The sequence below is a fragment of the Dryobates pubescens genome, chromosome 20 (assembly GCF_014839835.1).
Source record: "Dryobates pubescens isolate bDryPub1 chromosome 20, bDryPub1.pri, whole genome shotgun sequence".
Lineage (NCBI taxonomy): Eukaryota > Metazoa > Chordata > Aves > Piciformes > Picidae > Dryobates > Dryobates pubescens.
In genome coordinates this window covers 16,953,002-17,225,088 of record NC_071631.1, presented here as the reverse complement: position 1 = coordinate 17,225,088, position 272,087 = coordinate 16,953,002, and the positions used below count along the sequence as shown (strand labels likewise).

The 272,087-nt window shown below is 52.6% G+C and overlaps 15 protein-coding genes across 34 annotated transcripts in view; 4 read left to right on the top strand and 11 right to left on the bottom strand.

Annotated features, from left to right (window-relative positions):
• The window catches only part of LOC104297918 (histone H3.3A), a 1,808-nt gene extending 225 nt beyond the window's left edge, over nt 1-1,583 (bottom strand). Inside the window, exons 1-4 of the mRNA XM_054170613.1 lie at nt 1,454-1,583; nt 827-968; nt 591-744; nt 1-492 (exon numbers count right to left, since the gene is read on the bottom strand). The exon at nt 1-492 is cut by the window's left edge and continues 225 nt beyond it. Of these exons, the coding sequence (XP_054026588.1) occupies nt 364-492; nt 591-744; nt 827-954 (411 nt within the window). The 5' untranslated portion in view covers nt 955-968; nt 1,454-1,583 and the 3' untranslated portion in view covers nt 1-363. The remainder of the gene's footprint in view (nt 493-590; nt 745-826; nt 969-1,453) is intronic.
• A 3,606-nt stretch (nt 1,584-5,189) lies between these two features.
• Nucleotides 5,190-50,860, top strand: UNK (unk zinc finger). 6 transcript variants are annotated; one of them, XM_054170435.1, is made up of 17 exons: nt 5,191-5,415; nt 27,651-27,860; nt 30,073-30,249; nt 30,646-30,776; nt 30,882-31,017; nt 32,582-32,699; nt 33,687-33,771; nt 35,597-35,739; nt 37,046-37,093; nt 37,991-38,191; nt 42,428-42,496; nt 43,185-43,359; nt 44,525-44,626; nt 46,154-46,342; nt 49,216-49,313; nt 49,871-50,128; nt 50,530-50,860. In XM_054170435.1, exons 1-17 carry the CDS (start codon nt 5,318-5,320, stop codon nt 50,686-50,688), a joined length of 2,397 nt encoding a protein of 798 aa, XP_054026410.1. In that variant the 5' UTR covers nt 5,191-5,317; the 3' UTR covers nt 50,689-50,860. The 6 variants fall into 6 exon arrangements, with proteins under 6 accessions (XP_054026412.1, XP_054026410.1, XP_054026411.1 ...); XM_054170433.1 differs by having other exon boundaries at nt 5,192-5,415; nt 49,132-49,313; XM_054170437.1 differs by lacking the exon at nt 46,154-46,342 and having other exon boundaries at nt 5,190-5,415; nt 49,132-49,313.
• An 8,478-nt stretch (nt 50,861-59,338) lies between these two features.
• Nucleotides 59,339-79,922, bottom strand: UNC13D (unc-13 homolog D). The gene is made up of 32 exons (XM_009897938.2): nt 79,895-79,922; nt 71,973-72,005; nt 71,603-71,710; nt 71,162-71,221; nt 70,849-70,915; nt 70,599-70,767; nt 70,206-70,250; nt 69,719-69,787; nt 69,482-69,551; nt 69,085-69,189; nt 68,657-68,749; nt 68,305-68,408; nt 67,921-68,038; nt 66,580-66,704; nt 66,235-66,325; nt 65,898-65,954; nt 65,385-65,482; nt 65,110-65,161; nt 64,652-64,782; nt 64,225-64,345; nt 63,566-63,709; nt 63,289-63,387; nt 62,678-62,884; nt 62,411-62,479; nt 62,035-62,114; nt 61,697-61,802; nt 61,552-61,623; nt 61,338-61,421; nt 60,939-61,059; nt 60,208-60,331; nt 59,657-59,862; nt 59,339-59,547 (listed from the first exon to the last, which is right to left on the bottom strand). Exons 2-32 carry the CDS (start codon nt 72,003-72,005, stop codon nt 59,444-59,446), a joined length of 3,132 nt encoding a protein of 1,043 aa, XP_009896240.2. The 5' UTR covers nt 79,895-79,922; the 3' UTR covers nt 59,339-59,443.
• A 6,134-nt stretch (nt 79,923-86,056) lies between these two features.
• WBP2 (WW domain binding protein 2) lies at nt 86,057-94,904 on the bottom strand. Its single transcript, XM_009897937.2, has 8 exons — nt 94,800-94,904; nt 92,520-92,628; nt 91,850-91,985; nt 90,228-90,320; nt 89,917-90,033; nt 88,482-88,598; nt 86,844-86,920; nt 86,057-86,659 (listed from the first exon to the last, which is right to left on the bottom strand). Exons 1-8 carry the CDS (start codon nt 94,856-94,858, stop codon nt 86,606-86,608), a joined length of 762 nt encoding a protein of 253 aa, XP_009896239.2. The 5' UTR covers nt 94,859-94,904; the 3' UTR covers nt 86,057-86,605.
• A 4,241-nt stretch (nt 94,905-99,145) lies between these two features.
• On the bottom strand, nt 99,146-107,333 carry TRIM47 (tripartite motif containing 47). Of its 3 annotated transcripts, none has more exons than XM_054170872.1 (7): nt 106,489-107,333; nt 104,527-104,622; nt 103,743-103,973; nt 102,995-103,190; nt 102,240-102,314; nt 100,284-100,905; nt 99,146-99,578 (listed from the first exon to the last, which is right to left on the bottom strand). In XM_054170872.1, exons 1-7 carry the CDS (start codon nt 107,296-107,298, stop codon nt 99,548-99,550), a joined length of 2,061 nt encoding a protein of 686 aa, XP_054026847.1. In that variant the 5' UTR covers nt 107,299-107,333; the 3' UTR covers nt 99,146-99,547. The 3 variants fall into 3 exon arrangements, with proteins under 3 accessions (XP_054026847.1, XP_054026848.1, XP_009896348.2); XM_054170873.1 differs by having other exon boundaries at nt 100,288-100,905; XM_009898046.2 differs by lacking the exon at nt 99,146-99,578 and having other exon boundaries at nt 99,784-100,905.
• Nucleotides 107,334-109,621: 2,288 nt separating this feature from the next.
• Nucleotides 109,622-114,097, bottom strand: TRIM65 (tripartite motif containing 65). Its single transcript, XM_054170622.1, has 6 exons — nt 113,581-114,097; nt 113,054-113,149; nt 112,750-112,983; nt 112,125-112,296; nt 111,715-111,795; nt 109,622-110,433 (listed from the first exon to the last, which is right to left on the bottom strand). Exons 1-6 carry the CDS (start codon nt 114,025-114,027, stop codon nt 109,901-109,903), a joined length of 1,563 nt encoding a protein of 520 aa, XP_054026597.1. The 5' UTR covers nt 114,028-114,097; the 3' UTR covers nt 109,622-109,900.
• A 1,835-nt stretch (nt 114,098-115,932) lies between these two features.
• MRPL38 (mitochondrial ribosomal protein L38) lies at nt 115,933-121,924 on the bottom strand. The gene is made up of 9 exons (XM_054171052.1): nt 121,834-121,924; nt 121,458-121,637; nt 120,394-120,522; nt 119,286-119,494; nt 118,853-118,925; nt 118,266-118,311; nt 117,171-117,329; nt 116,654-116,790; nt 115,933-116,569 (listed from the first exon to the last, which is right to left on the bottom strand). The coding sequence occupies exons 1-9, from the start codon at nt 121,898-121,900 to the stop codon at nt 116,433-116,435; spliced, it is 1,137 nt and encodes a 378-aa protein (XP_054027027.1). The 5' UTR covers nt 121,901-121,924; the 3' UTR covers nt 115,933-116,432.
• Nucleotides 121,925-122,212: 288 nt separating this feature from the next.
• On the bottom strand, nt 122,213-138,732 carry FBF1 (Fas binding factor 1). The gene is made up of 31 exons (XM_054170724.1): nt 138,700-138,732; nt 137,915-138,033; nt 137,570-137,597; nt 136,895-136,936; nt 136,480-136,570; nt 136,029-136,086; nt 135,454-135,504; nt 135,172-135,316; nt 134,599-134,679; nt 133,708-133,827; nt 132,481-132,625; nt 132,139-132,275; nt 131,682-131,781; nt 131,201-131,590; nt 130,480-130,560; nt 130,095-130,189; nt 129,424-129,482; nt 128,695-128,739; nt 128,471-128,605; nt 128,182-128,282; nt 127,583-127,789; nt 126,997-127,104; nt 126,599-126,738; nt 126,027-126,145; nt 125,563-125,685; nt 124,791-124,976; nt 123,871-124,047; nt 123,590-123,727; nt 123,382-123,496; nt 122,894-123,051; nt 122,213-122,377 (listed from the first exon to the last, which is right to left on the bottom strand). Exons 2-31 carry the CDS (start codon nt 137,915-137,917, stop codon nt 122,294-122,296), a joined length of 3,462 nt encoding a protein of 1,153 aa, XP_054026699.1. The 5' UTR covers nt 137,918-138,033; nt 138,700-138,732; the 3' UTR covers nt 122,213-122,293.
• A 2,671-nt stretch (nt 138,733-141,403) lies between these two features.
• On the bottom strand, nt 141,404-162,440 carry ACOX1 (acyl-CoA oxidase 1). Of its 2 annotated transcripts, none has more exons than XM_054170714.1 (14): nt 162,311-162,440; nt 161,000-161,159; nt 156,432-156,592; nt 151,524-151,631; nt 150,930-151,049; nt 150,112-150,227; nt 149,475-149,644; nt 148,694-148,856; nt 147,379-147,569; nt 146,423-146,602; nt 145,690-145,795; nt 145,458-145,601; nt 144,419-144,625; nt 141,404-142,539 (listed from the first exon to the last, which is right to left on the bottom strand). In XM_054170714.1, the coding sequence occupies exons 1-14, from the start codon at nt 162,417-162,419 to the stop codon at nt 142,489-142,491; spliced, it is 1,986 nt and encodes a 661-aa protein (XP_054026689.1). In that variant the 5' UTR covers nt 162,420-162,440; the 3' UTR covers nt 141,404-142,488. The 2 variants fall into 2 exon arrangements, with proteins under 2 accessions (XP_054026689.1, XP_054026688.1); XM_054170713.1 differs by lacking the exon at nt 156,432-156,592 and adding an exon at nt 153,399-153,559.
• An 84-nt stretch (nt 162,441-162,524) lies between these two features.
• Nucleotides 162,525-166,680, top strand: TEN1 (TEN1 subunit of CST complex). 2 transcript variants are annotated; one of them, XM_054170723.1, is made up of 4 exons: nt 162,525-162,589; nt 163,929-164,035; nt 164,152-164,309; nt 165,534-166,680. In XM_054170723.1, the coding sequence occupies exons 2-4, from the start codon at nt 163,950-163,952 to the stop codon at nt 165,668-165,670; spliced, it is 381 nt and encodes a 126-aa protein (XP_054026698.1). In that variant the 5' UTR covers nt 162,525-162,589; nt 163,929-163,949; the 3' UTR covers nt 165,671-166,680. The 2 variants fall into 2 exon arrangements, with proteins under 2 accessions (XP_054026698.1, XP_054026697.1); XM_054170722.1 differs by lacking the exon at nt 162,525-162,589 and adding an exon at nt 162,791-162,921.
• A 1,839-nt stretch (nt 166,681-168,519) lies between these two features.
• Nucleotides 168,520-173,494, top strand: CDK3 (cyclin dependent kinase 3). The gene is made up of 7 exons (XM_009897935.2): nt 168,520-168,782; nt 169,718-169,795; nt 170,172-170,292; nt 170,766-170,936; nt 171,359-171,460; nt 172,280-172,483; nt 172,883-173,494. Exons 1-7 carry the CDS (start codon nt 168,655-168,657, stop codon nt 173,006-173,008), a joined length of 930 nt encoding a protein of 309 aa, XP_009896237.1. The 5' UTR covers nt 168,520-168,654; the 3' UTR covers nt 173,009-173,494.
• A 3,517-nt stretch (nt 173,495-177,011) lies between these two features.
• On the bottom strand, nt 177,012-204,873 carry EVPL (envoplakin). Its single transcript, XM_009897934.2, has 22 exons — nt 204,660-204,873; nt 197,482-197,581; nt 196,843-196,997; nt 195,702-195,825; nt 194,951-195,076; nt 194,638-194,676; nt 193,768-193,929; nt 193,028-193,135; nt 192,267-192,362; nt 191,785-191,910; nt 190,796-190,942; nt 190,497-190,651; nt 188,567-188,664; nt 187,344-187,525; nt 186,430-186,608; nt 185,183-185,321; nt 184,455-184,648; nt 183,827-183,977; nt 182,689-182,772; nt 182,493-182,603; nt 181,597-181,689; nt 177,012-180,815 (listed from the first exon to the last, which is right to left on the bottom strand). The coding sequence occupies exons 1-22, from the start codon at nt 204,731-204,733 to the stop codon at nt 177,366-177,368; spliced, it is 6,093 nt and encodes a 2,030-aa protein (XP_009896236.2). The 5' UTR covers nt 204,734-204,873; the 3' UTR covers nt 177,012-177,365.
• Nucleotides 204,874-216,381: 11,508 nt separating this feature from the next.
• Nucleotides 216,382-235,699, bottom strand: SRP68 (signal recognition particle 68). Of its 3 annotated transcripts, none has more exons than XM_054170715.1 (16): nt 235,531-235,699; nt 233,441-233,507; nt 232,322-232,435; nt 230,756-230,951; nt 229,337-229,419; nt 228,994-229,103; nt 228,517-228,599; nt 227,747-227,887; nt 223,834-223,932; nt 223,458-223,522; nt 222,998-223,157; nt 220,870-220,964; nt 220,511-220,640; nt 220,029-220,104; nt 219,132-219,184; nt 216,382-217,900 (listed from the first exon to the last, which is right to left on the bottom strand). In XM_054170715.1, the coding sequence occupies exons 1-16, from the start codon at nt 235,682-235,684 to the stop codon at nt 217,673-217,675; spliced, it is 1,854 nt and encodes a 617-aa protein (XP_054026690.1). In that variant the 5' UTR covers nt 235,685-235,699; the 3' UTR covers nt 216,382-217,672. The 3 variants fall into 3 exon arrangements, with proteins under 3 accessions (XP_054026690.1, XP_054026692.1, XP_054026691.1); XM_054170717.1 differs by lacking the exon at nt 235,531-235,699 and adding an exon at nt 234,196-234,302 and having other exon boundaries at nt 216,384-217,900; XM_054170716.1 differs by lacking the exon at nt 235,531-235,699 and adding an exon at nt 234,196-234,301 and having other exon boundaries at nt 216,384-217,900; nt 233,441-233,611.
• Nucleotides 235,700-239,601: 3,902 nt separating this feature from the next.
• Nucleotides 239,602-241,559, top strand: GALR2 (galanin receptor 2). The gene is made up of 2 exons (XM_009897931.2): nt 239,602-239,951; nt 240,640-241,559. Exons 1-2 carry the CDS (start codon nt 239,611-239,613, stop codon nt 241,418-241,420), a joined length of 1,122 nt encoding a protein of 373 aa, XP_009896233.2. The 5' UTR covers nt 239,602-239,610; the 3' UTR covers nt 241,421-241,559.
• A 6,761-nt stretch (nt 241,560-248,320) lies between these two features.
• EXOC7 (exocyst complex component 7) lies at nt 248,321-271,086 on the bottom strand. Of its 9 annotated transcripts, XM_054170704.1 has the most exons (22): nt 270,949-271,086; nt 270,138-270,203; nt 268,885-269,069; nt 268,085-268,190; nt 266,783-267,005; nt 264,839-265,006; nt 263,846-263,857; nt 258,888-258,980; nt 257,787-257,855; nt 256,236-256,381; nt 255,805-255,957; nt 255,057-255,155; nt 254,409-254,471; nt 254,049-254,115; nt 252,761-252,799; nt 251,635-251,700; nt 250,836-250,956; nt 250,327-250,422; nt 249,841-249,904; nt 249,259-249,300; nt 249,005-249,138; nt 248,321-248,621 (listed from the first exon to the last, which is right to left on the bottom strand). In XM_054170704.1, the coding sequence occupies exons 1-22, from the start codon at nt 271,006-271,008 to the stop codon at nt 248,519-248,521; spliced, it is 2,175 nt and encodes a 724-aa protein (XP_054026679.1). In that variant the 5' UTR covers nt 271,009-271,086; the 3' UTR covers nt 248,321-248,518. The 9 variants fall into 9 exon arrangements, with proteins under 9 accessions (XP_054026679.1, XP_054026681.1, XP_054026685.1 ...); XM_054170706.1 differs by lacking the exon at nt 252,761-252,799 and having other exon boundaries at nt 248,322-248,621; XM_054170710.1 differs by lacking the exon at nt 258,888-258,980 and having other exon boundaries at nt 248,322-248,621.
• Nucleotides 271,087-272,087: the final 1,001 nt, after the last annotated feature.

Here is a 272,087-nt window from a genome sequence, read left to right as displayed (position 1 = left end):
AACACTTGGATCAAGTCATAACCAGTTTTATTGCAAAAGGACCCTGTACACATTTATATCGATTCTAGTACCTTACAAGTTTAGCTACCCAACAAGTCATTAACATACAGAAACATGCATGAGAAGCAAGAAAGATCACCCATCCCTTCTGCATATTAGCAACTTGTCACTCCTGAGCACCGAGGCTCAACATCACTGAGGTTTATGTGAACAGTCACTTTTAGCATTCATCCTGAGTGAAAGATGGAATGACTTAAGTACAAATGCAACATATTATAAACAATTTCTTACAAAAAAAGTCACAAATTAAAACCAAAGTATTTTACAGAATTTACTACAAAACACCATAAAAACAGCCTTCACTTAAGCCCTCTCTCCCCGTATCCTGCGAGCCAACTGGATATCTTTGGGCATGATGGTGACTCTCTTGGCATGGATGGCGCACAGGTTTGTATCTTCAAACAGACCCACCAGATATGCTTCGCTGGCCTCCTGTTTCAAGAGCACAAGAAGAAATGTCGTTAGAAACCCTCAGCGAAGCAGGCTCGGCGCCGCGAGTGCCGAGGCCCAGGCAGGCCGCTAGCCAATACCTGCAGCGCACCGATGGCTGCACTCTGGAACCTCAAGTCTGTTTTGAAATCCTGGGCGATTTCCCTGACCAGCCGCTGGAAGGGCAGCTTGCGGATCAGCAGCTCAGTGGATTTCTGGTAGCGACGAATCTCACGGAGGGCGACAGTGCCTGGCCTGGGTGGAGGAGGAAGGAGGGAGCGGGTGAGCCGGCGCCGGAGCTGCGGCGGGCAGGGCCGTGCCGTGCCGGAGGCCTTACCTGTAGCGGTGAGGCTTCTTGACGCCACCAGTAGAGGGAGCGCTTTTCCGAGCCGCCTTAGTAGCCAGCTGCTTACGGGGAGCCTTCCCCCCAGTGGACTTGCGGGCGGTCTGCTTTGTACGGGCCATTTTTCTTCACTTACCTACGGAAACAGCCACGCGTCAACACGGGGCCCAGGCTCGCCCCATCCACGCAGCAGCACGACCCGGTGTGCCCCATCACCCCCCCTCACCCCCCGCCAAGCCCGTCCAAACCCCTGAACTCCGAGAAGCGGCAGATGTCGGCGAGCTTGTCCCCCTCCCCCGCCGCTGAGGCGGGCAGGCGGCCAGCGGCTTCCCCCGGGAGGGGGAGGAGGAGTCACGGTTCCCCCCTCCGCCCCCGCTTCACGGCCCAACCGATCCCCACCCTTCCCGGGGGAAGCGGACTGAGTCACGCCGCCTCCTGCTTCCTCCAGGGCCGCCCGAGGAATGGGGGAGGGAAGGAAAGAGGGGGATGGGAACGTGCCGTGACTCGGGGCACGTAGGCAAGGCCCGGCCTGTCCGCCAGGCTTCAAGAGACAACAAGGCCATCAACGACTGCCCGGCACCCCCACCCAGCCACGGAACGCGCCCGCCGCCCGCCACTTACCGCTCAGAGAAGAAGAAAGCACCGGTGCCGGTAGCGCTGCGCACCCAAGCCTGCGCTGCTGCCGCTCCCACGACGAGTCCCGCAACCACTCACCCCCTCACTGCGCCCTCCCCGCCGCGGGGACACACATTTTATACCGGGGGCGGCACACGGCGCGGTGACCTCACAATGCCTAGAAGCAGCGCGCCGCAGCATTGGCCGGAACCTCCGCCGGCGCCTTGGCGTCACGACACACAAAGGCCGTGCTTCGGTTCCTCTGCGCTGATTGGGCTCAAGCCTAGCTTTTGATTGGTTCTTAAAGTAAGCGCTTGATTGGGTATTTCCAGGCGAGAAGGGGCCAATCAACGGCGGGCGGGCATTCTGAGCGCTGATTGGACGAAACGGGGCACAGTTTGGATCCTACCCTTTGTTGCAAAGCTCCACAATGGGAAGTCAATAGGAGAGGGGCGAGCTGTGGCGGGGCGCGACGGGTTTCCCCGGGCACCCCCCAGGACAGGCCCCGGTGATCTCCGCCGCCTCCCGGCTCGGCCTCCCACCCGCCACTGAAGCGTCTCTCCTGCTGCCGAGGCGCCTGGTGGGGGATTCTGCGAGCGGTGAGGGCCGGGCTAGGATGCGGGGCCGCTCGGGGGAGCGGTGGGTCCCGTCCCCGTCCGTCTCCTCCTCCCCCCCCCCCCCCTCCCCCCGCTCGCCTTTCCCGAGCGGCGGCTCTCGGGCAAGGTCGCGAACACGGCGGAAGGTGGGGGTGGGTGACGCGGGCCCCATCCCGGTGTGCTCAGGGCCCGCGTCACTCCCCTTACCCTCGCCGCCTTCGCAAGTGTTGGTGGGGGCGAGTGAAGCCCCCCGCAGAGCAGCGCCGCTGATACTTCGTGCCTTGGCAGTGGACTGGGATTTAGACTTCACGAACCTACTGGTCTGTGACTAGTCCCCCTCCAGAAGTCTGACCTTTGGTCCCGGAAAGGCCCGCATGGGCTCTGTGCCTGCCCTGGGAGCAGGGAGGGGTTGAGTGTGAGTCCCTCTGTGCCTGTCATCCCCAAATTCCACCGATTTTGTGTGTTGCCGTCGATGCTAAAGCAAATTTCAAAGTTTCATTGGAAGTGGAAAGCAGAATCCGTGTTCCTTGTTGGTAGCGTCTAGAAAGATAAATAACAATGAAATAAAAAGGACTGGGTTTTGAGGGAAGTTTCTGCCTTAAAAGTTGTACCTTGCTATTTATTTATTACTTCATCGTATTTGCAGCAATTGCTGGAAGCAGAGGCAGGTCCCTGCCCCCATGGGAAGGGGGAATCGGGTACTATGATCAGGAAGAACAGGTCCCAAATGCCCTGCAGTTGTAGCACAATATACAGCAGACGCCTTCGTAACAACCGCTCCTGAAGGTATCCCTCAGCTCCCCAAACTGGAGCACAGCTGTAATCGTGCAGACTTTGCATGAGGTTTTGCATCCTCCCCAGAAGGTGAAATTCACTTGGGGCCAACACCCAGCACGGTGGGAGCGTTGCTTCTGCTCCGATAAAGTCAAGCAAACGTGTGCCAACATGGTGCGACAGGACTGTCACGTGTGCCCAGGCCGGGGCTGCCAGAGGGACCTCATCTCCTGCACCTCTCCTCTGCCTCTGGTCCACATCTTCAGGTTATTTTTTGCTCTCTCATAAAGGAAAATGTTAATTACTTATTGGAGACTAGCTGTGTATCAGTGGAATGACTTGGGAGGTGTTGGTAAACAATCATTTGCATTGTGCGTGCTTTGGAAATCAGGTAGAGAGGTTCCCTTTCATCTGAGTTATCCATGCTCAGGAAGAAGGAATCTGATGGCAAAAGTGTATGCTTGAAATTTGTCCTTTTTAAAGAGTGTGCTTCACTGTCACTGATGCTGGCAGAGCAGGGCCTAACCTTTGTTGACAGGAGCCGAGAGGCTCCCTGGTCATTTCCTTTCCCGTGTTCTCTAGTGTCAAGGGTCAGGGCTGGGCCAGTCACTAAACAAGTGACAGAAGCTCTATTAACCCTTCTCCTCCTAACTCAAGCCAGGAGACAGAGCACTGTCAGCTTACACTTCTCATTTCAGTCATACTTCTATTTCTACCTCTCTTTGAGGGAGAGATGTGTATCCTGTTGGATGAAACAGGCTGAGGTTAAAAAAAAACCACCACAAAGCTGAAGAGGGCAAACGAGCTCACCTTAAGGAGAGGGTAGTAAATGCACCCCAGGCACAAGCACCTGGCATGTCCTAAGCATTCTCCTGTCACTTGTCAGGGCGTGCATGGAGTTGTCATGGCTGTGAAACTAATGAGAATTGGGAAGAGGAAATGGTGTCGGCACTGGATTGTAATGTAAACATCAGTGTACGAGGATCTGAGCCTGTGGTTTCCAAATCCCTGAGCACACGCTGATGGTGTTTCCAGTGTGTGAATTTGGTTTTCCCCTGCAGGCTCATTGCTGGCAGTGAATTTGGGGGGTGGGGGTGGGGAAGGTGGGGATCCAGGTGTAGGTATTAACCAAAACACCTCCACAGGTATTGACTTATGAAAAGTTGTCCTACCTGACCAAGGCTGCAATTACAGTACTCCAGCCTCCCTTGGAGGGTTTGTAGATGATTAAGAAGGTATCAGTATCCTGTGACGTATTCCTGCAAGGGCAGGGGAATAAGCTATTACATCACCCCAGTGAAAGCCTGCCTGCAGTAGCTGCTGAATCAGTGTAAATGAGACTTGGAAAAGTTATTTCCCTCCCCAAAACAGCTGCATGGGCAGCAGGCAGACCCAGCCTGGAAGTTTATTATTAACGTCGTTGGCAGAGTTAAAAGAAGGTGTTTGCCTTATAAATCCTCACTGCCCTCTACCACAGCTGGAGGATCCCAGCAAGGGAAGAGGTCCTGTGTGGAGCCCAAGAGATCAAAGTCCTATTAAAAGAAACTCGTATCATTTCCTCCCCTGGGAGAGAAGTTAATTTATGGAGGAAGCTCTTCACATGGGAATTCAGCTGCTTCCTTGGACACGGTTCCTTCAGGGGGGTATTGTCCCCCCCCGAGGGAGGACAGGGAGCCCCCTGTGATCATCTGACGACCCAGCAGCCAGGGGGTCTTTGGTGTCACCTATTCAGAGGTAGGTTCTTGCGGCTTGCTGAGCCTTTGTCCTCCTCCTCCTTGGGACTGCAGTGCTATTCCCAGACACTTCCTGCACGGCGTTGTCCTGTGGGGGGGGAAGGCCGTGGAGCAGTGAGGGATGCCAACACAAAAATAACCCTCTGGCTGGGACGCCATGCTCCCGCTCCCAGGTTCCGTCCCTGCGGTGGAGGGAAGCAGAGGGAGGAAGGAAGTGAGGCTGCCTGCCACAAATAACTCCCCATCCTCTCACAGACATCCCGGCCTGGCCTCCCCCACGTCCTTTCCTGCCTGCCAGGAGGGGCTGGGATGAACAGCCGGGGATGTCCGCAGGGCTCGGTGCCATCCCCGGGGCTCGGTGCCGTCAGTCCGCTCCTCAGGGCCGTCCCCGCCGATGAGTTCTCTCAGAGGGAGCGATCCCGCCCCCGCCGCTGGGGGGCGCCCTGGCGTGCCGCCTACTCCCCCCCTCCCGCGCCCTCGCACTACAAATGCCGTCGCCCCCCGCGCAGCCGGAAGTACGGCTCGCGCCGCCGCGGGGCGCTTCTGGGAGCTGTAGTCCCGCCGGCCGGAAGCCGCCGCCCGCCGCGTCCCGGGTTGGCGGAGGGCGCGCGCTCGGCGGGACTACAAGTCCCACCCCGCCCCGCGCACCGGGGCGGCAATGGCGGCGGCGGCGCCTGCGCGCGGCGCCCTCCGTGCGGACCGCGCAGAGTGAATAATAAAGGTCTCCTCGGCGGTAGCGGCGGCGGCGGGAGCGGAAGGGAAGAGGCATGTCCAAGGGCCCGGTGGCGAGCGGCCCCGCCGCGGCCGGGCCGGCGAGCGCCGCCAGCGCGCTGCAGGCGCAGCCCGAGAAGCCGCAGCACTACACGTACGTAGCGAGAGCTCACCGCCGCCGCCCGCCCGCGCGCCAACACGCGCCTGACGTCAGCGGGCAGCGTGCGGCACGCGCGCACGGAGACCCGCCGCCCAGCCCCGCTCGGCACCGGCTGGAACCGGCCCCAGCCGGAGCGGGCCGGCGGGTCCCGCCTGCGGGGGGGCAGGGGGGGGATGGGGGGAGATGAGAAGGGGGGCGGGGGATGAGCGACTCTTCCCCCCCCAGCCCCCCTCCCGACATCGCGGGTCGCGCCGACCGTGATGCACCGGGGCGGCGGAGCACCGGCGCCCTCCGGCCTGCGCGGGCCGGGTCTGTGTGTGTGCGAGGCGGGGGCCTGGCCCTTGCGGCGGGGCGGCCGCCATCGCAGTCCCGGCCCCTGCGAAGTGACTGCGGGGTGGCTGTCATCCATCTGCCCCGGCCCTTTGCGTGCCGTCAGGCCGGGGTGCTGGCCCCGTCCCTCTGTCCCGCCCGTGTGTCACCTCGGGGGTGGAAGCGGCTGCTTTGTGGTGTTGGGCTTCTCGTGGCATCCTGCCCCGGGCTGCCACCCTGCTCCTGCATCCCCTGAGGAGCTCGGGGGCGCAGCTTGGGCACCTGTGGAAGGAGGTGTCGGGAGGCGGCAGGTGCTGCGCCGTGTGACAGTCCCCTAGGACTGGAACCTGCTGGCGTCTGCCTTGCGCTGGTGGCATGGGAGTGGGTGTCAGGAGAAGCAACTTGGAGAAGTTGCCCCCAGGGGAGCTACAGGAGTGTTTAACACCTGTGTGGGAGAAATGTGCCCCCAAGGAAATGCTACATGGGAAGTGCTTGTCCCGTTCCCGCCTGTGCTTCCCCCGCTGAGTGCAGTTCCCCTGCGAAGGAAACGCAGCTGGTGTGTTTCACCTCTTGGTTTGTGTCATCTGTGTCCCCGGTGATGGTGCCTCAGTCAAGGCTTATTGCTAGAATTGATCATTGCTAAGCAAAATCCCGTTTCACAGTGACCTCCTGGTCGTGTTGTCCCTGTGAGCTTGAGCTTGTGCTCTGTGAGCTTGACCTGTGATCAGTTGGTTGTGTTGGATGCTCTGGTGGTGGTACCCAATTCTCCTTGTGCGGCTCAGATGGACGGCGAGCAAGCCTTGGCTTTGTGGGGATGGGCTGGAGATGGGCATGTCACGGATGGAAATAGGTCACACATGCCCTGTCTGCCTTAAAAAAGTTTGGGGCTGCTCTTGTGAATAAAATATGTGTGCTGAACTGCCTGCTCTTATCGTTTTAGGGTGTTGTCTGCATACAGAAAAAAACATGGTACAAATTGCCCCTATCTCTGGCTTGTGTTGATGCCCCCACCCACAGTGAGCAGGGCAGGTTCAGAGTGTGGTCTGCATTCTTTAGCTCCTGTTTTTGTAAAGTTGCTGGTGGACTTCACCCCCTGCCTTCAGGCTGCGATACACAATAAAAAGAGCTGCAGGAATTCCAGGAATGGATCCATACAACCTATGTACCTGCTGCAGGGACCTCAGGCTGTTTGACACCCTTCAGGTTCAGAATGCCAGCTCTATGAGCAGAATGAGGGCTTCTAGGATGTGTGTCCATTGGGAAGGTCCTGTTGTGATTTCTAGGGAGCTGGCAAGCTGCAGCTCTAGACATGACATTACTGTTTCTGGTGGTGTCTGCAGTTAGAAGTTTGACAGCTTTATAGGAGAAGCTGTTGTGAAGGTGTCTGCTAGGACTGATGCTAAAAGAGGGTACAGGTGGATTTACAGAGGGAAGCGTGGTGACACCAGCCACCGGGAGGCAACTGGTCAAGTGTGAGAGAGGGAAAAGCCCAAGTGGCAAGGAGGTGAGGTGGAAAGAGTGTAAGCACGTTAGGTAGAGCAAGATGAAGGTGGTAAAGTGGCTAAGCATGGCCAAGGAAACAAGGGAGGAAAGAGTGGAAGAGAGAGTTTGAGAAATGGGAGGAGGGGAAGGAATATCAGGATGCGGTAGCTGAAAAGAACAGAGGAGGAAAATGGGACAGTGTGGAACAAAGGTGATGGTGCAATTAGCTTCTTTCCAGAGGGCAAAACATGTCTTTTCAGATGGGTGCTAAAAATACTGCAGTGAAAACAGTCGCAGGGAGAAGCTGAATAACTGTAAGCAAAGGGTGGGTTTGGGGGGGCTGGCAAGTGCTGACAGCGGGATGTGAGCCATCCTTTGGGAGTCTTTGGATTGGTACAGCAGGTCACATCACGCTGCAAAGCTCCTCCTGATAACATATGGGAACTTATTTGGTGGCCCTTCATGTGAACAAGTTGTACGTTGTCAAAATGTAAATATTTTCTGCCTCCCCTTTTTTTTTCTTTCCCCCCTTTTCCCCCTCCCTTAAATATAGTTTGTTTCCATAAAATGACATGAAGGTTACGAGTTGTAAACTCGAGGAAGCTTAATTATCTGCATACTTTGCCGTTCCCTGGGGACAAACAATCTGGTGCTGGGGATCTGTGCCTCAGAAAGTTTCGGCTGTGTTTGTTGGGAAGTGTTCCAGTTTGTGTATTAGTGTTGATTTCTAAACTCTTGCAGTTATTTGCCTGGGCTTTTTTAGGTGCTTTGAACTGCTGTTCGGGCTCCTGTTAGGAAGCCTTTTTTGTTGGGTCTAGTTGGTACAGCACAAAGAAAATGTGAGAGCAAATAGAATCAGTGATGCTACCTCACACCTTCGCTAGCGGCAGAAGAGCCTGAAAACCCACTTGGTGTCCTTGATGGAACAGAATAGAATTAACCAGGTTGGAAGAGACCTCTGAGATCATCGAGTCCAACCCATCATCCAACACCATCTAATCAACTAAACCATGGCACCAAGCCCCCCATCAAGTCTCTTCCTAAACACCTCCAGTGATGGTGACTCCACCACCTCCCTGAGCAGCCCATTCCGATGCCCAATGTCTCTTTCTATGAAGAACTTCCTAATATCCAGCCTAAACCTCCCCTGGCACAGCTTGAGACTGTGTCTTCTTGTTCTGGTGCTGGTTGCCTGGGAGAAGAGACCAACCCCCACCTGGCTAGAACCTCCCTACAGGTAATTGCAGAGAGCAAGAAGGTCTCCTCTGAACCTCCTCTTCTGCAGGCTAAGCAACCCCAGCTCCCTCAGCCTCTCCTCATAGGGCTTGTGCTCCAAACCCCTCCCCAGCTTTGCTGCCCTTCTGTGGATACGTTCAAGCATCTCAACATCTTTCCTAAACTGAGGGGCCCAGAACTGGACACAGGACTCAAGGTGTGGTCTAACCAGTGCTGAGTACAGGAGCAGAATGACCTCCCTGCTCCTGCTGGCCACACTGTTCCTGATACAGGCCAGGATGCAGTTGTAGCATGCAGCTAGATACTCCTGGGACCCAAACAATTCAGGTATGCACCAGATTTTGCTGTCTAATTGTAAATTGTGTGTTCTCATCTGGGGATGTGGCATTCTGTGTGTGGAATTCACGTGAGGTATGAAACACTCCGCGGCTGCTGTTGCGTTCTCTCTGGGTCGCTGGATGAGAGATGTCTGTGGGTGGCTGTTCCTGGTGGTCCCACAGCAGGATGAGGTCAGAGTATTCCTTACAACAGAGGGGTGAGATGGGCTTGTGCTTGGGCTGCCTGCAGGCTGGTGTGGCTTTGATCTGCTCTGGGTGATGTGCCGTGCAGGGGTTAGCCGATTGCACGTAGTGGGAAGTGGATTTGGTGTGGGTATGCTCTGTCAAACCTCATATTGACTTTGCACCGTTTCTCAGCTCTAGCTGGCACAGTTATTTCTGTGTCTGTCTGTCTTTAATGTGTTCTCTACTACTGTGGGTAGAGGCTGACCTCAAAGAAACTGAAAGCAGTCGCTTGGAGTTGTAGGTACTGAGCACTAAGGTGTACTTTAGTGTTGGTACAATCTGTCAGTCATTCTGTCCATTCAGTTCTTGCAGCCTTCTTTGGTTTCCAGTCAGGCTGGAGTCTTCAGCTGTGAGTTGTAGAGGTTGTGTCTGCTGCCTGGGTGTTTACTAATCTGGCACTTAGGTAAGTGGAAGTGGAGCAGTTCTTTGTTTGCTGTGCAGTCACCTGGAAGCCAGACAGTTTACTAACACTGCAGGAAAGCAGAAAACATTTGGGTGAAGATTAATTAACCTATTTAATAAAACAAACAAACAAAGAGTATCTTCATCCTAGCCTGTTCAAACTACACGCAGTCAAAAGCAATCCTGAAAATCCTCTGATTTAGGTGGTCAGCTCTTTGGGACACAGGTACATTGGGCACAACCCAACTCATCACTACTCAAGATCATTCTCTCGAGTGTTACCATCTTAAATACCAGCAGCCATGGTGTAAATTAACACCAGGGTTTTGTGTCCCCAGAGGCTCTGCCCTCACTTGAGTTTTGGGGCAAGGTGCCTGTGAGCACCTCCTGTCCTCCTTTGTACCACAACAAGATAAGCTTTGCCATTACAGGTTTACAGTGTGAAAGTCAACCCCCCCCCCTTGTCTTTCCTTTTGCATGAGGGGAGGAATTGTGGGAAGTTCCTGAAGGATTAGTACCCCTGTAAGCAATGTTAGAACTGCATCCACAGGGTTGGTTGTGCTGTCATGTTAGTGACTGCTGGCTTACACTCACTCAAGCTTTACCTTGCACCCATTTTGATGCCAGCCATTTAGAAGTGCACTTGAGTGAAGGACATTTTAAGTAGGGATGCAAATCAGATTGGTGCAAGGCTGTGCTCAAATCAAAGATGTCTTTGTATCTGCGTGGGTTTGAGTAGAGCCTTCTCTGGTGCTTGCTCAGCCCTAAATGGGAGCTGTGACTAGGGCAGCAATGGAAGTATGGGTGAAGAAGAAATAAAACCAAGCAAGATCACAGGTGGGCTTGGGTTTCAGTGAAAAGTTTACATGCACTGCCTTATTTATCTCAATCTTAGGTTGCTCCAAACCATTACAGTATCACAGTATCACTAAGGTTGGAAGAGACCTCAAAGATAAGAGTCCAACCTGTCACCACAGACCTCATGGCTAGACCATGGCTCCAAGTGCCCCATCCAATCCCCTCTTGAACACCTCCAGGGATGGTGACTCTACCACCTCCCTGGGCAGCCCATTCCAATGGCAAATGACTCTCTCTGTGAAGAACTTTCTCCTCACCTCGAGCCTAAACTTCCCCTGGTGCAGCTTAAGACTGTGTCTTCTTGTTCTGGTTGCTAGAGAGAAGAGACCAACCCTTTCCTGACTACAACCACCTTTCAGGTAGTTGTAGAGAGCAATGAGGACACCCCTGAGCCTCCTCTTCTCCAGGCTAAACAATCCCAGCTCCCTCAGCCTCTCCTCATAGGGCTTGTGCTCAAGGCCTCTCACCAGCCTTTGGCACACACAAACACACCTCCCAGTATTTGCAGTGGCAGAGAGTAATTCTTACCAGTGGACAGTGTCTTACCAGGGGCAGCACGAGCACAGCACACCTGATCTCCAGTGTGCAGACTGACTGGGGAGAGAAAACCAAACCCCAGAGGTGTGTAGCTGACACATTGTCAGAGCTGGTTTGTTTTTCTTCTGGTAGGTGGATTGCTCTTCTAGGACCCTTAGCATTTAGCTCTTACTTCTGATGTGCTTAAATTGGGTGGTCTTCACTACCTAGCAAATACATGCAGGCTTCTGAAATAGTTTTTTAGAAACCTCTTGTGTTCTTTTTAAACCATCACAGCTCTTGAAACCCCAAACTGTTGCCCTGATTTTTAGTTTGGTTTTACCATCACAACCATCACAACTCTTGAAACCCCAAACTGTTGCCCTGATTTTTTTGGTTTGGTTTTACTGGTGGCAGCCCTGATATGGCCTTGGCAAAACCCAGAAACTTAGTGCTGTTGCTGAAACAGAAGAACACCCAAACAACCCCCCCCCCAAACAAACAGAAAACCCCACCACTACCAACGATTAAAAAACCCCCCAAACAAACCACCAAACCCATGCATTTTTGGTTTCAGGTTTAGTAACAGCCTTTGGGAGATGGTGAGGAAAGCACAGAACAAGTCAGTGCTTCTAAACCAGGGCCTTAACCAGTGGGCTGCTGCATCATTACCTGTAAATACCAGCTTTTCAGGGCAGCAGCAGCTGGTTGTTATTGCTGGGGTTTTCTTTCTTAAGCCTGTGAGCTGCACTGAATGCAAGCCCACCACAAACTGTTATTAGGAAGTGTGAATGGTTACAGGAAGTTGGAAATAAAAAGTGCTGGAGTGTGAACAGGAAGAGCTGCCTGCACAGCGTGTGCTTGCCACCAAATACATGCACTGCAAAATAACTGGATTTTGTGGTGTTTTGTTTCAGAGGATGAGCATTGAAAGCCTGGTGGGGGTGAGGGGGGGTCGTTTGGGCCTGATCCTTGCTGGTTCTCTGCACTGTCCTGATGATGAATGCACAAGTTGAGGCAGTAAGGGATTTCTGCCTTGTGTGGAAGTGGGGCTGGAGCTGTGGTTTGCTGGCTGATTTCATGTGCTTTTGGATATCAAAAGTGACGGGGAATTCACACGCAGGTAACCGCTCTGCAGGTGGCACAGAAACATTCAGCAGAGCAAAAAGCTTCATGTGCAGCTTCAGTACTTTTTCAGGAGTTTGAAAAAAAAAACAAACCCCAAAACTTTGTGAGAAGGGATTCAGTCATGCAGAGTTGTTCCAGCTTGGCAAATGGTTCTTCCAATTTTTTGATTTAAAAAAAGAGAGAAGTACAGTGTTAGTGTTCTGTGTGGCTTCTGTTAGCATAAAGGATAAGTGTCTTGTGGCATGGGAGACAAAATGAAGAATCATAGAATTATTAGGGTTGGAAGGGACCTCAAGGATCAGCCAGTTCCATCCCCCCTGCCATGGCCAGGCACACCTCACTCAGCAGCAGGTTGCTCACAGCCACATCCAGCCTGGCCTTCAAAACCTCCAGGCATGAGGCTTCTACCGTCTCCCTGGGCAACTTGTGCCAGTGTCTCGCCACCCTCATGGTGAAAATCTTCCTAACATCCAATCTGAATCTGCCCATTTCTATTTTTTTTTTCCATTCCCCCCAGTCCTATCACTCCCTGACACCCTCAAAACTCCCTCCCCAGCTTTCTTGTAGCCCCCTTCAGATACTGGAAGGCCACAAGAAGGCCTCCTCAGAGCCTTCTCTTCTCCAGACTGAATAGCCCCAACTCCCTCAGTCTGTCCTCTTAGGATAGGTGACCTCACAGCTCAGACTTTCCCATCATATCACTTTCTTACATTTTATAGGTTTATGTGATGTCTAATATTGTTGCTATTGTGTGGCTTTATTTTGAGGAAAATTCTTTTGGAGTTCAGTGTTTTATTTTCTTCAGATCTGCTATTTCCACCAGGATAAGGTTTTCCTGACTTCTGTGAGCAGCTGAACAACCTTCTTGCTCCAAAGGGTTTGCCCAGTGTCCTCTGAAAGCTTACAACCTCTCTGGCTGTTTGATGGACCTTTCTCCCCTCCATGACAGTGTGGCAGGAGGGAATGTGTCAGTGCATCAGTTAATCACACTTATTGTGTGCCACGTTAGCATGAACTAACTGTCACTGGTACACTGTATTAATACACCAGGCTGTGAACTGGGGCAGCTGGAGAGCAGGCATACACACATTCCCTTTGTTCACCCTCTTGCAAGGAGCTGTAATTTCTGAGAGAGGAGCAAAATGAAGAGCTGGAGAAATAATGTCTTAAATTGCTGTGTCGAGGTTCGTGACACACTGCTTGTCAGGACCCTGAGAGTTTCTTTCCAGAGGATGCTGAGGTGATGCTTTGTTCCTTCTGCTAACCTTTTTGCTTTTAAAAAAGTGCATGCATCCCTTTGAAAGCACAAGGGATGGTGCTGGAGAAGTTACCTAGTCCATCCCTTTGCCACCACAGAATCATTTACACCTAAAATGTCTCTTGAAGAAGTATTTTTGTGTCTAACTCTTACTGCTTTTTGGTGAAATCATGGACTGTAATTGAGAGGCATCCCTGCCTGTGGTGGGGAAGTTGGAGCAGATGATCTCTAAGGTCCCTTACCCTCTTATCATAGAATGGCTTAGGTTGTAACAGTCACAGAGGCTTCTATCTTACAAATACTTAGAATCAGAGTCATAGAATCAGCAAGGTTGGAACAGACCTCAAAGATCATCAAGTCCAGCCTGTCACCCCAAACCTCATGACTACTAAATCATGGCACCAAATGCCACATGCAATCCCCTCTTGAACACCTCCAGGGATGGTGACTCCACCACCTCCCTGGGCAGCACATTCCAACAGCTAACAACTCTCTCTCTGAAGAATTTTCTCCTCACTTCAAGTCTAAACTTCCCCTGGTGCATCTTGAGACTGTGTCCTCTTGTTCTGGTGCCTGGTTGCCAACCCCCTCCTGGCTACAACCTCCCTTCAGGTAGTTGTAGACAGCAGTAAGATCTCCCCTGAGCCTCCTCTTCTCCAGGCTAAACAACCCCAGCTCCCTCAGCCTCTCCTCACAGGGCTGTGCTCAGGGCCTCTCCCCAGCCTCGTTGCCCTTCTCTGGACACATTCAAGTGTCTCAATGCCCTTCTTAAACTGAGGGGCCCAGAACTGGACACAGGACTCAAGGTGTGGCCTAACCAGTGCAGAGTACAGGGGCACAATGACTTCCCTGCTCCTGCTGGCCACACCATTCTTGATGCAGGCCAGGATGCCATTGGCCTTCTTGGCCCCCTGGGCACACTGCTGGCTCATGTTCAGCCAGCTGTCAATCAGTACCCCCAGGTCCCTTTCTGTCTGTCTGGTCTGCAGCCACTCCAACCCCTTTAAAAAGCTTAAGCCACTTTACAAAGTGACATTCAGCACATCACTTGCTAAATCAGGTACAGAGTTGTTACTGAAAAGCCCTGCCCAATGCATGCCCAGAGCCACCACCAATTCCCCCAGTGCCCTAAACTAATGAACAGTGACATGCCAGCAGGCTGCAGAGCCAATGCCATTTCTTAGCTGCCTTTTTTTTCCCCCCCTCTTCTTTATTGAGAAATAGTTTGTCTTTTGTATCAGGGCAATCAAAAATACAAAGCCCCACCAGAAGGGTACCCAGGGAAATGCTGAAGGCTTATACTTTCTCAGGCTCCACCTATTGATGACAACCAATTTAGATGCTCATGATAATTTTCTCAGAAGTCTCTTGTCTTGGGTATTTTGATCAGGGCTTGATGCAGTTCATACCAGTTTGAATTTTGAAGTAACAGTTGGAATGAATGTGCCCTTAAAATAAATACCAACAATTTCTTCTCTCCTTAGCTTTGTTGCAGGCTGTCTTCTGACTCATGCACTGCAGTGTTCATTCAGGTTTGGGAGGTTATTGGTACAACAGTAACAAGTTCTGGGTTTTCTTTGAAAGAAACACTTAAGTGCTGAAGTGCAGTGATGGCAATCAAAGTGCTAGCCCACAAAGATGCTTGGCCTGACTCTTAGAGAGGTTTAATTGAGTAGAGTTGGCAGAATAGGAGTTTGTACTGGGCTGGTGAGACAATCAGGCAAGAAAATGATCAGAAAAGAAAATTCTTAAGCCATCCCTAGCTATCTGATTGTCAGGAACTGCAAATCTATTGTAGCAGAGCACATTAAGAAGGATGGCAGTATTAATTACAGCCAAGAAATTAAGGTCAGGATGCTTTCTGTCGTTGTATGCTCAGAATACCTTTAGCTCAATAAGCAGTCATGCACATATGGAAAGGGAAATAGCCTTTTGAAACTAGACCTGATGGATATCTTTAAGACAAACCCCCTGAAATAATTAATGTCAATACTGTTGTACCTTGTAGCCTTCATCTTCAGCACATCACCACAGTTCAAAAAGAAGCTGTCCTCACCCAATGCTCTGAGGTGATTTTTCTCCTCTAATTTTCAACAGGCTGCGAGCTTTCATTAATAGCACTTGAATGTTGCCATCACAGCAGAAAGGAACCCAGCAGATGCCTCAGGGCAGTTGTGCAGCTTTACAGCAACATTAGATGAAGAAATAAAAATATTGTTTGCACATTTAAAATATCTCCAGAGTGCCACCAGATTAATTCCTGTATCGATTAGTCAAAGCGGAAAAGAGGAAGCCGTGCTACAGCCTGAGCTTTTGCCTGCTTTGCCCTTGCTGGAGAGCTGTTCTGCATCCCCCTGGCAGCCTTCCTGTTTGAAGCCCAGTCTGGCATGGGGCTGTGTAATGGTGCTTGTGTGTGTAGGCCTTTTATTCCAAGGTGTGCCTGTCTTACGGAGTGTCAGAAGGGTCCACTGGGCTGTAGCAGACAGAGCTGCAGTCTGATCCCAGCGCTGAATGGAAAAGAAAATGGATTGAATGGCTAACATTGATTGTTCCAAATCAACCAGTAAGAGTTGGCTTTTATCTTTGTGCTGGCACATGTGTTATGGGATGCAGGTTCATGCTTGTTAGATAATCACCGTGTTTTGTTTCAAACTCACAGCAGAAAATGTCTGCTCACAAATGTGAGCCTTTTCCAAAGAGCCTGCTGCAAATCTGGTTGGCATTTACCCTGAGAAGAAGCAGATGCCATTTCATTTTCAAATGTAGATTGGTCTGGATGACAGCACCATGGAGCCATCCTTTTCTTGGGGAGTTTTGGTTTTCTGGGTTTGATCCAGTGTAAGTACAGACCTTCAGACAGCTCGGGTACTGTTGCGGGGAGGGGGCTGCAATTGATCTGCAAGAGGTTTGTTAATCATGAGGGGGTCTTGCTGTTGTCAGGAGGAGGAAGGCTACCATGCTCTCCATCTAAAGCACCTTTTGGGAGGCAAGATGTCGAAGGGTGACTGCCTAAAAGCTCTCACAGAAACCTCGAACTGAAACTGCAATGATTTGTATGGAAATAATAATTTCTGAATTAGCCTTTCTGGATTCTTGCATGTGGGATGTTTTGTTTTAGGGAACTAGCAGAGTGAGTAACACCAGTTTTACAACAGCCCAGCCCTGTTCCCAGCCTTCCTTAGTATTTCTACAGTTGCTGGCTCTGGGTAGTCTTTGTTAGTGCTTGAATGCGTGGTGAGAGGAGTAGAGCGTGGAAAAGCTTTACTGGAAGCAGGAACTTTAAATTTTACAAGACATCAGTGTATTATTCAGATCCCAGTTCATTGTAGTCTGAAGCAGCAAACACAATGCCTGTTAATTCCATTTCAACTCCACCTTTCTGCATCTTCCATGTCTCTGAGGCCACAACCACTCACAAAGATGAAGAAACATCGTCTGTCCCTTCTAGGTTACATGAGATCAAAAGTGTGTATCTGGTTGTGAGCTGAGGAAAGGACTGTAACAGACAAGTCTGGGATGGATGTTCATGTGAAGTAATTAATAGTAAGTTATTTAACCGCTCGTATGTAAGTACCTGTTGATGTATTGTGCTGACAATGAAACCAGGTGTGAACCTTCCACAACTACAGCTGTCTGGATGCTGTAAGCTCCAGTATTTTCACTGCAACCATTTGCCTCAGCCCCCAAGTTACTGAAAAATAATGATCCCACCAGGATCCTGCTTTCACAGGCTCCACACTTGCAGAGGTGCCGTAGGGAAGCAGTAATGGCAGCTAAGCAGTTTAAACCTGCGGAGTGATGGAGGTTGTCCGGGTTGAGGGTGATCTGTGTTTGAAAGCAGGGAGGTGTTTTTGAGGCATAGTTGTGGTGTCTGCATGAAGCAGCAGTGTCAAATTGAAAATGTGTCATTTAAACTTGGAAAAAAATTGGTGTGAGCTGTCTGAATGCTGAGCTAATTTTGAGGCTGTGTCAGACAATATAAATTCATGGCCAACTAGTTCGAGGGGGGGAAAAAAGAGCTCAAACTCAAGGAAATGTAAATGTCAACTCCAGGCTTTGTGTAGGGTTTTGGAACTCGTTGAGTGGCTTTTAAGGAAACATCTCAAAACGTTGTGCAGTTAAATGTTTGTCCCTGTCCATACTTGGATTGTTTTCATTAAAGAGGTGAAAGCTCTGTGTAAACAAACACTTGTGTTTAAAATGGGCTTTGTTGGTATGGTTGGTCATATGCATTTCATGGTCCACTGGCACAACAAGTTTATGCTTTTTAAGGAGAGCACAGTGCCAGAAGAACGACTCACATGGGTTTAGTTCTTGGGTCGGAGGAACACAGCTTGCCGTGTGCGGAGCCCGAGGGATGCGTGGCTGGAGGGAGGTCCAAACGAGCACCTCTGTCCCCTGACACTTCGCAGGCTGTAACACAATTGGAACTAGGTGGTGGTAAAACTTCTGCCTTGGCCACACTCAGAATTGTGAGAAATGTTCCTCTTGTTAACTCCCAAGCTGAAAGCCTCATTTTTCTTTCCTCATCCAGACAGAGCGTTGGTGAGCTACTTTATCTGCATCGTGGTATTTCTCTCAAAACAAAGACATTTTTGCTCTAGCTGTGGAAACCAAGCAATGTTTTGCCTGAAACTGCTGCAAGGCTGTCTTCTCATGATGAGCTGGCACCGTGCTGGAGTGCCTCTCTTTTATTTTTCCTTAGTTTCTCAGTGTAGACAAGACACAACTGTTTGTGTCTGACATTTTGCTTTTAACTGAAAAATGTCCCAATCGTTTCTGATAGTTGTTATTTTTAGCATGAGTATTTGCAGCCACTCAGTTAAAGTTCTTATCTGTAAAGTGTTGGTAGGAGAGAGTTGTTTCCTCGTGGCTGATTGAATTAGTTGCTTTGTTGTCCACCCCATGATCTCCTTTGCAATCCAGAAACAGAGTTCCAGTAGCCATCAGGTTACTGTTGAATATGGCTGTGGTACTTGGTGTGTTCTCCTTGCCTTTCTGTGATCTAGCAGACTGTATTTTGGCCTCTGCAGTACACACTCTCCTTTAGTATATGAGCTCCACAAGTCAAGAAGGACAGGGAACCGCTGGAGAGAGTGGAGGCTCTGAAGGTTTTGAGGGGCCTGGAACAGCTCTGGGAGGAGAAAAGGCTGAGAGACCTGGGGCTGTTTAGCCTGGAGAACAGCCTGAGAGGGGATCTGATCAGTGTGGAGCAAGAGGCTGGGGCCAGAATTTTTCAGTGGATCCCAGCAACAGAACAAGGGGCAATGGGCACAACTGGATCCCAGGAGGTTCCATATGAACATGAGGAACAACAACTTTGCTGTGAGGGTCCTGGAACAACCTCCCCAGAGAGGCTGTGGAACCTCCTCTCAAGGGATTCCAAAGCCACCTGGACATTATCCTTGGCAACCTGCTCTAGGTGACCCTGCTTCAGCAGAGAAGGTGGACAAGATGATTCCCAGAGGTTCTTCCCAAACCCCACAAGTCTCTGATTCTGTAATTGATCTGGAAGCATCCAGCTCAACTTCACCTGCTAAATCGATCAGATTCCTAGAAAAACAAAACCTGTGAGTGCTGCCTGTTTAATTCTGTGGTGGAAAGTGAAGGAGCCATGGGCTATGGATGTGAGCATGTGTTTGGGGTTTTTTGTTTGTTTGTTTGTTGGGTTTTTTCCTTTGATCTCTGAGGTAGGCCATGAGTTATATGAACTCTTAAAACAAAACGCCTCCACAACCAAACAAGCCCAACTCCATGCATTTGTAATAAGTCTCTCCAACTCTCACTTTCTTTGTTTGCCCTTAGACTGACATTATTGTCAAGCTCTAATGGAGAAGGGGAAATCTAACAGCTTTAAAGTCATACAGTGCTGTCTGCTGTGTGACCTTTTTCCAGTTGATGGTTCAATTTATTTAGGTGATAAAGAAAACACTGAGGCATGCGAAGTCTATCTTCTTGACAGATGTGAGCTTACTGAAACTTTTTCCTCCTCCTTTTCTCCTTTCCCCACATTCACCATCAGCCTTTTGTTTTATACAAAAAGCTCCATATATAGATATATATATAATTTTTTTCCCCTCCCTCTGAGATTTAAATGCTTTCTAATCTTCTCAAGGTTTACAAAACAGCACCTGGCTGTTAAGGGCGTGGGAAGGCAGACAGACCCATAGCTGTGGAGCTGCGGTGACTGGGGATGTTTGCATTTTGTGTCAAGTGATGCATGGCATATGCAAAAGCCTCGGTGTGGAGTGTGAGGGTTTGCTGTGGTCTGTGAGGGTGCTTAGAAAAAAAACCAACATCGTTAAAACCAGGAGGAAGGGAAATCTCCAGCAGTGATGAGCCACGGTAACTGATGAGGATTACTGGTAAAACCTGGTCAAAACTTTTCCTGAAATCATGATGAAAACCTTCAGGACTGCTACTAGAAGTGTGTGTTGTTGTTTGATACTCAACAGTGATTCATGTGAGGCTCTGTTTCGGTATTAGAGTACATCTGCCAGTAAGTAAAGAGAGAGAAAAAAAAAAAGCTGTTATTGAAAGGGACTTGTCTTAACTGCTGCTTTTGTTAGAAGGATGCTAAACATTTCCGTGCAGAGGTCTAGGCAGACTGGAAACCAGGCTGCTGGGAGTCTGCAGCTGTTGGCTGAGGGATTTGGTTGCCTTGTGCCCGCCACAGGCAACAAAGAACTCCTAGGAAATCAAATTTTTTTACTTTTTATGTTGGTTTGGTTTTTTTCTCCTCCCCCTTTTCCCAAATCCCAAGAAATCTTCAGAGTCAAGTGCAGTGTTCCCTGTCAGGAAGCTTGCTTTGCATCGAAATGCCAGCACTTTATCAGGATATCGTGGGAACGCTGGCACCAAATCCATTCTCCAGATTGTTTGGAATTGATACTACTCTTTAAATCCTCCTGTCCCCCACCCTCCCCCCTTACTCTGGAATATCTTTTGTTTGTTTGTTTTTGTCCTTAAAGCAGAAACTCCTGAGCTGCCAGTCATGGGGTTTCTGTATCACTAACGATATGTTAAAGGTGCATTAGGAGGCTTTTTATTGAGTATCTCGTTGGAATGAGTAGATTGTGTCATGCTCCACTGACTCATTTCAATTGGAATACCACACTTCAGTAAAAGAAAATAATTGAGTCATGGCTTTCTTACTTAAAGCGGGTCTGATATCATCTTCTGCAATAAAACTTTATGAGGGGGAAATGAATTTAGAGAGCTGATTAAATACGGACAGCTCTTTGCCTCTGGTGTTGGGGGGGGGGGTGCTGAAGAAGAAAATCTTTTGCAGTGGATTAGTGCTGTTGTGTGAGACATCTTCACTTAGGTATTTTCTCCTTGGTTTTTGCAGTGCAGGCAGCAGTTGCTTGGGTTTGGTTCAGATAAATTTGTCTTGTATTAGTTCAAACCACTAATTGAAACTTTCAAGCTAAGATGGTGGTTTGGGCTTTTTTTTTGGTTTGGTGGTTGGTTGTTATGTTTTGGTTTTGGTTGGGTTTTTTCCTAAACTGAATTAGGCAAACTTTCTTGGAGGGCACAGTCTCAAGCTGCACCAGGGGAAGTTTAGGCTGGAGGTGAGGAGAAAGTACTTCCCCAAAAGAGTAATTGGCCACAGGAATGTGCTGCCCAGGGAGACAGTGGAGTCACCGTCCCTGGAGGTGTTAGGCAATAGGTTGGACTTGATGATCTCTGCGGTCTTTTCCAACCTGGTTGATTCTATGTTTCTCCATCTTGCTGTCTGTAAAGGAAAGATGTTGAGCAGCTAAAAGCAGTGATCCCTGCCATGCAGTCTGCATTTTTCAGGAAGGATATTTGTCTGCAAAAGTGAGGCGAACTGGGACCACCTGAAACTTGACAAAGAGGTCTATGGCCTCATGTAGTCCTGTCTGAAACAGCAGGACATGACTGATGTCAAAGTGCCAGCAAAAGTCCCCAGTGTTCCCATGTGCTTTTGTGCCGATGAGTTATGTCTTTGCCAGCGTGATGCTCTGCTGAGAGAAGGCAGACAGGACAAAAATAAATGGTAATGGCAGAAGAGCATTTTCTTCCTGATACCTGAAGTCTTACCAGGAACTTAACACTTAGCTTAGGAAAAAACCCCACACAACCAAACACTTCTATTTGTAGATTTCTTGGTTGGATTTACCTCTGTGGGCTCTTGTGGGCAGTGGCTAGTACCAAAAATCTGAACTACTAATTCCTAATCTTAGTGCTAATAATAAAGTGAATTGTTTCTGCAAAGTCCAGCCTGGTGTGGACAATCAGAGCATTGCCTGAACATGCCTTGGGCTACCTTCTGTGGTTAGTTTCTTGTGACAGCAGCCAGTGCCTTGGACATGGAGCTGCCTGCTGGTGTAAAAGGTGTCTGTACTTTATACTGGTCTAACTCAGACAAGCAGCACTGGTACCAGTCACTTAATGTGAGCCTTTACCAGGGGTGCTGTAGCAGAGTTTCATGGGTGTAAACACACACCCGTGTGCGTGTGAAATCTAGATGGCACTGGTGTTAGATCTCCCTGTCGGCCTACATTCACAGCCAGTGGCCTAGTCTGGATTAGCCAAACAATTATCTAATGGTTTTCTCTCTGTCACCCTGCTGCAGAAGATCCAGACCCTGTTTATAAGCTTCCCTGCTCTCTTTAGGCCCAGGAGGAATTTTGGCAGAAAGGGAATCGATTGGGAGGAGCAAGGAGGGCTGCAAAGGAGAGGAGCTTGCCTTGGCACCTATGTGAAGATTTCCAATAGTGCAGGGGGTGTTGAAGCAAAAGAGGCTCTGGCTCTGTGTGCTGGGAGTGACAAGGGTATGGAAGAGTTAGTTTTAATTCTTTTGCTTCCATACTCCTCAGTATTGTTTTGAGTCTTCCTGCCCCTTCTGTAGGAAGCAGAAACTTATCTCTTGGCATCAGTGTGCATCTTCCAGTGATTTGTAAGGCTTTTAAATGAGGAATTTAGAGCTCAGCTGTCTTTGTGCATTACCAGCACATTCTCCTGAATTAAGCTCACATGTGTGATTTATGTCAAGTTTGGCAGGAAGTTTGCAGCCCTGGAATGTGGGATGGATGCAGGTATCCTCTCTGGGCACACTGGGAGTGAGCAGAGCCAGACCAGTGAAGCTGCAGCAAAGCAAGAGATGTCTGCAGCCGCTGTAATGAGTGTGACCAGGACATGGTTGCAATTGTTAAGTTGAAAAATGAAGCTTCTAGGTTAGAGTTTCTTCTTGATTTCTCCTTGTTTGTTTGTTTGTTTTCCCCTCCATCTTTCTAGGTTTGATGTTTTTGATGGTAGTGTTTGGAACTATGATTTTTTGGTGTTCTTTTTCTCCCCCCTTTTCCTCCATCTTGCTCACCGTTTTCTCCTGCAGCTCCCAGAGCAGGTTGCTGCACAATTCCTCCGGGGCAGGGGAGAACTAGCTGCAATTACTGGCTGCAGATGTAAACACTTGCTGCCCTGCCCTGGAGAGTCGGGCTGCTGCTGGTGATTAATGACAGTTAACTTCCCTCACTACTGTAAATTCTTAGAGAGACCAATTACTGCCCCTTCCCACATCCCGCCCCGAGGAAGTGGAATTTCAGCAAAGTAGTGGTTGGGGTTTTTTGTAATACTTTGCTGCTCCTGTCAGTCTCTGGGAGTTCCCAAAGCTACTCTTAAGAACCCCTCTTCTTGTCTTCCTGCTGAAAGAAGCTTTCATATCCAGTAGCGTCCATCCTGTTCAGTTCAGCAAGGAGAACTTTGATCTGCGTTGTTCCGGCCGGTCTTGTCCTAATTGTTTAGAACTGCATTTCTCTTTGTTTGGCAGAGCTCATAAATGATAACATTTCCTTCAGGAATTGGGGTGTTGATGTTAATGCTGTGATGCAGAAGATGCCTGTGCAGCAAGCTTTGTGCTTTAAAAAAACTGCTGTGGGCTTGGAGACGATTTACACACGTGTACAGGAGAGTGCACATGGAGGTGATTTGTTTCTCCATTGGTTGTTCATTTTTTTAAATAAATAAGAGTGTCCACAGAAGGGCTACGAGGATGAGCAGAGGGCTGGAGCACCTCTCCTATGAGGACAGACTGAAAGAATTGGGGCTGTTCAGTCTGGAGAAAAGAAGGCTCCGAGGTGACCTAATTGTGGCCTTCCAGGATCTGAAGGGGGCTACAAGAAGGCTGGGGAGGGACTTCTCAGGATGTCAGGTAGAGATAGGAATAGGGGGAATGGAATTAAGCTGGAGGTGAGGAGGAAGTTCTTTACCATGAGAGTGGTGAAGCCCTGGAATGGGTTGTCCAGGGAGGTGGTTGAAGCCCCATCCCTGGAGGTGTTTAAGCCCAGGCTGGATGAGGCTCTGGCCAGCCTGATCTAGTGTGGGGTGTCCCTGCCCATGGCAGGGGGGTTGGAACTAGATGATCCTTGTGGTCCCTTCCAACCCTGACTGATACTATGACACAAAATAGGGATAATAATTCTCCTGCCCCTCATGGAGAGTTTCCTGAGGCCTTTAAGAGAGGAGTTGAGAAATGCAAGTTATCATTGCTGGATTTCCTCTTCCTGTGCAGGCGCAGCGTTTGGCTGACACGCTGTGAAATGTCTACCGGTTTATCAACATGTTTACGGTTTCAAGGGTCGTTCAGAAATTCCTTCTCTCGGCTGCTCTGGGCAAAAAAATTCCTAGGGACCATTGACAGCCAGAAGGATCAGTCATGACAGTGTTTGCTGTGTTTTTGTTTAGAGCCTGTGCAAAGAGGCTACTGAAATATTAATCAGCTTTCTGCTCGGAGAGACATCACGTTGCGGGAGCAGGGTCTGCCTATCCTTTCTGTGTGCTCCCAAAACACATGTGGTGGTTTAGATGCCTTTCATGTATTTTAATACAAAGCGGCTGCTTGAGTGGTCCGTGTTCTCCCAGAGGAGCCAAAGCTCACTTCATGGGTCGAGAAAATACAAGGCTTGTAAGGCCATTTACCGTTGTGGAGGAGGGTGATTTAAAACGTTGCAGTGGCTTGGGGGGGGGGGGGGGGGGGGGGGGGGGGGGGGGAAGAAAACCCCAAAGCAGTGATTGAAGGGCTTGAAATGACTGAGTTAATGTGATAACTCTCCTTTTCCTCCGATGGGCCTGTTGCAGAGGTGATCGTGCACAGTTAATGTGTCTGAGGAGCTCAGTGCTACCTGTTTGCTGGACTTGCTTTGAGATTAAGAGCCAGGGATCGTTTATTTAATAGATGGCATTAAACAACGAGTTTCTGATGAAGCAAGTTAGGTGTTAAACACTTTTCAGGTGAACCATTTACTTAGGTAATTATCTCTCATTTACATTATAATAAATGTTTCTCCAGGGAGTTTAGCCAATCATGACATGCAATTAATTTTCAAATGCTCTTCAGCAACTATTGAGACTCTGGAGACCAAAATCCCTAGTCGGTGTGTAGGCTTTTAAACTCTCCTGCTAAAGGGAAGCTGTTTCAGCTGGGTTGATGAGGAGTTGTTGAATTTTAGGGGTTTGAACAGCGTTTCATACATGCCTGTTGCAGCGAATCTGGGGTGCTGGGCTTGATACCCGGCTTGCCTGGTATCTCCCTTAATTTCCAGAGCACTGAAGAGGTTCAGGATGCTGCTCTTCAAATGAAGCCCCCTGAAGATGAAGGCGTTTAAATGCTTTTGGTTTCTGTCACTCTGATTGCTGGACGATACTGGCCGGGGCACGCAGCCAGCTGTTCTGCAGTTTGTCCATATGTAACATTGAATTAACATAAACCTCTTGTCTCTAAGGTGGACAGGGAGGTGCATGGGTGGAAGGGGCTGGTTGGTGACTGTGTAGTATCTATGAACAGGAATTTTAAGTATCATGCTGCTCAAGTTTACTTAATTCACTTTCTAACCTTAATGTTGCTGCAGTCACTTTTGTTCTAATCCTTATTAGTGCACTGATAAGATAAAATAATCTGTGGAATTCTGCCTTTTACAACTGTGCTTGGTCCAACAGCTTAGAAAACTTTTCAAGAGTGGATTAATGTTATTGCAGCTTTCAGTTTTCAGATTAATTGCTGCTGCAGTTGGAGCAGGGATCTCCACTTGACTGGAGCCGGCATTTTAAAAGCAAGAAGGAACAAAGTGATGTTGTTAGCCCTCACCTACTCCACAAACAGACCTGTTTCTGCACACTGGCTCCAGCTTTTTTGATGTTAAGCCTTAGGCCCTGGTGCAGATGCTGTTCAGCCACGCTGGGTTGCAGGGAACAGATGGGCTTGGGTTGAGAAGGGCTCACAGCCGGTGCAGAGGCTCTCTAGCCCTGAGCACTTGCAGATCCGAAGCAGTGGAACCTGCAAGTCTCGTGTATTTGGAAGCTGAAGAGAAGGTGGAGCTTTTATCCTTTCATGCCTGTAAAATCCAGTGTAGGGAACACTGCCAGTGATAACTCTCTCTTCATTGCAAACAAAACTGCTTTGAATTGGTGCATTTTCCCCAGGCTTTCTCTTCAGCCAGGGGTAAAAAGGCTTTATCTCAGATGTTGTTTTCAGAATGAATCTAGCATGATGATATTATCTGTAAAGACATCTTTGGGCATCAGACATCTTTCCATTTATTTAGAAACAGATCATCTGATATGGGAATGGATACTTAACAAACTCCTGATCGTGGTTTTGCTGTCTCCAGAGTACGCCCACAGTTTAAAATGATTCCGTATCTTGCTGCAGCATCAACCTTTTGCTCCCAGCAGAATACCAGCACTTTTATTTTGCCCAACAAATTTTGTAGCTGTTTAAACTCCAAGCATGAGACCAGAATGCTCTGGGCCTTCAGGGTTGTTCTTGGAGGTGTCTGAACAGCAGAACCTGGTGGGATTCAGGCCTGAGCTACTTGGCCTGTTTTCATGTCCCCTGTAAAATACAGGGCAGCCAGTGGGTTCCAGGCAGCGTGGATTTTGTAAGCACCTACACACAGATCACAGTCAGATCATTATGTTGATCTAAACCATTTTGTAATCCTCTACAATCTGGGTTTAGAGACTGTTATTAGTGTCACAAATAAAAGCTTGTGACTTCTTTAGGTCCTGGGATGAAAGGAGACACGTACTTTCAGAGAGTTGCATATGAAAATTAAAGCAGCACAGCCTTGTGGGAGTTTGGGGGATGTCAGAGTTCTGAATTCCCAAGATGGTAAGAAGGGGGTTGGTTAATTTTAATTTCATATTTGACCATGTAGTGAAGAAGTTCAGTTAAGCCAGAAGGACAAGGCATGAAAGAAGCTTTTAATCATAGAATCATAGGATGCCAGGTTGGAAGGGACCCCAAGGATCATCTGGTCCAACCTTTCCGGGTGATAGCATGGTTTAAATGAGATGACACAGCATCCTGTTGAGTTGAGTCTCTTGAAAATCTTTCTCTGTTACTTGAAGTTTTAAACAGGGCTATAAGAAAATTTGTTTTATTTGTTGTTTTTTTTTTTAAACAACTTATAGGAAGGAAAGCCCTTTGTGCCTAGTTAAGCCTCAGATACAGAGATAGAAGTGAATAGAAAGATACTGAAGAGTTCTATTTTTCTCACAAAGTGGTTTCTAAGCTCATGAAAAGTCTCTCTCTTGCAGTGTGCCCAGGCAGCCAAGAAGGCCAATGGCATCCTGGCCTGCATCAGGAGCAGTGTGGCCAGCAGGAGCAGGGAGGTTATTCTGCCCCTGTACACTGCACTGGTTAGGCTGCACCTCAAGTCCTGTGTCCAGTTCTGGGCCACTCAGTTTAGGAAGGATGTTGCCCTTCTCTGGACACGTTCCAGCAAGTCAACAAAGTTGGTGAGGGGTTTGGAACACAGGCCCTATGAGGAGAGGCTGAGGGAGCTGGGGTTGCTTAGCTGGAGAAGAGGAGACTCAGGGGTGACCTTATTGCTCTCTCCAACTACCCGAAGGGAGGTTGTAGACAGGCGGATGTTGGTCTCTTCTCCCAGGCAGCCAGCACCAGAACAGGAGGACATAGTCTCAGGCTGCACCAGGGGAAGTTTAGGCTGGATGTTAGGAAGGAGTTCTATACAGAGAGAGTGATTGCCCATTGGAATGGGGCTGCCTGGGGAGGTGGTGGAGTCACCATCATTGGAGGTGTTCAGGAGGAGACTTGATGGGGTGCTTGGTGCCATGGTTTCGTTGCTTAGGTGGGTTGGATTGGTTGATGGGTTGGACGCGATGATCTTGAAGGTCTCTTTCAGCCTGATCTGGTCTATTCTATTCTATTCTCTTTCAGAGTGGTAGGGAAGGCACAGTAGAAAGTGATTTCAACTCTTGTCAGTGTTCCTGTTTGTGCTATCTGGCCTGGTAACTGATATCTTCCCACTGCAGACAGCCAGCGGCTGCCAGCCTCCATGGCAGGGCGCAGGGGTGGGTGCGGGAAGGAGGACAGCAGGCACCTTGTGATGGATGCGGCTGGGTTTGGCCGGGGCTCAGCAGGGCGATTGGCTCTTGCCTCTGACCAGCGTCCTGGTGCTGATTGTGCTCTGTGGGGTTTCTGCCCGCAGTTACCTGAAGGAGTTCCGCACGGAGCAGTGCCCTCTGTTCGTGCAGCACAAGTGCACCCAGCACCGGCCCTACACCTGCTTCCACTGGCACTTTGTCAACCAGCGCCGGCGCAGATCCATCCGCCGCCGGGATGGGACCTTTAACTACAGCCCCGACATCTACTGTACCAAGTATGACGAGACCACAGGAATCTGCCCAGAAGGAGATGAGTAAGTAAAAGGCTTCACCCTTGCTTTTCAGGCATTAGGCTCTTGGGATCAGTCCAGGTGATGATTCCAGCCAGCTCTTGTAGAGAGATGAGGCAAGGCAGCAGTAAAGCAGCTTTGTAATGTACGTAACGTGAGAACAGAGGTAGAAACTGTAACAGCAACCCCTGTGCTCCAGACCTGCTGCAGAGACGTGGCTTAGATGGGAATTCGGCTCTTGCATCATTCACTGTCCTCATGAGCCTTGGCTGGGAAAACAGCTTGCTGATGAATGGGCTTGGAAGGACTCTGTTCCCATAAGTCCCTGACTGTCAGCTAACAGCTCTTGCTCACTAGCAGGGTAGCTTAGTTGTTCACAGACAGAAGAAACAGGAGGAGCTTTGTACTCTAATCTGCCCCCTGAATTACCTATCCCCACCTCTTTTAATTGTTACTTGCCAGTTTATTTCATCTTTCTGAACTTCTAAGGAGCCAGTAGGAAAATGACAGGTACTCAGAATGAGGCACCACAAGGAGGAGTTTGCTTTACTTTTCTCACTGTGACTGCAGGAAGCTTAACTGGAGCAGAGATGCAAACGTTTCTGCTGTGCATGTGACAGGCTCCAGCAACTACAGGGTTAACCCAGTAATAAAACTCGAGGCACATGACAGATATGTAAGAATAATTAGTGTAGCCAAACTGTGGTCAAATGCAGGGAGTGTTTCATACAGAGATGCTGTAGAAAGATGGAATTTCAATTCCCTTTCATGGTGCCAGTGTAAACACACAGAAAAATGCTGTTTATTGGGAAGAAAAAAAATATATTTTAAGCCAAATTAAGTTATAATCTTGTGACCACAGCAGAATGGAATAATCCCCCAAGGCTCAGGTTCAATACCTTCCTGCTTGTGAGAAGAGAACTCGAAGGGGCTGGAAAAGAGGATATTTGGGGACTTTAGTTTCTAGATGACTGATTTGTATCTGGCTCAAACTCAGTATATGCAAACTGTTGCCATCTCAGAACTCTGCTGGTTTGTATTTTTTTTTAGCTTGATGCTGCAATATCTAAACTTAACCTATTCCATTCTGCTCTTTTAGGTATTTATTTATTTACAGTGTAGATATTTTTTTTTCCTGCTTAAGCTGGGAAATAAAACATAAGTGAAAATGGTGGTGTAATTCTTTCTTGTCCCATGCTCTGCAGAAAGATCACACCTAGCTGTAGATAGCGTTGTGCCCCTGTAGGAGTACATCAGCAGGAAACAGCAACAGCACAAAGTCTAGATGGGCTGCTGAGGAAAGGCTGTGAGCCAGGTGATGTCCCTTCAGTCATGGCTAGCACAGCAGAACACCTTGACAATGTCCTTGCTAGTTTCCAGATCCCTGCAGGTCGTGAGACTAGACTAATGTGCTGCTGCTGGCTTAATAGAATCATAGAATTGCTTTGGTTGGAAAAGACCTCTAAGGTCATTGAGGCCAACCATCAACCTCACACCACCATGGCCATTAAACCATGCCTTCATAGCCTTGTCTACACATCTCTTGAACACCTCCAGGGATGGTAACCACCTTCCTGGGCAGCCTGTTCCAGTGCCTGACCACTTTTTAGTAATTTTCCCTAATATCCAACCTAAATCTCCCCTGGCACGATTTCAGGCCATTTCTTCTTGTCATATCACCTTATATGAGTGAGAACAGACTGATTAGAAGTAACCAGGTTGGAAAGGACCTTCCAGATAATCAAGTCCAACCTATCATCCAACACCATCTAATCAACTAAACCATGGCACCAAGTGCCTCATTCACCCTCTTCCTAAACACCTCCAGTGATGGTGACTCCACTACCTCCCTGGGCAGCCCATTCCAATGTCCAATCACTCTTTCTATGAAGAACTTCTTCCTAACATCCAGCCTAAACCTCCCCTGGTACAGCTTGAGACTGTGTCCTCTTGTTCTGGGTGCCTGGGAGAAGAGACCAACCCCCACCTGGCTACAACCTCCCTTCAGGTAGTTGTAGAGAGCAACTCAGCTGTCTTTTTGGGAAGGAAACTATTCTAGTGACAGGTTTAGGGGTTATCTGTAGTGTTGGAAGGCACAGCCTAAGAGAAAGGGGCAGAGCTAGCAAAGGAGTTCTCAGATGTGGCATCCCTGCATCAGCAGTATGTCTTCTATGTGTGGAGTCCATCACCTCTGTGACTAAACTTGGCCTGTTCTTCCCCTCCTTGTGTACCTCAGGTGTCCCTTCTTGCACAGAACTACTGGAGACACAGAGAGGAGGTATCACTTGCGCTACTACAAAACTGGAATCTGCATTCATGAGACAGACTCCAAGGGGAACTGCACGAAGAACGGAGTCCACTGCGCGTTTGCTCATGGGCCCCACGACCTACGCTCCCCGGTGTATGACATCAGGTTAGTGGAGCTTGGGGCTCTGTAGGAAACAGGGAATTTCTGTACCCAAATGAAGAGTCAGGTGACTGTAGGACAATGCTACTTCAGCATGGAATGCTTAGTGTTGGAGTGATGGTGATATATCCCTTCCTAATAAGGCAGATCTATGCATTCTGCAGGGAAGAGAGCACTCTGCGGTTGTGCTGTGGTTTGGATTCTGATGGGGGGAGTCAAAACAATGCATCTGGGACATGCATTGAAGCTACTGTTTGACTAAAGATGCCCTGACAAAAAGTAAATGAATAAGATAAACCCTCTTAGGTGTTGTTACCACTCTCCAATATATCAGGTTCTATGTATGTTTATCTGTCTTTTCATCTGCTCAGTCTGTGTGTTGATTTAACTCTGTCCACAAAGGGAGCTTCAGGCAATGGAAGCTTTGCAGAATGGTCAGCCTACATCAGAAGGTGGCATAGAAGGTCAGTCTGCAGTTGCTGCCAGCCATGCTATGATAGAGAAAATACTCAGTGAGGAGCCAAGGTGGCAAGGTGAGCGTCACTTTGGGTCTGTGGGTCACTTTGGGTCTCCTGTCCAAAACTTGTGTGTAATCTAAATCCAGGACCTCTCCCACTGATTGGCTGCTTCTTTGACAGACACCACGTACGTGCTGGGAAATTACAAGACGGAGCAGTGTAAGAAACCCCCCCGGCTCTGTCGCCAGGGTTATGCCTGTCCCTACTACCACAATAGCAAAGACCGAAGAAGAAGCCCAAGGAAACACAAATACAGGTACTGTGGTCCTGGATATTCTATTTCCCAGCTGAGAGTAGAAGTCTGTAATGAAGGATGTAGGATTTGGCCCACTAGACTGTCCCAGATGTGATGGAGTGTTATTTCTGCCCAGGAGACAGCATAATAAACTACATGAGGAGCTTTGCTGTGTGTAGGAGCCAGTACCTGTAACAAATGACTGTTGCTAAATCATGCTACAGCTCTGCTTTTATAGCAAATAAAAAAACCTGTGCCTGGCTTCTCCTCACCATATAAACTCCACTTCAGAAAGCCATGCAGGAAAAAAAGCAAACAAAAGGAGGTTTTAATCCCCATCTAGAAGCAAACTCTCACAGCAGTGCTTTCAAGGTGAAGGATTCAGAACCATCAAGCTGCTTGTTGTATGTGCCTGGTGATGGAGATCATGAGGCACAGGCTGGACAGTGCTCTTGCTGGACATGCATTCCTAACCAGCTGCTGAAGGCTCTGCTTCTGAGGCACCGGGGGTGTTCTCCTCGCTCAGCTGTCGCTGGATTTTTCAGCGTGCTGTGTCTCCCTGCACGTGTTTCATCCCAGTGATAGGCCCTCATTTCCTCCAGCACAACAGAGCTTTTGTTGTGGGCTCAGTGGGGCTTTTCCTTAGTTCTTTTTTGAAAAGCATAAGAGCAGACCCGAAAGGCAGGAGGGAGAATGCATACTGTGGAGGTTACCACTTCCCTTCCCTACCCCCAAATACATTTTTTAATCAGCACAGAAATACTCTTTTACAAAAACCAAACCAAATCCCCGACAAAACAGGTAAATAAAACTCAGAGTAGTGTTCATCCCAGCACTTTTGAGGAGAAACAGAAATGCTTAACCCGTCTTCAGGCAGCAGCTGTGTGCTTTCTGCCCCTGCCTGGGCCCTTCGGGAAGGGAAGAGGTGAAAGCTCCTCTCCCCTGCTCTCCACTGGCTTTGCTTTCCCCACCCCCAGCTGATGTGGCTGCCTCTCACGCAGGCATCTGCCGCTGCTATCTGCTTCCCTCTGCTGTTGTTCGAGGGAATGGTTAAGAGCATAAAGAGCCAGGGGAAGTAGGTCACGGCAAAAATTCAGATCTGGGAAAAGGAGCTGTTCCTGGCAAGGAGGAGGAAAGGGGACTTGCCTTTTCCCCAGTGACCTGACTCGGCCTTTTTTCCACATGGCCATACTCTAACCCTGGAAACACACTACAGTAAGGGTATTACGTGTTTGAGGATTAGCCAATTAACTTATTAGCTTTCTATGAAAGTATAGTTCCAAAACAGAAACCAGACCCAGCATCTCTGACACTAATCACATCAGCTGCTAATATTGTTAAGTTATGTTGGTTCAGCTTGTGTTGGGTTTTGGGTGGAGAGCTAAGCCAGGCTTCTTGGCTTTGGGCAACTGGAAGAGGGAGGAGAAGATGCAATAGCAGCTGGGTGGGGGCTGGGGAAGCAGCAGCCAGCCAAACAGATTGTACAGCTGAGGGTGGGCAGGCAAACCTGCTTCCCAGCTGTGGAAGCTGAGCTCAAAGCACATTGGTTAGTCTGATGCATACTCCTGCTGCCTTGTGTACACAGATCTTCGCCATGTCCCAGTGTGAAACACGGAGACGAGTGGGGAGATCCCAGTAAGTGTGAAAATGGAGACTCATGCCAATACTGCCACACTCGCACAGAGCAGCAGTTCCATCCAGAGGTACAGTAGCCTGCTCACTCTGTTTGGTAGCTGACTAGAAGAGCAAAAGCATTCCAGTGCTGTGAAGAAAATGAGTGTGCCAACTGGGAGAGTGTGTGGGCTGCTGGCAGTGCGGTCCTGGGATATGGAGAAACTGCATGTCGGAAGTAAGCTGAAATTCAGCTGCCTTTGTTAGGTGGGCCATGTGGGAGGAGGGAAGAAAAGTAGGGGAAAACTCAAGAGTAAGATGAGTTTCATGTGTGGGAATCATTTTGAAAGCCTGGTGTGGGTTTGGAGGTGAGCAAACAGCATCTGTGTCCCTGAGGAACAAATTTGGGTTGATGATCACTGGAAACCGTAGATACTCTGGAACTGGTGCTGAAAACCACCAAGCTCTTAGTTGTGGGCATGCCTAGAGCATGTCAGTATCCTCACAGAAAGTGTAATTAAGACTTTTTCCTAGTCTGCTTCATGTTACAGTGTTGAAAAGCTTTGTTGGGCCTGTATCTGCAAAGTAACCATTGTCACCGCCTGTCAAACTGGGGGGAAGGGGAATAGTCCATTTCCTACAGTCATTGTCAACGGTTTGTTATTGTCCTTGCCAACGTGGCTGTAGCTTTCTGTGCTGTCATCTGTCAACTGTGTTCCTACCTTTTTACCATTTGTAATATCCATGGAGCTTCCAGTGAGACTGAGGGACTTCATGGCAAATGGTGACCTCTGGGTGAGCGGAGGTGTGATGGGTTGATCCTTGGGTGAGCTCTAGCTGTGATGGGCATGCTTTGGTGTTTCCAGAGCTACAGTGGGTTTTCTTTTCTGTGAAGCAAAGTGCTGAAATGGTCACCCTAAACTCTGCTGGCCTCTGTGCCTTTTATCTGTGTTCCTATCTTGCTGTCGAGTCTCTTTGTGGTACTTTTGTACCTGGGCTGCTGGTCATTGGTTTTTTTCCTGTTCATGTCTGGTTTTTTTTTTTTGTTTGTTTGTTTTTTATTTATTTTTCATCTTTAGATCTACAAATCCACCAAATGCAATGATATGCAGCAGTCTGGCAGCTGTCCCAGAGGACCCTTCTGTGCCTTTGCACATGTAGAACGTACGTGGGCTGCTTCTCTTGTCTTTCATGGATATTTGACCTGTGGAGACCTTCTGGCCAAAATAGCTTAAAATATGGGGCTGCTAAACTAGAGCTTCTGTGAAGGATTTCTGAAGCCAAAGTATTAACTTTGATAATTCCTATAAAGCCATGCTAGTGTGGGAGATGTTGGCTGAGCTGAAGGCAGTAGGTAGTCTCTAGAGCTCAGCTCTCACTGGCTCTTGAAGTATCTCCCTCTGTTCCTTCTAACGTGCTTAGTTCTCTCTGTGTCAGTTTAGGAGGATGGACACAGACAAAGCTGCTGCTTTTCTGTACGTGGGTGAACTGTACCTGGCTAAGTTGCAAAGTGTTGCATTTTGAACAGCTGAGGATAAAATTGCTAATTACAGATAATGTATTGCTCCATTTAAAAATTCAATACTATTTATGAAGCTGTGCTTCAAGTTTAAACCTTTCTGTCTGGTTGGAGAAGTAAAAATATGCAGCTTTTTTGTCTGCTTTTCCTGAAATCCTCTTTTCTCAATAGCTTCCTGATTTATAGGGCATTAGTTCAGTCCTTAGCTTCAGCATCTGTAAACTAGTGCTGCTGTTTCAGTTGGAGCTCCACATTCAGGTTAGTTCCCACTCAGCTCCTACACTCCAGCCTGACTGTTTAATTTGCAGTGATTAGAGCAGGTTACTCAGAAGTCAATAGATTGTCTCTGATCCCTACTCACTACACAGCCTCGAGCAAATCTCCTTGTTACTTGATTACCCTTTGTAAATGGTGGAATTAGTAATTGCTGCCTTTGTCATGGAATGGTGAGAGTAAATTCCCTGCAGGTTATGCAGTTCCTTTCCTAGAAGCCCTGTCACAAGCAGTAATTATAGCTAAAGCTGTGGGCTATGACGGCCCAAAACACAGTAGTGCAGCTACACAGGATGATCCAGCAAGCTTAGGAGAGAATGAAATCTTGATAAAGCAGCAGTGTTTAACAATCTCCCCTGTGTCTAACACAGTGGTTTTGTTTCGGAGATGCCTCACTCCTAACAAGATTACTGCACTTGATACTGTACTGCTTCAAAGCCAGAGTAACATTCAGTGGCATTAGGTCATTCCAACCTGGGTATTTCTTGTGCTGTCTTATGGAATTGTGTCTTTAGCCTTGTTCTAGCAAGGTGAACAGTGAGGGCCTAATTCAATTCAAATAACAGGAGCCTGTCCAGTATATTTGCTCTTGGCATGACTTTTGCTGATTGGTAGCAAGAAACATGTTGAAACCAGGGTGTTAAAGATACTGTCATACCAGAATAGTGTCAGTTAGATAGGTTTTGTGAAGATGCTGAGTTGTATGTAAATGCTACAAGGCTACAGCATCTCTGCTTTACCTTCCAAGCCAATGACACTTCTTTTTTTGGTGTATGCCATTTCAGGTCCTTTTGGGTTTTTTGGTTATGGCTTGTAATGAGCACAGATGGAAACTTGCCTCCCTTGGCTAATTATAATGCACCCACCAACTTTCTGCCTATCAATGAAGGAAGCTCTGCTTAGTTCAAGACAGCTGAATGAGTAACACACTATTCATGCAGGGAGGATAATTTTGGAGCAGCGTTAATGGGCTTAAAAGAGCAGCACAGTGTACAAGTGATGACAGGAATAATGTAAGGAGTATTAGAGAAGTAGTAGCCATTTGCCAGATGAGGTTTCTCCTTGCTTCTATGCTTTTAAGGAGGTGGAATGTTTCTTCTCTCAAGAATGTCAAAGTGTTCTTGTTCCTAACTGTCTTGTGCTCCACTGCAGTTGTGCAGCTTTGAGTAACGTTCCCTGTGCTTTGATTTCTTGCAGAGCCTGCACTCAGTGAAGACTTGCAGCAATCCTCGGCTGTGTCTAGCCCCACACAGACAGGCCCTGTGATGTACATGCCGTCAGCAGCTGGTGATTCTGTTCCAGTCAGCCCCTCCAGTCCACATGCCCCAGACCTTAGCAATGTATGTAGCACTCTGGGGGAGCATTGTCCATACCTTAGCAATCTGAGTTTCTCCGAGTCACTTCCTTCTCCCAGGAAGAGAAGTCCCAAGTAGCCACAAGCCCAAAGGAGATGCCGTTTTCCTTTTGGATCTCAGCTCCACACTTTTTAGAGGGGTCTGTTTGCTTGGAACATACAATTTGGTAGCTTTAGTATTGTCCTCTCACCTATAAAAACTATGAAGCCTTCCTTTCTGTGCAGCAGTTGTTGAGGTCCCTTCAGGAAAGTGGAATACATCCGCACATGAATTCCAACTCCTTCCTGTCTGGAGGTACATATTGGGCTTAGTTTCCAAGTACTCTAATTAAAGGCTGTGAGCCAGTCACATCTAAAGTACATAACTACAATGGAGTTTGTTTACATATGTAATCTCAGAGGCTTAGCCTGTGCATATTGTGTGTTGCCTTATAGGATATCCTTGATTCCCTCCCTCTCCTACTTGTGGAGACAGCTAAACTCTGGAATGTATTTAAGTAATGCCTCAGATTGTTGGTAGTAGTTGAGTGGAGTTGTACATGCAGGAAGGGAGATCTTTCAATGCTGAGCAGATACAGATGGGTAAGAAGCCTGTGGAATGCAAGACCACTTCATTTTTGCTGAGATCTTTGGGTTTTTTTGTTCCTTAAGTCTTTCCTGTTTGCACTGCTGTTGATAAGGTGTGTAACCTTTTCAGATGGTTGGTCAAGGTAAAATGACATTAGTTTGACTCCTTTGAAACTGATCAGAATGAGGTGAACTCATCCAGGACCTCTGTTCTCTCTTTTCCCCCTCTCTTTGAAAAGAGAAGCTGCTAGTTTGATTTTTATTAGTGCCACAAGCCGAGCTAAGAGTTCATAGTTCTCCTGAATTTGGTCGCAGCTAGAATTCCAAACAGGTCTTGAAAAGTCTGGACACAATATTTTTCTCTCACTAAATAAGACTCTGGAAAGCAGTAAAAAAACCAAACCCCTTTCATCTTGTCAATGTGTCATCTAAATTCTCTGAAAACTGCAGTGAAATTGAAGATAACCTTCCACTTAACAGACCATTTAGGTCTGTTCCATATCAAGCTCTCAGTCTTTTAAACAATCTTCCCTAATCCTTGGACATACGCCAAACGGCAACACATGTCTCTCCGTGACTTCATCACTCCACAGGGCATCTGCATGTAGCTTGCAAACAAATATGGCTTTGCTGGTGATCATTTTACATCATGAATTAATCAGAGGAAGAGGTCCCTCTAGCAGCCAGCCTCACGTGGCCTGTTCTGTTTTGTATTTGTACTGTAGGTGTGGAATAAATCAGGAACTCTGCCAACTAGCCCCACCTCCACCACAGTGAGTAGTATCTTTGCAACTGTAGGGAAGCGTGGACAGCAGAATGCCTGTATAAAAATAAAACCAAAACACTGTAGGATGCTGCTTCTTTCTAATGCCAGCCCAGATTGTGCCACATTTGAATCTGTGGTGGCAGCAGGCTGTCTAAACGATGTCTGAAGCACAGTCGTGCTTGCCAGTGCAGGCAGATCATTTCTTGTCCCAGGGAAGTGGGATATCTGCATTGATCCAGGTCAGCCCTTCTTCTAAAACTCATCATAATCTCCTTTGCTGCTGTCTGTGGCTTCATCTACAGTGCAAAACTAGCCTTGTTGCATGTGATTGTGATCCCTGGTATTAGTCCAAAGAATGGAACTGTTGGAAATCCTTGGGGTTTTTAATGTAACTGTTGATACTTGGCTTGTGCCTGCATTAAAACTTTCAGATTTCCAACAGGAAACAGACAGGAGTGCACATAGCTCAGATATGCTTGGTTGTTCTGCCTGCCAGAGCACCTTCCCAGGTTTCACAGTACTGCTCAGAGTGCAGACAGGATCCCCTGTAGCCTAAGGAAAGCAAAGAGAGCTTTGGTCAGGTTTGGGAGCTTGATCAGTCACATCTAACGCCTCAAGAAGAATAAATGTCACTAGATCTGTAGGCTGTGTTTTATAAGACTACCTTGCAGTACAGAGTGAGGACAATAAAACCATCATGGTGGGACTGTATAAATCCAGTATCTAGTGGAGCGTTTTCCTGGTTCCTGATGACTGTTTCCTGGAAGTTTGTGTGCTTGTGTTGACTCTCAGTATTACTGATGCACAAACAGTGAAGTGAATGAGCTCTTCCCTGGGATGCCTCTCCTCTTGAGTCATTGCTACTGGCCAGCTGTACTCTCCTGACACTTCTTCCTTCTATTAGATTCTTTGTAGGAACAGCAGTCTCGGAAGCCCATCTAATATATGTGGGTCTCCTCCTGGTGCCATTGGAAAGCCACACAGCTTGGAGACCATTGGTTTTCCTCCAGACTCAGTAACAGCAGCCGGCACCTACAAGAAAGCGCCGGGGTTTGAGCGAGAAGATCAGGTGGGGGCCGAGTATTTGAAGAGTTTCAAATGCCAGGTTAGTAGGGAATACTGGCTGGAAGAGCTGGGGGGAGGGATGAGGAGGAATGAGAAATTGCCCAGTGTAGCCTGAATGTATTTCTAATTTTCAAGGCTCCAAACTGACAAAGCATGATTCTCAGCAGGAGTTCTCAATCTCTGCTGTTGGTTTCAGCCTCTCTTCCAGTCTCTTCCACCTTACATCTGTTCTTGTCTGCCTGGCTGTCATCACACTCAGTTTGTGGAAGTTGAGCTGCTGCTTGTTTACCTAATCCCTCACAACTTCTGTCCTGTGTTGACTCCCCAGGTAGCTTCCCACATATCACTTCTTGCTCTTTCTTTTTCCTTGTTTAGGTCCTTGCCAAGAGTTGCTGTTTCTTCTGCTGTGTTGTCTCACGGAACCTCATCCCTCCTTCTCTGTTCTCACTCTGAACTCTTACCTTGATCTCCATGACTTGGTTTGTCTTCTGTTTTCACCTTTCATTTCTGCAGCGTATTAAAAATGTCCTGTTAGTTGTCTCTTGCTTCTCTGGCTGCATCATTCTGATCCTTGACTCTCTCCTGTGGCTTCTGTATTAGATTTGAATTCCTCATTCTCATTTGAAGAACCTTTGGCAATCTTACCCAACCTGTGTCTTCAATGACATTCCCTCTTGTCCCTTTTTGGATATCCTAGTCTTGTCTTGCTGCTTCCTCAGTCTTCTCCTTCTTGGTGTCATGCCTTATTCAGACTCCCTAAGCCTTGAACAGTCTCTTCCATCTCCTCTGCCACACATAAGCTTTTCCACAGTCAGCTTCTTGCTGTGCATTTCCTTTCTTGATGTTACAATTAATAGTTTCTCTGCCATCCCTTCCAAGTCAGCTGAACCCAAACCCAGTTTTTGTTCCTCACTGGGTTTGTAAATGCAGTGGAAAGGGAAGAAAGAGTTACTTTTATGAAGAGGTGTCTGCAAAAGCATTTCCTGTAAATTCTCTCTTCTTTTTTTTTAACATAAAAAGCAATAAAAATACCTGATCTCTGTTGCCTGAAAACAGTGATGACAGGAAGTGCTGCTTTCAACCTGGCTACACTTAACTCTTCTCTGTAATTTTAAAGAAGGTAGACTTAATGAGCTTGTACTGCTGTGTTAGCATTGCACTGCTGTGAAAAAAGCAGGGGAAATAGCCTGTCCAGACAAGATCTTGCCTAAAGCAGTTGGATTTAGAAGCAGACTCTGTGGGTTTTGTTTTATGTATTTTTCCAGCTTGAGGAAAATGTGACCAAGCCTTGCAGTAGGACCAGTCTTGAACTGTTTAGTCTCATTAAAGTGATGTAGTTACAAATAGAGATTAAGCTGCATGCATGCACGCTTCCTTATAAATGCTCCCATTGTCTTGCCTAACGTGGATGTGGCTTAGGAAACTGCAAATTGATGCAACACATCTTTAGGGGTAAAGAGCAGACCATGCTGTGATCCTGGCACTTCTTGTGGGCACAGCAGCTTGTAGCAGTTGTTTAGAAACAAAAGCAGAAACATGTGCCCCTTCCCTATTGCCTCTGCTGCAAAGGAGGAGTGAACCCAAAGGCAAAGGACTGAGAGAACCCCTGTTTCCTGCCAGCAGAGGCAGAGTGCCAGGGAGGCCCTGCTTTGGAGAGAATGGCAGCAAGCCTAAGCCAAGGAGAAAGGGGATGGAGCATGAATAGGACTTTGAAAAGGAGGGCCAGATGATGAGCATTTATGTCTGACGTCCAGGTTGTGCTACAAAGATACTGTATTCAGGTAGCTGCTTACTTATGTGGCTTTAATGTGACTGGAATAAGCAGCTATTAAGATATAGACAGAAGTAATCACAGTTGCCTTATGCTAGGCTTCTACAGACAAAATTAGGTGTCTCATAACTGTCCTGATTTAATTTTCTTTTAATCTGTAATTACTCTTAAAGGTTTTCTGTAATTCCCTTTGACTGCAGTGGGCACCAGAGAGTCTCATATACCCTGTAAATTAGACCAATAATTAGGCAAGTAACTATGTTCACTTCTATTTGAAAACTTAAGAGACACTCTGGCTCAGCTCTGCACTGGGCTTCTCATTTTCCCTCTGAAGGTTCAGTACAAATAGTTTCTATCTTACTAGAATGAAAAATGCACCTTCTGTGTTAATAGATTCCACAGAGTTTGTGGTAAGGCTGAGCCAGCAGTTAAAGCTAAAAATACTTTTCCTGAGTCCCAAAAGACTTAGCAGGCTGGAAAAATGCTGGCTGCACTGGAAAGGCTTGAATGCCATGACCTGGAGGTGTTCCTAAGTCCTGACATACAGCACAGTAGGTTTGTTCCATACTGGTCAGAAAACATTCGGCTTCACTCCTAATTTATGTCTCTTGTTTTATGCCCTGACTGCAACAGGGCAAGCTGGAGGTTTGCAGGCTGCCCTTTCATTTTTCTGTCTAGATGTTTGCCCTTTTTCATGGTGTTCAGAGCAAAAGGAGGCTGGCCTAGTGGTGACAGGCAGTGTGCTCCATTTTTTTTTTTCCCCTGGTGTTGCATGAACTCCAGGCAGTGAGAATGGAGATTGGTTTAGAAATGCATTCACTTTTTCTCCTCCTTAAAGGGGAAAAAAAACAAACCTCAAAACACAACAAAAAAACCAAAACCAAACCACACCAACCCTTTCCAGTAAGACTTAACTGCTGCAGAGCCTGTGAGCTCCACTGGCAGGAAGCCTCTCTGCAGGCGGGGCCAGGGCCGGGTCTGTGCCTCCTCTTTAGCTGCTGACGTCTGTCGATAGCACATCTTGGTGCTCAGCTGAGTGTCAGGCAGGGCAGGGATGTGTGGGGAGGGCAGCAGTGTGTTATCAGACACACACAGATGCAGCTGCCTAACGTGGCTGTTGCACACAAAGGAAGACAAGCCCCTTCAGTTGAGTGGTGGCTTTGCTGTGTGTAAACACGCTTGTGTGCTGTTCAGGGAAGCGTGAGGCAATGATACCCATCACAGAAGGATCTTTGCATCCATATCCAGGCTTTGACCTCCTCCCCATCTGCCCATAGGCATACAGCTGAGCAGAGAAAATGATTTAATTAATTAAGGAAAGCCAAAGGATGAATTCTTCTTCTGCTCTTTCGCCTGTCTGGTTATGTCATCCCTGCCCAGCAATCATTTAACTTTCTCATAAGATTCTTTAAGCCAACAAGTCAAGACCTATCACTTCAGGCCAGCTTGGTGTCTCCTGTGCTGCTGTTGGACATCATGCCTGGATCTCTCCTGTGGAGGTGGGGACTGCCTCTGTGTGTGCCATAAGCACCTCTGAGCTGACTTTGTCTGGAATATGTCTCTGCTTCAGGCTGGAGGTTGGAGAGTGAGTAAACAAGCAGCCTTGACTCTCAGCACTTTTTTGCTCCCTGTCTGTGCCCAGAGGATCTGATTGATCTCTCTGTGCCTTAACCATGTAGCAGCATGGGAAGAGCAGAGCAGGGCTTGCAGAACAGACCGTTACACACTGACAAGCTGATGAGGCCACTTCCTTCCCAGCTCTGGTTATTGTAGCTCAGAATGGACATGTTGTGAGGCAAGAGGCTTGATATCCCCTAAGGTTATACAGCTTGGAAGGCCCTCCAGCTGAATTTTTTGGCTGGAGAGTGGAATTTCAAATGTATGTTGTCATTCATGCAGTTTTGCAATTCCAGACAGCCTTGAGCTCACTTCTGTTTCATAGCTGTGAGCTCTGTGTTAAGGGATGGGGGGGGGGAAAGATTGTTTTCATAATCAGTTTTGATGATGTGGCTTTTAAAATGGAAGTTATCACTGGACTTGACTTTGCAAATGCTAGCTGGGAGCTGGCAAAGTTTGAGGGCAAACATAATCTACATACTTGGTTCTCCCAAAGCTGAAAAATGTTTACATCATAAAGAAATACGCCTCTCACCATTTCTGGCCTTTTTTAGATAGTGGCAGGCCTGGTGAGTTATTTATAGCAAGGCAAAATCAGTCATGTTTGGTCTTGGTTCTTAAGAAGTCCTTTGTGCTAGCAGAGAACTTAGAGCAGCATTGAAAGCACATGCAATTGTCACAAGGCTTTGCATAACTCCAGAGGTGATGTCTTGGAAAGCAAATTACTTGGAGTGTTTTCAGTTTACTTTGCTTTCCCATTCTATGTATTCTTCTTTGCCCAGAGCAGGTTGTAAGAGAGGAGGGGACTGTGTTTCCCATGGCCTCTGCAAAGCCATTTTTAATTCTGCTGCTAACTCCTCTGCTTAATCTTTTGTTTCTTTGCTGCAGCAAGCAAAAATGAAGTCCCACTCGCTGGAACACAGGAGCCAGGAGCAACCTTTGTTACAGCCCAAACAGGTACGGTACTGCTGGCAGGGCTCTGAACCTAGCTTGGTGCTTGCAGCGCTGCAGACAAGGACACAAGAAATCTGTGTGGATCCAGACAGCTCTGCAGGGAGTAAATGACAGTCCAGACACCATTAGGGATGCTCAGCTTGAGGGATTACTTTATGAAGACGGGATGATTTGCTGGAGCTGTTATTTGTGAGTGGCTAGACGGGTGTGAATTGAGGATAGATTCAGAGGCCTGGGCCATGCTGCAGATTGTCTCCAAATGACAGAAAATTGAGCTGGAATGGATCTCTGGAGTCATCCAAGTTCAAGGATTCAGCAAAGAGAATTTAATATCAGGTTCTAAGTCATGTGCTGAACTAAGTCCGAGTGAGTGATTGGTTGACCCCTCCCTATGATTGCATGCAACCTGTGGGTCGCAGGAGTTCATTCTGGGGCAGCCTGAAGGATGTCTGTAATGCTGGGGGGGACAGGGGGACATGGAGCAGAGAGCAGCGGGCAGAAATGAAAGGAAAGCTGTTAATCTCTCCCCCACCCCCCAGCCCAGTCGTAGCACCAGCCATCTGTCAGGTTGGAAGCAGGCAGGAACAGGTTTGCTGCTGATCTTTGGCTTCTTCCTGCATGTTTCTGAAGGGATTCTCCTATGAAGGTGTTTTATTTCCTCCCTCTTTCCCTTTTAAAACTCTTGTTTCAGGACATACTGGGTATTCTCCCAGTGGGGAGCCCACTGACATCCAGCATCTCCTCTAGTATCACCTCCAGTCTGGCTGCAACGCCACCAAGCCCTGCCGGCACCAGCAGCATACCAGGCATGAATGCCAATGCCCTTCCTTTCTACCCAACCAGTGACACCGTTGAGTCTGTCATAGGTAACTTTGCCTTTTTTCACTCATGCTAATAGGGCTTCCTCAGACATGGATCACCAGGTATGAGAGTTGGAGTAGCGTGGGGGGTTCCAGTGAACTCCAGTTTTTCGTCTCTGTCAGTGCTGGCAGATTCCTGAGGCTGTCAGCTTCCCCCCACCCTGTGACTGTGACACATCTGATGTTTTCTGCAGGTCATTACGGATGAAACTCACCCACGGGACCAACAGAAGGCCTCTGAGCCACTTGTTCAAAATGTCAGATGGTGTAAAGGGCCTTAGGTTTAGGTTTGTCAAAGTGACAAAGAGCTCTTGGAGTAGGCAGGAAATCACAGGAGCGTTTTCCACAGCCACAACCCCTTCCATCCTAAATGACAGGTTTACAGCGAGGGCCACCATCAGGTGGATGGTAAGGACTTGCCCTTTGTAGAATGTAGGACAGAGGCTGTAAGGAGGAGGAGAACAGGAGAGTCCAAAGAATGGAATCACTCCTTAGAGAGGTGCAGGATTTTTTTTGGTCACCTGTGCTTCCTTTTTTGGATTAGGTGGTTTTTTTAAATCAAATGTTTCTGAGGTGATCTCACTAATTGGCTACAAATAATTATAGAAGTGAGTGGGCAGGTGTGGGATGGAATGATATTGATCATGATTAGTGATGAGGCATATTCAAATAGGTGTAACATTTTCAGGCATTCATGAGCTTGCTTTATTTTGCCCAATCTTTGAACCTCAGAGATGGTTTTGGTGTTTTTTTCAAGTGTTCCCCTCTAATGGTATTTCTGAGTGGCTCTTCAGCAGAGCAGGGACAAAGCACAACCCAGACATGTCACAAGCCAGTGTTAAGGCATATTATGGATAAGCTTGAAAGAGCAGTTTGGGGAGGAATTATGGGAATTGCTGTTATTTAATCGAATTTGTCTTTTCCTCTAACATTTGGAAGTACTTTGAGACAAAAAGAAATCAGATCAGGCTAAAAAGAACCCCAATGGAAAAGCTGCCCATGGCACTTCTGCCAAACTGCTAAAGGAGAGCATTGCATAGGGCAGAGAGTAGGGCTGTGCAGACTGACAAATAGAGAGCAAAGGCTCCTCTGCATGTAGGCTCTTTGGGCCATCCTATCTCTTGAAGTTGTTGGTCCTTTATAACATAATTGGTACCTCTGTGTCTGGCAGAGTCTGCCTTGGATGACCTGGACCTGAATGAATTCGGAGTGGCTGCCCTGGAGAAGACATTTGACAGCAGCACAGTGCCCCACACGAGTGGCATCATGATAGGTACATGAAAGCAACAGAGCTTTCTTTATCTTCTGCCAAGCAGTGTTGCCCAGTCACCTCAGTGGAGCCAGCCCAACAAAGCTCTAAAACCAGCCCCAAAGTAGCACTGGTTGCAAAAGCAATGATAACAAACTCTGGCAAGTGCTGAGCATCTTTGAAGCGAGAGCTTGCCCTTGTTGATCAGCAGAGCTGAGTTCTTACCATTGGGCCCTGGTGTCTTGGGGATGTTTCTTGAGACTGAATGAGACTTGCTTGATGATTATTTTTTTTTTAAAAAATTAATTTTTGGTTTTTTAACTGTGCAAGTAGATCCTAGAAGGCATCTGATACCTTTTAAAAACAGGCCAAAGCACAATGATTTGCATCTTAAGCAGAATAAACTCTCCCTAGCAGTAACAGGAAACTCACTGACCTGGTAATGCTATCCATCTGTCACAGAGTGTCGTCATGGTCTGCTGACTTGATTCCTGTAATGTCTGTCTCATTTTAATATGTGGAGGTAGGCTAAGGCCTCTTCTACCTGTCTCTAATGAGTGTCCAGGGAAACAGGAAATGTCTCAGAGCTGTCGGGATGTGGTTGTAGTTTCTGGCTGCCCTTGCTGTGTAAGACAGGTTTTGAATGAAAGGTGACTTTAGTGAGCAGAAGGTTTCCAAGGGAACTACACTGCCTGGAGCTGTGTTGAGGTAGAAAGGGACCTGTGGAAGGAACCCTAAAGAATATCACTTCCACTTCTCTGCCACAAATCAGAGCTTGGTGGGAGAGTTTACTGTATATGTCTGCTGCTAGCCCTGCTTCCGCTGCTGCCCATCTGCAGTGCCTTAGAGATCTTCCATGCTCCTTTTCTCTCTGTTCACATCAGGTCTGGGTGTTACCTGGTGATCTAAAAAGGGAGATCAAGAGAGTGTGGGGAATGCCCTGTTCCCTCAATCTGTGAGTGGCAGACAGAAGCCTTTTGGTTGGAAGAGACTTAAAGAAAGAGACCAAAAAAGGAAATTTGGTTGGAATGAGCTTGTGTGTGAGGGGATTGTGATGTCTCTGCAGGATGGGCTGTTGTTCATTGGGGGATTTTTATTACTGGTAAATTCAGGTGCTCAAGTACATCTAAAACTAGTTACTGATTTTTGTTGGTTAAGATCATGACATGACCTAGCATGTTAGTCTTCTTCCTACAGGTTGTTTGGAAGTGTTAAAGGCAGAGGCCTTACAAAATATTTCACCGGGTACCAAATCCATCTTCTCTAGGCTGATAGGGCTTGAACTCTGCTCAGAGAATCTGTTGTTGCTTGGGCTGATGAAAGACTAGTCCATGGCACTCTGGAGGGTCTTAACCTATGTGGTTTCTGCAGCTTCAGTGCTCCTCTTAGAAGCTGAGAGGGGAATGAAGCCTGATGAGAAGCAGAGGGAGTCCCAAGGGGCTTAGGAAGGAGAGAGGGAAGCTAACACCTTCTGCTCTGACCTCCTGCGCTGTGCTCTGGCCCATACTCATGGTCACACATAGCCATCCTCTCTGTGTGTTCTTTGTCCAGGTGGGAGTTTGCTGCAAAGTTCTGCTCCTGTAAATATCCCCGGCTCCCTTGGAAGCTCTGCCTCCTTTCACTCTGCCTCTCCTTCTCCACCGGTCAGCCTCTCATCGCATTTCCTCCATCAGCCCCAGGGACCCTTAAGCCAATCAGAAAACACATTCCTGGGGACATCAGCTTCTCATGGATCATTAGGTAAATGCACAGTGTGTGTGTCCCATGTACATGCCTGTCTGTGCCATGTAAGTATTTTCTTTTTAAGCTGGCTTTAATGTGTTCTTTTCACTGCTGCCATTTGTACCTCTTCTTCCCCCACGAGAACAGTAACAGCCAAAAACCAGATGGACAAGGGGGTCCTGACTTTTTAGGCTGAGAAAAAGGGACAGATAGGTTAAGTGATTTGCTCTGATGATGCCTTTCTGGGAGAAAGAGGCCTGCCTTTTTCTGCCAGTAGTGCTGTGCTGAGGCTTCACATAAAGTTCAGAGCAGAGTGTCTCAGCTTTGCTCTCTAAAGGTGGGAACTGCAGCTTGCCCTTGGGACTGCTTGCAGGTCATCGTGGTGCCTGGCAGCTCTAGAGCAGGCTTGGGTCATTGTACTTTTTCCCCCTATTTGGCAAGCTGCAGTTGACTTTGCAAAAGGTTGTCCCCTTTGCTCCTATTTTTTTTTAATTCTGGGTTTATTTTTTCTTTTTCCTTGATTTTTTTTTTTTTTTTCCCTCCCTCTTGAGGATCTGTTTCCTGTATGTGGGCCGGAAAGGAGGAGAAATTGCTTTGGAGCTTCAGCTGGGAACTGAGGGGCCAAATCTACTTTATTATCAAACCTCAGGATTACCTTGAGAAGTAAAACAGCTCAAGGCTACACTGGCTCTGCTCACTTCTGCTAGTCAATATTTGTTCTCTGGGTTGATACTGGACATAAATGCTGCTTCCAACTTGAGACAGACTTTAATCATTGCTGTTCAGCTTAACCTAATAAAATGATTACACGCTCTCGTAATCTATTTCTGCACGCACTTATCTGGGTAACTGCATCCCTTGTTTGCACAGGCCAAAAACCATGCTTCCCTGCCTTGCCTTTGCTCTTTTGTTTGGCTTGAGCAGCTTTTACACTTACCCTAATAAGAACACAGACAAAAAAAAAGAGACATCAGAGGGTTTCTGCTGTTAATTAGTGGGGAGGCTGTCTGTTCATCCCAGATTCAGTGAGAAAAGGAGAACTTGCTGATAAAGGCCTGCTTTTAATGGCAGAAGAAATAAGCAAAGCAGTTTTGTGTCTTAGCTCTACAGTTACACAAATGAAAACCCAAAGAACTGCAGGGAATGCAGAAATATATTTAGATGCTCCCATTTTTAAGGAAATAAATACAAATAATACAACCAAACCATTTTTTTTTTTGCTGAGGTTTTGAATGAGATCTTTAAACAGTAACCTAGCAGTTGGGAGTCTGGAATGTATTCCCTTGCTGAATGCACATAAGGTAGTGTGTAGTGTCTGTATTACTGCTTATTTGTCTTGCAGTTGAGTTACAAATACCTAGTCCTGGGCTGGTTCCCACTGTGCTAGATGTGAAACGTGCAGAGAAGGCAATCCTGGCCAGAGGGCCTTGCTGCTTCCAACATGAAATGAGAACAGCAGGTGGAAAGAAGCAGTAAAAAAAAGAAATGATGAGATGAGCTTGGTCAGCATCATGGCAGGATTTGTGGCTTGCCAGCATGCTTTAAAAGCAAAATGTGAGTTGAGGTTGCATGAAAACTTCTTGCTCTCAACCGAGCGTGCTTCAGAGCAGATCCACGGTAAGTGGCCTGAGCCAATGAGGAGCTCTCCTTGCTCCGCTGAATGACTTCTTGGTGCACCTTAGCCCTTAATGAAGACAAGCTACTATTTTTCAGCTGTTTTCTTACAACTGTTCGTGTCTTGGCTGGCACCAAATGGCAAGTAAGTGGTGTTGGGTTAGCCCTCACTGGGAGGCCCTTGGCCCCAGGGCTTGCTTGCAGACGCGGTTCAAGCTGCTGTAAGGTCAGAATTAGCAAATGCAACTAGATTTAGGAGTGTCCACACCCAGTGGTGAACACCACTAAATGAGAATGGCTGCTGCATCAAACAGGTGTGTGTTGGTGTGCAGAGGAGTCCACATCACTCAGCAGACTGGGCTCAATATGAGCTTTTTCCTCCCAGGTGCGAAGTGTGGATGCTTCCTCTCGAGTAAAAACATTTTTGTCCTTAAAGCAGTGCAAGTGAAAAAGAGCCAGTTTTGTTTGCAGCTAGTTTCCTACTGCTTTGTTTCCTAAGCCTTCCTGAAAAGAGAAATTATTAGAACAAGCTGAAGTAGGGAAGTGGTTAATTAGTCTAATTCCTCTAGCTTCATGCTAGAGCTCTGCAGGGTTTGAAGCTGATGTGTGTACCACTGCCTCCGTTGGTTTTCCAGTTAGTGCTGTTTGCTGCATATGCAAACAGTAATGATGTTGGTGTGTTCCAGTCTCACTCTTTGGGATGTGAGGCTGCTTTCTGAGCACCAAGCTGAGTCAAAAGCAGACGTTTTCTTCAGGTATAGCGTGAAAGGAAGCACCACCTGGGTTGGCTGCGTGAACCAGTCCTGTTCCCCGGTGCTGATGGCTGTGCTGCGCAGGAAAGTGGGAAGGCAGTAAGCACTTCAGAGACTCTCGATGAAATCCAAGCTGGCAGTCAGCTCTGCTCTAAAATAATCAATGCTTCTAAAAACAGCCTGCTTCAAAAGTAGCTTCCACTCAGTTTCTTGGGTCCTCCTTGTATCATTAAAGATGAGGCCTCACGGTGTGAATCTTCCCTCGTAAAGCCTTTCTGTGATGGACTCTCCTGGGACCTGGGGCTGAAGGGAATTCTTAAGATGATCTGTTTTCTATGCACACATATCTTTGTTTAAATCCTGGATTTCACAGGGGTAGGGAGGAAATGGGGAAATTGCCAACACCTGTGACATAACCCTCTCTATTTCCCTGCGAAACAGGTTTAAATGGGATGAACAGCAGCATATGGGAGCACTTTGCTTCGGGGAGTTTTTCGCCCAGTACCTCACCTGCGTTTCTGTCAGGTCCAGGTGCTGCGGAGCTGGCACGGCTACGACAAGAGCTGGATGAGGCCAACAGCACAATAAAGCAGTGGGAAGAGTCTTGGAAGCAAGCCAAACAGGTACTTGTGCAGCTCCTGGGCTGAGGGATTGGGGAGTGTAAGGGAGGTAGGAGGGTGTCGGCCTTTAACAAGAAGCTTCCTGGATGTGGAGGTGATGGGAAGAGCCACACAGACAGATTCTCTGAGCATTTGTACTGCTATTCTGTTGTATTCTTTCTTGTGCCTTGGGGAGAGGCATTGAATCTCTGTGCCTGATGCCTTCAGATGCTGGAAGTGCAAGGCCAAGTGTCGTAACAGGTGCGCTGAGGTGCTTGACAGCCTCTTAGACCTGCCAGTTGACTTAGATCCCTGACAGTTTGCAAAGTTCATCCCACTTAGAGGTGGGAGCCAAACATGTAGAACCACAGCTCAGCCAGGCAGGGTGTCTGCACTGAGCAGCACTTTGAAGCAGCGCCCCAAGGATGGTTTAGAAGTGGGGAGCAGGGCAGATTGGACAGAGCACGCTCCTCCTGGGGAGGAGTGTATGGAAATGGATTTATTTTTTTTTTGCCAGGGATTCTTTTTTGGAGGCTGAGTTTTCAGGCTGCTTCTTTTATTCTCTTGGTTGGAACTTGCAGGCTTGTGATGCTTGGAAAAAGGAGGCAGAGGAAGCAAATGATCGCGCCAACACAGCTAACATGGAATGTGAACTGGCCCGGGAGCAGAGGGAAGCCTTGGAGCTGCAAGTGAAAAAACTGCAGGAGGAGCTGGAGAGAATCCACACAGGCCAGGACCCTCAGTTTCTGCGCTCCTACTCTGAGCTGGAAACGCTCTCACTCTCTTCACTTTACACCCTCCAGAAGCAGCTGCGGGCAAACCTGGAGAAAGTCGATAAGGTGAGTGCCGGGGCTGCGCAGGGCAGGGCTGTGCGCTCTCTGCCCCTACAGCTTTCTCCCCCTTCCTTCAATACAGCCAGAAAGCAGAGGGCTATCAAAGCAATTCCACGTGGATGTTGCCAAAGTGAATTTTACCCCTCTTACAGGAGACTGCCAAATGCTCTTTGTGCCTAAAGCACAGAGTTTAAGTCAGTCCAAGCTGCTCCGTTGTTCCTAGAGGTCCTACAAGCCATCAGTGCTTTGCTGCCTTGCTTTTGCTTCAGGAGATGACCAGAAGGACAGCTGCAAGTCCTCCCTCTGCTGCCTCCTTGCTGTTCCCCAAGCCACGTAGCACAGGGCAGCCTCCCCTTTGCTCCTGTGACTGCGATGCTGACGTTGTGCCCTGTCCCCCTCTCTTGCAGGCAGTATTTCAGATGCAGTCAGTGAAATGCCTTAAGTGTCAGGAGGAGAACCGGGTGGTGTTACCGTGCCAACACGCAGTGCTGTGTGAAACCTGCGCCGAGGAGGGCGAGTGCCCCATCTGCCATCCCAACAGGCCCCCCCACTCTCTCCAGTCGTGACCTTCCAAGGACACTTCTTCTAATCATATCCTATAGAACTTTTTAACTTTATACAGACCTACATCTATATGTATCTGTACATACATATATGTATGTGTCTCTAGAGATGTATATGCGTGTGTGTGTGTGTGTGTAGGTGCGTGGCTGTCCTGGCTCTGTGTGCACACACACACACACACACAAAAGACAAAAAATTAGTTGCAGAGCACTTTTTAATTTTTTACATCCCCCTCCCCCCCCCCCCCCCCCCCCAAACCCTGTATCTAAACTGCCCCTCACCCCTGCCCCACTAATTCTTAACTCTTGAGGAACTTTGAGAGCTGTTTTTAATACAGATCAAAGGGCCATTTGCAAAGAGTGTTGTGTTTCTCCTCTTTTTCTATTTAGGTGATAACAAATTTTTGAACTATTTTCCAGGAGGATTTAGAGTGGGCAAGAGGGGCTTCCATGTGCTTTCCAGAGGAAGAGTTGAGATCACAGGGAGGATCGAGGTGGATTTGAAATGACTTGGTCATGAACTCAGTCTCCCTGCTCTTTGACTGACCCAGCTTGGTTAAAGCTGTCCTCCCTGATGGAAGCTCTGCTGGGTGCCTGCCTGGTGGGCCTCTTGTTGCCCAGCTCTGAATGTGCAGGAACTTTGTCTGCCATTTCAGCAGCAAAGTTCACTTTTTAAATTGCTTTTCTTTTTTTCTACACTCTTTGTATATTTGTACAAAAAGAAGAAAAGAGGGAAAAAAAATATAATTATTGGACCTAGAGCAAGCCAAGCCCCAAAATTCAGTGACTGGTGGTTGTTGCTGACACAGCTGACACACATGCCAGGTCTGAGCAGCCTTAGAAGTATCACCCTTGTGTCAGCTAAAGCCCTTTAGGAAAGAAATATGGATGCAGAGGTTGGTTCTCTCCAGGCACCCCTTTGTCTGGTGGCTGCCTAGAGGCCTTTTGCTGTTTCAGACCAGATTGGTTTTGATTTAGCCACAGGGAGCTGATTCACAGTCACTGCTGCAATGCCTGAAAACAATTCCAGGTTATCTGAGGACACTCGAATGGAGTCACTGTTGCCTGTGTCAGCACCTCAAGGGTGGTTGTTTGGACTTCTGGGTCCAGAAGGCTTCATGCTAGAGATCTTGTAGGCCTATGGCGACAGAGAAAGCCCAGCATGACGAATGCCACCACCTCAGACCTGACCAGTGGCTGAGCTTTCCTCTGGCCTGCTCCACCGTGCGTGTCCATTGGATCTGTACATCAGGTAGACTGCAGTAACCTGCTGGGATCTCAACCAAAAGGGCCACTCAGTTGCCTAACCCGTTTTCATTTAGCACAGGGACGCTGCCTGTGCTCCCCCACTCCCTGACCTTGGCAAAGCACTGGAACCTCCAGCAGCCCACTGGTGTTAGGAGCACAGGATTTATACTGGAGCCTCTCAGAAAGCTTCATGTTTAATGCAAGGACAGAATTAGGTTTGCTTCCATAATTCCACCTTTCCTTTCCATGGAAGGGGTTTAATATGCATTCCCAGATGATCTCTTTAAGTGCAGCTCTGTGTAGTTCTTTTGGGTTCTTTTTTTTGTTTCCCAATAACTTTTTTTTTTTTATGCTATTTTTGGTTTGATTTTGATTTATTTTCCCCCCCCCCCCATGTGTATTTTATTGTAACTAGCATCAGGTTTTTTAATTATTATTATTATTGGGTTTTTTTTTAATGGAGAGACACTGTTGAGTGACTTATTTGTGGCTATGTTGCTTGGTTATAGCCTTTGAATGTCTGTGCCATGGGGCAGCTCACCTGCCTCGGTCTGATCTTAAGGAAAGACCTTTTAATAAAATACAGAAACATTTCATTATTATTATTTTTTTTTTTAAAGGAAAAAAAAATATTGAAAAGGGACAACAACAAAATATAAAACCCCAACAGAAAAAAAAAACCAACCACAAAGTGGGGGTGGGGGAGGAGGCAAAAAGCCCAATTGAGATAGAAAAGTTTATTAAGAAGGTTTTTGGTTTGGTTTTTTTTTCCTTTGTAACTAACTTAAATCATAGGAAATCAACTCTTGAGTCAGGTCTTTAATGTTTATGAGAAGCAGAGCTGATCAGCCTGGTTTGGCTCTTGGTTTTGTAACACTTTTGGTTAGCGTGGTGGTTTTAGCTGCTCTCCTGCCTCCCTGGGGGACTGCTCGGGGGAGGCTACCTTTGGCCCAGCCCTCTGTTACCAGAGCTGCCCAGCTCCTGACTGCATCCCATTCCCACAGGGGCTCTTCACTTTGGCCCTCCTCTCCAGGTGGAGCTTCTCCACCCGTGGCAGCTCAGTGGCACTTCCAGTGGCAGGGTGATGCAGGGCTAGTGGTCTCAGGGAAGGAGATGTTGGCCCCCAGTTTCTGTGGAGCCACATGGCTTAGGCAGAGGCGAGGGTGGGGGGTGGGTGTGTGGGGTGTGTACAAGGAAAATTCCAGACCACAGTAAACACCTTTTTGTTTTTCCCTTTTCAGTCAAACAATTTCTCTCTTTTTTTTTGTATAACTTATACTGAAGGACCAAAGAATTCAGAGCAACTTCACCTTTTTGTGGCCCTTTAACTTTGAACTTTGCATTGCCACACCGCACTCATGGCAGAAGAGCCTGAAGGAATTAGCACTAGCCCCTTCTCTTGCCCCCACCCCAAGGTGTCTGAGCACTCTCTTTGCACAAGCACATAGACTGCTTCTTGCTTTCCTCTGGTTCTCTAAGGAACACTTCCTAAATTTAGGTTTTTATCAATTTACTTGCTGCTTTAAAAGACACACACACAAAAAAAAGGAGAATTATCTGAAATGTGAATTGCTTTCTTAAGCATCAGATGGAAAAGAGAAGTTCATGGATTTTGTGAATTATTTTTTGAGGGGCCTCTTGTAGGACCATGTCAGAGCCATGTGAGGTGAGAGCAGGGGCCCAGGGCAGCGTTTCTGACCTGCCTCCAGCACTTGTTACAGAGGAGCTGTAACCGCAGCACTGCATGTGAGGCTGAAGTGTCTTGGTCAGCTTCTGTGTGGTGTGAAAAAGAGTCTTGGTGAGGTGAACCTGGTGCTAATAAGTCCAGCCCCTGTAATCAGCTGTCCTTCTGAAGCAGGAACTCCCTCTTACAGGCCAGCAGAACCCAGGGGGCTTTTGGTTTTTTTCCGGCTGAGTCGTGCTTCACAATTAAGTTTTGGTCCACAAGGCTCCTCAGTGAGCAGCCCAGCTGGCTCTAGCTGAGCAGCCATGAGCAAGTCTGGGTCCTGCCTCCTCATGCAGACTCCTTATTGGATGATGACATCTCCCTCCCCAGATACTTTTTTTGGGAGCTTTGGAAGCATCAACCTCAGTGACTAACTGTGCAGGTTGGACACTTCTGAGCTAAGAGCTGGGGGAAGGGAGTCACCATTGAGTTGTGAAACCACAGTATCTTAAAGGTCAATAAACTCTTACATTATTATGGATAAGCAATATAGAAGCAGATGGCTTAAGACAACGCTATCCTGGGTAGATAAGACACCAAAAAAGCAAAGCTAGAGCTGTAGAAGGTAGCCAGGAGCTGAAGAACTTTGCCATTGCTTTGGGCTAACAGGACCGCTTTTAGACCATCTCTGGCCTTAGATGATGTAGCTGCATGCCAGCTGTGGCAGAGACTTGGTGGCACAGGAGGGACCAGGGGAAAGTCTCAGAGTTGGAGCACAACATTTTCTTTAAGCAGATTCCCCCCCCTGCTCCAGCTCCAGGGGGAGGAGGTCACTGCAGCTCATCCCCTTCTGAAGGGTTTTATACTTTCTGTGCATCTCCGAAGCTGAACCTGAGCCGCTTGCAAGGCTTGTGCAGCTGAGCCAACGAGGAGGAGTCCTTACCCTGTGAGGAAGCCCCTAACACTGACTGGACTCAGTAATTCATTGCTGTTCCACCAAGCCTCTGACCCTCCTCTTCCTTCTGTCGCCCCTTTAGCTCAGAATGAAGACTCTTACCAGTATTTTCCTCCAGAACTTCACCACAATCCTTGGGAGGCACTGCCAAGAGCAAACCAGCTGCTCCTGGCTGTAAAAAAAACACCTTAGTTATCTGTAAAGGTGAAGTATTCCTGCAAACTCAGTGACTGCAGTGGAGAGATTTCTTTGTGGGGGGGGGCAGGGGGGAAGGCCTTCCCCCCCACTCCCCAAGCTTCCATTGTTTGAAAATAAATACCAGTATACAGCTTAAAAAAAAAAAAACAATAAAAAGGAGAAAAAAGAGCAAAAAAGGAAAAAAAAAAGAGAAAAAATATATATAAAATAATAATAATAATAATACTACACACTGCAGTATTTTTATTTGGTGGCATATTCTGGCCCCAAGGCTCTTCCTTCCCCCCCTCCCCCCACCCTCCAGGCTGAGGGGAGGGGGGTGGGGGGGGGTGGGGGCAGAAGCAGCCCCCTTCAGTGTCGAAGTTGGCAGAGTGGTGGTGGTCGGTGGTGGTGTGTAACACGTGTTGTTGATTTCCCTGTGTTAGAACTGTGATTGCAGCTGTCCTTCTCTCGTGCTCTGTAAATATGTGTTTTGGCTGTCAGAAAAAAAAACAAACCCTGGTTTTTAGACTCTTTTTCTTGGCAGAGTGAATTTGCATGTGGGGGCTGGAAAGAACTCAAATCTGTGTCACAGTTTCCAAGGGCAGGAGGAATTTGTCTTCTTCTTTTTTTGTTTGTTTGGGGTTTGTTTTCCCCCCCTTGTTTTGGTTTGGTTTTTTTTTCCCTTTCCTTTTTTTTTTTTTTTTTTTTTAGAGGACAATAAATTTTTATTTTTTTGCTAAGAAAAAAAAAACCAACCTGAAAAAAAAAAACAACCAACCTCTGCTAAAGATGTGTGTGTGTATGTGTGTGTGGGGGTGGGTGGGTGGGAGGGGGATGTGTGCCCTGTGCTGGGGCTGGGGGGAGGTGCAGAGGGCTGGGTGGGGGTGGAGCTCTTCAAATAACAAATTGAGTTCTTCTTCTGTCCCCCCCCCCCACAGCAGACTCCTGGCCAAGCTGTCAGCCCCTGGCTTGGACAGCAGCACTCTGAGCTAGGTTAAGAACTGGCTGGAGGGCCGAGCCCAGAGAGTGGTGGTGAATGGTGCCACAGCCAGCTGGTGGCCAGTCACTAGTGGTGTGCCCCAGGGATCAGTGCTGGGCCCCATGCTCTTTAACATCTTTATTGATGATGGACTCGATGCCCTCATCCAGATCATCAGTAAATCTGCAGATGACACCAAGCTGGGGGCAGGAGTTGATCTGCTGGAGAGTAGAGAGGCTCTACAGAGGGACCTCGACAGGCTGGGCAGATGGGCAGAGGCCAAGGGCAGAGGCCAAGGGCAGGAGATTGAACACATCCAAGTGCCGGGTTCTGCACATTGGCCACAGCAACCCCATGCAGAGCTACAGGCTGGGGTCAGAGTGGCTGGAGAGCAGCCAGGCAGAGAGGGACCTGGGGGTACTGGTTGATGGTAGGCTGAACATGAGCCTGCAGTGTGCACAGGCACCCAAGAGGGCCAATGGCATCCTGGCCTGTATCTGGTGCTGGTTTCCTGGGAGAAGAGACCAACCCCCACCTGGTTACAACCTCCTTTCAGGTAGTAGTAGAAGGCTCTGGGGCAACCTGAGAGCAGCCTTCCAGTGCCTCAAGGGGGCTCCAGGAAAGCTGGAGGAGGGCTGCTTAGAAGGGCCTGTGGTGGCAGGGCAAGGGCCAATGGTTTGAAACTAGAGCAGGGTGGATGCAGATTGGACATTAGGAAGAAGCTCTTTACTGTGGGGGGGGGTAAGACACTAGAAGGGAAGTTGTGAATGCCTCATCCCTGGAAGTGCTTAAGATCAGGCTGGATGAGCCTTTGAGCAACCTGCTCTCGTGGGAGGTGTCCCTGCCCATAGTGGGGGGATTGGAAGTAGATGCTCTTTAAGGTCCCTTCCAACTCAAGCTCTTCTGTGATCTGATTCTAAAATTTTATCACCCAGATTCTTGGTGTGGACAAGAATTTATCTCCCCCAGGTGCCATGCTGGGGGGAGGTGAGCTCTGCCTGCTGCTGGTGGGGGATCTGGACATTTAAATCCTTGCAGACAGAGTTTCACGTGTTGGCACCCAAATGGGCATGCCTTGCATATGGATCCAAGAATTACCTTCTGTTCTGATGCTTTAGAGGTGCATCAGCCACTTGCCCTGGGTCCAGTCACAATGAGACTCCAAATCACCCAATTTAGAGTATTAGTGGTGCAATAAAATCGACAGAAGTGCCTGCCCCCTCCCCTCTTGTATGTGGTGCATTGATCTGCCTGGGCTTCCTCCTCAGGCTTGCCTTTGCTGGCAGCTGGTTTTGTATGCTCCAAGCCATATGATTTAATCCTTAGGCATTTCTCCTTCTGCTCCATGGGGTTAGGCTCTGATTGTTTACTAGCATCATAGAATCACAGAATGCTTTAGCTTGGAAGGGACCTTTAAAGGTCATCAGTCCAACCCCCCCTGCAGCCAGCAGGGACATCTGCAGCTACAGTAGATTGCTCACAGCCACAACCAACCTGACCTGCAATGGTTACAGGGATGGGGCATCTCTTCCTCCTTACCAGTCTGAATCTCCCTCTTCTAGTTCCAAACCATCACCCCTTGTCCTGTCCCAACAGGCCCTGCTCAAAAGCCTGTTGTCATCTTTCTGATCAGTCCCTTTAAGCACTGAAAGGCCAGCAGAAGGTCTTCTTGCAGCCTTCTCTTCTCCAGGCTGAACCTCAACTCTCTCAGCCTGAGGGCCTTACAGCAGAGAGCTTTTAGCCTTCCCATCATTGTGGCCTCCTCTGGCCCTGCTCCAGCAGGTTCATGTCTCTCCTGTGCTGAGGACTCCAGGGCTGGCCCCAGCACTGCAGGTGAGGTCTCAGCAGTGAAGAGCAGAGGGGCAGAATCCCTCCACCTGCTGCCCATGCTGCTGGATATCAGCCCAGGACATGGCTGGCTCTGAGCTGGCAGCACAGGGTGCAGGCTCTTGTCCAGCACCCCCAAGTCCTTTTCCACAGGACTGCTCTCCCTCCACTCATCCCTCAGCCTGTGTTGCTACCAAAGACTGTCCCAGACCCTGTGTCAGGCCTTGCACTTGGCTGTGTTAAACCTCCTGAGGCTCCCACAGGCTACTTTTCCCTTCTCTGCAAGGGGTATGATTTCTTCTGCAGTAGGAGAAGACCAAACTGCCCCAGGCTGAGCAAAAAGGAACTAAATAAACCAAAACCACTTTGGATAATAAAGTGCAAACTACTTCAGAGCAGAGGCTAAGCCCATGCCAGCTGCTCACCAAGACACACTGGCTGTGGCAGGGAGGACAGGGGGTGATGGGCAGCCCAGAGCAAGGCAGAGCACAACAGTTTTTAAACAAACAGCTAAAAATCAGCTAAAGCCAAAGCTGCAGCCTCCCCCCCACCCCCTAGCACATGAGGCTGGGTGCTGCTGGATGCCAACTGCAGGAAGAGGGTTTCCTCTCTCCAGAAGCAGCTGCAGTGCCCTGGCTGGAGTGATGCCCTGGGGCAGTGTCACCTCTGCACCACACAGGGACCCTTCTCCAGAGGCTTATTTCTCTGCAGAGCTACGAGGGGTGGGGGTGGGCTGAAAGGAGTGATTTAAGCCAGCAAATGGCTTCCTTGTGTGCCAGCAGTGCCTTAATCCCTCCTGCCGCGGCTTCGATTGAGCCTAGCCCTGTCACACAGATACCAAAGGAGCTTTTTATTCCTTCCCCCACCCCCACATCGAGGGCTTGACCTGAACTGACCCAGCGGCTGCTCTGCCCACCGGGGAAGCAGCTGGTGCTCAGGCACCCGGGAGTGGGGGATGCTTTTAATTCCCCAGGGCATGGCAGCTCCCAGGGACCTGCTGCAGCTCCAACACAGCCCCCTCCTGGCGGGCTGGGGGCAGAGGGAGCTCCAGAGTCGTCATTAGCAATAATTGCAGCGAAAACAAGCACCCAAACCCCCAGTAAATAGCAACCACCTGCCCTGCTGGGCATTGTGCTGTGCCATCTGCCTCACCCTGCGTGCCATGCACCCCGAGGAGCTGCCCACTGCTTTGTGTTGTAGCCAGAGGAACCCAGGCCCCTGGCACAGGCTGGGGGCAATGCTGGGGACCTGGCTGCTGTGACCAGGCTCTCAGCAGCCTGAAGCTCTGTGTGGTTTGGCTGCTGGAGCTGCATTGCTCTTAGTTTGCTGCCCAGGCTCCAGCAGGCACTGCAAGGTTGTTTTGAATGGTGATTAAAAAACCAAACCCCAGAGCACCACACAGCAGCTTTGGTGCTTTTAATTTAAAATGAGAGGCTTAGCCAGGAGGAGGAAAAAAAGATAAATGGGGGGGAAAAAACACACCAAAAAGTAACAAAAAAAGGCAGGTTTGGCCAGGGCCTGTTCTCACCCCAAAGAAGTGGTGATGCATTTGCATTGCCCTGGCACAGTGGTGCAGACAGGAGGGTCGGGGACATGGCCAGGAGATGGAGCACTGGCAGTGAGAAGGTAATGGGGGACAGGCAGGGACAGGCACACGCTTTCACATCCCCCCCATCGTTAGTGTTGGTAGTCCAGAGAGGCAAAGAAATCCCCCAAAATCCCAGGAGCCCCTTCCCCAGCTTCACAGGAGCTTTGCTGCCCACAGGCAGGGGGTGGGTGGGTGCTGGGAGGTGGTGAGGGGCACAGGGACCCCTGCGGACGTCTCCGGGTCCAGACCTGGCAAAAGTCCTGTGGTCCCACTGGCTGGGCTCCTTCATTTCAGGACCCTCTGCCTCTGCCTCCCTCACTGGGTCTCCTTGGACTGCTTGGCTCGTTGCTTGCGGAGCTTAACGAAGGCCTGAGCCTCTTTGTCCCCCTTCCTGGACTCCAGCAGCCGCAGGATCTCATCTGCTGGACGGGAGGGGAGTGATGGGGGAGGCGCTCACCGCAGCCCCCCGCCCATGCCGCGGGGCCAGCAGGGGCTCAGCAGGGTTCAGCCCAGCTTGGCACCACATACCGGTGGGTTTGGGGTGGGTGAGAGGGAGGCGGGTCTGGGGCACCCGTGCTGTGGCAGCTTGGTCCTCCTTGGCATCGAGGCCAGGCAGGTGGCAGAGGGGGAAGAAAGCTTCACCCTCCAGGTCGTTGGCCCCCAGCGTGTCGTAGTCAAACACGGTCAGCAGTAGGCAGGCCCCCTCCTGCCGGCACTTCTCGGGGGGGATCAAGCTGCAGGGGGTGGGATGTGGGGGACCATCACATGTCATGTCCTCCACCCCAAAGTTCAACCTTCCCTCCAGGCTGCCCCAGGCTGCCGTTCCTCACCGTGCTGACCCCAGCTGCTTCACAGCACAGAGCTCCAGCACAGCCTGAACCCAGCCTGTGAGCTCCAGGGGTTTGGGGTAGCCCTACCCCAGCTCCCACCCCGGGACCCCACGGCTGAGCCTCCAGTGGAGTGCAAGGACGAAATCCCAGTTCCTGGAGCAACGGCCCCATAGTGGGGGCTTGGCTGAAGCATGGAGGGTCTGGGGGCACCGGAGGGGAGTGGGGAGGCGGTAGTCAGTCCCTACATACAAGTCGAAGGCTTCGTCAAAGAGGGGGTGTAGCTCGTTCCTCTTGCACTGGGTGGTCCTGGCCACCACCTCGGGGAACTCGTGCCGAGGCTCCAGGGTGAGCTGGACGAAAGGGTCACTCGAGCCTGGTGGGGGGGACAGACATCAGTGCCCTGCTGCCCTTACACAGTGGGGGTGGTGGTGTCAGGGCACGCTCGTTGCCACCCCCTAACCCAGCCCAGCTCCTGGGCGCAGGAGCATCCCCAAGCCAGCCCCCATAGCGATCTGCCGCGAGTGGCTGCAAGAGGAGCGACCTCTGCTGGCAACATCCCCAAATGACAGCCAGCCCTCCACACCGTCCCTTGCCCTCTGGGCTTCGCGGCTTCCTGGTGATTTCCCCATTCCTGCTTTCCTGCTTATTTCCCTGAGACGTGGCTGGACAAACAGCCGCCTGCACTGGCTGCCGTCTAGTGCTCAAAATGAAGGCAGCGGGAGGTGGGCACAGAGTCCTGTCTGCTGCATCCCATAGGATCACCTCCAACCAGTGCAACATTCCCCACTGCTTCTCCAGATCCACCTCCCTGGATGCAAAAGCAAGTCAGGACAGCGTCCCCTCACTGCAGGCACCGCCAGCATCTCTCCTATTAAGGACCAAGGACAGGGCGTCCCGGGGTGGTGGAGCTCCCCGGCCCACCCATGGGGGGCGGGGCGCTGAGGGGTGTTGCTGGGGCTCCCCAGCCCACCCACACTCACCGTTGGAGTCCAGGGGGATGAGGTTGGCAGCGTTGAGCACTTCCACGCGGAGCTTCTGCTCCGAGGGGCGGTACAGGGCTTTGATGGTCACCGCTCCGTACTTCTCCAAGCTGGTGTCCCGCTGAGCAGAGGGAACAAGAATGAGGGTGCTGCCGGCTCATGGAGGGGATGCCTAGCGTCTGGTGGAGGCTGAGTGGGCATCTTTGGGGAGTAGAGGGACGATGGGCACCCTCTGGTATGTAGTTGAACCCTCTCCTGCTCACCAGGAGCAAAACCAGCCCCAGGACTGGGAGGGTGGTGGGCAAATCCCGAGTTTCCACAGGCAGGCTGTGCCAAGCAGCCTCACGTTGGCAAGGGAGGGATGTGGGAAGGGGCTGAGGGCACCACCCCGACTCCTACCTGCTGCTGGATCCTGTTGCTGAAGTATTTCTGGATGAGTTGGCGGCTGGTGGAGGAGCAGAGGGCCAGGTGAGTCTCCAGTGACTGTGGGGAGGTTAGGAGGTGATGGTTAAGCCCAAGCCCACAGATGAGTCCACAGCCCAGGGATGCCCACCCTGGATAGCACCCAAATGAAACCCTTGGGGACCCTCCCTGATTTCCAGCACCCTTGTACCAGGAAGGTTGAGGTGTGGAGGGTCTCCAGTGGCAGTCCACAGCCCTCAGCATAGAAGCACAGCTCCAGACTCTGGGGAGAAGGTGGTTGTTAGCTGGCAACCAAACACCCATCCCTTCTGGGGACCTCTTGTCCTCTCCAGTACCTTCAGGGCACAGTGCAGCTTCTTGGAGTGCTGGACCGAGGGGAGCTGCTGCTCTGTGGCTGCCGACAGCACGGCCAAGGTGTGATGCCAGAGGAGAGCGAGGAGGCTGCAGGTGCAAGGGAGGAAGGCTGTGAGTAGGGGTCCAGGGGAGTGGGCTGAGGGGAGGGGTGGTCTTTGGCTGAGGAGCTTTGTAAAGCCCCAGAGGGAACCAGCAGGTCCCAGTGGGCCGAATGGCCAGCCCCAAAGTGGGATGTCCACAAGCCTCATGGGGCTCTGGGGGGGGACAATCCTGCTGGGGGATGCTGCTGCTGCCCTCCACTGTGCATCTGTGAGGTCACCTTTTGAAGTTCTCCTGGACCAGATGCTCATTGAGATACTGCAGCTCTGACTCCAGGAACTTCATGAGTGGGCTGATGGACTGCAAGAAGAGCACAGGGGGTTGGGGAGCACGGGGTGAGGTGTATCCAGCAGGACACGGCACAGGGAGAGGTGGAGTGCTGCCAGCCAGAGGTGGGCACTGGGTCTGGTGTGGTCCTGCTGCCAACATGGGCATCCAGTGAAGCAGCTGGGCTCATCACTGGTGTGTCCCATGCCCCAGGCACTGGGAATACAGAGGTGGGGAAGGGTGATGGGAGCCTTCACTAAGCAGACAGCCAGGTTGATTCACAACTGCCCAAAACAGAAGGCCCAAGAGGATCTAGGCCAGGTACTTACATCCTCGGGTTCCTGGGTGTCATTGGAAGAGGAGAGCTCCTGGATGTGCCTGGCAATGCCCTTTTCCAGCTGTGGGAGAGAAATGCACAAAGGCACTTGGGCTTTGCTCTCTGCATGAGCCTCCCCATGCCTGGGCTCACTTCGTCTCCATCCCAGGAGCACTGTGGGCTCCAGGTCCCTTCGGGGGTCCCTTTGGGGTCCCTTTGAGTGACAGCTTTCCACTTTAGGCCAGGCAAGGGCCAAGAAGGGTCAGTAGCAGGTGGTCACCTTGGTGGCCAGGGCTTGCACCACATCCTGGATCTCGTGGTCCAGGCAGGAGACAGTGCTGTCGAGCTGGCAGTGCAGAGTGTGCTGGAACTGCTGCTGGGCAATGACATCCCCTGTGCGCTGCTCCAGCTGGGCCCAGTCCAGCTGTGATGGCAGCTTCAGGATCAGCAGCCGCAGCTGCTTGATGTTGTTCACCACGATGCAGAGCTGGGGGAGATTGGTTTGCTTCAGGGTGTCCCACACCCCCTGGTGCAGCCCCTGCCAGCTCCAGCTTCATCTTTATCCTCACTCCTACCCCCATCTCTGTCTTCATGCCCATCATTGTCCTTGTCCCCATCCTCATTCTTATCCTCATCCCTATCTCCATCCTCCTCCACATCCCCATCTCCATCTCCTCATCCCCATCCCATCCCCATCCCCATCCTGCTCCCCCTGCTTACACCATTTTCCTCCTTTTCCAGGATTACAGCTACCACAGACCAAGTGATCTGCATGCAGCCCAAACTTGGGGTGTCACCTGGGTGCTCAGCAGCTCATCTCCCACTCTGCCCCAAACCCATGGCCAAACCCTGCCCCCTGCCCCAAGCTCTGGACCCTGCCCTGACACCAACCCTGTTGGCTGCTTCAGCCTCCTTCTCCTCACTCAGTGACAGAGCCTCAGCCCTCTCCTTGATGAGCCTGCAGTACATCAGGGCAATCTTGCACATGTCCTGCAGGATAGAGAAGAAGCCAACCAGACTAAGATAGGCAATATGGGGGCCACTGTGGGACCAGGGGGCTCTGCTCCATCAGTGTGGGACATTAGCCCCACTCTATTGGGACCTATCTCCAAGAGCAGGAGAGGAAACTCGTGGGCTGCATCTGCCAGCAAGGGCCCAGGGCACAAACCTCCACCAGCTTCACCATGATCATGAAGGCTTCCTCGGGGTCTGGCCAGTTGAGTTGCTGCCAGGTCTTGACAATCTGGGCATAGCAGGTGGAGAGGTCAACAGTGGATGTGCTGTGCTTGTTGTGCTCCCCAAAAGGTGTCAGCTGAGGGCAAAGGAAATGCAGCTCAGCGTGTGCAGGAAGAAGCCACCCCAGACAGGACAGCTGCTGCTTTGCCTCAGGGCTTTCTGGGCCATCATCAGCTCCACACACACCAGTGTCACCACCCAGTCACTGTGGAGAGTGGAGGAGATGAAGATGGATGGAGCAGCCTGAGGTCCCTGCATCAGGCTGTGCTCCATCACACTCCAGCCCAGCGTTGCTGGACCACACTGAAGCAAAGGAGATGCCCACAGCATGGCCCAGGTGCAGGCTGATCAGCTTGCTTGGGCTGCCAGAGAAGGCTGAGGGAAGGGGCATGGGGATGCAGCATGGGGCCAAAGTGGGATCAACTGGTCCCAGAGACCACATCCTTTGCAATGCACTTGGGAGTGGAACCAGCTTGCTTCTGGGCTGCAAGACACAGCCACATGGTGGTCTCAACGCTGTGAGTGAGGCACAGTGGCAAGGAGTGGAGGAAGCTGGAGTGTCCCCAAGGGAGGGATGTTCTCCTGAGTTACCTGGTCCATCTGGACAGCTCTCTGTGCCCTCTCCAGTGCAATGGTGTAGGCCTTCTGCAGCCACTGGGGCACAGCTTCCTTGAACCACTGGTGGAAATTACTCAGAGCCAGAGGCTTATCCCTGGGGATGAAGGCACCAGCTTATCCAACTGCACAGCAATGGCATGGAGCCAGCACCAGAAACTGCAGCAAGGCAGAGGGATGTAGCACCATGCTAAGGAGAAACCCTTCCCTGGCCTGGAAGTTGAGGTTTCCACCAGCCTTGCTCAGGAACAAGCCCGAAACCCTTCTGGTGATGCTCACATTGACAGCAGGCACCAACAGCCTCCTCTGCCTTGTGTGTCATTAGTGATGAGGGTGAATGGGAAGGCTTTGGAGCTCCTCTCAGTGAAGTGCTCAGCATCTGCCCTCTCTCTGGGCTGGGTACCTGTTTGGGAGGAAGTTCTTCATCCGATAGAGCTCCTGCAGGTTCATGTAGAGCTGGAACAGGCTCTCGGCTGTGGGCTTGGACATGCTGCTGTCCACCTCGCGCAGCTGCTCCTGGACGTGCTCTGCCACCTGGCAGTGAGCAAGGGAAGAGTGGACAGCCCTTGGTCAGGGTCTGGGTGGGAAGGCTTGGTTTGCTAGGGGCTTTCTGGAGCCATGGGGTGAGGGTTGGCTCAGGGGACTCCTCTGCCTTTTGGGTGGCATTTCAGGAGGTCTGTTAGGTCGGGTGAGCAGGTGATGGGCACTCGATGGGCACTCAAGGAAAGATGAGGGAAATCTCCCTGGCTTGCTCCCTTTCCAGGCTTGCAACAACCAGTTGCCACCTGAAGGGTGGCCAAAAACCTCAGCCTGACTTTTGGCCATAGTTCCATGACTGCAAAGTAGCCCAGGCTTGCTCACCAGGCTCTCCAGCTCCAAGTAGGCAATGAAGAAGACATTCAGCTTCAAGGTGCTGTAAGAGAGAAATGAGGAATCAGGAGCCTGCCAGCCCCAGCAAACCCTGCAAGGTCATGCTCTTGCCACAGGGGCAAGGACAGTACAGCTCTAAGAAGCAGAGGTAGGACCACAGATGCTTCTCTGTAGAGCCTGAGAGCCAAGGGATGAGGCATCAAAGGGCCCTCTTGCTCTCGATCCTAAGGAAAGTGGATGGGGGAGGATCAAGCTCTGAAACCTACTTGATGAAGAATTTATTCCAGATTTTCTGGCACTGCTGGAGATCTCCTATCACCTCCAGCAGGAGTCTGGACAAGGCTTTGCCATTCTCCTCCATGCTCTGCGAAAGAAGGAGCAGCTTCTTTTGGGTGCTCAGTGATTGTGAGGCGCTCTGGGCTCTGTACTGATCCAGGTTATTGCTATGATTTGTTCTTGTGGAGCAGCACTGTAGCATTAGATGCACATTAGGTGCACCAAGAAGTCACCACTAACATCCACTGTCACCCTGTGCCCGGGTGGCTGGGCTGGGGACCACCTCCTGTTGGCACCAAGGCCATAAACGTCAATGCAGCCTCAGCAGCTGCAGGTACCATGGCTCGTGGTATTTGTTAGTGGGAAACATAAATGTCTTGACTGTATCAGAAAACTGAAGCAGCTCTGTCCCTCAGTCTTGTCTTTCCACCCCCTTGTGCCTCCCACCTTAAGCCCAGCAAGTTGCTTCTCGTCATATCAGAGAGACAGAGATGGGAACTGACCTTCACCATGGGCTTGAGGTGCTGCTGCTTCATGTGAAACCACTCTGTCGTGCCTGACTGCAAGAGAGGAGTCCTGTGATGGTAAGGAAGCAGGAAGGGCAAAGCCATCTCTCTCACCCCTTCACTCTCCCTGTACCCTCAGCTGTGACCCAGCTCCCTGTGGTGGGAACCATAAGCTGGGGACACTGGGTTGAAGAGGGGCAGACATTTTCACCTCTTGAGGTGACCTGTGTGGCTTTGCTGAGGTGTGGGCACTGGGCAGGAGATGGATGGCAAGGGAGAGCTACAGCTTCCCACCTCCCTGGGGCTGAGAAGGGGAAGCCTATGGTCCTGCTACCTTCAGTGCTGTGGAGACCATCTGGGTGAGGTCAGGGCTGGGTGTGCACAGCTCATGGAAAGCTTTCATTTTGCACATCTGGACCAGGACCCTGCAAAGCAAGAACCTCAAGTGAAACCAGACACTGACTCCTCAGAAACAATCACCTCTGCCTCCGGAGATCCTACCCAAACAAACCTTCCCCTCCCAGCCACAACCCCCATGGGGAGCCCAGAATGAGCAACAGGGCAGGACAAGTGTCACAGCTGCCTAGGAGGGGGAAGAAAGGGCTCCTGTGGGGTTGTGCTCAAGTCCATCGTGGTGGCCAAGCACCCCAGGTGCAGCTGGCACCGGTGATGCACTCACCGGAGCAGGGACTGGAGCCGCTCCAAGGACCTCGGGACAGAGAGGGGGAAAATGATCCTGTACCTCCGGATGAGGGAGACCCCATAGGTCAGCAAGGACTGGAAGGACTCTGCCAGCTCTGCTTTCTGGGGAGAAGGAAGGAAAGACACACTGTCCTCAGAGATGTCCAACAGAGATGGCAGCAGGACCATGGCATGGTGGCGGTGGCAGCTGGGGGCTCCTGCTCCAGGGATGGAAAAAAAGCTCTGACAGCCTGGAGATGTTTTAGTCTAGAGGGAGACCTCACTGCTCTCTACAACTCCCTGACAGGAGGTTGTAGGGAGGTGGGGGTTGGTCTCTTCTCCCTAGTATCAGGTGATAGAAGGAGAGGAAATGGCCTGAAACTGTGCCAGGGGAGGGTCAGGCTGGAGATGAGGAAAAATCTCTTCTCTGCAAGAGTGGTCAGGAACTGGAACAGACTGCCCAGGGAGGTGGTGGAGTCACCATCCCTGGAGGTGATCAAGAAATGTATAGCCATGGCACCTGGGGACATGGCTTAGTGGCCATGGTGGCGTTGGGCTGATGGACTCTATGATCTTAGAGGGCTTTTCCAACCCAAACACTTCTGTGGTCCTGATGCCTCTGGTAACTTCTTTCTGGAGGGGCTGAACTGAGCTTTGTGCCTAAACCTTGTTGCTGGGCATGAAAACCTCCAAGTGTCAGGAGGGTGCTGGGGTGTCTCAGGAAAATGGACAGGGAAAAGCAGGAATTGGTTCAGTCACATCTTGCAGGGGGGTTGATTGACTTGATGGCAGCAATGGAGGAGGAGGATATTGGTGCAAAGGGTAAGGGCTTCTTCATGGGGAATGGGAACAAATCCCCAGGGCAAAGGGGCTCCCTGACCCATGGGTTGTCCAGGTCCCTGTGGCTGGTTCTCCCCAGAAATGCCTTCCAGCTGCTGCAGCAGCCCTGGATCACACCAGCTCCTGCCCTTCCTGGAAGTCATGGAGGGAAACAGCTCTGGGAGCTGGGAGGAGAGGCTTGGGGTGGGGTGCTTGGGACACATTTCCCTGATGATAAGGGGTAAAGGATTCAAACTGGAAGAAGCTGGATTTAGATTAGACAGCAGAAGGAAATTCTTCCCCACGAAGGTGCTGAGGCACTGGAACAGGCTGCCCAGAGAAGCTGTGGAGGCTCCAGCCTTGGAAGCGCTCAAAGATAGGCTGGAAGGGTCTTGAGCAACCTGGTCTAGTAGGACCCATGGCAGGGGGGTTTGGAGCTAGATGATCTTCAAGGTCCCTTCCAACCCAAACCATTCTAGAGTGCTATGACACTTGCTCCCCACGGTGCTGCAGCCCTCACCTGCTCCGGCCTCAGGCGCTCCTGTGCCCACTGGTACTCGATGCTGGTGATCTGGTGCAGCAGGCAGTTGCTGTTGAACTCGAGGCTCTGGTAGAGTTTGCTGTATGCCAGCCACTGCCTGGGGAGGATGGGAGGCTGGGCTGAACCCTGGGGGCTGGGGCCACCCGGGGTTCAGCCTGGAGCTCCCCATCTGTGGCTCTATCTGGCACAGCAAGGGCAGGACCCAGGCCTCCTGGTGCTGTTTGGGGCATGGGGGCAATTCCATCCATGCTGAGCTCATGGGAGAGACTGGGTGCAGGCAAATGGCTCCAAGGAAGGTGCTGGGCCTCATGATCCCCAAAACTATGATCTGCATTATGGTTCCCTGGGCATGGGGGTACTCACGCCATGACCTGGTGGAAGTCAGAGAGGTCCTTCTGCGTGGCATGGAGGTACAGCACAGTGCTGGCATGTCTGCTCAGCTCCCCATCCCAGGAGATGCTGCCAGCCTGGGAGAGTGCAAAAGGAGGGTGATGTGTCCTGGAGCAAGCTGGGCTGAGCCAGGAGAGGGACAGACACCTGGACAGAGCGTTTGCAGGACCACAAGAGGGGGGGATGCTTCATAAGGATGCCAGGCGTGGGCAGGCATCATCGTGGCCCTCCTCCTCATCACACTGCAGTGTGTCAGGTGTGATGGGCTCCAAAGGAAGCCCCCAGCCAGCCCAGCTGCTGGAGAGTTGGTTCTGCCCCTCGGTACCTGGTGCTGAAGGATCTCATAGGACACCAGCTGCTGCAGGAGGTGGCGATGGACAGTGTAGCTTGGCTGTGTCCGGCTGCTGGCGGTGGCCCTCTGAAGGGACAAGGCAGAGAAGCTGTACCCATAACTGCCTGACCCTGCAGGGGTGCAGCCAGAGAGCGAGGGGACAGGAACCCAAAACACATGGGGCCAGAGAGTCCTGTCTGAAGCTGAGCCAAGGGGTGCAGGTGCACCAGTAGCAAGACTTGCATGCTGTCATGGGCATCAGGGGAGGGTTGAGCCGGTTTCCAGCACACTCAAAACCTGGTGCTGGCATCTCTGGTCCTGGGACAGGGACCTGTGATGCCAAGATGGGCCCCCAGGGACAGGCAACTGCCCCATCCTGACAAGGCTATGGCAAAGGACCTCCTCAGCTCATCTCCTCTCACCTTCTTGTGGGTCATCAGGAACTGCAGGTGGCACTGTCCTCGGTTGGGGTAGGTCTCTGTCCGTGGCTCCAGCGGGTACCAGCGGTCATCCCAGCAGTGCAGGTCCTGCATGCACACAGACAAGGGTGAAGCCCTGGGCAGCCTTCCCGGGGGAAGGATCCTGCTCAGGTCCCAGGGCATCAACGGGGCAGGAAGATGCTGTGCTGGGGAGCTCTGGCATTGGATTGGAAGAATTATTTCTCATCCCTGAGTGGGTTGTTGGAGCTGCTGGGGCATCTGCCGCCCAACTGAGGGACTGAGCTGGGACCCTGGGGGAGCTCGTGTTGCTGTGGGGCTGGGATCTTGGCCAGACCCTGAGGGGAGCTGCTCAGAGAAGAGGAGGCACCGTGGAGCTCACCTTCAGGCGCAGGACCACGTTGCCCAGGAAATCGTCCTGCCCTTTGTCTTTGCGAGCGTCTTTAAAGATCCTGAAAGACACCGGGGAAGGAGGGGGAGGGAAGGTTTCCCCCAGCCCCCAGCTGTGGCTGGAACGGACCTGCCACCCTCGCCCCTTCCAAAGGCAATCTTTAAACCCCAGCAGGCAGCCCAGCATTTCCCAAGCCCTCTTTTCCTCAGCAGCCACAGCAGCACCAACCGTTTGAGGCCGTGGAGATCGGTCAGCTCCCCCAGCTTGTGCCGCACCGACTCCACCACGTCCGAGTCCCTGTGAGGGTGGGCAGAGAAACCCACCAGGGGGGAAAAGGACCACACTGAGGTGACTGCAGAACTGCTCATGGACTTGCAGGGACAGTGGAGAGAAGGGGAGGTGCTGGTGGGAGGGAGTGTGTTGGGTCTGGGGCCACCCCAAAAGCCGCTGTCCAGCCGTGAGCTGCAGGATGCAGGCGTGTGGCTTCTGAACAAAATGAGGGCTCAGGATCAGCCCTGCCTGAGCTCTCTCTGCTCACACTGGGTGCATCCTGCTCTGCTCCAGCAGAAAGTGGCGGGGAAAGGGGTCCCCAGCTGCTTCCTGGGGCTTTTTAACAGGTGCAGGTTGAAGAACTACCCCAGGGAGCCTCCCAGGACGCAGGAGCCTGCGCAGGGCTGTGGGCTGGGGTCGCTGGCTGGGGGATGCTGCTGCTCACCACATGTCCAGGTGGAAGCTGGCTGTCTCCATGTCTTCAAACTCCCTGTAAGGCACCAGTGGGATGCTGTTACTGGAGCAGCATCCTGAGGGATGGGCAGCAAGCAGGCAGGACAGCTGGGAATCACAGTCAGCCAGCTCCTCCTTTGGGGAGACCCCAAACCAACCCACACAGCCTGGGGAAGTGGTGGGAGAGCCCCGAGGGAAGGATTTTTGCCACACTTCTGTTTTGCAACCCCCTGGACCTGCTGCATGGATCAGACCAGAAGCCTGGCAAGCCCCAGGGGGCATCACCTGGTCAGGGCGAGTGGTAGACCTCCCCATCCATCCCTGAGAGCCCTGGGCACCCCCTCCAGCCCCCTGCAAAGAGCAGTTCCAAGGGGTGACAGATTACAGGATAAAGGTCTCGTCCCACACGGGGCTGAGGGTCTGGCTTATGACTTGTGTGCGATGGATCTGGTCTTCAGGGATGAGATCTTTGACCACAGCCTTCATCCTCTTCTTGTGGGCTGGTCCCTGGCTCTTGGTGTCGATGCCCAGCAGGCAGTAAGGGTCGCTGAACCCTGTGAGGAGGAGGGCTGCAAGTCCCTGCCGGCAGCAGCAGCTGTCCCTTCCCCCATGGCCGCCCTCCTGTCCCCACTTACCACTGACATCTTTACCCAAAATCCCTTTGGCTTCCTTCACCGTGGCTTTCAGGCAGAAAATTGGGCTCTGGAAGAGTGATTAATGTGTTGGGAGGGAAGGGGGAGGGGGGTTCAGCAATCCTCTGAGGAAGGATGGGGGCTCAAGCAGGTTCACACCACCAGCTGCTGCTCAGGCCAGCAAACGCCTCACAGCCTGGGGCACCCCGAAGTGTAACCAGGGGGGCTGGGAGATACCAGAGCCCCCCAGCACCACCCCAATGTGGGCACGCCACTGGGCTGCAGCATACTGGGGAGACACCATCCCCCTGCATACCTCCAGTTCCTTGACCTGTTGCATGATGACTCTGTGCTCCTCTGCATCCATGCCAAAAGCCTGTGTAGACACCAGAGCAAATAAATGCTGCTGCCCCATGAACATGGCTGGAGAGCAGCCAGGGGCTTCCCTCTGCTCCCTGGGAGCCAGCTGCATCTCAAGAGGAGAGGAGAGGAAGAAAGAGGCCAGCACAAGGGCTGGAGACCAGCTGAAAGCTCTCCAGGGAGAGCCTCCTTCCCACCATCCCAAGCCTAAGGGAAACAGTTCTCCCTAAGGCTGATACTTCCCAGCCAGCAGCTGTCCCCTTGCCCTGCTGCTTCATCTTTTGAGATGCTCATTCAGCACCTCCCTCTGAGTGCCCCACACCAGCCCCTTTGGCTGGGAGGATGCACATGTCAGGGATTAGGTTTTGGGGACCCCATCAGTGAGGTGGGGACCCACCTTTTGCACGTAGGCATAGAGCTCCTGGGAGTCAGCGACATGGTGGTGCTCAGGCTTGCCCAGGCGGTGCAGGATGGTGTAGAGGACCTCCTCATAGAGCAGGGTCAGCTGCAGGGGGAGCATGGACACCCCATGTGGGGTCAGGCCAGCAGTCAATTGCTCCATGCATCCCCCAGGGTCAACAGGTTGTTCCCTCCCCCAGCTTCCCAAGCTCCTCTCTAGTCTCTGTCACATCCCTCCCAGCATCCAGCCCTGCTTGCCCACCACTGCCTGTCCCCTGGGGAGCATCTACAGGAGCTGAGCTGTGTCCCCAAGGCTTCTGCCACCCTCCAGTGCCACCAAGGGAGGCTGTGGTGGGGCTTGTTCATACCTCTGTCTTGGTGAACCGGTGGGACAGATCCATCTAGAGAAAGGAGAGAAGCAGAGAGGTTTCCCATCAGGCCTCATGGTAGAAGGTGGCTTTAGGAGGCAACCACAGCTGGGCAGGCAGCATGGGGTGGCACCACCAGCAACCCCTCAGGGTGGGGTGTCCCAAAGGATCCTGTAACACTCCACAAATGCCCTGTGGCTGAGGGACCACTTCTTCCATCACTGACCAGCAGGACAGCACAAGAGCATTGCCTCTAAGCCCCATTAATTGAGGAGGGAGCAGAGAAGATGCCAACAGCAATTTAGGGGCTTTAAAAATCAGCTGCCCACCAACAAAGCTGCTTGCTGGCCTGGGCAGGCCCAGCAGGAGCAGCCAGGAGAGCAAACCAGCCCAGGGAGAGGGCAGGTGGCCAAAGTGCATCAAGGAGCTGCAGGTGTGGCAAGGCAGCTATGGGCAAGGAGACAGCACAAAGCCATTGGGACTGGTGACGAGGCCCCCTGCCAGAAAGCAAGACAAGCACTGCTGCAGCACTGCACTGCTCATTGCTGAGCTGAAGCTCCACTCCCCACTTGAAGGCTAACCAGCAACAGCCTTTACTTCCCAAAAGGCAATGAAATGGAAACGAGGCACAGCAGGGCTCTGGTGGTGCTCAGGCTGGTGCTGGCTGGGGTGTGCCCTGCTGCCTACACCACCCCTGTCATCCCCTGCCTCAGATGTCACCTCCCACTCATCTCAGCTCCATAGGGGTCTAGCTTACATCAAATCATCTCTGGCAAAAAGAAATACCCTTTGCCCTGGCAGATGCCAGCTCTCAGCCTGTCCTCACCCTGATGCTAAGGCTGAGCCTATCCTGCATCTACTTCTCTAACCAGGGGCTGGATTTGGCCACCACCACAGCTGGGCAGCTCACTCCTGCTGTGGAGTGTGGCTGGGTGATGAGTTTGCCACTACCATGAGCCAGGTGATACAGCTGGAAGAAGGGGAGCCAAAGCCCCTGTGCCTTCCACCACAGCTCCCAGTGCTGGAGCCTCTGGAATTGCGAGGGGGACAGCATCAAAAACCAGAATGGAAAAGTCTGAGATTAATGTGGCCCTGTCTGTGCCAGGGGGTCTACACAGGTCACCCCTCCCAAGCAGGGCTGGCAGGGCTGGACAGACAGACAAGCCCCACCTTTGGGTCAGCCCAGGCTATGAAATGACCTCAGGAGCCCCCTGACAGAGAGAAAAACCCAAACACCCCCGAGCTGGAACGTGAACATTTGCTTGTGGCAAATCTGAGGCTGGCATAATCCCCTGGCCATCTGGACTGAATTCAACTCTTCCACCCTCCTGCTCTCCCATCTGTGCACGGGACTGGCTAAGCTAAAGCTGGGCTGAGCCACCAGGATGTGTTTACTGCTGCTAATCCCCACGCCAAGAGCCCAGCCCAAATCCACGGGCGGTGCTTAAAGCCAGCTGCGGATACGACCACCAGCACCCCCCCTCCAGCACCCTGGCGTCATTGCAGGAAGCCAGGCTGGCTGTGGAGGTGGTGGCAGAAGGGAGGACAAATCCCTGGATGAGAGGACACCACCAGGACAGATCATCCCTGGAGTGCAGCACAGGGGATCCTGCCCACAGGCTCCCAGCCTGCAGAGCTGCAGGTTCCATCTCCATGGGGGGCAGACACAGTGGCACCGTCTGTCCAGCCTCGGCAGAGGAAGTCAGACGGGTTGGGCCGGCCAAGAGCAGGGTTTGGGGGGGGAACTGCTGGCAGAGCAGATCCCAGAGGTGCTGGGAGGCACTGGGCAGCTGTAGCCAAGCTAAAAGGGGACCCTTAGTGCCAGCACAGAGCTGCAGCTGAGCCCATACTCAGCCCTTGCTGCACATTCGGATGGATATGGTACCCCCACATCCCCACCCCCACTCTTTGCTCACCCTTGGAAACTATCCCAGCTGGGACAAGGGCTTGGTCCCTTTCCTCTCATTCCCCTTCACAACCTCAGCACTAGCTCTGCGCCCTGGCTGCCGTGGGCACAGCTGCCCAACCCCATTTCTGGGGCTGCTGCCCCCCAAACACGTTCCCCAGCCCCAGACAGGTTCCCCAGCCCCACAGGGTCAAGGCCACCTACCTCGGGGCTCTCGTCCCCAGGGAGGGTCCCCGGGGGGGTCTCCTGAGCAGCATCCATGGCGGGGGGTGGCTGGCCCGGGGCAGGGCAGAGGCTGCCGCTCCCTGTGCCGCTGCCGCTCTGCCCCTGGCTCGCATGCTCAGAGGAAACCGCAGCCCTTATCTGCCCCTGGCCGCTTCAGGGAGCGGAAGCACACACAGGGCCTCCTTCCAGAGCAGCATGGGGACACAGGCACCCTGCTTCTGCTGCCCACAGCCCCTCCTGCACGGGCAGCCCCGTGGAGAAGGGCGTCCGTGGCACAGGTAGGGTGAGGGCGAGAGAAGGGCATCACACCCGGCCCCTGCTGGCATGTGTGGGCAAGGGACTGGGAGCAAAGGGACAGAAACGGTCTTGAGAGCCACAGAATGGCTGAGGTTGGAAGGCACCTTGCAGATCATCCACTGCAAGCTCCCTGCCATGGGCAGGGGTGCCTCTCAACTAGACTTGGTTGCTCAAGGCTTTGTCCAACCTGGCCTCAAATAGCTCCAGGAAGGAAGCATCCACAACCTCCCTGGGCAGCCTGGTCCAGGGTCTCACCACCCTCACGCTGAAGAACTTCTACCAAAGCTCCAGTCTAGCCCTACTCTCCCTCAGCTTCAAACCATTCCCCCTTGTCCTGTCTCTAGACACCCTGAGGAGAAAGTCCCTCTGCAGCCTTCCTGTAGGAACCCTTCAGGTACTGGAAAGCAGATCTAAGGTCCCCCCAGAGTCTTCTCCGGGCTAAATACCCCCAGCTCCCTCAGCCTATCCTCACAACAGAGGTGCTTCAGCCCTTGGATCATCTTTGTGACCTCCTCTGGACTCACTCCAACAGTTCTATGTCCTTATGAAAGCAAAACCCAGCAGGGAAAGGGAGTGATGGGGAGGATGGGGGGGGGACCATGGAGGATGTGAGCTCTGTGAGTGCATACAGGGACCCTGCAGAAAGCCAAAGTTCTCTTCATGGGGGATGGAGGGATTTGAAATGCAGTGCAAAGGCTGCAGGGTGAGAAATCCTGGGTGTGCTGGACCAGGCTGGGCTGAGAGCTGCTGCAGTCAGTGCAGGGGCTGGGGACAGCACTGGGAAAGGGCCTGTGGCACTCTTCCTCAACAAGCTGTCCAGGCACAGCTGGGTACTGAGTTAAAGAGGAGCAGGAAATGGAGTTTCAAAGTTGTGCTTTAGTGCCAGTGCTCATTCTTGCAAACACCTTATCTGATGGCAGCTCACAGGGCTGTCCCTGTCCCAGGCCAGCAGCACCCTCCCCTTGGAGATCCCTATCTCAATGCATGTGCTGGTGGTAAACTTGTGGGGGAAAGGCGAGGATGGGCAACAGGAAGAACCACAGGAGATGGAGTGCTCCTGGGTGTCTAACTGGAGCAGCTAAGAGCAGCCTGGGACTTGTAGGGGCTGTCGAGCTGCTCAAGCATTTGCTGCTCAGCCATTTGCTGCTCAGCCATTTGCTGCTCAGCAGCTGGACCCACAGCCCAGAGAAGGATGTCAGCCTGTGCTCAGGACTTGCAGGTCACTGCTGGGGCTGCTGAGGAGCTGCAGGCATTGGGAAGCAGGGCCCATGGTGCACTCTCTCCGTTGAGGGGCATTTTTGTCCCCCCAGCCTCCCTGTTTCTGGCAGCCAGGCACTCCTGGGAGCTATAAACAGGACGCTGCAGTGCTGGGGCAGAGGGGCTCCACCTCAGGCTGAAGGGTGCTCTGCAGCCTTGCCGGGGATTCCCACTTCATCCAAACAGGAAACGACAACCATGGAAAGGGCACTGGAAAGCCTTAACGACCCCTTAACTGCACTGGAACAGGCTGCTCAGGGTGGAGTCACCATCCCTGGAGGGGTTCAAAAGACCTGGGGACATGGCACCTGGGGACATGGCACAGCCAGCACCGTGCTGTTGGGGTGATGATTGGACTTGATGATCTTAGAGATCTTTTTCCAACCTTAATGATTCCATGAAAAGAGTGCTTTGGAGGTACCCTGCAGCACCTCGGCTCGAGTCAGGGTTGGCAAGAGCTGCAGGAGGATGCTAACAGCAGTGTCCCTGTGAGAAGAGAGGGAGGAGGCCCCTTTCACCCCTGCAATCACCTCCTCCTTTAATTAAGGCAGGCTGCAATGGCTTAGCTGCTTTAGCAGAGACACAACCTGTCTTTGCCCTGAAAGCCTGCTAGAGCAGGGACTCCCTGAAGCTGAGGGACCAGGAGATGGGAAAAGGGTTGTTGGTGTTGGCAGCACATCAGTGTAGGGGGAAGGTCTGCCTTGTTCAGTTCAGCCAGCAGGGGACTGGAGCCATGAGGGGCTGCACAGTGCACACACAGCGAGCTGCCAGAGGCAGGGGGTGCCTGTAGCCAGACCCCTGTACCCAGAGAAACAGTGAGACACCAAAAAGCTGAAGCCCATCCCTCCTAACACGGTGATCACAGAATTGTTTAGGTTGGGAAGGACCTTTAAGGTCACCAAATGCAACTGTTAACCCAGCACTGCCGGGTCACCACTAATCCATGTCCCTCAGCATCATATCTCCATGGCTTTGAAACCCCTTCAGGGATGGGGACTCCACCACTGCCCTGGGCAGCCTGTTCCAGGGCTTGACAACCCTTCTGGGGAAGAAATTGCTCCTCATGTCCAACCTAAACCTCCCCTGGCACAATTTGAGGTCAGCATTACGTGTCATCCCCTGATGTCTGAAAAAAGCTTCTGCTTACACTTCTGCTCTCTCCCAGATCAGGAGGGGCTCTTTTGTAACTGTCCCCAGACACCACGGGGAACTGGGCTTCAGCATCACTTCCTCTGCTCTCCCCAGTTTGGAAGTGGAGCCACCTCATCACCTCGTGCCCAGGGAAGGTGCCCATCCCCTTTGCTGGCAGAGATGCTCAGAGGCATCTCATATAGCCCAGCCCCAGCCTTGGCTACAACCAGCTGAGCATTTGCTCCACCTTGGGCAGAGAGTTTAAAAGCATCTCCTTCCTTGCTGATGGAGGGGACCACGGTGGAGGGGCCGATTTCTGTCCTGCCTCCCTCTCCCCTGACACACACAAATGCTGCTTATTGATCTGGGACATCAGTGCTGTGCTCCCCTGCCAAATGCCATCAGTGGGAGCTGGGGATGCAAAGTGCTCAATGGCATTTGAAAAATGATTGCTGTTGGCTTTGCTTTCAGCTCTGACTGCAAAAGCAAAGCCTGGCCTGGCACAGTGCAACCACAGGCAGGACACAGACACAGCATCCCCGAGCTCCTCACATCTTCTGCTGCTTCTTGCCAACAGAAAACTAGCAGGTGTCACAGAAATGTCTCTAGCCTCAACCAGCACAGAGAGAACAACTGGTAAGAGATCCACCTCCCCTCCCCTGAAGAAATAAAACCCCCTGCAAGCAGAAATCTTGCTGAGCACCAGGCAGTCACTGCCCAGGCAGGAGCTGGTGGCTGGGCTTTTGAGGATTCTGGAGAGGAAAAGTTCAGCTTCAGTGTGGAGCTTCAGTGTCCCTGCTAAACATTGTCCCTGAAGGGTCCCCAGCTGGGCACTGCATTGCTTGGGGCTGGTTTGTAATAGTCCAGCTGGACACCCACAGACACAGCCCAGCAGGGTGGGCAGCACCCATCCATCCCCCATCAGAGACCAGCATGGTCCCAATGGAAGGTCTCTGCAGGAATCATAGGGGTTTGAGCCTCTGTGGGTGCCAAGAGAACACCACTGAGTGACTCTGTTGTGGTAACAGCAAGCTGCCTTTTTCCCCCCTGGGTTTTACCAGCAGCCATCTACTCCACAAAATGCCAGCGACAAAAATCCCTGAGCTGACACCTCTCATGGCATCTAAACCTCAGATTGGTCCCCATTTAGTAACAAAGCCTTGAAAGCAGCTCCAGGGTCAGCACTCCCCTAAAACTCCACACCCCAAATCTGCAAAGAACCAGCCAGGACCTCCCAGACATCCCCAGCCAGGACCCTGCAAAAACAGCTCAGGCATCCCCAGCCAGGACCCCGAAAAACAGCTCAGGCATCCCCAGCCAGGACCCTGCAAAAACAGCTCAGGCATCCCCAGCCAGGACCCCAAAAACCAGCTCAGGCATCCCCAGCCAGGACCCTGCAAAAACAGCTCAGGCATCCCCAGCCAGGACCCCGAAAAACAGCTCAGGCATCCCCAGCCAGGACCCCGCAAAACAGCTCAGGCATCCCCAGCCAGGACCCTGCAAAAACAGCTCAGGCATCCCCAGCCAGGACCCTGCAAAAACAGCTCAGGCATCCCCAGCCAGGACCCTGCAAAAACAGCTCAGGCATCCCCAGCCAGGACCCTGCAAAAACAGCTCAGGCATCCCCAGCCAGGACCCTGCAAAAACAGCTCAGGCATCCCCAGCCAGGACCCTGCAAAAACAGCTCAGGCATCCCCAGCCAGGACCCTGCAAAAACAGCTCAGGCATCCCCAGCCAGGACCCTGCAAAAACAGCTCAGGCATCCCCAGCCAGGACCCTGCAAAAACAGCTCAGGCATCCCCAGCCAGGACCCTGCAAAAACAGCTCAGGCATCCCCAGCCAGGACCCTGCAAAAACAGCTCAGGCATCCCCAGCCAGGACCCTGCAAAAACAGCTCAGGCATCCCCGGCCAGGACCCTGCAAAAACAGCTCAGGCATCCCCGGCCAGGACCCTGCAAAAACAGCTCAGACATCCCCAGCCAGGACCCTGCAAAAACAGCTCAGGCATCCCCGGCCAGGACCCTGCAAAAACAGCTCAGACATCCCCAGCCAGGACCCTGCAAAAACAGCTCAGGCATCCCCAGCCAGGACCCTGCAAAAACAGCTCAGGCATCCCCAGCCAGGACCCCAAAAAACAGCTCAGGCATCCCCAGCCAGGACCCCAAAAAACAGCTCAGGCATCCCCAGCCAGGACCCCAAAAAACAGCTCAGGCATCCCCAGCCAGGACCCCAAAAAACAGCTCAGACATCCCCAGCCAGGACCCCAAAAAACAGCTCAGGCATCCCCAGCCAGGACCCTGCAAAAACAGCTCAGGCATCCCCAGCCAGGACCCTGCAAAAACAGCTCAGGCATCCCCAGCCAGGACCCTGCAAAAACAGCTCAGGCATCCCCAGCCAGGACCCTGCAAAAACAGCTCAGACATCCCCAGCCAGGACCCTGCAAAAACAGCTCAGACATCCCCAGCCAGGACCCTGCAAAACAGCTCAGACATCCCCAGCCAGGACCCCAAAAAACAGCTCAGGCATCCCCAGCCAGGACCCTGCAAAAACAGCTCAGGCATCCCCAGCCAGGACCCTGCAAAACAGCTCAGACATCCCCAGCCAGGACCCTGCAAAAACAGCTCAGGCATCCCCAGCCAGGACCCTGCAAAAACAGCTCAGGCATCCCCGGCCAGGACCCTGCAAAAACAGCTCAGGCATCCCCAGCCAGGAGCAGTAAAAGGCCTTTGTTTTCCAAAGGGAGTGGGTCAGCATTCCCCCAACCAGCCCCCCACTCCCACAATATCTCTCTGCCCCCCCTGGAGTAGTCAGGGGCTCACACCATGTGTAAGTACAACCATGGGGTGAACCCTTCCATTGCTTTTAAGCACAACTCATCCAGAAAGAAACCTTTAGTCCTATAGGGCTCCACTCCTGGAGGGGGGCGGTTACAGTCTGCCCCCAGTATAAGTCAAGTGCACAGCTCCTGGGGTCTGGACACTGCTGAGAGAAGAGGTCTGCAAAGAAGGAGCATTATCACCCTCTTTAAAGGGTGTCAGCTTCCCTCTGAAGAAAGCCTCTGGCGGGAGGACCCTCCACAAGCATTAAGAGCAGCTGCTCTCCTTACCTCCCGCTGATGATCCCGGAGCTGCAGCCTGCCCTCACCCTTGGCTCAATCTCTTGGCTGGAAATGGGCAAATAGTCAAAAAATTGATTTCAACATGTCCCTCCCTCACTTCTCCTTTCAACCAGGGCGGCCAATGACTCTGCAGAAGCCGGCTGTGCCTGCTGGCGTTTGGCAAGGCCACCGCAGAGGCAGCGCAGAGGGGAGGAAGGTGGTTTCAAAATGAGAATGGGGACATGCCCAGCAGGGGCACCCCCGCAGGCACCTCCGGCTGCTGTGTGCTCTGGGACCACTGGTTTCACGCTCTGGAGGGCTGTCAGTCAGCCCCCTCCTTCTCTAGCCTGGGGCCTTCTAGTTATTCCTGTCCTGACCCTCACATCTTCCCTCCCCCAGGCTCTCCTGGGGGCTTTGGGGGCACCTCATGAAAAAAATGAAGGTGCCTGGGAAGGAAGGGGTGGGGGGACACACACAGAGCACACACACCCCCCCACACCTCAGCAGGGCAGGGTGATTGTGCAAGATGGTTTCCCCCAGGAGCACGAGGTTGGACCTGCAGGCACCATGGAGGGGACACGTGAGGATGACTCTGGCATGAGGAGTCAGCACCCTGCTCACCCAGGAGGGCTTCACCAGCCAGCCCCAGCCCCTCCAGAGGAAACACTGCTGAGGTGCCCAGCTCTGCTTGGAGCTGCTCCAACTCCCCAGGGAGATGGTTGGGTTCCCAAAGGGAAAGCACAGCTTGTCCTGCCCACCCTGACCCCACTTCCCTCCCATGCCCCCCAGAGCTCAGGGCTGACCTCCCTGGGCACCATCCTGGCTGAAACACTACATCTGGCTTCCTGCACAGCAACACAGGGCTGGGGGGAGCACAACCCCCCCAGGAGCAGCCCTCCTTGTCCTTTTGGAGGTCACAGACTTCCCCTATTGACCTGGATGCCATTTGTTTGGCTTGGGGCACCCTGTGACAGCTTTAAACCATTTAAAACACCACTGTCAAGTGCCAGGTGTGGGCAGAAAACATTTCACCTCCTCCCTCCCTCTCCCAGTGAGATGAATGGGGTGTTGGCCACTGGAGTTATTGTCCTCTCACTGTGGGGCCAGGGCAGTGGCTGCTGCTCTCACTGCAGGGACAGGGAAGGGGGGACACCAAAGGCAAGATCGTTCCATCTGCTGCTTTGGGGCACTGAGTTCAAAGCAGCAAGATCTGCAGCACCTGCCTGAGCAGAGGAGATGCTTGTGAAGGGGGCAGAACCTGGTGCTGCCCCCCAGGTACCAGGCACACCCCATGGCACATATTAAGCATTTTTGTGCCTAGCCTGGAGTGAACACGCCAAATTATCGACCAATTTCAGCGTCAAAATGGTCCCTCCCAGGCTTTTCCACCGCCACTTCTCCCCACGTGTGCTTCAGAGCCCCCTGAGGAGCCCAGCAAGCCCCACGGGGCTGCACATTTGGATGTCAGGAGGAGGCTGCAGGGCTGAAGCACCCAAATAAAGCTGCCATGACAGGGAGCAGTCCTGCAGCTGAGCCCTGCCGTGGGGAGAATGACTCTGCCCCAGCTAGAGCCCAGCCCTTGCCGAGCAAAGTACGCGGGGGAGGAGGAGGAGGGACGGAACTTGAGCAAGAGGAAGGAAAGGTTTAGAAAGAGATGGGATTTGCTGAGCCGAGCCTGCACACGGAATCCAAGCTGGTACCTTTTGCTCCAGTAGCCAGAGACCTTAGGAAATGTGTAGGCAATGTCAGGCAGGCGGCTGGGAGGACACCGCAGAGACGGATCCTGGTCGGTTTGCGCTCTGAGGCCGGAGAGCCGGCAGCTGCTGCCGGCAGGTACAAGTCCCTGCTCGCCGCTACGTGAGGCTCTTCTGTTGCTGTGGTGGCTTCCCTCGCAGCACAGTGACGGCCTTTGAGCCAGGAGGGGGCTGAAATACAGGTTTGCAGTCCAGTCCCATGGTGGCAGCTCTCCCGGGGTGACTCACGCAGGAGAGCAGAGCATGGCTGCAAAGCAAACCCCTGCCTGAGACAAAGCTCTGCCCCCTGCACGTCCCAGCATCTCACACCAACCCACAACCCCCAGCACACACACACACACCTGACACTTGGCTTTGCGTGTGCAGCTTTCAACCTGAAACCACCTCTTGATCACAGCTGTGTCCAAACCTCACCCTGTGCCCTCCGACACTTGCAGCAGTGCTTACTGAAGGGAGCTGGCACTGCAGGACGCAGCTCATGCAGGACACAGCTCACACGTCTCGGTGGCAGCGATGCAATTGGACCATCTCCTGCCTGGAGAGCGATGGGAAGTCCTGGTGGTCTCCCAAAGGAGGCACACACATGGTGCAGGGAGGCTCTGGCTAGGGTAGTTTAACCATCCCTGTGATCACAGTCCCTGTGAGCAATCACTGCATCCCCTCCAGCTGTAAACTAAGGCAGGTTAAATAATGGTTTGTTGATGATTTAGGTTGGGATTATTTTTTGGCAATGAAGCAGGAGTGCTCAAGGTAAACTCTTGGTAAAGGTTTAAAAAGAAAAGGCAGAACAGTGTGGATGAGGAGGAGAGCTTCATCTCCTCCCTTGGATGGAGGCAATCCCAAGCAGGGACACACATGCCCCATCCTCCAAGGGTAGAGACCTTCCCCAGCCACCCCCCCAGGCTAGAAGCAAGATTTCAGGGCTGAGTAGGAAACCTGTGAGCAGTACCTGCAGGTCCTGCAGGAGCAGGTTTTTGCACAAGACCTCAAAGCCCTTCAGAAAGCTCTGGTTACAGCACACTCCTTGTGAGGGAGGGGAACAGCCGTGTACTCCACAAGCAGGGAAGCGGGCACAAGGTGCAGTGATGGCTTCTCAGCTCAGAGCCTGCCTCACATCAGGGACACTGAACTGTACCTGGTGGGAGAAAACCTGTCTGTGCCAGAAGACTGACTGGATCCAGCACTAGCTGCTCCCCATGCCCCACTCTCTGTCTTCAATAATACACCACCCAAATATTGGAGCTTAATGGCTCCACTTTAGCTTTCACATGACAGCCTCTCTGCTGCATAGCTGGTTAATCATTCCAGCAGGGACCAGCTCTGGAGATGTATTAATGCTCCACATTGCCTCCTGCCCTGCTCCCACCCCACTCTCAGAGCAGAAGCAGACTTTCAATTGCACTTTCCTGCTTTTAAGATCTCCTACCTGGGCAGCAGGACCAGCTGACCCTCCCACCCTTGCTGAACCCACTCCAAAGCAGAGCACAGCTCCCAGTTCCCATCAGGGAGATGGCAATGAGGGCTGCTGAAGCCAAATCTGGGTTTCCAGCTTCTAAAGAGTGGGTCAGGGATTCTCACAAGCATCTCTCTGGTCCAAACCTGCACCCTCCTGAGCCATGGTGCTCCACCCAGCAGCCTTGCTGCGTGACTTGCCCTGCCTGGTGGCCCCACAGCTTCAGCATTCCCAAAACGTGCTTCACCTCTCCCTGGAGTGCTCCAAAGATAAATGAAACCTTTGTCTTACAGCCACATCAAAGAATGCTCTTTATTTTGCCTTGCCTCTTCTGACCACCCAACAGATCATGGCCAAGGTCTAGCCTGGAGGAATGGAGACGTTCACCAACAGACCACTGTCAAAAGCTCACAGCTCCAAAGCTGCTGATTTAGCTCACTCATTCTGGGGAAAGGACTAGATCATTTATTCCATCCTGACTCATCCTCTCTGGGGAAAGGACTAGATGATTTATTCCATCCTGACTCATCCTCTCACCATATTTTCCTTCTTCCAGGCAGCAGACCTCATGGCTTCACTGCCGATCTTGTCGCTCGCCCACCAGGGGACGAGGCTCTTGGCTTGAGCCCCGGAGCCAAGTCCTCAGCAGAGCAGATCTCTTCCCTCAAGCAGATTTAACTGAGGGAAGAATTCAAAGAAGCCTCCCATTTGTCCTGGTTGTTGGCATGACAGCTGCAGTGCCTGGTGCTGGGCATGAGACCTGGAAACTCTGTGTTTTCTAGGAGCAGAAGGTAACTGGGAGGGAAGCATTTGAAACCAGATCAGAACACAGAGAGGCTTCTGCAGCACCTCACAGTTGGGCTGATGTGGTCCAGGAAACCTCAGTCTGAAGTAATTTGATTCACAAAGCAGGATTTATTGGACTCCTACTGGGCTGTAAAATTCTATCCCCTAATGCTTTCCTTCTCCACCCTCCTCCTTCTACAGAAAACAATCCCTAGTGACTTCAAGTGAAGCAAAGCAGCCAAGTGGGAGGACATGAGAGGAGAGTGGAATCTGGAAGATGTCCACAGCTGATCAGAGAGTTCAAGAGAATTAAGGCAGCTGGTGGCATTTGGTGGCAGCTAGGAAGAAGAATGAGGCAAAGCAAGGTTTGGATGTTACCTGCAGAGCAGCTTCTGAGTAACTTGTTTGAAATGTGGCAGTGCAGAGGAGGGACTCACAGAATTACACAGAGCGGCAGGAAAGGACCTCTAGAGATCAACCACACCTCATCCAACCCCAGCAACCCCAGGACCAGATCCCATGTGGAACACCTCCTCTCCTTTCCTGCCACAGCACACTGACAGGCCTGCCTCTGCTCACCTGTGAGGAGTGACAGCTCTGTGCAGCTGCTGGAGCACACCCAGGAGCAGTGCTTGATGCTGCCGGAGCAACAGCTCCACACCTTGCCAGGGGGAAGAGCTACCAGCTGGGGCTCTTCAGTCTGGAGAAGGCTCTGAGACCTTATTGTGGCCTTCCAGGATCTGAAGGGGGCTCCAAGAAAGCTGGGGAGGGACTTTTGAGGGTGTCAGGGAGTGACAGGACTGGGGCGAGTGGAGCAAAACTAGAAATGGGTAGACTCAGATTAGATGTTAGGACGAAGCTTTTCACCATGAGGGAGGTGAGAGCCTGGCACAGGTTGCCCAGGGAGGTGGTGGAAGCCTCATCCCTGGAGTTTTTTGCAGCCAGGCTGGCTGTGGCTGTGAGCAACCTGCTGCAGTGTGAGGTGTCCCTGCCCATGGCAGGGGGGTTGGAACTGGCTGAGCCTTGAGGTCCCTTCCAACCCTAACAATTCCATGATTCTAAGTCACCACCCACTTAGCCTCCAGCCCCCAGCCCCAACTGCACACACACCACTACTTTTTCAAGCTGATTTCTCTTTACTTCACAGTCTTGGCAAAACAAATCTGCATTCCAGAGGTCATCTGACAGGAATATATTAATCCAACAGTCTCAAAATAAATATCTCTTCTTAAAATAACCATTTCTTTACATCACTGCAGGAGCAACTCTAGAAAAAGTCAGTGCACAGACAGTAGCAATTTGATTAACCAGCTGGACTGGAAACACAAAGGAAAGAGGAGGTGGAATTTTGTTGGTGGTGTTTTCCTCTCCAAGCAGGCTGCATGCAGCAAGTCTCAGCAGTTCCCTAGCACACAATCTCTCTCCCCTCACACTTGCTGGGAAGGATTTTGGACCTCAGAGCCGTCAGCAAAGTCGCCTTTTGTGGTGCAAAGCCTTGGACAACACCCAGGTTTCACAGCCTGGGCTGTGCTCAGCCCTGCAGAGCTTCTGGAGTCGCTGCTAAGGAGCTCAGTGAATAGGTGCAGGCAGGGAAACCTCCTGCAGGTTACTGGGAAGTAAATCCACAGCCGATCCAGGAACACCAACAGCACTCAGCAACGTTCACAGGAGCAGCCCAGTCGTACCAGCAGCTTGTTCCAACCTTCTGCAAGTTCTCTCAAGTGCTTTCAGGGCAGGAGGACAGCAGCTATGTTTGCTCCCCACGGACTATTAGCCCCCTGGTTACATCACAGCATTAAGATGCTTCACTGGCCAAAAAGTGTAACTTGTGTTACAGCAGAGGAAAGGAAAGGAAAGTGCTTTATAGAAAGGGACCAGGCAGGACTTGGGTGACCTCAAGCCCACATCTCTAACTGAAAAAGAGAGACAACAGAGAATTAGTGCTCCCTGTAACTAATGAGATGCTATTATTAGCATCTGTAACTAATGGGATGCTACTATTAGCATCTGTAACTGATGAGCTGCTGCACACCCCATCAAGAGAGGTGTGTGTCTGTAAGGGGAGCTGCTCAGCAGGAAAATTTGGAGGGCCATCAGGTTCTTCACTAAGAATGACAGGAAAGATGTAGCTAAAAAAAAAACCCAACAAAAAGAAAGCTTAATAGAGGTGGGAAAAGAGATACTCATGGCCTTTGAGATCCCAAAGGTTCCCTTTGAAGCCCTTTCTCAGTAGCAGAGGGAAAAGATGGATGTGCAGCTCTGGGTTGAGAGGAATACCCAGAGACATTCCTGTGCCCAGAGATGCTCTTGGCTGCACACTAATTTAAATCCAAGACACTCCCCACCCCCCTCCAAGAGCCTTGTTTCCAGGTGATGAGCATGTTAATTGTCAGTTTGGAGCAGTTGCTTACTCTGAAGAGGTCAAATTTAAGTATCCACAGAAAGAGATGTAAGGGAAGCAATTAGAGATGAAGAGAACCTCCAGTTCTAGCAGTGCTGTGCAGAGGGAGAGGGGGAGACCCTGGCAGCACAGCAAAGCCTCAGAGCTCCGTGAGGCGACCCAGGCTGCTGAGATCTCTCCCCTTGCTCTGCACAGATCTACCACTAGAGTCCCTGAAAGCTACATGCCTCGGGGGAAGGCTCTACTCAGTGCTATGGACCATGCCCCAGGATTCTGCCAAAATGGGAAGGAAGCAATGAGTTGTGGAGAAGGAGCTCTGTGCTTGTTTATTGGTTTTTCTTGTCCTCTGGTGGGAAATATGGAGGAGGGGGTGGCTGGTCCTGAAACAGACGACAAAAGAGCTTCAGTTCATGGTTAAGAGGAAAGACAAACCAAAACCCAACCAACCAAGAACTGCCCAAAACAGCAAAAGGAACTCAGACAAACTTTGCTGTGTCACTGAGAAGAACTGCTGAAACACACAGCTGGGCTCACACTGCAAGCCTAGAAAGGGGCAGGACTCACCGTGGGCATGTAGACATTGTGTGGGTTGACAGGGCTGTAGTAAGCACTGGCAGCAGCTTCAGCAGCCTTCGCCTCAGCTGTCACAGGAAGAGAAGTTACAGGTTTGGGGAGACACAGAGAACTTCTACAACCAAACAAGAGCTCTACATATTCCTGGCCATCAAGTGTTACTAACCCAGCACCACTGGAGCTGCAAAAATGGCTACAAACCCCCAGGGCACTGAGCCTTGTCTGTTCCGGCTGCCACAGGCTTGGTACATGCAGCACCACACAGACCAAGATTTGGGTTTGGAAACATCACCTGGGACTTGCCTGTTTGCAAACTAATAAACACTGACAGCTGCTCTGCCTGAACACAGACAGTACCCCGTAAAAAGGCAGGCAAATGATTCTTCCTGGGAGTGCAAACACAAGACACACACACACACGCAAGCCCAGGACAAGTTTATAGCAGCTCAGGGGTTTCATGCCTCAAAAATGGTAATTCATGAAGAGAATCCAGATCCTCTGCTTCTGCAGAACACAGAAGTCTTGCAGAGCCATCTGGATCAGTGCCACTTTCCAGGTAATTCAAACCAAAGAGAGAAGTTAAATCCTTACCCTGGGAAACATCCTTTACCTGTGAGAAACCTATGGTGGGGTCCAACCATAAAAGCTCCTTTCCTTTCACCTCCCTCCCCCACCTCAACCTCTTAAGACCATGTACAAAATCACTTCAACAGATCCCAAGTGGGTGAAAACAAGACCAGGATTTCCCCAGCTCCTTCCCATCATCTATCCCTCTGTTCCAGTGGAATGGAATGGAATGGAATGGAATGGAATGGAATGGAATGGAATGGAATGGACCAGGTCCAACCCCTCACCCAACACCATCCAATCAACTAAACCATGGCACCAAGCACCCCATCCAGTCTCTTCCTAAACACCTCCAGGGATGGTGACTCCACCACCTCCCTGGGCACCCCATTCCATGGGCAATCACTCCCTCTATGAAGAACTTCTTCCTAACATCCAGCCTAAACCTCCCCTGGTGCAGCTTGAGACTGTGTCCTCTTGTTCTGCTGCTGGGTGCCTGGGAGAAGAGACCAACCCCCACCTGGCTACAACCTCCCTTCAGGGAGTTGTAGAGAGCAATAAGGTGTGCCCTGAGCCTCCTCTTCTCCAGGCTGCACAATCCCAGCTCCCTCAGCCTCTCCTCACAGGGCTGTGCTCCAGACCCCTCCCCATTATGTGTAGGCAAAAGCAGTGTGGCTGAAGAGGGGAAGGGGGAGCCACATTTGCTAACTGAAATGCACTCAGGGGCACCTTTCTCCATCAGTCTCTCTGCAGTCACCTATCAGAGCAAGAGGAGCCCAACAGGAGAATCACACACTGGATTTTTTTCTGACACAAGAAGAATAAATCCAGCTGCAAAAAATAATGGCATCAACCCTGGAGAGAGCCACACTGGCCTCCCAAGACTCAGCTGGATGCACACAGGGATGGAGATTAGGGGAGCTCCCCAATTCCTCTACTAAATGATTTTACCTTCTAATTGGAGCTCCTAAATTGGCTCTGAGCTCCCCCAAAGAGGTAACAGTGTCTGCTTCATGGGTAACAAACCCCTTGGGAGCTAATTCACCTGAGGCTTCTCCTTACCTGCAGGAGTGGAGGGCAGGTCTGGACCACTGACAGGAGGTTCCATGGGCCCTGGGTAGGGTGGGGGTGGAAGCTGCATGTAACCCATGTCCCCAGGTGGAGGGCCAGGATAAAACTCTGTCAGAAAGGGAAAAACCAAGAAAAGATTGAACACCTCTGGCTGGGTCACAGCACACAGCCAAACCCAAGCTGAGGGCAAACAGAGTTAGGGTCAGAAAGTGAAGTTTCCCAAGGCCATAAGATACAAGCTAAAAGACTTGGTAAAATCTGTGTTTCTTCCTCTTTTTACCCATCTTAGAATCCAATCATTTCAGTTGGCAAAGGCCTGCAAGATCATCAAGGCCAAGCATTAACTACCAAGTGTGGTGCTAAACCATGTCCCTCAGCACCATATCCCCATGGCTTTTCATCACCTCAAGGGATGGGGATTCAACCACCTCACTGGGCAGCCTACCCCAGTCTTTCAGAACCCTTTCAGGGAAGTTTCTTCTCATGTCCAACCTAAACCCCCACTGGTGCAAGCTGGGACCATTTCCTCTTGTTCCATCACTTGTTACTTGGGAGAAGAGACTGACCCTCACTTGGCTCCAGCCTCCTTTCAGGGAGATGCAGAGAACCAGGTGGTCTCCCCTGAGCCTCCTTTTCTCCAGTCTAAACAATCCCAGTTCCCTCAGCTGCTCCTCACCAGCCCTGTTCTCCAGACTCTTCACCAGCTTTGTTGCCCTTCTCTGGACACATGCCAGCACCTCAATGTCCTACTTGGGAGTGAGAGGCTCAAAACTGAACCCAGTACTCAAGGTGTTGCCTCACCTGTGGCCAGTACAGAGGAACAACCACTTGCCTACTGCTGCTGGCTACACTACTGCTGGCACAAGCCAGGATGCTGTTGATCTCCTTGGCCACCTGGGCACATTGCTGGCTCACCTTCAGCTGCTATCAACCAACACACCCAGGTGGCAGTTTCCAGCCACTCAATACAGAATTAACCCAGTTGGAAAAGACCTTTGAGATCATCAGGTCCAACCTATCACCCAACACCATCTAATCAACTAAACCATGGCACTAAGTGCCTCATCCAGTCTTATTTTAAGCACTTCCAGTGATGGTAACTCCACCACCTCCCTGGGCAGCACATTCCAAAGGCTAATCTCTCTTTCTGGGAAGAACATCTTCCTAACATCCAGCCTGAACCTCCTCTGGTGCAGCTTGAGACTGTGTCCTCTTGTTCTGCCCCAAGCCTGGAGTGTTCATGGGGTTGTTGTGACCCAAGGGCAGGACCCAGCACTCCCTAGCTCCCCATCCTTCACCCAGCACTCCCTAGCTCCCCATCCTTCACCCAGCACTCCCTAGCTCCCCATCCTTCACCCAGCACTCCCTGGCTCCCCATCCTTCACCCAGCACTCCCTGGCTCCCCATCCCCAAGTGCCAGCCTTACCAGGAGGAGGTGGTGGGTAGGCATAGCTTGCATTGGCTGCAGGTGGGGCAAAAGCATAGGATCCATTTGGCATATAGGAGTAGCCATAAGCTCCGTTGGGGATTTCACCTCTGGAGACTGGAAAAGCAAAGGCATCTCATCAAACCATCCAGCCTGCCTCAAACCCAGGCCAACAGCTCCAGTGAGCACAGCATCTCTAAAGCAAGCCAAGTCCCAGGTGCAGCCTGAAACCTGCTGCAACCTGAAACTGGCCCTTGCTGGGAGGGGGGAGGTGAGGCCTCCTGCCAGCAGCCCTGGGCTGGGTGCCCTACCTTGTGATGCCACCTGCAGCATGCGCTGCCCGAACTCGATTGCACCCCCGGCTGAAAAGGTCAGCTTGAACGTGGCAGAGCCTTCCCAGCCACCTGCAGGGAGGAAAGACAGAATGCAGAAGCAAGGAGAAGCCATTTCAGTGCTGCTCAGCTTCCTTGCTTCATCTACAGATGCCCCTGTATGTAATTCTTTAAAGAGCTTATCCCAAACTGCCAAGGTGGGGGGGGGGGGTGTTGGAAAAAAAATGCAGATGAAGAGGCATAATTAGCCTAGCATCAGAACCATTCCCACTGGGGTGTTTTTAGGTCAGCAGCCACCTGAAGAAGAAATATCAACAGGGAGACCTTCACAAGCTGCCTAAAGTTGTGGCTGTTATCACATCAGCTGGTGACAGAGCGAGCTCAGGCGGCCTGGATTTGCTCTAGCTGTGTGTAAGATTAGGGCAGAAGACAGGGATTTGGTTAATCCTGTTGGCTAAAAAGCCTCTGCAGCTACACCTAACTGGCAGCTAGAAATTAGGCTGGGAGCCTGAGCGCCCCACGAAGCAAAGAGCTTAATGAAAAGCATGGTCTGCATAAAGCCATTGGAGTCCAGGGGAGAGATTTCAAGTCAGGATAATAACAAATAAATGAGTGACACCTCATTCCAGACTGAAAAACAGGCACAGCCCAGAGTCCCAACAATGCATCAAAGCAGACACTGTGCCAGTGCTCAAACAGGGCCATGCAGATTAAAGAGCCCTTTGAGCTGAACCAGACTCTCATGGCTGTTAAAGCAACATCCTCATCAAAAGAGATGGCCTCTGGGGAAGCCAAGCTTCAGCTAAAGCCATTTGCCTTTCACACAGTTTCCAGGTTGCCATTACTGCTGGATGGTCCCCACTTGGCTCCCACACAGAAGCCACAAGGCTGGTTTCAGGGCTTACAGACTGAAGTCTCCTCAGCACTGTGCTGTGACTGCAATGCCACAACCTCATTTGGGCTGGAGGTGAAAGGGTTTACTGAGCTACATGCCTTTGGTAAGAAGGGGAAGCACAGAACAGTGATTAAAAACACTATTCCTGGAAACATCTACCACAGCCTTCTCACTAGACCTAATATGAGACCACCTCCTGAAGATAACCCAGTTTCAAGACAGGCTGTCTCTTCCCAAGTGCCACTGCCAGGGCTAAGATGCACCACAGCGACAGCCTGCGTGAGAGACTCGTGGCGGGGAGCAGGGCTCTGGGGACCTGCACCTGAAACCCCAGACAGATCCAGAAAGGATTGTCAGGCCTTATGGTACAGGAGGACATGGATGGTGAATTCACAGGTGACCCAAACCAACCAAAGCAGAAAGACATCCTTGCTCCTGCTGGCTCTGGTGTTTGCTCTGTGAGATCACTCGGCTGGCTGAACTCCGTACTCAGCACAGAGGGCAGGCAGGAGAGCAGGTGCAGAACAGGATCTGCTCAGTGCAGCTGGACAGGCAGCAGATGAAGGAGGTAGTTTTAGCTGCTGGCTTCTAAGAAACACACCCCAGCAGCACTGTGAAAACCCATCTGGACAGCACCCAGTCTGGATGCTTACTTTGCAATGCATTGTGTAGCTGAACTAAGAGGGAAAGCATCCACTATACATACCTCCTGCCTCTGCTTTCACTGTGCCCTTGATATAGTTTGCTCCAAAGACAGGCTGCTTAATCTCACAATCTTTCAACAGATAAAAGGGCATCATGAAAGACTGCAGAGCATCCTTCCCCTTCGACACAAAGATAACCTGGAAAGACAACAGCGTTGCAAAGGGTGTCTGTTACCACAAGCAGGAAACACAGCCCTGCTTCACTCTCTCTGGAGGCTTCTGATGGACCAAAACACCCTCCCACACCAAAAGCCACACAGAGCAGCCACACAGGTAATCTGAAGCCTTCAGGCAGTAAAGCCCTCCAGGCACAGGCTACCCTTGCTCAGATAATACCCCTGGGCCAGCCTCCAGAGAACTCACTGCAGCACACAGCTGTGATTTAGAAGCTGTGCTGCTAACATTCAGCATTTCCAGGCCATTGCTAATTCCCAGGCTTGGAAGATGCTTGATGGACTAAACATCTGCCTGTAGAAGAACTAATCAGATTTATTATCTTCTGACAAACAGATAGGCTATGCAATGAATTCATAATGCTCCCCAGAGGGAGAGGATGAGCCATACTTCAAGGGGTGGCAGATTACCCTGACTTGCATGCATCAAGGCCGTTTAAACACAGAATGACAAGGAGCCCGCATCTCCTTGCACAGGATAAGGCTTTTCACCACTTACTCGGTAGGGAGTCAAGAAAACACTGCCCTTCTTGGACCCTTTGAAGGCATCTGGCATGGGCTCAATATCACTGAAGGTAAGCTCAACATGATCATAGGTCATCAAAACACTGCAAGCAAGATGAGAGAAGAGATGAACTGTGATAAGGTCAAAGCTCAAGGCCAGTGGGGTACAAGCACCAAGGCCAGGCTGGATGGGGCTCTGAGCAACCTGATCCAGTGGGAGGTGCCCCTGCCCAGGGCAGAGGGGGTGGTTCTGGATGGTCTTTGAGGTCCCTTCCAACCCTGAGCAATGCTGTGGTTCTCTATTTCACTTCACTGGCTACCAAAACTGCCTTTACCCTCAGGCCCAGTGCTCAGCAGACAAAATCAGCCTGGCTTTGCCTGCTTGTGTTTTGTTGGCAGCACAGCACCTTAAGTAGAATTAGCTGCTTGTTCCCAGCCTTGTGCTCCCTCCTCGATGTGCTGGCACAGCTACTGCTGCTGGTGCAGCCAGGCAGTGAATTCAAGTCACTTGAACTGACCAAGACCTCAAGACACATAAATATTTAATTTTTCACTTTAACTTTGTGTTGCTTTTCTGCTGCATCAGTTCCCTAATGGGGCTCAGCACAGGCAACACGACAGAGGAAGGGCTGCTGAAGCAGGAGCTGCTCAGGCTGGCTTATGCAACACGGCTCTCAAAGGCCTAACCACGGCTTAAGCATCTGTGTCACCAAAAGGTGGTCAAGAGGAACTTGCCTCTCTTGCCACCAGACTCCCTTAACCCGTGGTGTCTTCATTCTCAATTAGAAACTGACCTGATTACCAGCCATGCAATCCCCTTGCATGGATACAGCAGGTAACCTGTATTAACAGAACAGCATCCACATTAGGGACTCTAATCCCTAAAGCTGGAGAAACTTCCTCCACTGTTATCTTTGGCAGCTTAAATTACCATTCTCAGCCACTCACCTTTCCCTTCTGCCAGCAGCTACCTGCCATAGAATCACAGAATTGTCAGGGTTGGAAGGGACCTCAAGGCTCAGCCAGTTCCAACCCCCCTGCCACGGGCAGGGACACCTCACACTAGATCAGGTTGCTCAGAGCCACATCCAGCCTGGCCTTAAAAGCCTCCAGGGCTGAGGCTTCTCCCACCTCCCTGGGCAACCTGTTCCAGTGTCTCACCACCCTCATGGGGAAGAACTTCTTCCTGACATCCAGTCTGAATCTACCCATTTCTAGGTTTCTTTCCATTCCCCCCAGCCCTATCATTACCTGGCTGTCCCTCCAGCCAACCCTCCTGAAGAGCACTGGGACCAGCAACACCATCCAGGCTGCAGCCCATCAGCTCAACCAACCACCACCACCAGCCTGGGCTGCTCCTGAGAGGTTAAGTCCTGATCCAAGGCAGGCTGACAACTGGGAACAGCTAACTGCCAGTTGTTTGTTTCAGTGAACACAAATTCAAGCCCCACAAAGTTGATCTTATTAAATTCTTCCAAGAAAGGTCACATCCCAGAGGGAAGCCAGGCACAGAATTCCTACAGCAATGACTGACTGGCCTCATGGAAAGAAGCCCTGAAGAAAGAACTACCCCTTTGTGTCAGAAGCAGGTGACTACCACGTCAGACCTGAAGAGTGCTGGCAGACACAGAGGGTGAGGACGGCCCCTTGCCATGCAGACAGAGGCAGCTCTGTGGAGGCTTTCCGTTGCCATGGTTATATCCCAGCACCTTTCCCCAACACTGTTGCTCCTTCCCGAACGCACGGAGGGGGGTGTGTGGGCAAAGAACCCAGCAAACCAAACCGGGCAGGCACTGGGCGAGCCGGCAGCTCTCGCACAGAGGCAGACTGCAGGTGCAGCAGCGGGGCGGTGACACAGGGCGAAGATTCGGGCCCCGGCCGGAGTCACCTGGCTGGAGGCTGAGCTCTGCCAAGCCTCGCTGAGCACCCGGGGGAGGCTGGAGGCAGCAGCAACGGCCAGCAGTGGCGATGGAGGGGGCAGGCAGGGTGCACGGTCTGGGGTGCGGGGAACGCCGAAGGCTAAGGCCCAGCAGAGACCCAGAAGCAGGGGGACACGTACAGCCCCAAGAGAGGTATGAGGGGAGGCCAGGCCCAGTGACGGGAGGGTTAAACCACCTCCTATCACCCCCTCCCAGGCCTCTCGGCACCCCAGAGCCCTCCCCACACAACGTCTCCCCCTGCGTGGGAAGCGCTGGGGTGAGGCGGGGAAAGGCAGCTCCCCGCTACCCCTCGGCGCCTGCTGCTGCATGGAGGGGTGAAGAGGATGACAACTCACTTCTCGCTGTTGTTAACGATGACGCCGCCACCCTCGGAGTGATTCCTGTTCAGCGCCATGGCCGCCGCCGCCGCCTCCTCCTCACAGCGAGGAGCTGCATCTGCGCCTGCGCAAGAAGCAGGCCCCTGCCGTCAGAGCGGAACGGGGCGCGCGAGGCGTGCTGGGAGGTGTAGTCTTTGTGTAGGCCACCGCCCGCCAAGACACCCCTGGGACGCGCGGTGCACGCTGGGAGTTGTAGTCCCTGGACCGGCCGCCATGACACCCTCTGCCCCCTCCCCCGCCCCCCGCCAGCAGCCTCGGTCCCTCATCCGCTTTTCACAGGACTTGCTCTCCAGACCCTTCACCGGCTTCATTCTTCCCTGCACACACTTCAGCACCTCGAAGTCCTGCTTGTAGCGAGGGGTCCAAAGCTGAACACAGCACTCCAGCTGCAGCCTCACCAGCGCGGAGTACAGGGGGCAAGCACTGCCCTGACCCTGCTGGCCACGCTATTTCTGAACCAAGCCAATACGCTGTTGGCTGCTTTGGCCACCTGGGCACACTGCTGGCTCGTGTTCAGCCAGTTGTCAGCTACCACCCCCAGCTCCTTTTCTGCCAGGCAAGTTCCAGTCACTGCCCCAAGCCCGGGGTGTTGCATGGGATTGCTGTGACCCAAGTGCAGCAACCTGGCACCTGGTTAAACCACATACAACTGATCTTGGACCATTGATCCAGCCTGGCCAGATCCCTTTGCAGAGCTTTTCTACCTTTGAGCAGATCAACATTCTCACCCCCTTTCATGCCATCTACAAACTAACTGAGGGAGAACTCAATCCCCTCATCCAGATGGGTCTGAGGAGGTTCAGGGGAGACCTTATTGCTCTCTACAACTACTTAAAGGGAGGTTGTAGCCAGGTGGGGGTTGGTCTCTTCTCCCAGGCACCCAGCACCAGAACAAGAGGACACAGTCTCCAGCTGTGCCAGGGGAGGTTTAGGCTGGATGTTAGGAAGAAATTCTTCATAGAGGGAGTGATTGTCCATTGGAATGTGCTGCCCAGGGAGGTGGTGGAGTCACCATCACTGGAGGTGTTTAGGAAGAGACTGGATGGGGTGCTTGGTGCCATGGTTTAGTTGATTGGATGGTGTTGGTTAATAGGTTGGACTTGATGATCTTGAAGGTCTCTTCCAACCTGGTTCATCCTATTCTATTCTACTCTAGTCTAGTCTAGTCTAGTCCAGTCTAGTCTAGTCTAGTCTACTTTACTCTACTCTACTCTAGTCTACTCTAGTCTAGTCCAGGCTAGTCTAAATCATCTATTTATATATATATATATATAAAAAGATGCATTTGAGCTTTTCCCCAGCGGATTTGCAGCCCAGCCCTGTCTGAGTCCCTGAGAACCAGATGGGGTGCAGGGGGTGGGGGGTGAATAGAAAGCAAACTACATAATGGAAAGCAGATAGAAATAAATGCAGTGACATAATCTGTACAGCTCTTGGCAAGAGCAGAGCAAGTCTGTGCTGTTCATATCCGCTTTTTCAGTAAGTTTCCCTTTTAAGAAATGGTTCTGACAAACAGTTCTGATTCCTCTCCTATTTAAGTCAGTAGCAGACAGCTACCCAGCTTCCACGGAAGGGTCCAGCTGAAGCGCTTCCACCCTGCCTGAGCTGAGGCTCACCACCTAGATCCAAACATTTGGTGCCGAGAAATTCAGCCTTCATTTGAAAAGAGAATGTGCTGGGGTGAGTGGGAAGCCCCTGACTTCCTCACCATGTCGAAACTTCCAGTCTGACAGCTGAAAGCACCAAGGATAAGTGTGCCTAATCTCTTAATCTTTGCCGTTGCCAAGCTGAGGACAGCAGCAGAAGAGGGGAGCCGAGACAATTCATTGTTTTGACTCGCCCAAGGACCGACAATATTCTTATTGGAATTTAGGACTCTTCCGTTCCTTTTTTTTGCAGTAAACCCACCCCCCCCCCTGCATTTGGCACAATTCTCTTAGACAGGCTTGGAAAAATAAATAATCTGTGTTGGGTTTATGCCAGATGGTACAGAAAAATAACCACCGGAGAATGGGACAAGGGTAACCGCTCGGTATTCAAAGGCAAGACAACCCACGGCGAGGTCTGTGTAGCATTTAATGGCAAATCAGAGTCTCTAAACACCATTATATTATTCTGTTGCAGGGTTTCTTTTTCACACATTGTAAAATCATCTACAGCAACTGTATTTTTAAAACCCCAGCTGAAGAGAGGAACGCTCTGTGACAGCAGAAATCGCTCAAGAGAACACGGAAAGGCTGTTTGAAATGCCAGGCGCTGTCTAGCCATTCTAAACTCCTCACACCCCACATTTAGCCCTTCCTTTGCAGCAATCCAGAGCTGGTGTAGTGCACATTGCCCAGTCGTTCCAGTTCACACCCCAAACGATTGGCAACACACAGCAAACTCCGGGCCAACGCCCTGAGGGGGTATTGCAGCCAGTCAGAGTTTGCTTGATGCCCTAAACGAGGAGGATTTGTAAGCGCTTCCAACCAGGAGCAAGCAGCAGGAAGGCGAGGGATGGATAGCAATTCCCAGCTGCATTGCACCTACAGGAGCCCTCTAATCCCATCGTAAAGCTGTGTGCCAGCATCCCAGCTCCTGGGGCAGAGGTGGATTAAGCAAAAGCAGAGGCGCAAGCAGAAGCGAAGCTCTCCGATGTGTCCTGAGCTGCAGGATGGAAAAGGAAAGACGTGGGATCCCTCTGACCCATCCCAAACCCTGAGGGAGCTCAGAGACTTCTGTCTGTGCATTAGGCAACATGGAGAAGGGAGGGATGGGGCAATCAATCCGCCTACAGTGGAATGAAATGGGGCAGAGGCCCAGAGCTGCTGTATTTACTCTGGCAGAGCTCCTGGCTGTGAGCGGCAGGAGTTCTGCCTGGATAAATGAGATTCAGTGCCGAGATGGCAGCCTGCATGTGAGATCTCTTCCTGCTGACATACAGCAGACATCAAGATGACCCTTCCTCATCCTCTCGGGACGTGACCGTGCGGGGGCCGTTGTACAGCTCTGCTTTTCTGATCTGGTCAGGCCTTTCTGCTAGCAGCATCAGCAAGACAGCAGCGCCGCCTGCACCCCGTCCCTGCTGACACCGCCCGCAAGCGCCGAGCGCTGCAGGAGAGCGACCGGCGAGAGCCAAGCGAAGCGGTTTTGAGGTAGGAGCTGAGGACACAGCGAGCGAATTCCCATCTGGACAGAAGTCCGGGCAGCATTCCCGCTAGCTGGGAAAGGCCAAGATTTCATCTCAAGATTTCAAGCCCTACCTCTCCTTTTCCCATTGCCGGCAGTATTTTAGGAGTTGCTGCATGCGGAGGAGGAGGAGGAGTGATTTGCAGACACATGCCAGCGGTCCCCCTCCCAGACCGACTCATCGGCCCCACCCCGGGTAGGGGGCGGCTGCATTTGGACCCTTCACAACCTCTCCAACAGGAGTCCACAGCCGTGGCTGATGCTGAGAACCTGCACCTCTTGGCAGCACTGACAGAGGAGTTACAGTAAAGGAGCTCTGCGAGCCTCAGTGTTCATGTAAACGTGGCTTTAAGTTCGAACCTCTCAGCTTTGTGACTGCCTTTTCGATTCACTTTTTCCCTTGGCTTCCCTTGAATATACCACTCTGATTTCCAGCTTATCCTTTAGGGAATATATATATATATATATAATATTTAGCTAAACAGACCATTTTCCATCCCTGTTTAACGGTCGATACGTCATCACTGACTCAGTCACACCAGGAAAGAATCCAACCCAATCTATTTTCTCTCTAGGTATATATTATACAGCATTGTGATTCTGTGAAGCAAGCTGGGGGTGGGGGTGGGGGTTAGGTAGCAAACTAATCCCAGCAAAAATAAACTTGTGGAAAGGCACACTGTGCTGAGACAGGGGCTGCTCTGTGCATCCTCCCAGGCACAGGGGCTGCTCTGTGCGTCCTCCCAGGCACAGGGGCTGCTCTATGCGTCCTCCCAGGCACAGGGGCTGTGTTTTGCTTCTGGAAAAGCTCCCCTAGGACACATGAGCTGTGCATTTTTGGCTCTCAGCCTCAAGTTTCCACTTTCCTGGGAGGGGACACTTGTTTGAGAGTACTTTTTCAAATCTCAGAATCTAGCATTTTGGTTGAAAGAGACCTTTAAGACCATCCAGTCCAACTGTTTTAAGCCAGCACTGCCAGGTCACCACTAGACCATGCCACTCAGCACCACACCTATTTACTGTCAGTCTAAAGGGTCATTGAACACCTGGCTGATGCTGCACATTTTGTTGACATGCTCCTAACTGCCCCTCAAACAGACCACTTGCCCCTGGGACATACTCACAGAACCTTTATGTCACTTAAAAAAACCCTCTGTAAGCTAAGGGGTACATTTGCAGCTCAAGTGTGCCCAGGGTACTTCAAGAGTAGGGATTTCAACAGTACTAAAATACCCCTAAAACCAAGCAGAGTCATCAAAACACAGCAGGGGAAATTTGGCTGCAAAGCTTTAGTAAAGCAGTTCCCCAGGAATGTGTTTGCTGAAGGCACATCCCCCAAAGTGTTCTGTGCTGCTCTCTTTGCCGTCTCAGGGCAGGAATGGTGCAGCTGCTCCTTGGCAGGAGGTTTCTCCCCTTTCCCAGCTGTGATGGAGAGCAATCCCATGGCCACGGTGCTCCAACACAGACTCTTCCCAAAGATCCTTGGCCGTAAATACCCACCGGCAGCAGTGCGAGGGAGGGCAAAGGTCCTTGTTTCATGTTTGCTGCGCTAATGCGTGGTCAGCCCTGCAAGGAGAGGTACTGTGTCACTGCAGCACCACCCCTGCACCCAGCAGGGCTCCTCTGCACCCCACCCACCCCTATCACCCACACACAGCAAAGGCACAACCAGGTAAAGTGATCGCACGTGCTTTGGGGGTTTGCCCAGTCAGGGCTGGGCTTGCTGCTTCAAAGGCACTTGGTGAGGATGTGTGTGGAAGGTGTCGATAAGGCAGCACTTAAAGAAGCAGCAGAGACACAGAGACTGAGATAAGGCACAAAGCAGAGGTTCTGTGCAAGTCACCAGGGCAGTGTGAGCAGATATTAAGGCAAGGGACCGGGTAGCCCGGCAGCTGGCCAAGACCCAGCTTCAGATGTGCAGGGCACTTCTCCTGAGCGATGCACTTTACCAAGAAAGGCTGCAGCACAGTCCCTGATGTCCAGAAAGGGAAACTGAGGGGCAGGCAGCAGCACAGAGACTCGCCCAAGCTCTCTCAGCAGCCCAGCAGCAGAGCTGGCATTTGGATCCATCTCCCTCCTGGCTCCCAGCCCACGGCTCTGCCCGCCAGGCAGCTTCATCCACCCTTGGGTCACCAACAGCGCAGAGCGAGGAGGGAGGGGTGCCACAGAGGACTGCAAAGCTACCAAAGAGAAGCTGGGATGGCGACAGCAGATTGCAGGAGAGAGTCTTCTGAGTGCCCCCCGCCGTGCTCCCGCTCTCAGGGTGGTTACCTACGCTTTAGCACCGAGACACAATCTTTCTTCAGCGGCCCGATCTGCAGGTGGGCATCGACGCTCTCCAGGAAGAAGGCTGGTTTCAGCTTGCACAGGAAAAGAGAGGCAAACTGCTGGTTGATCTTGTTCTGGAAAGGGTCAAACTGGCCCTTGGCAAAAGGGGAGACCTTGAGCTGCTGCAGGCAGGTCATCTTGGAGTCCTTGACTCCGTAGAAGGTCAGGGCCTTCTCAGAGTACTCCAGGAAGACCCCGATGGTGTGGAAAAAGGGCTGCTGGATGACAGACTCGAAGCCACCAAACCAGGCCACGTAGTTCTGGCCGTTCCACTGCAGGCAGCAGGACTTCTCGTTGCGCCCCAGCCGCCCCCGGTTGTAGGGCTCCAAGGGGTCAAAGTCCTCGGTGATGACACCTATGCTGACCCAGCCATCAATGAGCTCCACCTCCCAGTAGTAGTTGCCTCGGTTCATGAGGTTCATCCCCAGCACCTGCTCGCAGTTGACGAAGCGGGTCGGGCTCTTCGGGTAGGGGATGGGGCACAGCACCCGCTTGGCCCCTTTGGTGCCAAACAGCTGGATGAACTTGTCAGCCGTGTCACTGTCCAGGTCAATGATGAAGGCAACTGTGTGGGGCAAGAAGGAGACGTGAGGAGGAGGAGGGAAACAGGCGGAGATCATAGAATAGAATCATTCAGGTCGGGAAAGGGCTTTAAGATCATCAGCCCGGCACTGACAAGTCCACCGCTAAGCCATGTCTCTCAGCACCACAGCTACACAGCTTTTCAGTCCCACCAGGGATGGTGACTCCACCACTGCTCTGGGCAGCCTGTTCCAGGGCTTGACAACACTTTTGGGGAAGATATTTTTCCTAATATCCAACCCAAACCTCCCATGGTGCAACTTGAGGCCGTTTTCTCTTGCCCTATTGCTTGTTAACTGGGAGATGAGATGCCAGCCCTCCCCACTCTTATCTTCTGCTCCAGCTTTCTGTCTGTTCTCTTGGTGATCCCACAGCCAGTTTCATCTGATGAGCTGTGGGGCTGGAAGAGTTGATACTCCCAAAAGCAGGATGAATACAAGCAACCAGGCAGAGGAGAGGGAGCAGAGGGGCTACTCAATAAGCTTAATCATGATACCAGACATCAGAGAATCCACCTGCAGAGTGGCACTGGAAATGTTCAGTATAAAAGTGGGTTTCGGGCAACCACAGGCAAAAACAGCAGGGAAGGAGCCCAAGAAGACAGGACAACAGCCAGGCCCATCACCTGCTCCTGTGGTCAGCTCTTGTTGCCCTGCAGCTCCCACTGAAGCAGAGGCACACAGGGCCATGTGAGAACCACCGATGGACAGATCAGATGCCCAGCAGGAGCAGCCCTGGAGATGTGCCGCTGCTGATTGTGTTGTAGCTCTGGCTCCCATGGCAGATCTTGTCCCCTGTGGACATCTCAGTGGGTGACCTCACATCCCCTGTAAGGCTGTGGGGGGATGTGTGGGGTGTTGGAGCCCAAACCCAGCCCTGCACCCTCAAGCCTCGGCCCTTTCTGCCCCACTGTGTCTGGTCAGCCATGGAATTATCCCCCTGCTTGCTGCTGCTGCCCCTCACCAGGTCACTGCTCGGCAGCAAACAAGGCAGATGCACAAACTGGGAATCTGATTGCATGGGGGATCCAAGTCATCAAGGGCTGGAAGGCAGCAGGAGCTACACAGCACGCCTGCAGCCCTGCTGGCAGCTGGTCTGGCAGGACCAAGAGAAGGGAAAAAACTATCACCTAAACAGCCTGTGACCATTGTCAGGAAAGCAAGGAGGCTTCCTCACTAGCTGAGCAATATTTCCTCTGGTGGCAGCAGTGCTTCTGCCAGCCATGGGCTGGTGGGCTTGGGACCAGCGCCAGCCAGCCGGGAAAGAGGGAGAAACTGACCTTAGCAACATCTGCCAAAGCAGGAGCCCCGGACTTACATTTCAGGAAGTAATCACGGCTCTCCAGGCAGGCAGGGTTGTTTGACTTGTCTGGAGATGGGGACTTGGACAGCCCTGCAGAGACAGGGGCAGAAGGGGTCGGCATCAGCAAAGAAACCACACACGTGGGTGTTACCGGAGCATCATCACCCACTGCCCGGCTCCCCCATGGTACCCTGCAGCCCCTGAGCCCCAGCCAGCATCCCCCTGCACAGCCCTGCCAGCTCAGACACGGGGAAGGACAGATGCCACTTTTGCCACCCCATGAAGATGAGCAGGACGGGGGGGGGGACAAGGAACTGACTACAATTCACACACACATCCAAAAAAATGGAAGAGAGGAGAGGAGAGGCAAAATGAGAGTGTGGGAGGAAGCTGCCACGGTGGCTTCCTAACCCTGGCAGGTTTGAGACAGCACAGCCTGCCCTATGAAGAGGATCATCTGTCCTCGGAAGAAAGAGTCCTCTTTCATGGGAGGCCACACTGGCCACTTTGCTCCCTCCCACAGGGCCCTGCCTAACTCCCAGGCTGTTTGTTGCCTCTCCAGGCTCTGGTCTCCGTGGAAAAATGCATAAAACCTCAAGGCCAAGGCGTCAGCTCCGGCAGGGATTGTGCAACGTGCAGCACAACTGCGCCGGGGCAGCGGCGAGCGGGGCCAGCTCTCACGGGAGCCACCCAGCCTGGAGGCATCTCCCCAGCCATGCGGGGAGGACGGAGGACAACCTCCAGGCAGAGGGGCTGGGTGACACACAAACCTTTCTCTGTCTCTGGGAAACTCAGCCCATCCACTCCTTTCCCCTGCAAGAGGTCCCACTGGGTTTTGCAGGCAGCAGCCAGCACGTCCTTCACTGTGCCCACGGCTTTGGTGCATTTGGTGAAGTTCAGCTCGCTCTGGAAGCTCAGGGCCGGGCAGAGGTTTTCTTCCATGGCTACTTTTAAGGCCTGAAATTCCTGAGCCAAAAAGACAAAGTTTCAGGAGGCTTCAAACAAGCCAAAGTTGTCTCTTGTTCCGCAGCCCCACCCTGCCCCGGAGGATTGGGAGCTGGCAGCTCGCAGGGCTTGGCCCAAGGACAGACAGAAGGGAGGAGAACACTTTCCCGGCCACGCGTTCCTGGCACCTTCTCTTCACTCCCTTTCAAACCTGGCCCCAGACCATGCCCACCTCCCATGCAGCACCTCCTCACAAAAAGATCTCGTCTTGCTAGGCATTCAGGGGGAAGGGGATGCCAGGCAGGGGCAGTGAGGCACCTCAGCCACTTGCTCTCTGCCCCTTTCACATCAGTTCCCAGCTTGGGCAGCACATCAGCTTCTCCTGAGTCACAGCCAGGAAGGAGGTGGAGGAGAAACTTGGCTGCATGGTCTCCACAGGAGTGGGGAGTAGAGGGGACTGTGCCAGCAGGAGTGAGATTCTGCATCCCAGGGCTCCTGGCACCCTGCTCCACATAAGCCAGGACAAAACTGCAACAGGCAATACTGTCAGCTCCTTCTCCTCCCCTGACCCACCTGGAGGAAGTAGATGGTGTCAGTGCTGGGGACGTTCTCCAGGTTTTGCTTGCACTGGGCCAGCTTGGTTTGTCTCTCCTCCTTCCAGTGGAGGTTTGCCTCAGCCTCCCCCAGCATGGAGCGCTCCCCATCCTCGATGAAACCAGCCACCTCCTTCTGGAAAGTCGCCAGGGCCTCATAGGCTTCTGCAAACAGCTTCTCAACCTTTTCTTTCTCCTTTGTGGCAGCACTCTAAGTGCAGGGAGACAGGGGTCAGGGTCACTTCTGCAGGTGAGGGTGTTGGAGAGCACCCTTGTTCCCTGCCCAGCACCCAGCCCTCAGCTCTGTGGGGGCCCCCTGACCCCCTGTAACCCCTTTCCCCCAAGAGCTCAGAGCACTTTACAACCCAAGTGTAAAGGCACCTGGCTGAACATGGCCACTTACTGCTCCCCCACACCTTGCACCCTCAAGCAGTGAGGTGACATGATTGCACAAGGGCCAAAGGGGACCAAACCCCCTTGAAACCAGGGGGAGAAGGTGCAAGGGCCAGCAGATGACTTGGCATAGACCTTTCCTCCTCTCAGGTTGCAAACAAAAGCAACCTGAGATGCCATGAGGAATAGCAGGGATGAGAAACAAGAATCCTCAGGGATCTTTGCCAGGGTCACCAGTGTTGTACGCTAAGCTTGCTCCCCTGTGAGCACCACCTCTGCACCCCATGAACCCCAAAAGCTCACAGCCCCTTCTCCTCTGCTCCCCAGCCCAGAAGAGCCACACTAATGGAGTAAAGCCATCAGAGAGTCACCTTAATGAGCTCCACCATCTTCTTGGCCTGGGCAATGGTGACTGCCAGCTCCCCCAGCTCGTTGTCCACATCACTGATGAATTTGGCTTGTTGGGCCTGCAGACACCAGAGACAAACACTGAGCTCTGCTCACACCCTGATCCCAGTGGCAGGGAGGTGTGGTGGGGACCTTGTTTCTCCCTAAGTTCAACCCACAGCCCCTTCTCTGACCGTGACCTTGCTATCAGGCTTTGGGTGAAGAGTGCAAGGGGAAGTATGAGATTTCCTGTGCTCCTCCTCTGCAACATCCAACCTGGAAAACTAAAGGAGCAGCCAGGCTGCAAAGGGTCATGCTCAGCTCCATGTTCTCCACCCTAATCCCAGTGGAAGCCAAACAAAACAGGATTCTGAAAGCAAAACCATTGTGTAGGGACCGCAGCAAGCACAGTCGTCTGCTCCTAGTGGGGATCCCAAAGCTGGGGAAAAGCTGCCTGGGACTGGTGCAGGAGCTGAAAGGCAGACCCAGAGCACTCAGAAACACAGCACCAAGTTCTCTGCAGGTTTCTGGTCGGGAGCAAAGCAAAGCAGCTGGGGAGCACAGGGTGCTGCTGCCTGGCTGCAGAGGAAGCACCGTCCCAAGGCGGCGCTTCCTGAGGGGCTATTGTTAGCACCAGCCATTGCCCATCACCAGCATGGGGCCCTGGGGAGCCAGGAGGGCTTTGCTCTTCCCAGCTGGGGCAGCTTCTGTCCCCCACCGATGCTCAGACCCCAGCCCCTTGTGGCACTTGTGCCTATTTAAGGGGGGGACAGGCCTTTTCCTCACCTACCCTTCCCACCCCTCTGTGTGAGGGTGGTGGCGGAGAGTGGCTGCAGAGGCCCTGCAGGTGATGTTAAGCAGAGCCTGTCGAGGCCTGACAGCTCCTCGGGGCTGGGCTCACAGGCTGGGATCACGGGCTGCTGGGATCACTCTGCTATTTTAAGGCACCTGATGACTAACAACGGCAGCAAAAGGGTTTTCCTGCAGCCCTGAGAGCCTTTGAGGGAGTGGGAGCTGGCTCGGGGCTGCCACTGTGCTCCCTGCCAGGATGTCTGCAGCCACCAGGCTCTCCCCTGGAAAAAGCCTCTCTGTCAAGGTCTCCAGATGCCTCATGCTAAGCTGGGGGGGCTGCCACCATGCCACGATCCCATCCCTGCAGAGGCCCCATGGACTCGAGGCAGCAATGCCCAGGAAGGCAGCCCCATGCCAGGCTCAGACCCCCAGCTCCCCAGGAGGCTGGTGGGTGAGGATGTGGGAGGTGACTCAGCCACAAATGGGGATGGGATGACGGAAAAGTGCCCGGTGCCAAAAGCCTGGGACACAAAGGGCTGCTGGAGAGGGAGCACTGCCTGGGCAGGCTGCCAGGGCGCGGAGCGAAACCGCCGTGGAGAGGCTGTGGGAACCAGATGGAGCAGACCGGTGCCCAGTGACTGCCTGGGCAGCCACTGAGGGTGCCCCAAGCACCCTCCTGCCCAGCCCCACACCCACACAGACTGCCAGTTTGGCCCCACCATGGAACCAAACCCCACAGGCTGAATGGCAGCAGGTCTGCCCCTAATGCCTGCCCCTGGCTGACCCAACCCTAGGGTGCCCAGATCGCTCAGCACTCTGTCCTTCTATGCCAGGGTGGGGTCCCCTGCAGGGACAGGGCTGCGGCACCCACCCCACACAGGGCATCCTCCCACGTGGGGATTAGATCCCCTGTGGGGATGTGGGTGCAGCATGGACCCCTCCCTGGGTGCTGCATCTCGCCCTGCCCGAGATGCCCCGCTGGCACCGCACTCCATAGGGACACCCCCATGCCCACATGAGGTCCCGCATGGGGAACAGGAGTGCAGCACCCTCCCCATCCAGACTGTCCCATCCCTCCTCACCCAGCACAGCCCCTGCCGGGTCCATGCCCGCGTGAGGACCCCCACAACCCCCCGACACCCCTCCCCACGCACCTCCTTGTGCTCCCGCTCCTTCTCGAGGGGCACCACGTCGTGGGCGCTATGCTCGTGGGCGCGGCAGCGGGCACAGACGCAGGTCTGCTCGGTGCGGCAGAAAGCGTCGAGGGGCTGGAGGTGGCGGGGGCACAGCCCCTCCTCCAGCCGCCGCAGAGGGGCTACCAGGCGGTGGGTGCGGAAGGCTGGGGCCCGGCGGTGGGGCTCCAGATGGGCACCGCAGAAAGAGGCCAAACAGACCAGGCACGATCGCACCGCGGCCACCCGCGACCCCGCCGGGCACACGTCGCACAGCACCGCCGCTCCTTCCTCCCCTGCCGCTCCTTCCTCCCCCGCCGCATCCTCCTCCTCGGCTCCCGGTGCCATGGGGAACCCTACGGCTGGGGATGGGGGAGATGAGGGCGGAGGTGGGGGAGCCGTAGGGGATGCGGGGGATGCAGGGGCTGCCCCGGCGGCGGCGGCAGCGGCCGCCAGCAGCGGCAGCACCTCGCAGAGGGCGCGGTTCTTGCGGAGCCTCAAGGCTGCGGGGACGGGCTCCTGGCACAGCGGGCAACGGGCGGCCCCGCCCGCTCCGCCGCTGCCGTCGGGGGGGCCCGTCCGCTGGCGGAGCGCCCCCAGGCACCCCTGGCAGAAGTTGTGTCCGCACGGTACCGTCACCGGGTCCTTCAGAAGATCGAGACAGATGGGACAGCCGAAGGGACCGTCGGGCAGCCCCGGAGCCGCCAGCGCCAGCCGCAACGCTGCTGCCGCGGCGGCGGCGGAGGAGGAGGAGGAGGAGGAGAACGGGGCGCTCCCGGGCGCGGTCTCCATCCCTGAGCGCCCCGACCAGCCGGCCCCGCTGCCCGCTCCCGTCCCAGCCCCGGAAAGAGGCGGGCGGCTACCGCGCCCCGCCTGCCCGCCCCGCCCCGCCGAGCCCGGGGCGCCGCTCTCCGCAGCTGCCTCCCGTGGCGGGGGAGTCTTGAAATTCCTACCTCTGCCACCCCAGGGACCTGGTCCCCAATCATCCACCACCTTGAAGGGGAATCTCAGCAGAGCCCTGGTCCCTCTCCTCGGTATCTGCTGCCCCCCGGGGGGGTGCCGCCCTGCTGTGGATGTTCTACCTCCCACCCAGCGCCTCCTGCCTCCCGAAGTATCGGCCTCACTGACATTTGGACCCTCCCTGACACCAGTTACCTGTTGAACCCCCCCACTACCACCAATTTCCTGCCCAGAGAAGCTGTTGCCAGCCCTTTTCAATTTCCCTCCCGGGAGTCTGATGCCCCTGACGAGCAGCCCCTGCCCGCAGAAATCTGCTGCCTCACAACCTGTTACTACCCCACTGCTCTCCCAGGAACTGCTCCCCACCCTGGGGCAACACGGAGGGACCCGAACCAAAGTACAGAGGTGTAGATGCTTTCCTGCCAGCTCTCAGCCCCATGGACCTGTGCCAGCTGTTCCCATGGCCCAGAAGGGCTGCAGTGCCCAGGTCCTGGCTCAGTCCCTACCCCCTCCTCTTCTGGAGCCCAACAGGAGCCAACAGGCTTCTGCATGGGGTTGTGAAGACACCGAAGTGCTCTCAGTATGAGGAGCTGCCTGGTAAACATAGAATCTCCTGTGCAGGGTACACAGACCATTTTTGGCTTGGATAAGTTCCCAGGTCCATGCTGGCCCAAGGTCCCACCCAAGGACAGGGCTGGGAGGTGCAGAGTGAAGGAGGAAGCATGGCAAGGCAGATCTCATTTGTCCTTGAGGACTGGGATTGATCCTTCCAAGCCTTTTTTTCCCCAAAGGACACAAGCTGACATGATTCATCCCCCACGCATTTGCCTGCACCTTTGAACACGGTGCCCAGGTTTGCCCCATTAATCCTCACCAGCATCCCCCCAGGGCAGGGGGCAGATGCCTGCAGCCTCACCCTTGGAAAAGCTTCAGTCAAAGCTTTGGATTTTCTCAGCCTCGGGGCAGAGCTGTAGGAAACCAGATTTCCTTATCACCACTGTAAATCAGGCACCTCCTAGCTCTGCTGCCAAGTGGTCACTGCGTGGGGCTGGTCCCCACGAGGGCACAGAAGGGCAAGGTGAGGCCTTGGAGGGATGGGTGCTTGAGCAGGGGCACCCAGCTCACCCCCTCCCCCCAAACCTCCAGTGCTGCATGGTCCAACAGCTGTCAGCACTGCACTAACCAGTAGGACAATCAAAGCTTTATTAGTCCAGGCAGCTTCATACAAAGAGTGACTGCAGCAGCACCCAAAAAATTGCTCTGCTACATCCAGGAGAGGCAGAAGGGATTGGGGGAGCAGGACCTGCCTGCATGTGGGGCTGGGGGCACACAGAGCTGTACCTCATGGCTTGTGCCTTTCTCCAGGGTCCTCCTCACCCCAAATCTTCTCTGGGTTTGGGAGGTTTGGCCAGGATGGGATAAAAGAAAAACCCAATTCAGAGAATCAGAGTCACCAAGGTTGGAAGAGACCTCAAAGATCATTAAGTCCAACCTGTCACTACAGCCCTCATGATTAAACCATGGCACCAAGTGCCACATCCAATCCCCTCTTGAACACCTCCACCACCTCCCTGGGCAGCCCACGCCAATGCTTCTTCCCTTGCCCAGTCTGCAGGGTCAGGAACCCACGAATGCACAGTGACCAGGGGCTTCATCCCCACGTGGAGGGCACAGCCCTCCCCCACCAGCCTTCCCCTGTGTGCTGGGTTGAAGTTCCCCCCTCCCCAGCATGAACTTTGCCAGACCAACTCAGAAGCAAATGAAAGCTGTATTTACAAGCAAAATCTACACTCTGCACTGGAATGCAATGAGTGTGTACAAAATACACTGGATTTACAACATTATACAGGTATTTACAATTAGCAAACAACACAATCCCCACCCTGGTCAAAAGACCAGAGAAGCCTGCTCCACTGCCTCCCCCCCCAACCTCCCTGTCCCAAGAGAGAGAGAAGCAAAGAGAGAAGCAGTGGGTTAGATTTACCAGCTCAGCCAAGGCCAGCTGACAAGCAGGTTAATCTCTCCCAAGCAAAGCAAAACCAGCAGAGATCAGAAGAGGAGAGAATTCTTATGGCACAGCTCACCTGAGGTATTTATCCAATGAATTTGCTTGGAATGATCTTTTCTTCTCCTTTTTTACCCCCAAGAGTGATTTCTTTATATTTTTCTACCTTTCTGCTCAAGATCTGTAACTAAATTTTAAAGGCATAGCCTAAAACCACCACACCCTGCCTGAACTTGTGCCACCAGCAGGGTGTCTGCTTGTGCAAACCAGAGGGGGTTAATCTGCATGCCTGTCCTCAGGCCTTGGTGAAATACTTCACCCCACACCTGCCTGGGCATCGGGGTCCCACTCCCACCAAGACAGCCCCTGGCTGCAGCGTGGCTACAGCACCAGCCTGGGGCTCAGCAGCCCAGCTAAGAGAGCTCCAGCTCAGTCCCTGCAGCACAGCGTCACCTTTCGCCCCTCACACAGCCAAAAGACAGGATAAAGGGGCTTGGTGAAGATGCTGTGGAAGGAGTAGATGAGCTGCATCCTCTCCCCAAGGCCATAGAAGGAGAGAAGCCCTTTGGTGTAATCTAGCCTGACCCCCAGGTTCTTATACAGCCGCTCCTGGATCTTCTCTTCCTGGCCCTTGTGCCAGGCCAGGTAACAATCCTCCCGCACCTGCAGCCCCCACGAGCTCCCATCCAGCCCAATGTTGAACTTGTGGCCCCGCTGCCGCCGCCAGGGGAGACCGGGGTAGGTCACCCCCAGGACAACAGAGTGGCTGGAGAGCTCCACCTCCCAGTAGTGGTGGCCATGGTCATAGGCCTGCGTGCACAGCACCTGCCAGGGCTCGAAGCGGGGTCCCTGCTCCTGGCGCCGGCAGACAGCACCGGGGCTGTGCCTGGCTGTCCGGTGGCCCTTCGACAGCTCCAGGTACTTGTTGGCTGTCTCTGGATCGAAGGTCAGGTTGCGATGGTCTGGGAAGAGGAACAGCAGAGGTGAGGCTCAAACGCCTCATGGGAACTTGGCAGCCCTGGTGGGAGCCCCCCGCAGCGGTGAGGAGGCTCAGGCGCACAGGGCTGGCTCCCAGAACGGAAGGCAATGAGCTGCAGCAAGCCTGGCGGGGAAGGGGAGCCGGGTGGGATGTGACACCTGCCCAGCTGCCTGCTAGAAGGGGCAGAAACAGCCCGGAAATAGCTGGTGAGGCACCAAGATGTGGACCCTTCACACCATCTTTGCACAACCCAGCTCGAAGGGGTGGCTCTGGGGGCATTTGGGAAGAGGTGTGCTTGCTTCAGGAGCAAAAAATAGGAGGGTGGGCGTGGGGAGGGGGAGACAAACAAGCACCAGTGTGGCACTGCAGGGAAGCACTCTCCCCTCCACAGGCTGTGGCTATTCACCCTGTTATGGGCACTCACTGAGCACCAGTATCTCACCTTCCTCCCACAACCACCTGGCCAGGCCAGCTATGCTGGGCTCATGCCTGCTACCCATAAGGAACTGGGTTTTGTCTCCTGTTGATAACCCTGAGAATGGTTTTTGGGGTCTGCTGGAAGGAATCCTCACAGGTCCCATAGGCATTGATTGTCTCCCCGGCAAGAGTGATGTGATCAGCATGCCCTACATGTTATTCAAACCTCTTCCCAGATAGGAAAAGGAGCATTGAGGAGATCCCTGAGGAACTAGAGTAGAATGGGCCCAGGGAGGGAAAGGACTGTGGCTGGGAGTGCTGGGGATGGAGATCCTTAGACAAAGAGCAACGACCACAAGCAGGGCTCTACGGATGGGGCTTGGCTCTGGACTGGTTCTGTGCTGTGTGGGGTGGCTGGGGCACCCACAACATGCCCATAGGTGCTCACTTGCCAGCTGCTGAGGTTGCCTGCCTGCAGGAAAAGGCTGTGCCTAAACATGGGATGTTTGGAACAGGCACAGCACTCCTGCCCGGGTGAGATGCCCAAAGTGGGTGAAAAGGAGAGGAGGGAGATGGGGAAAGAGCTGGAGCAGTGACTGACCCAGTTTCCACAAGAAAACATTCCTTGGTGCTGCTAATCACCCTGAGTGTCCCCCAGCCCATCCATCCGAGCCTTACACCACCCCACTCCAAATTCAAGGAGTGGGATTGGGAAAGCCAGGGAAGAAGCCCCTGTCCCCACAGCCAGGACCACCCTTCTCCCAGGGCAGAGCCCAGCTTGGTGATATCTCTGCTTCTGGGCATCTCAGAGGGGTGCTGTCCCTCCAGACCCCCATGTGCTCCTCACCCTTCAGGAGCTCAGCTCGGAGCTGGCACTTGGGGAGAGAGGCCTCCACCTTCATTGCTGTCCTGGGGAGATGCACCGGGCCTGTGGAGCATGGGGACAGACATTTTGAGTGATGTCACCCAAAACTTGGGTCCTTCCTGGCTTCAGTGGGAGGAGGAATTCCATCATATCCAAGCCTGGGAGCAGGCATGTGCCACTGTGGCTCAGCTTTGCCAGCCAGGAGGGGCCACAGGGAAGCCACCCAGCTCATCCCACCCCAATAATACCCAAATGCTGACCAGCAGATGTGTGTCACCATCCCAGTCCCCTGTGCCTGGCACCCATGTCCCCAGCACAGTGACATGGGACAGGCTGTGGTTCAGGATGACTTGGAGCATTTTGGAGTGGCCCTGTGTGGGCAGAAGGGATACCTTGGCCAGCAGGGTCAGGGGCTCTGGGGGCCACGGAGCCAGGAAGGTCCACCAGCAGTAGCCTGGAGATGTTGGTAAGGATCTCATTGATGGGCTTCACAATGCTGTCCAGATCACACTCCACAGGGAGCAGTGCCTCTGGGCTCTCCAGGGCTGGGAGCTGGTGGAACTCCTGTGGACAGACACACAGACACCCATGGGCAGGATGGGCAGCTCCAGATCCCATCCACTCACACTGTGTCTCCCCAGGGGATGACAGGACCACCCCCAAATGTCTACTGCAGCTGGTGTACAGGGTCAGGGGACAGACCAAAGGGGAGCAGGAGGCTGCAGGGAGCCGAGGGGCTGTGGCACAGGACTTTGTGTTTTGCTGGTGGTGGAAGTGCTTTTCTGAGTGGTTTGGGATGGAAGATGCTGCCCCATGGCCCTGCAGGCAACACAGCTGCTCCGATCCAGCAGCTGCCTCCCCAGCTGAAAGCAGCTCTTCCCTGCAGTCTCACCACATCCCTGAGCCACGCTGAGGACATACTCCCCCTGGGAGAGGAGTCAACCACACAGCTGCCCTCACCAAAAGGGTGTGAGGCAGTGCCCAGGCATGGAGAGAGACATGGCACTGGGATGGTACCTGGAGGAAGGTCCTGTGGTCAGCACAGGCCAGCAGATGCTGAGCCCTCTCCTTGTGCTGGCCCAGCACATCGGAGCAGTCCTTCAGGACATTCCAGTTCTCCTCTATGCGTCCCAGTGCTGCTAACTCCTCTTGCTCGATCCTGGCAGTTGTCTGCCACTGGAAATCCTCCAGAGCTTTCCTCAGGACAGTGAATTTGTCCACAATCACTGATCTGAGTCTCTCAGAGGCATCCTGGATGAGAAAGAGCCATGAGAGCCAGCGTGCTGCCATCCCTGTGCCCAGCACATGGTCACAAGGTTACCTTGATGCTGTGCGTTCGCTCCTCCAGCTCCCGCATCTCCTGCTCGATCCTCTGCGATTCCTCCTGGGCTTTTTGCAGGATCCCTTTCAACTGATTCTGCAAAGGGAGGCACCAAGATCCTGTGGTGCAGCCTGCTGCTGCCTGCCCTGCCCCCAGGAGCCCTCCCAGGGCTGCAGGGCAAGGCTTGCAGGGAAGGAGGCTTGGGAAGAGTCTGTGCCCAGGTCACCGGGCAGTGAAGCCCTGTGCTGCTTTCGGCCATGAAGGCACAGACACAACGGCACCGTTCATCCGGCGCTGCTGGGTTTGCTCTCTGCTGCTTCTGCCAGTGCCTGGCTCCTCAAGAAGCAGGCAAGTGATGGTGGCATCTCCCTGGCCACAGCCCACGCCAGCTTAGCACACAGAGGCACAGCACGTCCCCCTGGCAGGGCGCAGGACAGCGGAAGGGATATATCACTCTGTGCCCAAGCTGCCACGACTCCGCCTGCTCACTCCCTCCTTGCCCCAGCCCTGCCACCCATCGCCCCCACCTGCTTTTCGGAGTGCTCCTCCTCGCAGAGCACCCTGCGGTGCCGCTGGCACTGCTGCAGGGTGCAGGCGCAGCAGATGCAGCGCTGCTCGTCCCGGCAGTAGAGCTCCAGCGGGCGGCCGTGCTGCGGGCACAGCTCCCCGTGGGCCCCCTCGCACCTCTCCGGGCCCAGCACTCGTGCCTCGCCAGCCCGTTCCAGCTCCACCACGGTGCACAGAGTGATGTTCTTCTCCAGCTCCGGGCGCTGCTCGAAGTCCCTGCGGCACTCGGGGCACTTGTAGCCCTTCTTGGCCCCGCCGGGCACCTGCTCTTGCTTGTGCCAGTGGTCGCTGATGCAGCACTTGCAGAAGTTGTGCCCACACGGCAAGGTCACGGGCACTCTGAACAGCTCCAGGCAGATAGAGCACTGCAGTTTGTCCTCCAGCTTCCCCGAGGCAGACCGTGCCATCCTGCCTGAGCCGCTGATCGGGATGAGGGCAAGGACCCGGCGGAAGACGCCAGGGCAACAGGAACTCAACAGAAACTCAGCCGTGCAGAGGAGGAAGAGCCCAGAGGTGACGCCGAGCCCAGAGGCGACGCCGAGCCCAGAGGCGGACCAGGGCTGGGAGCCAGGCGTGCTCTTAAAGGGGCACCCAGTAAGCCCCACCTTGGTCGCACTGGCAGTGCCAGGTGCTGGCTGTGGCAAGAACAGGGAGGGTTGGAACTGCTCCCTGAGGCACAGCAGAGGCAGCACGGGCAGGCAGATGCCAGAAGCTGCTGAGGTTCCTGAGGGAATTTCCTGCCATCCTCACCTCTGCCAGGGCTGGGTTCACAAGCAGAGCATGGCAGTCCTCTCTGGCAGCATCTGCCAGCCTGGGAAGCAGCACTGAGCACCCACCACTGCTGCAGCCAGTGACAAGGGCTGTGATGTGGCAGCAGCCAGCACCACCTCCCAGCCTTGCACTTTCCCACGCCAAGCTCCAGCTCCTGCTGTTTGTGCATGCCCCTGTGCACACCCACCACTCCTTTTCCTGCTAAGTGTCTTGCAACACCCATGCACAGCAGCTCTCCAGAACTTAACAGATGGGCAGCCAGTCCTTGTGCAGGTGGCAGGTTGGAGTCTGCTGCCTGGAGGCAACTGTGGTGCCCATGCACCATGTACCTTCACCTTGTCTTCATACAGGTTAGCTTCAGGAGAAAAAGCTCCCAACCTTCCAGCCCAAGCTTATCTGCTTACCCTCACACACTATCACTTCAGCACACAGTCCCAGACAGCTGAACCCTGGCCAAAGGGCCTCAGTTTATGATGGTTGTTCAAGGTCCCCACACACATGGCTTTGCTTTCACCCCTGCAGGTGACGGTGGGAGGTCAGTGCAGCAGCAGGGGCACTCACCACTGAGTTGCTGGAGGAGTCAGAGCAGTTTCTGCATCACAGGCTGGCTCAGAGCCCACTCTCAGCCCATCCCTATACTCAGGAGCTGACTTGAGATCTGCCACAACTCCCAGCACAGCTTTAACCCTCAGAACATTTATTTGGGCTGAATCTGCAAATCCCGACCATCTGGGTGAGGCCTCAGCTGGAGTAGTGTGTCCAGCTCTGGGGCCCTTAACACAAGAAGGACATGGATCTGATGGAGCAGGTCCAGAGGAGTGACACAAAAATGATCTGAAGGCTGGAACCCAGCTGCTGAGAGGACAGGCTGAGAGAGTTAGGGTTGTTCAGCAAGAAGGTTCCAGGCAGACCTTATAGCAGCAGTCCAGTACCTGAAGGGGTCCCACAAGAAAGCTGGGGAGGGGCTGGTTCCAAGGGCATGCAGCACTAGGCCAAGGGGCAGTGGTTTGAAACTAGAGCAGGGTAGATTTAGATTGGACAGTAGGCAAAATTTCTTTACTGTGAGTGTAGTGAACTCTGGAACAGATTGCCCAGGGAGGTGATGGAGGCCCCATCCCTGGAGACAGGGCTGGGAGCAGGCAGCTGCACCAGCAAGAGCATGTTGGTGTTGGGGGGATGCACAAAGAGCCCTGCAGAGCACAGCAGAGAGCAGAGCCTGCCACAGCTGGAGTACAGAAGTGGGAGCAGCAGTGCCAGGCCACCACTGCCCCTCTGGCCCTATCCATACCAGGCACATGCAGTCTGGGGAGCAAATGGACAGAGACTGAGGTCCACTTGCTTGGACAGCTGTTGGGAGAAGCCAGCTCCACACACTGACCACATGCAGGTTTGCCACCCTCATGGCCACACTCTTCCCACCCAACAACATCCAGGAGTGGAAAATGACCACGGCCAGGTGGGCTCCTTCCCTGCATCTTGCTGAGCTCCCCAGCTCTGCTCCAACTGGTCTGATACCAAGATCTTCCCAATAAAGACAGCTCTTGCCAGTGCTGCTCAGAGTGTTTAATCAGAGGCCTCTGTTCAAGAGGCCTGCACAAACCAAAGCAAATACAGTCCTGAACCACAGCACTGGGAGGGGGAAACCCAGGCTGGCCTGGCTCTGTTTGTTCCAGAAACAGGCAAAAGGAGAACTGAGATCCTTGCAGAGAAGCAAGGCATGGCAGCTCTGGGGGAACTCTACCCTGCCACCCCTACTGATCAGCTCTGCAAGTTTTCAGCCTGGCCATGGATTTATTGCCATTTGTGAATGTCCTCTTAAGCAGCCTTCTGACCACCCAGCTGCCAGCACTGCAAACTGTTGCCCTCAGCTGCACAACTTCCCAGCATGGGCAGCTGGGAGCCGAAGGGCTGAGACTTTGTTTCTCTCCAGAGGCACAGGCAGCTTCCAGCTGCAGAGTGTGAAGGCAAGGAAGCCAGCAGCTCAGTTTGCCAGGCCAGCACCCCAGTGCACTGCAGAGCAGCTCGAGAGGAGGCCAGGTCCTTAGTAAATGCCATAGGTGGGCTCCTGGGTGTCTCGGTATCTGTCCAGGTACCTCAGGGGCTGCTGGCGTGGGAACTTCACCTGCGGAGGGTGGTAGACAGGCGGCCGCACGAACTCGAACACAGGCTCCCTCATGTCTGCAAGGGGATGGTGCAGAGTGTCAGCCACATCCCAGCCCACACACAGGCCCCTCCAGCATCCCCATTCCCTGCATTTCTTACTGAGAAGCTGATGGAAGACCCAAGTGACGGAGCTGTCCCACTGACACTGGAAGAAGGCCAGCCCTGCCGGGGTCATCGCATCCTCGTGCTTCCTGTAGAACTCAAACGTGCTAAAGGTTCTCATCTTGAGGCTGTGGCTGGAAACAAGACACAAGCACAAGAGCTGAGGTGAGCCTCTTCTCCTGCAGCACTCTGGTAGGCAACTACTTCCCCATGTCACTCCAGAGTCTATGAAACACAGGTGGAAATGGAGGTCATGAGAAGAACACCTCCCAGCTTCTCCCGCTCTGCACAGCTCTGCCCCAGGCAGAGCAAAGCACTTTCTTACCAGCCTGTTGGAAAACAACAGGACTTTGCAGGGCTGGGATTGTGGCTTCAGTGGAGACACAAACTCAGAGCAGCCCCAAACGACCCTGCAGATTAGAAGGCCCTCTCTCCTGCTGCAGTAACAAGCATGTGATCACAACAAGCAGCAAGAGCCAAGCCCAGTGGCCATGCAACAGAAAGCCTGAATTACCAGGGTGTGGGCCGGACGTCCTCACTGAAATCTATGGGGTGGTCTTGCTTGAAGAGGAGGAAGATGAAGCGGTGGTAGCCAGTTCCCATGGCAGGGAAGGGGGGGAAGTAATGGCAGATCTCCTTACCCAGCTTGATGTTGTTGCCTGGGATGTTTGTTCTGAACACAGAATCACAGAAACATTCAGGTTGGACAAGACCCTCAGGATCACCAAGTCCAACCCAGAGCCCTACTCCGCAAGGTTCACCCCTAAACCACTGCCCCAAGCACCACATCCAAACCACCTTTAAACACATCCAGGCTTGGGGACTCAACCACCTCCCTGGGCAGCACATTCCAATCCCTGACCACTCTTGCTGGGAATTTTTTTTCCTAATGTCCAGTCTAAATCTACTCAGTTGCAGCTTGAGGCTGTTCCCTCTTGTTCTATCATCAATTACCTGTGAGAAGAGACCAGCAGCAGCCTCTCTACAATGTCCTTTCAGGTAGTTGTAGACAGCAATGAGGTCTCCCCTCAGCCTCCTCTTTTCCAAACTAACCATCCCCAGCTCCCTCAGTCACTCCCCACAAGATTTATTCTCCAGGCCCTTCCCCAGCTTCCTTGCCCTCCTCTGCCCTGGCTCTGGCACCTCCACATCTCTCTGGTATTGAGGTGCCCACAACTGAACACAATGCTCGAGGTGTGGCCTCACCAGAGCTGAGTACAAGGGGACAATCACCTCCCTACTCCTGCTGAACACAGCATTAGAAGTTAAGCTCACTACAAATCCATGAACTTCCCAGCAGACCCACCCAGGACTGCAAATCACTCTGTGCTATGTTTTGACAGAATTTATGCCCAGTTTGAAAGTGAACAGAAGGTAGAGGCTGCTTTCACTGGAGGAAAGATCACACCCAGTGATGTGAATGCCAAACAGCTGCAACACCTGGAGCTACTGCCTCTTTAGCAGGACCCAGGAGTAATGGCAGCAGCACCACAGAAAGCCACCAAACAGCTTTAGCAAACACTTAGTCCTGAGCTCTGCTGGAGCAGTTTCTGCCTGTTTCACCTGGGCTTTCCCTGAGCTAAGCAGCATGGAGCTCTGAAGTACTCACACCAGCCAGTGGAGGTACTCTGAGTCTGTCTCTCTTAAATGTCCATCTGCAAAGACACACAACAAAAAAGGTGACTTAGGGACAGCCTGGTCTCTGCATCAACCCCAAAGCGAGAGTGCACAGACCTGCTTTGAATGGAGGAGGCAGCTCAACACCTCCCAGCACAACCCTTCTTAGAAGCAAAGTAATTCATTCTTACAGGAGTGAGCTTAAAATGAGGAACAAAGAGCTCTAGAGGTGTAATACCAAGATTAAAAGAACTTCTTGTTCAACTGCTTCACTTCACTGTGCCTTGGTTTCTCAGAGTGAAGAGAATCAGCTAATCTTGCTCCCAGACAGACTACCAAAGGAGAGCTGTTTGGGGGTAAACCAAAGGTGGCAGTCAGGGCATTGTGACACAGGTCCTGTTGTGCCACTGGCCCATATCCCAATTGCTAGATAGCTGAGGAGGCTCCAATCTTTCCTGCATAGGTAATATGTCCCTCTGTAACAGATGCCACATCACTGCTGGCTGTGCATCTAAAAGAAACAGCAGAGTAGAACAACTCAGTTTAAACGTGTTTACTCAAAAAGAATTTGTTACTCACCTGGATTTGTGAGCAACAAAGTCCAGAGAGAGCCTTTATCTGCCTCATATGACACTGCAGGGGGACTGGAAGCCTAAAAGAGCAACATAAAGATATATACATCACTCAAACACCAGGTTCCAGCAAGGCCAGATCATGACTTCCAAGGCAAGAAGCTTTTGTGGGCACAGCCAGCATGCAACAGAGACCAGGCACAGCTATGTCACCAAGTAACCCAGCTCCACCCTAAGGTGTTCTTAAACATCAGCCTGGCAATAAACAAAGATCCTGCTGCTCAGCTCTGCCCCTGTCATGCCCAAGAAACATTTCTTTCATCACAAGCCCCCTTGTGAAGCACCCCCCCCCAGAACCAACAATGCCGATTAGAAGCATCTGGCCACAAACACAGAGGCTTCCCGTGGGGTCAAGGCTGTCCCCAGCTCCCCTCACACACCTCTGATGGAGTCACTATGTTCCCATAGTAGACTGGCACGATGTCCTCTTCCTCTTGGCTGTACTCCACCCTCAAGGCAACCCTGGGGGTGAAGGTGGCCCCCTTGAACAAGTCACGGAATATCCCGGAGCGCTCGGCCAGGCGCTGCTTGTGGAAGGGGCCACTGGTGCGCTCCCACTCGGCTCGCACCTCCGCCAGCGGAATCAGCGCTGCAAGGGGAGACAAACACTGCGGCGGGCAGCCGTGTGCCAGGCTGAGCAGAACGACCCTGCATCCGTGTGGCCAGCAGGAGCAGGGAAGGCATTGTGCCCCTGTACTCAGCACTGCTCAGGCCACACCGGACACAGGGCTCCTCAGTTTAAGGACATTGAGAATGTGTCCAGAGAAGGGCAGCGAGGCTGGGGAGAGGCCTTGAGCACAGACCTGTGAGGAGAGGCTGAGGGAGCTGGGGTTGTTTAGCCTGGAGAACAGGAGGCTCAGGGGAAACCTTATTGCTCTCTACAACTACCTGAAGGGAGGTTGTAGCCAGGTGGGAGTTGGTCTCTCCTCCAAGGCAACCAGCACCAGAACAAGAGGACACAGTCTCAAGCTGTGCCAGGGGAGGTTTAGGCTCGAGGTGAGGAGAAAGTTCTTCTCAGAGAGAGTTGTTGGCCATTGGAATAGGCTGCCCAGGGAGGTGGTGGAGTAACTGTCCCTGGAGGTGTTCAAGAGGGGATTGGACGTGGCCCTTGAAGCCATGGTTTAGTAGTCATGAGGTGTTGGGTGGCAGGTCAGACTTGATGATCTTTGAGGTCTTTTCCAACCTTATTGATTCTATGACTTGGGGCTATGCTGAGGTTCACCACAGCTCACAGGCAACTCCATCTTTTCATTTTGGAGCTTTTTTTCCTTTTCCTGAAGAAACCTGGCTGTTGAGCTGGGCTTTACCTCCCCCCTCCCTGCTGCCCTGGGACACAGCAGGGTCACTGCGGTCCCTTTGGCACGGTCTGCGACAGAGGAGCAAAGGTGGGGATGGCAAGGGAAGAGCCTGGCATGCTGGGGATGTGGGGATGTTTCTAGTCAGGGCCTGTGGTGGGCAGGCCAGGCAGGGAGGTGGTGGTGCACACACCCGTCCGGTGCCGTGCTGCTCTCTCCATCTCAGTGCTCTGGTGGTTCTCCTTCAGGACCTTCTTCCTTTCCTCGACTTCCTCTGCCCGCGACTGCCTTATGCGTGGCAGGCTGATGTTGATCTTGGGCTCTTCACAGAGGGGCGAAAAAAAGTCATGGACATGAGAAATGGCAACACCCAGAATGCCCAAACACAACCCCCCTGCATAGTGTTAGTGTGTGAAAGAGATGCAAACTTCAAGGCAGCAGAGACTCAGTTCCGCCACCTCTGCCATCCTTCTGCATCTCCACACTTCTCTCTCCTCCCTCCCCAACTCTTCACACTCCCAAGCCCACAGTTTTGCCACCTGGTGAGCAGCAGATTGGTCTCTGTAGCTGCTCAGCAGAGTGACCAAACTGTATTATTTGCTGTAGGTCTAAAGATCTGGGTCCTGGTCTGCTTTCTCTAACACTACTGGTGTTCCAAGGAATAACTTATTTACTTCATTTTATGTCTTCTGGCAGGTCCTGGCCAGCTTGCTTGCTTGCTAGCTAGCTTGCTTGCTTGCTAGCTAGCTTGCTTGCTAGCTAGCTTGCTTCCTTCCTGCCTGCCTTCTTTCCTCCCTCCCTCCCTCCCTTCCTCCCTTCCAGAAAACAGCCACCTACTTCCTTTAGAGACATTTCATAGAATCACAGACTGGTTTTAGTTGGAAGGGACCTTTAAAACCCATCTAGTCCAATTCTGCAGTGAGCAGGGTCATCTTCAACTAGAGCAGGTTGCTCAGAGCCCCAAACAACCTGACCTGGAATGGTTGCAGGGATGGGGTACCTCCCACATCTCTCAGTGTCCCACCACCCTCAGTGTAAAAAAAACCCAAACATGTACCTTCTACTTCTCACCTAAATGCCCTTTTATCTCAAAATCCGTTCTTTGCAAGCTCATACACCACAAAAAGGCCAACCTCGTGCCAAAGCACCTCACCAGTTCTTTACAGGGCAGGTATGGGGGCACACCCCTGACTCCAAAAGGTTTCCCTGACCACCATCAGTAAAAACCCTGTATGACACTGCTCCTCCCAGGAGTACCTGGTTGGGGGCTGGTGTACTGCCGGTACGACTTCCACCAGTGTGGCTTCTTGCTCTCCTTTTCTGCCAGCTTGAAATAGCGAGCAAAAGAGCGGTATTTCTCCAGCGTTTCCAACTTGCTGACATCGATATCCTCGTTGGGCATCGGCCCCAGCGGGGCTGCCCGCTTGCAGAGCGCAGCTGGAAGCGGAGAGAGTTTACGTTTAAACAGACAGGAAGAAACGAGGCGGAGAGAAACGAGCCCCGGGGCGGGCTGAGAGGGGGAACGCGGTCCGGCACCGCCGCCTCCCCGAGCCAGCCCCGCCAGCTACGCCCAGGGGAACACCCTCCCACTGCTCACTCGCAGGGAACGGGGGCTCCCCGGTCGGTGTCTCACCGGCTGTGCCGAAGGCCCGCCCGCCCCGCAGGCCGCAGAGCGCCGCGCTCAGCAAGGGCGCCGCCATGGCGCGCGCCGCCCTCCTGGAAGGGCTCCGTTACCATGGCGACAGGGGCTGCGCCGCGCGGCGCGGAAGGCCCCCGCGCCGGGGCTGACTAACGCAGAGCCTGTCCATAAACCGCTCCCGCCCCAGCACCGGGGCTGCCCAGCACGGGGCCTGACTAGAAACATCCCCATATCCCCACTCCCACCAAAGCCTAATGGCACTTGCCCTGAGGAATGGAGGCCAGACAAACTGTGCCTACACAGCCCATGGAGATGGATTTCACACTCTGAGACTGTTTTTAGAGAGAAGGACAGTGCCTCATGTCACAGCTGGGATTATTTATTGTTTGTGTCCCTCTCCCAAGTGGAGGCCACAGCAGCTGTCCCTTGGGTAGGGCATGGGAATGCCATCTCCTCAGCCTGACAGAGATGAAGTGTTATAGGATGCTTCCTTCAGGGTCTCCAGGAAGAACTGCTCATCCTCTAAGAAAGCACGGTCCTGAAAAAAGAAGGATGGATGGGATGGATATCAGAGAGTGCCACAGAAACAGGGTCACAGTCCAGGGTGTCATTCATGAGCGAGGAAATGATCCCAAACCACCCTTCATGCAGTAGGCAGGTACCCATCCATGGTGTAGGGGCTCCCCTCCAGAGCCTATAGCCTCACACTGAGTGAGAGGTACAGAGGAATCCCCAGAGGGCATCCTCTGGGGAAGAACCCAGCAGGAAAGCAGGTGGCTAATGGGAAAGGATAGGGACATCATGAAGTAGGATTGCAGCAGAGCTGGCTTCTCCCAGCCAGGGATGGGGTGAGGAGAGGGACAACCCCAACAAGCTAAGGACATTATCTATGAACCTGAGACAAGCTGCTGGTGGCCAAGGATCCTGCAAGCCCACCCAGCCAAGTGGAAACATCCCACCCTGTGGCTATCAACCTCAAATTAGGCTTCACCCAGCTCTGCTCCCACCCAGCTGGTTCAAAGCCCCTTCCAGCCCCAGTCTCCCACCACCTTACCTGCTGGGCCCTGTGCTTCAGCAACAGCAGTTTGACGTGGAGCTCATCAGGGCTGGCTGTGGCCAGGGTTTCCCTACTATGCTCTGGGCTGTGCCTGCTGGCAGGTGGAAACTCTGGAACAAAAGCTTGACTGCGTGGTGCTGCTGCATTTAGAGGAACTACAGAAGAAGGCAACAGAACATCTGTTGTTCTGCTGTCTGCATGTCCCTGCAGCAGGGTCCTCCTGCTGTGCACTCCCACTGCAAATGGGCTTTAACCCACTTGCTTCTCCCTTTCTGCCCCCTCTGCCATCTCCCCCTGGCACTGCCCTGCCTCAGAGAGCTCAGCTGAGCTCCTTCAGAGGCTGAGGAGGCCAACTCCCATCTGAGGTTTATAGACAAGCGAATCAAAACAGTCCCCAGAACTATCCCAAGCCTCAAGAAGTGGAATACAAGTGCAGCTGCTCCCCAGCATGCCCCTTCCCATCAGCAGCATTCAGGATGCCTTACACAGTGTGCTGTTGAGGCCTTTCACAGAGGCACTGAGGTCCTGGTTTGTGGTCAGTGAGAGCTCCTCACGTAGCTGTTCCAGCTGCCTCCTCTGGTCAGCCAGGCTCAGCCGCTCCTGCCCCGGCACAAAGGCAAAGACAGATGCTGCTGGCAAAGGTTCAGGCCCTCGGCACAGCAGGCTGAGAAGGGAAGCTGAGGGGGTATTTGCCTGCTGCAGCTGCTGTTCCTGCTGCTTCAGCTGCTCCCACTGCTGCTGCACAGCCTGCAGCCTGCTCTGGTCCTTGGACTCTATCCTGCGTGCCTCCCGCAGGGCTCGCTCCCCTTCCTCGTACTTCTGGGACGAGAGCTGCAAGGCAGAGTGGCTGGGGGCAGGGATCTGAGCAGCCCTGGGGCAGGGCTCCTTCTTCAGTGGCCCAGGATTAGGATTGCACAGCTTGGGGAAGGGAGTGAAACCCCAGCTCTGCTGCAGGCCACAGATGCTCTGCTTACCTTGGTCATGCTTTTGATCTCCTCCTCCTGCTGCCGGATGCGCAGCGCAGCCGCATTTGCCTTTTCCTTCTCCAGCCTCAGCTCCTGCCAGGCCTTGTCCAGCAGCTCCCTGTCCTTTGCCAGCTGCTCCTCCTTGGCTCTCAGCTCGTGGTCTCGGATCTTCAGCATTGCCTGCTCCTAGGATGGGCATGGAGGAAACAGTTGTGTTCCCTGCCCTGTCCCGGACGCTCTCTCACGTCTTCCCAAGCAGTGGAAGAGATCTGCCTCTGCTTAGCTCCCTGTGTGCCAGTTTGGGGGGGCAGAGCAACACACCGAGTACTCAAGCAGTGTCCTCATACACCTGCTCCTGGCAACCAGGGCTGGCAGAGCTGGGATTGTACTGACACACACATGCACACATCCTCCTTCCCCAGGAAGCACAGAGCCCCTCACTCTTGCACATCCTAAAACATGCTCAAGGCACAGCAGCTCATTGGCAGTGCAAACACCCAGCCTCAACAGTTGTTTTTCACCCTGGCAGCCCTAAAAAATGCAGATCTGCTGCACTGTCTGCCACATATCACCTCTGGACAGGTCCAGATGGGAGCAGAACCAGCTCTGGACACATCACCATGGCACAAGGAGGTCTTGCTCAACCCACCGTGGAGGTTTCCTTTCACCAGACTGAAAACAGAGGCAGCTGCACCTGGTCTGGCTACCCAAAGTCCTCAAAAGCAGAGAGACAGAGGTGACTGATGCCTCAGTCATCTAAGACAGGCTGGTGGGGGCTGCTCCTAGAACAGCCTGCTTCTCACCATCCTGAGTGACCTCTCCATCTTAACACCTGAAGGCAGCGCTGAACGTCTGCCCTGAGGGCAGGACCCATGCGTGAGCCCGGCAGGCAGTGCTGCAGGCCACGGGAAGGGGCTCTGCTGTGGTACCTTGGCCAGGCTTATGAGGGTGCCCTCTCTGTGGGAGTCCATCTGCAGGGCCCGGTCCATGTCCCGCTCCAGGCGCTCCTTGCTCAGCTGCTGCTGGCTGTGAAATTCTGCCCACTCCGCCGCCAGCCTCCGTCGCTCCTCTGAGCACTGCTGCATCACCGACTTCTGCTCCTCCAGCAGAGAGCTCTGCAAAGCATCCCCAAAGAGACAGCACTGAGTCCCATTCACTGCAGGACCTTTCTGCTTGAACCCATCACAGGATGTTAGGGTTGATCATTGAGTCCAACCCCCCTGCCAGAGCAGGACCATAGAATCCAGCACAGGTCACACAGGAACACATCCAGATGGGTCTGGAAAGTCTCCAGAGAAGGAGACTCCACAACCTCTCTGGGCAGCCTGTTCCAGTACTTTGTGACCCTCACAGTGAAGAATTTCCTCCTCATGTTGCCACCAAACCCCACACAACACTTAGAGGCTGGCTCAAGCTCATGGTGCCTGGTGTGAACCCTGCATGGAGAGGTCTGGTCCCATGAAACTACCACTCTCCTCAAGACTCATGTGCATCATGCACACACACCCCAGCCTCTTGCATCTCTGAGCCAGTGGCTTGGTCTGATGGCAACTCACTGTGCCACCAGGTGTGGGATGGAGGAGGCAGAGGAAGGATGCTGCAGGCCAGCACCCAGCTCTTTCCTCCACTATGCCACAGTGCAGCCCCAGTTAGACTCGTGGAACATGTGAAAAGCACCTGGAGGTGTCCACCCCACCTCACCTTCGCCCTCTCCAGCTCTGCTCTCTCCATGGAGAGCTGGTGGGTCATGACTCGCCGCTGCTCCTCCAGCGAGCGCTGCAGCGACTCCACCTTGGACTGCTCTGCTGCTGCCTTCCATCGCTCCTGGGGTCAGACACGGAGGAGACACAGATGCCATTCACAGGCTCCAGGCCAGGGACCTCTAGTGGGCATCTCACAGGCTCACAGGACGTTAGGGGTTGGAAGGGACCTCAGGAGATCGAGTCCAACCCCTCTGCCAGAGTAGGACCACAGAATCCAGCACAGGTTGCACAGGAACACATCCAGATGGGGCTTGAAAGTCTCCAGAGGAGACTCCACAACCTCTCTGGGGGAGCCTGTTCCAGTGACCCTCACAGTGAAGAAGTTCAGTCTTCTCTTCTCTAACCATGCCCCATACCCAGCCAGGAGGGCTAACCTGGGCAGAGGAACCAGCGTGGGCTAACCTGCTCCAGCAGCCGAGTCTGCTCGCTCAGCCTGGCCTCCATTTTCGCGATCACCTCCTGGAGTCGGCTCCGCTCCTCCTCCATGTCCCTCTGCTGCTGCAGCAGCCTGTCCTGGAGCACTGGGGAGAGGCAGCAGCAGGACCACGATCAGCAGGAGGAGGTGGGAAGCCCTGCCCTGTCTGCACTATATTTACAGAAAATCTGAGTTTGTGCTCATCACCTTCTGCACACCCCCAGGACACTGCTTTGTGAAGGGGAGACCCCAGCGTTGGAACAGGTTGCACAGGGAGGTGGTAGAAGCCTCATCCCTGGAAGGTCAGGCTGGATGGGGCTCTGAGCAACCTGATCTAGTGTGAGGTGTCCCTGCCCATGGCAGGGGGCTTGGAACTAGATGATCCTTAGGTCCCTTCCAACCCTGACAATTCTATGTTTCTATGCTGTGCAGTGGCCAAGGCAGGCAAGCCTTTGACAGCCTCCAGCTGACTCAGAGGAACTTCTCTCTGTTTTCTGGGTGCCCCCAGCCCTGGTGGGGACTCCACAGCCATTCTGGCACAAAGGAATGGCAGCCATACCCTTGAGCTGCTTGTCCCGCTGCCGTGCCTCCAGGGCCAGCTCCTGGGAGGTGCTGTGGTGTGTGGCCTCCATCTTGTGTGAGAGGTCATGCAGGTCACTGGAGACCTTCTCAATCTGCTCAATGACACCATTCAGGGACCTGCAGCAAGAAGCAAGGGCAGAGTCACCTCTGTGTGACACACTGCACCTTACCACGACGGAGGAGGGCACGTGTGGTGGGCCCAAGTCCAGGGAGCCCTGCCCTGAACCTCCTCTGTGTTGCAGCAGCAAGGTGGGAAGATGCAGCAGGTAGGAGACAGGATGGGCCCTGGTGCCATGGGCTGAGGCTGGTCCCCTGTAGGAGAGGGAACACCACTGCCAGGGACCAAGGTGGGAAGATGATGCTGGGCCCTGGTACCTGGTGTGTGACGTGGCACTGGTCACGGCACTGATCTCCTGCTCCTTCAGCCGCTTCAGCCGCTGGAGCTGCTCCTCGTGGTCTCTGCGCAGCTCCTCGACAGACACCCTGCAGGGCATGGGCAAGGAGCCTGCTGTGGGCTGCTACAGAACACTGCTCCCATGATGGGCACCATGGAAGTGGCTTGGGACTGAGAACCGAGTCCCAGGAGCTGAGCCTGCACTATGCTGATCCCACTGACAGGCATCCCTACATGGGCTGGACCACAGCTGGGGGCTTCTCTGCTGAAAACTTCTCACTGGCCCAGACTGTGTGGACAGCAGTGATTAACTGCTCAGAACAACAGGGATTAGGGGGGGATCAAACCCTGGCTTCAGCATCTTTCAAAACACAAAGCATTAATTCTGAGTGAGTGTCTCCAGCCAGACCTCCCTGTGGCCACCTGCCCAGCAAACCCCCGTTCCCACACCCCCCGGGCTGCCAATGACCCAGAGCCTGGTTTCTCCTTTGGCCAGGTTCCCCAGCTGCTTCCCGCCTCCTCTTGCCAAGCCCAGGGGAGGCAGCCCCAGGCAGGTGCCCCTCTCACCTCTGCAGCTCTCGCACCCTCTCCAGCTCCAGCGTGCTCTGCTGCTGCAGTGCCGCCAGGCGCTGCTGGTGCTGTGCCAGCAGCTCTGCCCGCGCCCGCTCCGCCGCCTGGCTCTGCGCCAGCAGCTGCGCCGCCAGCTGCTCCTTCTCCCGCCTCAGCCTCTCCTCCCGCTGCCCATAGGTGTCCTCCAGCACCTTCACTTGGCTCCTGCCCAGACAGGTCACAGCAAGCAGAGGAGTTGCTTCCGTGGCAAGGCCAAAGCGTGCTCGGGGGTTTCAGGGATCGGTGCCGCTGCGTGCAGACTCCCTCCAGCCTGAGCCCTCCGCACTCCTGCTGCTGCCCAGGGCAGGGTGCCCTCGTTGGGGTCACCTTGGCAATGGGACTCGACCCTTTTCATCACCCAAGGGATAGTGGATCCCCCACCCTGACTCACCCCTGGGCTGCTCTGTCCCCACCAGGTGCACGTTGACACGGCTCTGTGCCTGCTCACCCCAGGGATGGATTTGGGAAGGACCCCAGCACTCCCGCCCCATGGGAGACAGACAGGGTTGTAGGCAAGGATCTGACAGAGCTGGAGAGCACAGGTGAGAGCCTGATACCTGTGGGCACTCTCAAGGAGCTCCAGGTCCTCCTGATGCCGCTTCTGGAGACTCTCCAGCAACAGTTTGTGCTGCGTCCGCTCCAGTTCCAGCATCTGGACCTGCCGGGCACAGAGGTCCTTGTGCCACCCCTGCCACCCACAACAGCACTTGGTGGCTATAGGCATCTCCAGACAGGGAGGCTTCTCCTCTCCCCACTGTCACCCTGATGCTGTTTGGAGCAGACAAGACCCCTTCTCCTCCCCCTGGGTCACCTGTGGTCCCCAGTCCAGTAGATGATGGGGCTCACCTGGCTCTCCAGCTCTGCCACACGGGCCTGGGAGCTGAGCAGTGCTGCCTGATAGCCTGATGCATCCTGGGAGCCTTGGGCTGCAGGAGTCCCCAGCCTCCTCTCATGCAGCAAGCCCAGGGCTGGGGACTCTACCTGTGGGCACAGAGAGAAGATCGAGGCCCTTCAGGATCAGTGGCTTCGTGGTGTGGCCACCAGCCCCCAGTGGAAGGCAGATGCCTCACCTGCAGCTGTGGGGTGGCCTGGAGATGTGCCCTGGGTGTGGTAACCTGCAGAGAGACAGGGATGCTCTCAGGGTGGTAAAACCCCAGGGGGAACATCTCCTCTTAGCCTGGGAATGGCAATCTATGCCCAGCCCACTGCAGTCCCTTCTCTACCCTTCTCAGCCCAACCCCATTGCTGACCTGGGTCCTTTCTCCCCATGTGACACTCAGCAGCCTCCACCCCAGACACAAGCAGGCTGAGCTCTTTCTCTGAGGACAGACTCAAGGGTAAGATCAGGAGTCCCCTGGGAGACAACATGTGTCCTGCCAGGAGGTCAGGACGTGGAGGCCCAGCTAGATGAGAAGTGGAGGCAGCAAAAGCTACCCTCTCTGCCAGAAGCTCTGATTCCCCTCCAGCTGTCTAGAAACAATCTCAGAGCATCTTCACCACCACACTGGGGAAAACCAGCTGAAGAAGCAGCCCTTTATCAAGTGGAGCCTCTCATTAACACAGGGTATCTGTGCCTAGGGAACCATGGAAACCCTGCTCAGGCAATGCAGGATCTGCGCACATGCTCTGGACTCAAATACTGAGCTCTCCAGAGGTGGGCTCCCAGGGATGCAAAGCAGGGCACAGCCTTCCTCCTGCTGAAGGAGCACAGAGAGAGTTGGCTGCCAGCAAAGTCATCAGGACAAGGGCTTGTGACGACCACATGCCATCTCTTGGGGACATGGGACCAACAGACATACCTGAGTGACTGGGGCAGGGCCCTGTGTCTCCTGCTGTCCTGGGAACAAGGCTGTGGGGACTGCAAATTGAACAAGTTTGTGATTCACACATGGCAATGGGAACCACCCACTCCTAAAAGGATGAGGGCCTTGGTTTCCTGGGCAGTGGTCATGGGGATGGGGTCAGACAGGCTTGTCCATAGCCACAGCTCTGTCCCACCCCATGCACAATGCTGAGACTACTCTGCAGGGTAGGCCTGGGGCAAAGCACAGCTCCTCCTCCATCTCCATCACATAGGCAAGAGCCTGGCACTCCTAAGCCACTTTCAGTGGCCTCTGAACTGGTGCACAGCCTCAGCCCAGGGCAGGAGGGGCTCTTCTAGCACACACAGCAGGGAAAGGGGAGAGAGAAGGGCCAACATGAACTTACACCCAACCCTTGCTCAGAGAAGGCAAGTGCTGTGCAGCCCTCTGAAACCCTGAAGGCAACACTGGGGAGCTCAGTGTGCCTCACCATGATGTCCCCACCACAGAATGGGCAGGGTGGGATCCTGCAGCTTGACAGCCTGCTCCAGGCTGGTCAAAGCCTGGGCAACATCCACAGGGCCAAGGACATGCCCGGGGCTGGGGTGGGTTGTTCAGGACCCTCTCTGCATACTGCTGCCCAAACTGTACAGCCACACAAAACACACCTGAGGTGCTGGTGTCTCTGGAAGGTTCAGCTTTCTCTGCCTTCAGTGGGTGAGCTGGGGCTTGTTTCGTGGTGCTGAGCCAGGGGACGAGCTGCCTGCAAGGGCACAGAGAGAGGAGTGATGCACAGCAGTGTCACAGCTCAGAAGGGGCACAGGGATGTTATCCTGCTTGGCATTTCTTTAAGTTTAAAGCCTCCTGTCCCCCAGTGATCAAACAGCCTGACAATCCTTCAGAGCTGCCTTCCCTCCCAGTAAGAGAGGTCTCAGACTAAAGTGATCACTTGCTGGCTGCCAGCTGTCCCCATCCCCCAGTCTCACTCCTGGAGCTGCTCTCTGCAGGAAATGTCACCCAAGGAAGGTGACTGCCACAAGAGGGAGGCCTTACCCAGAGCCATCTGTGGTTGCTGTCTTGTCCTGCTGCTGGGCAGCTGCCTGCTGTGGTGCTGCTGTGGAGATGGCTGGCTGGCTGGAAGCAAAAAGCATCTCATGTGGGAGAGATGAGGAGGTGAAGAAAGACAAGATCCTTTCCCTCCACACCAGCTCCTGCCTTGCAGCTGGAAGCCTTTGCCCTGCTCAGCTGTGGCAGGATTCAGCCTTTTGGCTGCAGAGGAAGCAAAGACACCTCAAACACCTCCATTGCTGGTGTTCCTCCTTCCCCTGGGCACAGCATCCCCAGCTAACACAGCCCTGCCCAGGGCTTACAAGGCTGTTTGTCTGCACTTCACTTCTGACTGCCATTCAAACAGCACAAGTCTGAACCTGTGTCTGTGCAAAGTCAGCTGGAAGAGGTTTTCCTGGAACCAGGAGGACTGAAGGGGGATGAAGGCAGCAACAAGGAGCACAGGGACAGCTCGGGGGGTGGGGGTGCTGATCCAGGACAGCTCTATGGGACCTGAGGCAGTGTGTGCCATCTTGGCCACAACTGGAAGGACAGCCCAGAGACGTGATGGGACCCCAGTAGGGGAAAATCCTATGTTAATATCCCAACCTGAGACAAGACAGTGCCTAAAATTCAGTTCTTAAGACTGAGCTGAGAGTTTCTGGGAGGCCCCTCTGGAGCAGCTACATGTGGAGAAGATGGGAGCACTGCAGCCATCAACCTTTACCTGACAGGAGAGAGGGGATCCAGCCCTCCACCTGGGGCCTCCACAGGCCTGGCATTTCTCTCCTGGGCCTTGGCCTGCACTTGGGCTTTCTTGCGAGCCAAGGCAGCAGCCAGCCAGTTCTCCTCCTCTGCTGGCTCAGGTTTAGCTGCTGCCTCCTCTGCAGCCTGGAGCTGGCTGGCAGAGCTGGGCTGCCCAGCTGCAGCAGGGCTGGGGTGGCACACCACAGGACTGGCCTTCACTGGAGATGGTGGCTCTGAGTCCAGGAAGTCCTCATCTGTCAAGCCCAGCCAGTCAGCTCCAGACCTCCTGCTCCGTGCAGGGCTCTGGCTGGCTGGAGGAGGTTTGGAGTGGGGCTCTGGTTTTGGCTCACTGCTGTTCTCCTCTGAAAACCTAGGGCAAGGAGAAGCAGTCACATCCCTGCCTGTGAGGGGCCCGAGGTCCCCATGCAGGAGCAGCATGGCTGACACGCAGAGCACAGTACCTCACAGACTGCCTCCTCGCCGTGCCCCTGGGCACGGAGGCCACCGTGGGCTGGTATGCTCCAAAGACAAAATCCTCCTTGTCCAAATCCTCCTCCTTCTCTGTTCAGACAAGCAGCCCTGAGTCAGCATCCAGAGGAGTAGACATCTGCAAAGACACCAACCCCCTTCCTCCTCCTCCCCTGCAATTCCCACTGGGCTTGCTGCCTCTGGGAAAACACAGCTGGAAACATCTGCCACAAAACCGTGTAAGCCATCTGCAACTTCTACAGCTACTGTGCAAATGCTGCCTCCAGGGCAGAGCACAACACTTCTGCATTAGCCACCTCTGCCACCCCTACACCCCGTGCCACTGCAGGCAGGGTACTTCACCTGCTAGGGCATTAGAAATCAACCTTGCTCTCCCAAGCCAGTGCTGCTAGCTCTGCAGACCTTCCCAGCACCCCTGGCTGTGCTCACCTGGCTGCTTTTGGTACTTCTTATCCAGTTTGAACTCCCTGTGCTCTCCCATGCCTGGCTGTTCCAGGACTCTGGACACAGAGCCGCGTCCCAGCAGCTCATCCAGCTTGGAGCGGGCTGGCCGGAGCTCCTCTCTGCTGGGGACAGAGTACAGGTGGGTTTCTCCAGGAGGCAGGGCTGTCTCACAGCCTTGCCAGGGTGCTCTGGCTCCTCTCTGCACAGCAAGGCTGCTCTTGCCCCTTTGTGAGACCCACAGGTCCAGCAGCCCCCACCCAGCATGGTAGGGCCACCTCAACACACAAGCCATCCCCTCCTCTACTGCTGCCTCTTCGTTGGCCTTACTCTTCTGCCTTCTTCCCCTGCTTCTCATCTTTGGGGCCACTGCCAAATCCCAGTGCATCCATCAGGTCATCACCATCATCTTCAAAGGTGAGCTCAGCCCTCCTCCGGGCTGGGGCCGTGGCGTGCTGGGGTGTCGGGGGTGGCTCTGCGGAGGGGATCACACATGGCAGGAGGTTTTCAGTTGTTTAAACAAGAGCTCAAAGCAGCTCTGCCTGCTCTCATATCTCAGGACAAAGTCATTTTTAAAGAACTCTTTTCAGTGACCAAATCTCCCAGCGAGGGACAAAGTGGCAGCATGCTCCTGCCTGGTCTGTGGCTATGCATCTGCTGATGGGACACTGCTGGGGGTCGCCGACACTGGGGGTTTCTAGCTCTGGCTAACACCAGGAGCTTTTTCAGCTGTGCACGTTTCCAGACAGTAATTCCCTTCCCACTTTGCCAGAAGTCCCTGCTCCACAATGCACCTTAGTTTTCATCCTAACCCAGCAGCTGCTGCTCATGTCCCGAGTGGATTTATCAGGGTGAGAGGAGGTTTTAGGGCACTACCAGACCCTTCAGCATCCCTGCTGCAGGAACAAAATGGGATGAGTGCCTGTGAGACAGCCACAGTGCAGCTGGATCCCACCCAGAGGTGCCCCAGCTGTGGTCTGCTGTGGAACAGTGATGCTCTAAGCCACCCAAATCCTGACCCTGAACACTTGCTCTGATTTGGCAACATGTGAAACAGGCTGGATGAATGAGATCAAAGCTACACTACAGGAAGCTCCACTTCAACATGAGGAAGAACTTCTTCACTGTAAGGGTCACAGAGAACTGGAACAGGCTCCCCAGAGAGGTTATGGAGTCTCCTTCTCTGGACACTTTCCAGCCCTGTCTGGATGTGTTCCTTTGCATCCTGCGCTGGATTCTATGGTCCTGCTCTGGCAGGGGGGTTGGACTTGAAGATCTCCAGAGATGCCTTCCAACCACTAACATCCTGTGATCCTGTGATCTGAGCCTTCCTTCCCAGAAGGGAAAGGTCAGTTCTGTAACCTGTGGCACACTGGAACCATTAAGCCCTGGGTGAGCTCTGTCACAATGAACCCCCTCAGCGAGTTGCCCCATAAAGGACCACACTGGTTTATAGCAGGTGGGACCAGGTAGCTTTCAACTTAAATGTCTGGACACAACATAAACCAATGAAGGCTGCTGATGCATTCCATACAAAGAGGAGCCCTACTTGCTTACCTTTCCCTTTGCTCTGCTCTGCTTTTTTGTCAGAGCTGCTTTTAGTGCCAGTTGGAGCCAGCTTCTTGGCAGCATCCTGCTCCTCGTTAGATGAGAGCCCTAGCAAAGCATCATCTAGATCTGGGAATTACCCCAGAGGGGCAGGAAAGGAGAGTGGGAAGAAAAACAAATGAAACAACAAACCCAACACTGCTGAGGAAGAACAGTTCTGTGCTAAGCCAAACACTCCTCCCACCACGGGGACAGGAGGTCCTGTCTGCCCAAAGTCATTCTGCAAGGACCTGGGAGACCCTTGAGCCTCCCTGAACTTCAAACACTCAACAGCTGCACTTGTGTTTCTTTTATGTTGGCTTTCTCCTAGAAGAAAACAACTGGAAATGTGGGTGTTTGAACACTTGGACACAGGCCATGAGAAAAGGGAGAAGAAAACTCACCTGTGTCACCCACAGCCCTCCTAAATCACCCATGACCAATCAGTGATCTTAACAGATGCTGATCTTGGTTAAAGCACAGCCTTTGAGAACCAGATCTCAGCTGCAGCAGGAAAGCAGCCTCCCACTTTGGAAGGTGGGCAGAATCCCTCCTCCCCAGTGTAAGGGTTTCTAAGACAAGCCATTAAAATCCAAAGCAGAGGTGAGAAAAAAGAAGCAAATGTCCTCAGGCATCATCTCCCAGTCCTGTGTGGTGAAGGTCTCAAACACTGAGCAGTCCAGTTTTTGGGTCACCTCTAAAGGATTAGATTTGCACCAGCATCATAGGGGTGAAGGCCTCTGTGCCTCATTACTGAGCCAAGCCTTTGGTTTAGACAAGGGGCAAGCTCCAGGCAAAGAGCAAGGACAGAGCCCTCAGCTGCTCTCACTATCTATGTGCTGAAGTGCAGCCAGACCTTACCTTCAAAGTTTGATTTCTTGTACTGTTGGGAAGTGGAGGGGGGTGAGAGTGGCTTCTTCTCCATCAAAGGCACAGGCTGTCCTGGAAAGAGAGAACACAGCTCTCAGAGAAAAAGTACTGCAGAGAAATCCCTGTCCCACCCTGGCTAAAAGTCACTTTCTGTAGGCAGCCTCCTAAAAGGACATATTGCAACACAGTCCCCTCACAGCCTTACCCAGAGGGAATCTCTCTGGCATCTCCTTGGAAGGATAAAAGGGAAGAGCAGGACAGTTTGGGGACTGGTGTGGCTTAAATCCAGCTCTCCTTCCATGCACACCAGGCAGATCCCATCAGAAACACTTTGCCCTACACCAGGCAACAGCCAGGTGGTACTTGGAGGGAGGAAGCAGCACAGCTGTTGTTGCTGCTGCCGTTAGTGATGTCTTCACAGCATGACAAGAGACAGGGTCAGGATAATACTCCCCCAAAAGGGACCAGGGAAGAGATTTAGGGGAGGAAAAAAGCACTCTTTGTTCCCTATTCCAGATGAAAATACCCCCAGGCTGTGGAAAGGAGAGCAGAATCTCAATTTACCCTTCTCAGGAGTTGGTGGCTTCCCTGTGGTTTTCACTCCTCCTCCCAAGGAGTCACATTTCCCAGGCCCTTTCACTGTTGCCTTCCCTGCCCCAGAACTGGGTTTTGACAATCCCAGGAGATCAGCATCCATGTCATCCATATCCTGGAAAACAAGGGGATGAGGAAGGGTGCAGGGTGAGTGCTGCCAACATCCCAGTGCCGCTTCTCTTTGGAGGCTGGTGCTGGAGGCCATGGCTGCAGCACCTGTGGGGCTGAGGTGGAAGGTACCAAGGTACCTACCTTCAGGGTCTGCAGGAGAGCTTCTGAGTCCATGTTGGAGGCACTGGATGCCTGCATGCCAGGGAGGGAAGAGGTCAGGTTGAGAGGGGAACTTTGGAAACTCCTCACCCCTTGCTCCACCCCCTGGTTTTCCTCATTTTATGGGATGGAAAACAGAAGCCAAACTCCTCCTGCTGTCCCCCTCCCCAGACACATCCTGTACCTTGATTCCTTTGCTGAGACCCTACTGCCTCTGGAAGAAGCATTGAGAACACCCAAAGCCACTGCCTGGGGAGGGGGCACACATTTGATCTGAAGTGCACCCAGGAAGGCTGGGCTGCAGCAGCACATTCCCCTTGGCTTTGCTCCCTCTCATCCAGGCTACCTGGAAGCTCTTCTCCCATCATCCACCTACTCCCCTGTCCTGTCTTCCCCATCCTCCAGCAATGCCAGAGAGGGATTGCCTCTTAATCCAAACATGGCTCATCCCTGATGTCACCTCCTCCAAGTCAGCAGTGGGTTATCAGGGGCAAGCCTGGCTCCCCTCAGCCCTAGCCCTCAGGACCCCCACACTTTCTCCCCAGATTTGGGCTCACCTCTTCATCCATGTCCTTTGCAGGCAGTTTGCTGAGGAAATCATCCTCCAGAAAGGACCTGTGCCACAAACCCAGGGGTTAGCAGCACCACACATGAGCTCACCAAAGCTGCCCTGAGGACAGCCAGGCCAGGTGGAGGGGCACACTGCAGCAGCCACACCATGCAACAGAAAGTGAGGGTACAATTGCACTGGGATGAGAGATGGCAGTGCTGGGACTGCTTGGTTAAGTAAGCAGCTCTAAAAAGGGAGATTTGCAGATGTACAGGGCTGGGCACACCAAACTCTTCCTGGAAAGCCTCAGGCTCTGAGCTTCCAGTTCCAAAGTCACCAGGCAATTGCTAGCAGGACAGGGAGCAAGGGGGAGAAGCTAAGGATGAGGCAGGTCAGAAGGACTTGGAGTGCACAGAAAGATCTCCAAGTGGGAGAGGCTGTGTCTAAAAGGCACTCACTTCTTGCTGGCTGGCAGGCTGGTGCCCCAGGCTCTCCCACCATTGATCCCAGCTGGCTGGGAAGCTCTGGCAGACTTAAGAGGAGTTTCATCTAGAAACAAGACAGGGAGAGATTAGAATAGACACAAGCATACTCCCAGCCTAGGCACTCCAAAGAGGCAACTGCTGTCTCCCCAAGGGCCAGAGAAGCTTTTAATCAGACATGAACTTTGCTTATCCTCTCCAGGCTGATGTTCAGCCTATTCAGTGGCCTCTGCCTCTGGGAAATCCTACCCTCTGTTCTATTCCCTGCTTCACCCCACATCTGGAGACCCTGGGAGATCAAGGGCTGTTGCACCTGCACCTCCCTGCTCCCAAGAGGGGAGTAGGAGAACAAGGCTGCTACCCTTTCAGCTGCAAAGATGGTCCATTTTACCATCATATCCCAGGAGCTCTTCAAGGATGTCATCAGTAGAGCCTGAAATGAGACAAATTGAAGGTGCTGAGGCAGGTGGGCTCACCAAGCTCGTGTAGAGTTCTCAATTTCAACATGGCTTCTTCTTGCCTTCCTTGCCTGTCTAGAGACAACTACCAGGACCTGATCCAGTACTTTGTGGACAAAAGCTTTAGCTTCGTGCAGCCAGAACTGGGGTCTCTTTATCAAGTGAGCCAGCTGCTTTCTTGTCACTTGGTCACAGGCTGCACTTGATCTGTGAGCTCTCACCCCACAGCATCTCAGAGCCCCTGGGCAGCCCTACAAGCTCTGCTTCAGCGTCAGGTGCTGCAAGAGGCCTCCAAACAAGCAGGTTGGGATTAGGTGAGGGGGAGAACTGAAACAAGTGAGTCCATTCTCCCCTGGCTTTGGGAAGGCCCACAAGAAAGGAACATAAGACCTCAGTAAGCAAATCCATTTGATGTGAGAGGCATGAGAATATTCCTGGTTCAGGAATGACACAATGTCCTCAGCTGCAGCTTTCAGACAAGGATGAGGAAACATCTCAGTAGCCAGGGCTCCCGCCTGATCCCAGTGTCCCCCCTCCTCTACCCTCTGCATTCCCAGCAGACCAAGGCACCCACTGACAGTGGAGGGAAAGCAAATAGCTGTACATACCTCTTGTTTTTTTACTGGGTTTCATAGCCTGTGGAGAAAAGCAAATTCCCACATCAGAAAACAAACCAGAGCTGACCTAGACTTTCTCAAAACACACTAAAGCCAGAGGCAGGTTTGTCCAGAACACCCCACAAGCCACACAGAAGACCTCCTCCTCCTCCCATGCTGTTTGGGAAACAGCATGTGGAATATCAGTGAACCAGAGAGATATCTGCAACTTTAGAGACACCAGCAAGCACAGTCCCTCAGGACCACCAGCAGGGCAGATGCCTTTGGAAGTACTTTTGCCTCCAGAGGATCACATTTGGATTTCCCAGGCCCAGCTTCATACTGTATCACACTCACCATCACAGTGTCACAGCCTTCCCTTGCTCCAGCAAGTCCTTTTACAGATTCTTCCAATCTCCACCTCCAGGTTGCAGGGAGGATCCAACACCCTTATCACATCCACACCATCCTCCTACCTGCAGAAAGAGGAGGAGTATCTCAATTTGCTGTTAAACAAATCTTACTCTCCCATTCAGGGCTCCTCTGCAGCCTGCCAGGCTGGCTCCATGCTGCTTGGATCTCTCCAAGCCTCTCTAAACAAGGCTCAAACCCAACAACCCCTCCATTCCCCAAACAACCTTGTGCTCCTGCGTGGGGACCCTCACCCTGACAACACAGAACCACTTCAGGTAGAAAAGAACTTAAGATCAAGTCCAACTGTTGCCCTAACACCACCATGGCCATTAAACCACGGTCTAACGTGCCAAGTCTGCAGAGTTTTCGAACCCCTTCAGGGATGGAGACTCCACTACCTCCCTGGGCAGCCTCTTCCAATGCCTGGCCAAGAAGTCTGCAAAACAACCTGAGAAGGAGCAAGGTGTTCAAGAGACGTGTAGAGGTGGCACTTCAGGACGCGTTTTAACGGCCGCGGTGGTCTTAGGTTGAGGGTTGGACTCGGAGGATCTTAAGGATCTCTTCCAAACAAAAGAGTTCTGTGATTCTGTTCTACGATTTTAAGCACTCCTGGCCCTGCCCCAGTCGTGGTGACCCAAGGAGAGCCCAAGGGGTTGGCTCGCCCTCAGCCCAAAGCCTGCTGAGCATCCCTGCGAGCCCGGGCTGGGGGGAAGAAGGGAAGACCTCACCTCTTCGTGTCCGGAGCGCTCGGGGGAATCTACTGCTGCTGCTGCAGGACCCACGGAGGAAACTTAGAGGTGCTAGAGGCGAGGGCTGCAGCCACCTGTCGGGCTGCGGGCAGGGCGTAGGCAGCCCCCAGCCCTCCCACGCTCCTCGTCCGTGTCCCGTTGCCCTGGCACCAGCTGCCCCTCTTACCCCAGGCCGGTGCGAGCGGTGTCCCCGCAGCCCCTGCCCGCAGCCCCTGCCCGCGGCCCCCGCTGCCCGCGGCCGGTACCTCCAGCCCCGCGGCCCGCCCCGGCCAGGCCCTGCCGCCGCCGCCACCGGCCCCGGGAAGCCTCCGCCGCCGCTCGCCGGCCCGGCCCTTCCTCTCACGGGCCGATGGGAAATGTAGTCCCCGCCGGGCGCGGAAACCACCGCCCCGGGCAGCCGCCTGCGGCACGCCCCGGGACCCCGGCAGGGCTGGGAGCAGCGCCACGATTGTCCTCTTTGCCTCGGGAGCCTGCGGGTGCCCAAGGAGACCCCGGCGCGGAGATTACCTTCAGAGGCAGTAGGGTGGCTTCAGCACAAAGAATCAGCCCCCTCGGGGCTATGAAGCAAAGTTTTGGCCTTTAATTGATTAAGAATAACCACAGTCTTCCTTTTGAGACCACCCAGAGAGCATGCCAAGCAGAAAGTGCCAGCCAGAAGCCAAGTGCCGGGGGATGACAGCCCTAAACAGGCCAGTCCCGGTCTCTGCTGGCAAGCCCCCCTCCCAGCTCAGGAGTCAGCTCACCCTCGCCAAAGGTGGGCACAGCACAAAGCCAGCCCTGGCCCTGAACCTTTGCTTGTACTTCAGTTATTACTTCCGAAAACCCCTGGGGCAGTGTCTGTGTTTTAACCTGTAGGCTGCTCCACCAGTGGCTTTCAGGAGGCTGCTGCCAGCTCATCCCTGAACATGGGCTCCTCCTGAAGCCCTCAGCAAAAGCTGGCATTTTTAAGAGCCCAGCACTTAGATCAGACTAGAAATTCCAGCACTGTCCAAGGAGAATGCCTGGCACTGAGACCACTTCTGTGCAAGTGGAAGAGGCTCAGCACTTGTGGAAAGGGTTCCACCACAGTTGGTCAAAGGATGGAGAACTCCTGTCAAAGGCAGAACACCATGGGACAGAGTTCAAACTGACCCTGAGACTCAGCAAGTCAGCTGAGCTTGTGCTGTTCAGGTATTGCCACCATGACCAGTGACAAGAAGCAGCACAGTGCTTGCTATTCCATAACCACCTACTCCAACCAACCAGGGGCAAAACATTTTAAAGAAGTATTTCTTTTATTAATTAAAGCTTCTGCTGCCAAAGACTGTGGCTAAGTCCTTGCTTTTGGCAGTGGTCAGCTCCTGCTGGCCTTGGAGCCATAGTGATGCTGAGCACTGTGTCACAGATAGCTCTGCTCTCTGTTGGTTTCATTGTTCCTCTTGCTGTGAGCAGCAGCAGGAGGAGAGAGCAGAGCTGGTGGACAGGGCTTGGCTGCCCTAAAAGACTGCCCAGCAAAGCCAGAAAGGTCTGACTACAATCATAGAATCAACCAGGTTGGAGAAGACTTCAGAGATCAGCAAGTCCAACCTATTGCCTAATACCTAACACCTCCTGACAACTAAACCATGGCTCCAAGTGCCACATCCAAGCCTTTTCTGAACTCCTCCAGGGGTGGTGACTCCACCACCTCCCTGGACAGCACATTCCAATGGCCAATTACTCTTTCAGTGAAGAACTTTCTCCTCACCTTGAGCCTAAACTTCCCCTGGGGCAGTTTGAGACTGTGTCCTCTTGTTCTGGTGCCGGTTGCCTGGGAGAAGAGACCAACCTCCACATGGCTACAGCCTCCTTTCAGGAAGCTGTAGAGAGCAATAAGGTCTCCCCTGAGCCTCCTCTTCTCCAGGCTAAGCAACCCCAGCTCCCTCAGCCTCTCCTCAGGACTAGAGCCAAGAGAGAGAACATCCAACTGACTGCAGGTCTTTGGAATGCTCCATTCCACTTTGCCTGTTGCTTTAAATGAGATCCACGGAGGGCAATGCACAAAAGGAAGAGATTGTGTCTGAAGACAGAGTTTTGTGGTTTATTAAATCTGTGCATAGTTGCCTCAAACTCATTAACATCATCTGAACCTGCTCCTCCATCCACCCTCCTCAGGTCAAGAGTCCGCTCGACTGAATAAGCAGAAGGCGAAACCCTCTGCCTCCTTTGGTCTCCTGAACAGCTGAAAGATTCAGCAGGCACAAGGCAAGTTGGATGATTTTATTTCAAATCAAACATATCTTTTTCTGTTCAGCTGCTGTGTGTGGAGCCAAACATTGCATCTGATCATTGTTAGTGCCAGGAAAAAAAAAACAAACAACCCACAAACTCCTCCAGGAGAACTGATCCCAGATGAGAGACTAACAGGTACCAAACCTGTCAGGGAACAAGCTTCTCGGAGGGGTCCTTCAGAACCACAGGATTTGGGGTTATGATTAATCTTTTTATACCATTTTAAGCTCAAAGTTGCTCTTATGTGTTGTGGAGAGAGGGTTTTAGTTGTTACCAGGCAGAGTTAGTGGTGTTGAAAACCAGCAATGATTTTGTTTAGTTGCAGCTGCACTGATTGCACTAGGAATCAGGAGGTTCTGTTAAAAGAAGGTAAATCTTTCACTTATTACATCCAGACAGTGCTGGGCAAAAATCCCAGGTCAACATGAATAAAAACAACAAACAACCCCACAACTAAATTAAGCAAATCAGAGAAAGCTCCTTGGAAATGCATGGGTAGGAAACAATCTGGACACTTCCCTCAGGATTGTCATTTTCCTTGAAGAATGCCTTTGAAACCCAGAAGAACATCCCAGAACAATCTGGACAGCCAAGGACCTTGGTCAACCCCTTTCTGCCCTCAACTGCTGGCTTCCTTCCAGGTCGAATCTGCAGCTTCTACCACCGCCTGTGGTTTCCTCTCACATCAGATCACCACAATTAACATTCGTAAAGTGCTTTGAGATAGTGCTACAAAAATACTAACAAGTTGAAAGGAGGGCAGAACACCTACTATCAGCACCCAGCTGGTTTTTGTTTTGCCTCAGAGCAGCATCACTGTTTTCTCTTTTGACTTCCTATTAACAAGGTGCCAGCGTTGAGAGATGGCACCAAGGGCAGAAGGAGTTTCTGCAGGGCACTGAAGGATGGATGTGCTGGAAAACATGAAGGTGGCTTCTGGAAAGGTGAACGAAGCAGAGCATCCAAGGAAGGATGGGGATTGACTTCCCAGCTCCTGTGCACAGAGCTGTGCAGGAGGCTTTAGACAACATAAATACTGGGCCACACAAGGAGAGAGGTGGTGCTCAACTTAAGCCAAACTCAAACCAAGACGCTGACGCTTTTTGGGGGAGGACGTAACTGCTCGTCAGAAGCTATCATCTGAGGGCTCTTTACTTTGTAGTAAAAAAATCCTGCTACACTTCTAGTCATCAGTAACTCCTCTCTAGTTAGCAGCTTCACAAAAGCAATCCTTGTATGAATCCATAAAGCTTTCCCAGATTTTGTTTTCTTAAGAAGGTTAAATTTTCCCATTATAATTGCACTTGAAAACCAGGCATCGATTCCTACACGCTCTCCCCAAACACCTTCTTGATTCAGAGAAGTGGAAAGAAAGGCTACAATTACTCACTGTCCCTACAGCTAGCAGGATTTGAAAAGGTTTGATTTCAGGTGCCCTGAAGGAAGGACACAAACACCCAGTTTTCCTGAAGAGGAAAAATGTGCAGTTTGAAAAGACGACAAAACCCGCAGCGGGTTTCACAGCTTGGATTGCAGCGGCTTCAGGTGTTTGTGGAAAGACTGGTGAACCTGCAAGAGGACAAGACAGTGGTTAAAGCAAGCTCAGGCCTGAGCTGTAGGGCAGTTTTAGCTCCTCACATCTCTTGCAGTGTGCTTTTTGTACTGAGGAAATCTGACTCAGAGGCGCTTTGGGGATTTCAGAGCAGCCAGCTAAGTCCTGGATCTGAGCGTCTATGTGACGCAAAGGGTGAGGATATAAGCCAAAAAACCCCCAACAACAAACCCTTCCCCACTAACTTTCTTGTGAGAATGAAAATGTGAGACATTTCATATCCTTACAGACCATTATTTGGCATTTTAGCTCAAAAAACCACCCCACAAACTGGCAGAGGTCTCCTGAGGGGACTGTAATGAATAGAATAGGTTGGAAGAGACCTTTGAGATCATTGCATCCAACCCATCATCCAACACCACCTAATCAACTAAACCAAGCACACTATATGTAAAGTCTCCTCCTAAACACCTCCAATGATGGTGACTCCACCACCTCCCCAGGCAGCACATTCCAATGGGCAATCACTCTCTCTATGAAGAATTTCTTCCTAACATCCAGTCTGAACCTCCCCTGGTGCAGCTTGAGACTGTGTCCTCTTGTTCTGGTTGCCTGGGAGAAGAGACCAAGCCCCACCTGGCTACAACCTCCCTTCAGGTAGTTGCAGAGAGCAAGAAGGTCTCCCCTGAGCCTCCTCTTCTCCAGGCTAAGCAACCCCAACTCCCTCAGCCTCTCCTCACAGGGCTTGTGTTCCAAACCCCTCACCAACTTTGTTGCCCTTCTCTGGACATGTTCCAGCAAGACAACATCCTTCCTAAACTGAGGGGCCCAGAACTGGACACAGGACTCCTAAGCACTACTGACTTCAGAAGCACAAAAAATTGAGCAAGTTCTGATGGGATAATCTCAGCTTCTGGCCACTGAAACAGGACTTAAGAGTTCTGGTCTGGCCAATGGAAGAGGGACACTGACTCTTCCCAGTTGTTTCTTTTATTAGCTCAGCTGTAGCTAACAGCCATAGGGCAGCTATGTGACACCTGACATTCAAGCACTAGGTGAGAGCAGTTTATTTTCTTCAGGGGTCACTACCACTGCCTGAAGCCACTGAAAGCAAGCAGGTAAGGGTTTCACAGCCACTGCCACTAAGCAGAATTCACAGCAAGTGTTAATTTCCTCTAAATTCAATGAGATTATTCATTTATTATGTTTGGTTTTTTTGCCTAGGGGGAGTATGATTTCCTCCCTCAACTGAGAACTCAGAAGTATCCCACAGGGATGCATGAGGTACACAACTCAGAAGAGAGCATGCTGAAAGAGGAGGAGGAGGTGAGTAGTTTTGGTGCATTGACACTAGTTATGTGATCACCTACAAGGATGGGCTGAGAGTTGGAGTTGTTCAGCCTGGAGATGCCTCTGGGAAGAACTTATTGCAGCCTTTCAGTACTTAAAGGAGCTGATGAGAAAGCTGGGGACAGGCTTTAGAGCAGGGCTTGTTGTGACAGAACAAGAGGTGATGGTTTGGAACTAAAAGAACTATTCAGACTAGATACAAGGAAGATGTTTTTACAGTGTGGGTGGCAGAATACTAGCACAAGCTGCCAAGAAGGTGGGAGATGCCCCATTTCTGGAAACACTCCAGGTCAGGCTGAATGGAGTTCTGAGCAGCCTGACCTAGTTGAAGATCACAGAATGGTTTGGGCTGGAAGGGACCTCTAAAGGTCTTCTAGTCCAACCCCCAAGATGTCCCTGCTCCCCGCAGGGGTTATGGGACCAGATGGCCTTTAAAGGTCCCTTCCAACCTAAAGTATTCTGTGATCACTGGCTCGAAACTGAAACCCCCTGAACTGGGTCATTTCTCTGGCTATGCATGCCCTAAAGATGAAGAAGTTCCTTTACCTCTGTCTTGTTCAGTGGGGATTTCTTTGCCCACTCAAACATGTTCTCGTAGACGTTGCCGTCGTAGCGGCCGAGCACAGAGCCGAGGTGAACGTCGTGGAAGTCGAAGGAGTCCACCAGCGCCACCGCGTTGGGACGGATGATGGCCAAGAGCTCCTTGACACGCTGGTTCACTTGAGTGATCTGGGCATCGGTCAGGATGCCCACCTTGGGAGAAGAAAGAGCCTGTCAGAAGAGCAGCCAAGTGGCAAGAACCTTCCTTTCCCTAAGAGGTCTAACACAGGTCAGGCTCCCCTCACCCCTGAGCATGCAAAACTTCATCAATGAGGAGGGCTTTCAAGTGCTAAGTAATCAAACTGGCAGTGTGCCACGGTGTACAAGCAAGAAGAGATGCCCAGCACAGCCCACCACACTGCCTAGCTATTTGATCTCTGATGGGTGACTCAGTCTTTAGAGTGCCTGTAGGTTAGTAAGTTCAGTAGCAAGTTTCCGTATGTGTATGCTAAATCCTTCCTGGGTTCAGGGAACGTTTTGGTAAGCAGCCAAGAGGAAAACAGGAACACAAGATATAGCACATCTGCCTGAAGACAAAGTAGAACACTGTTGCACAAAAAAAAAGAAGGTCTCCAACAGAAGGAATTAAGAACAGAAAGTATTGCCTGGCAATTTAAAGCCATTACAATAATTCCCAGTGCAAAAATCCCCTTTCAGGGCCCTAATTTGCACACAGCTTTCACAGCATGTCTAACTGCCATCTCCTTTATTAACTACTTGTTGTTTAACATACAAAAGTTCTCCAGTTGCTGACCAAGTCTTAAGCTAGCCTAAGACAGATGCCATGTCACCATTTAGCACCCAGCTGCTTCTGGCAGACCACAAGAGCAACTTGACAAAAGCCTTCCATCAGCCTTGCACTGTTAATGCCCTCTGGAAGTCAACAGGCAAGACCTTACACCTAACCATCTGTGCAGCTCTGCATGTAAATCACCTTTGCAAACAATGGCTCTGGAGATTGAAAGTGCTGGAGCAAGACACCAACCTGCAAGAAATCCCCTGTGTTCTTACTGATGCCATACAGTGCATACAGGAGGCAGAGCTCAGTCAGGACAGCACGGACAGCTGCATTGCTGACCTCAGACAGCTTTGCTGCAAACAGCTTCACCACCACATAGTGACAGTGTGCCTACAAGAGATGAAAGGAAGGTGAATCAGGGTCACAAAGAGAGGAGAAGCTTCTACACCACACTACTTCTATCAGGCACGTCACTGACCTCAGATGCTCGCACCAGATCAACAGAAGTTCTGTTCCAGGCTTCCTCTTTGCTCTTTCTGTGGTTCAGCTCAGCTTGCAAATTCTTTGCTGCAGCTTCTACAAGCCTGTTCCATGAAGGGAAGAAAAGGAGATCACACAGTAACACCACATGAACAAGATTATGCATGCTGAATTCAGGTGAAGTTCAGTCTACCACACCAGAACTCAGAGCTCATGTGCCACAAGTGAATACAATGCCTGGAGTGAGCAGCTGTGGCTTTAAACCCCTCTGTCAGCACTGCTGCAGCTTGAACACAGCTACACAGGGGTAAGAGGGCATCTGACAGCATGCATATGGTGCTCAAGTGCTGACTCACAGGTAGGCATTTATTCTACTCTCACACTTCCTTCACAACAGGCTTTGATGCCAGGATTGTTTCTCTCCAGACAGATCTCTGAACAGTTTGAACAACCTTGGCATTTGTATGCTTTGATTAGACTTTCAGACAAGAAAAAGCTACTTCAAACTGGAACAGAGTAAGGAGGCTACATTTAGGCTCTATGCAGCCTCTTGTAACCTCCAAGCACTGCACACTGACCCAGCCTGGTAAAGTGTGTCACTTCCTGCAAGCAACAGGTGGAGCACAGCTCTGCCAACCACATCCAACACGAAGAGGACAGCACACCATTACCCCCTCCCAAGGCACACACTTCTACTGGTGCTTGACTCAGACCAACAGGTGGGAGCTCACCGGGCAGCACGTGCTTTGTAGGCCTCTGCCAAGCTGGCTGGATCATTGAGCCTCACAGTCACTGCCCTAGCAGCCACATGCTGCGGCTGAATGCGTTGCCTGGAGAGGTCATTAAGGTAGGACACCATGCCAGTGACCTGCTGCCCAGAAGCAACCTGGTTGTAGCTTTTGACAAGGAACCTGCAAACAGAAAACAAATGGCAACTCTTACTCATGAGCTGTTTTGAGTCATTCTGCCCCTATACTCAGCACTGGTTAGGTCATGCCTTGAGTCCTGAGTCTAGTTCTGGGCTCCTCAGTTCAAGGAAGATGTTGAGTTACTCAAATGTGTCCAGAGAAGGGCAACAAAGCTGGGGAAGGGTTTGGAACACAAGCCCTATGAGGAGAGGCTGAGGCAGCCGGGGGTGTTTAGCCTGGAGAAGAGGAGGCTCAGGGGAGACCTTACTGCTCTCTACAACTACCTGAAGGGAGGTTGTAGCCAGGGGGGTGTTGGTCTCTTCTCCCAGGCAAGCAGCACCAGAACAAGAGGACACAGTCTCAAGCTGCACATGGGGAGGTTCGGGCTGGATGTTAGGAAGCAATTCTTCCCAGAAAGAGAGATTAGGCATTGGAATGTGCTGCCCAGGGAGGTGGTGGCGTCACCATCCTTGGAAGTGTTTAAAATAAGACTGGATGAGGCACTTAGTGCCATGGTTTAGTTAGATGGTATTGGGTGATAGGTTGGGCTTGATGATGTCAAAGGTCTTTTCCAACCTGGTTAATTCTGTGATTCTGTGACATGAGTCATCTTATCAGACTAGCAAAGAACAGCTGCCAGCATACTTTTGTGCCAGAAACAGGGCAAGAGACATGAGAGACCAGCTTCATGGCAATGCAGGATACTGTCCTGCTCATCACTTCAGCCATAAAGATCATAATGCCAGGGCAAGGATGTCCCTGGATAGGAGTGGGCATACCTCGCTGTCTGCAGCATCATGACTGTGTTTTCTCCCTCGTAGGTGCAGCATGGGGTGAGGGTGACGTAGATGTCAGGGATGCCACTGCAGCGAGAGTAGCCATGCCCACCGCAGGCCATCCGACACTCCTCAACCCCAGCGTTGGCAATCCAGGAAGTGAATGCCTTCAGCCCTGCTGTCAGTGCATGCAGCTGGTGGACAAAAACACAGCCAGTTCAGAGCTTTTTATTTTCCAGTCTCAGCTTCCACACATACCTAAGTACTGCAGCTCCCAGAACAAAGCAGAGTCAACACCACCCTTCCAGTGTCCCACAGGGTCTTGTGTTTCTTCTTAGAACTCTTTGCTGAGCCAGACTGTTTATATTAAAACCTCTGTAGATGGATTTGAGTGTTCCATCCTTTCTGTCTCTGCACATTATATGCACATTGTATGTTTTCAATTGCCTATTGTCACATTAGCTTCCCAGAGAGAATCCCTAACTGAAAACTGACACTTTACAACCAGAAGCCCTCAGTATAGCACTGATACCTTTGATCAACACACCTAATGCCTTGGAAGAACAATAATGGAGCTACAACACAAGCATAAGACAGGAGCAGCATTAAGACCAAAGTGATTTATCATCATCATTCCTGGAAAATATTCACAGTAGGGCTTTCTATCTGTGCATTTGTCCCTGTGTTGGTTTTGTTTTGGTAAGGGGCTGCTAAATGAGTAGTTCAAATCCAGAATTAAATGTGACCTGCACCTCCAAAGCTTGTGAGGGCTTTGGAGCACAAGTCCCATGAGGAGAGGCTGAGGGAGCTGGGGTTGCTTAATCTGGAGAAGAGGAGGCTCAGAGGAGACCTTCTTGCTCTCTACAACTACCTGAAGGGAGGTGGTAGCCAGGTGAGGGTTGGTCTCTTCTCCCAAGCAGCCAGCACCAGAACAAGAGGACACAGTCCCAAGCTGTGCCAGGGAAGGTTTAGGATGGATGTTAGGAAGAAGTTCTTCCCAGAAAGAAAGATTGGCCATTGGAATGTGCTGCCCAGGGAGGTGGTGGAGTCACCATCACTGGAAGTGTTTAGGAAGAGACTGGATGGGGTGCTTGGTGCCATGGTTTAATTGATTAGATGGTGTTGGGTGATAGGTTGGGCTTGATGATCTCAGAGGTCTATTCCAACCTGGTTAATTCTATTCTATTCATTACAGAGCTTGGGATCTCAGAATCTGTAGAATTACAAGGTCAGTCACAAGTGAAAACCAAGAAGGCCTGATGCTTTTCCTCCCATGCTGTAAAGAAACCTTACATCAAACCAAGAGAGGAGGCAGTACCTCTGGCAGCTCGCTCAGGTCCCCACTGCTGATGTCCCCACTGATACGGCGGTAGGTGTTCTTGATGTAGGCTCCCACAATGTGGAAAGCATAAGCTGTTGCCAGGAGCGGAAAGAGTTTGTATTGCTGGGTCTGGTAATCCAAGATCTGGGGTTCTGGTTCCCTAGAGCAAAATACAGATGAGTTAGGATGCCAGTGGCTAGAAAACTGCCTACTCAACTCTAAGCAGTCCAGAATGAGAGCTGACTCAACTTCCAGGATGTTTTGAAACTTCACAAGCCCTATGAGGAGAGGCTGAGGGAGCTGGGGCTGCTTAGCCTGGAGGAGACTCAGGAGTGACCTTATTGCTCTCTACAGCTACCTGAGGGAAGGTTGTAGACAGGCAGATGTTGGTCTCTTCTCCCAGGCAGCCAGCACCAGAACAAGAGGACACAGTCTCAGGCTGCACCAGGGGAGGTTTAGGCTGGATGTTAGGAAGAAGTTTTATACAGAGAGAGTGATTGCCCTTTGGAATGGGCTGCCCGGGGAGGTGGTGGAGTCACCATGGTTGGAGGTGTTCAGGAGACTTGATGGGGTGCTTGGTGCCATGGGTTAGTTGATTAGGTGGTGTTGCATTGGTTGATGAGTTGGACTTGATGATCTTGAAGGTATTTTCCAACCTGGTCTGGTCTATTCTATCATTAAGTGCCAAAGTAAACACCAGCCACAGGCCCTCTTCCTTCCAATATTTGGGAATTTCCCCCTCAGCACTTGAGCTGCTCCTTGAGCTCTCTGCACTCACCCTGGCTTCAGCTCCGACTGGTGCCTGACGGCGCTGTAGCGGATGGCGATGGTGCAAGCCTTGGAGAGGGCGCGAGCTGCGTCGCCCACGATGAGGGAGCGGATGAACACCATGGTCCCATAGGTCAGCTTGTCACTGACTGGTTTCACATAGGTGCCATCTGGTTCAACCTACCAAAAAAACCCAAACAAGCCCAAAATGAAACAAAAAGATAAACCACAGCCTGCTGATTTTTTTTAAGCTTTCTCCTTTTTGCACGCTCACAATCTCAAAATCCAAACCAGCACCAGAACAAGAGGACACAGTCTCAAACTGTGCCAGAGGAGGTTTAGGCTGGATGTTAGGAAGAAGTTCTTCACAGAGTGATTGGCCATTGGAATGGGCTGCCCAGGGAGGTGGTAGACTCACCATCCCTGGAGGTGTTTGAGACTGGATGGGGCACTTGGTGCCATGGTTTAGTTGATTAGATGGTGTTGGGTGATAGGTTGGACTCGATCTCAAAGATCTTTTCCAACTTGGTTAGTTCTAGTCTATTCCATCCAAACTCATCTACAGCCTACAGCCTGGCTGGAACACAATCCACCCACACAGGAGCATGTCAAGTGTTCATTTCTAACCCTGCAGCTCACTGCTTTACCTGGGCATACTTCATCAGCATGTTCTCCCGAGGGATTCTGTAGTTGTCCATCTTCAGGTAGCCATTATCTATCTCATCAAAACCGAATTTGGGCCCAATGTCACCCACTGTGATACCTGCCACAGACAAAGCCACCTGCATTAAGAAACAGGAACTTCACACCACCTGAGAGGTTCAGGCCTTCCCCAGTTTTCTGGCAAGCCCCTGGGTGGGGGCAGAGGGGGAGCCCAGTGAGGACACGGGGGGCAGAGATGTGCCATGGAGGGCCACTTGTGCTGGCCCCAGGGCTGTGGGGTGTTCCAGCCCCACCTGTCTAGCCCAGGTGAGTGCCAATGGTGCTGAAACCACATGTGATGAGTTGTGTCTGGCCTCAGCCTGAGCCCAGGCTTGGTGGGGTGTTGGATGCTGTTAGGAGTAACAGCTCACAAGGACTTTAATCTCTTTGATGGAAAAGGGGACATCAAATGTGGGGAGTTTCACACTTCAGATGCAGTCCTGCTACCCAGTCACAGGGGATCTCTGAAGACCATTCAGCTCACTTCTAGCTAGACAATGACAAAAGGTCTTCTCTCCCTTTCAGGAAGAAGGGGGACATGCTGCCTCCCAGAATGCATAGCTGGGAAGCACTGGGACAGAATCAAGCTCCAAACTAACCTTCACACTGAAAGGTGATTTAGTGGGAGCTCAGTCATAAGAAAAACTCTTGTAAGCCCTGTGACCTACCATTTACCCACTGCAATCAGCTGCAGAACTGAGCCATGTAGGTTAACAAGAGACAGAGCCAAGGTGTTCCCCAGTCCTAAACCCTTCATTTTTACCTGGCAAAGGTTCATGGGTGCCCATCTGCCGTATGGGAACGATGAAGGCATGCAGGCCTTTGCACTGCCCTTGAGTGTAGAGCTGAGCCAGCACAATGGCATGGTTGGAGGTCTTTCCAACTGCAAGAAGAGTGGGAGTTAGAGAAAAACAAGCCAGAACAGTGCACACACTTATACACAGAGGGCCTCTTTCCTTAAACAAGATCTGAGATTACCTGAGCCACATCATGCACTAGAACACCAGATTTACAGCACTAGTTATCACCCAAGTTGTACAGCTAGACAGCCTTGCTCAAGTCAATGAAAGCTGCCCAATCCAGCTCTCTGGGCACACCAAGTCCTTGGCAAACCTGCTAATGGAGCTGAAGATTGTGATGCAAGTGATCAAGAACTCTAACAAATCCACACAGGGATGGAAGATTCTGAGAGAGAATTCAGACTCTGAGAAGTCTGTTACTTGTAGTGTAAGAGTAACTGCCTCTCAGCCAACTCTTGGGATCAATTTTTCCATCATCAGACACAACACAGATGACATCCACCTCCCCAGGTTTTTCCAGACATCCTCCAGATTTAGCCAGAGAGTGATGCACTTACGTCCACCTGGCCACCACTTAATGGAGGTCACAGTGGGGCTGTTGAGGATGAATTCCTGGGTAGCAGGGTCATAAGTAGCTGTAGTTTCTAGACCCCGAAGGTGAGTTCCTGAAAAGAAGCAAACACCTTGTTTTGGCAGAAAGTCAGTCACAAAACAGAGACAAGGACAGAGCTAGACAATGGAAAGCTGAACTCCAGTAGCAATGTATGAATTTCAACTTTGCTTTTAGGCTACATAAAGGGCTAAATGTCAACCAATTAAGAACAACAAGTGGGAGTCAGAACATATTCTGGGACCTGAAGCAAATTCTCAGCAGCAAAACTGTTGGGTTTGTTTTGTTTGTGTTTTCCAGTGGTCCAAGACTAGTTTTCCAAGCACCTCAAATCTGATACCCTTTTGCTGTTGTACACCAGGAGCCCATTCTCAGTTGAAGAGGTCCACAAAAACACACTCCTCCCCTGGATTTCACTACAGCTGCAACCTGATCACCTTGCAAACCAAACACCATGCACTTGTCAGCCCCAAGATGAAATAAGCAGTGCCCATCATCTCTTCATTCCCTCATCAGTCCTACATTCTCCTCATTTGGTGGAGCAGTTTCTCCCAGACAAGATCATCCAGCTCCAAGACAGCAAGTAGCAGCATGCATAGGATAGGGAACTGATGCAGGTAGATGAGTGGACTGCAAAAAGATGAAGGTGGTAATTCCAGGAACAGTGTTTGTCTTCTGCACCCAACTCTTTGCTTCACACACACACCCCAGTCTCAGCAGTGGCAGTGTCCCCACATGTGTGAAAAATAATAAACCACCTGGTCTGCTTGCTTAAAGTAAGCAAGCTGTGAACACTCCTGCTAGCCTGGACTGCCAGAGACAAGAGCTTCAGCGTGGGGAAAGATGTCACCTTGATGCAGCCGCGTTTCCAGGGCACGGAGTTAATGCGAGGCTTCCACAGGCAGCTTAACATCGACTTACTTTGCTGGCTAAGGCTCTTCAAACCTCAGTGAGTGCAAGAGATTCTCCACAGACTTGCAGTTACTTTATGGTTCATGCAGTCTCTACATTTCACTCCAGCACAAAGGTGAATCCTGCTGGTGTTCAGAGAGCAATTCTCATCTGCAGCTCGCAGACATCAAAATTAATGTTTCCCCAAGGCACAGTTTCCTCCCCTTGGGTTAAAAGTGTTGCAGTCACAATACTGCTGAAGTTACCAAAATCCATTCCAAAGCTTGAAAGCAAAAGGAATAGCAACAAAGAACAAAGCTGAGTTGAGATAGAGAATTAAATAAAAACATTTCATGGTCCTATTACAAAGAACAGGTGGGAGTGAACTAAACAAGGCAGGGAGGGGAAGCTCCCCACAAAACACAAGCCCTGGAACCAAGTCATCCACATACTCTCTGATCCAAGGTCAGTCCCAAAGTGACAAGCAACTCTCACTCTGTTGTTGTTTTTTTTTCTGGCATCTCTTGCAGTACTTTGAAGCTCTGTCCTTTTGTCTTCACACTGAATGCTAGAGCTAAGCAGGAAGCACACTGAAAGAATGCTAAGTGCAGACACGAACAGACGTCATCAAACTGACGCCACCATAGCCACATGTAGTGATCTATGCTGGTTTGAACGGCAGGAGAGCAGCATTCAACGTGGCCATGTATAGAGCTACAGACATCAAACTCTCACACAGGAAGAGGGGGGAAAAAAAGGACCAGCAGCATGTGGCAGAGGGGTCTATGACAAATTGCAGTCCATTTTTCCTTGCAGCCACAAGGGCAGGTGGGGGGGCTGTGGGGTAAGCACGCACCGTTTCTTGCCAGGCAGGGGAACTGTTTGTACACAAAGTCATTCTCAGAAATAGCATTTAGGGAATGTACTGTACCATGGCCCATTTCAGTCTGGGCATAAGTGCCAATGATGTCCAGGTTCCAGGCAGGCATGAAGAAGCGATCCTGCTGCTCTGGGGTTGCCTGGGTGAGAAGGGTGGGGAGGAACATGCCCAGGTGAAGGTCCAGAGGCTCAGGCCGTCCGCGATGAACAAAGCTGTGAAGAAGTGTTATGGAATGGGAGTGTGAAGGGAATGTTATGGGATGGGAAGCAAGCATGAGGATTCATGGTGGAGATTGAGGAAGAGACAAAAAGAAGGGGGGGAAAAAAAAAATAATACAATGATTCATGTGTAAATCTGAATTCAGTGAGTGTACTTCAGAAAGCCAGAGCACTGTCCTCTTCTCAGGCCTCAACAGTAAGAAACTGCACTTACTCTGAAACAAGCTTGCTGCCATGCAGTGCTTTCTAATCAGACACACAATGCATTTGCAGCATGCCTGTGGTTTTGATGCACCATGGATGAAAAAAAAAAGGATTCATCCAAACCCAAAGGAAGGCCAGACCTTCCCCATGGTCTGGAAACCAGAGGATCCCTGGGCTGAGTCAGAAGGTCACTTTGTGGAAGCTGTGATCTGGCCAGATGAAGTGAGTCTTCACCCAGAGATGTGAAGTCCACTTTTTTTTTTGGCCTCTCCATGGTTTGAGGGTAGAATCTGGTAGAAGCCCAAATTCATCCAGCTGATTGAGCTGATTCCACTGAACTTTGGGTTGGTTTTCTTGCTTTTTAAAGCCCTATTTACTTCACTTTTTATTTTACCAAAGATGAGACAAAACCAGTGGGAGCTACATTCCAACTCAACTCCCTCCAGCTTTTGCTCCTGTTAAAAGCTCTCTTAAAAGGACAGTGCTCTGCATGTGCAAGTCAAAAGTTGTGAACACAAACAGCTTGGCAAGAAATCCAACATTCTGCAGCCTGTAAACCACCAGCTCAAAGTCTCTGCAATTCAACATGTTTCACTAGAACTACTCTTCCTCCAAGTTCTGTCAAACACCACTAACAAGTGGTCTGGGATTCTTTTTAATGTAATTAAATGCTCCTTACATCTTTAAATGTTGCTGAGTATTGAAACAATGGGGATACAGATTGAGGAGCAGTACCTTCTCCACAAAGGTTGTCTATCTGGCCCATTTATGGATGAAAGAATGGAACTGGGCTTTAGTAAGAATACATAGATATATATTTAAATGAGATACACTGATCTGAGCTTAGCTCAAACTCAGGTGGCATTCTTATCCAGGGGAGGAGAATGACTTCCTGTGTGGCCTCCAAACACCTTAATCTGAATTAGCTCTCTCACTAGAGCTTCCTAGGAATTGTAGTTCTGTTCCCTGGTATTCTCAGGCACCTACAAATCAATTCAACCACCTAATAAACCCAGTAGAAATGGTTTCTAGGTGGTTTGACTGAACAGTGACCAAGTTCAGCAAGGGGCTAATGGGTTCTCAGGAACACCAGATTGCAAGTGAGTTCAGGAGCCATGAGAAGCACACAGCTGAGATAGACTGAAAGAAAATCCTTATTTTCCAGCAATAGCTATAAACCAGTTAAAGCAGTATTTTCATTTCACCTTTCTGTTTCCTTTTCAGCCTTGTGCTATTTGTGGGTTTTTTTCTTTTTTTTTTTTTTTTTTTTTTGAGAGACTTATTCATATGGAATAGGTTAAAATCCACACAAGCTACCAAGAAGGTACACCCTACGATAAAACTCAGTAACTACACATCCAGGATAGGATTCAACTTAAGAATCCAGAGGTCTGTTTCCCCATCAGCAGTTTCTAATCATCACTGACAAATACTGCAGGAACTTTTTACTGATGAAGCAGGTAGATACTCAACATTCCCTGCAGGAAGGTCAAATGGTTGCATTTTAATGATTCAGTGGAGAAAGTGTATTTGCTTTACCAAACTACCTCAATATTACTTCTATCAAGTATCAGAATACTGATTTTTCCTACCAAAGAACCTGGGAACTATGAGCAAATCAGACCAGCAGCAGCCAAGAAAGTGAATGATCTAAGGTGAAACAGCAAGTGAAACAAATCACTTTGGTGTGGTGGATGTGTCTCTGATTTCAAAGCAGCTGGTGTGAAAAAAAACAGACAAGGTCAGCAGACTTTTATCGTTGCCAGCTGGTTGACCCCCAGCTCAGCTGGGTTTGTTCACTCCATCTCCAAGCAGAACTGATGACCAGGTCCCCTCCTTGCACCTTCTACAAACACTTCAGCTACCAGGGATAGCTGCAACCAACCAAGCAGCCAGGCAGTTGGCACAGCCATCCGACTTCTGCAACTGTTCAGACTTGCACACATCAGACTTTCCAAGTTTAGGTGCCAAACACAAGCTCTGGAGTCTTTGGTTTGTTAAACTATTCTTGCTGGTATTTATCAGCTGTAATTCCAGGTTCTGGGCTGAAAGGCTGCTTTCTGATCCATCAAGCATTCTTCCACTTGAAGAAGTCATTTTCAACAGTAGGAGGAATAAGATGTTTTCCTTCTTTGAAACCAATTATCTTTCCATGAAGTTGTAGAGCTGCAATGGAGTGGCACCTGGAAGAAAAGTGCTTGGGGCAAAGCATACCTCACAAAAGCAAAAATGCACAATCCTGCTGCGTTGCATTGCATCTAAATGTCTCCTTTCTGACCTGTTTATGAAGCCCAGCAATGTGCTAGCACCTCTGACACATGTACCCCAAATCTGGGCAAAAATAAACCCCACAGTGCTGCTGGCTGACAAGTTCCAACCAGTTCAAGTGAAATTCAGACTCCCAGGGCTTTCCTCATCTTAAAACAAAGGTAAGCAACCCCAAAGTCAGTGATCAGCTAAGAGGTGCACTGTGGAAAAGACCAGAACTAACTCTGTGATTGTTAGGATGGGAAATGAAGCAGTTGCCTGCTACAGGACAGGAAACATCAACTACCCAAACTGTTTTACCTTTCCCTCAGTAGAGTTACCTAGGGAGCATCATCAATGTACAAACTGGAGTTAGAGAAAAGAGGTTACCCATCAATCCCTGAAGGGAACTAACCATGTCCCATTTCGGTTTGGGCGTAGGTGCCAATTATCTTGACTCCACGGACCAGGGGCAGCCATTTCTCCTTCTGAGCATCGGTCGTTTGGGTCTCTAAGGTTTTGTGAAACATGCTGAAGTGCAGAGTGAGAGGTTCAACAAAATTGCCCAAGCATGTTCTACAGGAGAGAAAGAGGGATCTGGATCTCAGTCTCTTTGTTACTGTGACCCTGAAGGCTTTTCTCCAACTGTAACGCAAGACGAATAATCTCTTGGCCTACTTCAACCTTTTCTGTCCTGCAACCTCCAGATGCAGAGGCATCAGAAACAATGATAATGGGGAAAGAATACACTGTTATTTCAGGCATATTCTTCACCCCATAAATCCTGCTGTTGCTATGTAACTGGAAAACAAGTTATTATTTCACAAAGACTCATGGAGAACTTAAAACTGAAAACAGGAAAACCAATTTATTTTCTCCCCCATCTCTCAGGCTTGCCAGGAATAAATCCCACTGCTGCTAGTAGCCTAGGACTGGGCTATTATTAGTAAGAAGCACTTTGTATTGAAAAGGAAAAGGCTTCTTAGGTGACCAAGTGCTTATCAGAAGAGCTCTAGATTACCTGTAGCTGCTTCTATCAGCTGTGAGATCAGGACCTCACCTGAAATTAACATTACTGTTATAGGCTAGTGCTGGAGGGGATGGAAGGAAAATCAGACATTCCAGGTATGCCTCATCAAAACAGAAGCCATTTCATGAGAGAAAGCTCTATTAATTTAGTAGCCAGGATGGCTGGCAAAGTACATTCCTAATTAAAACAAGCCCCATGCTAGAAAGTTTCACTGTAAAAGCTACATAGCAAATGACAGCACCTTCCCCTCAATATTGCAACCTGAACAGCTTTTCATCTCCAGTGTGCTGTACACAAATGCTGACTCCATCCAAACTCTAGGATGGAGGAGAAAAAAAAATGAACAGGTTCTTTCCTTCTTTTATCTCCAATCTCTTACTCCTCCTCTTCCCAATTTCTACATTCACACTTGGCATTTCCCACTCCCTATACAGCTGGTTCTCCAAAGGGTGCATTGTGTAATTGCTGAAGTACTTTGCTACATCAGGACTGAAAGCAGCTGCATCCAGCATCAGCCATTTGATCAATGGCCAACAATCACCTTACTGGTCTGAAGCCAGGCTTGCTGTGACAATCAGTGAGTGAAGAGGAGGGCTGCAGCTCCAAATCCACTTAAGAGAAGAAGGAAGTGTAGTAACATGCTACTTTGGCAATGTAGATCTTTCCAGATTTCACTGCAACCAACACCACCCACATAATAAAAGGTAGCTGTGTTTGGCAGATGAGTTTTGAGAGCAGATCTATCAGTGAGCAGGGCACAACAGAAGTGAAGCCCATGTTTTCAGGGACTCCAGAGCTAAATGAACAGCTGCAAAGACATTCTCAGGCTGCAGAACTGGGGCACAGCATTTACTCTAAAGCAAAATCTGCAGAACCCTAGCTCTGTGTGGTTCTTGAGGTAACTCTTCTCAAAGAGGAGCACAAAAGGTCACCTCGGTGGAGAAGGAGCAGGAGATGTCTGAACTGTGCTTGCTGGGCTTCAGAGTTAACCAATGCTCTGGTAATTTATTTTTCCTAGCTGCATCAAAACCCCCATCAAGCCTCTCCACTCCAAATCAATTTAGCAGTAACTAGTAGGGCTCCTATTACAGTTTTTCTGGCTTGAATTGCTGAAAGCTACTTCAGGTCTTAAATTCAGTGGCAAAATGAGAAGTAGGGACAAATTCTCATGCAATGCTTATGCACACAGGAATCATCTGTTGACTTGCAGCTCTTGGATCTTCTCTTCTTTTGTTTCTCACAACTGCTTTTTTCCATTTATTCATTTAATCTAATCTTCCTCAAGGAAGCTTATTTAAACTTGAAGGTGAATTAAAACTGCTGGCTTTTCATGCTGACTTACATTCTGCTGAAGCTATTGTAAAAGAGATCTTAACTGTTTGGCACTTTTAGGCCTTCAAAAGCTGTAGCCACAGCAGCCAAGTGCAGCATTGACACACAGGAAGAACTGACCAGATGGCAAGCACTTAAAATGGCTTCTAAAGATATTTCATAGCTCTTGTTGTGTTTTGGAGTCCAAAAATACCTTTGTGGAAACAGGAAGGAGGAGCATTCAGTTCAACGTGTCATAGCAGGCACAAGCACTTAAGGATATCTCCAGGGCAGCTGAAGGAAGAAGCTTTTCTCCTTGCCTGGTCACAAATCAAGCTACAAAGCTGCTCAGTCACGATACACAGCTGCCCAGTGAAGCTCTGGTGGTACAGGAAAGCAGCTACCTCAAAATTCTCCAGAAATGCATGAGTACCTAAATCTGCCCCTGCTGCTTGGGGGATAACCACAAGGCATGAGGGATTCTTGGCAAAAATATCTCAAACTTCCACATGTAAAGATCTTGTGGTCAAGTACAATGAACATAACTTGCAAGCTGAATCAAGGGCTCCATCTATTTTATAAACTTCATTTGAGGCACATCCCAACACTGTATCCATTCCACCTTCCAGTTAGGAAAACTTCATATGCCTAGAGAACAACCCCATGGATCACTACAGGTTGGGGCCTGACCTATTGGAGAGCAGCTCTGAGGAAAAAAAAAAATCACCTGGGAGTCCTGGTGAGCAACAGGATGACCATGAGTCACTAATGTGCCCTTGTGGCCAAGGTGGCCAGTGGCATCCTGGAGTGCATCAAGAAGACCCCAGGGGGATCTTAGAGCTACCTTCCAATACCTGAAGGGACCCGCCAAGAAAGCTGCAGAGGGACTTCTCTTAAGTGTGTCTAGAGACAGGACAAGGGGGAATGATTTTAAGCTGAGGGAGATCAGGTTTAGACTGGATTTTAGGAAGAAGTTCTTCAGTACAAGGGTGGTGAGACTCTGGGACAGGCTGTCCTGGGAGGCTGTGGATGACTCCTCCCTAGGGGTGTTCAAGACCAGGCTGGGTGAGGCCTTGAGCAGCCAAGTCTAGTCAAGAGGTGCCCCTGCCCATGGCTGGGAGGTTGGAGTAGATGATCTCTAAGGTCCCTTCCAACCTCACCATTCTATGATTCTCTGAATTGACTCTGAAACAAAGCAAGCCTTTCTCCCTGCTTAAGTTGATTTTGGATCATGACTTATGACTTAATCACACCTGAGTATTCATACCACCTAACAAGTGGTATTTGGTACCTCTAGGGGGTACTAAGCTTTCATCCATTAAAGTTAAGAGTGGCTGACTCCCAAATAAGTTTATGGAAAGACAAAACTAAAAACCCATCATTGAACTACTTGAGAAAAGCCCTGTTTTCATTGCCAGTACTGCCACCACCAAACAGCACTGACACAGCAAACTCTGCTGAATGTTGCTGGCTGGGTAGACCTCCCTAAATTTCCCCCACAAAAATAATTGAAGGCATTTCTCCATCAGCTCCAATAACCCTCATAGGGGAAAAAATTAATGATTACCTTTCACCATGCAGTACCTGAATAATCCAACACAGTCACTGAACTTGCTATCACTGTCCACTCATGCCATGAAATTACACAAGAACTTGTAGAACACAGGTCAGTGCAGACCAATTGCTTTGAAATTACAACTACAAGATAACAAGATTTCAATTAACTAATCCAAATAGTCATGCCCTGAGGCCAATGACAAGCTTTCTTACAAGTCCAGTCAGGGGGAGCTTGTAGTTCTGCTGGTGAGTTAACATGCCAGAAAAATATCTCTCTAGCACTACAACCAGGATTTCTAAGAGCTGGTGCAGTCTCTCTGTTAAGCAGTTCCTGTTTGATTACATCAGAATGAGTTTAAAAGGACTAAGTGGAGAAACCAAGTCAGAAACTAAGATTCCCTGCAATAAATACGCCTTTATTATGTTCACTAACTTAATCTGAGGATAATGCAATCAGATAAACAAAAGGTCAGACACAACAGAAAGCCTCTAGGTCAAAGGGAACCACTACAGCACCAGGAGCTTGGAGGGAGAGATAGTTCTAAAGAAAACAAAAAATTATAAGCTATCTTGGAACATTTTCAGGCATGCCTGAAGTGGAACTTTATTAGGTCTAAGGGCAAAGTGATGTAATCAGCTTTAAGAGATTTCCTTAGAAGCTGCAACTTCATCTGCTCTACTCACATTTAAAGTATTCCAGTATGGGTTTTATTCCTTCTGGGATTAAAATAAAAAAGGAAGAAATTTATAGAATCATAAAATCACAGAATCAAGAAGGTTGGAAGAGACCTCAAGGACCATCAAGTCCAACCTGTCACACCCAAGACCTTCAGACTACAGGACTGATTTGAATTATTTAATTTTTCTTTACTTTCTGCTCCATGTGTAATAAAAAGTGTGATTATTAATGGTGCACTTCTAGCAAAACAATCCAAGGAAACACAAGACACAGGGAATCAGAGTTGTATCTGAACTTCACTGAAGCCAAGACAGGCCTTCAGTTTCCTTTGGACAGCAAAGCACAACTCTAATGTCACTGGTGACAACCAAAGCATGCACAAGAAGCAAACTCGACATCTAGGTACCTTTTAAACCAGTAGATCTCATCTGGGTCTGCAATTCCATATTCCCTGAGCTTCAGCACCATCAGAGAGCTCTTCCTGAGGGCTTGCTCGTAGCGTTCGCTGCGGGACAGGAAGTTGAGATCCTCATGCTGGAAGTCAGGGTCATTAAGAACTAAGGCCTCTGGGGGCAGAGAAGAAAAGGAAAACACAACTCAGCACACACAAACCTCAACAGACAGTGGGCAAGAAAGTGTTCAGTGTTTTACTTGCCGTACTTCAATGTACATACAGCAGAAAGTTCAAGTTTAAATTAAAAGTTAATGAACTCAGAAAGAAGTCAAAGTGCTTGGAGAAAGGACTCTAGGAACAGGACACTCTCCCATTCCACTCACAAACCATATTTGAAGTCTGGAGCACTCTGGACTTAGTTGGAAGCTAATTCACTGGCGTAAGACCCACAGGCCCCTCATTCTCAAACTCAAAGCCTCTTAAGAGCCATCATTCCTGACAGATCAGGCTGCCTCATGACCTTTGAGCCCCACACAACACCTTGTAGAAGGACACAGCCATTATTCCCAGCCTGCTAACTGGTAACCAAGGTACCCAGAGGTCATGGACTGCCTCTGTCCCCTTTGCCACACAAGTTGCACAACACCAGCCTCTGACACTCCCAGCTCAGCACGGGATGGGAAACGAGGATAGAGGCATTTTGTTAATGTAACGTATCATGGTAGTGCTGGGTGAGAAACTGGCCACATCTGCACTGCTAGGCAAGGGTGTACCAGGAAGGAAAGGGAGGGGAGAAGGCCCAAGGGAAGTGGTCATGGGAAGCTGCCTTGCACCCTCCAGAACAAGGATAAGGAGAGAGGTAAAAGAGCTGTCAGAGCCACCCGAAATGCTTTCCGGGACGAGGAGAAGAGGGGCATCAGGGACATAACACTGCTGCTCTCTACCCTGTCAGGAAGAAATCCCTTCCTTCAGGCCCCCTACACCTGCCAGCCCTCTCCTCACAGCTTCCCCCTCTCCCCAAAAGCCCCTCCACCCAACCTGTCTCTTCCTTCCCCCGGACCTTCTCCTCCCCCGCCCCCGGCTCTCCCTATCCTCACAACCTCCTCCCGTCATCCCGGGGCTCCCCCCGCCCCGCCATCCGCTCTCGCTCTCTCCCGAGAGCCCTTTTCTTGGCCTTCCCTCACCTCTCCCCTCCTCACACCTCTCAGCTTCCCTCTCTCAAGCCTCCTCCCCCCGTCACAGCGCCCCCCAAACCCCCGCCGCGGGCTGTCTCCCCCTCTCGCCTCAGCGCGGCGGGGGGCACCGGGCCGGGCCCTCCCTCACCGATCTCCTTGCGGCGGCGGGTGCGCTCGGCGCCGCCATCCAGGATGTTGGTGAGGAGCTCGGTCTGGAAGGTGGCGGCGGCGCGCTCTCTCCGCAGGTCCGGGTTCATCGTCACCACAGAGGCGGCGGCGGCGGCGACACCGGCAGCGGCTCCGCTTTAACCCCGACCCGGCCTGGCCCTGCGACCGCCCGGCCCGGCCTCCGCTGCGCCGGGCCCGCCCCCCGTGACGTCATGTCCACGCGCCCGGCCGCGTGAGCGCCGCCTATCCGCGGGAAACGGTGAGCGGGGTGGGGGGGGCTCCGCCGGCGGTAGAAGGGGGCTCTGAGCGGGCATGCAGGGGGCTACGGCTGCCGTTAAAGGGGGCTCTGCAGGGGCGTGCAGCGGGCTAAGGCCGCCCTTAAAGGCGGTTTTTGAATGGGCTGCAGCCGGACGTCCGTTCAGTCTGCCCTTGAACAGGCTGCAGCTGTGACTGGGCCGCCGTTCAACAGGGTTTTAAACGGGCATGCAACGGGCTGCAGCCGGTGTGGAGCCTCGGTTCAATGGAGCTTTAAACGGACGGGCAACAGCCTGCAGCTGGGGAGGGTGTGCGCAGAGCACGGTGCTTTACATTGTGCGTTGAACTTGGGGTCTGCGGTGGGGCTGTGTGGGTGTTCAGTGGGATGCCAAGTGCATGTAACGCGCCGTACCTGGAAGCGGGGCTGCCTGTGCAGTGGGGGTGCACGCAGTGGGCTGTGCTTGAGGCTGGATGTGCAATAAATTGTGTGAGAAACGGTGCCTGAAACAGTCTTGCAGCAGAGGCTGGGCATGCATGGAGAGTGTAAGGTGCTGCACTTGGGGCCAGGCACAGCATCATGTTTAGGAGGGAGAAGACCTTCAAGATCATCGAATCCAACCATTAACCCAGCACAGCCACATCCACCACTAAACCATGTCCCTCAGCACCACATCTACATGGTTTTTAAACCCTTCCTTCCAGGCATAGGAATTCCACCACTGCCCTGGGCAGACTGTGGCAGAGCTTGACAGCCCTTTAGGGGAAGGAATTTTTCCTGATGTCCAACCTAAACCTCTCCTGGCACAACTTGAGGCCATTACCTCTTGTCCCATCACTTGTGACTTGCAAGAGACTGACCCCACCTCACTACATCCTCCTGTCAAAGCTTTGTAGAGAGTGAGGAGTTCTCCCCTCAGCCTCCTCCAGCCTAGACAACCCCAGTTCCCTCAGCCACTCCTCACAGGACTTGTTCTCTAGACCTTCAGCAGCTTTGTTGCCCTTCTCTGGACACACTCCAGCACCTCAATGTTCTTCTCATGTTGAGGGCCCTGATGCTGAGCACAGTATTCAAGTACAGGGGGATGATCACCAGCCCAGTTTTGCTGCTTACATTCTGGGTGCACACCACAGATGGCCTTTGAGGCTGGGCATGTGTTGAAGTGCAGGTGAACCCGTGCACTAAACAGAAACAATGTGTTGCTGCTGGGACTGGGCAGGCATTAAAGTAGCACATGGAGTGTGTGTATAACAGATGCCTTTGGGGCTAGGCACAGAGTCGTAGAATGTCTTGGTTGCAAAAGACCTTTTTAGATCATCAACCATTAATGTTTGCTTCTCTACAGGCTCAGCAGCAGTTGTATGAGATGCAGTTAAATGCATGTGTTTATTACTTCCCATGGGAGATCAACAGCTCAGTCCCAGAGGGGGAGGCACTGAGGACATTTGGAAGGTGAGAAGGGTTCTCACTTCTCCTTGCAGGCCAGGCCTTGCCTTCTCTGGCTGGGCCCCCTCCCTTTCATTGCTGTACGTCTGCACTGTTGACCTTCCGAAATCAATTGTTTCCAGGTTATGCTACTACGACCTGGCCCACTCCAAAGTCATTCTCACTGCTGAACACAGCTCAGTGCAGTACCAGGTCTCTGTTGACACCTCATTTGTGGAGCCATTCCAAGCCCAGCTGGGATCTTACTACATGGTCCTGGGAGAGATTGAGCACAGGAAAGGTAAAAGCTCCAGGAACCACTGAGGCTCATGAGGCTGCCTCTGGTCACACAAGCATGGGATTCAGGACAGGAGCACCCTGTCTCTCCCCATTGACCATGAGGAGAGCCACCCTTGGTGAAAATGTGATCCTGGGGCACAGATGTTGTTAGAAAGAAGCAGCACTTCAGCAGCAGCACTGAGCTTGTGAAAGCTGTGCTGAAGCCTTCAAGCATTATCCCCAGCCATCACACCGTCTTCCCTTCAAACATGGCTCATCGAAGCACCTCATTGTGAGCTGGCAAGGTTGGGCTTTGCCATCCTTGAAAGGCTCTAATTATATCCCTGCCCTCAGCCCAGCCACAGGGTGTGAGGAATGTGGGCAGGATCTGTCAGGCAGGGCACCCTGTTGTCCTTTCCTGGGGTGCCCTGAGCATTACTCCAGCTGCTCGGTGCTTTGTGTGGGGAGTTAGTCTGGGCTGGGCCTTGGGGTTGTGAGCAAATCCTGTTTTGCCTTGGCCACACCTGATAACAAGCATTTGCGTTTGTGCCACTGAAGTCCTTGGTGGCATGTGGAAAGCCACACTGGATGTGGCACCTAGTGAGCAACCTGCTAAGCCACTGCTGCAAAATCCCTTTAGAAAGATGTCTTGTTTTGGTCATCACAGCTTAGGAATGAGTTGGCCCCATTTTCAAGGGTAGAAGGAGAGCAGGCTGAGATGGTGGCTGTGTCACCAAGGTTTGGGCCCTTTCGTGCAGCTCCTTGTCCCCATTTGAATGCCAGCGGTGAACTGTTGCTCATAGCATTGAGCCTCTTTCTAAGCCCAGCCTTCTTCTGTCCTCTTCTTGTCTGCACAGAGACATCCAGAAATGAGCTTCCACTCATCCCTGGATGCTTTTTAAGACAGGGAAGACCAAACTTCCTCCAGCCACAAAGCAGACAGATGCTGCAAGGCAGGCACTGGCATCAACATGTCCTGGGCTTAGTGTTTCCTGGTGCAAGGAGACTGCAGTGTCAATCACCACAGTTTTGTAGCCAACAGGGCAGAGAGGAAGCATGCCACAGAACAAACCTGCTCCTGGGTGTGCTGCTTGTGCTGGTGGAAGCCTGTGGCCACTCCTACATGTTCTCAGGCTATGGTTACTTGGCCAGCTGGGCCACACTCTACCTGAGGGAAGTTCTCTGTTTGCCTCTGAGCTCTCTGTCTCGTTTTCTCACTACAGAAACTTCCTGTTTATATTTGCAGGTGAGGGCCCCGTGGTAAAGGCAAGGATATTGACCTGTGTGCAAGGGATGAATGTCCCCCTGCTGGTACAAGCCGTACAGGAGCAGAGGAAGTACTTCAGTGAGAGGCAGGAGCGGATGGAAGACAGCGCATCCTGACAGCAGCTCCAGGACCAGCCATCTGCTGGTCCTTGCACTGCCATTGGCCACAAATAGGTTAAAAGTAAATTTAAAAGGTGGGTTTGCAAGAGACTGCTTTGTGCCATGGCAAATAGCAATGCTGCTAAGCAGGGAAGCACTGGAGTTCACGTGTGACTGTGGGTTGTTTGTTCATGCCAGGTATCATCAGTAAAAATAGCTCTGGGAAGCAGGTTTAGTGCTTGTTTAAAAGGGTGGTTAACCAAAGTGAGGGCTGGTGTTATACTGGTCCTTTAGTAATGCAAGACCTGGAGATAGCACAAAAAGGAGAAGTCTCCAAATCACAAAAGCTAAGCAGCTTACACACCCACGTGCTGCCAAAGTGCAGCAGGTTGCCATGCTGTTGGCACATCAGAGGTAAAGGGCATCAGCACAAAGTTCGCTAGCCCAGAGTGGCTGCGGGCCCAGGAGTGCAGGTGTTTGGTTACTGTGAGTCAGCTGCCACATGGGAGCATTCCTGGCAAGACACTCACTTCTGGATGGACCAACAAAGGAAAAAGAAGAACAAAGAGTCGCTGTTTTCAGTGGCACCCAGCTCTCTGGGTTTTCTGAAGCTGGTTTCCAAGGGGAAGATTGGCTTTTAACTCTCAAATAAATATTTGCCATGCCCTGAGAAATGCTACTTGATTTTCTTCCCTTGACTTGACTCAGTTTAGGAGACCTTAAATCACTATTTATGGGTTTTTTTAAGAATCTGAAGGTTTTGATTGAATACCTGGAGGGATCCTACAGGAAGGCTGGAGAAAGACTTTTCATAAGGGTGTCTTGCAATAGGACAAGGGGGAATGGTTTTAAGCTGAGGGAGAGTAGGTTTAGACTGGATCTAAGGAAGTTCTGCAGTATGAGGGTGGTGGGGCTCTGGAACAGGCTGCCCAGGGAGGTTGTGGATGCCTACTCCCTGGGGGTGTTCAAGGCCAGGCTGGATGATGCCTTGAGCAGCCAAGTCTAGTTGAGAAGCGTTCCTGCCCACATCAGGGAGGTTGGAATAGATGATCTCCAAGGCCCCTTCCAACCTAAGCCATTCTATGATATGATTGTCTGACAGTTCCATAAATAAAGATGTAAAGGCAGCCTGGTTTTTATTAATTAGAAAGGTATTTCTTCCTAAGTCAAATGCATTAGGCCCTGCAGAAACCCTGTGGATCATCTAGAAGAATTTAGCAATATGCAATTCTCCTAAGTACTGGGTGTGTAAGGAAGTGCTTGGCTTTGAAGAAGTTGCAAGAAGAGGAGGTGAAGTTACATCAGAGCTCCTGTGGTTGAAGAGCATGGTGCCAGGCTCACCTAGTGGAGCTAAACCATCAACAGAAAGACAGAAAATGACTGGTGTGAGAGGGGAATAAAATAGCCCAAGAGAGAAGACACTCCTGTGTTACAGGAATCCCTGGACCTGGAGTGAGCAGAGGAAATCAGCCACCTGCAGCCTTTTTGCTCAGATTGTCTGATGAAACATTCAGAAAACAAGGGCTGAAGCCATACAGTGCACAGCAGCAGATCAAAATGCAGTAGGTATTGGCAAAGTCTCCTGTCAGCAGCAGGCTTGATTCAAGGGCCTGAGGTGGCTCAGTAATTACAGTGCTTTCTATAATCTTTAATCACATGTGTTTCCTCACAGTTAGGGAGAACTGAAAGACCTGTCTCAGCACACTCTCTGTTCAGCCCAAGTCCAAAACCCTTGATCTCAAGAGGCAGGATTTTAGCCTAGATTTGTATGAGGAGGAGCCTGTCACAATGTGTTTATGTTTATACTTCATCTCCTGTCCATTTTCCTACCTTTCTCCTTGTGCTTACATTTTATCCAAATGGCCAGGTTTGACAGAGAGGTGGGAACATCCAAGGTATCAGGACTGGGAATATCCAAAATACCAAGGTCCTGCAAATGTTGAGAGAAAAACAAACCAAAACTAAACAAAACCAAACCAAAACCCACAAACCAAACAGCCAGGATGAGGAGAGCAAATTTGGCAATGACTCCAGATGGAGACTTGAGTGCAAACTCAACCTTCACAAGCCACACAGGAGCTTGCCGTGGCCATGTGGATTCCTCTTCAGCCACAGAGCAGCCATGCTTTGGTTCGTTCAAATCAGTATCAACTTGGAAAAGATTTTAAGCTGGTAGCTCAGCAGTGGGCTGAATCAGTTCTTTTTAGGTCACCTAAAAGCTGGGGTCTGCTCTGTGGACTCGCTCAGCTAGTGGGCTGCCACGTTCTGCTGTTCCTATCCAGAGACATGGAGCCTCCAAGCCCTCCAGAAGATGGTTCCTGTGGCTCTACCTTTCCTGGTGCCATGATCCACAATATTCCTTAGTCTTCTATTAGCTATGAAGTCAATGATTAATCTCATTCCAAGGGCATCTTCCAAAAGGCTGACCAAGTGGCACAGCCCACCGTGGGGAGGTACAGGGGACAATTGCACAAGACAAAACCCAGTAACAAAAACTAAACAAAAACTACAAAGAAACAAACCCAAAACAACAACAACAAACCCCCATCATCTCTGCTGTGTGTTTCACCTGAGTGTGTCCCAGGGAACCCTAACTACCCACCACATCCTCTTACGCAGCGAGCAGAGCTGGAGCGCTTCCCTTGGCCCTCTGCGGTCCCTGCTGCCTGTCCAGCAGGCCCAAAGCACCTCCCTCCATCTTCACCTCAGCCAGCACACCACACACCCTGGGTCACAACCAGCCGGTTCTGGGCCTGTTTTAGCTTTCTGAGTCTGCTTGAATACCTCCAGGTAGCCCACAGGTGTGTGTCCCCCCCCAGCTGCCACCCAAGCCTGCTGGGGCACGCTGTCTGTTAAGGCAGGTCCCTGTGCTGGAGGAGCAGCAAGGAGGGACCCAGACCCTGCAGCCAGCTCAGGGCACACACTGGCAGAGCAGACACCTTCTGCACACTTGGGGTTTGTTTTCCCCCAGAGAGCTGCGGTCGTGAGGCTGAGGCTGGGCCATGGACCCCTTGCAGGAGGTGTTCCAGAAGGTGGAGAAGATCGGGGAGGGCACCTACGGCGTGGTGTACAAGGCTCGCAACAAGCGCACGGGGCAGCTGGTGGCCCTCAAGAAGATCCGCCTGGACTCGTGAGTGCGGCACAGCCCCGGGCAGGGGGCTCACAGAGTTCCACCTGGCCCTCTGCCCACCCAGCCCAGCCTGGGACCAGGCTGGCTGCCTCCTTGCCCGTGGGATGTTGAGGGCAGGGGGGGGCGAGGAAGACAAATGGCTCCTCTGGGTGCCATTTGTGGGGCAGGCGGCCACCAGCTGAGCCCAGCGGTGCCTCGGCCCCACCATGGCACGAGCAGCAGGGCCCTGAGCCCAGCCTGGCACTCAAAGTAGTGCAAGAGGCTCAAAAAAACCCCAACCCTGATGTGAGGGGGAAAAATGTTTCCATCAGTTGATACAAGCAGCCAGGGCCTGAGCTGGTGCTGCCTGGCCTTGTGTTCATGGCACGGGGCAGGGGGAAGCAGCAGCCACCTGGGCAGCTGGCCTGTCCCCCAGGGGTGTGCTGCTGGGGCCTGGTGAGGCTCAGCCTCTCAGCCGGGCCAGCTTCGACCCCTCCAGGCTGGGCACTAAGCAGATACAAGCTTCTTACTGTTCCCCTGGGCTGTCTCTGTGATGGTGATGGCACTTCACCCCTGCAAGCCCCTCAGGCTGGTGGAGGCAGCCTTGCTTGAGGGGCAAAGAGTTTTCCTCTCACCTCTGAAAAGAAAGGCTTGGGCATTTAAACGGTCATTGCTTCTCCAAGTGTGCTCTCAGGTTTTCCCAAACAAGCTCTCTCCCAGAGCTTGCACTGTTTAGGTCATCCCCTTCCACTCCTTCCCCATGGTTCCATTTGCCCTGCCTTGCCCCAGACCACCCCACACACACAGCCCCATCCCAAACTCAGGGTGCCCAGTGTGAGACAGCCTCCCCTGGGCGGGTGGTGGGGCACGGTGGAAGGGAGAAGAGGCACAGGACCCTGGTGGGCTGTGGGATCCCAGTGGGGAGCAGGGTGCCACACAGACTGTTTCTGCCACAGGGAGACAGAGGGTGTCCCCAGCACCGCGATCAGAGAAATCTCACTGCTGAAGGAGCTGCAGCACCCCAACATAGTCAGGTAAGACCTGCAGGAATCCTCCCTACCAGCTCATCCATGAGGTCCTGCTCAAAGAGCTCTGGGTACAGGCAGCAAGAAGGTTTTTCCTGTTCTTCCCTGACTGCACAAACAGGAGCAAAATAAACAGGACAGTGCAGGAACCACTCACACTTCTGTGGGTCTCAGCAATAGCTCACAGCACTGCCACCTCACTCCAGCAACTCACGCTGGTCCAAGCTGCTGCCACCCCATTCTAGATGCTGCTTTTATATCTGCCTCTATCTGCTCCAAAGGACTCAGAGTGTGACAGCAGCTGTGGGAGGAGGAATGTTTGGGTACTTGCAAAGGTCTGGTGAAGAAGCTGCAAGGTACCGATGAAAGTGTGTTTCCTTTGCAGGCTCTTAGATGTCTTACACAGCCAGAAGAAGCTCTATTTGGTGTTTGAGTATCTAAATCAGGACCTGAAGAAATACATGGACTCTTCTCGAACTGGAGAGATTCCTTTAAGCTTGGTCAAGGTACAGTGTGCAAGAGGTGCTGGCAGGCAGGGCAGAGACCATGTCCCCTTGCTGCCTTCTGCTGGGGAGAGCCAGAACTGAGCTGTCCTTAGCCAGCCTGGATCTGGAAGAAATTTATCCTTGGTTGGAGAGGGTAAACCTCATGGCACTATTGCTCAGCACATTTCTTTCCCAGCTATTTGCAGGCTTTCCAGCCCATCTCACTGCAGAACAAATCACTGGTAAGAGGACAACAGAGGGGTCCAACACTAATCACCTCTGCATAGAGTAAAGGATGGGTGGAAGGCACTGCCACTGCTTGGACTGCAGTCTCTCTGTCCCCTTGCGGTGTGTGGGCAGTTGGTGTGCCTCTCTGAACAGTGGCCTGCAAGCCTGGTGTTGCATCAGAGCAAGGTCTTTTTCCCCATTCAGGTCTATAAAAGACCCAAAGTGTGTTTTATTGTGATCTTGTCTGGAATCTCTTTTCTCCTTAGAACTACCTATTCCAGCTGCTCCAGGGTGTGAGCTTCTGCCACTCGCACAGGGTGATCCACAGGGACTTGAAGCCACAGAACTTGCTCATTAACGAAGCAGGAGCAATCAAGCTGGCTGATTTTGGACTGGCAAGAGCTTTTGGAGTCCCCCTGCGCACATACACTCATGAGGTATTGTTGGGGCTGCCTGACACCTGCGAGTGTGGTGCACACTCCCCAGTGGGTGAACACCAGCAAGTTACTTGCCCTTAACAGAGGCACAACCGTACCCAGGTTTGTGCTCTTCACCTAACCCCCAGCTAAGAGGTTACCTCATGTCCACACAAAGTGTGCTGGCTGCTTATATCCCAGTCTGCCTGCAAGCTGGGTTCCCACCTCTGCACAGGGTGCATTTAGTTGTTCCAGAGTGTCCTGTTGAACAACGATGTCTTAAGCCCACTCTTGCTGTCACTAAGGGGTCAGTTAACTCACAGCACAGCCTTGGCATGCTCTGATTTGCACAGTCACTGCATTGCAGCTGAGAAGAGAGGATCCCATGCCTCTAGTTTCACCCATGGAAAGCAGTCAAAGCTTGTTTGTTGGTTCCTTACCAGGTGGTGACTCTGTGGTACCGAGCCCCTGAAATCCTGCTGGGATGCAAATACTACTCAACTGCTGTGGATATCTGGAGCATCGGCTGCATCTTTGCAGAAATGGTAGAATGGGGGTTAGAAAAAACCCTTTTTAATGAGCAGGGAAGATGCAGCTGCAGTGGGAGAGGAGGGACAAGATGCAGAACATCTGTGGTACTGTGGTACCACCCCATGCTGGGGTGTGTATCATAGAAAGTCCACTTGGAGGGCTAGCTGATCCACAGCTGCAGGCTCAGAAGGAGATCTGCTGCCCTCAGGGGCCTGGTAGAAGGCAAAGAAGTCTCTCTTGTCCCACTAAAGGTCCAGGCACATGGGAATGCTATGCCTTTCCTCACAGAAGGGGGAACTTCATTCTTCTTGCTGCAGCATTTTGATCCTGGGAGGAGATGACTGTCTTGCAGATATCCCCAGAGTGGGCTACAGAGAACCATCACTCTCATAGCATGGCACTGTGGATCTCCTAGGGGTCCATACACCACTCTGAAGAGCTCTGGTTATCCCTGCAGCGTAACAGCACTATCCCTGCCTCCCAAAGTTCCTGAGCTGCAGTTCAGCAGAGCCTGGACAAGTAGGCAGGGAAGGAGTTACCCTGCAAGAATTGGTGTTGGGAAACTGGAGGCAAAGAGGGAGAAGGGACTGGCTGAAAGAGGGATAAGGGAAAAGAGGGGCAGCCTCAGGGGAGCATGGATCCGTGGAGAGGGGCTGGAAACAAGCAGCCAGACACTCGTGACTCCCAGCCACTGCCTGGCAGAATGGTTGCATTGTCACTGCCCTGCTCTTCACAGTTGTTTGCGTGGGCTGGGACAAAGGGTTGCTTCCAGCAGGAAGCAGGGCACACAGCTGATGGAAAGGTGGCAGCTGGTGGCTCTCCTTTTTTCCCAGGTGACCAGGAAGGCTCTGTTTCCAGGGGACTCTGAGATTGATCAGCTCTTCCGGATCTTTCGCACCCTGGGCACTCCCACCGAGGCGAGCTGGCCCGGGGTCACCCAGCTGCCTGACTACAAGAGGGACTTTCCCCGGTGGGCAAGGAAGGAGATGAAAGACATTGTTCCCAACTTAGATCGAGATGGTAGAGACCTACTGGTGGTGAGCAAGGGCTCAGAACAAGCCCCAGGGACAAACAGGACCTTGTCAAACTGGGCAAGGAACAGAGATATTTGGGACTGATCTGCCTGGAAGTCTTTGCAGCTGCTCTGGCTCTAATGCTCATTGCTGCCATCGCAGAAACACCAAATCATGGAACAGGGCTCAGTCCTGGCTCTGAAGCAGGACTGTTTGTGCAGGCTCCTTTAGGAAACCACTGCACTGAGGGTCAGAAAACCTTTCGAGAGTAATCCTCTCAGTAACTTCAGCTGTGGGCTGCTCCCAAAGCCCAGAGAAGGGAAAAGGCAGGAGCAACGTCTGCACCGGGGCCCAGGCACATACAGGTGCAGTCAATCGTTTGTCTTTTGAAATCCTTAACCTGCTGTTTTTCTCTCGTGGCAGCAATTGCTCCTCTACGACCCCAGCAGGCGCATCTCAGCCAAGGCAGCCCTCAGTCACTGCTACTTCCTCCGGAGAAGCCCTCGGAGTCCTGAAGAGCAACGTGTGCTGCAGAGACGCTGCAGATAAGAAGACACAGCTCTCCTGGTTCGCTTGCACCTCTGGGTAGCAGTGCAAGCCTGGTTCTGGGCACTCAGGGCCTCCCCTCTCCTGAGAAACCTGGAGTGGGATGTTCTTGCGTTTAGAGACTCTCAGCCTGTTGCTGGGGGCAAGTTTGTCTGGGTTACAGCCAGCAGAGCTGTCTTGAAGAGGCCCTGTGCAGAAGAGCGGGGATATTTATCAGCATAAAACACTGACATGTAGGTAGGCGAGAGAGCATCTTCCAGAAGGGTATCCTTGCATTGTTCATCAAGCTGAGGTAACGCTCAGTGAACTCAATCTGCCCAGCACCGGGGCGTTCCCAGGTCTGTCGGTGGCAGTGCCTGACGCCAGGGCGTGCTGGAGCTCTGCTGTGGGCAGGGAAGTGCTTCTCTGCTGCTGTTACCTCAGCCTGGGCTTGTCAGCACTAGGCAAATTATTTAATCTGAGGTGTTACCAGAGCTGACATTCTGCTGCTCCACAAGCTGGAGAGCACTGTCAGGTGTCTTCATTTGTGCCTTAGCTGGGATCAAGAAGCAAAAAGCTCCATTTAGCCACATGTTGTGTATGGCTGGAAGCAGTGACAGCTAAAACTCTGGCTTTCCATCACCAGTCCAGCTGTGCTGCTGCTTCTTCCTTTGCTTTATTGTCTTGGAAACAGTTTTGCAGTTCAAATGTTGGCAGAATAGTCACAACATTTTGGTATGGGTTTGACATCTTCATTCTTCTTCCTTCTGTACAGGAAAAATAAAATAAAGGCTTGTTATATGTTCAGAAGCCTCGGTGTTTATTGTTTGGCATAGCCCTTTGGGCTAGTGACACAGAACAGTCTGCCTGGCTCCTCTTTCCACACAGCTCTTCTCCCTTCCACATCTCCTGCAGTCTTTATTTTATCCTTTCCAGCCCAAATCCTTGGCAGGTGCAGAGGTGTGCTCTGGACTTTGTTGTGGAATGAAGGGCTGAGGTTCCCACAGCCCAGTGCTGTCTCCATCAGAGGTTGCCACAAAGCAATTCAGAGTCATGTTCTACTTATCTAAATGCTCAATAGATGGATTTTTAACTTAGGGAAGCCAAACCCTGCCCTCCTCTTTCATGCACACACATGCCCTCCTCATAACTGTGATGCTAAGAACTGACCTGAGCACAGCCTGAACAGCTCTCAAAAGCTATCACACTCCTGGAGTCTCATGACAGACAAAGCAATGAAGAAGAGAGGTGGCTTCATGTGAAGCTTTAGCACAAACCTCCCTCCCCACCTCCTAGATACCAGAGAATTTGCACAGGGGAGAGAAATCTTTAGAGTCCCTCCTGAAAAAGCCTCTCTCAGCCCCAAATCTGCTTACCTAAAGCCAAGATCTGCTGCCCTTCAGCTTCCTCTACCATTCATTCACTGTCCCCACATGACAAAAGGCAGCAGCTGGCTCTGTTTAAGTCCTGACATCAAAAAGACCTTTTGGCATCCCTGTTGCAGCAGTCACAGCTCCTGACAGCAAAACCTCAGGACCTGTTGCTTACCTCCTTCCAGGCCTAGCCCCACTGCTCTGCTTCCTCTGCAGGTTCAGAGGCCACCAGGACCTGGGTAGCTCCTTTGCTTCTGCAGTTTACACAAATCAGGTTGGTTTGGGTTTGGTTTGGGGGTTTTTGGGGGGGGTGGGGCTGTGTTACTTTTGAAGCTGTTGTTAGCAATCATGCTGGAGTGGCTGCCTGGAAAAAACTGACCTGCTTGTGCTTGGGAAGGAAGATTTTCTGACTGACCAGGAAGATGAGCTCACACAGCAGCCTCCAGAACCCTGTAGCAGGAAAATTGAAGCCCTGCTGTGCTCCTGCAGCATCTCATGGCCCCTGTATGATATCACCTTCCTCACAGGGGCACCTTTGTAAGCCATGGATGAATTCTGCTTCGGGAATCATTTCCCTGCCTTTGCATCCACATTTTAAAGTCGATTGATTTTGTCCAGACAATGCTCTGTTGTTTGCTGCAGAAAAAGCAACAGCACTGTGGCTGATGGATCCTCTCTGCTTTCAGGCAGCAGGGTGCAAAGCCAAGGCACAGCAAGGCTGCTCCCAGCAGCTTTGAAGAAGTGGGACCCAAAGGCTGCTGGGAACCACACTAGTTTGGAGCTGCTTGGTTGTGCTGGGACACGATCCTTACCTGGCCATGTTTCTGCGCTCTGAGGGCCTTTGAGTTTCTCTTCTGGTGCCCTGGTCTGTTATAGCCCCAGGTCCAGCCCTTGCTGCTGGTCTGAAGATGCAGTGTTCCATCTGCCAGCAGTGCTCTACCAAGAGGAAAGAGGCTGGGAACAGATGCTCTGGGGGGTGTGCAATGATTGCCCCCATGGTAAACCAACACATTGCCCCATATTGACCATGGCAACTGAGATGGCCACAAACAGCACCCATAGGGCTGGCAACCCAGACCCTGCAGAGCATGGGACAAAGCCTGGACAGATTATGGAATGGAAGTTTGGTGTTTGCATAGCTGAGCTCAGATTGTTAATGCTGAGCACTGCCTACCAGCAGTGTGATTGTGCTGAGCTTGCCAACAGGAGAACCATTTCCTCTTGGAGCACCGACTTAAATCCCAGTTAGGCTATATGGAAACAGAGGCTTTACTGCTGCTCTGATGGGAGGAGGAGGGAGATAAAACCTCTACCCTTATGGATCATGTTGAGTGTGTTGCAGTTCCCAAAGAGGGTCAGCTAAAAGAGCCCTTGGGAAAGGCTTAAGAGGAGCTCATGTCAACAGAAGGTTGTTTTTCTCACTCCACAAGGCAAGGGATGCACCACAGTGCTCCACAGCAGGGAAGAGCATTTGAGAGACGAGACTTGCTCATTTCAGCAGGGCTGAGCAGTAGCAGTTACACAGAGGAGTGAAAGCTCACCTAAAGGAACAGTAAATTTTCTGTACTGCTTTGTGGATCCTGCAGCCAAGGGGTGCAGAAAGCAGCTTCACATCACTATGAACTGCAAGCATCATCAGTCTGCTACTGAAGGTCATCCCTTCCCTTGCAACACAGCTGCCTCTGGACAGGTGCAGGACAAGACCCCCACATCATCTGCTTCCACAGGGCTTGGTTTTGCTTGGGGCTTGGCTTCCTCTGCCAGCAGCTCTGTGAGGTGACCCAAGTCATTGTGCAGCCACTTGGATCAAACATAACATGGAACTGCAGCCTTTGGAGACCAAGCCCCTCTTTCAGATGTGTCCGTGTGACCAGGGAGCAAAGTCCCATTGGCTTTCAGAAGGACAAATACCACAACCAGAACAAGAGGACACACTCTCAAGCTGCACCAGGGGAGGTTTAGGCTGGATGTTAGGAAGAAATTCTTCATGGAGAGAGTGATTTGCCATTGGAATGGGAGGTGGTGGAGTCACCATCACTGGAGGTGTTTAGGAGGAGACTGGATGGGGTGCTTGGTGCCATGGTTTAGTTGATTAGATGGTGTTGGATGATGGGTTGGACTCGATGATCTTGAAGGTCTCTTCCAACCTGGTCTATTCTATTCTATTCTAAAATCTTAAATATAGGGACTCACATGCAGGAAGAAATCATAGAATCAATAAGGTTGGAAAAGACCTCCGAGATCATCAAGTCCAACCTCTTACCTAATACCTAACACCCCCTGACAACTAAACCATGGCTCCAAGTGCCACATCCAAGCCTTTTTTGAACACCTCCAGGGACAGTGACTCCACCACCTCCCTGAGCAGCACATTCCAATGGCCAATTACTCTTTCTGTGAAGAACTCTCTTCTCACCTCTAGCCTAAACTTCCCCTGGCACAGCTTGCGACTGTGTCCTCTTGTTCTGCTGCTGGTTGCCAGGGAGTCCAGTGGGGTTCAGTGCTGTGAGATCAGGGGGAGCAGGAGTCTGCAATCCCTTTGCAGATCAGGCTGCAGGACACAAGATTGTGTGTGGGAAGGACTGACCCTGCCTTCAGCCACTTTGCAGCCTCAGCCTGCAGAGACGACACGGCCACAGAGTCACACTTTCTACGTTTATTGCATGCAGAAGAATGACCCAACTGGAAACCACTCTGGCTCTCCCTCTTTCCTGGCCATAACCACGTTTAACCTACTGCCAGTGGAGCTCTCACAGTGAACTCCCCTCCCTTTTGCTGTCACAGCAGCGCCCGAGGGACTGCAGGGCCCCCAGTGTGTCCTCACACGCTCCTGCTGGCCTCCTGGCATGGCCAAGCTGCATTGGGAAGCAGAGATAGCTAAGAGAGAAAGTATGCAGCCCTAAATGCTAGATGCTCCGTTCCTGTCATCCCTGCTGCCTCCGTGGGGAGAGGTCTTTTGGAGAGGTGAACTCCTGAAGGAACCAGATCCAGCACACCTCTGGAGCCGCTCAGTGCCTGAACCGGGAGAACTTGGGGGAGCGGCTGGCTGGGTGGTACCGCTGATACCCCTCTGACGTGGCCGGGAGCAGCAGGAGGCTGCTCGGTGAATCCTTCTGGCAGAGAGCCATGGCCTCCTTGTAGTTTATCTTCTCTTTAGTGATAGGGTCAATGAGATCTTTCTCGTAGTTGGACTCGTCCTGGAGCCTGTTGGCCAGGTCAGCTGTTATCATCCCGGTCTGGGCGGCTTCCAGCACGGGGATGCGGCCAGTTTTCTTGGGGTCGATGAGCCCGCCGGTGAGATGCTGAACCTCCAGGTAGGGGAAAGCACTGTCCCTGGTCATCCAGCCCTTCTGAACTGCTTCACCCACAGACAGCCTGCGCTTGGTCACAGGGTCCTCGATCCCTGTGAAAGCCTTCTGGGCATTGAGCAGTCTCTGCATGTAGGTCCTGTCGATCAGCCCCCTCTCGACCGCCTTATGGACTGACAACCGGTCCCGAGAAATGAGATCTATGATGCCCCCCGTGGCAGCCTGGGCTTCCAGCAGCTTCTGAGCAGTCACGGGATCCAGCAGCTTCTTGGCAACAGCGGTTTTGATGTTGTACCTGGTGTCAGTGCTGGTGTCATACACCCCGGCGATGGGGGATGTGTCGTCACAGAAACACTTCTGTGAGGCTGAGGGGAAGAAGCTTTGGGTTTGGTGGGTGGTGGGTGATGAGGCCGGAGATTTGGAGATGATGGAGCCGATAGAGAGGGATGAGGGAGGCTTGCACTCCCCAGCCACCAGCAAGGCAAACTCAGAGATGGGAATCTTGCCATCCCGGTACAGCTGGTACTCCTCCTTGGTGATCCTCCTCAGCCTCAGTGCATCATCGATGGAGTACTGCTTCCCACTCTTCTTGTCAAGGAGAAGGGAGACTTCCCCGTTCGGGCCTAGGGTGGTGACTTCCTCCCAGTCACATTCCAGCTCTTGCAGCTGGATGTACTGGCCCCTGTCTATGATACCTCTCTTGTAGGCCTCGTAAGGCGACATATCCTTCCCTGTCTCGGGGTCCAAGATAGAGATCTTGGTGGAGAGGTTTGTCTCTCTCATCTGGGTCTCGTGATTGATTTCTTCCCGGTTGACTTTTGACTGGAGATCTCGAATGAACCTCTCCTTGTTGTAGATCTGGTCCTTCTCCCTGAGGATGTCTGCTTCCAGCAGGGCGAACTCGTGTTCCAGCTGCTTCTTCTTCTGCCTGTCATTCTCAGTCCGTTGGCTAAGCAGCTTGGACTCCTCCCGAAGGAAAAGGACCTTCTGCTGCTTCTGCCTCTCCAGGTCCCGCAGTTCACTCTCCAAGTTGGCTCTCTCCTGGATGGCCAAGTTCCTGGCTTTCTGCAGCTCCGTCTCTTCACGAGCCCATGTCCTCTTCATGCCTTCAGCTTTCTCAATCTTCTCCCTGAGCCGCCGTACCTCCTCCTCTGCCTTCTGCTTGGCTCCCCTCTCCCTGCTCAGCAGCTCCCAGATGCGTGCACGTTCGTTCTCCAGCGCTCTGTCCTTCTCCACTCGAATCACCTCCTTGTAGATGGTCTTCTCCTGGGATTTTGTTTTCTGCAGGACATCGACCTGCATCTGCAGGTTCTTGCATTCTCTCTGCAGGTTCAGCACCTCCATCTTCTCTCGGTCCAGCTCCACGCGCAGGTTGCTGGCAGACTGTTCCAGGACCGGATCCTTCTCCAGCTTCACCACTTCTTCCATGATGATTTTTTCTTGCACCGGGGCCGGGCTCTCCTCCAGCTCCTTGATTCGCAGCGTTATTTGCCTCATTTCCTTCTCCAGCGCAAGCCTCTTGCTCCGATCCTCCTGAAAGGTCAGCAGCTTCTCCTGCTCCTCCACCAGCGCCCGAACCTGCTGCACCTCACGTTCCAGGCGGCGCCGGTTGCTCACCTCCTCATCCAGGCTCCGGCTCAGCCTGTTGTGCTCATCGCGGAGCTTCGGGTCCTTTTGAGTCACTATCACCTCTTGGACAACCACCTTCTCCTCTGGCTTTCGCCTCTCCAGCAGCATGTACTTGTTCTGCAGGTCGTAGATCACGTCCTCCGCAGCTCTCCTCTTCTGGGCCATGATGCGCACCTCTTGGCGCAGGCGGTCGGCCTCTTTTTCCAGGAGGGGATCGTTCTCGTACCGAATGACTTCCTTGTTCACCAGCTTGGTTTCCACCTTGGATCTCTCCCTCTTCCATTCATCCCTTTCACCCTGCAGCCTAATGAGCTGCTCTTGGGTCCTGCCATTGGTGTTCACCAGTTCGTTGAGCTGCTCTTTCAGCCTGTCGATTTCCCTCAGGATCTCTGGACTCTTCTCATGTTTCACCACCTCCTCTATAACCTCCTTAAACTCCACCACCGGTTTCTGCGACCTGAGGACATTGAGCTCTGCTAAGGCCTCTTCCACTTGGCTGTCCACCTTGGTCCTTTTCAGAGTGACCTCCTGCAGCTCCCTTTTCAGGTGTGCAATTTGCCTCTCCGTTTCGGGATCCACCAGGAAGATCTCATTGACCCTCTCCTTAACCTCCACCCTTGGTTTTTGCTTCCCTGCAATGCTGTACTGGCTCTGCAGCTCTCCCAGCTCTCCTGTAAGCGCCAAGTTTTTACTCCTCTCTTCTTCAATCAGAGTTTTAAGCTTGGAAGACTCTTTCAGCAACTCTGGGTCCTGCTCCACCTGCTTCACCTCCTTGACAATAATTTTGGGTTCTGCCGTTTCGATCAACCTTTCCACCTCCTCGATCTTGTTCCTCACTTTCCCTATGGCCTCCTCAGCAGACTTCCTCTTGAAGGATTCCTCATTGATTTGGAGCTGCAGGGTCCTGACTGACTTCAGCATTTCTGGGTTTTTCTCCAGTTTGATCAGCTCCTTCACCACCACTTTCTCTCGGATGTTGGGCTGCTTTCTCTCCAGCATGTGCAGCTCCCTCCTCTGCTGCTCGAGTTCAGAAGCAGCAGCCAAGCTTTCCTCCTGGAGACGCTTGATCTCCTGACGAAGACTGGCTGCTTGGCTCTCCAGGCTTGGATCTTTCTCAATTTTGGTGATCTCTTTGGTGAGGAGCTGGGCAGGAGCAACTTTCTTCTCGCTCTCCATCTGGGCAAGCTTCCGGCTCATCGCTTCGATGTCTTCTTGCAGGCTCTGCCTCTTTTTGCCTTCCTCTTCGATCTGCTGTGCCATCTTAGACAGGTTGCTCTCCACCTGTGGGTCCCTGTAATACTCTATCACCTCCTTTTCTTCCACTCTTTCAATGGGCTTCTGAGTCTTCAACAATAGCAGCTTGTTTCTGTGTTCCTCCAGTTCCTCTTCAATCTTGGCCACTTTCCTCCTTTCCTCCTCTAGCTGTGACTTCAGGCCCTCAGACTCCCTGCTTGAGGTGGCTTTGTTTTCAGCCTGCTGGGTGTGCTCACGAACAGCTTCGATGTCCTCATGCACTTCCTTCTGCAAGGGAAAACCAAAGAATGAAACAAAAACCTAAAGTGGCAGGGAAACCAAATCACTCTGAGTCTGGAGCAGAGGCAAGGCATGGCAGGAGACAGAACTGCTACAGAATCCCCAGGGAGCCTCCAAATAAAGCTCTTTGTGAATGGCAAATGAGGACACACTGCCACCATCTCAAGCAGCTGACTTGCTGTGTCTTCCCTTTGTCATGGAAGTGCTGCAGCAGCCCACAAAAGTGCTTGGTGCTGCCTTGTTTTATCTGCAGCTGAAGGAGGGTGATGAGCCCAGTCCCCACTGTGCAGCAGATCCCTGCCACCCCAGCTCAATCACTTGTCCTCCCTGAGCACGCTGAAAGTCATCCAGACCAGAGACCTTTCCTACAGCTGGATCAAGCCCTATAAGTGCAGATAAGTCCTATTGCTTTGAAGTGTTCCTGGGAGGTTGTAAGCAGCCACATCACAGACAAAGCTGGAGTTGTCAGGCTGTGCAGGTTGATTAGACAGAGCTGAGGACAGTGCCTAAGAGCCCTAAACTGTTGGTTTTTTTTCCTGGAGTTGAGGGCCAGCAGAGGTGATCCAAGTCACAACCTAAGATGAGTGTCAGAGCAACTGTGATTACTCCATAGACTTTTCCTCACAGGGACTTCCATTCCTGTCCTTCTTCACACCTGCATGAGGAGTGAGTGAATCCCAGGCTGAGGAAATTGCTGACAGCTTTGGAAATAACATTACAGCATCCAACCTAAAGTACCCCAACCAGGCCAGGAGCTGTTAGCTGGTACCTTCTCAACAATCTTCTTGGCAAACTCCAGCCTGCTGAGCTGCTGTTTGTTTTCTGCTGCCAGCTCCATGTAGAGCTTGGTGACATCATTTTCCTGAAGGAGAAAAACAGCAGTGAGAGCCTTGTCCCTCTCACCCTGACACAGCTCTCTTGGACAGCACAGTCTCCCCACCTCTCTCTTCACCTGGATTCACCATTCCATGGACTAGTGTCTTCACATCTGACTTTCTACAGCAACACAGAGTCTAAAGACTCATGTAGCACCTCCTGACCCTTTTATTTGAATGCCTCTTAGATGCCTGCTACCCTACACAGGGTCCAGACTTCCAAATTCCCCTGGGGCCACAGATGGATGGCAGCTGGCAAACAGCCCAAGGTGATGCAGGAGAACTGGGGTGTAACTGGGAAGAGCCCTGAGGAGCTCTGGCTCAGTCCTGTCCTTGCACACACATCCTGCAAGTTTTCTCTTAGAATCATAGTATCAATAAGTTTGGAAAAGACCTCAGAGATCATCAAGTCCAACCTGTCACCCAACACATCATGACTACTAAGCCATGGCACCAAGTGCCACGTCCAATCCCTTTTTGAACACCTCCAGGGATGGGGACTCCACCACCACCACCTCCCATTCCAGTGGCCAACAACTCTCTCTGTGACACACAATATGGCAAGGAGACACCATCAGCAGTCTCCACCAAAGGTGCCACACACATCCCTAATGCTGGGCCTCATGTGCTGCTTTGCCCCATAGACAAAGAGATCCCTGATGACATCTGTCCTTGGGATTAGGACCATGATCAGTGGTGGCTGCAAGAGGGGACTAAGGCCTTGTAGAGGATGTGGGGCTTGGGTAAGCAGCTGGATAATGGTTTCCATGCCTTTATCTAAACATTTCACCTGAGCCTGGATGCTTTCTTGTAGCGGGGTCACACGCAGCCTCTTTGCAGCAGAGTCAGTCAGGGTAGGGTCCAGAGAAGAGCTGTACTTGCCTGCCTCAAGTTCATAGTCCTGGTCAGAGCAGAAACAGAAGAATCAGCTGGGATCTCCTGGGTGAGAGGCTAAGGGAGTTCTACATGGGGGAACCAAACCATACATTGAGGGTGGACTGCAAGCTCCGGGACAGTCTGACTACTGCATCCTTCTCGGGCTCCTTGCTTTTGATCTCCTCCACCAGCCTCTGCAGGAGACACACAGGATGTTAGGGACAGGTTGAAATACAGCAGCCCAGTGATACTCTTGCAGTAAGACTCTTGGTCTGTAGCTCCCCCTCAAACTGGAGGGAATGGTGAGAACAGAACATTTAGGAAGAGCCTCTGGGACTTCAGAGGTTCTCAGCAGTGCTCTCACTTGGCCAGGACCTGCCACACTGATTTACTGTGTCCAGCTTTGGGCTCCCCAGTTCAAGAGGGACAGGGTCCAACAGAGAGCTATGAGGATGACTGAGGGACAGCAGCACTGCTCTGAGACTGAGAGTCCTGGGGCTTTTTAGTCTGGAGAAGATAAAACTGAGAGGGGATTTAATAAATGTTTATCTGATGGCTGAGTGTCAAGAGGGAGGGGACAGGCTCTGCTCACTTGCACCCTGTGATAGGAAAAGGGGCAGTGGATATAAACTACAGCACAGGAGGTTCCACCTCAACATGAGGAAGATCTTCTTCACTGTGAGGGTCACAGAGCACTGGAACAGGCTCCCCAGAGGGGTTGTGGAGTCTCCTTCTCTGGAGACTTTCAAGCCCCATCTGGATGTGTTCCTGAGCAACCTGTGCTGGATTCTGTGGTCCTGCTCTGGCAGGGGAGTTGGATGGTCTTTGGAGGCCCCTTCCAACCCCCATGAGCCTGTGCTCATGGATGAGATAAATACCAGCCAACACAGAGACCTCCCCATCTCATCATCTCAGCTAGTCAAGTCAGTATCTGCTCAAGGAGAGAAAGATGCAACATCTCAGCCCCAGGTGCAATCTTTCAGGACCTGGGTGTGCCCTCCCCATGAAGAGGCTGTCAGCCTGGGGGTGGCTAGCACAGGTGAGGACCTTTGCCCTGTAGATGAATGCAGTGGGGCAAGATGCATCATCTGTGGGCTGCGATCCGCTGTGTCCTCCTTCCTGTTCATTCCCTGTGATGGGTGGAGCACCCAGCTGGGAGCTGGCTGGCCCTACTTTGCATGCTGTTCACAAGCAAATTCCCCCATCCCTGTGAGGCTGCAGGTTATGACCCCTTGCCCTGGAACACACCTTCTGTGCCTGCAGCTTGTAGTTGATCTGGCTTGGCCCATCGGTGGTCTTCACTTGGTGCTTGGGTAGGTTGTTCATCCAAAACATCAGGTTCTCGTTGGAGTTTTGGAACTGCTGGTAGGTGAGGCTGATATTTCTGAGAGTCTTCTCTCTGCACAGCACAAAGGTGAACAGGAACATTAAGGGGAAGGGCAAAGATTCACAGCCAGGTTCCTAAAAAGGTGGTGAGAATGGCGCCACAACGAGCACCAAGGTAAGAAGCACAAGTGGGTGACAGCTGGTCCCTGAGCAGGGAGCACAAGCCTGTGCACATCAGGTTTGCTACTCCAGCATGAGCACAACTTGAAAGAGGAGGAAGAAGGCAGGCAACCAACAGCAATGCCTGTGAGAAGTGCTAAGCACCAGGGTGCCCCTGGGCAGAGCCACTGGGGCAGGCAGAGGCTCTCTATCGGGAAGCTCAAAGCCTGTGCTCTGCCTAGGGTGGTGGCAGCTACACAGCAGGACAGCCCTGATCCTTGGTGTGGCAGAGCAGTGGCCAGGATCAGGGTCTTGCAATGAAGACCACACTCCTGGGCCTGGAATGCTGGTCCAGGTTAGTCAAGGGGAGGAGAGATGCTGCCACCCTCACCGCTGATCCAGCTGGTCTGCCACGGCGTGGTAGCGGTCATTGAGGAGCTGCACCTCCCGCTTCTGCCGGGGCAGGTCGGGGCAGTACTCCTGGAAGTTGTTCTGCACAGCACTGCAGCTGTGCTCAGCATCCTTCAGCCCCCGGTTCAGCTTCAGCACGCAGTCCTCCTGGGCCACCAGCTCCCGCTTCATCTTCTGCAGGGGCAAAAAGACACCTCCAGGAGTGCCCTGGTCCAGGCACCAACCAGAAACCCCCCCCTTGACACGGCAGTGCAGTGCCTAGGGGGTAGCCAGGCTCTCCAAGGTGGACACAGCATGGAAGAGATGGAGCAGTAAAGAAGGTGGGAAGCAAGGTGGGTTGGATGGTGCATGGAGCACAAGGGAGAAGCTGAGGGTGAAGGCAAAAAAGGGTCACAGTGAGTGCTATGATGGGGCAGTGAGGTTGGGAGCAGGAAAGCAGAGAGGTGGGTGTGAGGCAGAGCAGCAGAGATAGGGGGTGCATCATGTTTTTAGGGACTCCAAAGGTAACCTGAGAGGGACAGAGCTTTCTGCTAGCCAGTGAGTGCAGGTCAACCTGCAGCACCAACATAAAGCTTTCAAGGAACAAGTCCCTAGGAATCCTTCCTCACTGGCCCCTGGGGCTGCTCACATGAGTGAAGTCCAGCTCTCCCCACCACTGCTGCCTGAGCTCAGAGACCTCCCCTCCCAAAGAGCCTGATGTGGCCCTACCTGCAGGTCGTTGGCCCGGTCCTGCAGAGCGTTGGGGGATGCAGGGATGATGCTGTCCTGAGCCAGCTTGGCCTCAAACGTGCTGACAATCTTGTCTGTGTTCTCAATCTGAGTCTCCAAGTTCAGGGCAGCCTTAGCCCTGGGGAAGGGAAAAATGACAGGACAAGGTTAGCTCTGGGACACCCCATTCTTCTCCCCTTCTCTCTGATTTTGCATGTTTAAGCTCGTTTAACATCAGAGAACAAGCATTGTGCACTCACAACCCTACCATGCTGCCCCAGAAGTCAGATGTTGCATTTCACCACACAGGGCAGCACTGGCACACACCCCACTGTGGTGGACTTTCCACAGTGGGGGGGATTTGACCATGGAGGAGAAGAGAGAAGAGAGACGAGAGACAAGAGAAAGAAAGAGAAGAGGACCAGACCAGGTTGGAAGAGACCTTCAAGATAAAGTCCAACCTATCATACAACACTATCTAATCCACTAAACCATGGCACCAACCACCTCATCCAGTCTCTTCCTAAACACCTCCAGTGCTGGTGACTCCACCACCTCCCTGGGCAGCACATTCCATGGGCAATCACTCTCTCTATGAAGAACTTCTTCCTAACATCCAGCCTAAACCTCCCCTGGCACAGCTTGAGACTGTGTCCTCTTGTTCTGGTGCTGGTTGCCTGGGAGAAGAGACCAACCCCCACCTGGCTACAACCTGTATGTAATGTACGTGTCCAGAGAAGGGCAATGAGGCTGGGGAGGGGTCTGGAGCACAGCCCTGTGAGGAGAGGCTGAGGGAGCTGGGGTTGCTTAGCCTGGAGAACAGGAGGCTCAGGGGACACCTAATTGCTCTCTACAAGTACCTGAAGGGAGGTCATAGCCAGGTGGGGGTTGGTCTCTTCTCCCAGGCAACCAGTACCAGAACAAGAGGACACAGTCTCAAGCTGTGCCAGGGGAAGTTTAGGCTCGAGCTGTGGAGAAAGCTCTTCCCAGAGAGTAATTGGCCATTGGGATGTGCTGCCCAGGGAGGTGGTGGAGTCCCCATCCCTGGAGGTGTTCAAATAAGGTTTGGTTGTGGCACTTGGAGCCATGGTTTAGTTGTCAGGAGGTGTTAGGTATTAGGTAAGAGGTTGGACGTGATGATCTCTGAGGTCCTTTCCAACCTGGTTGATTCTATGATCCTGTGTTGATACCTCTGTGTAAGGACTTCCCTCCCTCATCCCCACCCAGACCTTGCCATCCCCACTCACTTCTCGTTGTACAGGCTGGAGAGCATATTGACATCGTTGTATTTACTCCTGAGGGCATTCAAAGTGACAGGCAGCTGGGAAGCAGAGGTGCTGCTGGGTTTCTTGGACAGGTAGGTCTCACACTCCTTCTGCAAGGTATCCTTGGCTGCCCCCAGGTGCTCAAGTTTCTTTGCTGTTTCCTGGCACAGCAGAGAGCAGAGTCACCCAACACAGCCACAGCAGTGCTGCTGTGAAAATGTGTCTCCCTCAGGGGCAGATTGTTGCTGTGGGGCTCGGGGTGTGGTGGCTCACTCACAGGGATCTGGCCCTTGAGGCACAGCCCCATCTGGACTGGGGCTGTCTGGCAATGGCAGGGTGTGGGAAAGACATCCCACCAGGCAGAGATGGAAGAAACCTACTTGCCTGAGTCTATCCTCCTGGATAAACACCCACAAATGAGGATGCAGCAAGGTGAACTACTATGGATCCAGCTCTAATGCCAGAGGAAAGGGGAGGGCACCAGGGCACCGCCTCTCCTCCCGTCCCCCTTTACATCTACCAGTCTGTACTCCTCATCAGGGGAGCCAAAACTGGTCCTTGGATTAATTCCCTCTATCCCATAGCCTTTTATGTCACAGACTTGAGACTGAAAGGTGACAGCATCCCCCACAACAAGGCTGAGGACTCCCCAGGAGTGGTCCACAGCTCTCATCTTGCTGCAGAGCTCAGCCAAGAGAAGGGGCTGTGCTTCTCAAGGGTTTGGCCTGACCTGTCCCATTTAAAGGGCTCAGGCCAGCCTGAAACCCTTGCAACTGAAACATGGTTTCCTCCTTTGAGGCTGGCATCTCCTGTGGGATTCATGCATCAGTTCTCTTTTGGGCCAAGGGCACAGCTCTGCCAAACTCCTCCTGCTCCGACCTGCCCGCAGCACTCACCTGCTGCTGTTTGATCCTCCTGGCAAGGTCATCTGTGGGGTCATTGTAGTTCACTGGAGACCTCACTCGGGTCAAGATCTCCTTCTCCACGTGGATCAGGTCCTTGCCAACATGATCCAGTCTACTAAGAAGCTGGTCAGCTTGTGGATCATCCTGGACTGCAGGGGGGCTCTTGGGCAAAGCTGCAGTGAGACACAGCCTGGATTAGTCCTCATTGCTCAGCTGTCAGCCCAGCCTTGGGCCCTTTCCCCAAGCTCTTCCACACATGGTCCCTACAGCTCCAGCTCCCTCTCATGACAGCCCTGCTGCAAAGCTCTGCCCTCTGTGCTTTGCCAGCTCTGAAGGACACAGGCTTCTCCTGGCCACGGGGGTTTGGTGCAACCAGAAACAACTCAGTTCTCATTTCTAACCCACAGAGCATCACACACTTGGCTGTGCCTACCCATGGCAAAGGCTTAGGAAAATGGGTCTAGCTCTGCCCTGGTCAGCCAGAGCTCAAGTCCAAAAGAGGGACAAACAGGTCCTGCCATGCAGACATATCCCTGCTCAGCTTTCCTGGGAGCTTTTGAAGCACAGCTGTGGGGGTAACACAGCTAGCCAGCAGCTGGGATTTACCCATGGCTGCCTGCTTATTCCACAGCCCCCAGCTAGGGAAGAGACTGTGAGAGATCCAGATCCCAAGGAAGATTTAATTAAAGCTTCTGGGCAGGCACATCCCCCTACAACCACTGATGGAGCTGGAGGTCAATCTCAGCAGTCTGAGAAAGGCTGCAGAGAGTTTAAACTAATTGCCTGAGACTTAGACTAGATGTAAGAAATGAAATGATTCACTAGGAGGGTAGCGAGGCACTGGCCCAGGCTGCCCAGAGAGGTGGCAGATGCTCCATGCCTGTAAACATTCCAGGTCAGGTTGCACAAGGCTCTGAGCAACCTGATCTAGTTGAAGATGTCCCTGCTTTCTGCAGAGGCTTGGGCTGGAGGAGCTTTCAAGGTCCCTTCCAATGCATCCTGTAATTCTGTGACCAGGTGGTGAGTCCTGAGCAGCAGCAGGAGTCAGGTTATCCCCTCTGCTCATTTCCCTAGAGCAGGAGGCACCCTCACCCTGACCCCCAGGTACCTCTGCCTGCTCAGGTGGGTGCTCTGCTTCCAGCCTGGGCTGGGAGCTCTGAAAGGAGTTGGCAAGGACTTGCTGTGGAGAGAGCTTGACTAAGCAGCTGACTTACCTTGCTGGCTGGGCTGGACCTGCTCCTTGTGGCTGCGTCTCAGGGTGCTCTGCACTGCTGCTCGCTTCTGCTTCACTGTGTTCAGCTCCCCTTCCAGCCTGTGAGCAGAGAGGAGCAGGACAGGAAAGAGCTGCAGTGAGCAAATGTCCCCAGAGGCAGGGGCAGGCTGGGAGCCTGAAGCCTTTTGTAACTCAGAGCTGTCCCTTAGGAAAGGGGAGAACAGCTGCTTGGTTTGAGCAGCTGGTTTCTCCCAATGGAAGCAGTGTTTCCAGCCCTCAGCAGAAGCTATCAAAGCTGGGAAGGTGCTTCCAGTCCCTGCAGCACCCTGCAAGTGTCACAGGAAGTGATTTCAAGCAGCTGCTGCTGTGGCTGCTGCACTAGAAACCAAGTCTCACATGGAAGGAGCAGGAATCAGCCAAAACATCTCTGATGGAACCAAGAGGATGGAACCTTTGAAGGACCAGCCTAGCTCACATCCCTACCCTGGACTGCTCCAAAGACACCAAGCCCCAGTCCCTCTGGCCACCATCCAGTCCCTCTGCAGGGCCAGGACATACCCAGAAGAACTGAAGGGTGCAGCAAGCTGGGAAATCAAAGAAAGATCAATATTTTGGTTGTAGGAAGGGAAACAAACAGTGGGGACTGAAACAAGCTGTCAGCTGTGGCCTGAAAGGGGTGAGAGTTTTCCAGGCACTGCCTCCAGTGCTCTTCTCCAGGAGGATGAGGGTGATGGAACACTGGAGATCCCATCCCTGGAGACATTCAAGGTCAGGCCTGATGGGACTCTAAGCAACCTGATCTAGTTGGGGATGTCCCTGCTCACTGCTAGGGGGCTGGACCAGATGACCTTTGAAGGTCCCTTCCAGCCATTCTGGGACCGTCCTGCGTTCCAAATGTTTTCCTTTCCGTTTTACCACACACACAAACCCCAGAAATCCAAAGGATTCAGTAACCTGGGATGTGTGAAGGGGGTTTTGCTCTCAGGAGGAGCCACACAATGAAGCTATCCCCCCTGCATGACTGGGGATCTGGGTGCCCCTTGTGGGTATGCCCAGCTGGCTGCAGGTCTGGGCTGTGGCCTTTCCACAGCGCTCAGCGGCACCGACTGATCCCAGCTCCATAAAGGGAATGCCAAAGGGAATGCCAAAGCTCCCCTGCACTGCCAACCCCATCCTGTGGGAACCACTCCAGCTGCAGGAGCACCAGGCAGTGGAACACATGGTGGTGGAAGGAACAGCTCTTAATCTCCAGCTGGGGGCTGCTTGAGAGGAGATCCCACAGATAACTCCGTCCTGTTTGGCAAGTCCCAAGCTCCAGACTGATTCTGCAGTGAATTTAATCAAACCTATGCAAGTCACATGTTTGGGTGAAGAAATCAACCTTGCCTGCCAGAAAACTCTTTGACAGTGAGGTCCACGGAGGGTGCAGGGCTCTTGAGGAGTGGCAGGAACCTGGATGAGATACTTGGGTGCAGGAAACAACCCCTGTCCAGGAGGGACACCCCAGAGGGCTCTTCCCAGCTGCTCTTGCACAGAATCACAGAATCAACCAGGTTGGGAAAGACCTCAGAGGTCATCAAGTCCAACCTCTTACCTAATACCTAACACCTCCTGACAGCTAAACCATGGCTCCAAGTGCCACATCCAAGCCTTTTTGGAACACCTCCAGGGATGGTGACTCCACCACCTCCCTGGGCAGCACATCCCAATGGCCAATTACTCTTTATGGGGAGAGCTTTCTCCTCAGCTCGAGCCTAAACTTCCCCTGGCACAGCTTGAGACTGTGTCCTCTTGTTCTGGTGCTGGTTGCCTGGGAGAAGAGACCAACCCCCACCTGGCTACAGCCCCCTTTCAGGTCTGCAGCTGAGGCAGTCAGGCTGCCTCTGACCCAAGAGCATCTGTCTGGGCTGAGCTCTCCACTGCAGACTCACCTGTTGACCTTGTCTATGGACTCAGGGTCGGGTGGAGGGATGGAGAAGCAGGCAGAAGGTGCTTCCTGGACCACACCAGCGCTGCTCTGCACCACCCACATCTCTGGGTTGCTGTTGTCCTTCAGGGTGTACTTGTCACCTCTGGTCAGCTGCACCTGGCACACAGACACAGACCCCGGTCACAGGCTTGGCTTCCCGACACTGGAGCCGCTCCTCCCACCAGGAGCCAAGAGCTGGAGCAGCCAGAGAAGAATCCAGCTGTCTGCCTCATCTGAGGGCACTGCTAGTCAAGCCCTCACCTCCCCAGCATCCCAGTCACAGAGGGTGTCCAGGGTGAGGCTCTGGGGGGGCCGTGTCCTGCGCAGTTTCAGGGGGCTGATGTCTTTGCTCCTCCTCTTCAGGTCGGCGATGCTCTTCTCTGCCTGCTTCACTGCCTTCTCCTCATTCTAGACAAAGCAGGGGAGACAGTGGTCATGGCCAGGCTTGGAAGGCAAGGCAGGGGCTGACCACGCTGCAGTGGGTGTGCTGGGGCCGGTTCTCCATCCTTGGGTGATCACTGCTTGGTTTCCTTCGCTCACAGCAGAACTGCCCTTGGAGGCACAGCCTGAGTTTGCCCAGGGTGGTCCCATCCTGTCATACTAAAATCCCCTGGAGAAGGTTTTCTTCTCAGAAGAGGAAGAGACAGCTGCCAAGAGGTGGCTGCATTGCAGTGTGAGGAGGCACTGAGATCTCAGCACCTCTTGGGAGCTAAATGTGTTGCATGCCTGTGAAGATACCACGTCTCCTCCCTCTCCCCTGGGCAACAGTTCCTCTCCTACCTGCACCTCAGCCCTGAGGTCAGATTTTTTATTCCCTCCCTTGCCTTTGGCCCATGAGAGCGCTGAGGAGATGGGAGGACCTTTCCCCCCTGCTTGGATGCCAGCAGCTCATGCTGTCTGTGGGCCCTCTAATCCAAGTTTCTCATGTTTAGGGCAAGGCACAGCTCCTCCCCATGCTTCTCCTTTACTCTGATGGTGATCTGGGGCCTGGCTGTGTGTCATTGATGGAGACAAGCGTCTTCCAGGGGTCACTGCCCTGCAATGTGGACCTTCTGGGGCTACAGGGACTCAGTGTGCAGAGCACAGCATTGCCAAGGACTTCTCCTTCCCTAGCCCAGAGCTGGGATGAGCTGTCCCAGGAGAGTTATTTACCCATCTCTTCCCTTATAACCTCCCTTATCTCCTGGGGAGGTTGCAATGTTTGGCCTGCCCTTGGCTCTGGCTAGCATCAGCAGCCCTGAAGACCTCACCTCCAGCTGAAGCAGCAGATCTGACACCACACCAGGGCTGCCTTTATTGAACTTGCTGTATTTGGTGTCCAGGTCAGTGTTCATCTTCTTGAGGGAGTGGCTCACAGCCTCAGCATCATCCTGGAACTGGAGGTGGGGGCAGGAAATCAGGGATGAGAGGACATTATTGTCTCCAAGTCCAGTGGGGCCTCTCAGGTCCCAGCATCTCTCCCACAGCCTGACTGGGGCACACAAGACCCTACAGACCATCCTCAGAGTGTGCTTGGAAAAGGACCCTCCATCACCTGAGCCACAGGCAAATGATCCCAATCAAGAGACAAGCCCCAGGTAATGACCATGTTTTGGGGGGTGTTTCCCCAAAACACCCTCACTAGGTGCAAGCAAAGGCTCTCCCATCCTCATCCCAGCCTTGACCTTGCAGCCATGTGGCAGCAACGTCCCAGCCTTGACCTTGTAGCAGTGCTCTCCTCATTGCTTCTTACCTTCTTATAGCTCTCCACACTTTTCAGCTGACTCTCCTGGCAAATGCAGAGGTTGAGGAAATTCTGCCACTCATTCTTCAGGGCCTCCTGGTGAGCCTGTGGTGGGACAGAGCATGACTCAGTGGGCTCCAGCTATCTCCCCCCCCCCCACCAGCCTTCCTTTCCCCAGAAGTCCCAGAGATCAGAGGAAGAGGAAAGATTGCTGCTGGGCAGAGACAAAGCTATGCCCAGGCACTGCCTGATGCTGAGCCTGAGCAAGGGCACTGCTTGGCAAGGACCTGGCTCACCCAGAGCCAGCCACCATTTCTCAAGGGGTCTCAGTTCCAGTGGTGCTGGTGGCTGAAAGCCCACCTCAGCTTGCCACTGTGTCCATGGGCTTGGAAACACAGCCTTGGAGGTTGGGAGGTGGCTTCACTGGGGAGAGGTTCTAGCCAGGTCAGAGCTGGAGTCTCACAGCAGCATGACTGCAGCTGCTCATGTCTGAGCACCAGAGCAGGAGCTGGTCCCAGCACACAGATGTCAGCCACTATCTGCTGGAGGTTTCTGAAGGGTAGAACACCCTGCACTGCTCTCAGCCTCCCCAAAGGGCTGGGGCAGGCGGAGAGATGCTGCAGCACAGTGGGTGCAGTGCAGAAGGGAAGATTGACACAGCAGCTCTGCAGAAGAGGTGGTGAGGTCTCTACCAACCCAGCTCCTGACTCCTGATGCACAGAGACATCCTGTTTCCCTTACAGGGCTTGGGAGGAGACCTCTTCCCCTACCTGGATGGGTTTGACAGCTGGGTGCTTCAGCTCAATCATCCTATCCCCATCGTCCTGAAGATGGTTCACAAACTCCTCCTGGCTGAGCAGCTCATTGGACTTGAAATCCTGAGGGGGGAAGAGAACTTTCACGACCTTGGGGAGCACAGAGTGGTCTCCTGGGGCACCAAACCCTATGGAGCAGAGAAAAGGCTCCCAAAACAGAGAGACCTTTGTTTGGCTGCTTGCTTTTTAACAAAGAAAGGGCCAGGCAAAGGCAAAACAAATGAGCCAGGCTGGGCCCTCGGGAGGCATCAGGGCACTCATTCACAGAGCATTTGCCTAAGCAATTAGCCCTCTCCTCTTCCTGCTCCCAGCACGTAGCAGTCACTGGGTGTTGTGCTTCGGACCTCGAGGCTGACAGGACACTGAGCCCTTCCCTTCCCTCTGACCACTGGCAGCCTCACCAGTGGCTCTCTCACGTCTGATCCCATGTGCCAGCTCTGGGGACAGGAGGGGACAGAGCATCTCCTCCTTAACTCCGCTGCAGACCCAGAGCGTCTCTTCCACCCCTGCTTCTGTGCCCAGCACCGCTGGGCTGCCCTGGGAGGGCAGCAGGCTCGGGGCTGGTGGTGGCTGCCCAGGAGGCTGGGGTCCAGCCTGCAAAGCTGACAGCCTGGGCTTGGGCAGCCTGGGCTTGGGCAGCCTGGGCTTGGGCAGCCCGCGCTGGCCAGGCCACGCCGCCGCCCCCAGGGGCTCACCTCGTACTCGCGGCGCAGGCTCTGGACGTCCACCATCTGGTCACTCCAGTCCTGCTTCAGGATCCTGGTCTGCTGCTCTGTCAGGTAGCCCAGCTCCTTGGTGCAGCCCTGGAGGTGGTGGTACAGGCTGCCCAGGCTCTGCCCACGCCAGATGGAGGCTTTCTGTCCATGCACACAGAGAGAGGCAGCATTGGTGCCAGGTCCTTGGCCAAGCAGTGTCCTCCTCCCCAGGACCCAGCTCGCAGGAGATTCCCAGAGACCTCGGTGAGACACCTTGCTGTTATCTGATGGGGCTGCTGTTCCCTCTGCCTCCTTCACAGACAGGATAAGTTTGTCTAACCAGACTCTCAGGTGTGGGCTGGTGCCTGGGGCAGGCTGAGAGTGAGCCCAGCACTGCTCCACTCCCCACAAATGCCATCCCTCAGCTTTAACCTCCACAGGCTAAACCCAGCACCTTCTTCCTGGCCACCACCTTGGCTCCAGCTGCTTGTTTCCTCTCTGCAGCCCTTGCTAGGGATCAGGGCAAGCCTCAACATTTGCAATCCCAGCTTGGAACAGCGTGGGCTGGGACAGGGTTTCTGCTGCCACATCTGTAAGCCTGAGCTGATGGACACCTGCAGCTCCAGATCAATGACCCACGAAGAGGAGACCCAGATCTTACCCACAGCACTGCCCTGAGGGCAGCCAGCATGCTCCACATTTACACCCATCCCAAGGTGGGGAGGAAATGGGGAAAGAAGATAAGGGACATGACTTCACTGTGCAAGACCAGAGGTAGCTCCTGCCCTGAGCTGGGCATTCCCTGCCCATCAGGGCTGGTGTTACTCTGCTGCATGACCCCACGTGCCCAGAAAACCACCAAGAACTTACCAGCAAGTCCTTGTACTGGCTTTTTAAATCTGCCACATCCTGGGTTGCAACATGGCCAAGATCAAAGAGAGAGAGAGAGAAAAAAACAGAGAGAGAAAAATGCTGTTACCAAAACAGGTGGTGGGAGATGAGATGGTTTATGGAAGATGCTTTAGAAACCACTCAGGAACCACCTCCCTGGCTTGATCTGTCCAAGCTCAGGTCTCCCCATGCCCTCTGCAGGGCAAGGGTGGAGAAGTAGAGAGAACACCAGAGCAGAGAGGATCCCCACCTGAAGCTGCCAACAACCAGGAGGGGCTGGAGGTTGCCTTACCCCAGAACGGAGGTTCTTGATCTGGAGGCCATAGGCTTCAATCTCCTTCTGGAGGATGTTGTGCTCAGCTATTTGCTTCTCCAGCTCTGACATGCCAGGGCCATACTGTCCTGAGTCGACTTGTTTCTGTGCAAAAGGAGCCAGGCAAAGGCCTTGATTTCAAGGAGCAGCCCCATGGAGTGCTGGCAGGGGCTGGGCTGCCACCTGATACCAGCCCAGGAGGAAGGGAAAGGGAACTCCTTGCTGCTCACTGTGGCTGCTCTTGGTTGCTGTTTCCCCAGCCATACACAGGAGCAAAGATAACCAGCCCAGAAACCCCTGGTGTGCCAACCACCAGGCACCCTTCCCATGGTGGCATGCAGGGCATGGCCATGGTTACCACCCAGCCCTCAAGGGAACCCAAGGTGACTCCAAACTGGGCACTGCACAAGGCCAAAACCTTGCAGCGTGGAACCCTAGGATGAAAGGCTGTACAGTCTTTGAAGGCATCACCTTCCCCATCCTTTTACCCCAGAGCATGGCATCTCTACCTGATCCCCCTCAGGCAGCTCTTAATCAGAAGGGATCAATCAAGAGGGTCCTCCAGAGAATTTTAGGGGGTGGGAGAAGAGCCCTTCTCCTTCCCAGAGTTAATTCCACCACCCACAGTGTGATGCTGAGCACATGATGGCTGGCAGAGCCCTGCAGGCTCTGTGGACGTTGTCTGCCCTTGTAGGGGTTGGGAGATACATCCAAACCCAGCTGCTCTTACCATCTTTTGGTCCAGGATCCTGGCCCAGTCTACCCTGGGCCCCACATCAGGGATGTTCAGCTGCTCATAGAGGGCCCTGTACTCTGCACACAGCTGTGTCACACGGTCATGGAGCTGCTGGATGCTGCCAAGGGGAAAAGGCACACCTCAGGGTCACTTGGCAAGAGGGAGAAACAAGGTGGGCTTGGTAGAGCCCAGATTTCACCCCCAAGACCCAAGATGCTTGTTGTCCCTTTGAGACACTGCTCTTCAGCAGCAGAAGCACTTTGTCCTGCTGCTCTCCATCTCCAGGGATGGCTCAGGAATTACAGCCCAGAAGGAAGCTGCAGGGGGATCAGAGCTGCCCCTTTTCCACCTAGGAAACAACTCTTCCCTCCTGATCTCCACCTGGAAGGGCTGGAGAATGAAGAGGAGCACAGCTCCAGAGGCTACCTGAGGCTCTTCTCCCATTCAAACACCCAGCCCTGCTTGCTTGAAGGAAGGGTGAGCAGATTAGGAGAGGCAGAGGAGTGGATTTTCCCTGGGAGAGGGTCATGGTTTCACTCTGCATTCCTCTGGTACCTCTTCCAAGAGCTCCCAAATAACACTGTGGGGGTCACCCCGGCAGCCCCACACCCCTCTGTCATAGGATCACAGAATGAGATTGGGTAGAAGGGACCTTAAAGACCATCCAGTTCCAACCCCCTGCCAAGGGCAGGGACACCTTCTGCTGTCCCCAATATATTGGCAGAAGCCCTGATTTTGAAGCTAAAGTCTGTGGGGAGTGAAACTCTGCAGCTCATGGCAAGGACTGGAGCTCAGTCTCGATCCTGGGGGGCTAGGGGGCTCCCAATTGCTCCTTGCCCCCATCACTCCTGTCATCACTCTTTCTCTTATCTCCACAGCTACCTACCTCAGTCCCTGATCCCCTCCAGCCCTCCCTTCCAGGGACCCTTGGCCACAAGGCAGATCCCAAAGCTGGGTGTCCCTGACACAGGGAAGTCCTCACACCGGCTCTGATCTGCCAGCCTGACCCGCCGGCAGCAGCCCACCCACACCCCCAGCCAGTGCTGGCTTAGGCAGCAGCTCGTGGCAAGGACTGGAGCTCAGGCTGGATCCTGGGGGGGCTCCCCCTCCCACCTGCCCCTGCTGCTGCACTCACTCTTTCTCTATCTCCAGAGCCTGGGGGTGTTTCAGGCGCTTGGCACGGTCCACGTCCAGAAAGAGATCCTTCAGCAGGGTCTCCGCTTCCTTCAGGTCCCTGGCATTCTCCTGCTGGAACTCAAAAGCTTTGCTCTTCTGGTGATTGCTGGAATCCTGGAGACCAGGGAAGAGCAGAGGGAGAGAGCCTGGCTGGATCATCCAGACCTCCCAGCAATCCCCAATGCTGTGGGCCAGGGTGCCCAACACACCGACCACAGAGGAACCCTGCTGCAAGGGTGCAGCTGGGGAGCTGCCCAGCCACCTGCTTCAGCATCTCTCCCTCCAGCATGGCTCAGCCTGCCTGCCTCTGGGGGTGCTGGGAGGCACAGGGCTGTGCTGCTGCAGGTGAGGCAGCCTTGGCTGTGGGAAACATGAGGCAGAAAGCACAGAGGCTAGAACCTGGGAGGCCCTGGTCTGCAGCCCCAGGGGCTGGGAGGCTCTCTGGGGTTCTCTGTTCCTCCCCAGCCTCCAGTCAGCCTCCAAACCTGCGCCAGCGCTGAGCACCTGATGCACAGAGCAGACACCTGCCCTGCTGGCCCAGACACCACGCTTCCAGGTGAAGCTTTTCACCTTCCTGCCACCCTCTGCCACAGCTCACCTGCTTGAGTCTGGACTGTGTCTCCAGGATGTCCTTCTCCACCTGGTCAGCATTTGTCTGCATGCGGGAGATGAGCACAGCCAGCTCGTTGGTGGAGGACCTGAGAGGGGGAGCAGCAAAGCAAAAGCTTGGGTGAAGGCAATGCTCACCCTCCTCACCACTGCCCAGGACCTGACACATGTGCTCCTTCAAGCCTTTCCCCCATCTCCTCCTGGTCCCCAAAGAAAGAGCCTGAAGCTGTGACCAAGGGCATGGATGCCTGCAAGTGGTCAGTGCCTGGCTGCTGCCTTCAGCCCAGAGAGCCAAGAAGAGCCTGGGCTGCAGCAAGAGAAGTGTGGCCAGCAGGGCCAGAGAGGGGATTCTGCCCCTCTGCTCCACTCTGCTGAGACCCCACCTGGAGCACTGCATCCAGTTCTGGAGTCTCTGTTACAGGAAGGATCTGGAGGTGCTGGAAGGTGTCCAGAGAAGGGCCACGAGGATGAGCAGAGGGCTGGAGCTGCTCTGCTATGAGGACAGGCTGAGAGAGTTGGGGTTCTGCAGTCTGGAGAGGAGAAGGCTCTGAGGAGACCTAACTGTGGCCTTCCAGTATCTTAAGGGGACTGCAAGAAAGCTGGGGAGGGACTTTTGAGGGTGTCAGGGAGGGATAGGACTGGGAGGGGAATGGAGCAAAACTAGAAATGGGTAGATTCAGATTGGATGTTAGGAAGAAGTTCTTCCCCATGAGGGTGGTGAGAGACTGGCACAGGTTGCCCATGGAGGTGGTGGAAGCCTCATCCCTGGAGGTGTTTGCAGCCAGGCTGGATGTGGCTGTGAGCAACCTGCTGTAGTGTGAGGTGTCCCTGCCCATGGCAGGGGGGTTGAACTGGCTGAGCCTTGAGGTCCCTTCCAACCCTGCCAATTCTGTGGGTCTAGAAGATCAGAGGTGGTGTGCCCTGAGCAAGTGGGCAGGGGCTTTTTGCCCAGCATGCAGCTCATCTGCACAACTCCCTGCCACAGGACACCACAGATGTTTAGAAGTTCCTGAGGATTCCAAAAGCATCAGAAGAAAAGAAAAGAAAAGAAATTGCTATAGGGCTCCCAGCTGCAGCCAAAGCACATCTGGAATGGGAAGAGCCAAAGCCACAGACAGCTGGAGGCCAGGAGAGCAGCCTGCAGAGGCAGCACAACGTGCTTGCCCTGTTTGGAGGTGCTTCCCTGGGTGTCTGCCCTTGGCTGCTTGGGAGGGTGAGATGGCACTTCAGACTGAGCCAGAGCTGCCATCCTGTGCTCTCCTTTCATGCAAAGTGCTCTGCAGCTCAGCCTGTCGAGATGCTGGGCAGCTCAGTGCCACCCCAGGACTGGGCTGCAGTGAACAAGGGCTTGCTACAGGCACTACAGGCCCCCCCAGGCACTGCTTAGGCTGTTGCAGCCACGCTGCTTTCAGGGCTTGGGGACAAATTTCCCACAGCACAACCACCAAGCCTCTTCTCCATGGTGAAGATTCACTGGAGGGTCTCATCAGAGCACCCCCTGTGGCCTCTCACCTTGGTGCCATCACACAGCTGCTGGGCACCATCATGGCCCTTACCCCACCACCACTGCTGTGAACGAGCAGTGAGAGCCCTGCTTGGAGCAGCTGGACCCAGAGCTTGCAGCAGGGCATGGGATGGCTCCCAAAGTTCCCTGAGGAGAAGGAAGCACCAACCTTGGTGCCACCTGTGTCCCTGTGTCCTGTTGTTTCTGCCCTGGAGGACAGTGCCAGCCCTAGCCTCTAGGCAGGGAGAGCACTGTGCTGCCAGGATGGGGGCAGGCAGAGGTGGGAGGGTGTGGACTGAGAGCAGCATGGAGGGACACAGGTCCTTGGGTGAGTGCTGTGGGACAGAGCCCAGCAGAGGCTCAGCGTGGTTAGGGCATGACTCTGGGGGCTGAGAGCAGGAGGAAAGAGCTTGAGCAGCAACAAGGGGACCCTGTATGGGTCAGCTGAGAGGAAGGGCTGGTTGGCACCTCTTTGATGGAGGAAGAAGGCAGGAGAAAGGTGATGCCCTGAAGCAAAGCTACCCACACCTACCCTCCAGCCCTGTGGTTTCCCTCCTAGCCCCCAAATCCAGCAAAGGCAGCAGGAAGTGGTTCCCTTAATGGCTGTCATTGCTCCAGCTCCTCATCCTGGCTCCAACCACCCCACAGCTCACACCAGAGGCCATAGCAGATGCTGGGGCAGTCATTTGTTTCAGCCCCAAGTGCCTGGGAAGCACTGGGGTGTTCTGTGCTCACCCCAAGCCAAGCATTCAGATGCCACAGGTGGAGCTCCTGTCTCAAGTCAGCTCAGCCCACACTGACCATGGCCAAGCCTGTGTCACCCACAGCCCCAAGCTCCTGCTCACAGCAGCCTCCTGCCCCCTCTCCCTGGCTCCTCTCTGGGTTTGATTTCCCAAGAGGGTGGTGTGGGGTAGGGCTGGCAGCTTCTCCTGGCCATGCCTCAGCTTCCCTGCCTGCAGACTGCACTTCAGCAGTGCCCAGGGGCTGCTGTGCCCTGGCAGTGGCCTCTTCTGCAGGGTCCCCTTCCAAGGATCATGGAGGCAAAGAGCCTGTGTAGGGCATTTGTCATCAGTGTCATAGACCCATACAATTGTCAGGGCTGGAAGGGACCTCAAGGCTCAGCCAGTTCCAACCCCCCTGCCATGGGCAGGGACACCTCACACTGCAGCAGGTTGCTCACAGCCACATCCAGCCTGGCTGCAAACACCTCCAGGGATGAGGCTTCCACCACCTCCCTGGGCAACCTGTGCCAGTCTCTCACCACCCTCATGGGGAACAACTTCTTCCTGACATCCAATCTGAATCTACCCATTTCTGGTTTTGCTCCATTCCCCCCAGTCCTATCCCTCCCTGACACCCTCAAAAGTCCCTCCCCAGCTTTCTTGCCACCTGCTGCACCCTGTCTTTTACACCCTGGTAGAGATCCCTCCTGCCTCATCTCTGCCCCATGGGGGCCTTTCCTGGGGTAAGCTGCAGAGCTCAAGGGGATGAAGGGCAGTCCCATGTCCCACCACCACCGGCTGGATGGGAGCAGCACAGAGCCAGGACTGGCTCCTGGGGAGCCTGAGCACGCAGCAGGCTGGAAGCCCCAGCAGGTCCCCTCTGCCCAGGAGGTTACACAACCTCCCACTCATCCTCAACATGCCTGGAATGAGGTGGTGTCCCATGAGCAAATACTTAGCACCACCCAAATGTCCTGCCCAGGCTCTCTGCGCAGGGAGGAGATGGTGAGTCATGGGCTGGCCGACATCCCAGGGGATGGATGCCTCTTCCCCATGCACCAGGCAGAATCCCTCCTCCCAGGGGGACTGGTGGGGTGCAGCTCCCACCTAGGGAGGGTATGAATGGGAGCCTCATGTGGCCATGGATACCTCTGTGCCACGCCAAGGAGGGAGGAGCGACGATCCATCCTTGCCACCCACAGACTCCTGCTTATTGCTGGTGGCACCCCCTTCCTTCCAGGCTGAAGGACACTGGGATACCCCAGGTGATCTCCAGAGGTCCCTTCCAGCCCCTAACAGCCTGTGCTCTCTTGGGTCCTGAGGCTGGACACACAAATCAGATTTGTTGAGGCCAACCCACACCAAAACAGTCTCAAGCTGTGCCAGGGGAGGTTTAGGCTGGATGTTAGGAAGAAGTTCTTCATAGAAAGAGAGATTGGCCATTGGGATGTGCTGCCCAGGGAGGTGGTGGAGTCACCATCACTGGAGGTGTTTAGGAAGAGACAGGATGGGGTGCTTGGTGCCATGGTTTAGTTGATTAGATGGTGTTGGGTGATAGGTTGGACTTGATGATCTCAAAGGTCTCTTCCAACCTGGTTAATTCCATTCCATTCCATTCCAAAACTATGGACTGAAAAGATCAGCAACCACCCAGCCAGGAGGGCTTGGCCTTGCCCACCCCCAGCACTTGGCCTTGCCCACCCCCAGCCTGCACTGCTTGGGGCACCTGGGCTTAGAAGTGAGGATGCTGTTGCAAACAGCCTGATCTCCAGGGAATGTAATGCAGCCTGCAGAGTATTGGCTCAGGAGCAGAGGGAGCTCTCCTCTGTGTGTCCTGAAGGGGAGAGCCAGGAGGCCTGTGAAACCTGAGAGAAGAGGAGACCTGGAGACCCTGGAGCCAGCAACTGGACTGCAAGCAGCTTGCCAGCAGCCAAACCACCTCAGAGTCTGGAAAAGATTAGCATGGATGCTTGAGGAGCACTTAGCCAGAGAGGGGATGTCCTGGGAGGGGAAAGGTTTCCCCACACTGCCCTGGGTGCCAGACAAGAGAAGCCCTCTGTCCTCACCTGAGCCTCCCACCCTTGCCAGATGCCTTGGTCAGGGTGAAAGCAATGCTGAGGAACCTGTTTGGTACCTGCATGCTTAGAGAAGTGCCCAGACCACCACTGACCATGGCAGGTGCAGTGTGAGCTTCTCCTGTCCACATCAACACAGATCCACACAGCCTGCAGTGACACAGCTGCATCAATGTCCTTCCCTGGGGCTGTCCCTGCTGCCCCTGGGCAGTGCCCCCAACACTTGGATGGGATGTGATGAACCACAAGCTTGCCCAGGCTCACAGTGGGCATCCCTCAGCCTCCTGGAGCTTGGGTCCAACCCTGCCCCTGATCTGTGCTTACAGCTTAGCCCTGGGCTGGCCATGATGGCCAAGGGCAAGGCTGGGCAGAGCTCCACCTCTCCTCCTCCAGAGCCAGGGCAGGCCTCCTCCCTGGGGCTATTTCATGCCTAGGAGAGGCAGAGCACTGTTATTATCCTTATTAATTGGTTCATTTCTCATACCACTTTCTGCCCCCTGGACAGTCCAACTGCACACAAGGGACAGTGTCTCTGAGCAGGGGCAGGGCTGTCCTGCATTCCTGGTCACTCCAACCAGAGCACTGTTTGGGCAGGGCCACAGCACACACCCACCTCAGCCCTGATCCCTCCAGCCCCTCCTTCCAGGGACCCTTGGCCACAAGGCAGATCCCAAAGCTCCCTGACACAGAGAATTCCTCACACTGGCTCTGATCTGCCAGCCTGACCTGCTGGCAGCAGCCCACCCACACCCCCAGCCAGTGCTGGGTTAGTCCCCATGTCTGCCAGCCTGGGGACCATGCTGCTCTGATCAGGGAGAGGCAGAGGGAGGTGGTGGCAGAGGCAGCAATGCCAGGAGACAATGAAACCATGAGGTGACTTGCCATCCACCCCCAAAGCCACCCACAGCCTTCATCAAGATCACAGCTGGGCAGCCAGTCCTGCCAGAGTGGAGTCCACTCCTCCTCCTCAGGAGCTTGCCCTTTCTGCCCCACGATGCAGCACCTCCTAGATGCTCTTCAGGGACAGACCTGTGCTTGTCACTGCCTCCCTGGGGTGCATCCACCACGTGGAGACAGCAAAGAGCCCTGAGAGCTGAGGGATGCTCAGCAGCAGGGTCCCAGGGACCAGGGTGAGCTACCTCTCTAGGGGTCTGTACCAGCAGCAGCTGATCATGAACCTCCAGGAAGCTGCTGCTGAACTTCTGGCCTTGGGGCCACCAAGACCAGCTATGGGCCACCAACATTCTCTTGGGGCCATCTGTGGATGCTGTGCTGGCAGCTGCTCCTGACACAACTCATTCAACTTCCTTTTCTGAGCCACTGTGGGCACTGACCAAGCCCCAGGTCATGGCCAAAGGAGTGAGGCTTTGTCTGGGGGTTGGTGCCTCCAAAACCAGGCACAACTAGCTCAGTAACTGCCAGGCTGCTGGCTCCAGCCTCCATCCACAAGAGGGGTGAAGTCTTGCTGGAATGCAGCTGCAGTTATCCAGAGAGGCTCAGGCTGGGGGAGAACCTGACCAAAACTCTCCCGTGGTGCTGCAGGGAGCTGTCCCAGGAAGCCTCCTGAGGAATGCCCAGCCCAGGCTGAAAGCCAGCTGGGAAGCTGGGTAGCAAGGCTCAAACCAGAGGCTGACACAGCCCTGGAGCTTCTGGAGAGATGTCTCAGTGCAGTCAGGCCCCAGCAGAGGCTTGGTGCTCAGAGAACACCCCAGGTTGTCTCCAGGATGAGTCTGTGAGTGCTCAGCTCCACTGAGGCAGAAGCTTCTCATGGCAGGAGTCCAGTTCCTACATGAGGAAGACTCAGCCTTTGTGGGGGCCACCTCCTCCCCAGGTTCTGCTGCCCTGCCCAGCAGCACCTGGCCACCACCCTCCTCAGTGCTGTTTGCCAACGTGGGGCTTGGCCTCATAAACTCTGCAGCTGGGTGCAGCCCCATGGGGTGTCTGCACACACACCACCCTGGGCTGCTGCTGCTGCACCCCCAGCACGGGCCCAGCACCCCTCTCCTCCTCAGAACAGCCCCTCTGGGATGTCCTCAGCCTCTGAGCCTGTCTGGGGATGGGGATTCTGCAGCACCAGTCATGGCAAAGAGCAGTGCTGCTGAGAAGGTGGAAAACAACCCTGAGCTAGCAGCTGCAGGGAGGGATGAGCTCTTAGCAGGAGCCCCCACCGTGCTCCCTGCTCCAAGGGAAGCACCTTGGGCCCACCACACACACACACACACACCCCCCCTGGGAGCTTAGGCAATCTCTGCAGAGGGGATGTGGCTGCCAGATCCTTTTGGTGCTGCCTCTACCAGGCCTGAAAGAGGCATCCTCAACGATTTGACCTGCAGAGACCCAGCCTGTCCCCAGCATGCATCCGAGCAGACACCAGCAGCCCTCAGCCACCTTCACCACCTGAGCAGCACCAACCTGAGCATGCTTCAGGAATCCCAGCTCAGCATCACAGCAGCCTCCTACAGCCAGTGAGCCCTGGGATCTCAAACCCAGGCTGAGTATCTGCTTCACCACGGAGCAGATCTTGCTCCACCCAAGCAAAGAGGCTGCATTTGTTCTCCCTGCTCCTACCTGCCCAACAGGGGCTTTGGACCTCCCTGCTCAACTGACACAGCTCTCAGCATCTCCTCAGGCACTGCACATCCCAGGGGCTGTGCAGCCACTCCTGGGCTGGAGCACAAACCCCACTGAAGCCCGGGGCAACAGCTGGGGCACACCACGGTTTGGCATCAGCTCCCACCACCAAGCCCCAGCTTTCTGTCTGCTCCACAAAGAGGAAGGGCTCCTAGGGTGGCTTAGGAAGGCTCTTCCCTCATCTTCTCCCAGGGTCCCCAGGCCAGCTCAGAGAGAGGAGAGAGGTCACACTTACTTGCTTGGCTTGACAGGAGAACCTCTGTTGGGGGAACTTCTGCTCGGGGAGCCTTTGTTCACCCCCTTGAACATGTTGGTGAGGTCCCAGCTGGTCTCCGGGCGCCTGCGAAGCCTCGGGGGGCGCTGGCGGTGCTGCGGGGATGGAAGGAGCGAGACTCAGCCGGGGAAGGTCCTCGGCGGCAGCTAAAGAGCAGTTTCTGGGAGGCTCCTCCCCAGAGGAGGGCGAGCAGCAGGGATGGAGGCACACGCGAAAAGAAACGACTCGAAAAACCAGTTTGGGGTGGAAAGAGCAGAGCCCCAGAGGGAGGCCGGGAGAGCTCGCCCGCTGCGGGCAGCTCTGGCACACGCAGCCTGCGCCGGGCAGCAGCTCCCCGGCAGAGGGGCAGAGCCCGCGGCCCCTCCGCGGGGGAGGTCTCCAGAGCTCCCGGAGGGAGTGCTCTGCAGCTCTTGAAACACATTTTGAAGGCATCTTCTGGCAAGAGCTGTTTGGAATGCTGGGAGGCCGCGGGACCCGATGGACGGAGCCAGGCGAGAGGGCGCCAGGGCTGCCCGGGCAGCACCACCTCACAGGACCTGGTGGTGCTCTGCACTTCAGCACACTTCTGGCCCGGGCTCAGCACCAGTGGCCCCAGCTTCCAGCAAAGCACTGAGGGCTCCTGGCAGCAGCTCCAGCGCTGCATCCCCGGAGCCTCAGCCAGCAGGATTCAGACTCTGCCACAAACTTGGGTACCAAAGCCCCAGAGCCCTGGGTTTGAGGCTCTACCACTGTCTACAGAGCAGGCTTCGCCTCTGGGCAGCTCTTTTCCCCTGTGGAGCAAAGGTTCAGAGTTCCAACTGGTTTCCAGCACAGCCCAACACCAGCCTGGCATCTCTGTGGCTGCTGGGGACGCCTGCCCAGGTTGTGCTGCACGCTGGGGCTGCCCAGCCCCATGGCTTTCCTAAGCCACAGCAAGAGCTGGCTGCTGAATGCATCCTCGTGGTTGCAGATAAAGCAAAGCTCCCCAGGAGCCAGGAGCCCTGTGTTTCAGGGTGAGCCAGCGTTGATCCCACACAGACATAGGGTCCTTATGCAGCGTGGGACCAGGGAGGGATGGAGAGGATGGAGGAGGGGAGGGCTGGGGAGCAGATGGGGACCACAGCCCCCTCATAAGCACCAGCCCCCTGTGAAGCTGACCCAGGTTTGTGGTTGGGTTTCCCCATTTCATGTAGCTCAAGGACAATCCAGAGCCAGAGGCAAAGCTCTAGGGTCCACCATCACTTCCTGGGTGATCTCATGGTCCTCTTTAAATTGGCACAAAACAAATCACACCTCTCAGGAGAGAGGGAAAGACACACATGGGACAAGGCTCCTCTACAAGGGGCTTGCTCTACCTTACCATGGTGGCACCATGGCTTGGGCCCTGCTGCTCCTCACCTCAGGATCTCAGAGAGGATACCCCCCCTCCCAGCTCAAAGCACTGGCAGGCAGCTGGTGTGGACTTCAGGAGGAGGGGTAAGATCTTCTCCAAGGGGACTAGAGTTAGCAGAGACCTGCTTCAAGATCTGTCTTTGCTGTGTGGAAGTCCACAGACAGGATGGAAAGCAGCTGCTGAGAGACCATCTCTGTGCCATGAGCATCCAATGACAGCAGAATTGCTCCTTGACCACAGCTGCTGGAGGGCTCCAGGGAGGAGGACCCAGTACATCACCTCACCTGTAGCCTACAGGACCAGCCCCTGCTGCATTTTCATTTGAAGGCTTAAATCAGGCTGAAGCCTTGCCAGGGATGAGAGCTGAGAGCATCTGAGGCCGAGCAGCCCTCAGTTTGCAGCCACACCAAACAGGAGCAGGCAGGAGCCCATGGCTGCATGGCACAGCTCCTCTGCAGGGCTGCTTGCCCAGGCCAGGAGGAGAGCAGTCCCCTGGGAATCCAAGGGAAACTAACCCAAACCAGCCCAGCTGCCTGTCACCTCCCTTGCACGTGGAGCAGGTTCTCAGAATGAACAGAAAGAGCCAAGCAGGCAGATAGCAGCACCCCACCCCTGGACACCCTGCTCCCCAGGCCATCCATCACCTGCAGCCCGGAGCCCAGGGCTGGAGCTGCTTCCAAGCAGCACCCTGCTCTCCTCTTGACACAACAGGGGTGTGATCCTTCCTCTGGCCGAGGCCCCACCTGGCAGGGCTCCCTCAGAAAGAGGCAGCGTGGTGCCAGCAGCAGGCTTTGATCCCAGCCCTGAGCACACACAGCCACACGCTGGGGCAGGAGGCGGCAACCCCCACGCCGTCCAAGATGGGACACAGGAGGCTGATCTCATGATGGGTGGGAGCAGAGCCAGCGTGCTTGGCACAGCAGCACCCATCACTCACACACCAGCTGGAGAGCTGGGCCAGGTCCTGCTGGTTTTGAGCCCTGGCCCAGCAGTGATGCTGAGCACTCAGCCTGTCCCACTGTGGCGAAGGGACCTGCCTCTTCCTCACCCAACCAGACCTGGTGGGAGAAGAAGAGGCAGAGCCCAGGTAAGGGGGCAGCTCTTTGCTGCCTGCTCACCTATCAGCCCCAGCCCCCAGCAAAGCCCCAAGGGGTCTGTCACCATCAGCAAACAAGTGTGGCAGGGGGAAGCCACAGGCAGAGCCAAGGGCAGCTCCAGGGTGGCAGGTCTTGCCAGCCCAGCACCCTGCCACCCATTTCCAGGCCAGAACAAGTTCTGCTGCAGCCCAGCACCTGCTGGGATGGGAGGGATGCTCTGCCTGCTGCCAGCCCAGCCTCCCCCCACACTGGGATGACCACCAGGACCTGTGCAGGTGAAGGGGATGGCAACTGTAGGAATCCTCAGGGCAACACTTGCAACAGGCACCGCTTGCTTCAGCCCAGGTCACTTCCAGATCCTCAGCAGGCTTTGTTCAGACCAGCCCCAGCTGTGCCAGGGCAGAGGAGGATGGTTAACCCAAGCCCTGCAAGAAGCAACAGGCAAGGAGACCAGTACAACCAGTTCTGCACCACAGCCACCCACACAGCTGTGCCTGGCATTTGGACCTCAGCCTGAAAATCCTGGGCAGGACTGTCTTGGGGTGGTGCTCTCTGCTCTGCAGCTGGCAGTCCAGGCCCAGGACTCCAAGAAGACCATCCCAAAAAATGGCATTACCCAGGGCCTCCCACCCCCCAGCCACCCCCCAACAGGATCACTCAGCACTACCCCAGGGACAGCAGGGCAAGAGCTCCCTGCTGCTGCAGCTCTCTTGCCCAGGTGAGATCACCCAGGGGTGCAGGGGTGGGCAGCCCTCCTTTCATTCCAGGTGGGCCAGCCTGGAAATGCTGCTGCTGATCTACAGACAAAACCAATCCCAGAGGAGGTTGTGCCTTGCCCAGGCAGGTCCCCAGCTAGGCTCCAGCTTGCTTTGGGGGCTGAAACACATCTCCTGGGGGCACAGACTGGCAGAGCCTCAGGCACAGCAGGAGAGGGTGTGGGAAGTCACATCAGAATCATTTGCTTTGCTTTCCAGAACAAGATCTGGGGCTTCACCCCAGCAGCCTGGAGCTGTGCCAGGATGCAGATGCCTGCTTTGACAGGGGAGTCACAGAACCAGCTGCTGCTCACACAGATGAGGAGGTTGCCTGCAGGGACAGATAGCAGGCACAGCTGTGCAGGGGGCCTTGGTGAGCAGGTAACATTTCAGAGCAGGAGGTTTCAGGAGCAATCCTGGGCTCACCTTTCACAAGCAAGTGGCAGAGGAGAAGCTCAGGGGCTGGTGTGCCTTTGTCACCAGGCAGGCCTCCCTGTTAAGCATGTATAGAGCAGAAGACAGCTTGATATGACCCAGAAACGATTTACTACTACCTGTTGAGACCGTTTGCTCCCCTGGATGACAGCATACTTGCCTCCTCTGAACCCTTCCTCACCTCTCCCTGGATGAGTTCTCTTCCCACTTCATCTCCTTGCTTTTGACCTTCTTCATTCTCAAAATCATTCTTGTGGGAAGGAATGTGTTGAAGTCAAAGCCATGAGCACAGCCCTCCCACTGCACTGCACTCCCACACCACCGAGAGCTGCTTCCAGGCAGACACTGCAGGCAAAACTTCACCATTAAGGTCTTAAATGCCCCTCTAGAAGTGGTAGGGACCTACACTGGGGCAGGGAAAGGACCTTTACTGGAAGGATCCAGCTGAATGGCTGGCAGGTGGGAGAAGAGCAGGAACCATCAGGGAGCACAGCTGCATGAGCAGGGCTGGGGCTTAGTCTTCAGTACACCTGGAACAGCCCTGATTTGTGCATCAAATGGCCCCTGGGGAAGAGCAGTTACAGCATCTCCCCACCCCTGCAAAGCCCCTGCTCATGATCACCCCCAGTGCCACCGTGGGCTGCTCTCACCAGCCACCCTGTCCAGCACCACCCAGCACCATGGCCCCAGAGAGAAGCTGGGGAGAGTTCCATGGCCACATGGCCAGAGAGGCAGCAGCAGGAGAAAGGATCCCTGCTCTCTCACCTCACCTCTGCTCTTCACTCCCATGAAAAGCAGAGGTAAGTCATGGCCACTCCTGCCTGTGCTCTGCATCAGATTATTCCCAGTGGCTTCAGAGAGCTGCAGGAGGCTGCACAGAAGGAGAGCCCCCAGCAGCTGTGGAGGATGCTTCACTATGTAGAGAGGACGGCAAAGGGACCAGCAGCTACAGCCAGGCCAGCCCAAGGCTTGCTGCAAAGGGCACATGGACTTTGCAGCTGGAGACAGAGCTTGTAAGGCTTGGGCTGGCCTCAACAAGAGGAAAACCCTCCTAAGAGTCTCCATGGAGAATGGCAGGGCAGGGGGGAGCAGGGGCAGGGGAGTCAGAAGCCATGGGCCCCTGGATGCTCGCCACCATAGGAGGTATCAGAGCTTGCCCCCACCATGCACCAGTGAGTCTCCTTTCTCCTCACATCTGCCAGAGATGGCATTTTGGGGGCAGAAATTTTATCCCAGCCCTCATTTTCCCCCCCTCTTTGTGGAGCAAGCACATACCAAAGTGAAATTCCAGAGCCTGAGAGCAGTCCACTCGCTGTAAAGAATTGCCACCTCACTGGGAAAATTGGACACTCGAGTTTCTGAAGCCTGAGCTCACCCAGTGCTCAACCCAGGGCGTGCTTTGCTTTATCTTCACCATCTGAGAAGCAGAGGGCAGTGCAAAGAGGTCTGCACCTCTCCCTGCAGGTGCATTAAGACCCATTAAAAAGCTTCCTGCGATAAGGCTGGGCTCAGCAGAGAGCAGGCTTTGGGCTCGGCAGGGGAGAGCAGGCTTTGGGCTCGGCCCGGGAGAGCAGGCTTTGGGCTCGGCCCGGGAGAGCAGGCTTTGGGCTCGGCCCGGGAGAGCAGGCTTTGGGCTCGGCCCGGGAGAGCAGGCTTTGGGCTCGGCCGGGGAGGGCAGGCGTTGGGCTCGGCCGGGGAGGGCAGGCTTTGGGCTCGGCAGAGAGCAGGCTTTGGGCTCGGCAGGGGAGAGCAGGCTTTGGGCTCGGCAGGGGAGGGCAGGCTTTGGGCTCAGCAGAGAGCAGGCTTTGGGCTCGGCAGGGGAGGGCAGGCTTTGGGCTCAGCAGAGAGCAGGCTTTGGGCTCGGCAGGGGAGGGCAGGCTTTGGGCTCAGCAGAGAGCAGGCTTTGGGCTCGGCAGGGGAGAGCAGGCGTTGGGCTCGGCCGGGGAGGGCAGGCTTTGGGCTCGGCCGGGGAGAGCAGGCTTTGGGCTCAGCAGAGAGCAGGCTTTGGGCTCGGCAGGGGAGGGCAGGCTTTGGGCTCGGCCGGGGAGAGCAGGCTTTGGGCTCGGCAGGGGAGGGCAGGCTTTGGGCTCGGCCGGGGAGAGCAGGCTTTGGGCTCGGCAGGGGAGGGCAGGCTTTGGGCTCGGCAGAGAGCAGGCTTTGGGCTCGGCAGGGGAGGGCAGGCTTTGGGCTCGGCAGAGAGCAGGCTTTGGGCTCGGCCGGGGAGGGCAGGCTTTGGGCTCGGCCGGGGAGGGCAGGCTTTGGGCTCAGCAGAGAGCAGGCTTTGGGCTCGGCCGGGGAGGGCAGGCTTTGGGCTCGGCCGGGGAGGGCAGGCTTTGGGCTCGGCCGGGGAGGGCAGGCGTTGGGCTCGGCCGGGGAGGGCAGGCGTTGGGCTCGGCCGGGGAGGGCAGGCGTTGGGTTCAGAGTCAGCTCAGTGCCAAGGGCCTTTCCCCAAAAGAGGAAGAATCCAACACAGGCTGAATCCAGCACAGCTCCCTTGTGTGAACGGAAAGTCCTGGCCCTGCTCCTTTGTACCTCTAAATACGGAAGACTTTTGCAGCAAGCCCTCTCCTTAACAGCTCAGTCCCAGGGCTTTCAGGGACTACTCATCCCGACCCTTCAGACATCAAAAGGAACTGCCTGCTTCCCACCCCGTGGCCTCTCCGGGCTCATTCCAGCATCCCACAGCTTCTTCTGGCTTTAAGCCCTAGAGCTAACCAGCAGGACATCAGGGCAGCTCCCTAAGGCAGCCAAGGTGTTAGCCTCATTTTCCTCCCCCCAGAGGATGAGCAAGGCTGTAATAGCACCAAATAAATTCACTCATGGCAGAGTCTCAAGACACTTTGTCTGGAAAACCTGTTTCTAACTTACAGGATGCAGCCTGCAAAATTGGCTTTATTACCCAGGGACAATGCTGAAGGGAGCTGCTCCCCAAACATGGTGATGGATCTGGACAAGATGTGTCCTAGATCATTAACCAGGCCATGAGGTAATTGAACACCTCCCTGGGAAAGCAACCTGCACACACAGGGCAGAGCTGGAGAAGCACCCTGTGAAATCAGGGGGTGAGAGCAGAGCTCCTGGTGCAGTTTTCACTCATGGCTCCCCCCAAAAAGCTGCTTTGCTCAGACAGCAATGCCCTGGGGAAGGGACCAGCCCCTCAAAACACTGGGCCAAAGCACCAGGAGCTGGCCAGCACTGGGGTGATGGAAAGGCAAACAGGAGGACAGGGCTGCTCCCCTCTGTGCCTCTGCACTCCAGTGCAACCCTAAAGTGTGCAAAAACACCTGCAGGGTGTTTAGTGTAGGTGGTGGCCAGCTGGGAGAAGTGTCCCTGGAACAGCTCAAAGGTCCCTGCCTGGGAGAAAAACCTCCTGGCCTCGATGCAAATAGCTGAATGAAGGAGAAGGTGCTCAGAAGAGAGGGGTCCAGGCTGGCCAGTCCCAAAGGGCTCTAGAAAGGAGGAGCACACAGCAGCTGGGAAGGAACATCCTTTCACAGGATCACCATGGTTGGAAAAGACCTTCAAGATCACCAAGTCCAACCATAACCTGACTGCACCAGGGCCACTACCTCACCATATCCCTGACCACCATGTCTAGATGGCTTTTAAATACATCAAGGTATGGCAACCCAACCACTTCCCTGGGCAGCCTGTTCCAGCCTTTGGGACCCCTTTCTTCTAGTGTCCAACGTAACATCCCCCACCACCCCACCTCACCCCACAATGTAACTTGAGGCCATTTCTTCTTGTCCTACCTATCCATTGTGACTTGTGAGAAGAGACCAACACCCATCCCTCTACAACCTCCTTTCAGGCAGTTGTAGGGAGCATAAGGCCTCCCCTCAGCCTCTTTATCCCCAGGCTTTACAACCCCAGCTCCCTCAACTGCTCTTCAGAAGACTTATTCTCAAGATCCTTCATCAGCTTCACTGCCCCTACAAGCCCCCAGCCAGGCAGAGGGGCAGCACCAGAGCCCAGCCCATGCCCAGCAGCAGAGGGTGCAGCTGCCAGGAGCATTGCTGAGCTTGGGTGTCTTGCAAGCCCTCCCCCCTCTCCCCCCCAGCTTCCCATGCCAGAAGGCCTGAATGCTTTTCAGAGGGACCTGAACCTCTTGCAGAGCTCCCCTTCTGAGCTGCTGTTGCCTCACTCAGTGGCAGTCCTGCATCACAGGCAGGGAGCAGAGCAGGATCAATCTGTCTGCCACCACTAATTCTGCCTGGCCAGACTTCGCCTTCCCTGACTTCATTTAATGCTCTGAGAAAATTAGATGTTCCCCTGCTTCTGTGGAAGGGGGAAAAAAAGGCAAACACTGCAGGTAATTCAGAGGCTTTGATGCTCCTCTTTAGTCATTCGGGCACCACAGCCATGGCATCATTCCCTGGACTGACCACAGGCTGGGGATGAGAGTCACTAATCCTCCTGCACAGCGTGGGAGCCTGGGGCAAAGTGCTGTGCCTGCTCCATGCACCACCACCCCCCACAGCCCAGCAAGGGAGGGACAAAAACCCTCTTTCCAGAGCAAGCATTTTAACTTTAGTAACCCCAAGACCGTGGGTGCCCAGCAGTGGAGGCGCTTGCCAAAGCCCACGGCAGGGCAGTGCCTGCAAGTGCCCGAGCACACGCTAAGGACCTGGCTGCCGATTTGAATTCGATGGCTCTGCAGCACATGAAAGCTGCGCCCAAGGCCCCGTGTGCACAGCGAGCCGTGCGGGCTGCGCTCCTAGGAAGCGGCTCGAAACCTCCCCCTCGGAGACGTCGCTGCCCGTGGGCCCGAGGAGGGAAGGTGTTCAGCCCAGCCGACTTGCGGCAGCCCGGCGAAGGGCTGGGACGCGGCCAGGGGGAGCGACAGGGACACAGCCCCCTCGCGTGCAGGAATTTGCGCTTGGGCTTAGCTCTAAGCCAAACATCGTAACCCAGCGCGGCAGGGAGCTCATCAATCACTCTCCGCTGCAGAGAGCAAATCCCCACTGCAAACACAAACGAGCCGCGGGGACGCTGCAGGGATTCAGGCCGGATGCTCCGGAGCGACACGGTCCAGGGCAGGGGCTGTCCCCACCCTGATCCCACCCTGGCTGCAGCCGCAGCCACCCGACCGGCAGCGCAGGGACTCTTGCGGCAGGAGAGCAGAGGACTCAGCCTCTCCTGCTCGGCACCCTCAGGCTGAGGAGACCTCACCCAAAGGGAGAGGGTCAGGGCAGGGAGCGGCTGCCTTTCACAAACCTGTTCACCCTCGGCGTGGTTTGGGTGAGCCGGAGAAGCCAGCGCCCGGCAGGAAGCTTCGCTTGTAGGTGTGTCCCTCTGAACCGCTGCCTGATCGGCTCCCGGAGCACCAAGATGCTCCCCCTCAAACCCTCCCAGTGCCAGGGCAGGACCTGGGAAGAAGAGGGACTCGGGAGTAACTCTGGTGTCTGAGCTGGGCTGGTCGGGCAGCTGCAGCCCAGCACTTCCTCGATTCAGAGCAGGGGAGGGCAAAGAGCTGCTGCTGCTCCCAGCCCCAGGAAGGCTCAGAGCACACAGGTTGTTCCTAGCTCACCTCTGCTGAGCAGCTTTCAGGATCACTGCTTCCTGGGGTTTGGAACTAGATGATCCTTGAGGTCCCTTCCAACCATAACGATTCTATGATTCTTCCTGCTGAAGCTTCCCATTCTACTCTGCAAGCACCCTCCATGCATTCCTCCCACTCAGCTCAGAAAGTGCTCTGTTGGGGCAGACAAAGTGACTTCAGTTGCTCGTGCTGCTTGAAAACAGCTAGCCCAGCCTGAACTGGAGCAACCAAGATACAACAAACCACTCCTTGCAGTGAGCAAACCCCCAGTTCGCATCCCCAGCTGAAGACCCTGGGGTGTTGGTGCTTGTAGGCCCAGCAGGTCAGTGGACAAGAGCACAGACATCTCTCAGTGGATGCCTCTTCTCCTGAGAACCACTCTCACTGCAGCTGGACAAGGATTTCCCACACCTGAATCACAGAATTGTCAGGGTTGGAAGGGACCTCAAGGACCAGCCAGTTCCAACCCCCCTGCCATGGGCAGGGACACCTCATACCACAGCAGGTTGCTCACAGCCACATCCAGCCTGGCTGCAAAAACCTCCAGGGATGAGGCTTCCACCACCTCCCTGGGCAACCTGTGCCAGTGTCTCACCACCATCCCAGGGCCTGTAGCCCCTCACTGCCAGCCACACACAACACAGGCTGCAGCCAAACCTGCATCAGCCCCTCAGGAGAGCTCAGCCACAAAGGTTCCAGAGGACTCGCTGTCAGAGCTCACCTGGGCTGCTGCTGCTGTCTGCAGCAGCATGGATCAGCCAGCCATGATTTTCTCCTGCAACACCAGCCCTTCAGTTTCAAACAGCCCCAGTTCCTTGCTCTAAAGGAGGCAGAGGCTGTCATTTAGGACCTTGCAGGCCAGACTATTACACTGTCCCAACGTGTCATCTCTCACTTCTCTCTTCAAGCAGCCCAGCTCCTCTCATCCTAGTCATCTCTCATCTGTCCCATCAAGGCCCATCATCACCAGACCCCCTTGGAGTGCTCAACCAGAAGACAGAGGTGCACCACTCCTGGTGGGGCCAAGGGCCATGATGTGCACCTCATTCCCATTTGAACTGAGGCAGTGGTACCAGGCACGGCTGGCTCAGCCTGTAATTAACATTCCAGTGCTCAGCTCAAAGATGCTCCACTAGGAAAAGGTGATGGAAAGCAATAAACCTGACCACTCAGCTGGAGCTTCCTGTCCGAGGGCAATCATGTGCCCTACTCACCAATTAATTCATGGAAAGAAAGCAAAGACTTAAAAGCAGAGAGTGCAGTCAGAGCAAAGAACAGGGCAAGAAGGCAGGCAGTTTCCAAGCACCATCTCCCAGTGCCCTGCACCTCACTCAGGCTGTTCCGGGCACAGCCAACACTCAGCACCTCAGGGGAGTTTGAGTTTGTCACACTGGAGTCTTTCTGAGCCTCACCTCTGCCCCTCTGAGCTCCATCACGGAGCCTTCGGGAGCCTCGTTTGCATCACACAGCTGGCTGCAACAATGCCTGGGTTTTCTTTCCCCCCTCCTTCTCTCACGTTTTTAGGTTTTCCTCGGTGCCTTCTGTGCTACCGAAGCGACTCCACTGCTGCCATCCCCCGCCCTGCTCCCATTAACATCACATCAAAACAGATCAGCCAGGTTACCTTGAGTGCCGGGTTGTTATCTGAGCCTCCGGGCAGAAGATCCTCCTCCAGAACTAAGTGGCCATTCCCCTGGGGTTCAGCAGCCCCGGGTGATGCTGTGACCTTGATCCTCTGAATGCTTTAAGAGGCAAAGAGTGCTCAACAAACCACACGCCTCAGAGGTCAGGAATAAAACTTTATTGTCTTCAGAGTCCTTGACTTCGTTCAACCCATCAGCCAGCTGTCAAAAGATCTCAGACAGGAAGGGGCCAGCTGCTCCTCGGCTTTTTGTAACCAAAATCAACCAGAAGATGGTCGTGGTGCAAGCTGCACTGAAGTCGATCCATGCACCACACAGACTGGTGGTGGGAAAGCAGAAAGGAGTTTGGTCTGCAAATCTAACAGGAGAAGAGTTCTGAGGGGTCTGATATAAAAGCTAAGGAGCAGCTCAGACCAACGCACTGAGGAAGAGGCACCATGAAGCAGGCCAAGCAGCTGATGCCTGCACTGCTTCCAGCAGGAAACAGGCTCCATGGGAAGGGCAATCTGCCACACAAGACTATGGCTCCTGGAGTTTCTCATCTGATGAATAAAGCTCTGCATTTGCCCTCCCTCTTGCAAACCCCCTCTGGCACCCAGAGGCAAATGGAACCAGTTGGGAGTCTCATTTGGTTCCCATGTTGCAGAAAACCAAGCACAAGAAGTCCCCACTCCCCTCTGAGCTCAGAGTCCTCTTGAAAGCTGCTTTGGGCTTTGAGAACTCACAAATCAGATCAGCTTGGAAGAAAGCAGCCAACATCCCTATCAAAATAAGGGGAACTGTTCATTCCCCCCCTCCCCATCCACCTGACCCTGCATGGAAAACTCCCATGGCAACCACAGTCCACTCACTGGAACGTTCTGCTTGCACCCCTGCTAGCTCAGGTCTGAAAACGGAGAGACACCCCCCCAAGACAATCAGCTCAGGAGAGTCAAAGTGGAGCTCCAACAAATCACTGCTACAGCTGAGAGAAAACCCAAACACTGCTGGTGGAAACTTGCAAATCCTTTATTCAGGAGGAGTTCTGGCCAGGCGCCCTGGGGCTTTGTCCTGTTTGAATGATCACAACGATGGAATCAGCCCCAGCCTGGAAGTGCCCTTCCCCACAGCACCCGGGTGCTGGCTGACATGGCAAAGGTCTATCACTCAAGACCCCGCTGGCCTCCTCTGCTGCTTACTCCTCATTTCAGGTCTACCTACTGCCCCCAAAAAAGAAAAGAGGCGGGAGAAAACCAGCCCCAAAACAAAGAAAGAAACAAACCCCCAAAGCAACAGATCAACTCCAGAAAAACATCATCTTGATTTTAGGAGAGGGTTTAGATCAGAGAGAAAACAAACACAGAGAGAGAGAGAGAGACCCAACTTCCCCTGAAGAGCAAGTAGCTATTTCTAAAGCCACCCCTGAAGGCAGTTTGCCAGGAGAAGCCCTGCAGGAGCAGGATCTGTGCTGCTTTTAGGTACTTCACCAACCTGTGTACTAAGGAAGGAGGATCCTGCCGGCCCAGAGCACAAATCCAGGTTGCCCTCCACCACCACTGGGGGAAACCATTAACTTTTGGGAAGGTTATTTGGCATCCTTGTGGGTTAAGGAAAGAGGCTTCCATTTTGCCATTTCTGAATGCTTTCAGAGCACAGACTTCTGGGAGTCAAGTGGAAGGAGAAGTTGTCCCCTTGGCTATCTCTTTACAGCCTTCGTGGAGGCAGCCTCCCCTTTCTGCATCTCTGCTTTTGCCTCTGTTTCCCCATCACCCCCAAACACCCAACTAGAGTGTCAAAGAAAAAATACCCAAGGCAGAGGGAGGAATCAAATCATAGCTGTGCCCTGGCCCATGGTGGCTACTGGCCCTGGTCACCAAGCAAGCTCCAAGCTCTCCAAGCAGAGTGAAATTTCTGTGCTCCAGATTATTTTCAGCTACCTAGAGTGCAGGGGTGTTTCTGAACAGGCTGTCTTGGATACACTGGGAGAGAATGGAAGGGCACAGACACAACACAAACATGGGGAAGGTGATGGTAAAACTTCCCTCTGTCAAGTTTCAGGTGCAGATATTTGTGTCCTAGAACCTCTTGGAGCTTTTTCTTTTCCTTCAACACAGAATGAAACCTCTGTTCCTCAGGGGGTGGTCCTGGCTAACTTTTGAATCCAAAAATGCCCTTTATGTATCCTGTGAGGCCACTCTTGGCTTTCTGCTCCACCTTGTCTTCCAGAGGTGGGAAAGCAACGTGGTTGAGGGCCAGGTCAAAGAACAAGGGCTTGCATGGGATGGGCTGGAAGCCTGGAGGGAAGTGCACAAGGCTGACTTGCTTGCTGACAAGAGAAGGATCCAGGCAGAAGGTCTCAAACCGTTCTGAGAGTGGCTGAAAGAGACCAAGGCAGAAACAAATGAAACAGCTGTGAAACCTGAGCTGGCAAGAGGCAAACCAGCAGAGAGGATCCAGCAGAAGCTGCAGTTCTCTTGTGTGACAGATTCAGAAATTGGCTGAGGTTGGAAGGGACCTTAAAGCTCCTCCACTTCCAACCTCCTTGACATGGGCAGGGACCCCTCCCACCAGCCCAGGTTGCTCAAGGCCTCATCCAGCCTGGCCTTCAACACCTCCAGGGAGGAGGCAGCCACAACCTCCCTGAGCAACCTGTTCCAGTGTCTCACCACCCTCACTGGAAAGAACTTCTTCCTAATTTCCATTCTCAATCTCCCCTCCTCAGGCTTCAATCCATTCCCCCTCATCCTGTCACCACAAGCCCTTGTCATAAGTCCCTTCCCAGCTTTCTTGTAGGCCCCTTTCAGGTGCTCTCTGCTCTAAGGTCTCCCTGGAGCCTTCTCTTCTCCAGGCTGAACAGCCCCAACTCTACCAGCCTGTCCCCATAGGGGAGTGTCTCCAGCCTTCTGATCAGCTTTGTGGCCTCCTCTGGACCCACTCCAGCAGCTCCATGTCCCTCCACGTGCTGGAGGCACCAGAACTGGATGCAGTGCTCCAGGTGTGGCCTCACCAGAGCAGAGGGGCAGAATCACCTCCCTCCTGCTGCTCACACTTCATTTTGATACAGCCCAGGACACAGTGGCCTTCTGGGCTGCAAGAGACCATTGGCAGCTCATGCTGAGCATTTGGTGTCGTTGATTAGTTAGGGTTGGGTGATCAGTTGGGGCTTGATGATCTTGGAGCTCTCTTCCAACCTGGCTGATTCTGTGATTCTGATACCCCCAAGGCCTTCTCCTCAAGACTGGTTTCAAGCCACCCCTCCCCCAGCCTGCATTTCTGCTTGGGATTGTCCCTGGAGAATGATTTGAAGCCCTGGCTAAGCATCACTGCAGCTCTGGAAAATTTTCTCATGTGCAGGGAGTGAGCTTAATAAAAAACAATACATAAGATGCTAGAGTGGAAGCTCTGCAAGCAGCTGCCCAGCTGCTGCCCAAGGAACCCTCAGCCTGCCAACCACCTTCAGGATGGGCAGGAGGAAACCAGGCCTAATGACTACACCAGCCATGCTCAAGCTCCAAGCAGCAGGACATTTCTGGAGTTGTAAGAGACACCTGGCTAGCAGGTTAAAAGTAAATTCACTGAGACCACAACCTGAGCTCTAGGCTCTCACCTTGCCATCCTTGACCTGAGATGGAGATTCAGCCTCGTGAGCATCATTTGCATCTGCAAATTGAAGAGAAAGTGGTGAGAATCACAAGTGAGGTCTTGGGGTCAAGCAAGGCTGTCTCAGGGGTGTGCTGTCCTCTCAGCTTAGCCATGAGCCTTGCTTTCTAGCATTTGCAAGACAGTACTTTCAGGAGAATCTATTTTCTTTCTAGCCTAAAAGGCTCTTTCTAGGCTAAAAGGATCACACATGCTCATTTACAGCCAAGCAGCTCTCAGTGATGGAGAGCTTCACCTTCACAATGCTCCTGAAAGAAGCACAGACTTGAGTTAAGCACAGAGCAGTAGATGCTAAGCCCCCAACAGGATCTGTTAAAGCAGCACCAAGGCAATCTTAGTGTTCTGGGCTTGCAGCAGCAAGCACAGCAAAAGTAACAGCCCAAGAGATCACCCAGCCCATCTACTCCCCCTCAAAGCTCAGCTAACCTGGTAGACACTGACAAAGGGCAGAACATCACTGCTCTCCTCCTTCTCAATAGATTACCCAGCTAAGCAAGACTGAGATGAGCAAGGCCTGAGCAAAGCCAACTTGTTTGCAGCAACCCCCACCCCATAAATAGTGAAACACAAAGCAGGGTTGTGTGCAGGTTACCCAAATCTGAAGTCCCTTTGGAGTACAGTGCCAAATGTCTGGTCATTGGCTGCCTGGCTGCACTACACACAGCCAGGAAAAGCTACAACTAGGTGGAGAGGGAAGGGAAAAAAAGCCCTTTTCCAGAGCCTACACAGATCAGAGTGAAGTGGCAAAACATTTGGAACTTCAGAAGGGAAAGGAAAAGGAATTAAGAGCTGCAGGGGCATCATTCAAAAGCTGCCAGAGCTCCAGTGGACTTGGGTAACTCACCTAATATAGCTGCTGCTTGCAAGGAGTACTTCTCTGCATTGACTTGAGTGATCAGATCCTGAACATCAGGCAGCTCCTAAAGCATTAAAGAAAATGCTCTGAGAGCCTGAAATGTGCCAGTTTAAGAGCCAGGGCAAAGTTACAACCTGAGAAAGAACTAAAAGGCTGATAAGCCTTCCCAGAAGAGGCCTGGCTCCAGCAGAGTCCTTCAGGCACCACAGGAGTTGTGTAACAGAAAATGGATGTGAGAAGAAGTGGTAAATTGTTGGAGCTGTTACAGCAGTCAGCCTCTTCTCCACAACAAGTGGCAAGCTTCCACATTACTAGAAGGTCTCTACTAGGTTGTGTCAGGAAGTCACACCTGGCTTACTCTTCTCACTTAAAATTCAGTCTTGAATCATAAGGGCAACTAATTGACAGTAGCAGGAGAGAGCTTTCTCATCAGCTTCAGCTCCTTTCCCCACAGAGGACTGGGTTCCTACCTTCAAGCTGTTGGTGTGAGCTCCAGCTCCTGACTGGACTTCCCTGGCATATTTCAGCACCCTCTCATACAAAACAAGAGCCTCACTCCATTTCTTTACCAGGACATAGGACTGAGCAATGAAGAAACACCTGCAACAACAAAGAGTCAATGTTTGACATGTTTTGTTACTCATAGCTTTTGCCAACTCCAATGACTGCTAACAGGAGATATCATTAAGAGGCACTGGCCAGAACTCCCTTAGCACCCAGACTTCACATCACAAAAGGGCAAAGGAAACTCCTGGACAGCACACACAGCTTGAGAATAATCACCAAGATGTAATGCCTGCTCCAAGCAACCTGGCTGTTTCTCACTCACCTGTAAGCTTTGTACACAAGTGTCTTCAATCCAATCTCCTTTTGGAAGTTCTTGTCCTCTTCTAGACCAGGAAGCTGTGTCAGTTCCACAAGGTTCTGTCAAAATGAGTCAGAGGAACAAATCAAGGCCTTGTTTCCCTTTGGAATCTGCTGGAGTAGGAGAAAGCTGCCCCTCTTAACAAGCTAACAGCACACTCCCAGGAAAACAGCTCCCAGTTTTCTAATCATCAGCATGTTAACCCTGTGAAGGGCACTCACTGAAACTTGTGCAAGTTTGCCCTCAGGACAGATTTCCTGACACAAACAGCAGGGAGCAGGACAAAGACTGCTCAGATTTCACATTAATTAAATTCTTTCATGAGGCATTTCCCTTTCCCATTCCCAACTGCTGCAGCCACAGGCTCCCACAGCTCATAGAAAATGTATGTGAGAAACTGCTTGTGGAGAATGAATACATTTGAAGTATTTTTAGCAGCAGAAACTGAGGCAGCTATCAGGGTGCTGGGTCTCTGTCCCTACATGACAGGACTAGGGGGAGTGGAGCAAAACTAAAGTGGGTAGATTCACATTGGATGATAAGAAGTTGTTCTTCCCCATGAGGGTGGTGAGACACTGGCACAGGTTGCCCTGGGAAGTTTTTAAGGCCAGGCTGGACGTGGCTCTAGGCAACCTGAGGCAGTGTGAGGTGTCCCTGCCCATGGCAGGGGGGTTGGAACTGGCTGATCCTTGAGGTCCCTTCCAACCCTGACAATTCTGTGGTAATAGTCAGAAGAACAAAGTTAAAATTGTGTTAGTGTAGAAGCAGGGGCACCCATTCCAGCAGCACTTTCTGTTCACAACTAGGAGGGGGTTTGTGCTTCCTGTAAATGCTGAACACCAGCAAGGTTAACTCCAGGTTCCATAGAATGGTTTGAGTTGCAAGGAACCTTGGGGATCATCTAGTTTCAACCCCCCTGCCATAGGCAGGGACACCTTCAATTAGAGCAGGTTGCTCAAGGCCCTGTCCACCCTGGCCTTGAACACCTCCAGGGAGGGGGCACACACAACCTCCCTGGGCAACCTGATCCAGTGTAAGCCAAATTTTGTTTTCAGAGCGTGCAGCTGAGTATCCTGTAAGGGTTGGGTTTGGAACAGAGTGAAAGAAGCCCCTAACTTTCCACTGCAAGTGGAACCAACAGATTTGACTTTCACTGTAGGAAGCCAGAAACTCAGTAGTCTGAGAACAGAGCCCTACAATCTTCAGCAGATGTGGTGTGCAACTGGAGGGCTCAGCACCAGCCTCATGGAAGTATTGATATGGCCTAATTAAGGTAGACTTATGCCCACTGTATGTCACTGCAGTTTGTCAGTTCATGCACTTTACACAAGGTTTGTAGAGATATGCATGTGTAGGCACTCAGTTGCTCTTCAGAATTCACAGGCAGCTCACTTGCACTGCCATGTTTTAGAATAGAATAGAATTAACCAGGTTGGAAGAGACCTTTGAGATCATTGAGTCCAACCTATCATCTGACACTATCTAATCAACTAAACCATGGCACCAAGCACCCCATCCAGTCTCTTCCTAAACACCTCCAGGGATGGTGACTCCACCACCTCCCTGGGCAGCACATTCCAATGGCCAATCTCTCCTTCTGGGAAGAACTTCTTCCTAACCTCCAGCCTAAACCTCCCCTGGCACAGCTTGAGACTGTGTCCTCTTGTTCTGTTTTCTACATTAACTTTTCATACCAGTTTCCCCAGTTAGTCTGAGGAAATAGCCTTCCAGAACCTGAGAAGGGCCTGCAAGAAAGCCAGGAAGGGACTTTTTACAAGGGCTCATAGTGATGAGAGGGAATGGATTGAAGCTTGAGGAGGGGAGAGTTAAGACTGGAGACTAGGAAGAAATCCTTTCCAGCGAGGGTGGTGAGATTCTGGAACAGGCTGCCCAGGGAGGCTGTGGATGCCCCCTCGCTGGAGGTGTTCCAAGGCCAGGCTGGATGAGGCCTTGAGCAACCTGGGCTGGTGGAAGTCGCCTCTGCCCACGGCAGGGCTGGGGCGGGGGGGGTTGGAACTGGATGATCTTGAAGGTCCCTTAGAAGCCCACCCATTGAAGGAGTCCAGGAGTGCCTGTGTTTGCCCAGCAGCACCTGCAGGATGATGTCGTAGAGGCGGATGAGGTCCTGCGGCCTCGGCGTGCGCTTGCCGTCCTCCTCCGCGCGCTGCGGCTGCAGCAGAGCCTTCTGCAGGGCCTGCGCCATGCTCTCGTTGCGCCTGATGGCCGTCGACAGCTTGATGTAAGTCAGATAGCTAGAGAGAGAGAAAAGTACCATGAGCAGCCTGCCAGAACTACTCAGACATGACTCTCTGCTCTTCAGAAAGCTCCTCCCCTCGGTCTGACAGCAGGAGGGGGGAAAACCAGAGCCATCTGAGAGGTCACCGGGAAGAGGTGAAGCACGCAACGCTGCGTGAGTCAGGTCCTTATCCGCCCCTGAGATCCAAGAGGCTCAGAACTAAAACCTCATAAACCAAAAATCAAACAAAAATTAAACCCTGACACAAGAGCCTGGCTTCTTCAGGCTGCTACAGGCAGCAATGTTTGCCCATTACCTGTGTAAGTACTGGATGTTGGACACCTTCCCAGAGTCGTTTTCCAGAGCGTGTTCCCGCTGCTTCTGCAGAAATGGGGGACAAAAACAATGGGTGAGGTACCTGTGGGCTGGCAGCCCAGGGAAGACAACAGAAACAACTCAAGGTTTGGGTCAAGCAGGGAAGTTAGAACACGTTTCTAAGCCAAAGAATGAAGATTTCTGCATTGCTATTCATCCTCTCCAGCTCTGAAAAGAATCAAACCAGGAGGTGACAGAAAAAATGTCTTGATTAAAGAAACCTCAGCCACTTTGACTGTGCAGCCATTCTGACACCAAACCAGCCCCAAAGGCACATTCTGTTGTTGAAGGCAGAGACACAGGTGCCTGCTGCTTACCTGGTCTGGTTTCAGCTCTTCTCGAACAGCCTGAATGGCATCTCTGCACTCACTGAGTAACGACTCAAACAGACGTTCCTTGGTCTCCTCATTTTCTGCCTAAAAGAGCAAAGGAGAATTAAGACCCATTAGACATGTTTGCTGACATTGTACATCCCCTAATGCAAGAACTGACTGAGGAAGTTAAACAGTTTCCTCCCCAGTTATGGCTTTAGAGCCATGGGGACTCCGCGATTGGTGCCTGTCTGCTGTAGGTTCTGGGGGCACACTGCCAAGAAACTGAGGAGATGGTGGTCAGCGCTGAGGGTTCAGCACACAGAGCTCTCTGACCACCTCACCCTCGCCACAGCCACCTTTCCCAGCAGCTGCCTGCCTTCCAAGATGGCAGCCACACCGCTGCCAGCACGGCTGAGGCTGGCCTGCACTGTGGGAAAGGCCCAGCAACAGCAGAGCTGAGCATTACTGAACTGGCACACTACCAAGGCAGGCTGCTCTTGTTATGCTGATTTAACTTTTCTCATGTGGGAAGAACACGTTGATGATTATCTCTCCTACACTCCCACTCCAGTCAAGCTCCCAGTGGCACTAATTTGCTTGTTTGGAGCAGGTTTGTTGCCTTTTTTTAACAGTAACCCTGTGTTTCAGTCACAGGGGTGACCAAGGGCTTTTTCTGCTGGTTTTTTGTCTGCAGCAGCTTTTGGCCTTCTGCTCCAAACCCCAACTTTGAAAACAAAACACTTTTGAACAGCAAGTTGAAGCCTGATCCCTGCCCAATGCACTGGCACTTGGTGTGCCCAACTAAACAATGCCCCCAAATCCAAACTCAGGTAACTGAGAAGGTACCAGATAGGGATGGCAACTGGCTCAGCAAGAGGAAACTGCCCAGAAACAAACCTCCAAGGAGGGCTCAGCCCCGTGCTGCACCATTTCCAGGTCACTTCATGGTGCAAGACAAACCTTGCTGCAGCAGATTTGTCCAAATGAATACAAAACCTCCCTAAAATCATGCTCAGCTGTTTACCTCCTGTAGAGCTCTTCTGCCTCTCCTCAGGTCTGCAAACCCACTAAGGAATGTTAGCTCTACTCCCTCACAAAGCCTCAGGTACTTGACCTGAGCTGGAGGCAGCTTCTGGGGTTTGGCTTTGGCTGTTGGCTTGGGTTGTGTTTTTTTTTCTCCATTAAGATTTGCTGGAAGAATTTTTAAGGTGGGACTAAGAGCAGAGACAAGTCTGACAGCATTCTCAACCTCACCCAGAGGAGCACAGCAATTTCACTCTATGCACAAAAATGAAGACAGACACAGCCAGATCAGCAGTCAAGCACAAACAGGGGATGGGTTGGGCTGTGCAATGAAAATGAAACAAAGGTTTTCCTTTCTAAGCAAAAAAACAACCCACCAAAACTCCCCAGGTTAAGGTGATTCTATGCATAATTATATAGATATTCTGATTTGGGAAGCAGCAGATGATAAAACTGAGGTAAATGTGCCAGAGCTGGTGATTCAGGTCCTGAGAAAGCAGCACAGGCTCATCTTAGAGGGCTCAAGGGAACTGAGCCCACTTCTGGAAGGCTAGGAGTGCTCACTTCTCACTTTCACTTCATAGAATGGTTTGGGTTGGAAGGGACCACCAAAGGTTATCTAGTCCAACCCCCCTGTAGTGAGCAGGGACATCCTCCACTAGATCAGGTTGCCCAGAGCCCTGTCAAGCCTGACCTTGAATATGTCCCAAGATGGGGCCCTCCTGGGGCAACCTGTTTCTTCTTAAACACTGTGTATCACTTCTGAAAGTTATCACCACCCCTTTTTAATCACAAGATGCCCACAGAATCCTTGAGGCAGTACCAGATAGGAGCACACTTCCACTGCTCTGCCCTTCAGCCTTCTCACTTCTACCTGGTCAGATTCAGTGGGGCCCTGAAGTTACACATTCGAATCTACAGCGGGGCTGACATAGTTTGAACCTTGGATTCCTGTTTCAGTTGACTTCATTTGTTCATTTCTCCTGTTACCAAGAAGACACTGAAGGCAATGGTATAACTGCACTGAAAATCTCCATTTTTACACAAAACACACACTTGTGTTTGCTTCTAAGCACTGCCATTATGGTTTCAGCTTCGTGAAGACTGGCAGAGAGGCGCCGAAGAGGCCAGGAACCACAAAGCTGTTAGCTGAAGCTGAGCTGCCCAGCACTGCTGGCACAGCAACTGCAGAACTGCTTTCAAAAGGCCAAGTTTTAGCTCTCTGGGAATGCAAATAAATACTCCTGCTGTGCACTCAGCTCTCACCACTGCTAGTAGTGATCTGGGACCACAAAACTCCCTCTGTTCGGTCAGAGCTTCCAGGGAGCACAAAGCAAGATGAAAAACTCACTGCTCTGAGACAGCTTCGTGGAACAACCAGGGGAACTAAACCGGAGAGGTCTAACTGCTAGGCTGGCAGGATGGGAATCCAGGGAGGGAACACAGAGCTCTGAGCTGCACTCCCACCTGCTGGCCATGCTCATGCACTACCGACTGCAAAACAACAGCAACACCCCTAGCAGGATGACAAGACTGCTTAACACCGATGTTTCCTGCCCAGCCACATCCCGTTTGTCCTACTACTTACAGTCGTCTTCACACTGTCTCCTGCTCTTGTTGCCTGCCTTATACCTCTGTAAGGTTCTCGTTTTATCATCCAGATCTCTATGTATTGTCATTCCTGAGGTGATAAATGGGTTCTGCTGCTGCAAAAAGCTCACCTTTAGTACCAACAGCTGTTATTGAAGATCCTTTGACTACTTTTTCAGATGGCATGGGTGCTGTATGCAGCCAGTGGGAAGCAGAATACAGCCTCTGGGTACCATGCCCAAGAAAAAAGCCCCATGTGGGAAACTTGGCTGCAACACTAAAGACATGCACGGTATGTGCCACTGGAGGTGTTTCAGGACTGTTAGATCTGACACTGATTTACATCCTGACATTTAGTATTCCTCTTCCTGCTTTTGAGGATTTGTATAAATCAAGGAGAGAAGGCTCCAAATCTCACAGCACCTGCTTCACACTGCTGAAAAGCCATCATCAGTATCTTCTTTTCTTGGGGCTGTTCTGAAGCTGGAGCATTTAGGCAAGATACTTAAAGAGATGAGAGCAGAAATTCAAGTCCAATCACTCTTGAAATTGTATCCTTCATTTCCTACTACCTTACAAACAGTAGTGGTAATCAGCCTGCCACTGAAAGGCAGCACTTCTGGGCAGCACAGAGTGTTCAAAACTGAGAACAGAGCTCCCAGTCTACCACTGAGTAGGCTGCAGGAGCTTCACCCACTTCAACTTTGGGTTACAGTCACAGAATCATAGAATGCCTGAGGTTGGAAGGGACCTTAGAGATCATCTACTCTATAACCTCCCTGCCACTGCCAGAGATGCCTCTCAACTAGACTTGGCTGCTCAAGGCCTCATCCAACCTGGCCTTAAACAGCTCCAGGGAGGAGGCATTGATAACCTCCCTGGGCAGCCTATTCCAGAATCAAACCACCCTCATACTGAAGAATTTCTTCCTAAGATCCAGTCTAAACCTACTCTCTTTCAGCTTCAAACCATTTCCCCTTGTCCTGTCACTAGACACCCTAATGAAAAGTCCCTCTGCATCCGTCCTGTGGGATCCCTTCAGGTATTGAAAGGCAGCTATAAGGTCCCTCTGGAGTCTTCTCTAGGCTGAACAACCCCAGCTCCCTGAGCCTATCCTCATAACAGATATTCCAGCCCTTGGATCAACATTACACAGCTGTCAACAGTCCCACTTTTGGGGTCTTCTGACCCCAAGGTTGAGTAAAGCTTATTCACTTTTAGCCCAGGTGCCATGTATTACCTTGCACATTGAAGAAAAGAGGACAGTTAGAACATCAGCACTAGGAGGTGGCTTCTGAGTTACCTGAGCAATTGCTGCTTCATTGTCAGCCAGCCCCAGCAAGAAGATCCTCACTTTGTCTATCTTCACTGGCACAGTTCTTCCTCTCCACTCCACCTCGCTCATGGTGGCTGCCTGCTTTGCTCGAGTTTGGGTGATCAGTGCCTGTGAAGAACAGACTGACCTTAGGAGCTTGAACTTTTAAGGTAGCCAAAACTGAACCTTTCAAATTCACAGCACACTTGATTCTTTTGAAATCAAAAGGGGCTTCAGCAAAGCCTGAGAGCCCAAGGCTTCATTATCCTAGACTCACAGAACACTTTGGGTTGGAAGAGGCCTTGGAGATCATCTCCTTCCAACCCTCTAACGTGGGACACGTCCCACTGGCCCAGGTTGCTCACAGTGCCATCCAGCCTGGCTTTGAACACTTTCAGGGCTGAGGCCTCTACAACTTCCCTGGGCAACCTGTTCCAGTGCCTCATCACCCTCACAGGGAACAATTTCTTCCTAATGTCTTATCTAAATTCAGCTTCTTCCAATTTGAAACCATTACTCTTTGTCCTGTCACTAGATGCCTTCATCAAAAGACCCTCTACAGTTGTCCTGTAGCTCCTTTCCAATACTGGAAGGCTGCAATAAGGTCTCCCTGAAGCCTTCTCTTCTCTAGGCTGAACCACCTCAACTCTCTCAGCCTCCTCTGTTGTGTTCTGGCTCTTGAATGTTGTGCTACAGCAATATTTATGCTCGACACAGTGATGATGAATGTTTCAACTTGAAGCATGCAACCAAGTCACCTCCAGTTTTTCTGCCAGAAGACCTTCAGTGCCACCAGATCTCAGTCTCATCTGCATCAACTCATTCATGGCAGACTGGTCACCTGGAAGAATTAACAAAACAAGATCACATTTCCATCTGAGTTCACAGAAAACTAAATAGACAGAGAAGTTCACTTTTATACTGGCAGTTGAGGGATACAGGGGCTAGATTTGCAATTCCATTCTGATCTGAACAAGCAATCCACTGCAAACTGGTATTTTGTCTTTTCACACAGACCCACAGGCACTGCTGCAAGATGAGGGCTAGGCACTGCTGCAAGATGAGGGTTATTTCTTCACTGCTAAACTGACCCAGAATGTGCACAGAATTTACCCAAGATACTACAGGGTCACTACAGAGTCACTTAAACCAGTATTTAACCATCAAGTCAACAGTCCTTTCCTGTGAACAAGCCCTGCTCTCTGCTGGGGTCCAGGTCCCCCCCATCTCCTCACCAATATTATAGGCACAGTAGCGGATGTTGGGCGAGATCTCCTCCACACGCTGGTTGTAGAGCACAGCCTGCTCTTCTGTGAAAGCATTGGCCAGCTTCTCATAGATGGTCCTACACCAAAGGATAAAGGTTAACACTGCAGAATGTGTCCACTTGTGAGAAGCTATCTTCAGGGCAGAGTTTGTGTCTCTCTGGAGCACGCTGCTCCTTGGGTAGCACCCCCCCCAGTTAGGTGCAGGATTAACTACCCAAGCCTCTGAGCTGCTGTACATACAGTAGAGGAATTTACTAGACTGATCCCATGCTGTTTACTAAGGGAAGCTGGTTGAAGCAGCTGAACTCACTTGCACTTGTTGAAAGCTTCCATTGCTGCCTTCCACTCCTGGTGCTCGAAGCGCAGCATCCCTGTGAGGTAAGCCATGTACGCCTGCAGACAGCAGCACAAGGGCAGGTGAGCTTCCCCAGGCCCCACAGCCTGTTCTGAGCAGCCTTCAGTGTGAACACTGCTGCAACACCTACACTGAGTGACTAAGCCTTGCCCTTTTCCTTCAGTCTCCCCACAGAACACCAGTGATGTGGATTCTGGGTAGCCACCTGCCTTACCTTTTTGGTTTGTTACTTTCACTGCTGTGTATCTAAGGAGATGAAAGCAAAAACGTTTCTTGCTTGCTGCACAATGAACGTGGCCCAGAGGTAGCCCTGAACTCTTTTTTTCCCCAGCAGTAAACTACAAACTGACAGTTTTAATTAACTGGGTATCACTGCAGCCCCTTGTTCAGAGAGGCTGGTGTCACAACACAGCTGCTGTCTGTCTTACAGCAACAAAGTCTTGTGATAAGGTGGCTGCTGGAGGGTATTTAATGCTAACTCAAGCACCATTTTTTAATGCTGTGTTGTACTGCCTTAGTCTTACTCAATTCTTTTTATTCTTACTAATATACTGCTCCTCAAAGCAAGGCCAATCATTTGATAGACTTAACCTCTGAACATGAGGTCTTCATCATGGCTATTTCTGCAATGGCAGCAGCTGCATGAAGTCCAAGCTGCTCAAAGGGAGGCATTACCCAGTTCAACCATCAGTCAGTTTTAACAATACACTGCTAGGTGGAAATAATCTCTTCCAAAGGTTTCACAGCATGGTTTGGGTTGGAAGGGACCTTAAAGATCATCTAGTTCCAAACCCCTGTCATGGGCAGGGCCAACTCCCACTAGTCCAGGTTGCTCAAGGCCTTGCCCAACCTGGCCTTGAACACCTCCAGCAATGGAGCATCCCCAACCTCCTGGGGCAAGCTGTTACAGTGTCTCACCACAGAATGTTAGGGGTTGGCAGGGACCTTGAAAGATCATCTAGTCCAAGTCTCCTGCCAAAGCAGGATCACCTAGAGCAGATCATGCAGGAACGCATCCAGGTGAGTTTTGAATGTCTCCAGAGAAGGAGACTCCACAACTTCCCTGGGCAGCCTGTTCCACCCTCACTGTAAAGAATTTCTTTCTCATCTCCAGTCTTAATCTCCCCTCAAGCTTCAGTCCATTCCCTCTCATCCTGTCACTCACAAGCCCTTACAAAAAGTCCCTCCCCAGCTTTCTTGTAGCCCTCTTCAGATACTGAAAGGCTGCTCTAAGGTTTCCCTGCAGCCTTCTCTGGGCTGAACAGCCCCAGGCTCTCTCCGGCTGTCCCTAGAGGGGAGGCTCTCCAGCTCCCTGATCATCTTCCTTTAGCATTAAGCTTTTGCTGCAGAGAGGATCAAAGCCTGAGTGGCTACCTGGGCCTCCAGCTTGGTTTTGGCGTCCACGCGGTTGCTCTCGCAGAGCCGCTCCAGCTCCTCGGCGTGCTTGACGGCCTTGCGCAGGCGCGACAGCAGGTGGAAGCGCTTGCGGGGCTCCGTGTTCGCCTCCTGCTTCAGCTGCATGGCGTAGCTCCAGGCTCGCTCTGCGTCCATCAGGATCAGCAGCAGGTACCTACAGCAGGGCAGAGCGAGAGTGGGGAGAAAATAACGACAGCTATTACCAAGAGGTCTTGGCCACGCGGTCCTCAGAGGCTCAGAGAGGCTGGGAGGGACCTCAAGAGATCATCCAGTCCAACCCCCTGCCAGAGCAGGATCACCTACACCAGATCACATAAGAACTCATCCAGGCAGGCCCTGAATACTTCCAGAGAGGGAGACTCCACAGCCGCCCTGGGCAGCCTGCTCCAGTGTTCTGTCACCCTCACAGTGAAATAATTCTTCCTCCTGTTTCCATGGAGCTTCCTATGCCTCAACTTCCACCACTGCCTCTTGTGCTGCCATTGGGCATCGCCGAGCAGAGCCTGGCTCCAGCCTCTTGGCACTCACCCTTTACATATTTATAACCATGAATGAGGTCAGCTCTTAGTCTCCTCTTCTCCAAGCTGAAGAGCCCTCAGCTCCCTCAGTCTGTCCTCGTAAGGAAGATGTTCCACTCCAGCATGTTTGCAGAGTTTGCAAGAGGAAGTTCACAAAAAGGCTGGTACAGGGTCCTGCACCTATGGAGAATAACCTCATGGAGCACTACAAGCTGGGGGCAGCCCTGCTGGATAGGAGCTCTGTGGAAAAAGACCTGGGAGTCCTGGTGGAAAACAGGATGACCATGGGCTGGCAACGTGCCCCAGTGGCCAAGGTGGCCAGTGGCCAATGGCATCAAGAAGAGTGTGTCCAGCACGTCGAAAGAGGTTCTGCTCCCACTCTACTCTGCGCTGGTGAGGCCCCACCTGGAATACTGTGTCCAGTTCTGGGCTCTCCAAGAAGGACAGAGAACTGCTTGAATGGGTACAGCAAAGAGCTGCAAAGATGATTCGAGGACCAGAACACCTCTCTTATGAAGAAAGGACGCAGGATTTGGGGCTGTTTAGCCTAGAGAAGACTGAGCAGGGATCTTCTCAATACTAATCAATACTTAAAGGGTGGGTGTCAGGAGGATGGGACCAGCCTTCTTTCAGGGGTACCCAGTGACAGGACAAAAGGTAACAGGCACAAACTTGAACACAGGAAGCCTCTCTTTAGTATCAGTCATCTACTGCTTAAGAAAAGAAGCCATTCAAGCAGCTGTGAGGGGAAAAAAAACGCTGTTGCTGCTCCTTCCCTCTTCTCCCACTCATTCACATGATAAAGCAGGATCTAAGCAGTGCCTCCTCCCCCTGCACTGCAGCCTGAACCTTCATCTTTTATTAATACCCACAGCACCCATCTCTGAAAAGAAACATCCCTGAGTGTATTGTACAGAGGAGGCTGCCACACACCCACATGAAAATAAACTACTGCAACGAAGCAAACTCTCTTCACTGATACCTGAAGGTTCAACCCCAACCATACCTGTTGTCTGAGAGAATCTCTTCAGTCACTTTCTTCCCAGTGAACTTGTGCCTGTTTCCCATCTTGAAGTTGAGAGTTTTTCGGAGCCTCCTTAGCCTCCGGGAGCAATAACCCCTACAGAAAAGATGACCACAGCCAGCTGAGCCAAAGAACAACTCTTTTGTTTCTTCTGTTTACTGCTGTCTCTCCAACCTGAATAAGAAAGGACTAAAGGCTGTGACAGGCAATGCTTTAATTAGGAATTCGATGTATGACAGCTGCTAAGAGGCAGTTCAGAAAGCACCTTCAGAAAGGGCAACAAAGCTGGTGAGGGGTTTGGAGCACAGCCCTGTGAGGAGAGGCTGAGGGAGCTGGGGCTGCTTAGCCTGGAGAAGAGGAGGCTCAGAGGAGACCTTCTTGCTCTCTACAGCTGCCTTAAGGGAAGCTGTAGCTAGGTGGGGGTTGGTCTCTTCTCCCAGGCAACCAGCACCAGAACAAGAAGACACAGTCTCAAGCTGTGCCAGGGGAGGTTTAGGCTGGATGTTAGGAAGATATTCTTCATAGAGAGATTGGCCATTGGAATGTGCTGCCCAGGGAGGTGGTGGAGTCACCATCCCTGGAGGTGTTTAGAAAGAGACTGGATGGGTTGCTTGGTGCCATGGTTTAGTTGATTAGATGGTGTTGGATGATAGGTTGGACTCAATCTCAAAGGTCTTTTCCAACTTGGTTAATTCTATTCAGTTCTATTCTATTCTACCTGTAAACCAGTGGTTCATGCAACACAAGAGAAGTTAAGACCCTTAATGATAAATCCTGATCTTGAAACATCAGAATTATGTTCTCTGTCCTAGTTGCTGTATGGATGTTTGTGGAACACTCAGTTCTAGAAGGGCATGGCGATTATCAGGAGGAGTTAACAAATAAGCTCTTCAAGGGCAATGGAGAGGCAAGAGGCAGCCTGTATCCTCCTCAACAGACCAGTCACAGCACATTACAGCTAGTGATAAGTAGTGTAAATTGCTCCACAGAGAGCAGCCTCTCCAGGGGTATTTACTTGGCAGGTTGTTTTTGTTGCCTGCTACAGTGGGTTTACTTTAAAGTCACACCAGCAGCTCCAATACATCCACACTTGTTACTCACCTGTACCTCTGGAAGTCTCCATGTCGCAACCCATGCTGCTGCTGAGACTCCTTCACGATCTGAAGGACTGCAAAGTGTGTTAAGGCAGATTGACAGCACAGTCTGTTACCAGCTCTTCCTCACACCCCAAAATAACAAAGGCAACTCTGCAGGTTCCATTAAGCAAATGCACTTTGAACAGGGAAGCACCCAAAAACCTCCTAGAATCGCACAGCTGAGAGAAGTGATGGTCCTGAAAGAACTCCTGGCTCCACCGCTTACTTCAGAGCTTTATTACTGTCATCAAGGGTAGGACTGAAACGTTCCACAAGCACTTCCTCTGACAGACAACCTCAAGCTCTGTTACCAGAAAGGCTCTCATTTCAGGATGGATTGCTAATTTAACTGACTGCCCTCGCTGTGCTCCACCGCCTCCCCAGCCACGCTCCAGACACAGTTTAGTTGGCAAGACTGAAGCTGAGAGAAGCTTCCCTGCCCTCAGATGTCCCACCCCGCAGGAAAAGGACAGGAGTACCCTGAGGAGAACCACTGCTGCCTTCCTGACAGCTCCCACAAACAAACTGTCTTCTGAATATAGAGAACCCCCACAAGCAGAGCTTCTGAGGAGTGTTCAGGGGGCACATTTCCTGCTCGGTTTTTCACCACGCTTCTGCTTTCATATGTCCATTACTGTAACAAGCACTCTGAGACAGAATGCACCGGCCTGTGACTTGTGACAGCCTCACTCCACCATTTCCACCCACTTCTTAGCATACCTGCTGACTTCTGTGCAGCCTGTATGTAATTTTATTCACTGCATGAACAGACAGCATCACGCTGTACTCCAGCACACTCGCTGGCGTTACTCCTTCAGTTTACAAGGCTGATCGTGTCGTGAAATAGAATCTCCACTTGTAAACCAGAAATCTCTCCATTTACACCCCCAAAGCTCCCTTTCAAGATTTACCAAGAAAAAAAAAGGGGGAAAAAACCCACAACAGCAGACTATGCAATGACCCCATTAAAAGAAACACCACTGCCACAGCTAAAGAACCTACCAGACTGATGTCAGAGTTCACAATGGCAGACGTCTATCAAAGGGTTTTCTTGGAGTAACACCCAGCAGGCAGGCTCTTGACTTTAACCTGCACCAATAGTTACCACACTGAACTGGTGTGCACTTGTGGAACAAGTCAAACTGCAGTGTCTCAGCACAAAACTCCTCAGCCTCACTGCCTACCTATGATTATTATTTTTTCAGGCTGTGTTTTATCCTGTGAGTTAATATCCCTTAACATCCCTTCACTTCTTCACTGACTTAGGCATTGCTAACGCTGCCAGTGCAGTTGCTGTGTCCATCTCTTACTCAACAGCCACTAACTTCACAGCACCTGCCGTATGCTATATGGAAAATTACCACCTTATGTCGCTTGGGTTTTCCTCTTACCCAGAAGATAAAACTCAGCTCTACCACAGCTGTGCAGCTGGCCTGGTTTCACAGGAGTTTCATACATAAAAATGCTTTAAGCTTTACAGGCCACATCATGTTTTAGAAGGGCTAAATCTAGCGGAGCCAGTTTGCCACTTCGGTGTACCTGTTAAGATTTGTTTTATCCATAAGCACTAATATTACCCCTAGAAGATTACCGACAGCCTGCCCTTATCTGCAGCACGCAGCCCAGCACAGAGCTCGGCTGTGAAGGCCGGCGACAGCTGCCAGGCAGCTCGGAAGAAGTTGCAAAGGTAAAGAATAAATCCACAACGCAGAGATGCAAAGCTGACTCCCCACATTCACCCCGGTCAAACCCTCATCACCAGGCACGGCGGGGGTTAGCCCAGCCGCCGCACCGACACGCTCACGCCAGCATGGCCCGGCTCCGCCGGGGCGAGCAGCCCGGCTCCCGCCCGAGGCGTACGGGACATCGCGACCTGAGCGGGCACGCCGGCCTCAGAGCAGGGAGCCGACCGCCGGTGCTCTCCCGAGAGGAAGCAGAGCCAGCCGTGCCCGCTTGCGAGCCCCCACGCTGCTCACAGCGGCCGCCACGTTCCCCCTGCCGCCCACGGAGCCGGGCCTGCCACGTCCCCCCGCCGCCACCGCCGCCACAGGATGCTCTCCAGGCCCAGACTGTCGCCGAGGCTACCGGCCTGCTGCCCCGCCGGCCTCTCATTCTCTTTGTTCTCCTTGTTCTCCTCCGCGCCGCCGCCGCCGCCTCCTCCTCCTGCCCCACCGCGCCCGCCGCCGGCTCCCTGCCGCTCCGCCGCCATCTTGTGCCGGGGCCGCCGCCGCCGCGGTGCATCATGGGCCGGGGAGGAGAGGCGCGCGGAGGCCAGGGCCAGAGTGGCCGCCGCGGGGGCAGACGGGATAGGGGCGGACCGGATCGGGGCGGAGCCGGGCCGGCGGCGGCTCGGGGCCCCGGCGGCGCAGGCAGGGCTGCCATTCATCCGCCACCCCGGGCAGACGGGGCTTTCCCGACACTTCCCGCCACAGCCATTCTGACATTGACCTCCACCCTAACCCGGGAGCGTCCAGGCTCATCTCCTGCATCACGGCCCAGCCCCCAGGGTCACCCCCCAGTCCCAGCCTCAGTCCCCCGCAACCCAGTCCCTCTCGCTCACCCCAGGGCTAAATTCACCCTCTGGCCCCAAAATCCCCAGCCCCCGAATCAGATGCTCTTCTCTGCCCCAGGGCTAATCACACAGCCCCTAGAATGGGACCCCGCAGCCCTGTCCCTCTCACCCACCCCAGGGATGACCCCCTAGGAAAGGACTCGTCCCTGGCAGCAGCAGAGCTGCAGCCCTGGGGAGCCAGGAGTTCTTCCAAACCCCAGCGGTGCCCTGGCTGAACTGACTCATGCCAGGCTGCTGAGGGGCAAAGGCAGCCACACCCATCCTGGTCCTCACACAGCTCTGAAGTGCCTGGTTGTGAGGCTAGGCACTGGGGGACAGGTCCCTGTGGGGCAATGCTGTACCTGGCTGATGCGGGGCGGGCTGGCTGAGTCTCCCCTTCCTGTAGCACCTTCCCAGGACAGCTTCGAGCATGCTCGTCTAGGCACCCCTGCAGGAGACCGGATTTAAACTACCCCAGACCGAGCACTGGCCAAACTCCCACCCCCAGCTGCAGCAGGGTAGTGCAGCCGGGAGCATCTTTGCCCCCATTTACTGTACACCTGGTAAAAGAGCAGAGCCTCTGCTGTTACTTAAAAGCTCCAAATACTCCCAAACCCCAGAGCATGGAATGTGCAGCTATTTGAAGGTATAAACATGAGCAAAGCTGTTGAGACCAAGTCCTCTTGCAAAAGTCCTTTTAGCATTCGAACCAAACTTACAAATACCTCTTTTGGGGCAAACACCAAACTTTTCTAAATGCCTGCTGTCCTAAACACTTGTGCAAACACTGAGCATGACAAGCTGCTCCCACCACTGTTCCTACTGCTTTAACTCCCCCAGACCTGTCTCTGCCAGCACAGGGCTCTGCCTGCCTTCGGAGCCAGCAAGGCCAGCTGCGGTTTGCTGCTGCCATGCTACAGCCAGCAACAATTTTTGCTCCTCTCCCCTTCAGAAAGCTCAGCTGTGACCTTATTTCTGAAGTCAAAGCTCTCCTTCCCTCTGGTGGATGTGAAAGCTCACAGGGGAAAAAGAAAACCCAAGTCCTCAAGCTGCACCTTTCCACTGCCATTTCTGTCTGCTCTGGGTTTCCACCACATCTCCCAAGAATCCATTTCCTATCCAAACCAAACTGAGTTTCAGGATGATGTTTGAATTGAGCAAAGATGTGAATTGGAGCATGTTTTACAAACAAGAGCCCCTCTTTTGTGGCCACGGTAGTTCAGACAGACTTGGATGAGGTTGGCACTACAGCGCCCGTGTTCAGGTGCCCCAGTGCAAACACATGCATGTTGCCCACCAAGGGATCTGCTCCAAAGGAACCACAGCCATGAGGGTTTATCACAGGCACATTTCTGCCATGCCACCTCCCTCATGCTGGCACGAAGCTTTGCTGCTCCTCTGGAGTCTGTAAGCAGGAGGATAAACTGTCACCTGCTGGCTGGGTGCTTGGATTCCTGCTGCAGAGCTGGCTCTGCTACTCCCCCAGGGCAGAGAGAGTGGAGGACAACACAAGCCTGCAGCACCACATCAAGCAGAGCCTGGGCTGACAGCTTTGCAGCAAAGTGGTATCGCAGAGAGCTGCAAAGGATAAATCCACTGAGGGCTACTGGCTGCAGAGGCTCACAGTATACAGAGACCATCCTTGTGCCACCAACCCCTGCAGCCTGGGAGGGTTGGCAGCCTTTTCCTTTTGGCCACCCTTGAAGGCCAGATCTCCAGCTCAAATAACTCACATATCTCTTAGGCCAGGGATTTATTTTGCAGTACCTTGACAGGGGATCCTGCTACTGATCTTTGCATACAATGCTGCAGGTTGCAAGTTGCACTGCTGCTTGGGAAGAAATGAGCTGTTTTCCCTTCCAGTTTTTTTTTCATGGTCTCACTCTGCAACTTGAGGCTAAACCTAACCTATATGTAAGCCAATGCCAGCTCGAGACCAAAGACACACCAGCATCAATAAACCCAAACACCAGTGCCCTGCCATGGGTGTTTGAAGGTGCAGGGAGCCGGGGCCCCTGCCACAGGGTGGAAGCTCTCTAGGGCTGGGTTTTCCTCATGAGCTGGCCCTGTGACCTCCACAGTTGTGGCCTGGCATGCACCACAGCCCTTGCTGAGGGCAGGAGTGACTCCTTGAGGGTGTGTGGCTAGACTGGGACCAGAAGAGGAAGGCAGAGCTGCACTGCTGGGTCTCAGCACCTCCTTGTGCCCTGTGGGGTAGCCAGTTTTCTGCTGCACTGCTCCTAGTTCCTGCTTTTCCCTGCAAGGTAACATCAGAAGTGGAGCAGCCTCACACCACAGTAGTGTGTTTGCTTCCCCCACGTACCTCATCTACGGAGCTGAATGGGGCCGGGGCCGCTCATGAGCTGCTGCGGGTGAAAAAGGCTCCGCGTTCTCCGGTGGCAACGTCGCAAAGCTGTGACTGCCCTCAGATCTCCCAGCACCATTAGCAGGCTTAGATCTGAATGCCCATCGAGAGAACTGAGAAGCCGTAGAGTAAGTTAGTTACAGAAGTAATTGATACGTTGACGATTTCGCTCTCCGCAGGAACAAAAAGAGGCAGCCTGGGGGCAGATGGTTCTAAGGCTTCCATCTGGGAAGGCTCTGAAGGAACAAACCAGGCAATTTCACAGGTAGGAAAAGAAGAAAGATGTGAAAAAAATTTGTGCTCGCTGGAGTGAACTCTCCCCATACCCTGGGGGGGGCAATACAGACTCTCCTGCAAACCAGAGCTCACTTCTGGGGCTGTTCAGTGCAAGGATTTAGCTGCGTACAGGACAGTTTGGAGACATTCGCAATTCCAGAGGACCCCCACTCCTAAAAAAAACAATCCACAGCCCTGTCCCAGTGACCTCTGCAGGGGGAAGCAACACGGAAAAGCACCCAGACCCCCACTTCGGGTGTCCGGCTCCCTGTGGGGCTGTCCTGCCCGGCTACCCCAGCCCTTTCCCGAGGGATCGCGGCACCAGAGGATATTTTACCCCATCAGATTTACTCCTCCTGGATCAAACCAGCCCTGGCCCGAGCCTCTCTGCCCGGGGAGGGGAGATTCCCGCGGCTGTGGCTCGGACGATCGGTATTCGCCCCGGAGGGAGCGGGCTCGGGACGCGAAGCGGGGGCCGGGCGGGAGCCGCCGCCCCGGAGCGCAGCCCCCCCCGCGCCGCGCTCCGCTGGCGGGAGAGAGAGCACCGAGCCGCGCTCACCGCCGGAGCCGCGCCGCCCGGCCGCGGTCCAGCCTTGCCGGAGGAGGTGAAGGGCGCTGGGTTCTCGGGCATGCACCCCCTTCCCCGTGCGCTCCCTGTGCACCCCCTTTCCCGTGCATCTGCAGAACGCTCCCCCCGCGCTCTTCGTGCACCCCCTTTGCATCCCTGCTGACCTCCCTCTGCACCCTCTTTCCCGTGCATCCCCACTACACTCTGCACCCCCTTTTCCGTTAGATCCCTGCTGATTTCCCTGTGCACCCCTTTTCCCTGCCATCCCACCTATATCCCCCCACCTCTCTGTCCAGCCCCTGCCTGCCTCCCCAGGGTGCTCTCCACACCCTCTCCCCCCTCCATCCCCACTGCTGGCTCTGTGCTCTCTTAGCCATGAACAGCTCGGCAGGGAGCTCTGAGGGGGGCTGGCAGCCTGAATCTGTGATCATCCCCCTGCTATTCCTCATCATCTTCCTGGTGGGCACGGTGGGCAACTGCCTGGTCCTGGCCGTGCTGCTGCGCAACGGGCAGGTGAAGAACACCACCAACCTCTTCATCCTCAACCTGGGGGTAGCTGATCTCTGCTTCATCCTCTTCTGCGTGCCCTTCCAAGCCACCATCTACACCCTGGAGGGTTGGGTGTTTGGGCCCATCCTGTGCAAGGCTGTCCACTTCTTCATCTACCTCACCATGTATGCCAGCAGCTTCACCCTGGCCACTGTCTCCCTTGACAGGTAGGAAAGGGGATGGGGGTGCTCCTGGTAGCCTGAAGCTCCCCCTTCTCTGGCTCTCTCCCCAACAAGAGAGGGGACAGAATCCCATGGAGCCAAGCCCTGACTGCTGTGATCTCCTGGCATAATCCAGGAGCCTTTCCCAGGGGATTCAAGGGGCATTTCCCAGTTCATGTGCACAAGGAAATAGATGACTGAGGCCGGAGGTCAGCAGAGAGGGCTGGATTGTGATCCCTGTTCCCTTTCAGACCCTAAAGCTGTATGACTTGCATTTATCTGCAGGCTCAGGCAGCTGAAGGGAGGACAGAAAACCAGAGTGAAAACTCAGGCCCTGCAGAATCTCAGCTCTTCCCAGCACATGTGGAGAGAGCCCCTACCCTCCCAACAGCCCCCAGCGAACATGGAGGAGATGACAGTGGGATGTTTGAGCTGGGACAGATGGATTAGGGAGATGGATAGAAGGGGACCATCCCAATCTTCCCTACAAGCACTGCTGGATGGGACAGGCAATGGGACAGGGTTTGGAGAGAGGATCTTCCTCACCCCATTGTGCTGCAGAGGGATTGAGAAGTACCAGGGAATGAGTTGGACTGTTTGTCCTGGAAAGCTCCATTCCACCACTTCCACCTCTGCAGCAGCTCTCCATGCCTTCTCCAGGACTGCAGTCATGTCCCTCTCCTCTCCCATGCAGGTACTTGGCCATACGATACCCCCTGCACTCGAGGGACCTGAGGACACCCAGGAATGCCCTCGTGGCCATCTGTTTCATCTGGGGGCTTTCCTTCATCTTCTCGGGCCCGTACCTCAGCTACTACCAGGAGTTCCAGCTGGCCAACCTGACCGTCTGCCACCCCATCTGGGAGGTCTCCCAGCGCAAGGTCATGGACACCTGCACCTTCGTCTTCAGCTACATCATCCCGGTGCTGATCCTCAGCCTGACTTACGTGCGGACTATTCGCTACCTCTGGAAGTCTGTGGACCCTCTCCAAGAGATGTCAGAGTCCAAGAAGGCCAAGAGGAAGGTCACCAGGATGATCATCATTGTAGCTGCCCTGTTCTGCCTCTGCTGGCTGCCCCACCACCTGATCATCCTCTGCGTCTGGTTCGGGTCCTTCCCCCTCAACCCCGCCACCTACGTGCTCCGCATCCTCTCGCACCTCCTCTCCTACGCCAACTCCTGCCTCAACCCCATCGTCTACGCCCTGGTCTCCAAACACTTCCGCAAGGGCTTCAAGAAGATCTTTATCTGCCTCCTGCACAAGAAGGCAGCCAACAAGGTGCACATAGCTCAAGGGATGAGCACGGTCAGCACCCTGGAGGCAGAGCTCAGCCAGGTGACTCACGCCGGCAAAGCCCTGCCCGGCCGCTCCTCCCTGCGCTGCCAGGTGCCAGCCCAGCCCTGGCAGGGGGCACAGCTGGTGGGATACCAGAAGAAAGCAGATGGCTCCTTCATCACCTTCAATGTCACCTAGCAGAGCTTCTTCCTACCAGAATCACTGCATTAACCAGGTTGGAAAAGACCTTCGAGATCATCAAGCGCAACCTCTCACCCACCACCATCTAAGCAACTAAACCATGGCACCGAGTGCCTCAGTCAGTCTTATCTTAAGGATTTATTTCACCCCATGGCTTTGCAGCCTCCTGCAGCATCACAAGCCTGGGGATGAGCTACATCTTGGGTTGAAATGCATCAAATTGTACCTTCTTCATTGAGCTGCAGCCACATACCATGACTGTTGAAGTGATGCTGCTGCCTCTGGACTCAGCTGAGCACCAACCAAGGATCCAGGGGCAGGATTTGCTTCCACCAAGCACTTGCTGAGAGGAGAGAGATCAACCACCCCACCCCCCCCCGCCATGTAAACTCTCAGATGTAACCACTGGTTCCTCTCTCAGACAGGCTTGCACCCTGTTGGATCTACACCTGGATCCTGTTGAAAGTTCTGGTCCCTCCAACCTACTCAGCATCTGAGGAGGGGTGAACTTTTAGGGATATTTGGGAACTACTGCTGTGTTTGAGTCCCATTTCAGGAACTGTACCCTGAGGGCAGCACTGGCTATAGCCACATGGACACAAACCTGACTCAGGTAGGAAAATCCAGGAGACAAACCTTCCTGACACAGGTGGTGCTGGCTGGGCTTTCACATCTCCCTGGGGCCTGTGTCTCAGGGGAGGTTTCCCTGAGATGGAGCACAGCTGGAAGCAGCATCTGTGGCTGAGCCAAGTGCCATAGCCCCAGTATGGGACTGCTGAGGGCACAGGGCACCAACCATGCTGCTGACCATGGCTCATCCCTGCCATTTGGGTGCACGTGATGCTCCACAGAAGGTCTGAGGGTCACCCAGGACAGTGGGGTGGAAGGCTGTTTGCTGTGGCCCTGTGGGAGAGGTTGTGCTGACAGGGGAAGCAGAGCTGGATATCAGCAGGTCAGCACTAGGGGAGGGGTTTAATGCTTTCAGAGAGCTTGGGCATGGCTCTACCTCTCAGCCTGGGCAAGATGAGTGTGGAGAAGAGCAGTGGAGGACTGGCCACCGCTTTCCTGTGGCTGTGGCATGGAGCTGGACAAGTGCTGGGGGACCCCAGCCAACTAGGGAAGCCTCAATAAAGTTCTCCATCCCACATCCTATGTCCAGCTCTCTTGAGACACCCCACAGTCAGCAGCAGAGGAGAGGCAGGTGCTGGAGAGGTGGTGGGACCCGCTGCATGGTGGGAATCTGCATGCAGTGGCAGGGTGGAGGATATGGGATACATCCCAGTACCTCTATCAAGGGAGGTGCAGAAGAACGGCACTGTGGTCCCTTTAATGTGCCCACACAGGAGAGGCTGAGGTGACACAGCCCTGCTCTCAACGCTGCTCCAGGAGTGGCTGAGCCCTGCAGCCACCAGCAGCCAAGGGCTGGCTTTACAAACCTGCTGTTTTCTTTGCCAGAAGAGCATCACTGGAACAGGATTAGTTAATGCTTTTGAGAGCCCTGCAGCACAGGCAGGAGATGCAGACAGGAGCTGGGATTAGCTGTACTGAGCACCCTTGCAGTTCCCAGGTCTGCTCCCCAACAGCACCAAGCACCCCTGAAGATCAGGTCTCTCTAAATTGCCACTGCAGAGGGGTAAGTCTGTCTGCACACATTGTCCTCCTCCTGAATCCCCACAGCAGAGCTCCCCAGGACCAGCTCATGCTGTGGAGGCTATTTCCATCCACGATCCCAATCTCTCCCTGGGATTCTGATCCAGGTCCCAGTGCAGCTCCCTCCTACACCCCCCCACTGCCCACCACCCATCCCCAGCCCTTGCCCTTTCTTCCTGGGAAGCTATTTGGCTGCAAAACCTTTGCTTTCCCCTGCTGAGTGTTACTATAACCAGATCTTCCTGTCCCCATGCAGAGGGCTGTAAATCAGCCACTACCTCCTATCAATAACAGCAGTATTTAGTCTAGCCCTGCTCACAGCATCAGTCACAGAGAGCCAGTGCATAAACAGCTCCACTACTTACAGCTGCATTTACCTCCCCTGCTCAACCCTTCCCAGCCAAGGAAAGCATGGAACCAGCCAGGAAAACATGGCTAAAAGCCTCCTCTTCCTCCTGCCCTCATCCACCTCTGCTCAGAAAGCTGCAGGATCCCACTCACACACTGAGGGGCTCCTGAACACAGTTACCACCTTGCCCTAGGGATGGAGATGTCCCACCACCTTTGCACTGCCCCAGGACAGGGGTCCCTGTGCTGATGTGGCTGGGCATGCAGTGTCCCCCATCCCTAGATGCTGTTATGGAGGAGACACTGATTGCTTCCCTTTATTCTTCCCCCCCCCGACCTGTTTTCCCATCCCCAGGCTGCATTTGCATATCTCAACCCAAAATGCTGCAGGGCATCACGGTGCCAGTGCTGTGGCCACACCACAGGGAGCCCCAGAGAGTCAGTGCTTGTTTCCAGGCCCAGGTTGTTCCCTTCCACACAGGGCTGAGTTCCCAGAAGGGACAGGAGTTGAGTCTAAGTTCATCTTTTTATAGTGCTCACCAGAAAATAAAAATAACCAGCTCTGATGTACAAACCAGCCAGCAAACCTCAACCCATGCATCACGGCCCCTCTGAGGGGCTCCATATCCAGCCAGGAGGAGGGAGCCTTTGCTTTGAACCCTGCAGGGTGGGGAGCAGCCAGGATGGCACCCAGCTATCTCATCTTGCCATCAGATGAGAGCTGAGATGGTGGAGGAAGGACCTGCAAAGAGGAATAATCCCCACACACAGGGCAGCTGCTGCTGTTCACTGCACCGGGTGGGTCCCAGGGGTCCTACAGGGAGTAGGGCCAAGTGCAGGGGGTAGAGTTGTGCCCCAAATTCCTCACCCAGCCCCAGAAGGCTTCCTGGGACCACCCCAAGCCAGTTGTGGGTAAAGTTGAGGCCACAGCTTGGCCACTGACTTCTCAAACCCACAGCACCAAGCTGTCCCCAGACTGGGGGATAACTGTGCAGCAAAGCTGGAGCTCTGGGGAGCCACTTCTTGCGGCCACACCAGATCCTTCAGCAGCAGCATGGCCACCCTGAAACAGCCAAAGAAGAGGGAGATGGACTCTGATGGGTGGCTCTGACACTGGTTGAAGGCACTCAGGATCACAGGATGTTAGTGGTTGAAAGGGATCTCTGAAGATTGAGTCCAACCCCTCAGCCAGAGCAGGACCAGAATCCAGCATAGGAACACATCCAGATGGGTCTTGAAAGTCTCCAGAGAAGGAGGCTCCACAACCCCTCTGGGGAGCCTGAACCCTGCAGTCCCCCTCTGGTGAAAGCAGGCTCATAACACCCAGCAGCAGCCAAGTGCCTAATTGTGGATTGTGTAAACTCAGTTTGTTTCCTGAGTGTTTTGGCATTGCCTGGGGAAGGAGGCTCCAAGCAGCATTAGCAACTTCAAGTCGTGACGATCTGGCAGAGGAGGAGAGGGGCCAGGTCAGCTCCTCAGAACAGCTCAAAGCCATGCACACTGCAACATCACCACCACCACTCACTGCTGCCACAGGCAGCTGCTTTAGGTCTTCCTGAGCAGCCCCAGAACTGCTGTAACCGTGCCTCTGGAAGCAGAGCCCTGCGGTCACAGGTGCCCTGACCCCCACTGCAAGGCTCACATCCAGTCCTGGCAGAAGTGAGATTAGGAAGAAATAATAAATCAATGGGCAAAGAGGTGAGTTTGCAAACCCCAGGGGTGGGGGTGAAGGCTCTGGGTCAGCTTCATGAGCAAGCTGTTGACTACTGCACACACAACGAGGCTGGAGCATCCCATGGCCCACCTGTCACCTGCACCCAGCAGAGGCAGCCTGGACACTGCCAGAAGGTGCAAAACAAAGAGTTTTGTGCAAGAACAAACCAGCACCTCTGCAGCAGCCTGCCCGTGGGGTCTGCTGCCTTAAATCACACTGTAGCCACCTCCTGCACTGTCCCCTGGGAAATCCAGCCCTGGGTACCCTCCTAAGCCCACCAGCCACACATCCACCACTGCACCCCACAGTCTGCCAGCATCTCCCCATGCAGGATAAGGTGAGAGGGCAAACCAAGAAGGAAGCAGCCTGATGAAGCAAAACCTTCACTAAAGCTTAGCAGAGCTGGTCCCCCAATGGAGAGCCTCAGGAACTGGCTTTAGCTGGAGGGAGAGAGTGGCAGCACCACAGTGCCTGAGACAAACAGAATCAGTGGCAGTGGGCATGGACATGACAGAGCCCAGCAAAGGGGGGACAAGTTGGTTGTCATAAGCATCACAAGGAATAAGGTGGTGTGGATAATCCTGTGTGAACAGGGAGAGTGATTTGCAGAGGCTCCCAGCACACCCACTAATTACCCTTAATGAAACCTCCCAGAAAACTGGCTCCATGGACGCATTGCTGCCAGGCTTCCTTGTTCTGGAGAGTGCCAGCTGGGCACTGGTGGAGCTGGGAGCTGAACTCAAGAGGCATAACAGGTTCCTGAGGAGAGCCTGAGGAGGTCTGTAAGGCAGAGCTGGGGCAGACATCTCTGCCCTTCATAGGTGTTTATCTGTGTGCCAGCTGTGCCAGGGATCAGTGGCAAACCCCTTTTGCTGTGCCCCCCCCAAATGACCAGTGCAAAGCAAGGCATGAGAGGAGGTGGAACACCCATCCCTGGGACGTGCCCCAGCAGCCTGGCCCACTGCAGCAAAAACCAGAGAAACAGGGCTCCAGCCCCAGAGCCCTGGAGGTCAGAGATGTCTCCCCCAGCCTGTCCCCATCTGTCAGGGGGTCAGCAGCAGCCACAGCAGGACAGGGGGTGAGGGGAGGGTGTTAAACCCTGGCACAACCCTCAGGGCAAGCAAAGGAGAATGCAGAGAGGTCTCAGCGCCGGCGCCATGGGGCAGCCCCAGCTTGGGTCCGTGCCCATTTCCCATGGTCTCTGAGCATCACCCACAGCTCTGTGCCCAGCTCTTGGCAGGGCTGTGCAGTGCCCACTGCGAGGGCCAGCACTGGCTGCCATGATCACTCTTAATTAACACGGTGCTCAGATTCCTTACCTTAAAAAGCCAAGGAGCCTGCGGAGCTGCTCCCCTGCTGAGCAGTGCTGGATGCACTCAGACGCTTGAGGTCAGCCCCGAGGGGGTGAGCAGCTCCCTGCCTCCTGCTCCCACACCCCAGGGAAGGGGTGGCTCTGGCTGAAGCTGCTGCTGCTCCCAGAGCAGGTCTGGCTGCCAGAGGCTGAAAGCTCATCCACCTCCCCATTTCATTCCTTGAGCAGGGGAGACTGGCAGTGTGGGAAGGGCTCGTTAGAGCCAGGGCAAGTGGGAGGCTGGATTTAGGAGACCGAGCAAGTGGCTGCACTTCCCCTGTACCCTGGAGGAAACAAAGGTCTTGGACTTCTAATGAAGAGCACCCAGGAGCAGCAGAAGCCTACTCTTCTCCAGGTACTCACCACCTCCAGCTCCTCCCTGCTGTAAGGCTGCCACCAAGCCAGGTTCTCAGTCCCCAGCAACCTCTTACCCCCTTTCTTCCACCTGATGTGGCCAGGGGTAGAAAACCACCTAACCAACTTCTGGTACTGAGACCAGGAGGGAGCTGGACATTTTGCATTCCATCTCTGACTGCATCTCCCCACCTGTGAGCTGAGCTTGACCAGCCCCAGCTCTCCAGAGCCCAGAAATGCCTCTTTCATTCCCAGAGCCTCTGGGGAACAGGATGTGGCTCCATCCCAGACCCTAAGGGATCTCATCCATTTTCTCCAGGCTCTGGTTAGCACAAGAGCATCAGCACAGGGAGGACAGCAGCTCCCACACACCAACACTCAGATGCTCCAGAAATGCTGAGGCAAAGCTCCCACCTTCCCTCCCTTGGCTTTGCCTGCTGCTGTTCCAGGTGAGTTGTCTCACCCTGGCCTGCAATAAAAGATGTTTTACAGTCTCAGCCTGAGCACCAACAAATTCCACCTGCTCTCCTGGAGAAAGAAATTCACATCAGACCTCTGCAGTGGGGGAAACAGATCCAGGAAGATTGAATCCAGCTCCTTCTGGTGAATGTCAGCACATGGATCCAGCAGGCTGGACACTGCACATAGCACAAGCCAGCAGAGCTTTGTTTGTGCTGAAAAACTCTGCCCAGGGCAGAGGCTCTTGGAGCTGGCAGAGAGAAGCACAGCCAGCACTGAAGTCTCAGGTTTCCCCAAGCATCTGAGATGCAAGAGCAGGAGGGAGGGTCCCTGCCAGGAGAGCTCTCAGGTAGAGGTGCAGCTCTGGGCTGCACAAGCTTGTCCCATCTGCTGTTGTGCAGGCATTTGCTGCACTGCTGAGAGCAGGTTGTGCTTCAGACTGTGCTTAGGCCCAGGCTGGAGGGAAAGGGGGTCAGAGGTTCAGAAAGGCCAGGAACCTCCTGAGAAACAGCTGTTTGTGGAGGCAGCAGCCCAGGTGAGTGGCTGGGCCTGACACAGCAGGACACTCTTATCTACCCCCTCACTCCAAGGACATTGAGGTGCTGGTGCAGGTCTAGAGAAGGGCAACAAAGGTGGTGAAGGACCCTGGAGAAGAGGGCTGGTGAGGAGTGGCTGAGGGAACTGGGGGTGTTCAACCTAGAGAAAAGGAGGCTGAGGGCAAAGATCTTCTCACTCTCTACAGCAGGTCCTCTTGCAGGACAGAGCTGCTACCGGGATAGCTCATGAGTTACTGGGGTAAAACATTCCCTGTTGCAGCCAGCCAGACTCCACCACACCACCAAATCAGCATCTCTCCCCATCAGTGGGCTAAGTAACAGTTCCTTTGGGAAAACCCTTTAGGATCCTAGAAAACTGAGATTCCCAAAAGCTGCCATGGAAGCAGGAGCACCACTGGGAGATCACAGCATGAATGTTTACCTCCAGGCCTGAAAAGGTACAGATGTAAGAGCCCAGACAGCAGTGCCAAGGGCACCCAGAGCCTTTGCTCCAGATCCAGGGAAGAAGGCAAAGACCACCCAGGGTAGTTCCCAGAGGTTTATAAATCTGATAAATACAGTAGAGCACCCTGCCCACCACAATGGAGCAGGGCAGAAGGGAAGGGAGTCCCAAAGCTTGCCGAGTTGTATCGGGCAGCAGGAGAGCGCAGGTCAGCTGAAGTCTATGCTGATGTGTCAAACAGCTTCTCAATCATCTCCCCAACCTGGTCAACCTGGTATTTGATGTACTTCTCAGGGTTCTTGGTGAAGGGCACGTTGCTGTATCTGCAAAGGAAGATGTCCCTTGGTTGGCAAACAAGTGGAACATGTCAAAGAGACCCGCTGTCCTCTGCCACAAGCCAGCTTCACTCCAGCACACCCCACTTGAATCTGAGAGGTGACCCAGTTACAAACTGATCTCCTGATTTCTACAGGAGTAGCCCAGGGTGGCTCAGAGCTTTATGTCAGCCAGAGCACCTGCACTTGCCAGGACCCAGTCAGCGTGACAGCAGATGTTTGCAACTAGGAGAGTTCAGCTTGGGGATGGTGCAGTGTGCAAGGGAGGGAAGCTAGGACAGGACAATAGAAAGGTGCTTCAGCTCAGGCCACTCAGACCCCAAAGACCTCAGTAAATCCCAAGAGAGGACACCACTGCAAGAGGTTGTCACCTGTTCAAGAAGGCACCATAGGTCTCTTTCACAATGGTCTTCTGTGCCCGGCGGATTTTGTCCCTTTGCTCCATGTCTGGGATGGCCCAGGCCTTCTGGATCTTACACAGCTCCTCCAGCCCATCATTAAAACCCTGTCCAAAGTAAAGCTCAGTGAGTGTCCTGTCTGCAATCACATCTCTGTACCTAGCCTGATGTTCCTCCAATGCTGATTGACAGCAGGGATGTTCCTTTGCCACCTAACACCTCCTTACCTTAAAGCGCTCCTTTATCATCTGCCTCTCCTTGTCCTTGAGCTGCAGCAAGGAAGGAAAGGATTTTATTTCATCACCAGAAATACATTTCCAAGATCAGTGCTTGCCTACAAGTCCCCCATCCAGGCTCAGTAATCTCTGACCTACTTGGCTTCAATTCCCTCCCCTAAAGCAGGGAGGAGAGAAAGCTGCAGTGAGCTGCACACCCTACATTCACAACTGGCTCTTGTCTGAAGCAGGTTTAATAAGGGCAATTTTCAGTCAGAACTGACATAAGAGCTCTTTATGCTTCCAGCCCTTTCCAAGGGTAGGTCTCAGGGTTCTGCAAATTAAAATAGAAGCATCTGCTCAGGTAAAAATGGAAGAAGGGAGGCAGAGAGGAACAGACTCCTATGAATCTAGGGCAGGGGAGAACAGAAGGCAGTGCTGCTCTGCAGCTTGTTGCAGCCACAGCACCCACTCTGCAGAGCAATGCTGGCATGAGATAGAAAGGTGGTTTCTGGGAATACTTTACTATGACAAAGGAGAAGGTGTTTCTGGCAATTCCTAGCATCTCAAAAGCATCCTTGCCCATTCTCTCACCTTCACTCCTGGTTGAAAGACAGGCAGGTTTCTCTCCAGGATGTAATCTGTCACCTTCAACCAGCTGCAGGTCAAATGAGGTCAAAGACAGGCAAAGAAGAGTTACTTGTGCCTCACCACAACATCTGTGTCTTCACTAATGACCCAAGGCCTCCTCAGACAACAAACAGCCCAAAACTTCACACAGTGACCCCTTCCCAAGTTACAGAATCACAGCATCCACCAGGTTGGAAAAGACCTCAGAGATGATCAAGTCCAACCTATCACCTAATACCTAACACCTCCTGACAACTGAACCATGGCTCCAAGTGCCACAGACAAGCCTTTTTTGAACACCTAAGTTAGATTAATGACTTGGAAGCCAAAACACTTTGGCTTTGGTTTTAGGCAAGTTTGTGTTTTAGCTTAATCTCTCCCACTGCTCCAGCAGCACTGGCTCCCAAGGAGCTCCCAAAAGCAAGGGGAGAGGGGAAGATGTCTCCTGACCTGCGCTGGTAGGTCTGGATCTGCTGCTCGATGAGCTCCCGGTAAGACCTCTCAGCTGTCTTCTGTGTCACAGCTACCAACTGGATCAGCTCAGACCTGAAAGGACAGAAAACCTCAGGAAGCTCTCATGGCTGCTGGCAGGATGGCAACATTTCAAGCCCCTATCAAGAAGTTTCCCCTCTGCCCTTTGCAATAAAAAGGGACCCTGAAATGGACCAACTGTGAGACAGGAGTTACTCCAAGTTACTTTCCAAAGCCATGTCCTCACTCCACCCAAGATCAAAGGATTCCCTACACCCCAAGGCATCTCTGATGCTTTTATCTTCTACTCTCATGTGATGCAATGTTTATAATAGGGCAAAGCTTTCAAAAGGGCAGTTTGAGGAATGGAAGGCATAGCAGAAACAAGACAGGCTGCCAAGTAAACGCACTCAGTGGAGAGCTCTGCTCCAAGTATGTGCTGAGAATCAGCCTGCACTTCAAGGAGATTTACCCAGACACACACTTACTTCTCCAGAGACTTCAGAATGTAGTTGTAGTTGTTGTGCAGAAAAATGGCACTCAGAGCTGGGTCTTCATAAACCTTGGACTTACTAAGAAGGTTAAGCTGCAAGTTGCCCAGCACTTTGCCTTAAAGAAGGAAAAAAAGATAGAGAAGGAAAGTGAAACTGCTCGTTAGGGATGATCCAGAGTGCTCTGCACTGTCACTGTGGGCCCACAGCAAAGGCAACAGACCAGCCCCACCTGTGTGTGCAGATAAGGGTGAAAAAAAAATCACAGCTATTTAACAATCCTACAAGCCTTACTCGGATCTCCCCTCAGTCAGCCACCAAAACCTCTCTGGGAACTAGTGCCTTTGTTGCAACTGGCACCAGTCGCATTCTGTGCTCAGAGTAAGTCCCAGGACCAGTGAGGGTGATCAGACAGCAGAACACAAAGAAGCCAAAGAACCTGAGCCCCACTGCAACAGATCATCACAAGGCAGCACCATGAACTCATCTCACTGCCTTTCTGTTAAACACAGGGCAGAGATTTCACAGAGCCCCTCTGGCAGCCTCGGTGGGGCTGAAGGTGGAGAGCGCTGGGTGAGAGCAGTTCAAGGCAACCGATGACAAAAGCCCTGCAGCACTGTGCTTTGTCCTGGCTGGCTCTAACAGCTGACCCTTTTTACCATCCCTCCCATCAGACTCCAGCTCACAGGTGGGAAGCTGACACGTAGCGAGAGACAGCCTGTGCTCTTCCCCCAAGGCAAAGCTAAGTGAAATGCAGCTGATGGGGCAGGAGAGGGAAGGTGTGAGGAGTACTCACAGATGTAGGTGCTCAGCAGCCTCCTGCTGAACTCTGAGCTGTAACTGCTGGCTGAGGAGCTGGTCTCTGAAAGGAAAAAAAAAGAGTCTCAGGCCAGTTAATGAGCCATGGGGAAGGGAGGTATGTGTGGTCAGCCTGCCTCTATTCAAACAAGCCTCGTCCCTGTTGCTATGGAATTAGTGCAGAGCTCCCACTGACCGTGGCATTAGCTCCCTGCTCTAGTGATGACTATCAGCAGCTTCTCCAGGGTAAGGGTGGAAGAGCTCTGCCCCCCTCAGTCCTTTTATCTGCATCAGGTGCTGAGCACCCTGGCAGAAATCTCTCCTCTGCCTCCTGAGTGCTCAGAGGACATCCCCTTGATCAGAAATAGAGACGTTAAACACATCCTCCCCATCCTTCCCCCACCACCTGAAGAGGGTTTGGCAGCACTAGGAATTGGCAGTTGCAGAACAAATGAGCTGGAGCTGTCAGCAGCAGGCACACAACAGTAATTGAAACGAGCAGAAGGGTTTGGGGAAGCTGCAGCCATCCCCATGGTTGCTGACAGGGCTTGCTTGGCTCTGTAGGAGGGACAGCAGCACAGGAGCCTGCCCTTACAAGCAGCGACTCCAGGCTGGCACATGTTCCTCTGTCTCCGCACAAGAGATGGCTTTCTGCCCTCAAGGGCCTTGTGGGCCCAGGTCCCACAGGACACGTGGGGTAGCCATCATCTCCTCCCCCCACCAGAGAATTTGGCAGGCAGGCCTAGCTGGGGTGGTCTCAGCTCACAGGCAACCCATGGGAAAGGCCCTGAGGCTGCTGTTGCCGGGAGTTGGACAATGAGGAGCTGAGTGCACACAGGCTAAAGCATGACACCAGCTGCGCCAATTTGCTGCCCGTGCCAGCCACATTCCGTGCCAGGAGAGCGTCTCTAGCCTGTTTCAGCTCATGTGGCATCCCTCATTGTCTGCTGCTGACAAGCCCTCCCTATTCTTTCCAGCCCACTGTCAAGGGCTACTTACCCTCCCCCTTTTCCCCTGTTCAATTAGGTGTTAATTTATTTACCACTCCTGGAGGACAAAGGATTAGCACACATCGCCAGAGCTGGAGGTGGTATGAACAGGTAGGTGTGGGTAAGTCTGCTTACCTCTGGGGTCTAAAGGAATATTGTATGTGTCCCCAAGAACTACAAAGATTAGGCAGAGCAGAGAGAAAAGGGGAGGGAAGAAAGAAAAAGAAATGCAAAGTGCAAAAAGACAGGTTAGAGACCACCATCCCCTTGAGAACAAAGCAGATATTAACACAGAGCAGCCACAGACAGCCACACAGAGCAGGCAGGAGTCCCTCCAAGGACACAAACTGGGTGGAGACCACAGAAGGAAGGCAGAATCCAACCTCCTTCCCCTGCTAGAAATAGTTTGTATTGTCATTGTTTGCATTTAACCAGACACCTCATTCCAAATCAGCTCAAGGCCAAGGAAAGCTTCCCCCTATGCCAGCAGCAGTTTCCTGCAACAGCTCGTCTAACCTTCCCAAGGATCTGAGCAAAGCCATCCCGCCCTCACTCTGCACTTCAGCAGCCCTGCAGTGCTATACAAGGCCCTAGAGAGTCCTTCAGTGGGCAAGAACAAAGGATTGGCATCACTGCAGTTAAGTGATCAACTCTGCTGTAAATGTCTCCAAAAACCCCAACCTGTGTGCACTTCCCACCACTTGGGATCACTGTGGGAGACATCCAGCCCAACTGCAGACACCCACACCTGAGCTAGCACCTGGAAGCTGTCCTTAAGGAACAAGGCATTCATCCACAGAAGCAGCTCCCCTGACATAAACCCCTCTGATATGATGATGTTTGCTCCAGGGTGACATCAGGTCCGTGCCAGTTTGTCTCTTGGGCATCCTGGGGAGCAGAACGAAAACTTGTCTGTCTGAGCACATGGCACTGAGTAGCTCAGGACTCCCAGCTCGACCATGGCTGGATGCTGAGGAGAGTGTTCTTGGTGCTGCTGCTACACTCTGACCAGAGGATGTGGCAGAGAAAGGTGGCAAACCATCAGCACACAGCCTAACTAAAGCTGGACCAGCCACTGCCCTCCAGTACAGCACCAGAGGACAAGTCTAGGGTCAGATTTGAAGCTAAATGACTAAGGCATCCTCTCTTGGTACCACAGAGCACATCAGCATCAAAGACCTCAAGAGTACCTGAGAGAAGCAAGTGAGGAAGAGCAGGAGGGAAACTCACTGCAGCCCTTGGAGTTCTCCAGATAACCAGCTACGTGGTCATGGCAGACCAGAGGACAAGACAAACCACAGGGTGAAGGACAGGAGAAGAACAAGCTCACAGTGCATGCTCAGGTTTGGTCTTTCTAGGGCAGGTGTCCAGACAGCTGGGGGAAAGAAGTGCATGCCTACACAAGCTCCATGCATGTATGTACCTTGGGATGCTAGCATGGCACCTGCTGTCTCCTGGAAATCCAACAACTGCTGCAGGAAAAGGATGGCCTGAAAGCAAGGGAAGGAAAGAGATGAGCAACCAACACTGCATCTCCTATCCTCTGCTATTAAGGATCATGAAGGACCACTTGCCCTCCATGCCTAAAAGCTTTCAAGAAACAAATCACTGCACTCATTTGGGGTTGGCTTAGCACAGGCAGCTGGCTAACCTCTCCATGGAACCTACTTAATTGCTCTGCCAATACCAAGACACCTTAACTTCAAAAAGTTTCCCTACTGCTCTTGTTAGAGCTTCTTCAGAAGCTATTTTTCCACAGCAGATGGTTCAAATCACCACATACATTGCTGGTGAGCTCGTGGACTGTCCCATCTTTTGGCATGTTATATTCCTTGTCTGGATCATTCTAAGAAGGGAAGAGAAAGACAGAAGGCAAACATGTGAGGGACTGGAAGGCATACAGAACACAACTGCTGCTGCAAGCAAGCTTTAGGGCTTGTTTATCCAGCCTCTCTCAGCACCCTCAGACCCATCTCTTGCAGTGCCATCTCCTGGTGCTGAGAAACCACAGCTTCTATGCATCAGCAGCTCAGAACCACAGGGGTTTGGGCAGCTTGTGGCCACCAAATGCTCACTCACCCAGCCCACCTTACACAGGCACAATTCAATGTGGGTTCACCCCAAATTTTTGAAGTCAGCAATTCTCCTTTCCTTTTAAATGGCATTAAATTCTGAGATTGACTTGGTCTCTGCAGAGGCTTGGAAGCTTATGTCAAACTATTTGTAGAATGCCTGTTAAGGGTCCCAGGCAGAGGCCTCCTGTGTTTGAAATCAGCACCAAGAATCTGGGGTTTGCAGCTGGCCACCCAAAGTGATCCAGCAAGCTCCTGCTTTAGAGTCAAGAACTCTGTGGTCTCATGGAAAGCTGAAAGCAGCACTAGGGTTTCTGCTCAGAAAGCCACTCCTCCAGGCCTGCTGAAATGAATCCTACCTTAATGTTGTCTGCAAACTCCTCTAGTGCTTTTGCACCAGTGGTCTCCATAGAAGTGATCAGCCCTGGCAGTTTGTTCTTGGTGCCTGCTGCAGTTCCCTGGAATAGAGAAGGAAGACAAAGGGCACCTGAACTTGCATCTAGCACCTGCTCTTCCTGATGCCCCCACCCCAGCTTCTCAGTCTCAATTCCCCATGTGTCAGGAACACCATCAATATGAAATACTGCCTTCTTCTGCCAGACAGCAAGAGGTGATGTTGTGACCCTAATGGTGATTAGGATTTGCTACCTCTCACCTTTCCTTACCTAGGACCTGATACAGGTGGTTGGTGCATCACAGTCACCAGCTGGAAGCAGGTGCCTTGCTAAGCCTGAATGCCACATTTGAGACCTGGAAAACCTTACAGGATGGTCCAAGCAGGCTCTGCTCAGAGCAGCCCATCTTCCAGATGTCAGGGAGCTAAACCAAGCTCAGCAGTATCAGAGATGAAACACCTCAGAGGCCATGTATACAGCACAATAATGTAGATGATCCATCACTGGGTACCAAGAAGAACTACTGCTGAGAGTTCCCAAGTTGCTGGTACACCATCACAGCAAAGGGGGCAAGCTGCATTTGTGTCCCTTCCAGCCCTTGTTGGAGGACAGAAGCAGCATGGCTTTGTTCAAAGCCACTGTGATAATCCCTTCAAAAAAACTCTTCAGACAACCCAAGCCAGAGGAACCTCTCCAATCCCACTCCTTTTACCTGCAAGACCTGGTCAAATTCTGGCTTCATCTGTTTAAGATGCTTAAGGATGGGGAAGATGGTGAGCACAGCTGAATAGTCGTGGCGGATGATGGCTTTCCGGGCAGCCGAGACAATGTTGTCTCCCTCCATGATCAAGTTGTCCAGGGACTCCTGCAACAAAGCCAGAGAAGGAAGCAGAGGGACTTCTGCTCAGGCAGCATTAAGGGGCTCAATGCAGTATACTAGCTCAGGAAGCCAATTTAGCTGATAGGTCACTGGTGCTAGCCAGTGAAGTGACACAGAGCACAAGTTCTCCAGAGCCTGTGGAACCCCCAGTGGTGGTGCTCCTGGGCAGGTGGTGGAATCCACATCCTCACCACGAAGGAGGAGGCAAAAAGACTTTGTGTGTATCCTCTGCAAGAGGAAGCATGAAGTGAAGCTCAACTGACCTGGATGAGAGAATCAAAGGTCTTCTTCTGGTGGTGCTCTGGGACGATTTCTGTCAGGAGCTGGTACTCGCTCTGGGCCAGCTTGACGAAGGCACTCACGCAGTGGATGTAGGCATCGATCTCGATGTCGAAGACGTCGTCCCTCCCTGCAAGGGCAAGAGGGCTGTGAGAGCAGAAAACCCTCACCCAAGCTTCCTCACTCCAAGGCCTTGAGTTGCACAAGAAGCTCAAAGTTCTTCTGGAAAAGATGGTTCTGGCTTTGCATCCACCCTTGCACGAGAACAAGAATCATCGTCTGACCACAGCTGCCCCTGGGTTTGCGCACGGGAAGCTGTGCGTACCCTGCAGGAGGCCTGCAAAGCCACCTGCAGCTCAGGACAGCCACATCAGCTCTTTGCAGCCTCAGGACAGAGGGAAAGTTTGGAGCTCTTCTGGGATACAGAATGAATTTAATCAAGGGGTTGAACAAAGAGTACCAAACTCAGGAAGGCCTGACGTGAATTATTCAACGTCTCTGCTTGTATTTTTAGAGTTCTTCACCTCCATCCGTCATGCAGATGAAGAGCTGTCGTTTTGCATCAACATTGCTGGGAAATGGAGGCTGTCCTGGAAGGCAGCCTCCTCCCACAGGCAGGATCAGGAGAGGAAAAAAAGCCAGGCAGATGAACATTTCAATCCAACAAAGCAGGAATATCAGTACAGCTAGGTGAGTGATCGGCCACACAATGCTGCATACAAATGCAAGTATTTGACTTCCAGCATATCGATGTCCCAGGCAAAGATCCATCAAAGAATCTATGTGGCAGACATGAGAAGTGCCTGTAGGATTCAAAGGCCTGCCCCAACTCCTGCCAGCCACTAGCTGCATTCACAGATTACATCAGGTTGGAAGGGAACCTCAAAGGTCATCCTGTCCAACCCTCCAGCAGGCAGCAGGGGCACCTCTGACTAGATCAGACTGCCCAGGGCCACATCGAGTGTGCTCACACCATCCTGCATTACTCAGCCTCCTGCAGTAAGCACTACAAGACAGTGAGATTACACAGAGACACCTTCTCTGTGCTATGGGCTGCTCCTTCTGTCCTGCCAGCAACATCTGCACCATCTGCTGGAGAAAGAACCAACTCTTCCCTACACTGACAGGTGCCTCAGGCTGATCTTTCAGAAGTTCTGGTCAGCAGGGGACACACAAAGGTGAGATGGCTTCACAGGCTGCCCATGGTGGAGAGTGTTCTGCTGCACTGCACGTGATCCTATTCTTGTGGGCTTCACTTTGACACCAAACACACCAGTAGCTACCTAAAGCAAAGTGCCCCTCAGCATGGTGGCCACCAGTCTTTAGCTGGACAAAGTTGGGGTTCCCTGTTTGAGGGCTCGGGGGGGGAGGTGTGTGATTAGTAGGAGTGAATTCTACTGAGAAGAGCCAGAGCAGGCCCACGCTCCAGGAGTGGCCAGGGAGGTGAACAGCCACTGGGTACCACAGTGCTGTGCGACATGCTGTAAAGAAGGGTCGTTAGCCAGCTCGTTAGGAAGTGACGACTCGGTACTCACCAGCAGCCGGCCCATGCTTGTCGCTCAGGGCATCGCAAAGGTGCTTAACTCGTAAGTCATGCTCATGACCTAGTGAGATGGCAGCCGGCACAAACAGAAGGCGCAATTTATCCAGGGTGGTTACGGCAGGGAGGCTCACACTGGCTGGAAGCTGCTTCAAGCTTGGCCGATTTGATCTGCTGGACACTGTTCCCTACACAGTCCCGGGAACACTACCTGACCAAATCCCTTTGTTGAGCTATGTAGGAGTAGCAACCCTTTGAAACCTGATGAGAAGTGTGAGTGAAGTCCTTTGCTGGGCCAGAGGAGTGCCTTGAAGCTCCTGCCATAGATTTGAGTTGGATAGAAGGCACCAGAAGTCCAGCTGGTACCCACAACCATGACAGATGAGCTGGATGGAAGGTACCAGAAGTCAATTTTGTACCCACAACCATTACAGATCCAACTCAAAGGCCATCTCCTGCTCATCATTCCCCCAAATGAGTGCTGTTAGTTATCATATGGGGTTTTGTAGACTACAGTTAGGTACTGAAGACATCCACTTTGGATTCATACATAGAAGGCAGAAAGGTCTTACAGATGCTTTGAAGCAAGTGACCTTTTCTCCCTTATCTGGTACAACCTCAGTGAACAGAAGAGATCAGAATAAGGCAGGCAACCCTTTAGGTAGAACTCCATGGAGAAGGTGCTTGACAACACAGAGCTAGCTGTGGTCTGACACTTCAGCATCAGGTTTGGAAAGGTCACTGGGAAACTGAATAGCTCAAAGTCCAGACAAAAAAATAGAGAACAGAAACACCACAAGCAGATGTCATCAGAGCAGGGCTTCCATTAGTCAGGTGGCTATGGTGGGTCAAGCACTTCATGGTAATGTTCCTCTCTGAGAGTCCTCTTGTTTATGAAGACTTCAAAATTGAAAGAGACTTTGACACTCAACTCAGAAAAATAATTTGGCCCTCCAGCACCTCCTTGGTTCCCCAAGAACAGCTGCACCTACCCATGGCTGTCCACCAAGCACTAGGCTAATGGAAGTCCCATCTGGAAAAGCAAGGCTGATACACAGAGAAAAGTCAAGGGTGAAGTAGCTAGAGCTGTGATTACCTTCCATAGGAATGAGGTTAGAGGCCCCCTTTTTCCCATCTAGACCATGCTGAGAGTACTGTTTCAGAAGGTTCTGAGCCTTACGGATCGTGCCTGTCACCAGAGCCAGAGAGAAGAGACAAGAAGACCTAGAAAATGAGTGAAAGAAAACAAACCCAGAACAGCAGCCCTCCACCAGCAAGTCACCTGGGCCCAGCAAGAGGATGCTGGGCACCAATGAGCATGCTCAGCTCAGGAAGGTGAACCCCAAACTCATGTCCAAGTGTGCAGACACAATGGCATTTCCAGACTGTTTGAGAGTGGGGGCAGGAGTTCCAGATAGGGTTATGGAATCGGGGAGTGCTGAGGTGCTACAGCTGGGTGAGAAAGCACCATCAGCAAAGGGAGGCCACAAAGTGTCCTTCCCTGTCATGAGTTTATTTCATGCCTGTGCTCTGCATGCCAGGGCACAGCTTTGGTGCTCCCCCTCAGCCGTGGAAGCAGGGCTTTGCCATACAGACAAGTCCCGTCTGGTGACACGCTGCCCGCTCCCCAGAGCCTCCATGTCCCAGCTGCTTGGTTAGAGCTGCAGCAAGAGGTGCCCTTCCGAGGAGGATTTTCTGAGCATGCTCAACACAGACCCATCAGGATCCCCACAGCCAAGACAAGGAATGATCTCTGGTGTTACAGGAAGAGATAAAAGGGTGACAACCTCTGGGCTCAAGAGAGCAATTGCAGCAGCAATTCCCATCACGGCAATCAGGGCATAATGGATGCTGCCCACCCATGCCTAACTCGCATTAAGTCACCCTAATTCCCCAAGACATTTCTCTTCTAAGGAAACTGCAAATCAATTAAAACCATGGGAAAACAAAAAACAAAAACAAACCAATAACACTGGGTTAAAAGATTTATACTTAACACACACACACAAAAAAACCTCAGACAGAAGTGAACAAAAGGCATTGCTGGATATCCAGCTAGAAAGCACAAAACAAAGCATTAATGTGACAAGTGAAGACCAAGCACAGTTTCCACATTAAAAGGTTAGTTGTCATGCAACAAGCTGCAATTATCACAGGCACATGGACACCCTCTCACTGCAGAGCTTGGCTGTTGCCTGCACAACAGGGGATGGAAGGCTTTGGGAAGGTAGAAGGAGTTTCTATAGGAGGCTTCAAGATGAAACAGAACTAGGCTATGCAAATGAAGGGAGGGAGGGGGAGAAGGAAAAAAAAAAGGCTGCTGCCCAAACTGGGAATTGTTCTTCTGCCCTGAAGTGATAAACACTGAAAGCCTGCAGAAAAATCCCCACTGCCACCAGCACAAGCAAGCCACAGACCAGCCTGGAAACGAGTGGTGGCTGCCCCAGTGCTGAGGGCTGCTGCTCTGAGGGGAAGCCCACACAGACTTTGCTGCAGAACAGCATCCTGTGGTCCTTCATCCCCATTAAGGGATGTAAGACATGGGGAAGGGAAGCTTCAGGTCCCCCAGACAGTGCATCTCTAATGGGTTAGAAGAGAAGGAAACTGCCACTGCACTACCAAGCTATCTTAGCCTGGTGCACCTGAACAGAATATGGTTCCTAGAGTGTGATGCTTCACTGGTAACATTTTTCTTCTATCAATTCACAAAAAAAAATCCTCAACCTTCTACCAATCACTTAAAAAACCATGATCTCCAAACCACATTCTCCTAGGAGGAAACTCCTCCCCCCTGGACCCACACCAGGGAGGTAGGAAGACTTACACCCTCCTGTGCTGCTAGCTCCTGCCATATGATTAGAGGGCTATGACTCTTCCTCCTAACCTCACATCCAACACTTGCACTTTATTCTTAGCTGCTTTCAGAAGCCTTAAGAGCTTGGGTACAAGAAGTTCCTCTGAGGAAGCAGGGCTGTAGCAAGCTCCAAAGTTATGCACTAAGCTCACTCTTACTGCTGTTACCATGGCCCAGCTGATGCAGGGTACTGCTCTTCTACCAGTTCTTTCAGCTTGCCCATTTACAGGCATCCAGGAGGAAAAAAAAATAAGGATTAACACAAAAAGAAGGATAAAAAGAGGGCAAATTGGTGAGGAAAACCAAGCAGGCAGTACTGCTGCTGTCAAGAGGATCTCACTTCATAGGCATGCAGTGCACATCTCCCCAGCCCTGACAGTTTCTTCTCAGATGAGAGCCTAGACACCTCTGCTGAGTTTTGTTTGCATAAGCACCATTACCTGTGTTTGCCTGACACAGACTGAGTGTTCAGTGTTCCTGGGCATCACTTCAGTGCTGCTCTATCCCTCTACTTAGCATTGTAATTAGGCTTTAATAGATTCTAGTGGAAGCCAAATGCTTTTGTTCCAGGATTGTTTTTCCCTATCAGGCAGCTTGCAAACCAAAAGGGACTGTGTTTCAGCTGCTAATGAAAACATCACATTCAGGCTCAGCAGTGATCAATATGGGAAGCAGGAAGCAAGAACAGCCTCTTTATTCTGCCACACAAAGACTCCACAGCCTGCCTTTGGGTAGCACCTCACTGCCAGGTAAACTGGAGCACTGAGTAAACTGGAAAAGGGCTCCAAAAGCCAAAACCCAGCCAAAACATTTGCTCCTGTGGCCCAATTGTTAGATAAAGTGGCTTTGGGGCAGACACGAGGGAGAGTTTTTCAAATGCCTCTTCTGCTTCTATCTTCCATTAGGCAGTTCTCTAACCAAGCAGAAGAGCAACACAGCTCCCTTTTTTGTTAAGCTCCAGCTGTGGGAATCTGCATAAAACTGTCTAAAGCTCTCTGGCTTTTGCTTGCAGGCAGCCAGGCTGGGTGTCCCTGCCCACATTGGCTGGCCCCATCTTTCCCTGGCAGTGCAGAGCTGCTGAGCTACCTGCTGGCTCTCCAGCCAACAAAAGAGCACTGGGGCTACAGGCATCACAAAGAAGCAGCATTTTATGTGCATGTGTTTGCAGCAGGATGATTTAGGAAGCTGAATGCTCTTGCCCTCTGAGACAGGCTGCTGACATTTCAAACAGTGAACAACTGAATAAAAGGGTGGGGGAGGGGGGGGGAGGGAGGGAGAGAAAAAGCAGCAGCCCACAAATTGCTTCATCAGTTCAACTTGACTTGGCAAGTTTCGTTTACAAGGAGACGACTCTGCTTTAGAAGCACCTCCAGCAGCCAGATTTTCAGCTGCAGGCTGTAACAACAGGAGATGGTACAGGATACACCAACAACTAAAACAATAACAGAGAGATGAAGAGCCTTTGGAACAACACACAGCTCTGGAGCATGTCCTGCAGAATCCAACACACTACCTGGGGTGGAGGAGATGTCTCTGTCTTATTACCCTAACACCTCACCTTCCCTCTAGCTGTAGCCTCTCTTGCACCTTGCTTTGTGGGTCAGGAGGTTATAGCACATCAGATTTAGTTTGTTATTCATCCCTTGCAACAGGTTAGAGTGGGCATTGGGGTGTGCACTGGGATATTCTTCCTTCAGGACTAAGGAAATCAACTTGCTTGTTGGAATTGGGAGAAACCCCTCCTTGTCTGAAACCAGATGGGCAGAACTTGATTTTACTTACTGAAGTAACAGCACAGAAAAAAAAGATTCTTTGTCCATAGCTGAACAAAGGCTTAAACCCCAGGGAAACCACCACCACCGGATGCACACTGCCAGCATGAGGAGGGTGCAAAGCCTCCACCTCAAGAGCTGTCCTTGAAAGCTGATGGGAGCTGCAGAAAGCCTGGCCAATCTCTGCTCACAGACCTTCCCCCACCCCCAACTATTTTTAATTTCACTTAAGCATAATTTAGTAGCCATAAGAGATGGTTGGTACATGAAGTTTAACCACCCCTGCCCTTCAAGAGCTACAGCCTGGATCTCTGTCCTTGTTCACAGAAGACTGGAGACAAATTAGCCACTATTTTTCTCCTGAGGTTAACAGTACCTCAACAGATGATTTGAAATGCTCTTCCCTTCCTGTCAGCTCTGTTAAGTGCATTTAGGCTGAGCTCTGTGCTTTGTACCTGGCCCATCTCACAAACTCCAATTAAAGATGTGAAATTCTCCTGGCAACTCTACAGCAGAGAGATTCATCACAAGTAATTCTGGGTGTCCTGGTGCATCCATTTTGGAGAGGCCCTGTTTGCTTATGCTTTCAAATGTGTGGGCTCCTTCCTGTCCTCTCTCTGGGAGCATCCAAGAGCTGAGAGTCTTTAAAGAAATACCAGTAAGAGGTTTTTAATCTGCCCATGGTAAAAACTCTCCTCCAGCTCTGGTTATTTGCTTAGAGCACATTTGGCAGGCTGCTCAGGAGCTGACTTCTCAGCAATCAAAACTCTTTGCCATCAGGTGAGAACTGAAAACCATGGACCAAACCTGAAGCATTCACAGCCTGAGTTCCCCATGGCTCAACTAGAGATCTCCACCTGGCATCCTTCCAGCAGAGAGCTACCCAACCACACAGAAATCATTTTTCCCTCACTGTAATCACACTGGTGCTCAGGAGCTGGGCACAGATGGCTGCCATCATGCTCAGAAGCAGTTTTCAACGTTGGTATTCTGCCACCTGCAGCAGAGCTAGCTCTCCTTAGCAGGAGGATGTTGTCCTCTACAGGTCTCCCAACACTGGGTGCTAATTCTTTGCAAAACAACTACCTGCCAGGCTCCAGAGGAAAGTCAACTGTGGGATCAGACACCACTTCAGGTGGTTCTCTGCTGATGGGGGAAAATCCAGCGAGGTTTGCAGCCTGCTGGCATCCACCAACTGCAGCTCACACATTAGCTTTCAGGAACAGCTCCAGGGCTCAGCAGCGATGGCACAGGCTGGTTTTAAAAGGCCAGAGAGGTGATCTCTGGATGTCACAGCATTCCCTCTTCTAAATATCCCAGGCACACCCTCTGCTTTAGCAAGAAGAGGCCCAGCAAAGCCATCTCCACACAGAGAAGTGAAGAGAGCAAGCCCCAGGGCCAGCAAACACACACAGAGACACAATTTACCTGGGATGAGGACTGCATTCACATCAGGATTATAAAAATAAACACAACACAATTAAAATGGACAGCTCTTTATCTCCCTTTCCCCAGCCCCATCCACTCCCAGGCCCTACCCACATTCTTCAGTATTTTCCTGCACCCAGTCAGAGTATTTGGACAGCACAGGAAAACAAATATTAGGGTGGGACAGTATTGCCCAGGGAAACCCACAGGAACATGAACATTTTTGGCTTTCAGCGTTGTTGCAGAGGTGCTGTGACACAGAGGGACAATATCAGTGTGCTGCTGTGGGAGGTAGATGCTAGCTTTTGCTGGCTCTCCTCCTGGCTGTGCTCCCACTAGATGGCACGTTTCAGATCTGGGAACTCCAGCTCCGTGCTCAGGTATGCTGGAGTGGCCAGCCTCAGCAGTCTGAGGAGAGATGGAATAACCCAGCAGCCACAGCTCTTCCAGAGGCAGGTTGAGGCAGAAGCTTTAACAGCCCCTCAAAATTCGGACAACTCTGGATCTCCTTGCTGTAGGCACCTACCTAGTCCCCATCTAAACTCCTGATGAGTTCTTCCCCCTAGTACAACACTAATTTGTTCATTACTAATGGTTAAAGTGCTGTGTTTCACCAGCTCTGGGGTTCCTATTTTGCTGTGGCACAGCCTATATTCCATAGTCCAAGGCCAGGGACAGGTGTTCTCAGATCTATAGCCCTCTCAGGTCTCTCTTTAATCATCTCCTTTGTGAGGGCAATGGCCTTTTCTCTCCCTGTACACAGGACCCCTCTCCTCTTGTTACATTGCCCAGAGAAGAGATCTGACTTGACAAGCAGAGACAGATGTCTGCCCTCTCAGTGCTGAACCCAGAGCAGAGGTGTTTACCTTCAAACTCTCAGCCCTGCTCCTGACCCAAGAGCACATTTTAGACACAGAGGCTACTTCTAACAATGCTTTCGATACCCAAACAAGATGACACAGAATGGAATGATCCCCTGCTCCAGGGACTCACCTGGTCTCTTGATTGGCTTTTTGGTGGGGGTGTCCTTCCTTTTGTTCTGAATGGCAGGGGAATAGGGCACCCCCGAGGAGGAGCTGTTCTTACGGAAGTGGTCTTTCAGCCCCTTGATGGAGCGGTCGAGCTGGACAGAGCGGATTTGGAAGTAAACCGTCATGAAGTCTGAGGAGGCAAGGTAGGAACGAGATTAGAAGCACAGAGGGAACACTACCTGGTACACCAAACCTTTCCTGAAACACACTGTGACCCTGAGGAGACTTACTAGCACTGATGTGGAACCCCAAGTCAGTGTTTTTCCCTCCCAGAGCCTCTCGCTTCTTCCTCCTTCCCTGCTGTATTCATTCCAGCCTTCCCACCACACACAACACCAAATCTGTGCATCACTACCAAGAGCACATTGCTGGTGGAACCAGTAGGAGACATTTGTCAGAACTGACAAACCATGAGGGTAGTGAACACTGGAACAGGTTGCCTAGGGACATAGTTGAGGCCTCATCCCTGAAGATATTCAAGGTGAGGCTCGACAAGGCTCAGGGCAACCTGATCTAGTTGAGGATGTCCCTGCTTACTGCAGGGGGGTTGGACTAGATGACCTTTGGAGGTCCCTTCCACCCCAAACCATTCTATGACTCTATGACACTGTCAATTCAAGGGCTCAGTTTCTAGCAAGAGTGTACACACTTCTTAGGATTCTGGCCACTCAGGAGCTCAATGAGGTGGTCATCACTTGTAAGCAGATTACAAACTGGCTCACAAAATATGCTACACATGCTTGAGTAGCCTTTGATCAAAGTAAAATTCTTCAGAAGATTTTAAAGATGTTAATCATATTTGGTAAGCACTGTAATCCCCTCTCAGAAGTAAATCATTGAGGTGGGAGGTGATCTAGCAGCTTTATGTATGCAAAAATGCAGGTTTCCTGTAGCCTGTCCACAAAGTCATTGCCTTTCAAAGGAAAAGTTAACAAAGGAGTGCAAAGCTGTAGGCAGATTTTGATGCTGCAGAACAGGAGAGAGATGATCTACTGAAAAGTCTCCTGTGCTGCTTTCCCTTCAGCCTTGATCACATTGAATACAAAAAGTTCTGCTCATAAATAGCTCCCAAATGAGAGGAAGTGACCAGTGACTTGTACATTTGGAGTATCTGAGCACTAGATAGTTGCAGCTCCATCAGAAGATGCTACAGATGGTGACCTGATTGTGGCCTTCCAGTATCTGAAGGGGGCCTACAAGAAGGCTGGGGAGGCACTTCTCAGGATATCAGGTAGTGACAGGACTAGGGGGAATGGAATGAAACTGGAGGTGGGGAGATTCAGGCTGGACACGAGGAAGAAGTTCTTCACCATGAGAGTGGTGAAGCCCTGGAATGGGTTGAGGCCCTGTCCCTGGAGGTGTTTAAGCCCAGGCTGGACGAGGCTCTGGCCAGCCTGATCTAGTATGAGGTGTCCCTGCCCATGGCAGGGGGGTTGGAACTAGATGATCCTTGTGGTCCCTTCCAGCCCTGACTGATACTATGATACTACAGATGCAAGGTGGATGGGTTTCTGCTATAGCACAGACTATGCATTAGTTTCATTTGTGCTCTCATCACATCTGCCTGGAGTTTACTCTGTTCTATTGATGAACCACTACTTCAAACTCACTACAAACACAGGGGGGAAAAAAAACACAAGAAGGAGGAAAAAAAAAAAAAATCAGGATCCTTAGGTGATGGAAAGGGAAAGAAACACTAAGGCAGTCACTAGTTCTGTAACCAACAGCAGCGTGAGCCACAGCAGCACCTGAGCAGAGGCTGAAGGGGTGTGATTACAAGCCAAGCTGTGCAGCGCTACACACGACCCTCGACACCCCACTTTTGGTCTCCAGCTCTTGTGTTAAGTAGCTGGAGAGCACTCACCTGACACAGAGCCAGAAGGGAACAGCACATGGCACTACCAACCTTGATTCCGGCCGTTTTCCACCAGCCAGCCAGAAATGCGAATGATGTCCTGCAGGACGCTCTCAGGGAGGTGCTCCAGAGACATCTCCTCCTGCGTCTCCATCTCCTCGTCCCCACTGATGAGGTCCAGGATGAGGATGGGCGGGACTGGCTTGGTGTGCCGAGTCATCAGGCTGCGGAACTCCGACTCCAGAGACTCCTTGCCCCTCTCAAAGAGGGATTTCTGACACAGACCAGCAGAAGATCAGAAGCAGCGCAGGACTTGCGGCACACACAGCTACTTCTGCCTACCACCGCTGTTTGTGCAGCGTTTCTAGCCGCTGCCAAGCGCCACAGGCTTCAGCCTCCCGACAGCGCCTGGAACTAAGAGTCTTCGACAGTGAATTACAGAAACGTGCTTAGGAATTGCTCAAGTGGGATTTCAACAGATCAAGCTGGCAAAGGACTGTCAAGAGCTGCTCAGGAGGAGGTTCAATCAACTCCACCACATATGAAACACTTCCAGAAGTCATAAAATGGCTTAGGTTGGAAGGGACTTCAGAGATCTGCTCCAACCTCCCCGCCACGGGCAGGGATGCCTCTCAAACTATATTTGCCTGCTCAAGGTATCATCCAGCCTGGCCTTGAGCACTCCCAGGGAGGAGGCATCCACAACCTCCCTGGGTAGCCTATTCCAGAGTCTCATCACCCTTGTATTGAAGAACTTCTTCCTAAGTTCCAGTCTAAATCCACTCTCCCCCAGCTTAAAACCATCCCCCCTTTGTCCTGTTGCTAGACACCCTTATGAAAAGTCCCTCTCCAGCCTTCCTTCAGGTACTGGAAAACAGCTATAAGGTCCCCACAGAGCCTTCTCTCCAGGCTGAACAACCCCAGCTCCCTCAGCCTATCACAAGTGGTGGTGTTTTGCTAGAGCATATTACTTAGTCATAGCCACATACATGATATCAAAGTGTTAAGTGTCTTCAACATGGCACAGAAAGTCAATTTAAAACTACTTCTGTAACTCAAGGGGAAAACCAAGAGGTTTGTTTTGGGAAATAACTTAATGTCTATTCCTGATGCAAATTAGACTGAAACAACAAAACAAACCCAAGTCCTACTGGTGCAATGCATAGCAAGAGCAAAACACCACAAGCAAAAATGCTGCCAAGTGCAGACCTCAACAGAAGCCAAAACAATCATTTCTTCAGCTATGCCTAGACACTGTCTTCACCAGGCACCAAGCCCACCAGCAAGAGGACAAGCAGCAGGGCTCTGTCTGTCCCTCTCTCATCCATGCCAGGTACCAGATCCACAACCTACCACACGGTTTAGCTCCGGGCTGTCCGGATTGTTGTCCTGGAAGTATTCCACTGCCTTCTGGATCTTGTCCATGCAATTCAAGTATTCCTCCAGCCTCCCAGTAGGGCTGAAAAGAAAATCAGAAATAAAAAGCAATGCCTCAAGAAGCAAAGACTCAAGATAGCAAGAAAGCACCAGAGCAAACTCAGGATAAAAAGCACAATGAAGATTTCACTTCCCTTCTCTTCAACTGGGAGGAAGATCATGAAATTCCCTTTTTCCCCACTCAGTGACATGGGACAATACCCACTCCACACAGCATGTGCAGAAGTCAAGATGGTCAAGCAGCACACGACTCCCAGCTTTGCCTTCCCCTCCCAGTTGCACCCCAATGGGAAGATAAAGGAAGCTGCATGTCCCACTCCAGAGAAAAGCCATCACAGCATCCTCCTGGAGACTAAAATCAGTCTCCAGGCTAGTTCTGATTCATCCTGGATGCAGTGGCAACATCAAAAGGGCAGCAAGAACCTTTGGGAAAAGGGTAGAGGAAAGAAGAGAAGCCACCGATGCTCATGAGAGTCATGTGTCAGCATGTCTGCAAAACCTGGAAGAGACACCAGTGCAGACTCTGAGTAGACTTTGCCCTCTGGGGACTGCTGAAGGTCAAGTCAGGCAGCTTAACTGTGGACTGATGGTGGGACAAGAGCGTGGGGTAGGGTATAAGGACCATGATGATGAGTTTGTGGAATCATATCCCATACCTCTAACCCAAAAGTTCAACAGGAGGAAGTTCTTCATCAAGATTTAGCTGCTCAACTCACCCTTCTTTGATGATCTTCTCTGTGTCCTTAGCCACGTGGTAGTAACTGATGACATGATCCAAGCAGGACAGGGTCTTCTCCACATTCTCCTGCAGGCGCTGCAGGTTCTCTGTCTGTTTATGGACAGGGATGATGGAGTTCTCCAGCTTCATCAAACGACTTTCAAAGGAGGAGAGGATAGAAACCTACATGCCAAGAGAGAGACAGAGAGCTGAGAACATCCTTCCACATACATTAGTGTAGTAGATGGAGTAGAGCAATCAGAGACCTTCAGGTTCCAGCTTCTCTTTTTGTGTGCTTGAAGAGGCTGTCTAAACCCCTTATATCCCAATTTCTACTGAGAATCATGAAGCACATCACCTGCCATACAGGGACTGGCCAGTCTTGAATTCAATGTTTGTCAAGTGTGAAGATAATGTTCCAAGTCAGTACTAAAGGAGAGCAAAAAGTCTTACTTGACAGCAGAAAATAAGTCTGTAGCAACTGCTTGGAGGTGCCCCAAATAAAAAGAGCAACAAAAGCATAACCCAGCAGCCACTTTGCCCCATACCACCAAGACCTAAACATGAGATGCACAGCACGAAGGCACAAAACCAGCACAGTGAGAACCTTCTTTTTCAATGTAGACATTTGTGTTTTAAAAGGGACTCTGATATTGCTTCTCAAGGATGGAAAACCTTAGTGAGCTCATCAAGGGTGCCTTCACACCATCTTTTCTAGGACAAAATGTAATGCTTTCAAGATTCACTCCTGTGTTAGGTCTTCCACACTTCTCTAGTGGTGCCTCCACAGCTTTCTTAAAAGCACTGAGCCCCAAACTGGACACAGTATATCAGCTGAAGGCTGATGAGCAGTTAGAGCACAGTAATTGCTTTCTAGCTCTTAAACAGAACACTCCCAAAACAAAACTCCAAACAAGACCTGCTTTTATGAAGCAACAACATGATGCTATTGCACAAGCTACTCCAGGGTCTACTCATACCTCTTCTCAAGAGAGAGGACAGACTGTAAAGAGACAAGGCCAACAGCTCATTTGGGCCCTCAGCTCCCCAGGAGGGAAGCTTAGGATTGAAGCGTTTACCAGTTTCCCCCTTTGCCCAGCCAGGGAAGTGTAAAACAGAGACACAGACCAAGTGATTCATTACTTTGCATTCCTCAGATGGGCACAGTGACAACCTCGAAATGGATTCTCCTAAAAAAAACCAAACCAACTCAGGTGCTATATCAGAGCTAAACTCCAAGGACCTCCTTACCATGTTATTTGTAAGCTGGTCACTCTTCTCAAGGCTCTCTTTGATAAAGGACAGAGTTTCTTCTTCCTGTCAGTAGGATGAAAAAATAGTCTTCAACTGTGAGCATTAAGCATTTAAGTCATTAAACAGTACATGGAGGTTTTCACAAGTCCCAGTAAACACTGCAGCAAACCAGGTTTGGTCTGACACTGAAGCCACATTTTAATATACCACCTCTAAACAGAAATCAGGGCAACAGAACCAAGGTGAGAGAGAGACACAACATAATGAGTGAGGGGTTTATGGGTTCCTTGTTTCCTTTTGATACCCTGAGCACACTAAAGTCACAGCACAACACAAAGTTAGCATCTTTACCAGTGGCACTCTGGCTCAGACCACACACCTCCCTACCACTGCACACTACCAGTGTCGCACAGGCACCATCCAAACCCCACACATAGTCATCAACTCAAGGGGCCAACGCTAAGCAACCATCAAGGGCTGTTTTCAAGGCCCTGAGATAGAGAGGAACAGCAGCCTGCAGGGGCTGGCTTCACAGGCTGACCAAAAGAGAGCCCCCAGAAGCTCTTGGGGTGTAATTAGGGGACCCTAGGCCTGAGGTGAGCAGCAGAGATACCACTTGATGCTGAACACCAAGCTCCTAGGCCCTGAAGGGGACATGGGGATACTGCCAGGCGCGGAGCAGGGTGTCCCGGCACGCTCCCAAACCCGGTGGGGACCTCCAGGCCAGCTTCCAGTCCCATCTCCTAGGCAACGCTCTGGGGCTGCAGGCCCAGGCCGGGCCGGCAGCAGGTCCCCAGCCCAGCCCCACCTGCTTAAGCTTGTCCTCGATCTCCCTCCTGCGGGCCGACACCTCCTCGGTGGGGATCATCCTGCCGCGGGCCGCCGGGGCCGGGCTCCGCCGCTCAGTCTTGTTGCAGACAGCTTCCTCCGGCGCCCGTCACTGCCGCGGCGCCATCTTGGGAGCGGCACTGGGAGCCGCGCAGGCGCAGCAAGGCCAACCGCCATGGAGAGCGTGGCCGCCATTTAAGTAAGGGCCGACAGGGCGCCGGCGGTGATGCACATGCGCTGTAGGCCTAGGGGAGAACCGATACCTGCGCACCGCCCCTCCGAGCAGCCCGTGTGGGAGTGGCAGGAAAGCTGTACTGCCGCTTGGGCAGTGGTGTGGCTGGACCTGCTGTGGGGTGCGCTTTCTGTCTGTGGCTGGCTGACATCCCCCCTATGGCCAACTCAACTCCTCCATCCCCAGTATCAGCGAATAAGGGTCCTGAGGGAGGTCCAAAGCCACGCAGCTTTACACCGTGCTGTGGTGGCTGCACACCTGAGGGGAGAAGGAAGGTGTGAAGGAAGCTTATAAGGGCTCGGACCCAGGGAAATAAAATTACGAAAAAATATATACAAATTATGGAAAGAGAGGGATTTGCAGGAGTGCAAGTCATGCTACCCCTGCCCTCCACCTATTTTCCAGAAAGAAAGGCTGTCCCTGCAGGGGAGCTGCCATCTCCTCCCTCCTGCAGCACGGGGTTTATCACACACTGCGGCGCTTACAAGGTTCTGCATCCTCATAAACCACGTCCAGTCTGGAGCAGGGAGCTGCTTTTATCAGTACAGACAGTCCCAGCTTCAGTACAGCCGTCCCGCACGGCTCCGAGGCGAGGCTCCCGCCGCAGTGAGGGACCGGCGTGTTCCCATCCATCTTCCCCTTGTCAAACCGCCCTGGGCTCTGGAAAGCAGCTGAAACAGCTCGAACGGCTTCTTTTGTTCAACAACTTCAGCGTGTATCATAACCCACCTTATCATGCTGCAAACAGCTGTGCCCAGGCTCTGGCTGCTGCGAGGAGCGATGCCAGACCTCTGCGTTTTCTGTCTGTGACATCGCCTGGCCGTCGCCATTGCCTGCCTGTGTTTTATGGTGACACCTGCTAGAGGGGATCTTGTCTTCTGGATGTA

What these genes read in the sequence shown, in the direction of transcription:
- GALR2 (XM_009897931.2), top strand. Translation starts at nt 239,611, where the DNA reads ATGAACAGCTCGGCAGGGAGCTCTGAGGGGGGCTGGCAGCCTGAATCT. An exon ending in GCCACTGTCTCCCTTGACAG is followed by an intron (nt 239,952 to 240,639) that starts GTAGGAAAGGGG and finishes TCTCCCATGCAG; the next exon opens with GTACTTGGCCATACGATACC.
- MRPL38 (XM_054171052.1), bottom strand. Translation starts at nt 121,900, where the DNA reads ATGGCGGCGCCCTTGCTGAGCGCGGCGCTCTGCGGCCTGCGGGGCGGG. An exon ending in AGCAGCACGGCACCGGACGG is followed by an intron (nt 119,495 to 120,393) that starts GTGTGTGCACCA and finishes CTCCCCTTGCAG; the next exon opens with CGCTGATTCCGCTGGCGGAG. An exon ending in GACGTCCGGCCCACACCCTG is followed by an intron (nt 116,791 to 117,170) that starts GTAATTCAGGCT and finishes TCTTGTTTCCAG; the next exon opens with CCACAGCCTCAAGATGAGAA.
- CDK3 (XM_009897935.2), top strand. Translation starts at nt 168,655, where the DNA reads ATGGACCCCTTGCAGGAGGTGTTCCAGAAGGTGGAGAAGATCGGGGAG. An exon ending in TTCCTTTAAGCTTGGTCAAG is followed by an intron (nt 170,293 to 170,765) that starts GTACAGTGTGCA and finishes TTTTCTCCTTAG; the next exon opens with AACTACCTATTCCAGCTGCT. An exon ending in GCTGCATCTTTGCAGAAATG is followed by an intron (nt 171,461 to 172,279) that starts GTAGAATGGGGG and finishes CTTTTTTCCCAG; the next exon opens with GTGACCAGGAAGGCTCTGTT.
- TRIM65 (XM_054170622.1), bottom strand. Translation starts at nt 114,027, where the DNA reads ATGGCACGGTCTGCCTCGGGGAAGCTGGAGGACAAACTGCAGTGCTCT. An exon ending in AGCGAACGCACAGCATCAAG is followed by an intron (nt 112,984 to 113,053) that starts GTAACCTTGTGA and finishes TTTCTCATCCAG; the next exon opens with GATGCCTCTGAGAGACTCAG. An exon ending in ACCACAGGACCTTCCTCCAG is followed by an intron (nt 112,297 to 112,749) that starts GTACCATCCCAG and finishes GTCTGTCCACAG; the next exon opens with GAGTTCCACCAGCTCCCAGC.
- FBF1 (XM_054170724.1), bottom strand. An exon ending in TGGCAGAGCTGGAGAGCCAG is followed by an intron (nt 128,283 to 128,470) that starts GTGAGCCCCATC and finishes TGTGCCCGGCAG; the next exon opens with GTCCAGATGCTGGAACTGGA. An exon ending in AGGGTGCGAGAGCTGCAGAG is followed by an intron (nt 127,105 to 127,582) that starts GTGAGAGGGGCA and finishes CATGCCCTGCAG; the next exon opens with GGTGTCTGTCGAGGAGCTGC.
- TEN1 (XM_054170722.1), top strand. Translation starts at nt 162,814, where the DNA reads ATGCAACGGGCTGCAGCCGGTGTGGAGCCTCGGTTCAATGGAGCTTTA. An exon ending in AGAGCACGGTGCTTTACATT is followed by an intron (nt 162,922 to 163,928) that starts GTGCGTTGAACT and finishes GCTTCTCTACAG; the next exon opens with GCTCAGCAGCAGTTGTATGA. An exon ending in AGAGATTGAGCACAGGAAAG is followed by an intron (nt 164,310 to 165,533) that starts GTAAAAGCTCCA and finishes TTATATTTGCAG; the next exon opens with GTGAGGGCCCCGTGGTAAAG.
- UNK (XM_054170433.1), top strand. Translation starts at nt 5,318, where the DNA reads ATGTCCAAGGGCCCGGTGGCGAGCGGCCCCGCCGCGGCCGGGCCGGCG. An exon ending in CCAAGGAAACACAAATACAG is followed by an intron (nt 31,018 to 32,581) that starts GTACTGTGGTCC and finishes TTGTGTACACAG; the next exon opens with ATCTTCGCCATGTCCCAGTG. An exon ending in AGCAGCAGTTCCATCCAGAG is followed by an intron (nt 32,700 to 33,686) that starts GTACAGTAGCCT and finishes TTTCATCTTTAG; the next exon opens with ATCTACAAATCCACCAAATG.
- WBP2 (XM_009897937.2), bottom strand. Translation starts at nt 94,858, where the DNA reads ATGGCGCTGAACAGGAATCACTCCGAGGGTGGCGGCGTCATCGTTAAC. An exon ending in AGTGAAAGCAGAGGCAGGAG is followed by an intron (nt 90,321 to 91,849) that starts GTATGTATAGTG and finishes TCCTCCCTGCAG; the next exon opens with GTGGCTGGGAAGGCTCTGCC. An exon ending in CTACCCACCACCTCCTCCTG is followed by an intron (nt 88,599 to 89,916) that starts GTAAGGCTGGCA and finishes CCTTTCTGACAG; the next exon opens with AGTTTTATCCTGGCCCTCCA.
- ACOX1 (XM_054170714.1), bottom strand. Translation starts at nt 162,419, where the DNA reads ATGAACCCGGACCTGCGGAGAGAGCGCGCCGCCGCCACCTTCCAGACC. An exon ending in CCGCCGCCGCAAGGAGATCG is followed by an intron (nt 161,160 to 162,310) that starts GTGAGGGAGGGC and finishes CTCTGCCCCCAG; the next exon opens with AGGCCTTAGTTCTTAATGAC. An exon ending in ATGATGCTGCAGACAGCGAG is followed by an intron (nt 146,603 to 147,378) that starts GTATGCCCACTC and finishes TTCTGTTTGCAG; the next exon opens with GTTCCTTGTCAAAAGCTACA.
- EVPL (XM_009897934.2), bottom strand. Translation starts at nt 204,733, where the DNA reads ATGTTCAAGGGGGTGAACAAAGGCTCCCCGAGCAGAAGTTCCCCCAAC. An exon ending in GGTCCAGCCCAGCCAGCAAG is followed by an intron (nt 187,526 to 188,566) that starts GTAAGTCAGCTG and finishes GTCTCACTGCAG; the next exon opens with CTTTGCCCAAGAGCCCCCCT. An exon ending in ACCGGGCCAACGACCTGCAG is followed by an intron (nt 184,649 to 185,182) that starts GTAGGGCCACAT and finishes TTGCCCCTGCAG; the next exon opens with AAGATGAAGCGGGAGCTGGT.
- TRIM47 (XM_054170872.1), bottom strand. Translation starts at nt 107,298, where the DNA reads ATGGAGACCGCGCCCGGGAGCGCCCCGTTCTCCTCCTCCTCCTCCTCC. An exon ending in AGGAGCGGGAGCACAAGGAG is followed by an intron (nt 104,623 to 106,488) that starts GTGCGTGGGGAG and finishes TGGTGTCTGCAG; the next exon opens with GCCCAACAAGCCAAATTCAT. An exon ending in TTTCCCAGAGACAGAGAAAG is followed by an intron (nt 102,315 to 102,994) that starts GTTTGTGTGTCA and finishes CTGTCTCTGCAG; the next exon opens with GGCTGTCCAAGTCCCCATCT.
- SRP68 (XM_054170715.1), bottom strand. Translation starts at nt 235,684, where the DNA reads ATGGCGGCGGAGCGGCAGGGAGCCGGCGGCGGGCGCGGTGGGGCAGGA. An exon ending in CGACAGTCTGGGCCTGGAGA is followed by an intron (nt 233,508 to 235,530) that starts GCATCCTGTGGC and finishes CACACTTTGCAG; the next exon opens with TCCTTCAGATCGTGAAGGAG. An exon ending in GAAGCTTTCAACAAGTGCAA is followed by an intron (nt 229,104 to 229,336) that starts GTGAGTTCAGCT and finishes CCTTTGGTGTAG; the next exon opens with GACCATCTATGAGAAGCTGG.
- UNC13D (XM_009897938.2), bottom strand. Translation starts at nt 72,005, where the DNA reads ATGGATCTGTCCCACCGGTTCACCAAGACAGAG. An exon ending in GAGCTGTCCAGATGGACCAG is followed by an intron (nt 63,710 to 64,224) that starts GTAACTCAGGAG and finishes CTTTGCCCTCAG; the next exon opens with CTGACACCTTTTGGGGAGCA. An exon ending in CACCCACCCCAAACCCACCG is followed by an intron (nt 59,548 to 59,656) that starts GTATGTGGTGCC and finishes CCCGTCCAGCAG; the next exon opens with ATGAGATCCTGCGGCTGCTG.
- EXOC7 (XM_054170704.1), bottom strand. Translation starts at nt 271,008, where the DNA reads ATGATCCCCACCGAGGAGGTGTCGGCCCGCAGGAGGGAGATCGAGGAC. An exon ending in TGCCATGCTAGCATCCCAAG is followed by an intron (nt 252,800 to 254,048) that starts GTACATACATGC and finishes TAATCTTTGTAG; the next exon opens with TTCTTGGGGACACATACAAT. An exon ending in TATTCCTTTAGACCCCAGAG is followed by an intron (nt 251,701 to 252,760) that starts GTAAGCAGACTT and finishes TTTTCCTTTCAG; the next exon opens with AGACCAGCTCCTCAGCCAGC.